The following is a 288,358-nucleotide window of genomic DNA, read 5'->3' on the forward strand; positions in this document are numbered from 1 at the left end:
GTGCACTGTCACAAGTTTGAACTAGAAGCCTGAAAAAAATAATTTTAGGATTTCATCTGTCCCTACTGATTTTCGTTTTAAGACTGACAGCATGTGGCATTATCTTACTCTAATTTTCTCCAAAGGAAAAATATGACACTGTATTAACATTAAATTAATCAGAGGAGCCAAATATATCTGTTAGAACAACATATCTGCATCTATCTCAGAAAACTTCCTACCCCAACTGAGCACCAGCTGGAAGAGAAATTCTTGCAGTGGAGCCCTTTCTGTTTAATCTCTTAATCTTCTCAACATCCTCAAACAGTAGGGCTTCTCTCTCAAACGCGGCTGGAAAGTAACATCTGCACTGTTGAAAGAGAGGAAGCAGCAGACGGCAATCCACTGAGGTCTCAGCTCCCTCTCTCCCGCTCAGTAGTTTTCTCTTGAGGATGCCTGCTAAGGACAGTTTCTATTTAATGGCAATGAGACAGACCAAGCAAAACTCAGGTTGAAATATTTTCTGTTTCTGAGCTGTTATGCCTCCCCATTCTTATGTGATGGCAAAGGCAGGGAAGCTTTAAATGCTGCCAAGACCACAGAGATGCATTAACCCGTAAGTGTTGTTATGCCCTGAAAGCTATTAGCTTTCCTCCCTTCAACCATCACTTCTTCTTATTCCCATTTACTGTTTTGACAGCTTAAACCACAGTGATGTTCCTCTCCATGATTTGTCCCGACTGTTAGTCCCAGGGCTTTATTACGGGTTGCAATGCCTCTTCTAGTCTGGGGGCTGAGCACAGTAGCTGAGGGGCCGCCTCCCAAGTGCAAGGTCCCAGTTTCATAGGTCTCCTTGTTAACCAAGCCTTACAAAATCCCATGAGAAGTCTAGCACAGAGCTCACAGTCTGGCTGTATCTTTTTGCAGTCTAATAGATATGGAAAAGCATCCCTCCTTAATTAGAATTAGATGGAGAATGTGTACCAGTGTATAGAATTCCTATGCATTAATGTGCTCTAAATCCTCAATCAATCTAATCTCAGATGACCAGAAGAGTCACAAACGTCACTGACTTCATTCAGGTCTCTCTTTGAATATTTGACTTGTTTCTTCCCTGTCCCTTCTCTCTCTGTCTCTTTTTCTCTCTTTAAACAGTTCTCATAATGTTGTACCTATTTGCAGAAAGGAGAGGTGACTGTAACTGGCCTTACGCTGTTAGACTGGCCTGTTTCTGAAATGGCGCCCACTGCCAATTAAGGCAAACTTTTTACCAATGACCATGAAAGATTTCACATAAATTCTTCACGCTTCCTCCCTTAATAATGGTCCAACTTTATAACAGTAATCACTTCCTCCCTCTAGAGAACAGAGCCTGACCCAAACTATACCTTATGGTAAAAGCTACTTTTCGGGAGAAATGTGAGATTGGGTGTCAAAATCCCATCAGGCACACGCTGAAAAGAATAGGTGACACTGTGATAAAAATGCACATTTTTGGTCTTTGCCACTTTTATTCTTCCATCTGAGGTCTGTAACTTACCAAAGGATACACTGGATGTACTGTGGCTTCTAGTGAGGATTAAACATAAAGAATGCTCTAGTTTAGCTTTCTGGGCTCAAAATCTGTGACTCGTTTCATGGTTGAAGTAAAATTGACCCATGGGCACAGAGCTTCCTTCAGTCTTGGCTGGTAAACTTCTAGCTCCTTGCTGGGGTAACATCTGGGCTGGAATCAGTAAGCCACAGAACTACGACACCACATAAAAGATGTTCAGGTGAGACACTGAGATGGCAGTGTAGTGGTGGTCCAGATATTCAGGGCCTTGGGACCTAAGCCTAGAAGCAGCCCTGGAGCCCTGTAAGCCTAAGTAGAGCACAGTGCCTGTGGGTATTCACTTCGTTCAAGTGATGCAGATGGTAGCAAACACCTTCTCTAGGGAACAGACCCCACTTTGCAGGCTGTGTGTGCCCAAAACAGAGCACAGCCTGGAGGCAGACCTTCTTATCCCATCTCTATTCCAGCTGAATCCATCACACAGAAGACACCAGAGTATTCCAGTCTCTCAAATCAGGCATTATTAAAATATACAAATAGTAATTCAAAGGTAGGTGAGTTATTTCAACAGGGAAAAATCAGGTTGAGTGGGTAAAACAGATTAAGCAGAGAGGCTGGTAAATCATGTTCCCTCTATCCACTGGATCCTGGGTAGGTAGGCCCATTCCTCTAATCCTTGTTCAACTTTGAGTGGCTTCCTGAGCTAAACCAACCCCACCAGTGTCTGATTTAGGCAGTTCCCCTGTCACAGACAGGCCTCCTTCTCTTGAGTGTTTCTCAGTCTGCTCCCTGCTTTGCTTGCTGCCCCTTTAGCCTGCTGCCCGCCCCACCATTCATTTGTGAAGGCTGTGCCATGCCCACCTCTTAGCAGAGAAAAAGAACTTGCCCACCCTTCATCTCCTCTCCTGAGGTTTTGGCTTGACCCAGAGGAAGAACTTCTCCCTCTTATAACCTCTGTAACAAAATGTACAATACACAGCAGTGGGTAGCAAACAAATGAGACAAAGAACACTTGTGTTGCAAGGTTGTGGTATGCTTCTCTGGTTTTATGTCTGCCATGTTTCTGGTGGGGGTCTTTAGAAAGCCAGAGTTAATGCAACTGTTCATAAGAAAAGGAGTGCAATTAGTGAAGGCTTCAGGAAGCATGCAAGGCAGGAAAATCGATCCCTGCAAACCTTGGCCTTAGCCTGGAATGAAGCAGTTTATGATCCTGATGCTTTTTGACCTGTCAGCATCATGGTAGTATATAACAAAGGCTGCTGGTTTTCATGCCCGGAGCTGCACTGGAAACAGAGCGAGGAAAGGGGCAGAGGGCACTGTATTGCCCCCTCAGCTCTCCAAACACAAAAGAGACAGATTGCATGGCAAAAAATAAAATAAAAAAGAGTTTGTAAAACAACAGCTCAGGACTGTTGCAGGCACAGCAGCCCAGTAAGAGTCCCCGTGGTGTTGCATTCAGGTCAGATACCTTCCTTCATTGTATCTTAACAAGGAGGCTCTGCCGTGAACTCTGATTTGTGATCAGCATCTTTTCATTTGTGTCCTGACCCATATCCTGAGTCCTTGCTGCAAACTGGCATGGGGTTGGAGGGATTAGAGGCCACTTTGCTCTACTGTTGGCAGCTAGGTGGAAGACTGGCCAGGGAGAGGTGTGTGTGGGGAGGAAGAGGGGAGAGCAAAAAAGGCATGTCTCAAAATCTGATACCTTTGTCTGGAAAATCCTAAAACGCTGCTGTGTAACTTGATGATGCCAGGGACACGACACACTGCCTTCGGGAGCCAGTCGCTCTGCTCTGCTTAGGGCTTTAGTGGCATTGCAGTCAGGTAGTGTTATAAGCACTAGCACCTCTCGCATCCAGTTCTCTTGATCCCATTGCTTTGATTTCCAGATTCAGTACTTTGAGGGTGAGGATAGAAAAGAAAGAGTTGAGAGAACATATTCTTTTTCTTTCTTTTTCTTTTTCTTTTTCTTTTTCTTTTTCTTTCTTTTTCTTTTTCTTTTTCTTTTTCTTTTTCTTTTTCTTTCTTTCTGTCTTTCTTTCTTTCTTTCTCTATTTTTTTTAATTTAATCAAAATCTCTGCAAGTGAGCTGAGAATTCGGGGGCGGGGGGGGAGTTGCTGCAGCGCTATTACTGAGACCACTTGTGACACTTTCTCATTAGCTTGTGTAATGGGAAGCGAATCTCAGGAAGCAGCACTGCAAATGATTTTCAGCCACAGACGATGCAGCCTGGCTTTGAACTGCTTAGGCCTTGCCGTAACAGAAGCAGCAGCAATATTCACTTAATGCGCACTGACCTTTCCCTGACCTGGGAGACAGAGAAGGCTCCTGCTCTGGCTTATCACCATCCTTTTTTCTGTACAGGTTTCTGCTTTGGAGACTACAAGGAGGAAAATATTAAAAGGTGCAGAATTTATTTGGCTTCAGCACAGCAAGGGGAGAGAAGCGCACTTGTTTACTCTTCCCCTGTAGACATGCTGAGTATATGCCTACTTCTGAACCTTACAGGGCAGTGATATGGGATGAGGACAAAGATACATGTTTGGACAACGGGTGCCCCTAGGGCATTCAAAAGATCTGTTCCCCACCCCTTTTGTTGCTACAGTGGGCTCTCACAACTTCTATTCACCAGGAAACCTATCTCACACAGGACGAAGCAGGGAGTTCCTGAACATAGAGAAATCCATTGAGCCTCATGCTTTGAACACGAAACACTCTGAACTGACTCCTGCCTCACGATCCCTCTGCTTTTAAGCTGATGCTGCTTGTATGTGCAGTTGCAGAAGCACAGGATTTTCATTTCCATGTCCCATCTTAGCAGGAGAGAGACTGGGGATGCGCCAAGATGTGGGTCCCCTGATCTCAAGGCAGCCTGGCACATTACACAGCAGTAGGCCAGCACTGTCATAGGACCCAGTGCACCAAAATTTGAGCTCCCACAACACGATCCTAAATGAGGAGAAGGGGAAATACGAGGCAGATCTGAAGGAGTGGGAAGAAAACACATCTTCCATGCAAACCAACCAGAACTCAAGGGAAGAGATTGTGAAGGAGCAGAAAACGAGGTAAAAACTTACTGCTTTGTCAACAGCATAAGACTTCATAGTTGAGCTGGATAAGCCCTTGCTGGTAACACCACACAACCACCACAGGGCCCAGCTGGGCCAACCATGTCTGAAGAGCAGATGCCGTATTTTTATCTCAATTGCCATCAGAAGGTCACTTGTGCTCCGTTTAGTCCCACTCCACCTCGTGTTATGTCTCCTTGCTTTACAGATCACTTTGAAAGTTGAGAAAAACACATACAATTTCAGGTGCCTCATTACAAGAAGGTCATTACGCTTCCTTTTCTTTCTCCACCTTGCTTAATTCTCTGGCTTATGAACTGCTGACCTACTCGCGTGGCCTTTGTTTTGAACTCTGCACTAAATGCCATGGACTGGGAGAACTGAACCGAGGAGCAAATGGGCATTTGTCAGAAATATCTACCCAAAGAGAGAGCAGGGATACCTCGGAGAGCCTGCCCAGGATGTGAAGTGGTTGTGCCATTGGCATCAGACCTTGAACTGCTCCAGCAGCGGTTGTCACCTTGGCTAATCATGCAAAGCAAATGCTGGACTGGTGCCCACTGCAAAGGAGCTGAGAAAAAAGGTCACGCTTTTCCAGAGTGCTGGCTGATTAGCCGCAGGGTTGCGAACTCCCCCTCTAATATATCTGCACAAACTGTGAGATTCTAAATCTTCCTCTAAAGGTGTAAGGGCTTCGCTCCAGCTACTTATCCTATCTAGGATCAGAGACCAGGAAAGAAGGAGCTTAAACATGTTTCTGGCAAAAAGTTTAAACAAATTGCAGAGTCACAGGGCAAAGCCTTGCTGCACGGAAAGCCCAAGAGGGGACAATACTAGAGCCAATTGCACTCACCTGCTAACCCTGGCACCTCTCACCTCTCAGTGCTACTGCTAGCTGCTTTTTTTTGGACAGCAAGCCTCAGTGTTTTCATAAAATTCATAAAAAAATAATGTATGCGACATTAATTTCTGGGTTTGGTAGTTCTGGCATTTCTGATGTTTCTCCTGGTACCGATGTTTTCCTCCTCCAGTGTGCAGAAAGCCCCCCAGTGCTGTACAGGCTCCAGGTTTGATTGGCTTGGTGCAATCTCTGCCCTCTGCTCTGAGATCTCCTCCTGGGTCCTTGCCCCAATTTGAGATCAGTCTGAACATATCCTCTGACAAAATGACTATACCCGATCTCAGCACACTCCTGCTCCACATTCTGCTAAGTTGATTATAGGGCTAATTGGATACAGGGAACAAAGCAATTTAACTTCCCTAGAAGATGACAGCACTGAAATGCCCAGAGCCATTGAGAGTAGCTCTGTGCTGGAGCTAATTTTTCCACCTCGCTTACCACGGGCAGCCTTCACGCACTGGAAGTTTTAGGGCAATACTTTTCATCAGAAAAGAATCAGAGTGCACGGCAACACGCTGCACCAGCCCAGGACTTTAGTTTGCTCGTTCTCTAATCTATGCTGAGGTGTGCCCCAAATGGCCCTTTCCACCACTGGGGGACATGGAAGCCAGCAGCATTACACTTCCTAGGAAAAACGCTGCAGAAGATGGAGTGAGCCCACTGCTGCTCTCTAAAGATAGCACAGGAAAATGGGCTGAGAATAGAAGGTTAAAAAAAAAAAAAAAAAGAATGAGCATTTGGAGAAAAGCAAACTGTGTCCCCTTTGCTGGCATTGCTCTCTCCAAGGCACATGCAGCAATGGCACTGAACAACTTTGGGAAGAGCTTTCTGGTCACCTGGGAAGAGGCTGCTGAGCCAGGGGAGTACACCCCTATGGTTTCTAAAGCCTCTCAAAGGACTTGTTTGCTCCTCGTACTCAACAGTGCTGGTTCCCCTTGGGTGTGGCAGTGAGCAGAAGCATTTTAAAAAGTCTTAGCCTCTTGAAGGTCACCCCAAACACAACTCTGAAGACAATGGCACAGGTAAACGTAGTTTGGGCCTCACCCACGGGCTCCAGCAGTAAGCTCTGTTGATTTCCATGGTACCAGGGAAGTGTTCCCTTGTAAAAACAGGAGGGCCTGTATATGCAAGATGCCTCAGATAGTTCATGGTGTGGAGTGAGCGCTGCCAGATGCCTGAGCCGTATTCACAGGCATCCTCCCGCAATGGATGCAGGGCTCTGCGGGGGGGGAAGTGGAAGGCAGCACCCTAGGAAATGCAACCTGTTGTGCGTCAGCATTTCACCCCCTTTCCCAAACAAAGAGCAGCTGGGAGAGAACCTCTACCCTAAATGTAGATTTATTAACACTCCGCATCAGGAAAGCCAAGGTCAAGGGTTAAAGCTCAGCTTTATCCATCACCTCTTGATATGACCTTGGTGGGGCTTTTTGCAAAGGGCAGGGACAGTTGACGCTGTAATGAGTTGCTCTTCCCGGGAGACCCAGCATGATGAAAAAGTGCAGAACATCCACCTTCATGTACCGGGGCAAGAATACAGGTCTGATTGGTAATAAGTTTCCCATTAAAAATACATGAGAAGTTACCTCAGAGAGAGAGCAGACCCCACAGGATAAACTCCGTTCAGCCAGCTTTTAATGAAGGCAATTATATCCATTTATTTGAGACTTTACTTCCCCATTCTTCTCCAAAGAAAACAGGCTCGTTTCAGGGAGGAAAACTAGAAAGAAAAATAAATTCACAACTGTTGTTCTTTAACCGGGTCGATTACATTTTGATATTTGAATGATGGTCTTTTTATTATAACTAAGATGGTGTATATTTAATATAAGCTTACAAGAAGGTCTAATAGCCACTTCAGAATGAATTTTTTATTTTATTTTATTTTAATTCTGAGGAAATTAGTAGTTTCTAAAGAAGCAATGAAGATATAACTTGGGTGGTCACTGAGCCCATTAATTTTAATTAGTTAGCCAATATAGCAGATCATATGGGGAAGGATCTAATCTGTTTTATCCTGAGGAACTACTGAGGTATTTATTCATCTCTCAGCCAAGACTAGATGTCACAAGTTTTCTTGTTTGCTTGAACTTTGCTTCAAAACACAGTAAACTGAGTCTGCTCTTCCTTCAGTGCTCTGTCCTCCACCCCACACACACAGGGATGTATACTGAGAACCTGTTTGCTCAGTGGATCTGTTTCTCTGAACTTGAACTCCAATTTCATATTCATAACCAATGCAATCTGAAGCAGGGGAATTCACTGCAGACAGTAAAACTCCTCTCTGTTCCTCCGCTACTACTGACAGGGACACACCGAGCCCTTTTGTTTTTGCAGGTAAGGGCAGGGGACGAGGACAGGCATCACCACTCCAGCCTGGAACGATGCCAGAAAATACTGACATTTCGTGCTGGACGAAGGTACAAAGACTATGCACATAACCAGTTTACACACCTGTTTGTTAACAGAACGAAACCAGGCAGATCAAATCGCTCTCGGGTGAGAACATTGCCTGGGTGCAGATGGAGTTCAGGTATCGGTTTTAAAAAGGAGAGGTGCCTTGGAGCACTCAGCTCACGATACCTTTAAAGGTGCCCAGTAAGCTCAGAGCAGGCACTGTAAAACCCAGCTCTTTTAAAGTCGTCTCCAACTGGGGACCAAAAGACAAAGGAACCGCAGTCACTGCCATTATTGAAAATTTCGGCCTTGGTTTAAAGAACTGAGAAGCCAGCATCATGTGAACCACAGCAGCCTCATAAACCCAAGGCAGACTTGGACCTGCAATAAGCCCAGCAAATGGCTGTTTGGGTTCAAACAGCTTTAATCTGTAAAATCCACTGATTTTTCCCTGGGTACCTACTCTGCCATTTAGGCAAAGTGGCTCTCTCAGAGCGCACCGTTCTTTCCTGATACTGCATCTATAAGACAAATTTCCTTACCCAGAACCAGCAGACACTACTCTGGCTCCACCCTTGCCGTTCCCTCTCCCTGCCCCCATGAAACTATTATTTAAAAACAGGAAAAAATACACTGGCAAGCAATCTTCCCTCCACTCTCCCTGCTATCTGTTTAAATATCCTTGACTGCAAGACATCCAGTACAGAACAGCCATCAATTTTTAATTAATTTAATCTCTTGGTAACAGTGTTCTCGTGAACTGAAGGGCCTCTGAGGAAGCTTCGGAGAAACCTCAGACGAGCATCTTTCCCCGGATCCAGGGATGAGACATCGTGGATGCAGTGGACTCTGTGCAAATGAGTTAACAGGGAAAAGATATTTAAACGTGAGTACCTTTCACCCCCAGCCGAATCAAAACGCAGCGTAAGATGGAGCTGTACCCTACCACAGCGCTGTGTGAGGCGTGCACAAGCAAGTGAATTCCCTGCGTCAGAGTTGTTCATGATTCAGCAAACTCGGAGAGGAGCCCTCTGAGTAAATGTGTGGGTTGCCTGCGCTCCTGGTCCCGCTACTGCTCCGTTCTTCTTCCGAGAAGCTTGGAGAACATCCTAATATGCTAGCAGTAATTAAATCCTGACTGCTTAAGTGCCTTGAAGTCTCAAAAAGGGATAGCTTTTCTCCTCAAGCCTGGAAGTGTGTGGGGAGATAATACAGTATATGCACTCTTCTCAAAAAAAAATAAAAATAAAAATAAACAACTTTCTTTTAGGAATGGGCGAAATGGTACCTGCTTACTGTGTGAATGTTAATTCACTCTGAGGGTGCTTACAGGTGGGGAGCAAGAGGATTCTCGGTTATCTTCAAACACATCATACAATGGGAGCGCCAGGGGTCCCACTGAGAACCCTACTCTGTTGTGCTGGGGTGTTGCATAAAAACAGGGGAGGAGCAAATCCCTGCCCCCAGTATCTTATCCCATACTGAGACAGACTAAAAAATAACTGAGAGCTCCAGTTCAGCGGCAGCTGGAGATGGACCACTTTAACTGAACCCAAGCTCTTTGGATGCATAGGAACTGCTGCTCTCTGCAGGGGCTTTTGGAAGGGGGTAGCAGGTCTGATCACACCGGCTGTGACAATGAACCTAATGCATATAGCCACATCCACGGCATCTGAGCAACGTGGTCAACGTGTGCGTGCACTCACAGCTCTGGATGTCCAAGGCTACTGCCCTGTCCCACTGGATATCACAGGCAAACACAACACTAGCAAGGGTGGTAGGAGAAAAAAGTCTAAAACCTTCAGACTCTCTTCCCACCTCCCCAGCCATCTTCCCCCATAGAAACCCCTGACCAGGAGCGCCATATTTCATTATCCAAAAAACATCTGTGCAGGAAGGCTTCCTGGCAAGCTGCTCTGCAGGGACAGGCCCATGCCCCAGTCCTGCTCAGCTTCTAGAGGTTGATGCTGAATAACCAATTCAATCAGACTCAGTTGCAAAGAGGCCGTGACCCGTTCACAGTAACACTAAATCACGCGACATGATTTCCCACCTTTCCATGTGCACCTTAACGTAACAGGCAGACTCCTACTGTACTGACAGGCAGCACAAGAAGACCAGGCATTATGCTACGGAGCTGCTCAGAAAATGAACATGTTTTTCTCAGGCTCCTTGAGATTATGCAATGAATAAGATGTTTGGGGGTCTATTTTTCACTAAATGATGAATAGAAAATCGTGATGTAAAATGTGGCCTCAATATTTAGTGATAAAGACCTTGTCACGACGCCCTCTGGTAGAGCTGCAGTTCAACCAGACACACGGATGCTGGGACAATTTGCATAGTTGCTATTTCTTGCAGAGACTTCCCCTAATCTGTGATGCCTTTTTCTAACCAGGTTATTTGTCATTTGCCCGCAGCAACCCCTGATTCTTTGCTTGTGAACCTCCTGCTCTGTTTCACACTATTAAGAACATTATTTTCCATTCTCCTGTCAGTGGAGAGCACTGGTGATTAGCACTGCAATATCTGGTCCCCTTTATTGAAAATGTTAATCCTTCCTTTTTGCAGGGTTTCTTTAGCCAGGGGTGTTAATACTTGGTTAATAGAATCAGGCTGCCTTTTTCTTCATCTTTTGTGTGCGTGTGTGTTGGGGAGGGATTTTTTTTTTTATCTTTTCATCAGAATTTATTATAGTCTCTCTCTTGATTCTTTTTTTTTTTTTTATCTTTTTCCTTTTTTTTTCTTTCTCCAGAGGGGCTGATTTGAGTTTCTTTGCTTTTTTTGCCATGATTATCTTAATGCTTTTCTAACATTAGCACCCAGAACTCTCACTGTGTCCAATTGTTCTGTGGCTTTTCTAGTTTCTGCAGTCTTTAAAAGGGGGAAGAGACTGTGTCCTTGAAGGAGGAGTTACCTGTGTTCCTCATCGCCCCTCCACACTCCAGTAGAAAGAGGGCTGAGAGCTGGGAGCCCTCCATCACCTGCTGCACTTTGCACTTTGCAAGCTTTCTTTGACGTTTCACAAGCCTCCCTTCAACCTGAAGATCCTTTCAGCATTCAGATAGTAAACAGCATCAAAGTTCTCCACCCACAGCCCATAAGACATTCTTCTGTGGAGAAAGTTTGATGCGGAGCATCTGTCACCTGTTGTAACTTCAGGGATCACAGGCCATGTCCTGGGTGGACAGGGGAGGCTGCTGAGACCAGGGAAGGCTGTGGGATGAAATGCAGGCCAGGTTTGTGTTGTGTTACAGTGATATAGTCTTTTAATGCTCATCAGTAGTAGTTCGGTGAAAGCTCCTCTTGTTTTGATGTGAAGAGCACAGATCCTGTCTCCCACAAATTGCTGTTGTGATGACTTTCTTTAAAAGTAAAGGCATCACCTAGAGCAAAGTAATCACCAAGGAAAGAAAAGTGCCAAGTCATCTGAAGCTTTGTCCCTCCTGATTGCAATCATATCTTATTTTCAGATAAAGAGAAGCTCTTGTGGCAGTGGAGGTAGGAAGCACTGGCTGTTCAGCATCTCGTTGTGGGTATGGGGACTCTGAGACCATTTTCAAGGTATCCCCAGCACACAGATGCTCCTCCACTGGGGATAGTTTCAGCAGGCAGACCTAGAGTTGGACGGAGCTATGGGAATGAGCTGAGTCCCTCCATCCCTCCATCCATCCATCCACCTATCCAGCCAGCCAGCTGAGGTGGCCAGGAGCAGGGGGAGGACACTTGGGGCCTTCCCTGCCTCTTCTACAAATAAACGGCATGAGTTTGTCACAGTTATCCCTTTAGTCCTTTCTTCTAAATCCCCATCAAAATATGTCTGTGCTACACGTAAGGCTCCCCCACACGTGCAGACGTGGGAAGGTGTTGCTCACAGAGGTGCACAGCTCCTGGTACATGGCCCAACCAGAAACGCAACAAGCCCCTTCAGCCCCCTGCCATCATGATGGCACTTCAGGAGCCTGCAGAAGTTGCCATCCAGTGGCAGGAAGGTAACATTACAAGAGGAGGCAACCAAATCGGCCTCGGGCAACACCATCTTTGGAAAAGTTGTGTCTGGTCGTGACTTAACTACACAATCAAAATACCCAGGGTGTCTGTGGGCTGTGGTGAAGATGTGAGTGACATCCATCTCTAATTATGTTAATTTCACAGCTTTTTTTTTTTTTTTTCTGCCCCCCTTTTTTTCTAGAAACCCTGAGGCTTTTGTTTGCAGGGAATAAATAAAGAGGGATTAGTTACATTTATCTGTGTTTTCCTAAGTCTTTACAGAATAACTGTTATGTGTAATTAAGTAATTTGACTGTTCTTGACCAAGCTGATAGCAAATTACCAGTGTAGGAGAAGGCATTACTTACAAAGTCCCATTCCGTTTTATGAATAGATTACATGGATCTGGGATTTATTGATTTTTAGTTGTTTATTTATTTATTTATTTTGACAGGAACAACTGGAAATGATGGTCTTATGAAGGTGGAAATGCAATCTGCTTTGACAAGCTGTCTTTGTCTAGTAGCATGGCTTGTCTATCTGTCTATGCTCTCCACAAAGGCTCTGCACTGAGCCATCTGCATAGCAAGTCTTTTCATTCACAGCTTTCCCTTGGCCAGAGCCAAACATATGCTGGTGGGATATATTCAGGTAGCCTTTGCTAAGCAATACCATCCTGGATTCGTTCTCTGTGATCCAGTTAACTAATATATAAATAATTCACACTCTTCTAGGATCCATCTTAGCTGTTTCCACCATGCTTTGCTGCCTCTCAAATCGCTAATCCATAGACCTTTACTTTCCTTTTTTTTTTTTTTTTTTAAATCTGCTTTCATTGAGGTTTCCCATATAATTGTCACCACAGATTGATGAGTTTCTCTTCAGGAACCAAGAAGCAATGATGTGCAGAGAGGATGTAATACCATCCTGTCTCAAAATAGATTCCCTTGTCCAAGGTACAGAAATCATTTCATTTACTTACCTTGAAGGTACTTTATTGAGCATGGTAGACTGCTACAGATTCCCAAGGAATACATTCTCCTTACAACAGAGACAGGATATTCCATCCTAAAATTTACTAATCTTATTATACTGTTGTTTTTTAAATATACATTAATTTAGTATAATCACATAAACATATGTCATATTAAACACTCTCACCACTCAGCCAACAGAAGGCTTGGAAGCACGTCCACAGCTCCTGACAAATGGCAAAGAGAAAAAAAATATCTTCCAAAGAAACACTGCACTGAGGTATGTATGTGCCAGGAGACCTGGCCAGAATGGGTTACAGCCAACCACCCTGTGCTATGGAGAAAGTGGTACCAGGGCTAGGTCATCACAACTGAAAGGCAGCAACTAATTGTAATTAAAGGGTTTTATTTATTTATTTATTTGTCTTCCCCTGGGAACTAGCACTCAGGGTGGAAAATGAAAGTCTTTCACTAAAGCCTGTTGTGTGGCTTTGTCTTCCAAACACGCTGAGGGAAATAAGGGGAGGAGATTCAATAAGTGCAGCTAGGAGAAACCTGGGATACAGCCAAGAGTCGTGATCTGGACAGTGCCAAGACGGCAGGCAGCACAGAGAGGAGGGGCTGCTTCCAAAAGAAGTTTTGTAGAGATTTTATCCCTGCCAGGCCCGTCCCCCCCCCCCCCCCCCCCGCCAAAGCCTGTAAGTAAACCATGATGTAAGTAAGTCTTTTTTAGTACATGCACAACCTCTGTTCCAATAAATCAGTACGTGGTCGTGACGTTTCTATTTCTCAAGGAAACCTAAGTGAGTTGCACTCAAAGAGAGATGCCAATGCACAGACAGTACTTGGGGTATCCTTGGTCTTGATGGGCACAGGGCAGCTCATGCCTGTAGGTACATGGGCTGAGCCAGTCTAGCTTCCTGGGGCAGGGGATTTCAGGGTTTGCTCTTCTGCTGGCCTGTCCTGGCACACAGGCTGCAGAATATGTCCCAGGGACCTTGCATGGATGACCTTCTTTGAGGCTGTGGGCCCTGTCCCCCTGCCTGCGTCCAGGCTGGCAGCCAGAAGCCCCTAGAGAACTTCACCTCCCCTCACACACCAGACGGGCCACCTTCGGCATGAAGGTATTCCTCTCTTCTCCTTCATCTCCCATGTGCAACATCACTAGCCCTTACAGCTTTCATTTTTCTCTGACATGGGGAGACACAAAACATCCTTCTTCTGTAGCCCAGTCGTTGTCTCTTTGACTGCACAAAACAAAGGTGTAAAGAATCCCAAAGAAGCAAACAACCACATTACACTATTCTCATATTTTTATGACAGAGAACAAGCATGTCAGAAACCTCTTGCTTTTTCCCCTGGAACCTGTCTTTTTATGTAGGCACTTCTTAAAACTGAATAAAAAACCAAAAAGCCTTCACTTTGTTTCCCTTTCAAGTTGCAGTGGGGAAAATCACACAACATCTCTGAACCCAGCCGGTTGCTCCCCTCAGCCAGCGGTCTCTCTCTCACAGCAGTACCCATGGGACATCCCTGCTGGCTCGGGCTCTGCTCGTCGCTGGTCCTGGCCCATTCTCCCAGGAGAATTTGGCAAGGCTGCCAACCCTTTCCTGACCCCATGCCACATGGTGCACCCTGTGCTCCCTCCAGATGCAGAGAGGATGACCACCACTGAAGCACAGCCCTGTCAGAGCTGTCGTCAGCTTGAGGATAAATATAGCTTATGCTGGTCAAAAAAAAATCAAGAGTACCTGACTTTTCTCCTCTAGGAGAAGGGAATGTCTCAGCCCCATCACACAAACTTAGCTGTCTGAGAGCCCTGTGAAGCCCAGGAGCTAGGATTTAGTTAGTCCCCGCGTCCCCACACATTCACTGAAAAGCTCCTAGGCTGGGAAGATGCTGTGGAGCAGCTCTTTCTCTCCAGACACCTGGGTCTCTTGAGCTCATTAGCAGTAGAATAGAGGCCATCTATAACAGATTTTTCTTTCATCTGATTGCTGATTGTGTAGAAACTCTTGCTGTAATACCTTCTCCCCACTCAATTTTTAACAGACTTGGACACAAATCCACCGTATTCAGCGATGCATCATCATTCCTTATGAAATCCTGGAGTGTTTGAGGATAGCTTTTAATTTGGAGGGCTGCAGAGAACATTGGCTCTCTCCTGATTCCGGGTTTTCAGCTGCTGCAGGGATCAGGGACAAACGAAATGGATAAACACTGAGTTGTGTGCTTGCTGACTGAGCCTCTCTCCTCTTCAGAGGCAATTCTGTTTTTGTAAAGGATTTGCTCTTGGAAGATACGCTTTACTTTAATATTTTTAATTAATATTTATTACAACAGTTGCATTTTTCAGTCCCTTGTATGTACTGGCCACTGTGGAGATTTAACGTAGGGAAAAGAGACAATTCCCCTAATCACTGGTGAAAGATCAAATAGTTGTAGTCTCCTAAAGATGGAAAACCTTATTTACTTTTCCAATGTTTCTCACATGGCACTGCCCATTCTGTTTTACATGGTGCCAACAAGACACTTAAACATTTCCTGGACATAATAACCCCTTCTACCTTGGCAGCTCAGCAAGCGCAGCTTTCTCTGAAATCTCCCTAATCAATTGACTTCGCCAAGTCGTTCGCTTAAGAAATCCTGCAATAGCTTCCAGCATTTTCCCACAAGTGATAGCAAATTAATGGGTTTGTAGTCTCCTGGTCAGTCTCTTGGCCTTTCATTGTCTTATTAGGCACATGCTGGCCTGCTGGGAGAAGTGTGCTGAACTGATAAAGATGCTGGATGAGGTTAATTTCATGTCCCAGTTTCTTTTTGCATTCTTGGACCCACTCATGTCAAAATGTTGCAACAACCGTGGAAAAGATAAAAAGATCAAAGTTCCTCAATACAGGCACTTCTCACTTCATGATTAATCCGGCATCCTACATGTCCTATGAAGTCAATGCATGCTATTCCAAATCTGTCTTGCATTTAAGATCTGAGCCCAAATTCAAATGAGCATATTCTTAGAATATATTTGGGTGCCTCATGGTACATGCAAATAAAATATTGATAAAAGCAATTTAAGGACCCAGAAAATATAACTTTATGCCCCTGTCAAGCAATCCAAACCAAAACAGTATATGAAATCATTACATTTTTAAGCAGTGTTATTTTAAGCACACAACTGCTTTCCGAATGCTATTTTCTCTGTCATATGTTTAGAGTCACTGTCCTTAAACAACAGACTTTTCTTAGAAAGAACAGCAACAAACAGGGTTTTGTTCTTTTTTCTAAACAGTTTCAGTTCTGTTCCTGCCTTTTACTAGAAATTGCTTCTTTTCCAGGTATTTCTGCACACCCCAGAAACAGCTAATGGCTGCACCCCCACTGCACATGTATATGTTCACACTTCACTTTCTACACTCTTCTTCTGGCCATCAGTCATGCTGCACGTATGACAGAGCTCATCTTTTCTTCCTTCAGAGAAATGTTTCAGTAAATCAAAACACCAAGAATAACTCCTACCCTAAGCCACAGAGAGACATTTCTGTGAAACAGATTCTGAGTTCAGACTGCTAATAGTTTCCTGTTCACTTAATGCAGGTGTCCCACTTAAATGCTCCCCTAGAACAGGTAGGTATCTGTGGCCCTGGGCTTCGAGGACAGGCATTGGTTGTAAGACTGAGGAGGTGCTCCAGGAGTTGAGGGTTCTGAAGCCAACTTCTTCAGCATCCTTAGACAGGGATCCCACCACCAAGCCCTTGCACACCCTGGGCAGGAAAGCTTCCTACACATTCTTGTGGTATTGAACCATTCACCGCACAGCCATGAATACAGACACAACAGACTGAGAAGGAAGGGCAGGCAGAAGAGACTTTGGTCAGCCTAACTGTCAAGAAACCAACCTGGGAGAAGAGTTACACAAGCATCCCGGTTTGTTTCTGTTTAATTTCTCTCTGATGATAGCCTGAAATACACACAGGAGTGCAGCAACTAGAGCTCCTGTTCTGGTCCTTGGTGTGGTTATTGCCTGCTCGGGACAGTCCTTCATATGATGGGAGCTCTAAATCACGATGAGCGTTTTTGCATGCCAATCATATATTCACAGATCACAATCCCTGATTTTAATAGTGCTTTCTCTGGTGTTCTTCAGTCAGCAGTAAATTACTCATTGCCTCCTAAGCCACTAGACAGGAGAAAACAGGAACCTGAAGCAATATTGCTAAACCTTTATCTCACTGCACGCTATCACATATAACCTTGCTTACCAATAAAATATATTTGATTTGTACAGTCACCATAAATGATAATAACAGGTGTCTCAGGAAAGTGAGAATTGTTGGAGTCAACAAGATAATATATTTCATTCATAAGCCAATTTATGTGTACTATCACCTAGAGAACTCCTTATTTTTGTTGTTGTTGGCCTGTGCTTTCGGTCAGCACTGCATCTTGTAACATTTCATCTGAAATCAGCATGCAGACCCTACATTTTCCTGAGGAGATTGACAGCCAGCTCTTCCTTGTTCCTCGGTGCACAGGTGCTTGAGTGACTTTTTTTGACCATAATGTTGTGGGAGTCTGGCACAGATACTTTCTTTGGAGGGGTCATGGAAAATTTTTCTGGGCTTACTGCTATAGCCTCTGAACAGAACATCATTAATTAGTAACCTCTTTTATTCAAGCCCCTGGGTAGATTTGCAAGCTATGTCCATGGTGCATTTTCATGCAATCTTACTCTGTTAAAGTTGCATGCAGCATGTCTGAAGTAAAAGTCCCTGGTTTGTCAACAACTGCCATGACCCTGATCATACTTTTTTGCTTCTGCAGATTAGTAACAATGGTAGATATCAGCATCCCTTGATCTTGCTACCAAAATTTTCACCTTTTTTTTTTTTTTCTTCTGAAAGTCTTATTTCTACTGTTTTTACCCCATTCAGGGATTCCTAGACCAAAGCACCTGCCCTCCAACTCCTTTTATTATCTAAAAGTGAAGGTAACTTCTGCAGGAGTGGAATTCCAGGAGATTCTCACCACTTTATTTAATAATGAGCAGTTGGATGAGTTGCTGTATGTCCTGGAAGATGACCTCAAACTCTTCTCACTAGTTTTGATCCCCAGCTCCCCCAGCAATGCTGTCTCTTGAAAGGTACTCAATACTTGACACATTTTACCTCCAACTACTATAATCAGTGCACCACTTATAATCTATAACTTACTGTTATGCCTATCTCAAATAATCCCTCAGTGGGTATAAAACATCATCTTCCTGACAGTGCTTTTCAAAATCTCTCTCTGTGCCAATAGGACCACTGCTGACACCCTGTGTTCCTCTTCCCAGCAGGCTAGCTAGGACATGCCTGACACCCTGCTTGGTTCAGGTCAGCTTGTTCACCATCTCCTCCACCAATCTTAAAAGGAATGCCTCGAAGCAAATGGTCCTGATGCCATTCTTTGGTGGCATCATTTACATTGACTTCTGGGCAGTGACAGTGTTAGGCAATCACTGTCACATCCAGAGCAATGTCTGGCACCACTGCAGAGCAGTATTAGCCCAGGCAACTGCTATGGTCCTCGGCACATAGAAGGGATGTGACCAGGACAAGAAACGTCCATCAGTCTCTCTAGCAATGTATATGTATGTTCTCCATCCTGTTGCATTTCAGTATGTAGGATACTGGGTGTTGCTTCTGGCAACAGGGAAAAAAAACAAAACAAAACATAACAAACAAACAAAAAAAAACCCACAGGTTCACCAGAAACTTCTCTTTCCTCACATATGTGAAGGAGTAAGGAAAGGGTAGAACAAAAAGGAATCCCATTGAAGACACTTTCTGTGATTGTGACTGCTGATTCCTGCAGGTTCTGGCAAGACAGGAAAATCATTGCAGAACCTGGATATTTCTTCTCAGCCACTGGTTATGGCCATTGCCTGTGGTTTCTCCACACTTCACGCAGCTCCATGATCTGTTTTTATAGTCTCTAGTTTTGTGACGCTTTTTTTCTTTTCTGCCTCCAGACCCGCTCCTGAAGATATTTCAGATTCTCTATAATTACAGTCAGCATTATGGGAGTACTAGCATATGCCCTAAGGTTCAATACAAGCTAGGCAGCTGCCTAGAAATTTTTCTAGCTGCTCAAGAAATTTTTATTTTGTTGTCAAGAGTTAATTAGCTTTACAACAGCCCTCCTTTATCTCCCACTCTTCACTGCCTTGGAAATTTAAAGATTTTTTATTGTTACAGATCAGCCTGACGTTTCATGAGTTCTGAAATTGAAAGATGGACTCAGAAACCTTAGATCAATCACAAACTATGATAGGTCTTCACCTTCTCTTTACACTATCAGTTTAAAAACATACTGCTCATTTCAAGGGCAGTGCAATGCTTTTCAAATATCTGTAACAATTTAATAGATAACTACCTCTGTCTGGGTGGATACAAAATGATTAAAAATATCAAGTTCCTCAGGACCACCTATTGTCAAAAATAAAGCTGCCTTTTGTCTTCTTTTTCCTTTGCAGAGCTGACCTAAAGCTATCTTTATACTTTCCTCAGTTATTTACCAGGTTCCTGGAAAACTCAGTACTGCATGTCCAGCACTCAGAGCCACCAAGTGCCCCAGAGGTGGGCATCCTCTGGTATCTCAAGCTCTAGCATGGGGTTAGCCCAAGCCTCCAAAACACACCACAGCTTGTTCCAGCTGGCTCTTGGCAGGCTCCCTCAAAGCTACCTTTCCTTCTTGACTTTTGAGATCATTTGCTGGTCAGATTAATGGTGTGCTGCCACCACCAGACATGCTTTTCTGGTCCCTGCCTCTGGGCTGGCTCTCAGGTGTTAGTATTCACTATGACAGAATCATTCAGGTTCGAAAAGACCTCTAAGATCATCTTGTCCAACTTTTAACCTAATACTAAAGTCCACCACTAAACCATGCTACTAAGTTCTACATCTACACATTTCTTGAAGACCTCAGGATGGTGACTCAACCACTTCCCTGGTCAGCCTGTTCCAAGGCCGCACAATCCTTTCAGTAAGGAAATTTCTCCTAACATCCAACCTAAACCTCTCCTGGTGCAACCTGAGGCCATTTCCCCTTGTCTTATCACTTGGTGATTGGGAGAAGAGACAGATCCCCACCTTGCTACAATCTCCTTTAAGGTAATTTTAAAGTACAGTGAGGTCTCCCCTGAGCCTTCTCCAAGCTAAACAACCCCAATTCCCTCAGCCGCTCCTCACAGGACTTGTGTTCCAGGCCCTTCACCAGCTTTGTAGCCCTTCTTTGGACACCCTCTAGGGCCTCGATTTCCTTCTTGTAGTGAGGGGCCCAAAACTGAACACAGCACTCAAGGTGCGGCCTCACCAGAGCTGAGTACAGGGGGACGATCACCTCCCTGCTCCCGCTGGCTGCACTATTCCTGATACAAGCCAGGATGCCGTTGGCCTTCTTGGCCACCTGGGCACACTGCTGGCTCATGTTCAGCCAGCTATCGACCAATACACCCAGCTGCCTATCTACCAGGCAGCTTTCTACACACCATTAGTGACCTGCCTCTGGCTGGATTTAACTCATTTCACTACGACTCTTTGGGCTCAGTCACCCAGACAGTTTTTCACCCAACAAAGCATACACCCATCCAAGCCTTGAGAAGCCAGCTTTTTCAGGAGAATGCTGCGTGAAACTGTGTCAAAAGCCTTACTGAAGTCTAGGTAGACCACATCCTCAGCCTTTCCTTCATCCACTGAGTGTGTCACCTTGTCGTAGAAGGAGATCAGGTTCGTCAAACAGGACCTGCCTTTGATAAACCCATGCTGACTGGGCCTGGTTGTCCTGTAAGTGCTGCATGATAACACTCAATCTGCTCCATGAGCTTCCCCAGCACCGAGGTCAGACTGACAGGCCTGTAGTTTCCCAGATCCTCCTTCTGGCCCTTCTTGTAGATGGGCATCACATTTGCTAGCTACCAGTCAGAGTATTATGTCAGAGCAAGGGAAGTCAGCTCTCTGTGGTGGCACAGGCTGGCTGATCCACAGCACTGGAGGAGACCAGGATAATGGAGATCTTCCTGGAGAAGATCCTCAGTTTATGGAACTGTTGTCTGCATTAGTCTAATGCTGCTGCCTGTCTTCCTGCATCTGAGATTTGCAGTTAAAGATCTCCTGACATATCTTTGCTTCGCCCACATTCTTTGATCCAAGGGATAGAATATCTTCGTGTTTGTCCATTGACTACAGGTTCAGTCACACTTTCAGCCTGGCTACTACCAGAATTTATGGAATAGAAAACCAGAACAGACACATTATATATCCTATATAACCACTAAATGGATTTTCCACAGCTTATTTGCCTTAGTATGAAGTGACATTCTCTCTTGTACAGGGGCTAAGACACTGCTGAACCAAATGGAGAAAGCCATAAGTAGATGTCACTGTCAATGGAGAAGACGGAGACCATTTAGCTCATGACCAGTTAGTAGTACACACAAATTTCACAGCATTGCTTATTCTGTCAACAGCACAGACAGGAATGGGATAACACCATTAGGCTGGAGGGAACCAAAAAGTTTCAAAGCATTACAGGAGCCTTCCTAAGTAAGAATCAGACTTTCAGGTACAAGCTTTCCCCCTGTTTAAACCATCAAAATGTTGAGTCTTGAAACTGGCAGTGGGTATGCTGGGTCATATGATAAAGGTTATGCCCTGGAAGCATGCCTGTAAACAGTGCTCTGCTAGGTGTTACGCTGCCCACCAGCAAGGTCCTGCCATAGCCTTTACCCTCCTCTAGATCCCACGTGCTCACTGAGGCTGGTCAACAAATGATCAAGGTGGCAGTCCTGATGCACATTGTCCCAAAGCAGTGAAAAGCCTCAGGCTTCCATTTGGCTGCAAATGAATGAGAAGCAGGTTTGCCTACCATCCAATACAGAGCTGAGAGCCAGCTCTGTGATGCTCACATCCAGCTCAAGAGATTTGCCAAATGACTGACAGAGACGTGGTACATTATCTGAAGAGAAGACCCAAAAGCATTTTAGGTTAGATAGCTCAGCTGGAACCGGACTTCTACCCAAAACACCCACTAGCGAGGGTGGTTGTTTACCTGCCTTATAACCTAAATTTGGGAGTATTCACTTGCATAGTTTCATTGCTGCTCCAGGGAGACACAGCAGGAGAAAGATCCTACCTAACTGCATGACAGTTCTACATTTTTTCTCTCAAATCCCAGCTTAGGAGGTCAGAAAACTTCCAAATGCAGTTACTTATCCAGTTCAGCTGGCAACTGCCAACAAGGTAGATGAAAAATCCACCCTCCCACCCCACAAATATTCTTTACTAAGCACTCTAACATAGCATCTCCTCCTGTAAACCTCTGATGTTGCCAAGTCTCATCTATGGGAAGAGCATAGTTGCAGAAGGAGATTTTCCTAATAAGTTACTCTTGTGTTCTTAGTGAACTCCAATATCAGGAAGTATTTTTCAAGTGTGTCATGGAAAACGAGTTTCTTGCCATATTCCATAATTGGATTGCATTTTAATCAACCATTTAGCCAATACTGGAAGACATTTACATTTTGGGATTTTCTGCCTCAAAAACAGCTCCTCCTTACAGATCCCACTTTAAACCCATTGACATGAATCATGACATCACAGTCATTTCCATGGAAAGAAACTTGCATCACAACCTTTGTTGCGTTATCAAACAGAAGCAGCTGGGTAATGTGGGTGAATAATCCTGTTCTGTATATTCAGCAATAGCAAAATGAATACTGAAAATTACTAGCAAACTAAATAGCTACTTCTATAAATACTCTCTTTTCAAAAGTTCACCCTATTTTAAAAGCCACTTGTTAAACGCTATTTAGTATATATATAAAAGCTGATGGATGAAGACCAAAGTCCTTGAAGCAAACACAGGAAAAATACCTCATAGCTAAGAGCAATGTAAACTTCCCTAACAGTTTGTCTTGTCTGTATACATTTTTTTTTTCCAGCAGCCATGAAAAGGCAGTTTACTCTCTATCACTACAGACTGCTTGGGCATTTTGTTTAAAATAAATACAAACGGGCATCCTACATGAGTTGCCACAGCACTTTCCACCACTGCCTTTCATTTCTGTCAGTGTTGAGAGACAACATTAAGCCCCTACTGAAATTTTGAGCCACCCATTTTCTCCATGAAGTGGAGACAAGTAGAAAAGTGATAAGCAAACCAACCTAACTGGGGCCAAATGTAAAGCTGATACCAGTGAGCACAAAACACCTGAAAGGAAAAAAAAAATCCCTTTCTGATCTGAGTTGGCTGGTAAATCAGCAAGGATACTCAACCAGCACGTTGTTATGACTGATAATAGCACTGCTAACAAGACAGCCCAACAGCATCTGGGCACCATGATACCACTCATTCTTGGAAAAGGTATTCTGCCCTACAAGTGGAAAAACTTAGGGCTACTGAGGCATGTCCTGTCTTTGTGCCTAGATTATGAGGTAATTCGTTCCAGGAATTAAGGCATACCATGCTTATTGGATACAAAATCTAAACCACAGCCAAATGATTTGTCACTGAAGGCAAATCTGTCTGCACGTGGAGAGAAAATGTGCACCAAGAAGCACTGAAAGCTTTGGAGGAGATTTTGGATAATAGAGCTATTCTCCTTCCTTCACACTGAAACAACTGAATGGAATCTGTTCCCCCTCTTCTCTCTTGAAAATATTAGAAATCATTACCAAAGCTTGGCTATTACATTCCCTGTGCTTAAAAGACCCTGTTTTCTTCTTCATGTGAAAAGAGCGTTGAATGCATCACATTTGCTGCTGATGAAACGCATTTGCCAGTTCTCTTAAATGCCAGCACAATTGCTTTAGCAGAATTAATAAGGGGGGTGGTAATCTGAACAGCCTTATTTTTGTCCTTAGCGTTCACCCCAAAAGGAAATGTGTTTCTTACTAATAATAGTGCATGTGACAGAAAATACCAAGTACATGCAACTGCTCCCATTCACTTGCCAAAATGGATAATTCACATCAGGGATTTAAAAAAGTAAAACAAAATAAACAGAACAACACCCCCAAGTAAACAAATTAACCCTTCCCCTCCTAGCAGCAGTTTCTCTAAACCTGAAGCTTGAATTGAAATTATTTTACCAGTGACCAGAGGAAAGGGAAGGGAAGAACAGTGCTCGTGTTTATATTCCCTGAGGACCATGTAAGAAACCATCCTGTCTATCACATTTTTTTTCTCCAGTCAACCATTAAGTGCACCCTGCCAATGTAAAACAGACCTGTGGAAGAAACAGCTTATTCACACCCCAATTTTTTTCCAGCCATCCATTTTTGTAGTGCCCAATACCATTCTGACAGGCTCAAACATTCAACAGCCATAAATTCACTTCCCTCCTGCTTCCCCCCCTGAGAAATTGTGCAATTGGGCATAAAACCAGGGAAGCTTAATTAAAATTATTAATAAATGTCGCAGTTTTTTGTTTGTTTTGGTTCCTGATTTCTGAAGCTAGACGATGCACTCACAGTTGCACTTCCAGGGTTTTCTGTAACTGCAACGACAAGGAATGACGCTCTGCACACCCCCGCAGTTCCAGTGGCTGAAGCTGTAGGGGGGAAAACAAAAGTGATTCAGTATCATACAGCTCCAGATGAAACAGAGATGTGGCAACTCTGGTGCCATACTAGTTCAAGCCCAGTGTGCCTAAATCACACACAGAATAAAAAAAAACCATACAGCCTTCCAGGGTGCTGGAAGTGAATGCCACAAATAATTCAAGGGAGCAGAATGGTCTAAGATAGCTCAATGAGGGTCTATGCCTGCGTCTCATTAACAACTTGTCTCACTAGAAACCAATTCTCTGGCTGTGGAAACACAGTAGGTACGGGTGCCACCAGCAGAGCTGAGCTGAGCCCTTTTCTGAGACAAGCAGGGATAGATACTCCCTGCAAGCATCTTTTTTACCCCAGTGGGGCCAACATGGGGCCCTGGGCCCTGGGCAAAATTGGGGGAGCCATAGAGGGTCTGGACAGGGATGGAAAGGGCTGGTTGTGGTCTTGAGGCCATGACATAGTCTGGAACAGTCCAACAGCAGGATTTCTCTGAATATAGAAAGAAATAGAATAATAGAAAGTATATAGACATTTGTATGTTTTACCATGCGCACACAGACATCTAAAGATATAAAGCCTTTCCTCTGTGCGTCTATAGATACCCCTGTGTTAAAGAGAATTACTTCCTAAATAAATCCTGTGTTTAAAGGGCAGCAGTGACTTGTAACAAGTACACCAAATCCATATTGTTTGCTAAGGGAAACAGTAGTCCGTGTCTTACCCTTTTGGTCACAGGGTCACACAGAGATATTGTAGTCCCTTTGTGTGATTATTTTCCTCCATGGAGCAAAAGCTCTCTAAACCCTTAGGAGACTTTGGTTGAATCCACTTAATACCAACCAACTGCTTAGCAGGCAGTTTCTGAAAATCCAGTTTTGACAGGCAGGGCCTGAGAAAGATGGTTTTCCCTTTCCTCCCTGTCTGTGCTTTTGGGAGGCCAGCACGTACCCCAAGAGGAGGCCTTGCCAGCAAGGTTTCTACCTGGTGTCCCCAGGGCTTTGGTGTGACAGGTTCACAGCCAGGCTCAGGCTCACTTCTCTGCTCCCCCCAGTTTGGCAGCTGATCACTGTCTCCACCCTATTTCCCTCAAAGGCTCATTTTATTTGTGCAGTAGGGCTTTAAAGACTGATCATGGCACTGGTCTGGAGCCTTTCAGGTCTCTGGTTCCTAGGATAATGTCCCTGTAGGAACTCTGCTTTCTCTGCTTTTTCCAGGAAGAACATACTAAAATAATGCAAAGAGTAGAGGCTTACTAAATAAAACTCTTGTCCTTGTCAAATTAATCTTAGTTAGTGGAAAGCATTACCAACCAGTGGTGGGGAAAGAGATGGTCCAAATCCTTTCGCCTCTCCGTGCTTGGAAAGGCAGTGCTCAAGCCTTCTCTTCTCTCTAGGCCACATCAGAAGCACTTGGATTTAGTAATGGTTTCTTTTAAAACTGTCCTTGTTCTACATCTGCCTTGCAAAGCCAGAAGCTCCAGGCTCTCTTACTTTGGCACACTTGGATCAACTCTCCTACAGGCCTGGAAAGGCCACTAGCAGACATTCAAAGGCAATGACTTGTGATGACACGCTCACTCAGATATCTCTTTGGGACATCCCGTACCTCAGTTTGAGTAAACAAAGGACTGAATAAACTGATGTTACAAGTGGTATTGTAACACCTAGGCCTTGCAGGCCTGAACAGTGCTCTCAAAATTTGCATTCACTGTCTGACAGAGCAATATCTCCACTCTGTCACAAATGGACTGCTTTATTCCTTCACTCTTCAGTGGGCTCCAAGCATTGGCAAAAACAGGCTGATCTCTACAGCTGACTTGATATTAGGACAAGTAGCGAGGAGCTGTAATCTACAGAGCTATAAACAGGCCTACGGAAAAAATGCACTTTTCCTGCAGGTGTTTGGAATGAGAGGCCTTAAGAACTGACAGCTTTCTGGGTGCCTCTCTTACACCAGCCTTGGTGTAAGGGCATGAATGTGGATAATTTGCTGTGGTTGGGCAGCAGTGAGACAAACTTATGGCCTAGGTGGTCACAGAAGAAGCGATACTTTACTAAGTAGTTTCTAAAAGACCAGACAAAGGCAAAATCCTAAATACTGGGCCTATTCCTAGCCTTGTTAGGCTCGTGGTCATTCCCAGCTCATATATATATTGCTAGCTAGTACAACAATTTTCATTGTCAACTGTAAAAGTGCAGTATTCAAAGCCATGTTCTTATTTACAACTGAGAGTTTGAAATGTGTGAGAGTGCTAAGAAAAACAAAAGAAAACAAAACAACAAAAAAACACAAGCAAAATTAAAGCTCTGTGTGACTTTTTTTTTTTCCCCTGAGTTGCTGAGGATTTTTTAGGCTCTCTTTCATCTTCTTTCCCTTTCAAAGACGAGTCTATTTTTTGCTATGTTTTGAAGACATTTGTTCAATGTGAAGTAGTGACATGGCTCCCTGGGTGGGGAGGTGTCAGCAAACCCAAAGAGCTGCTGTACAAACCAGGCTCTGCATGAAGACTTGCCACGTGTCTTGGGGAGCTGTCTCAGGGAGCAGCCATCTTCTGAGAGGAAAGCTTCCTCCTTTCCCCCTTTCTTTCACCATCCATATTTCAATGGGAGCCCTTTTTGCACAGTACTTATTTCTGACTCACACAAATCAGCTCCAAAACTTGAGTAATGCCAAAAATGGGCTATTCATATTCATTCACGCTCTTGTACACATCTTTACTCTCATAAAATGGAACATGTGTCTGATGAGCTTATTTCATTTCTAAATGTGTGGCTAGGAAGGATAGATAGAGTGTGCAGGATATAATGGTAGTACCACTGGAATAACACCAGTAAGGCATCTGCAAATAGAAACCTCCCAGCATGCCTGACCTCTGCCAAGTTCTGTGCAGCCTGGTTTTAATGTGTGTAAGGAATGCTTTGGTGTAGATTTTATTGTCATGCCCTTTACAATACACAGACACGTGCTCCCTTGCTTAATTCCCAAAATAACAATGCTGCTTGGTACAGAGATGACTCATTCCTAAGATGCCACTTGGCTTGCTGCTGTTCATTTCTTACAGGGAAGAAAACGGTTAAGGTCATCACCTGTGCTGTCAGGTAGAGCCCCTTAGGGTCGGGGGCTGCTTGTGTACCCCCGTCTGCAGCAGGCTGAGCCTGCTGTGACTCACCCTGCACACAAAACTCTCAGGCAGCTCCTGTTCCACAACCCCACTGGCTGATGAAGTGGAATAAATGCTGGGGAAGCAAACCTCTCAGTCCCTGGGGTACGTGTGCTGTCCAATACCTCTGTCACTGACAGACAGACAATCCCAAAGTACAGGGAATGTGCCCACCCAGATGGGCTGCACCAGGAGGAAGCCCCCCTGACAAGACTCTATACTCAAAGGGAAGATGCTCCCCACCTTCAGCAGAGCCACAATATCTCAGGACCTCATCCCACAGCAGTGGCCTCTCTCCTGTCTTCTGCCCTGCCTGCCATGTGCCAGGCTGCAGAGCTTTCTCAGACGCCCGAGAAGAAGGCACCTGGGAGGTGTGTCTAGCTAGCTTAGTCTGTCAGGGGGGTGCCACGTCTGCCGTAGGGCGCTGAAGAGCTCCATGCATTGGGTTACACCACAAAATGGCAATCTGTCTCCCCTCTGTTCCTTGTATCTGCTCACTTTTCCTTTTTCCACTGAAGTGACAGCATTACATAAAATTCTGGTTGGTCTCTTTTCCAAAAAAAGTCAAGCCAGACAAACTTTCCCTCCTCCTCTCCCTTTCCCTTCTTTTCTCTGTTTCCTTCCTTCTCCCCCTCCTTTTCCTGGGCACATAGAGATAAAAATTGTTGCTCAATCCCAGCTGAAGATGAGCACAGGGGAAACCTGAAAAAGCAAGAGCCCACTTTCTCTGTTGCTGTGATCTGGTAGGAAGCTTGAATAGGCAATCAGCTACATGGTCACCTTATCCTCATGTCTGCAGAAAACGAGAGCAGCCCAGCAGGCTGGTTGTTTCACAGGGCCTGGGAAATGGCAGCAGCACCTATCCGTCTCTACTCTGGCTTATTTCATATCCAAATTAAAAAAAAAAAAAAAAAAAGGTCCAGAAGACTCCAGAATCCTCCTATCCTCCTAACACACTGCAGCATGACAGTGAAAATCAAGGCAGTGGATGCGCACCATAAACTATGCAGCACTTCTTGCGATAATGTTATACATACCTTCTGCTTCTTTTGTCTCAAAAACCTCTCAGTATTCATAACCTTTTTAAAAATAGCCTTCAAGTTTATTTCTACATATGAGGAAAAACACTGGTACTTACTGAAGCTGAGGTTTCTGGTATTATTTTTATTTAAACCATCTCCCCGTTGCTTAAATCAGTAAAGATTCCAAGAACTAAAACATCAGGTGACACTGCGGACCTCTCTTCACAAGATATAATCTCAAAACATGCACATGAGATACAATGGTTAACTGGTCAGTCCTGAGACCTTTCTCTGAGATTTCTCTTTGGCAATGAGCAAGCATCCTAGGTAAGCTACTGTCTACCAAGATATCAGTGCAGAAACCAGAATCCCTTTCATTTTTCTTTAAAAAAAAAAAAAAAAATCATGCTTCCAGGTTTTGCAAGTGTGTTCTTTCCCCACATTGCTGGCATGGTGTCCCCTGTATCACAGGGATATTTATATTTCTGCTAAAAGTATGATGGAATTAAAGGGCAGAATTCAGGAATATCCTTACAGAATTATTTTGCAAATATGTATTCAGTGCTGTTAGTCTACTTCAAAGGTAAAAAAAAAAAAAAAAAAAAAAGAAAAGGAAAAAGGGAAAGAGCTCTTCAGAAGTATTTTTATGAACCTCGGGGATGAGTCATCTCTGGCAGAGGAGATTTAACAGGATGCAAAGAGGAGCTGACTCCACACCAAAGCAGGGAAATCACCACTCCTTCAGCATGGTGGCTGCTGTTTTTTTTAACAGGGGCTCCCCGTAGCACCACAATAGCCCCCCCATACATGATGGACTGACAGCCCTCTTTGATTCCAAGTGGTGTGCAGCCAACCTTGCTCATAAAATGGGCTGGGAGTATGAAAGTCATAGTGATGGGAATTCTCTGCTACTTTGCGACGGATCCAGAAAGGGCTTTTTTTTTTTTTTTTTTTTTTCAGCTTCTCTGAAAAACACCCTCACCTTTCTTCATCAGGCATGGGAACTCAGTATCAGACAGAGCCATCTCTAATCTCTCAAGTACCTTTCAATCTGCTTGCCACAAGGGCATTACGATTGCCCTCTATCTCTGTGGCAGATAAAATAGCTCTGAGTTACACTTTCAGGGGTGTAGGTCAGTTCCCAGATATATCTAGACAGAAGCCTGTAATCACTTGAGTTTCTGTCTGAGTGCAAGCTGAGAACATGCTGCATTTCTTAAATCTACTTATTAACACGATAACTAATCTAATGGATGCCTTCAGATGTTTGAAAGCTAAAGGCAGGAGTATGCGTGCACATCAGGACAGCTTCTACATTTTTAAACCAATTTGCTACTTGTCTAGAATTAAAAAGAGGATGACAAGTCCAGCTCTACAAAGAGTTTAACGTGAGATAGCAAACTATAACCATGGCAGGCAGGACAGGCATCAGGAGGGCTGATATCTTCACTACTGCACATAGGATTTTCTGTCATGCTCTTAAATTCATTGACTGTATTTTTAAAATAATGTACTACTGTTTCCATTTTAATCTTATCATGGAGATTTCTGTGACAGATTTGCAAGAATCTATTCCAGTTCATTTTTCAATCAACAGGTAAAAGGAAGACAATGTTTTCCCAGATACTCTTTCAATGCACCTAGCATTTGTAATAGAAAAATGCATATTCTAGAAAAAGCCCTGGTTTTGAGGTGTACTCAACAAAATCTTCCAGCATCTTTAGGCACTAACTCCACACCTAGAGTGTGAAGGAGGGTCCTCAGAGGCCCTTAAGCTTTCTCAGATTAAATTGCTACTTTGAAGGGTCATCTTTCTGTCATAAGTGTTGCTTCAGTTGGATCTTGACTCCTTAAATACACAAATAGATATGAAAATCATTGACATTATGCAAATAGTCCTACGAAGATCCAAATCCTCACAGAATGAGGGGCATGCATTGCAAAGCTCCTTTGGGCAGAAGCAGTGTCTTTCCTGCCCCAGGCACAGCTATACAGTGCCATATGAATAAACAATAAAGCAAAGCATGAGATCAGAGGAGTATAACAGAGCTCTGACACCTCAAGCTTGGATTACTTAAAAAACACGTCAGTTCTTGGCAAAGCTGACCTAACTCGTGATCCTGAGAGCTCAATAAATCGAGTTCCACAGAGTTCACCATGTATTGGTTTTCTGATGAAAACTTCAGAAATCAAGGGTCTTTTTGCTCTACACAGCAGTCTACTTCTGACAGTATTGTATAAGCATTATGATTTCTCTTGCTTTTCTGAGCCAAGTTTCTCTCTATGCCCCGACCATGCTACGCACTGAGCTTTCCTCGGTTTTTGCTCTCCACCCCAGAGGAAGCTGTGTTTTCACAATGTATTATTAACGTGTGTATGTTGTTTGTGAACTACTCCAGTACCCTTCAGTAGGGATACACAATCTAAATGTAAAATAGCATTACTTTGATAAATAAGGGGAAGTCAAAACTCTGGCGTCTTTACTGTATGCATGAGATGCACTTGGATGCTAAAAGCGATCCTCCTTGGCTTGTAAAACACTCGTACCTTGTAGTTTCTTCACTGAGATCACAGGAACAAAGTCTGACTTCTAAATAACTTGTGCATGTAATTCTGCTGAGGGTTTGAGAAGTTTGTCCCACAGCCACCTGAAAATGAATGACTGATTCAGTACTTAACGACAAGAAGAAATGCCCCAGTTAGGAAGCAATGCTGCCCCATCAGTTGACAGAAGGCTTACTAGGGGTTTTGTTGATTTGTGGCATGCCAATGTGAGAACTGGAGGAGACAGAGGTGCAAGACCTGGAGTGCTTCATTGGCATGAACCAGGCATCTTGCAGCAAGATGGCTGCAGTTCCCTCCCTGGGGGAGCTGTCAGGGGGAGGCAGCCATGACCCCACTCTGCTGCACTCTGCTGACTTACTGGAAGGAGCTGGTCAGTGAAGTGTCTGCTAGACATTTGACAGTGAGAAGCACTTGCCAATAAATCAAACGGGAGCTCCCAGCTAAATGAGGCTCAATGTAAATTCGCACCTAGGGCTAACAGATGAGAGCTTCATTGCGCTTTCACATGGCCGGGTTCTGCCATGGCCTAACCAGCCACCATGTCAGGGAATGCTGTAGCTGTGGAGGGAGCGCTAACCCAATGGCAGCAAGGGGAGGGACGTGGCCTGGGGTCTCTCTTTGCTTGCTGAAGAACCCCAAACAACTGTTTGCAAAATGCTGAAGGCCTCCATCATCCACAACGATGGTAGCATCCAGCCCCACTGCGTGTCCATGCCAGGTGGCAGGCCTGAGGGAGGGCAGCACTCCATTACCGGCCATGGGCTGCCTCTCATCGGTATGAGGGAGGATTGAATTGTCTGCTTATGCGAGCAGCAGCAGCTTCCCCTTTGCCAGAAGGCCTCAGGGTGTGATCAATAGAAAAAGAAAATCACTTTTCAGGCCACTGGGGTAATGCAAGCTGCCAGTCAAAACCTCACAAACAAGGCTGCCTGCGTACCCCCACTATCCAGGTGGCCCCAGGTCCCTTCCCTGTCCCCTGGTGCCTCCACCTATGCTGAAGAATACCTCAGAGGTAGGTGGGCCTCAAAAGGCTGTCTGCATGCCCATCTTTGCTTTTAATCTGTGATTAAAAAAATGAAGTGTTTGTTGACAGTTTGCAAGTAAAGATACAGGGCTGTAGTTACTTTGTCTGGGACATGGAGCAGTCAAGGAGATTGAGATAGCTGGGATTGGCTGATGGATGAGCTACCATGTGAACATCCTAGGGCTGGGCTGTCACTGAATTAAGCATGGATGCTCGTGACATAAGCTGGGGAATCAGTTTGGATTTCTTTTCAAAATTACATTAGAAATAACCAAAGCATGCCACGCACAACCAGGTGTACCAGAGGGCATTTCTGGTGTATACACAGATCCAGAGAGCTGCTATGGAAGAGACCATTGCCTCAGTTTCCCATTTGCACTCACTGGCTTTCTGACTGGAAGAAATCTCAACAAACTTCTTGTTTGGAAGGCTTTATAGAAGTTTCAAACAGAAGAAGCTGAAAATAGTGCACAAAATGCCAGTGGAAAGAGGAAGTTGGGGATAACTGACTTTTTACTGATATGCTAGTATATCGACATTCTGGTTTGCTTTTTATATATGAATACACAATTGCATGCATGCACACACACATATGCACACATGAAGTGGATTAGATTCATTCTGAAGCTTTCGACAACAGCAGCTACACTTTTTACAAGTCACAGGCAGCCATATTCCCTTCAGAAGTCATCTGGTAGGAAAATATCAAAAGCAGAATGTGCAGGCTTTTAAAGAAATGTGTAGGAGCAAAACAAGCTTATTTCTGTTTTAATCCAAACTGAATCATATGTCTTATGTCAAAGCTATAAAAAACAAGGAAGGTAAAAGAGGTAATTCTTGTACTACAAACTTTTTTCTTTCTTTTTTTTTTTTTTTTAAATCTTGTATTGAAGTATTTCCTTCTCTTTAAACTAAAGAAACAAAAAAAATGTTGATTCCTAGCAACGTAATTTCACCGTTTTCCTACCATTAAGAAAAAACTAAGGAGGCACATCCTCTTCTGGTGTAGTCTGTTACAGCTCCTCAGGCTTCAAAGGAACTAGGATGATTTCCAACAATGGAGGACACGATCCTCGTATCTTTAGTAAGTGAAAATACATCCTGCCTTAAACTATTTGGGAGAGGAAGCTTCTCTGGAGACAGCTAATAAAATACTTTCAGAGGTCTGCAAAGGAGATCAGTCAATCTCTTTTTCCTGAGCAGGAGAGGAGGTGCTCCGTGTCAGCCACTGCCATTACTGCCCAGCAGGAGAAGTGCGGCAGCCCATGGCCCTGTTCCCAACGCCCCAGAGGAGTGGCGTGTGGGTCAGATGAGACCTTCTGCTGGCAGCAGCCACCATCTGTCCCCTTGGCCACCCCTGCCATTACGTAATGGCACATATCTGGTCGGCTGACCAGGAGGCCCTGGAGAAGGAGGGCTCCCAGATGGCAGTCTGCTGCCACCACAGACCTTACTACACTGCTCCCTCCACAAGGCTGGGAGCTTGGGGGAAGGACGAAGTCCAGAACTGGGCTGGGAAGTACAACACACTCCCCATGCACATAATGTTCATACAGGCTCAACATGTATCCCGCAATGGGACAGAAGATGCTCCCCGCTCTTCCCTGACACTGAGAAGATGCCTGAGGTCTGCCTAGTCCGTTCAGTCAGGCACCACAAAATTGGAGATGAGATTGGGCTAGTACACAAGGAGGATAAAAGACCTAAAAACCTCTAAGCAAGCTGAAAAGTTTAAAGTAGCCTTGGAGCCATATTCAGATAAATGACCTTGGACATTGATGCACCCAAAGGAAGATGTCTGGTCCAGAGGGGGTTTAGAGGGCATAAATTAAGATCCTGTTGGACACATACCCCCCAACTGATACTAGAGACAGCTTCAGTGGTCCCCACAGGAGGCTGGAAACCCTCTGCTCTCTTACAGAAAGGCACATCCATCCAAACAGTAGTAAACTGCTAGTACACCCTCCTGCCTGCTCAGTATTTGCATTGCTACCTGAGGCAGGACTTGCAATTTCTCCCTCCACTGCTACAAATCAGAGTGAATCCACCCATTTCTCTTGACACAGTGTGATGGAAGATGAGAACAACTGCCAAAGAGGCAGGTAGTGTTTCAACAGCATCAATGTTTTTACCTAGCCCTCTTCTCTTCTCAGAGGATACTGAGAGCTCTTTGCAGTATGGCTTCTGTCCATGGGTCCTGGCCCATTATGGGGGCTCCTTCTGCAGGAGCAGAAATGAATAAAATATATTTTAAAACAAACAAACAAAAAGCAGACAAACACAAAAGCACTGCTTGCAGTTACCTCTTCCAGTTTCTTTCTTCCTCATATCTCTCACTCTTAGATTCTGCAGCAATAACAACAGCAGCAGAACTGACGAGTGAATGGAATAATACTGAGAAATTCAGGTTATCTATGGAAAATCTTCCCAGAACAGCCTGAAGTGGCCACATGGTTTTAGAGAAGGCAGGAGGATGTCACCTTCACTCCAAGGCCAGGATTAATTGCTGGGCTGGATCCATTAACCCCATCTGAGCTGCACTTGTCTCCAAATCTCTCACTTTTTGGAACATTAAAATAATATCAAAGTAATATAAAAACTATTATCAACCCAAGCCATGTTCATCAAGTGCTGGGAAACTATCACATGCTTTTGCACTAATTATGCTGGCTTCTTACCCTACCAAAATAGACTTTATTGAAGAGATTTAACCCGGTTCAAAACAAGTGAAAGATCATTTGGCAGACCAGAAAACCGTGTAAAATCGCTACCATAAGGAGGAAGACATTTCTGAGCTGCTGTCTACGTATTTATTTTTTGCATATGGAATCAGTCATTTTGTATGCTTGATAAAATCAAGGACAATTAAACTAAATTGAGCTTTAATTTCAAACTGAGGCATATATCTATGGCTGAGCATTTCTTCCTGCAATGTCTAGAATTACTAACCAACAGCACAAGCTAAGCTCAAATATCAGACAAGGTGGGAACAAGTTCACTGCTCATCAAAAAGCAGACAATGATAAAGGTGTTGGAATACTTTGCGTTACTCTCTGAAAAGAAGGTTTCAAACAAGACCTAGAGTGCAGTCTGCTATATATTTATGATGAGAAGCAGGACGATAAATGTTTCAGCAGTTGGGGAGGGATAGGACAAGGTCAAAAAGAAATGACCCAGCTGATGAGGAATCCTACCGTTCTGGGCAAGAGGATAAATGAGCCCCACCAAAGGCTAGCCCTCGGTGTTCATGAACATCAACACTACCTGCAAGCTCAAAAACACCTCTCTGAGCTGCACCACTCGGTGAATAAATGATCCTTTTATTTGCAAAGGCACAACTGCAAACAATTGTTTTTAAACCCAGCCTCAAATCCAACTTTCATATCTTTAACATACTGAATACACTTTGCTCCTTTTAATGTCGAATGTATCTGCCTTTTGCAAGGTCTGGCTCTTCTCCTCTGAGTGGCTGGTGTTTCCCTGTGAACTCACTGGACAATCAATCCTCCTGCAAAGTTTCCATGTGCAGCAGACTTATTTCCATCCTTCTTCAGACCTCGGTTTCACTGCAGTTCTGAAAGTTCCCTGGTCCTGCATCTTTCAGGTCTGGCCCAGTTGCTAGCCTTGTACAAAGTGCTACATCTCGATGACTTGGATTTTGTGCCTCCCTCCCAAATCCTCAGATGACCTATGAGAAGAACAAAGCTTTTCCGAGCTGAGCAGATGGCTTGCAAGAGGATACTTGTTCAGGAAGGGCAGGCTGTGCTAATGACTTTTCCAAAGTCCCACTGTGTAGTTGCCAAGAACATAATTTCCAAAAACTGAATCTTGTTGTAAGACAGCAAGGAAAGGTGGTTTTAATAACATGGCACTAGCCTTAGTCAACGTGAAAAAATTGTAAAATTTTTATGGCTATAGAAACGCTGATGAAGTTGAGTTTTCTAGAGGTTCTGGTTGGATGGAGTCCTCCAGAGCTGGGTTGATGGCTTACGTTATCTGGAAAAAGCCAAGTCAGTTGAGGCCAATAAGTCTAAATCAATCATTTAATTAGAGACCACACAGGGTCAGAGAAGGATTTTGATTCTGTCCAAACCTTCTCTTATCAGAGGAAGCTACAGAGTAGGATATTACACAGCTTAGAGGAAAAAAATTAATATATCAAACTCTTTATTAAGTCTTCCTCTTCCTCATTTGTGAAAAATCCATCCAGGCACTCTGTAAGGCACAATAGCCGGCCCCTCAGCAAGTCGCTATTCAAATCCTCCCTGTCCAGTGGCAGTCGTATTGCAGCAGAGGAGGTGTTAGATGTCCTACCAGAGTTTTGCAGAGCAGCTTACACAGGGAACTGTGGGTCCTACCATTTGCTCCTCATCTCTAATGAACACTCACGTCTAGAACAATAAAGCCTCCTCTTGTTAGTGATGGCTTTGAAAGAAAGATCAGCTATTAAGATGATTAAGATACAGCTCATGTACAGCAAAACCTTCTAATGTCTATTTCCATCTACCTTTGAAAGTCACACTGCTACACAGAGGCAACCAAATGTCCTGGTTTAACCTCTTGCATAGTTATCGAATGAAAAGAAAGAACAGTGAGAAATTCAGCAAATCAAAGGCTTTGCAAGAGGGTTCAGGGACATCAAAACAGCCTCTTCTCACATGCCATCCTTGTGCGGGAGAACAGGAGGGAGGAAACAGTGCGTTCAGATCTTCACTCGGTTTAGGACTTGCTCCTATCAGTTTCTGACAGCTTCTTCAGATATAACACAATTTGATCCACTTCATAGGTGTGACTTATTACCAGTTCTGTTTACTGGCACAGAGTGCCAAGCAAAAAACTTCCCTACCCAGAGATCAGCTTCCTGCAATAAACCAGGTTACCAGCTCCAACTCAATCTCTTGACAGCAGGAATCTTTTTTTTTTTTCCTATTATTAATTTTTAGAAGGAGATGGGAATGCTGTTTGAATGATTAGCTGCCCAATTACATCAGAGAACAGAATATAAATAGGATTCACTTTCAAAACAGAGGTAGAACCAGCCACTTGGAATAAGCTGAAAGTGGGGGGTTAATTGTGCTCTGGTTTTGAAAAGTGACAAAACCATGCCAATGGAATTGATAACCCAAATATCACAGAAATTCGCAACTCCATGGAGTTGTCAAAAACATTAAATTATACAGTATGCACAGATGTGTTTGAGAAATTACCCGAAGATTTGTTTAAGAAACATCAAAGCAGTTAAATTCAATCACATTTTGCCTGGGCCAGTATTCTCTTTCATTTTCAGCAAGTTTAGGGAATTAACGGCGGTATTGGCAAACATTTATTCAGATAAGTCTCTCTGCAGTGCTCCTGGTTACAGTATGAAGACTCACTCATCGGATCCCAACTTATACACCAGTCTGTTTGCCCACCAGCATTTTGGAGCTGCGCTGGGAAAGTTACAGCAGCAGAAAATGCCAGCTCTTATATCCGATCACATGAATATCATGAAGCCTAATTCCTGAGAAGAAGAGGAGGATCCAAGCGAAGCTCGACCAGCTCTGCTGGATGCCTGGGAGCCCCTCCAAGCCTGGTTGCAATAATTCACACCTAGAGCTCAGCTGAGTGACCTTCCTTTCAACAGGAGCCTTCGTAGCCAGCCACCTTGCATCAGGTCATCAAAGCCTTACATAGTCATCATAGATAGCCTTATATCAGGTCATCAAAGCCCTCGTCCGAAAGGTGGCAATAGAAGGTCTCGTCCTCTCTCCACTGTGTTTTGGGCTGTCTGTTATGTCTGGAGCAATTTAAGTTTCCTCGGTACTGAGCAAAGCAGAAACAGGCAGTCTTTGTGAGCCACCAGAAGTTTTGAGTTCCTATTTAGGGAAAGGCAGACATGGAAATGATCTAGGCATCACAGATATGAAGAAATGAGCCTGGATTCCTATTTGGCAAATTATAGCATTTTAAATATAAGGCTGGGAACGGAGATATTTTTAGTAAAACCATCTTCAAAATACCCCAGGCTCTGCATTTTTGTGTCCTTCAGTCCTCGTGTCCTTGGGAGAAAGCAGGGGAAGATTTTGGTTTGTTACAGAGGGTGATCCTCGTGTCCTTGGGAGAAAGCAGGGGAAGATTTTGGTTTGTTACAGAGGGTGATCTTGTGCCATATCGCAGGAGCAGGGTCGAGCAGAGAGGAGCTCTGGGTTTTGCCATGGTTTGCCTGGTGGCCTTGGGGACATTGCTTATAGCAACTCCCCTGGCCTTTATCCCCACCTGTGACACAGGACACGAAGTTTAACATCTCACAGGAGCATAATCCAATGCCAGCAGCTGTGACTACCTCAGTAGCCCTAGGATGGGAGGTACTCCAGAAGCACACACTTTTCTTTAGGTATTATTGCCAATGGATGCGCTCGTGACACCAATTAAAGATTCTAAAAGACCCTTGGCTTGGAGCCCTCTGAGCTGTGATGGATATTCACAACGAGCTTGTGCAGACGCTTATCTTTCAGATTTAATCTGCATGCGCTCCATGTGCGCAGCCAGCGTGTGCTGCTGGGCGAGCTGCTGTCGCTGTCCCTGCACAGTCACCGTTCATTTGTGAGAGTAATTGTGGTATCCTGGATGATGATTTGTTGATTAGTTAGTGGCTGTCACTGAGCATACTGTATATACATTAGCTGTCCCATTTTAATGAGGAACAGAACTCTTTAACGTTCCTCTCCTGCCATTTTTTCATTTTTAATATGCAATTAAAAAGTGACAAATGCAGCCCTCAAAAGGGATTGGGCTAGACAATCCCTGGAGGTCTCTTCTGACCTCACCTCTTATGTGGTTCTGTGAAAATATCCTGGAGTCTTTAAACAGCATTAGGGGGGTGTTATAACCCATGTGTGAGTGGCTAGCTGAGCCATCTGCACGGCCAGTGACACGAACGGGACTGCTCTTATTTCATACGGCAGCAGCGGTGCCTCACTTTGCTACAAAACGTGAATGTCTGAGCTCACTGGGCGCTGTTTCAGAGAGATGCTTGTCCTACGTCACTCATTACAATTTCACCCAAAAAGCAGGTAGAAAACGCCATTCCTGACTTGCTACATTTCAGCTGCTCCCTCGTCTTCCTGAGAAAGAAGAATGAACTTGGAAAGTTCTCTCTTAAAAACATAAAAACCAAAAACTTTTGCTGCCATGTAACTTTATGTCAACACAATTATCTGTGTTTAACAGAGTTTGTTTTCTTCTGAATAACAAGCCTGAACAAAACTTTCCATTATACCTGGTAAACAACATTGCTGGTGTGATTCAAGACAGTTTGGATGGCATCCCATAGCCTAATAGAATAGGTGCAATCTTGTGTTGTAAGCCACCCTTAGCTGGGGTCATAGCACCAATCACTTGCCTGAATGTCAGAATGAATCTTTCCACTAAACCACTAAAGTGCTTCAGCCAGGAAGCGGGCTGATAATGTGCCATGTCTGATATCGTTTGTTGTAGCGAACAACAGGAGCCCTTTGGATGTGAATTGAGTTCCATTGTCACTTAGAATCTGTCCAGGAACTTGAAAAGGAGAGTCTTAACACTTCTAGCATCTGCACTCAAGTAATTTACACAGAACATCACGAGCCATTTTGAAGGAGCTTCTACTAGAGCTGAAAAAAATATGACTTATGTAAAGTGCAGGAAAAGTTTTCTGGATTCCACCTACTCCAAGGTGCTACCCCAAAGAGCAGCTGCTGTTTGAGGGAAATCTTGACTTCGCATTGCCGTTTTCTTTCTGCATCCACCAACCATCATTCACCCCACAGACCGCCTGGCCAGCATGTAGTTAGCAAACAGGACCTGGATTTTGCAAGAAAAGCTATTCCACGACCACATTCTACCAACTGTGAAAATTAAGTTCCAGTTCTTTCCAAGTAAGGGAAGCTGGAAACGGTTGCTATATGCGTGGCTTTTCCCACCCATTGCCACAGTGCTCACTTCATGGCGAGCTTTGCCCTGTGCCTTGATGCGTCCCCACGGGATATGGGAGGAGGGCCATAGGACAGACCAGCCATGGTTATTTCCATTGCAATATCCCCCTGCAGCCAGCGGCAGGCATGACAAACATCCCGCATTCACACATTGACTGGCAAACTTCGGACAGGACAGACTGGCCACGAACACATCCATTGCTGTAACTACACTGAAGTCATTGCTGACATCCTTGGGGGTACGCAATGACCTATGACCAGTTGCTTTCTGTAAAGGCAGGCAAAGCCCACGCGACTTCTAACCTCTCCAGAAAGCCACTGTGCCCAAAATGACGGTGAGAACCTAAGCTTAGCAGAAGGCAGACAAGCCTTTCGGCGTGACGGCTCGTCGTGCTGAAGCAGAGCAGCAAATGCACAAGCAAGAGGTCGTGCAAGAGGTGATGGTCTTCTCGGCTGACTGTCTGTTGGCTTTAGCCAAAGAGTTAGTGCACTGGAGAGGGGGTAAAGGACCAAGTCACTCTGGGAAAGAAGCCCTGCTGCTTTGGGAGGGAGGAATCCGCAGTAAGAAATGGCTTTCCGATAAATGAGCATTATTGTGAGCCGTTTTGTAGTTGCGATGCCTCAAGGATAGATTTGCATTTGCATATCACACGCTAACCAGTCCCTTGTGCATCATTTAAACTCTCTCCACACAAGCAATGCTCTGTCAGTTTTCATAACCCAGCTGCCTGTACAGGAATTGCTCTGTTTTTCCTCCCAAAACCACGTGTGAAAGCAGAGATGTTCTGCGCTCACAACTGGCTTTAGGGAATGGGTAATTTTGTCAAATCTCCACAAACTCTGAAAATACTTTGCCAGTCAATTTATCAGGAGCTGCTACATAACACAGTAATTCTTGCATTTTACACTTAGTGAGAAGTGTTCCTTTTTTTTTTTTCCTCTTTGCAGCATTAACAAATGTTTCGGGCTTTTGATGTGTGCCACGCAATCCTGAGCAGAGGTACGGGCATGCATGCTAAACTCTCTTCTCCATCAATAAGGTGAGGAGTCCCGGCGTTGCAGGCTGCTGTTTTCACTCCGTTTCTGCAAGCCTCATCATCACTCCCTCTTCCTCTGCAGCTCTGGGCCAGCCCAGCCAAGTGCTAATGCATCCGTCTGTAATTTTCTGTAAGGCATCAGGAAGCCTCACGGCACAGCCAGGCCCCTAAAAGACGACAGCTATTACACACACACACACGGCTGTAGTGCTTGTACATCTACTCTGCGGCAGATTTCTCCTGCAAACTGGAGAGATACGAGAGTTACAGGACTTAATAACTGCAGAGCTGTAGCCGACACTGACCTCCTTTTGCTTCAGCCCTGTCTGCCTGCACGTTTGTTACCGAAGCACGGGTGGCCCACTTCCACTGGTCAGCAAATGGTGAAAAGCGCAAAGCCAAATGCAACTTTTCAAACTCCAGCATTTGTCTGCCACGGATTATTTGCACAGGGCAGCAGCGGGTCACTCGCTCACTCATACGGGTAAGTATTACCCGGCAGCAGAATTATCATTGATTTCATGCGATTGATTTTTCAGGCCAACGGTAACGTACTAAATCTTTTCTTTTAAAAGAACAAACTGTAATGGCAGGAGAAAGTGAATTAGTCCAGGAGCCCGCTGCTATAAAGACCAGAAATCCTTTCAGAGACGCAAGCCTTCCACTGCCTGATGGGGAAAAGGGACTCTTTTTTTGGCTCTTTAGTGCTTTCCTAGCACTTATTTTATGGGTCTCAGACCTCCATATTGTCAAACCGGAATTCTTCATTAAAAAGACCTTGCATAAGACTGTCTATAAACTGAACCAGAGGAGAAGGCTGTAAGTACTTAAATACACAGCAAACAGCACCAGCTGCCAAACAAACTGACAGGGAATTCAAACTACGATTATTTTTCTATTCTGATCTTACCTCATTACGAGTCAGAGCTTACCCTGGAGGGAGGCCTGTTTCTGGTGTTCCTGCCGTGCCGCTCGGACTCTGTCCCCTTGTCCCCTTACCGCCAGGGCTCTCAGCTTCTCTCACTGTCCACCTGCACCCTAATAGCAGTGATTGTGGTGCATTTCTGGGACTTCTTACTCTGGAGTTCATCACAGCAGGGTTTGGCCAGGGCACCCGATTTGTCTTTTACCTCCCCAGTCCAGAAGCCAGCTCAGTTCCTCAGCTTCAGTTAGCATTTACGCTGGCAAAACTTGATTATTCCCGTTGGCGGGATGTGAGCTGGGAGGAAACCATTTCAACCATTTGGTTGAAAATTTTCCATCTCTTGATGATCAAATTAGTTCACAAACTCTTTGAAGTATGTTTTGATAACAACAAGGTGCTGTTTCTCCAGTGTTACACACACAGCGCTCACGCAGATGCATTTAATACGATAACCTTATCGCCTCCTCGCATTAGAGGAAACTCTGAACATTTAATTTTCTCAAAGTATCATAGATGAATGCTCCCGAACCCGATTTGCGTGCTTTCTGCTAGTCAAATAGGCACAAAGATACTGAGGGAGGAGAAAGAGGAGGGAGAAAGGGGGCACGAGCAGTATATCTTATCAAATAAATTCTTACCACGGGAGTCGACTTGACTATAATCTGATTTCATTATTTTTTTTGGTTATTTTTACATCCAGTGTTTTCCAAACGAACTACAAATGGCTTGCACTTAAATTTTATTTTTTTTGCCACAGTGGAAAGCAAGATTATTTTCCTCTCATCAAGTTCATTGAGCATCTTTCACGTTTTCACACTTAGGATGCGCTGTTACTGGGAGGTTCTCGCACTAGTGCTTGTTACAACATGCTCAGGTACTCCTTGACTGCTCCGTACAGATTGAAATAAAACAGATTAAAATGAGCCTGACTGAGGGAAAACTGTGTTTTGTACGTCTCAATCAACCTCCAGCCCCAGCCCTACCGATCTCTGCACCTGAACACATACTCAGCTTGTTGTGGAGGTCAGCAGGATCTCACCAGGGAAGCAGAAGGAACACTAACCTGTATTCCCACTGCACGCGTTAACTAATTAATCCAGACGTCAGCACACGGAGTACAACTTACCTTTGTTTGTACATGAAATAAAGAGACGAGGGTCATGAGGGAGGGAAGGAGGAAAGACTCCTTGCTCGTATGATGAATACAGTCACAGCTGGCAGATGCTGCTTTGATTTCCCCGTGCAAGCGTGATTGGAGCGACAGAACCGCCCCATCCATCAAACTTCTGATCTGCAGGGCTGGCATCATACGGGGACGAGCGTACAGAGGTGTCGAGTGGAGGAGCACTGCCCTCATCCAACCTGGATGGAGGGTCAGCCACGGGGGCACAGGTCTCAGCCTCACATCTGATGCCAGGACAACTTGAAAAGCAGGTGGGCGGGTGTAAGATGGAGGAGCGAGGCTGTATGCGCAGATCGTAGGAATTTGACACTGCAGACAAAGGGATACGGATGAAACCTCAACTCTGTAGGGTTCCCTCTGTAGGGTTCCTGACTCTTGGAGTGCGAAGTGACCGCAAACAAGGAGAGAGCAAACCTTGAGCCACTGTGTGGAGGGATGGAAGTGATCCGGCCGTATCAGGCATTTCAGCCAAATGTTGGTCTCATGGAAGTCAGCAGAATGGCTAGGATTTACGATTTGGTTAAAGAGGTACAAAGGAAAGCAACGCCACATATGGAAAATAAATAGCTCTTGACCAACTAATCCAATACTTTTAATGAGATTATAAATTTGATTGACCACTGCAGCAATTTTGATGCAACAAAATTTACACTCAATAAAATATTTAACGCTGTGCTCGGAAGAGCATAATAGCACAGGGGACTAACATAAAAGGACACACACAATATTGATTTAAAAAAGAACTGGTAGAGGAGACTCTGAAGAGACATACAGACATCTGCAGGAGGGATGCAGGAGGAACAAATTGAACTTCTGCTCTCATTCTCTCTGCACTGACTACAGATGAATCCTAGGAGATTAGCTTGCTGTGCCAAAGCCTTTGTGAATACTCTTGGGTCCTGAGATACAATTATGCATTACACATTATGCAAATACAAAGTCACACCTCACAGACACAAAACTGATGAGCTGCTGCACTGAGGAGTGGGGATGCTGAAGGACTGCTCCTGTGAACAAGCGAACACGAACCACAGCACGATGTGCCAGGCACGTCAACCTACCTCCTGAATGTATACAGACTACTGAACGGGAGTTAAAGAAGTTATTGAACCTCCCCAGGTGTGCTCAAATGCCAGATCTGGTTCGGCATTCACACTCGAATGCTGGAAAATCAGGAACAGCTGAGAGAGGCACCACAAGAGTTGTACAAATAACATACCCATTAGAACAGCATACCAGCAGCGGAGGCAGGATCTTAATTAGAAGGAAATTTCAAACGCCAAGATGAGATTTTTAGTTCCTGAATGATGCGCTCTAGACAGATTCCTGGAACAGAAAACACCCCTCCTACAACACAAGTCCAGGAGTTGGTCCAAGTAGGTGTCCTACCAGCTTTAGGGGTACGCTGATGACAAACAGCCAGGGAAGACCTGTTCAGCTGCCTCTTGCACAACTTCTCATACAACTGCACTCTAACACTGAATTGGATAAGCTACCTAACGTTAGCCTGTCATAAAATAGGTACTTCACACACCTTTTGGTTCTAGGAGCAGCAAACTGTACTTAAAAATGGCATAACGGATCACTACCACCACTGGCTCAGGGGCTGGGAGGTTCCTACCTGAGAGAAAAGCCTCTGACCTCTGAAAAATGTGGAAAACCATCTTGGAGGACTGAAGAGTAGTAACACCACAGTGTTTTGGTGCTTGAACTGATACCAGGACAGCACAAGGCCTCAGAAGTAAACACATCCTTAGCAGCAGTATTTTAAACCATTGACTTTATTAAAATACTTAATACATAGTTTGCAGAGGAATGTACTTACATTTTTGGACACTGCACTGAAACCAAATTTTAATTATATATTTAACAAAAGACGTAACAGTGGATGATATCATGCTGTACACCAAAAAGTAGACAACTTAGGGTTTTTTTTATTATCATTAATTTCCTGGCACAGACTCTTCTTTGCTTCTTAGCTTCAGTCTTGAACATCTAATAGCAGACAAAGGAGGTCTGCATTTCTCACAGCATGAAACCCATCTGGTCCGAGTGAAATTCTGTTTGGTGTTGTCAGGTTCTTCATTCAACCAGTAAATTCCAGAAAAGCAAAGGCAATTGACCTCTCTAAAAAACTACAGGTCATAGTGCAAGGATGGTTCTGTAATCAAACATGAACATGGAGCTCTAAACTTCCTCAGAGTCATTGCTCTTTCACAATATCCATTTCAAGTAGAATGCGAAAAGATGCTGTCCGAATACAAGGGCTACAACACATTCATGAGCTTGGTGGAATGCACATGGAAGCGAGCTGCAGCCTGATTCCTGCAGCTCTAAAGTAAAAGGTAAACCAGAAGCTAGGTCTTGTTGAAATACAAGATGCAAAGGCTGGGAAGGAGAAAGGAGGAGACAGCCTGGAGACATCCTTACAAGAATGAAATGTAGTAACTCATTTAAAAGGCTGCAATCATCATATAAGTTGCAATTGCCATAGAACCATGAAGATCAGCGACAAAAAGTTTGTTACAACAATCTCAGTGATGAGTGTAACTGGGGGGAAAATGTTTATACTAAGTGAAGAAATAATTGTGTGTTTCAATGCAAGATGCATAGAGGCTGCATAGGTTTTCACAACAAATTCATAAGGCTCTTTTTAAGAGATGATTTTGCACCTTGCATAGGTGATATTATATCTTTTCTATAGATAATATGCAGAAACTATGTACAGTTGAAAACAGAACTTTGATGAACACATTTTTTCCCCTCAAGTTTTACCATAGTATAAAAAGTAACTTATTTAACTCCTTCGGTTCTCTGAAACATGTGTGGAATATCCCAGAAAGAGATGCGAGGAACACCATATAAATGATGCCACGTATATTTACACAGCAGGTTGAAACAGCAAGAGAAGCCACCACAAAGCATAGTCCTAAAGCTTCCATGTAGAAAAGGAAATATTGCAGGAGTTAATTTTGCTTACAAACATTAAAACTCATTCAAATGGAAATGTATTTTAGTTATAACGAATTGATGATCGTTACTGATCAGACTGCTGGATGAAGGATGACTCGTACTGACACGGTAAGTAAACTATAGAAAAAGCCAATCAGATCCCTGCTTGTTAAATTGACAGTAAACTTTAAAATCTGCAATAGTTTGGTTTTTAATTAACCCCAGCTCAGAACAGCTCCTCCATGAGACAACGAGGACACAGCTTCCCAGAATCAGTATCATCGACAGCTGCCAATGCACTGCCCTGAGAGTCACCACATATTAACGTGCTTCTCCGTTCGGTTCGAAGAGAAGTCAGCCAGTGGCTTCACGCAGTATTGTCGGACAGCCAACCCCAACCACCCCCATAAACGGTTTGTCTTCGCCCTGCAAATTATCCCAGCCAGGAGACCTTCCCTGCGACATGGCTCTCTCCCAATGAAACTGCCTTCGTCTTCACGCAGGAGCTGTCTGGCAATTCTTTTGCCATTTTGTGCCTGGATCTAAGACGTCATCATCTGCACTCGTTATACCTCTTGCATATCACAGTGAAGTGTACTTTTTCGTAATATTTACAATAGTATCACTGTGGAGAACTAAGCCCTGTACTAGAATCAGTCTCAGAACAGAGACCTTAACGCTAAAGATTTGGTGTATTCCTTATCTACAGAGGAACTTAAAAGGCAAAGCTAAAATCAGCCAACTATACATTTGGTGTGTTAGGTTCAAAAGGAGAAAAAATAAAACACCCAGCACATTCCCTTTCAAAAGGATGCTATTTACAAGAGGGATTCACTTTTTTAATATTTCAACAACAAAAACCCAGCTAATATTAAAATTAGTGAAATCTAAGAAGGCTTAGTTTTTAACCAACACAGTGCGGAAACAACATTGCTGTTTGCTTTTAAACACAAGTCTCAGAAATGCAGGGAAACTAGGATAAATTATACTACGGGTGACAAACTGCAACCAGTTGAATAACAATAATAAAAAAAAGTTTTTCTTTTTTTTTTTAAACACGGCTTCTAAAAAGTACAGCATTCCAATGTTTTCGCAGTTCCAGATTGCTGACATTATAAATTAAAGGTGAAAAGGTATCCGTATATAAACAAGGCAGCTTTCCCTTGATTCCACTGTACTGTTCTTGTCTAAACCTTTGGAAATTTCATCTTCAAATACCAGACAGTAATGTTGACTTTGTCAGTTACAAACCAACGTCCATTCATGATGTGGAATTTGGAGAAAAACAAAAAAAAAACAAAAAAAAAAAAGGAAAAACACACCTAGGTATTTACAGCAATTCAGGTATTTCTTTTTCCAGCCCTCACACTCGTATTTCGCCTTCTGCAGCAGTGTAAACACGCCATCCACTGAGCCCGAGGCCTTATGTGATGGTACGCGGCCTCTTGGGCGGCGGGGGCGGCATGAGTTCGGTGTCAGGGTCGAGGTGGTGTTTCCGTGGCTGTCCTTGGGAAGCTGCCGTACACCTGTCGATGAACTCGAACAGCATCTCCTTCGTGACTGGGTTCTGGATGCTATTGCACACAGCTGGGGACAAAGAACATGTTCTGAAGTTACCGAACCAATTTGCTGCAGTACTTGTTGCACTTTGATAATTTGATCCCCTCGTTGAAAAATAAATAATGTGATTTGGCTCAAGTAGTTGGCCTTAACATGTAATTGCACAAGGCTGCTCTGTCAGGAGTCAACCGTCTCTGCTCTGCCCTAGAGGTCAGCAAAGCACCACTGCCACAGCGGGCAACAACCTCACGAGAACTGCTATTTTTAAACAAAAAAGGCATACACGTGTGTCTGTGGGTATGTGTGCACTGCTTCATGCAGCAACTATAAACGTGCCAGGAACTGACATCACATGGAGGCAAGGAATGGCAACAAACACCTCCTGAGGCCTGGCCTTAAGACACTACCCAAATCCTAACACTTCAAAACAAGACTGGCTCAGTAGTGAAAACCTCCGAAACTAAGGCCACTTTTTCTTCCATCACTAAGTACTATAAATACTATAAACCCAATGCACAGTACTCATTTACCCACGCATTTTTACGTGACAGAAAGACCTGATGTCAAGCCGGGAGTGTGTCTAGCACGCCAGGTCTCATGGTGGACAAGGCCGCAGTCCTGCTCAGTGGCCAAGGCATGCACGGATAAGCACGTTCACGTTACTTAACACAACTGCCCAGGCCATAGCTTCTAAATTATAGCCAGCAGGGCTTTATGGATCACATAAAAAGGCTCAGTTCTCTTAAAACAAATGGCCCCAAGTTGCACCAAGGGAGGTTTAAATTGGGCGTGAGGAAGAGTTTCTTCACAGAAGAGTTGTTCAGGCATTGGAACAGGCTGCCCAGAGAAGTGGTGAAGTGTGGACATGGCACCGAGGGACATGGTTTAGTGGTGGATTTGGTGGTGTTAGGTGGATGGCTGGACTTGGTGATCTTGAGGTTTTTTTCCAACCTGAATGATTCTGTGATCCTAAGAATATTATTATCTTCCTATGTAACTTTGTGCTCCTCCTCTATACTCCTAATTAATCCTCCCTAGAGATTTAGGGAGTACAAAACAAACAAACAAACAAACAAATCCACCACCAACAAAAGGGCAAGAAATGAAGTATGAATACTGTGGCTGTCTTGAAAAAAAGTACAAGATTATGAGAGGATAATGTACAGCAGGTAAGGCCACAATATGAATGCAACTTTGTGGAAAAATAAAAATCCGTTGTCTCCCTAGATTATTAAACCACAGTAGGACTCCCTAAAATTTACTTGCAACATAGCATTGTTACAAGTAACAATCGGCATATACTTTCCTGACTCTGGCTGCTCAAAAATGGAAAACTGAAGTAAAAAAAAAAAAAGACCGTTCTATTCTAAAAATTCCTATGGAAAAATTTAAATATTTCTTACAAAACAGTTCTTCCTGTAGCATTTAAGTTATTTTATTTTTAAGGAGTTCATTATTGTTTTGATATGGAAAAGTCAAGAAAAACTTAACTGCTCCACAAAGGGAGAAAATATGAAGACAAAAAGGGCAGCTGCACATGCTCTTAAGAAAGAAGGAAAGAAAAAATATGCTACTCCTTAAAGAAGAGAAGACTCCAAACAAAACTATTGAAAGAGTATGGTGAAACAGAGAAAAGAAAATGTAGGACATGGCGTTGTTGTACTTCTATAACTTTTGTGGCCCATCCCTCTTTCTCACACAGGGCTGTTCAGCAAGTCTTTCAGCTATATTCTGTGCTGGTTCCCTAAGGTGCCAACAGATTTATTATCTCCTGACAAATGACCATATTTTGTTTATGCTAGAAAATCTACTCACTGCTGAGGCAGAAATAAAAGTAGAATGGCTTAGAAAAAATCCTACATATTCTACGCATGCTCTAGTAAACAGCGTGGTCTTAAATATGATTAAATTTCATTTTGGCTCCTAAAAAAGTCAGTATCAACATGACTATTGTTGGACACTAGTCAGCCTTGGACACTTTTATTCAACTTCTTAGACTTTACCTGAAAGTAAACAACAGTGCTTAATCTACAAAACTTGACAAAATCATTTTCAGTAGAAGAAAACAAAACTCTCATAATTCCACAGGGATAAACCTACACCTTTCATTTGCTTCCTTCTTCATTATTTGTAATACTAGTGTGGAAACTTCAGATGACATTTTCTCTTATTAGTTTTCTTGTCCACCCACCAAATAATGCTTCTGGCATTTTGAGGTGAAATTATAATGGATTTTTTGTTCAACAATTCAACTTGTAGCATGCCAGTTTGCATTACTTCACTAAAAACCAGCACAAGACCAGGAACTGTTGTCTGTTAGTCAACTGCTACTACAGTACCATTGTAAATAAAATCTTTCTTGGGTCTCACTTAAAAGGTGTGCCCTACCATTGAAAGTGTTTTTGAGTATGTGTTTGCAGTTCTGCAAAGACTTAGGTGCTTGCTTCTGCATTATGTAAAATAGCGCATGAGAGTATCTGTTTAATTGACTTCATTAAACAATCCCGCTGAAGCCAAACGATTCATGGCACATAAAAGCTAAACATGACAGAAGCATTTGCATGGTGAAGCATTATTATAAGTTATATATGCCAGGATTCAAAGTAGAAATGAGAACACACAACACATTTCCTCCTTAAACTAGAACAGAGTTAAGAAATCAAAATGTGAGCCTGAGAAAGTTTTAAAGCGTATTACTCTACTCACCCATGGCAGTGCTGTAGGCATTCGGAAAGCTTTTGTCTACTCTCTGTCTCATGAAGACCCAGCTGTTGTTCTCAAACTTGCACTCTATAATCTTATTATCATACTGCTTCAGTTCTTTTGTTACCTGTTTAAAAAAAATAGTTGGGATAAACATACTATGCATTTCACTTTCTTTTTTTTTTTCTTTTTGTGACAAATAATCCAAGATAAAGAACCGTCCTGCATTTTTCAGTAACGTGCCTCCATCCTACACAGAGAAACTGCACAGACTCCATCTCCATATACATATGCTCAGCTACTCAACATTTTAAAAATACTTTTCAAATCTGCTGTCAATATAAAGCAATTATATTATGCTAAAACATCAGCAGCTTTAGCAGAGGGGAAAACAGTCACTTCTGGCCCAAATGCAAATGGGTTTCCATGGGAATAAACTGCTTCCAGTGTAAGTGCTACTGCCAGCCTAAGTGCATGAAATGTATTATCCATGTTTCATCAACCTTCTTTGTTGAAGGTCTCAAAGCCAAATGTCAGATTTCAATACCAGAAAGAGCTTATGGAAAATCATTCCACTCTACTTTATTGAGGATTTTTTTCTTTTCTTTTTTCTTTCCTCCTCATTTGTGTTAAAAAAAAAATAATAATTATAACTCTAAAATAATGTGGGACTTCAAGCCACATATGAATACCCTTCAGGTCTCATGTTATTGATTCATAGATTTGTCAGCAACCAATATCCTGAGCTATTTGTCTCTGTTTGGCAATGCTGTGTGATTTGGAAATGTAGTTTACATGCACTGGCCTTTCTAGTTGTTTTGGCTACTTCATCCTATGCATCCTAATCTACGATACAATGCAAAAATTTCAAGTAACCATGGTAACTGGAGAACCTTATCTAAGGCTTTAACAATTTTACCCATATACTTCACTTTGTTCCAAAGAGCCACTTCATAAGTACAAATCTGTATTTAACTACTAGCTGTGCTTAGTTTGCTGGAGTTTACCAATCAAAAGCTACACAGGGTAATACAACGCGGGTTGTATTAATGGGTTCGGCATCTTCGCCTAAGTGCTCTCATAAAAAGGGGCTGGTTATTTCAATTCATTAGCATAATTCTTCACCTCTGTTGTCTACTCTACTCCTGAGCAGTGACAAAGGAATTTACTACCGTCAGGGTGATGCAGGTTTCAAAAAGGCCATAACTGTCTGCAGGCAGCTTAAGTAGCACATACCATGAAAAAGCACATGAACCTGTTTTCCATTAATTCCAGATAAAGGCAATTAATTAACGAAAAGGTTCTCTACATGGACTGAGTCATCCTACACTGCATGGTACATGCCTTGTCCTTAATTTGATAAGCAGGACCGTAACATTTTGCTTGGCATTTACTCTGAGTATTTCTGTTCATTCCCAAACAGGGAGCTCTGGGATTTTACTTGTCAAGCAAAAATCATGCTATAAGAGAATTTTGTTCAACCTGCTTACAACTGACGCCTGCTATGCTATACGCTGCAGAGCCAGAGTCAGGTTTCCACGTCACACATTATTCCTTTCGCCATCCCGCCACCTGTAAAGAGCTTTTTTCCTAAAATCATTTAATCCTCAAGCAAAGTTTGCATCTGCTCATGACTGCCTGGATCAAATTAACCAGTTACCCAAATGACCAGCCTCTTCCTCTCTGCACAGCACCTTAGTTCTTCACATCCACGTGGAAAAGCTCCACGCAGTCCAGATGTTTGACTGACACGTGCTCACTGGACATATTCTTGTTCCATTAGGTATGCTGAGGAAAACACAATATCCTTTTCTAGCCCACTATGGATGTACAAGCACAGGAAGGAACTCTTGGCTGCACAAGGACTTGGGAAGGTATATTACTTCGAAAACAGCTGCCTAGTGGAAATGGGGGCAGTGGGGGGTATGGCCATGTGTCTGATTTTCTGCCAAAGCAGGAAAATGTTAAAAGGATCACCTGCCAGAGAGAGGAATATGTAAAACTGAAGGCAATGACTTCAACTAAATAACAATCTCATACGGCTTTCTCACGGCTTATCATTCTTCCAGTGTTTGGATGCTTAGAATAGCAATAAATTAGATGGCAGCTCTATCTGACTGTGGCAATTAAGCAGCATTATTAACTACCTAGATACTTGCTTGGCCATTCATTAGCAATCTGAGAGACACATCCTTCTACAAAATATGAACACCTGCCAAAGCACTGACTTACATGATTTTTCCTATTAGAAAAATGGTGATCGTAGTCTCTAACAACTGCAAGTTGTAGTAATTACTTTTATAAAGGAAGAAATACAGCACATATTGATCCCAATACTTTAAGTGATGTCAGTCTTACAGAAGTATCTACCATAGCTTTTATGTACGTTTTAGCAAATCCTGGGTATTTTTGATTAAGATGACAAGTACTCTGAGCACAACATGTTTTTCAGCATTAAAACCATTTTTCTATCTTAGTAGACTTCTAAATGAGTACTGTTTACACACAGGGCTAAACAAGCCCACGGTGATCCTCACATCTATAATTCACATCCTACATCCGCTATCACCTGTACGCTACTTTCTGGTGCTTTAGCTTTAGAGTGGAAGAGGGAAACCATCAAATTTAACTGTCTTGAATTTCCTTCCCCCTGAGAACTCACTCTGAACTGCTCAGAATGGTGTCTTCCTGGTTCTCCCTTTGACTAGGTTCAGCCTTTCTTCTTCCCCTGGAGTATTACAGCCTGTAGGAGTAACTGAATATTGCACCACCATTTCCCTTCCTGAGAGGTATTTCCCCCAGCCAGCACTTCCCAGAAATGGGAGAAGTGTCCTAGGAATGATGGCAGGTCTCAGCCAAAACACTTATCTTCATCAGCAGTGATGCTGTTGGTGGAGTGCCAATACTTCTGCCTCACTGTTGATAAAACGCCTTGAGCCAGCATTCAGTGATTTCAGGATGGAAATTTCAATACAGAAACACTAAGGACTCCACGGAGCCTCCATTAAATACTCATTCCCTAGCCTATTTTCAGACAGCGGGTCACAATTAGAATCCCAGAGGATCACATCTCAGACTTGGGCTGTTGGAGGTGATGTGCATCAGGACAGTGCTTCTGGTCTGGGCCACAACTGTGTCCTGGGGACGGGGATGGACGGTCACCAGCCCGTGCACTACCTGCATTCCTACCCAGAGGAGGAGCAGGAGCACTCGCTGCTCCTGACTGCATTTGCTCTAGTTATCAGGAACCAGCCTATTTACCCAACAGAAATCACTTGCTAAAAATACGGATTAGCTCCCTCTTGGAAAGTGATTCACTACCTTACTGCTAGATTGCTAGATGATAGGAAAAAAGTGAGCGAGAGTTGCATCCCCACTTTAGCAACAGCTCACCATCAAATCTGGCTGGACACAATACAGACCCATCCTCTAAGAACATTAGACTACAAGAAGAAAACAGCTATTTGCCTCTCCCTGCTGAGACACGTTTCCCCCTGCCACCATCATCTGTGCTATCCACTGTGAAAAACTGTTGTTTTTTCACCCAAGTCTCCCTCCATTCCCCATTTTCAGAAAAAAAAAATATATTAAAAAAGAGAAATACCTAACACATCTTAAGTTGCCTCGCTTAGCAGACTAATGGAGTCATTTTGAGATGAATCACAACAGTGTGTTTATATGCAGCCACATTTTACATTAAGTTAGGGCAGGATGTGAAAAAATCTTGAAAAGATGAAAAAAGAGGAGAAACCATTTACATTGAATGTAGTTAGGTCTGGTCCCATGAAAACAGCTGCATTTTCTGTGATACTACCAGTAGCCAAGGTTTTTCTGTGCACCTCCACTCAGCACTTGATGATCAGACTGGGCCACCATTTCTCCCGTTGAGTCATTCTTTGTTTTACGTGACACGCGTATATTTTCTCTGAAGACTTGATTCAACCATTAGCCTCATCATCCCTACTTTCTAAGGAGAAAGAAATCCCTGGGCAAGCTGCTACTTTACATAAGAGGTATTAATGGTAAGAAATTAAAGTAGTTAATATTTCAGAAAGCGTGTCCAGAATGGACAATCTTAAACTTTACAAATGCTCATATTTTTTCATATTCAAGTTCTTAAGAAAGAAAAGAAGAGGTAAGTTTTTGGATAAATGGAGACTTGACTGAAGGAAGGCCTATGTTTCCATATACATATGTTTTTCAAAGCAATTGAAATTATTTTATCTCAGTAAATAGTCTATTTAAAAGACAGTCATGTTTGTAAGCAAAATCTTAACATCCTATATCCAATCCTTTATTTCCAATCCTTTCTCTATTTAAATGCCTTTTGTTGCACTTTCCCCTCTATTACCAAACATTTATAGAAAGAAAATTGTTCTTCAATGCACCTATTTCTCTTGCTTATTCCACATGCAAAGTCATCAGCCTATTTCCGAGATCCCAGAAGAAATGATCACAATAATAGGCACAGAAAATGGTAACTTTCATGAGAACAAATAAGCAAAAGCAGCAGTTGAAACCTTATGAAATTAAAATGATCTCTATTTAGAAATAGAGAATTAAACAAGGAATTATAACACAGAGGCAAGACAGAGCAGATTCTTCTCAGAAAATAGATTTTTTTTTAATAGCTAGCATGTGCAATGGAGGCATTCTTTTTTGATAATGCTCAAGCACACAAACTGTTTTCTTTTTTTAAACTCAAGTTTCAATGCCTGCGGTGGAAAAAAGCTCAGAGCTGCCACAGAAGGTCTAGAAAGAAATTCTTCCTCTCTGATAACATAACTAACTTTTCTCCATTAGGATGCATTCTCACAGCCGAAGCGAACAAACAAGCAAAATAAGCACATTCCAAAACAAGCGATCAGCCCTATGCACACGAGGGAGAAGCCCTTGGGTGGCTTCCCAGCATCCTGCTGGAGGAGAACTGCAGCCCACCCTTCTCTTGTCAACCACTCTGCAAACATGAAACCATGTTTTTCCAAGAACTGTCCAAGAACATGACGTTTGCAAGCTCCTTTGTCCTGAGGAGATCGGGGTACGTTCAGCCACAAGTGACAGCTTAGGAAGCGAAGCCTCTCCAGCAGAACAGCACATCTGAAATCCTGCCTTCTGTGTTACTGTCAAACGCTGGGACTGCCCCACCACACTCCAGTGCAGCGTTACAGACATCATTTCTGAACTTCTCAAGCACTACTGAATGACCTACACAATAGAGAAAATTAACCTGTCTGCTGCTCCTGTGACTCCGTAGCAATAACAGCATCATTCAAAGGTCGGGGACGAGCAATGGCAACAGCCAGGGAACGAAAAGAACAATTACACGGGGTTTAGAGGAAACGAAGAGTGGTCATGACTTCCTGAAGGAACAGGATGGAGAATGAAACAAAGCAGCAGCAGTAACAAAATGAACAGCTTCTGAAGATAAAATGATAAGCCAAACTCAAAATGAGGTATTTCTGAAGGCTTCAGACTCAAAGTTACTCCTTCAGTGCTTCTTCCCAATTTTTGGACAGCTTCCTCAGATGCTTTAAACAACTTTCTTCCCCCTTCATGTAAAGTATCTCGTGTTTTCCATAGTAAAACTAAAACTTCTCAAAGAATTATAAAAATATAAAGGATGGTTATTAAATGCCTGTACGTACCATTACCGTACACAGACCCACAAATATTAACACTGACAACTGGCAGAAATTCATCAGTTAAGTAAATTGCTTCATATTTTTACTCAAGCCAGAAGAGATTTCATAATGTAATTTAATATCCATTTCTTAATACAATTCAAGAGATTATTTTATCAAAACCATAGATGTGTCAAAAGTAAAATAACAACACTGGTAATCCAATTCTGTTGCTAAATTAAACATACTGATTGTGTGTCCTCTTAAGTAATGTATTACCCAACAAACAGTGATCAGCTTGGGTAAACACAATGCAGTTGATACATTTATTTAACATTAAGGAAGCCTTTGAAATGTAACTACACTGCTTCTGGTGTGCATAGGAAATGCTCCTATTTTGAGTGCTCATTCCTGGGAAGGAATGTAAAGAAATACAAAAATTTTAACATTTTTGTTCACAATACATTAAACCACATTGCTAACACTCAGTGTTGGAACATCATAGAACAAACCAGAAAGGAAAATGGTGTGATTCAAAGTCACAAGAGCGTGTTTTTTCTGAATTGTAGATTTTTTTTTTTGACTTCCAGTGCCTAGTACTCACAGTTCATGATTTATTCTTTCCTGTTAATATGTAAGTTTAAGATATTCTTTGAGAAAATATTACGTGTAGTAATTTCAAATATGGATACTATTTCCTGATATGTAAAATGGGTTGCAGTCCTGGGGCTTTCCTGACAACTGACTGATGGCCACATCAGGAATAACAAACCTTCCTTGCGTTGGTGATATTACAAGCTTAATGACTTTCTGTGCCAGCTGGAAATAGATTTCTTAACGTATCCTGGAACGTTACAAGGTACACCCAACCTTACAACACCATTTGAACCACCTGTAAGAAACCTGTGCTCTTCTGAGCTTTGTTTGGGACCACAGGTCTTGAAAAGTTAAATGAACCAAAATAATAAATGGAAGTTGTCCCAGATAGATAGCCCTCGCCCAGGCACCCTCATCAGCAGAGGTTTCTGGATCAAAGAAAACCAGATCTCCCTGCACATCTTCTAGAGAAACTGAGAAACAAGAATCCTGTGCTAAGGACTCGTAAACTCAGCATACCTCCATCGGGTTGAGCTCTTAAATAAAGTTGTATTAAAAAAGCATCTCGTGGCAGTCTGACCCTCAGCACGCATGGATGGAAGAGAAGGAACCTGCAGGGGACGGGGCAACTTCAGCAACCCTCCAGGTGGTAGGAGAGCAGTAACAGAGCTCTCAAGGCAGGAGGCAGTGTGAACACCCATAGAAGATGATGTGTATTTGGGGCAAACAGAGCTTCACTTGTTGTACAGCTACCTGTTTGGAGAAACAGGTAAGAACAATGCTTCACCACAAGCACCTGGAAGAACTTTGCAGAGACCAGAGGTAGCCCTCTTGGATTTGGCACAGCAAGAATTGGTGGCACAAATAATCTGTCAGCCCTTCAGCATCCCTGAATGCTGAAACTTGAGGGCATTTGTCCAAGTCCTGAACTAAAACAGGCAAATGCAAGCAAAGGAGAATACCCCAGCAAACTGCAGAACTGTTGAGCAGGTTACACAGAAAACAAACAAAAACCTTTCACTGGAATATAAGGAATCCCCAGGAGGTTTCTGAAAAAAAGCTACCCCCCACGAGGAAGGTAAGAAACTGCAAGAGGGGAAGACAGAGCTAGCTAAACCAGCAAGGATATGTGGTGTGAGTTGACTGAAGAGCTGTAATCATAATGCAGCAGTGATTTCTGGAGGAAACATTTCACCCAGAACCTGACTTATTTTGAGGACTGTATTTCTGCTTGACATGAGCTAGTTCACGAAAGCCATTCTTAACCCCGATTTGTGTTTTTTATTCACTCAAACTGCTTTTACAGAAGGGAGACAGCCCCAAACTGAGAGCTCTGCATGCTAAGAAACGAAGATCCAGCCACAAGAGTCATGCATCAACAAAGAATACACTTTGAAAACAACACTTACCTCATTCATAAATTATGAATTTCATAAGGCTTACTATTCTCAGCTTGCAAATGGGGAAGCAGAGAGAGATGGTTTGTGGTCACACACCAGGGAAAGCATTTACCCCCCCATTAGGTTCTCAAAGCCCATCGTAATTACCCCTTAGGTACTTACACTCATGATACCAAGAAATCCTGCAACACAGGGCAGCTGAGATCTCTTTAATAATTTATCAGTAAAAACCAAAACAAATCTTCCAGGGACAAAGCAAGGCTATCGACTGTTTTACAACGTCTGGCAACACTATTTCTATACTTCCAGATCAGAGAGGGAAGCTAGGTGACTGTCAGGACGGAATAAAGAAGTTAATTCTGACATAGTCTCTTCTGCATGTTGGACATGGGTCTTGTAACAAATGCCGGTGTTTATCGTACCTCGATTTTACAGTATACTTTCTCATAGGACTGTTTTTCATCTTTTCTCTATATCCAAGTTGTTACTAGCGTAGGAGTCTATTTTTATCTCGTTTAATCTGTCTGTCTCACACTCGACAAGATCTGTCGCTTGCTGCTGTACCCCCGTGGATCAGTTTGCAGGGAGAAGCCCTGCAGCCGTGCCATCAGAAGCTTCCCATCAGCCTTCTTGTGCCAACTGAAAAAAAAGTTCTTTTCCAACTCAGATAGCATCTTTTGCTGTTTATTTGGGCCCTGGCTCTACAAACCCTTATTCTTGTAAGTTATATACCTCAGGGTGGTATCATAAAATCAGTTAGCTTGTGCTAGAGTTACCAGGATCAGGCCCTAAACCTAATTCTAGTCATTGCTTATCCAGGTTGTGAAACGTTCTTAGAAATGATATTTCTTCTGCTCTTTCTGAAAAACGCCAAATGACATCAGAATAAACCAAAAGAAATTGCAACTAGAATCCAAAGTACCAAGTAATTGCGAGTGAGTCTTTCAAACCCACTTTTACTTGTAACAACATGCAGCTTCCAAAAAACAGCCATTATGAATCATATTCTTTTCTTCCATTTTGCTCCCAAACAGCTAGCTTTATATGCTTAAAGTTTTTTTCCCCATAAATCAAAAACTCACCACTGCGAACAACTTTGTCAACGCTACAAGGAAATCTGTTTGCTGTGTTAAATTGAGCTTCAAAAGCACCAATTGAACGTACGTTTGTGATCGCAAGTAATGCCTATTCTTATATCCATTCAAAGTGTTTACTTTATTACAGCTTATTATAAATGTACTGCCTAAAATGCAGCAGCATGACTGTTCAATTTCCAGGCCGTAATTTTATGATAATCATATGTAATATATTCATGTGTCTATCCACTGCCTAACAAAGCCCAAACTGGTTTGTCAGCAGCTCTGCTTTCCCCATGCTTCACATTTCTTCGCCTTGGAATGTTACTGAATAACAACAGAAAAAACAAGATATAATCAAAATTTTTCTTTATATTCTCACTATAGCAGTCATATGAAGAAACATATAACGCTGGAAGTTGAATTTGGCATACTGACATTATCAAATACTGCTATCTAAGTGATATGTAAATTATTAAACATGCTATGAAAGCATTATTAGAAAGGTTGGGGGTAGGGAGCAAGATTATAAATTTATAAATGTTTTCAACATCTAAAAATCCTATTAATACTTGAAAATGTTGAGATGGTACAGAGAAAATGGAGAACGTACCCACAAACTAAGAGCAGAACTAAGCAAACTCACTTTTAATCTCCCATATTTAACGTGTTTCAGTTTTTGCCTTGGAAATGTTTACAAAAAGTAGTCAACTTTTTTCCTTCATACATTTCAGAGGCAATTTCTAGTTACTCATAAATCTGATACTAGAGCATATACAGACTTAAGGGACCTGCAGGAAATAAAAATTCAGACAATTCCCATCCACTCCACTAGACCGAACGGCTTGTCATCAACTAACTCTCCTAAGAACCAGAGGGTCAAGCTAAGGAAGACAGCTGAGCCTTGTTCACTGCAGCTTTCATACAGTCTGTGCAATATTTAGTATCTTTAAAGAGTGCCAGATCTTGAAATCACACTAGTCTCTTAGAGTAGAGCATATTTTTCAAAAAAAGTTTTTAGTTTCTGTGTCTGTAAGAAAGCAAGAACTTTAAATTTTCAAAGACAGGATAACAAAAAAGTCAAACTACAACCATTTTTAAAACCTCATCATTTTGAGGGGACGGGACTACCCCCGACTGCCGAGCTTGGAGTTTGCAGCACTGAGAACTCAACCTTCATTTTTGTAGCTCGTGACACCGGATGAATTTCAGGTGACTGCTGGAACCACCTAAGTGAAGAAGCTGATAAATGCCTTAATGAAACACTGCAACAATAAAAACCACAAAGCCAAGAAGAGCCAAATAAATCTATTCAGTAATACTACAAAATCCAAATAATAAAGCAAAGATTTGGTGGGGAAAAAGAGCTGTGAAAGCCACGTTAAGGATTTTTCATTGTATTTTTCATTCTTCTATGATTTCAATTAGAAGGAAAACAGGCTTTTAGCTTTTTTCATTCCTGATACATCACAACATAAACAGATTAATGGCTACTGGCTTAACGCAGACTTTCAAAAATCAGCTTTGATCAAAGCAACTGCTGTGGTCTAAGTCCTCAACTGCCCTAACTCACTCCTTGACTGCCTTTCTAGTGCTGAGCTGGCTCAAACTCCCTCCCTTTCTTGAATCGTTTACCTTTAACTTCAAAGCCTAACTGGCTTTGAGGCTTAAATCACAGAAATCTTTATTCCTCCTTCTTCAAAAGCAATTAAAGATGTTCAGTATAATTTGACCCGCTATCTAAAAATCTATGCACGCAGCTCCTCCTGATCGTTGTGGGACTACAGAACGGAAAGGGCTAGATAGGGCAGTTAATGGTGGCTGAGATGCAGCAAATGGCTTGACGGTGCCCGTCAGCTGCTGAGGTCAGTCGTCTCAAAAAAGGGTAAGCAAGGGCTAATCCATCAATGGCACAAATTTGCTGGTAAATGAGGCAAAGGAGGGGTCCTTCCTGCTTTACAGTTCATTGCAAGCTCCTCCCTTCCATTTGTTATTAAAGAATCTGCAGGTTTAGGAAGCCAGATTTCCAGGGACAGCACTGTAATGGATGTGGGGTGGGTGACAGTCAGGTTGCTGTCGTCACAAGGTGGAGGAACGCACAGGGACGTGCAATAGTCATGGCCTTGCGAGAGTCACAACTGGCCTCAGACGACTTTACCAGATGTGGTGGTCAGAGACACTGCTAAACTTTTTGGTCTGTTTGGACAGAAGCATTTCTAGACAAATCAGGGTGTGTTTTTTTTGTGTTTTTTTTTTGGTTGTTTTCTGAGTTTTTGCCATCAGCTAAGAAACAGGGTTACAACTTTGAATGGTGAACTCTGACAAAATTCACATTTGGCAATTGAACCTGCCAAAACCCTGAAAGACAGGAAATTTGGAAATGCCCACTCTAGACGAGCACATTTGTCCTGGCTTTGCTCACAAACGTTGAGTTTATTCAGCAAACCAGCAGCAGCTGCCGCCAAAGGCAAGCAAATCCAAGAAAAGTCACTTGGGTTTTCTATCCCGATGTCCTTTCCAAAAAAACCTCCTCAGACAGCTCTGGTCTGCAAACGCTTCCTGATGGGCTGATTCTTAAACCCTCCAGAAATCGGAGAAATTAGAATTTGAGCACTGTGCTCAAGTTTTGTTTGAGTGGCCATCCTCCTCCACCTGAGGCCCAAGACTGAAACAACATTAGTGCTGTAAAAAATACAGTTTAAAAAATTTGATTTGCTTCCCACATGATGTAACAGCATTACAAATAACATCATAAACCCATTCTAGAGATGGCCAATGTCAAAATCAATCATTTAATAGTCCAGCCAGGAAGGACTTAGAAGAAATAAATTCCTAAAGGCTTTTCTCTACAAGAACAGGCAGTGCTGGAAGGAGGTAAGAAAAGGGGAAAGAACAGGGAACATCACCAGCAACTCTGATCATCTCAAAGTGTATTTTTCTACATTAAACCAACTTCATTAGTATTCTTTAGATAAAGGGTTTTATATACATAATTCTACAGTTGAAAAGCCCAAAGTAAAAAGGAGCTGATTTGTCAGACCAGAGCGCACACACTGGGGAAAACCCAAATTGAAACCGAAAGCCCTGTTTTGCAGCTTCCTGCTATAACTGCTAATTACTAATTACAGATTTTTTCCTTAAAGTTCTGAATGAAATATTAACAAGCTAGTAATTAAGCTTTTATTCAGAGTCTGTTTGCTTTAGTGTTAACTTCAGTGTTTTAAGTCTGAAACCTCTGACTCACTGATCTCTAAATGTTCTTCTAAATTATTCAGAGATGTCCTTTGTTTTCCTTTTGTTGAAGCTCAGTTACTCCGAAACCTCTTTCTATGCATTAACGGCGGCCAGAGTGTAACCAGTGGAAAGAGAACGTAATGATGTAGAAAAATACAGTGAGTAGCATCTTGCATTACTGTGTAAAAGAAAGAAAGCATTATTGTCTCCGATTTTGCTTTTGCATCTTCCTGTACGCTGTTTCTACCATACACCAGCCTCTTCCCTACATCCCACCCATGTTTCTTCAGATATTTTGTTTATAGAAAAGAAATGGTTTAATACTCAGTTCATCTGCTGCTACGGCGGTCAGCAACCAAGCATGGCTAACCATGACCCACTAATGAAATGAAGCGGGAGCTGGGCTGCACTTGGCTGTATTACCATTAAATTACAAGTAGATAGGCTAACATATGACACTAATTGGGCATTTTATTTCTCGTGCGATGCAGCGTTAATATGCAGGCAGTGCAGGCTCCCCAAGGCAGAGCAGACCATGGACGACATAAATACCTCCAAAAAACTGCCTGCGGGTTGGCAGACTTGGAGTGAAGAGCTGGACTAAGAGGCTCTATTTTCTTACAGCCTCATTCCCTCCCACTGGGTCTTGGATGACCCAGTGAAAAAAAGCCCGAGGATGACTTTTGCAGAGCTTATCCGAGAGAAATGTCCTCCAGCAGAAGCGAGGTGTTTATTTCCCTTCTGTGCCAATGCTGACTTCTCTGCTTGATGCACGAGGAATAGATAAAAATCCCGCACCAGTGCCTGTACAGAACCAGCACAGCATCTCATGAATCTACCAACTGAGAACATACTCAAATATTTTTTTTATTACAACACATTAAGCTAAAATCAATAGATTCATTTACTGAAACAAATTTAATACTTCAGCTAATCAAGAGAAAGTAACATTTTTCTGAAAAGAAGTGACATTTCATTATAGCATTCAGTTGTAAAGTCACTGGCAGAAATTTTTCAATATACCAATTAAACAGTAACTCAATGAAGTTAGTAACATAAAAAGCAATACTGCATATCTACCGTTTCCTCCCCAGTAAATGAAAACATCTATAGTTCTTCGCAATACAAACAGAACGTCTACACAATGGTTCTAACAATGCTGCCACATCTTTGATTTCTCCTTTTCAAATACTTCTACATTATTTTTCCCAAAGATATAACATGCTATTTTCTCTACAATCAACTTTTTTTTTTTTTTCCTTTGGAGAGAAGCAGAAGTGGCATTTTGAAAACTTCAATTTGCTGAAATGTAATAGCACCACTGAGCTCTGTTGTTCTTCACTTTTATTCTCACTTTATGCTAGAAAGATAGAACTGCAGTAGTTTTACTGTTGTCAAACAAAAGTAAATAAATAATGTTTTTGTTGACTATTACATAACAAGATACTGCATCTCTATTATTAAACTGAGTTTTAGTACATATTTCTCTTTCTTAGATGTGAAAATTTACAAATACTATAATCATTCTGAAACGCTGCCAAGCAATTATATATGCGAGCCTTGCAATGATACACATGAAAGTCAATTCATGAAAAAATTCACTTAATAGAATATTTCACTGCAAGTTATGCCCATAGAGGACTGAATTACTACCAGGCTGTGCAGTGATAGGACAAGGAGTAATGCTTTTAAACTGAAAGAGAGCAGAGTTAGATTTGATATTAGGAAGAAGCTCTTCACTCGGAGGGTGGCAAGGCCCTGGCACAGGTTGCCCAGAGAAGCTGTGGATGCCCCATCCCTGGAGGCGCTCAAGGCCAGGCTGGATGGGGCTTTGGGCAACCTGGTCTGGTGGGAGGTGTCCCTGCCCATGGCAGAGGGGGTGGTGGAATTCAATGATCTCTAAAAGGTCTCTTTAAATCCAAACCATTCTGTGATCCTAAGAATGCAAAAAAATGTTCATACCTGATTTGCTGTCTGCGTACAGTTTTGTTTTTCCCTAGGATTATGGCCTTCCAGGTATAAGACGCATTCTTCAAACCGTACATGTGCTAGTTACCAGCTCCTTGCGTAGGAGATAAACACGCTTACTATTTTTATTAGTATGGAATCTCATCTTTCTGCAGACTGGACAGCCCTTCATGGGCACAATCTATTTTCATTCCACATTAATCAGCTAACCCTGGGTAAGAATCACCAACTTTCTCATCACAGGTCTAAGAGAGCTGAAGATTGAAGGACATCTCAGGTTTTACAGATTGTATTTGAGGATGTAAATGGTGGAAAAAAATAGATTTCTGGAAATCTATTAGCAGTAGTGGAAGTGAAATTTAAGCTGCAATGCCAGTCTGTGGGGAATATGACACTGGATATGCTCACTTGTAGTTAAAACAGCTGTACAATAAGAATTTGTTCTTATTCCTGTCTTTAATCTCATAATTGGAAATGTCTAGAGAGACAAGCAGCAAAAGTACCTGCACCATAACTTCAGGTACTCAAAATTTAGGATCTAGTTTTGCATATAATCCACTGAGGGAGACTGGCACCCCTAAATCGATTTAAGAGACCCAGTGAGGCACCTGTCAGGCTCTGCTCTTAGAGGTTCTCGGATTCCCCCTCTGGAATGAACAGGCTTCCATGGTCTATACAGGGAGCCTGTGGAGTAGGTGGTGGCTGAAGCTGCCCTCCTTTATGGGTATTATAATTAGACAGGATATTATCCACAACCCTTTTTCCTTTGTAGGTTGATATCCTGCATAATTACCTCATTTGATATTTCTTCTCCCTTCTGTGTTATTGTTTGCGGGCCTATTCTTTTCCATTTATCTAAATTTAATCTGCATTTGCCTTTTACTTGCCCTAAAAACAGCACAGTGCCTCTCAATACGATAATTTTTGCCAACTGTTTTTCTCCAATCTTATCACTATCTGACATTTTAAAATATTTCTCATTCATGGTGTTCACTGCATGCTTTATATATATTATAAAGAAAGGTCTCAGAAACAATTTCCTAGTCTAAGAATTGCCCTGCTATACCATCTCTCACCCTTTGCAACTTCAACATCTTGATTTATTCATGAGTAATTTATTTTAAACAGATTATCATCTGCATTTTGCAAAGGTACTACAAGTTCAAGCTCATTTATCAAGTTCAACCTCATTTGTTCAGTTCAGACTAAAAATCACTCACCCCTAAAAATCTTAACAAATTTAGATCTGTTCTGCTTATTAACTGTTAAAAACAACAGTTTGCTTTCTCTTCCCCCCTCAAAAGCCTGATCTTGGCTGTTCTCATGGTATTTTTAACCAATTAGCTGTTAATAAATGCTTAAAAAAGACCTAAAAGACTTTGTCCAAGTACCTTACCATTGTCTCATTCTATTAGAATTAATTTCTAACAGGATCTGATTTTTACCATTTTATTTAGAAATCATTTTTTATATCTGTTCTTCCCCCTTGACCATTATCCATCCTACTCCTTTTATTTTATTTGCCTGCACTACCAACAAAAGCCTCTGGTCTAATGCAGAAAGGAAAGACAAAGGCCTGATTTCAGAAATGAGAACAGATTAATCAATAACAAATATGGCATGAAAAGAGTAATTTCTGAAGGACACAATAAAGACATGCAGATTTAGGACACCCCTTTCTCTGAGAAGACACTATCTACAACAAATTTCCTAAATTTGACTACAACTCTGAGAAGCCTGGGCAGATTTGCTCTACTGTTCGAGTATTGAATTCTACTCAAAAGAAAATGCAAATGCAATTGCATTGATGGAAACTAAGTGTGAGGATGTCTGCATCAAAGGAAAAACCGTCTGTTTCAACCCAAGCATAGGAGCTGGCCCCACAAACAGCTGTTAGCAAGGTATCCTCAATTACTCAGAACAAATTATGCTCTCGATATAGACAGGCACACCCAAACAGGTTTCAGGATGCAATTATAGCACGGTAACAGCTGCAGCAACAAATTACCACATTCGAGAGCTTAAAATCATCGTGGACAAATCATCCCTCTTCTGCACAAGATGATTTTTTTAAGACAGAAGAAAGCAAAACAAAAAACGGTGCCAGTCCCAAATCACAAATCCCAAAGTCCCAAAATGTGTGGGAGCCAAAATGTTCTCAGACATGGAAGCCTAGGAAAGAACAACCTGACCAAGATGGGGAGGACAACAAAACACAACTAGCACCATGACATGGTGAATTTGGCAGTTTCGCAACGGCCTGTTCGGTTATTCCACCGTGACAAGTATGAGGGATCAATGCAATGCAGATGAGAAATAACCTGCAAGGCCCGTGCTCATCTAGTGCTAAAACAAACCTCTCGCCCCCTGCATCTTCCCCAGCAATTTTCAGTTGGCAGTGAGCAGTAACTCCGTGGTTCAGTGACACAACTTCACCCTTCTGTTCTGCCATCTCTTCAATAAGGAAAATTATTTAAAAAATGATTTGCATATTAGCACGTGTAGTTTTAATAATGAGACAAGCTGCATGTCTTAACGTTTACATAGTTTGTTTTTATACCTTTGGGCATAGAAAAGCTACTGTAAGCACAATCTGCACATCACCTGAAAATCCAGTTCTCCGTACGATTATACTTCTCACAATCGAGAAGTGTCACGCCTCATCTCAAGCACTATGTGCAGAGTTGGGCGCCACAGTATAAAAAGGACACAAAACTATTACAGAGTGCCCAACGGAGAGTTACAAAGATGGTGAAGGGTCTAGAGGGCAAGACGTATGAGGAGCTGCCGAGGTCACTTGGTTTGTTCAGCCCAAAGCAGAGCAGACTGGACGATGCTCTCAGACCTACGGTCTGATTTTTGGGTGGTCCTGTGTGGAGCCAAGAGTTGGACTCGGTGGTCCTCGTGGGTCCCTTCCAACTCGGGATATTCTATGATTCTATTCTATAGTAAAATATTTAGAAAATTACCCAGAAAAGTAAGAAAGCAAAGTCAGTATGAAGACAAAAACAGACAAAAACGAGAAAATCACAAAAAATAAAGTGCGATAACACTTCCATTAGCTACTGCTGGTTTCAAATCTTATTATTTACCAAATGAAACGAAACCAGAAGGTTCAAATCAACCATCCTTAATGCGACAAAGAATAGCTGGTTGGCTTCATCTCATAGGTATTATAACAAAAGTACTCCAAACAAAAGAAGCGAAGAGAAAACATGAATGGTCTGAAGGATTAATTTTGAGGGACTTTGCTTTGGAGTCACTGTGGAACAAAGGACACAGACAAGACTGGAGGAGAAGGAAAGGTATGAATGTCAGATGGCATGAACGTGGCTTCCCAGCATATAGTCTTGTTTCTAGAGCAACTTGTACTCTGTTTCTCACCACTCTACTGTCCATTATGCACAACAGCTACACGTTATTTCACACATTTACAACATCTCGGTGTGTTTGCATCCAATAGTTACCCTCTGGCTGCTCTTTTTGCAACCTGTTACTCTTGAGCTTTGCTACTCAGCTAGCCAATTGTACTACTTTTTTTTTTTTTTCTTTGCTATCTTTAAGATTAGTTATGTGGCTTTGAATAATCTATAAACCTCTTACATTTTATAGGCATTCCAGAGAACAGCAGCATCTCTCAGTTTCACTTATGTTCCCAGATTTTTAGTTTAAGCCAGCAAAGGCGCTTTATTCTCAACATATACCACACACTCCATTAAAAAATCCATACTGTCTCGTTACATGAAAAGAGCTGCAAAATTACTTCAAAGGAAAAACAAAACCAAACAATCCTTTCTTCTAAGTAAATACTATAGTGAAGAAAATGCTTTCTGAAAGAGCGCTATAGGATTTCTGGAAGGTAATGCAATTCTAGTCCTCAATGGAAAGAAAGACGTATTTTCTCGTATTTTTGATATTATGAGAAAAATCAGTCATTCACAAAGGCAAACATTTAACAGGAAAGAAACCAGAGATACTAAGAATGGAAGTACTGAAAGTAAATGCAGTAATAGTTGCAGCCTTAGGAAAAGATAGGGGAAGAGAACTAACTGGTATGCTGTGTATTATTTACTGAAATTAAGCTCTATTCAGTCAGCAACAGTGGAGGCTCAGAAGCATCCAACTGTACTATTTCCCAACGAACACACTAAATGATGCAGTTATATATATATATCCTTAAGAACTAGCTGTATTTCACAGTGCTGGTTGCTCACACTCTGGGAACATTCACGTTAGAAGGGACTTCCAGCAACCACCCCGTCCAACCTCCTGCCCTAGGCAGGGCTGACTTCAAGGACGAGTCAGGCTGCTCAGGACCTTTCCCAGGTAAATTCTGAAAATCTCCAAGGATGGACTTCTCTTCTTCAGACCCAATTTCTTTATAACCTTCCCTCATACACCTGGTGCTCCGCCCTTCCTCACGGCCCCCTGCAGCAGTCGCTCCAGCTGGGTGACTTCTCGTGCACTGGGGACTCCAGAACAGCATGCAGTTACTCCAGATGTGGCGTCTCAAATGCTCGAGTGGAGGAAAAGCGTGACTTTCCTTGATCTGACAGCTATGCTGTAGCTAACACAAACCAGGCTACAGTTGGTCTTTATCTTTATTTGCCACCAGGACCCTCAGGCCCTTTCCTGCCGAGCTGATGTGCTGGCAGTCAGCCTCCAGCCTGAACGCCACAGGGGGACTTTCGGTCCCAGATGCAAAACCCAGCATTTGCTTCTCTTAAACTTCACAAGGCTCCTTTGCCAGCACTTGCTTTTTTTAAGCTTTTGGGAAAATGAGGCATTATCATTCTAATTTTCTATCGCTTGGATATATTTATATTCCAAAACACCCAGGAAAAAGGCGGCTTTAAAAATTGCAATCTGTTCATTTTTACAATACTCATTATAAACATTTGAAGATATTTTCTTTCTTAAACAGTTAATACAGAAGTAGAAAACTAATATATATTGAAATCTACAATCAATTAGCTATTATTTTAATCTTCCCAGGAGGCTTAGCTTACCCTATGCTTAGCAAGAACAAACTTGGATGGATTTTCAAAAAACCTACTACATGCTGAAACAACAAAAGCTGCCAAAAAAAAAAAAAAAAACATCACCACCAACAACAAAAAAACCCATAGTCTAAAACCAAGCACCAATTATTCTATCTTATTGGCAGCAACAACAGAAAGCTGCAGAGGTAATCTTCTTAATTCTGTGGACTTCTATGGAACACTCTATACTTTACAAAGAACAAATTTGTTAACTAAATTCATGGGCATAATCATGAGAAAAAGCAAAATGGGGACTATCTGATCCAGCAGAACACAGTGAATTTATAAAATTATAGCTCATTAACATTTTGTTCTTATGGACAGCAATTGTGACAGCATACAAAATAAACTGCCTCACTTTCCCAGTGCTCAGGCAGATTTCCTCGTTGTTATTCTTTTTCTGTTTACATCACCAGTTCCAATGCTGGAGTTTTTTTAGTATTTTTTATTATTTTGCAGTGTGCCTGCAGAGAGCAAATGTGCCCACTGTACGCTGGCACCTCCTGTAATATACACAGACACACAAAATATATTGCTATTAATTTATATTATTAGTGTCTACAATTTCCAGGCAGGACTGAGGGCTCTAATATTCCATATACAAACACGTGGGCAGTCAGGACTCCTTGCCCCTAAGAGTTAGCAACTGCTTTTGAGAAAAACTGCAACAAAGAACATCAACGTGTAGAGAAGTGAAAAGAAGTCAAGAGACAAAGAATTAAGCTATATGTTTGTGCGTGTTTTTTTGTTTTGTTTTTTAATTTTCAAAGTAATTATTGAAAAGGATGCTATTTTCAAAAAGGATCTAAATTTGCTATCTTCAACAAACACAACTTTGAAATCAGCAGTGCGTGACTTCTTGCTAGCACCTTACAACATTTTCTAACCTTCAGTTTGTTCAGTGAATTCTCTCTAGCATCTCCCTCATCTTCTTTACAGGATACAAACTGAGTGGGTAGAGCAGTTTTCTACTTTCTTGGAGTTTTTCTTACTGCTATCACTGGTCCAGAGTTTTGTTTTTGAGTATGTTCAGACTATCATTTCATAGACCATATCAAACAAATCTGTATTACTTGTGAGCAACCAGAACCATACACCTACAGATAAATCCCCCGTTCTTTTCTCTCAGGAACGTCTCAGTCCAGAGGTTCTAGGGCTGTATTTCCCTTTTTCCATTGCTGCACAAAATCCACTTCTCTCAGCTCCCCTGTAAACAACCATTGTTTTTTCTGAGACACATCACTGTCAAATGAGGAAGCTTCAGAAGATGGCAGATGTGCTTGTTTCTGTGACTGCGTATTTTTATACTTTATTATGTTTCGTCCTAGCCTATTACCTACAGGCAAAGTTCAGTCAGTCCTCCCTGGGCTGCTTTTGTCCTGGTGCTGCTTTCAATCTGTCATCATCAGTACGTGAATCAGTCCACGAATCCTCAACTTCTGTACACGTAATCCTCAACTACACTAAACTCGTTAATAAAATTATTAACTTATTAAAATAATTAAGCATGTTCTCAAGATTAATTCTGGGGTAGCTCCACCAGTGATACACTGCCTACCTGACAGAACCCCACTCCCCAGGACACCCTAATAACTGAAAGTGATGGTTAAACCGTGTTGACAACTTATTTTGTGGATCATGGTGACAAGAGGGAACTGCAAAGATATGACAAGTTAACCACTTATTTTCTTTGAGTTGAAGGCATGATATTCTTGTGTTTTATTCTACTGCATTTGATCTCACATAAAGTACACTAACAGCACAAAATAATACAGAGACCAGCAGCAGAAGCAACACTCATATTATGACTTCACTGCGATAAACTAGAAATCCTTTCCTGCTGTGGCATTGAAAGCAAGTACCTCTGTCAATATTTAGCAAAGGCCAATAAGCAAAGTGTCATATAATTAGAGTACCAACATACCATTACTGGCTGCCAGCAGGCACAGAAGGAAAACTTTTAGACATATTTTGCTGAAAGACTGCACACACGATGCTGTTTTTGTGGATCTCTGTCAGGACAGCAGTTGAGTGGATGGGGAAAATTGGACTAACCCTACTCCTAAACTTTCAAACAGCCTGAAGAGCTGTACACCCTACCAAGGCACTCCACATCTGTCCTTTGGGATTAGACTGGTCAGAGGCACTCCACCGAGCTCGGAGATCGCTAATTGGAAGTAGAAGTCACTGTCACCCAGGGAGGGAAAACATCCCAGCTGCAGTCAACAAGTTAGCAGCCTAATCTAACTCAAATGGTCTATGGAAAGCATCTCTTTCACCAAGTCATGCCTTTGCCGTCTTCTTTTTTTGAAAAGATTGCTTTGAAAATTGTGGCCAATCACTTCAGCAATCATCTACACACGTTTGATCTTGCTGAAGGAGTCACAAACGAGGTCTAGCCTGGTTCTCAGACATGAGTTCATCCTCTGTGTCTGGAGAAAGGTGAAACAGCCACGCTGAAGATGTTTCGGCTCTCGAGAACACTGCAGTAAATTCTCTGAGTCACTGATAAGCTGCCTGCAGATCTCACAGTAAAGGTGGATAGATCTGTATCTGGAGGGTCTGCTGGTTTTGATGCGATCAGAGAAATGATTCTGAGGCAACCACCCATTGCAAGGCCTCTCCCTGCTAGGGCTCCGCTATGCTTTATTATGTTTTAAGTTAAAAGCGTATTTGCTGAGGGAAAATCATACAGTTGGGCAAATAATAGCTTGGGACCAAACTGCAGTCCCAAAGTGTAGGTGGGAGGTTTAGCCATCTCAGCCACACCGCTCTTCAGTTTAATAAAATCACAGATAATGGCTACCAAGCTGCAGGTCGCAGTACAGAGCTCGATTCTTTATTAGCCCCTGACAAAAAGATTGCTCTAACTTCAGCAGAAAATTCCCCGTAAGCAAACCTAAAACTTTCACAATCTTGCCACTGGGCTCATAGCACAGAAACAAAATATTAAGAACCTGTCACTATTTCCAAACTACTCTCTTCACCGTTAACTGCCCTCACATCCCATTAAATGGAACAATTCTATTTTGAACAAAGTAGTATTTATTACGTAACTTTTTAATAACTACTCTTAAAATACTAAAAATAAAAGAGCAGTAATTAATCTTTATTTAAATGGTAATTTAATGTGTTAAGAGCCCAAAATGAAACTAGTCATTAACGCAATAGTAAAGACTGCCAGAAGCTTCATTACTGATTAATAATGGAGAACACAGCGTACTGAACAGCTTCCCCTAATACAAGAAGCAACTGAGAACTGAACTGCATAAACTTTCAATCCTAATAAATTGGTGAAGCGATATCATTTCCTTTATAGAATTTATAATTAGTGGATATAGTGTAGCTAAGTTTTCATCCTAATCTCCATTGACTAAATCTCTATTTCAAAAGCAATGGGCCATGTATGTCATAAAGACTTATTGTTCTGTAAACAGGTTAAAAATCCCATAACGTACCCTTCCATCAGGTGACTATTATGTATGCTGGAACATTGACATTAGTTACTTCTAATAAACACAACATATGTATGGTAAAATTTCTGATCAACTTCACTGTTAGTAAAAGAACACTAACAGTAATTCATATAAATAGACTTAAGAAAGTTTGCCAGCTAATGTCAACTGATGTCATACTGTCATTTCATCCGCTTTCTTGTCCAAGAAATATTTAATAAAAATGACCACGTAAGATCCAAAAGCGGTGCAAATTACTGAATTGTTCCAAAGTTCACAGAACGAATGCAGATGCATATGACAGTGATTACCAACACAGCTACCTAAATGTGAAGAGATACAAAAAACAAACATATTTATGTTTGAAACTGTCCTCGAGCACCTTTGAACAGATGCTAGAATTAAACAGTAATTTAGAATAATTTAATTCAGAAACAAAAAGTAAGAACTACCTATATGAAATCAATTTCTTTAATATAATGTTAAAGGGCAGTGCCTTGAAAACAAAATGGGAATTCATTGCCACAGCATATTTGACTTTCAAATCATTAATTCACTTAGTGCTCTCACCAGCTAACCGGAATAGCCATCGTTTTTATGAGCTATTGAACTTACCGAAACCCATTGAGTATTACTCCAGAACAAGAGCAACCACAAACTTCATGCAGTAACGTAAAGATTCTGCATCGTGAACTCTGCTCAAAGTAGCAACATACAAAATCTTATGGTATCTACGAACAGGCACAGAATAGTACACTATAGGAAAAGAAAAATTCCAGGCAGATCCAACTGCTACTAGATACAGGATTCAAAAACTTCAGGAGTGAATGCTTCACATTCCTTTTGTATAATGAAGTACAGAGATCAAACATCTATCAAGCACTACCACTAATATCTCTGAAAGCAAGCCAGGAGGAGGGAGATAGGTAATTTCAGTTAATCTTACCAGTTCATCTATGTCTCAGAAACATTATAAATATTAATATATATAAATATTAATGAATTACAGATATGAGGAAGAAAGAGATAGAATAATCATCTCTAGAAGAGGCATCAGTATTGCAAAACCATTTCACAGACTTGCCATCTATAGCCTTCATCATCAAAGACACTAGTACAATTATCTTCCTGTACAGTCCTGGAAAATCAAAACTTCTGTGCAATTGCAAACAAACACTTTGATAAGAAGCTTCTCTCTCCAATCTTTTAAATGCACATAAATTGAAATATGAATTTATGAGTACTAACATGGCAGGTTATATGTTTACTATGAATATTTCAAAGACCTGGTAACAATCCTATTTGTCCTACTGAAAGTGCACTAAAAATGCATTGGAAGTACTGTTGTAAAAATAATGGTTCACTTAGAGTAATAAATCTACACTGACAGAGGAGTGTAGTGGTTTGGGGCATTCCTTAATGCACACGTTTGGCAAGAAATGCCATATCTTAATAGAAGGCCTTAATACTTAGGATGTTTGCAAATGAACGTGACTTGGTAATTTATATAACAAGAGAGACCAATCCATCACACAGTGAGCAAAAGCAGATCTAAATAAAAGGTTGCAAAGACTCTCCCTAATATATATATATTCCAGGACGAGTCTTTTAACTGATGGAATCATTAGCAACCACGTATGAAAGACCTAAAAACTGCTGGAGGAAGAATGAAAGAAGCTTGTGTCAACAGTTCCAAGAGACCACAGCATACCTCCAGAGCACATACATTTTGTTTAGCAGCACTATCTCTTAACGTGAATTATTACTCCCCATTTTTGATACTGAAGATCTCTGAGAAGTTGCAGCCTCATCACTCTACCCCAATTCTGCTGCTGTCGGGCAGCTGACATTTTCTAGAATCTCCGAGCAATCAGATAGCAGTCTGAATTAAAGAACTGTATTGTGTTTGTTAGCTGTGTATCATTTCCTGGTTGCAAACCACAGAAGAAATGATCCTCAGACAAGCGAGGACTTCAGGATTACCTTTAGCACCAGAAATGAAACAAAGCAGTGGTGTGCAAATATATGCACCATATATGCACCTATAGCTCCAAAAATAAACATTACTCTTTAGAGAGTATAGCCACGTGGAATTAGCTCGTTCAAACATGTCTCTATAATCTACACTAATTTAGCAGATAATAAGGTTTGTTTTCCCTAGGTGGTAACTGGAAGTTATTTTGAATATCCAGATTGCCTATTCTGTGGCAAATGCAATATTTAGTATGAGACCACAGCAGCAACATAAATTAGAAAGTCTAATATTAATGTACCCAAATTAAATGTATATCAGATATTTATCAAGCATTACACCATATATACAATATGAACAGCAAATATTGAAGAAAACATTGTTGTGCCTGTATCTTCAAAATTGTGCCACTGCCTACCTTATAAAAATGCAACAGTAGAAACGCAGAAGGATACAAAGAGTTAAAATGACGCTGATTGCAGATGTTGAATGGCTTAGATACAGGGAGCAATTAGATTAAGTTTTTGTAGCTTGGAATACACAAGACTGGGGGTGATGTGAAAAGAGAGGATAAAGTCATGCATAGAGAATAACTGCTAACCATTTCTCCTAACATAAGGCTTAGGTTGAAGCAAATTGAATTATCAGGTAACAAGTTTAAAAGAAATAAAATGATACTGTAGCTCATAATGATAGTATGGCTTTGAATATTGAAAATTCAGTGGAAAATCACTTAGGCACGTTCAGGGAAGAAGGTCCAAAAAAAGTTGCACAAACATGCAGGTACAACTTCCAGCAGAGAAGCCCCTGGATGCAAAGTGCAGGAAACTGGCTACGTGCTTTCTATATATACTGGTTTTGCACTTTCCCTACTCATGATATCACACACAGTCCTGCAGTTTGATCCCGTACAGGATCTGCTCTGGAGGTGTGATCAGAAGGGCCTCTCCTTGGCTGCAAGTGAAGGTGATGATACTGCTGTGAACTGGAAGTGGCTGAAGAGTGCAATAGTGAATTTACAAATTCTTCCCAGCCATGCAGAACTGCCCCCCTCATTTTGCTGCCTATTATTAGAAGTGGATGAGGTAGGGAGGGTGTGGATGGGGCCTAATTTGGAAGAACTGTATGAGAAGGAAGAACCGTATGAGAAGCTGGTTGTATCATGCCAGTCGTTTTTCCGTGGAAGGACAAAATATTTCCACTGCTGCCTGGGAGACCTGCCAGGGCTCTACCTCCTCTCTTCAGCCTTGCAATTACACTTGCACAGCACTCCGAAGTGAAATGCTGTCACATCTTGGAGAACACCTACGATTAGTCATTCAAGGCAGGGTTAAGCTCCCTGATTAACTCTGGGAAGGGACGCTGAGCGAAGCAACTCCTAAGAGGTGACTGTGAGCGAGGCCAGTTCCTACCACACACTAAAAAAAAAAAAAAAAAAAAAGGAATAATCACTCACCTCAGGCACTTTCACTCCTTAGCTGCTTATGGATAAAGGATAATATCTTACCAGCGGTACCAGGACCACAATAACAGGATGGAGCCTAATGGCAGCCCTCACAAAAATGGCATCCATCTCAAAGGAGGACTGATCTTCACTGGGCAGACAACTGCCAGATTACCCACCCGGAGGCAGAGTTTATAGAGGTGTAGTTTATTAAAACAGATTATCTTTTATTCCAGAGATGACAAGGTGATTACACTTAGCTTTGTGGACCAAGTGAGTTCAGACTCCCTCAGTATCTTTTTGTATTTTTTTTTTTTATGTTTGTACCTTTCATTTACTTATACAAAGCATTTAAACGAGCACTATTATAAAAGGGTTATCACAACAAATATACTAGCTAATTTGGAAAGAAACTTCTTGCAATACAAGGTTTCGTGCCAGAAACATTTTGAATTGTTTGATTTCCAAACTGAGTAATATACATGTAGGAACTGGGAAGACGAAAAGCAAGCATATGTTCTTTTGAAGCGATTTGAAAACAGTACCAAGGTTCAAGGTAGAAAAAGCAAATTTGCTAGATATGGTTGGGAATACTGTTCTTTGGAATTGTAATTAGGCATGGCAAAGAAACACGCTTGAGTTTTAGAAATCAAATTTCATTTTGATGCAAAAAAAATAAATAAGACTTTTAAAATTGAGAGGCATAAGAGTGTGCACGCAATGGAGGGTACAACATTGCCAAGAGCGCAGGATATATAGTAATTACTGGTATCATTTGGGACACATGAGCATTTCAACATTCTAAGATAGAGATCACATTTCCACATCCCACCGTAATGACTGACATGTTAATGCCTCTCTCTTTTTGTCCTAAAAAAATCCCAGTGATGCTCATCAAAAGCAGACCATATATCCTTGTAAGACATTTTTGTTTGCAAGTGACTTGAAAATAACTAATTAGCAACTGGCAATTAGAAATGTGAAACTATTATAGTTCAACTGAAGGAAAAGAAACAGTAAGTCATACAAGACAAATGATCTTCCAGCAATTGTATGAGCCCTTCATAATAAATCCAATAATACTGGGAAAACAATCTGTGCTTTTTACTGCGGTGCCTTCCCTGTCAAGGATCACTTGAAGAATTACAGAGTTCCAAAGTGGCTTTGTTTGAAATGTCACTGACAAGGTAACCTAAAAGAACATTTTACTTCTCATAATTAAACCAGAGTCAAAATTAATCAAAAGACAAGAGGAAAAAACTAAACTTCTTTGACAAGTTAAGTATGCAGTATGCAGTTGTAACTAAAATAAAACCCAGAATATGGTAAACAACACTAAAACAGCACTACTTCCCATTATTCTTGCTGGAACTGTATCAATACACTTCAAGTTCTCTATATCAAGACTTAAAACATACAGAAGTGAAATCAGTTAAATGGCCCCTTCCCCCCTACTTGTTAATCGTACCTTAATTTGTGCAAAAGGTCTGTCAAAGTTTCCAACATAAAGAAGACCAACATTCTGGGTGAGTAGCCTAAAAAAATGAAAAAAAATCTTTTAAGATATCACTTTATATCCATAAGTTTTTTGCATCCCCATTAGTTGTTCCTGGAATTCATTATGATAGCAAGAGCTACCTTTGCAAATACAATTATGCAACTCTACTTGAACTAGTACAAGAAGGAAGGACGCATTAAAGATGGATATGCACTGGTAATTTGTGTTTACTGTGAAGAAGCTCTTCAACAAAATAATTTCACAGGCTCCTTTGTGATGAACGTCACTCAGTAAGACACAAGAACAGCAGGAATGTACCATATCTATTTATTGGAGAACTTCGAGACAAAGAGACAGCAAGAGCACAGACTATAATAAATACATTCAGAGCAACAGGCCTAAGAGTTAAAAAAAAGATTAGGACAAACAAAAGCATGCACAATAATACAAACACATCACTAGAAGAAGAGAAATAACAGAATCTCTGCTATGTTGTCTAAGGGCTTCCTAAATAAAAAGTGCACCAGATCTGTTTTGTGCTAGTTATTCTACTCTCTTCAACTCTTTATAGAGCCCTTATGGGCACCACCAAGATTTGGAGGGCTGGTGGGATAAGTTGACTCAAAGGTTCTTAATAAGAGTCAGCTTCATTTCTGCAGATACTGGGCAAGTCAATGTTACTACTACACCAACTCCCAATACCACCAGAGGACCATTAGGAGGCCCCTCCTAAGAACAGGAAGACAAGCTCATCACTGAGGGAAGGTGCCCAGCTGAAAGTATGAGATCATTGTGCTGTTCAAACTGGACAACTGCTATTTTGCCCTTGCTAAGCAAAGGCAAAGAAGTCATCACCTTATGTTTAGAGGTTCCAAACACATTGCACTGAAGTACAGACGCCTGTAAGGAGAACTCTTTGATGACATACCATTGAAAGAATTTGTTTTGATTAAAAGGGACATTCAAAACTCAACATATTTTTCAGTAGCTCCAAGTTTTCATAAAGCGTTTGCTATTTAACATTTTTGAGTTTCCTTTGATTTTATATCCCCTTGCCTTTAGTAATAAGGCCTCACCCGTGGACTAAGTTTCCCCCCTTAAACAGAAATAACCAGAAATTAAGTAGGACTGTATATATCATTTTGCTAAAGCATGACACCAAGGTGTCTCTTTTTAATAACATCTCTATTTTAGGCATGCATATCATGTATATATATATCTTTAATTCATAGTGAGCTACATGTTTTTTTCTGTATATAATCTGGTTGTCATTTTCAACTGATTTCTCACCATTATCAACTCTATTTTCAAAAACAAAAGAAAACAAACTTAGATGACAGCAACTTGTACTTTTGACCTTCAATCCACACAATGAACACATCTTAGCACGACTTTGATTCTTGCCAGTTCTGAAACTGATATACTTGACCTTAAAACTGTTTCACTACCAGTGGAAATCGGTGGAACTCAGCAAAATGGCAGTCGAAACATTCGAGTATATAAACCAGTTTGCAAGACGTGGTGTCAAGCTGTGTATCATCTTCAAAATCCTTTTGTAATTAGATACTGTATACAAAAATATCCTGGGTATTGACAGAAATACCCAAAGGAAGGAAAGACTAGTAAGGATCAGAGCAAATCAGTCATACTATGGGCAGGTAAGCAACTTTCTCACTTTGCCCATTAGCGCGCCTAGTCTGGAAGACCTTTACTGTTTTGCAGTGGTTCTGCAGTATTGACATACAGAAGCCAGGATGAGCATGTCAAATTCATTTTCACTCACAGTAAGTTAAATTCATTTAGAACACAGGTCTCTGGAGTTCAAAAAGCCAGTGTATTGATCAAATCTTCTCCTAGGAGTATAAAGGAAATTCAGAAAATATTTAAGGTTTTTCTAAATGAAAAGAAATATGTGAAGTAATTACTGAAAAAGGTTAAAAAGAGAATCCATAAAAAGGATTCGGGGTATGCCAAGAGGCATACCCATAAGAGGCACCTTAACGCAACAAAGTATTCTTAAAAAGAATTACACATAGTTTTTGTAAGGCAAAGAAAAAATACAAGCCAACAAGCAACACCAGCTGCACTTCTAGTAAGGGACCAAAAAAAGAGAAGTGATATACAGTGTGATTATTCTCACAGTTATTCTTTTTGTTGTTTTCTTTACTGGAAAGAAATGAAGGATCATTATAAATTTGAGTCTTTAAATGGCTTTATTTAAATGTAATGAACAGCTAGGGAACCTTAAAACTGATCTTTTCTGAATACAACATCGCTGTCCCTACTTAACTTGCTATCCCCTGTTGTACATCCAAAGCCAACAAACACACTGCAAAGATTGCCTTCCTCATATGACTGATAATGACACAGAAGTGCAAGCTTATTACTATTTATTCACCTTCTACTACCTCAGCTGAAATGAGTTTCACTTAAATATTTTGATTTGTATTCACAAGTCACTTCAAAATTCAATGCAATTTTGGGAAATTTTTAGAGAAGTGAAAGTCACTTGTAACTCTCTTAAATGAAAGGCCACATTCTTTAGTTTTCACAATTCCTCTCGAGTTCTGAAGTTCAGAGTCATAACCACAACGCCAGTCCGTTTTCCACACAATGAGCACTCATGGTTGAAATGAGCATCCCAAGATGAACACAACGTAATGTCCTGAAATATTCCGCCCCCCGCCCCAAAGAGCCCGAGCAATCAAAAAATTCCAAGTCTCATGACTAGTATAAATGCTTTTAGGGTCATTCTTACCAGCAAAATTTCCATATTTCCGAGACGGAGCTCACACAGCAGAGTGGGGAGACGATGCAGGCTGCAGCAAGAGTTGCTGCTGAGGCTCTGGAAAGGCCAAGCTCCTGCAAGAGAGCTACCTCTGCCTCAGCTGCCACCAGTGGCAGATCAAAAAAACGATGTGCCATTGAGGAGAAGGGTGACACAGGGAGTACGTGCCAGTCCCCATCTCACCCATCATTTTAAGTAGTCAAAATTAACTGTAATGCACGTAAATTGCTACGGATAGTCTCCTAATGCTCTCAACTCACTACCCTTCTAAGTTAAGTGATAACATTTCCCTTTGAAGATTTCCCAACTGTGGTCAGGTTTGGTTATCAACACTTACATGTCTTCTTATGCCAATGCCTTCTCAAAAGTAGAGCTGTTTCTTATCTGATTTCACATTTTCACAGTTCTGTTCTCCAAACCACATCAGCAGTACCTACGTCCAGCCCTGCCAACAGCTGGACTTCACTGGCTGAAATCAGTACCAGCCTAGGAAACACTGGTGATGGTTTCACAGTGCAATGATCAGATTTGAACTTCACATTCAAATAACGACCTTAAAATTACGAGAAACAATCATCAAAAAAGCAAATGTCTACAGGCACTTCAGTACATACATGGACTTTTACTTTAAAATATGCAGCAATATACAAAGTTGCCTAAACTAATCTTATGAGTTTACAGATTGCAGTGCGTTTTATTTGCAGTATATTCCATTCAATACATTATCAATACAGTTCTCTTTTTTTTGGTAAGTAATAATAAAACAGAACAAACTTACGAAACATCACTCCAAACAGCAGTGGTTCTTTCAGATGTGCTGTCTGTACAGAAAATTACAGTCCCCATACTCCTGTCCCATATACCAAATTGAGCAACCATCTATCCAGACAGGCCTATTAGGGCTGTTTCATCAAGTTTCATAAAAACACCAGAAAAAAAAATGTATCAGGACCGTTTCTGACTTTTGGCAAAATAATGTCAAGGTCACACAGGCCTTTCCAGTACCAAGAGAACACTGTCATATAGTTACCGCCAAATGACCTATTTTCTGCCTTCAAAATCCTAGATTTGGCCTCTTCTGTGACCCAAAGCATGGCTGCGTTTTGAAAACCCCAGCTGTAGGAGCTAGGCTTCGTGTGCCCACAAGGGATGCTGACTGCAGGAGTGGGTGCACTGGGCCACAGAGCTACAGAAGAGTGGTGGCAACAGTGATGCGAGGGGGGTAAATGCAAACAAGTATAAAACAGGATTAAGGGCTGGGTGAAAGGAAACTGGGAATAAGGAGGAATGAGACAGCAGGGAATCTGGAACAAAAGAGTGATAAAGGAGTGGAGAGGCAGCCCTCTGGACTGGAAAGCATTGGGGCAGAGCTGTGGGGTGAAAAACCTTGGTGGATTAGTGCTACAGGAGCAGCCAGGGCTGACTTAGCACAGAGCTCACCCTCACAAGCACAGCTGACCTTGATTTGGGTGCTGGGACAGTCCCAGTACCATCATCTTCTTCCTACCTCCCTCTGCCTTTGGCCACGGGAGCCCTTGGGCCCTTGGCAATGGGCTTTATGAGGACAGCACATTTCAAAGAACCCCGATCGCTTCTGCTTCTCCACACACATCTATCCTGCTAACTCAGCAGGAGCCCGCCTGTTAAGATGAAGGTGGTTATTTCAAGATATTCTCAGCAAATGCTCAGGCACGGCTCGCTGCCATACAAATGCTTCGGCCATTAAGTCGCACGACGTGAAGGCATCGAACAGGTCCTCCACGTACCATTGGGGGATATGCCTCAAGGACACTACCTGAGGTTGAGGAGAACCCCAGCGTCTGCCCCATCGTACTTTAAGGGCTGCCTTGAAAGTCTGCTCGGGCAATCTGCTGGAATCTGACCAGTTCATACCCAAACCAACCGCGAGTTGCCCTCTGGACTGTCTGGATCCTAGCGCTGCTGTGCGGAGCGTGAGAGAAGGCTTCCAGAAAGGAGCATGCAGAGAAATACAGGAGCAGGGGTGGAGCTAGGAGCCGCTACCTCTCACAGGAGCAAGTTACTGCAGGTGAGCCGAACGCGGTAACTTGCTCCTGTGCGAGGCAGCAGCTCCTGCGCTTGCTCTGCTGCGAGACCCGTGGAGCATCGTGGGGGGACACACGGACAGTGCCGAGATTCGCAGCTCTCGCACAGAGGGCAGACAGGCCGGGGACACGGAGAGCACGGAGTGAAAAAACACAACGCGCGCAGCAGAAGGGCTGAGAAGAGGTAAGGTAAATGGCATTAGGAAGGTGGAAATGCCACAGGAAAACAGTGAAAAATGAGCAGGCAGATGGGCTTGAGACATCTGTTTTTTCAAGATGAAAAGCTGCATGAAGTAAGCAGCAGGAGGCATGCAGAACTGCCTACAGCAATGCTTCAGTTATTAACTACCCGCCTGAAATAGAAAATGCAACTTCTTCCTTAATTTTCCTCAATAATGTTCATCAAAATCCAAAAACTTATGACAATCTACCAAATGGTATCTTGCAGTATGTGTATTAGGCGATCCTAAAATGTATCTTGACAGCCATCACGGTTGATGAATAGTTCAATACTTCACATAAGTCACTGGATTCGGTATTGCTTCTGTACTGCTGGTTTTATCCTTGACTGTTGCCTGCTTTTCCACTACCACTTGCAACCGCCAAAAGGCCTGATTTTACATGAGTGGTTTAGATGTGCCTTTTTTTTTTTGGTAGAACTACAGGCTGGCAGCAAAGCTCTGCTATATCTAACACGACTTCACCGTTATGTTACATTGTACAGCCAGACAAGCACTTGAGAGCATTCAGGACTGCAGAAACTTCTGAAACTCAGCTTGACAGCTCTGCATAGCTGTTTGTCTTCTAATGATGGCAGAGCTGGAATTCACTGCCATCACTGAAGGACAAGGGGCAGCACCTGCTACGTCTGATCCGTTCTCCTACTGGGACGAACGCGCTTCAGCTCAGACAGGGCTCTTTCTGGTTGATGGGAACGGTGCACTGACACCTGGAACACCCTTGCTGACTGCCTGGAAGGGATCCCACTGTAGTAAATACAATTAAACAGAAATACCAATTCCATTGATAAACAGGATAAAGATACATGATCTAATTTCACTTTACAGTCAGAAGCAGTTGGATGTGGCTTAAATGGGACTGAGGATCTGATCTAACAACTTCATCCTGCACATGCTGCCCAAAGACATTTGCAGTCTTCACAGAGTTTGCTGGTGAAAAGATTTCAGTCCTGAGAAGCTGTGTACCAAGTATGGACTAGGTGTGACGCAAAACCGAACAAAAAAAAAAAAATCAATCCTGATGCTCAGTGATGCTACTGACCCTTCTGCACAGCCATACCTCTATTGCTAGGAGTATCTCTGCATATGCATTAGTGAATGCTTAAGGCTGGAATGGGAAAAAATGTTTAAAATAAAAATTGGACAGTCAGATAAAATTTTAGGAAAATCAGTGCTCTCTCATGCCAAACGTCCACACTTAAAATAACCATACAAAAAGGATTAATATTAGTTATTACCTGAATAATTTTATATTTCATTTTAAAATATACCTTCTCTCTGATAAGCACATACAAAGAATTTCATTGTTATGCTCTACGTATGCTTTTAACTATCTGTAAAAATCTCTCCTGATGCATTTTCACATTTTAGGCAGAAATGACTGTTGTAAATTAAAAACACAAATGAACAACTGCCCTGAGAACAGAAGCGACCCTTTGTGAGTTCAGTAACTACATTTTCCAACATTATTTGAATGGCTTTGACACATACCTTTGAAGATAAAAGTAACTTTTATATGTAATTTTACAAATTTTGTATTCCATTATACAAACAAATTATTTCAGTGCTATGACTAGAGCACAAATAAAGCACCAGGGCACAGCAGAAAGGATGTCATATCTGCACAATCCTGCTAATGTCTTCTTAATAATACAATAAATATACTACATTTATCCTGTGTTCACTTAAACTGCGAGGGACAACAGCACACTGTGCTGCAGTATCTTAACCACAAAAAAGAAGCAGTTTCCTAGTCTCCCGAACCATATTTTGTATTCTACTACATCAACATTTCAATTATAGTTTGCTTCTTGTTCAGGTCAATCATTCCCTATTGCTTTTCAACTCTTATGATGTATTTCCTTGGAGTATCAAATTCAAGGAAAATGCAACAAAAAAAATCAGAAAACCATAAAAAGGGAATTATAAAAATTGATACTATAGAGAATTAACTTTATTCAACTTGAAAAACCATTAATTATTTTTATTAATTTCTCTCAAAGGCTGGTGTAACAGAGTGAAAATATGAAATTCGCTTTTATAAAATATATAAGTTTTTATAACAGGATCCAGTAAAAATCCAAAAAAAATTCTGCATAGATAACCTTGTGAATTTAAAATGACAAGCATATATGGTTAGCGAACAATGTGCATTCAATTTTGCTCGAGTATAAAGTGCCATTGAGAGTATGGCTCTCGATATACGTATTGAGAGTTTACATTTATTCAGCAATGAATCTCATGCGTAGAATATCGACAATGGAAAGGCAGGGATTTCACATATAAGGAAGAGCTTTTCCCTGCATTCGACAGTGTATTCATCAAACCACTTTTTTAGGCAATGGAAATATTATGACAATTTTTTTTACTCAGCAGTCGTGCAAGAAAAATAAAATGTTGATGGACAAATATATGCTATTCTAGTGTAATCATCATGGTAAAGAGCAGGCAAAAAGATTGTATATTTGATTTAGGACATTTTCCCTCAAATTATGAGCACATACTGGAAAAAAAATGAGGTGACTACAAAAGCCATTAAGCAGATCTGGTTATATAGAAAAGATGCAAAAGAAATGTGTTTGAACTTGGAAAGTAAAAAGCTTGGAACAGATAAAAGTGTTGAAAAAATAGATTGTAAACAATTTTACAATGTTAAAATCATCTCCGCAATAAAATGCCCAAGGTAATTTAAGTAAAACCTTTCCATTTCATGAATTCTGAATTTGAAGACTATCCCAAGCCAAGTTAATGGTGACAGCAATTAGCATAAAAATGCATTCTAAGTAATATTCATGGAGAAGGAAATGCAGCAGACAGCACAAACCAGAGAACTGAATTCAACACCCTCAGCCTTCCCCACTATGGTATTCCAACAGTGTAGGCTATTAGTTTTATTAATACCCACGCTGCTTTCTGAAACACACAACTTGGGCAAAAATATCAGTGTTACACGCTAACTGCCCTTCATAGGAAAAGCTCCCATGCTTCGTACTTGAAAGGCTTCGGTGAATTACATCACTCCTACAGTAAATCACTGTCTATCATTAAGTATTGATAGCAGGAATCTAGCAAGTAACTGATCCTTGAAAGACATGCTGCCACTGAATACCCTCACCACGACTATGTGCCAAACCCAATAAAAATGACATTTAAAGAGCTCCAAACTGCAAAACGAAAGGACCTCGTATTTGAGGCAATGGTCTGTAAGTGGTTCGGGATTGTGATCGAAAAGAATAAAACTGACAAGTATCAAGGTTTACTTTGACTTAGGAGAGTTTAATCAACATTATTTTTGCTTGAGTTTTTGGCTTTTTTAAAATTATTTATTATTAAATTATTTTTTTATTATTTTATTTCATTTGAGGGGAAAGATTATACATGAATGCTTTTGCAGAGGTGGATATTTTCAAAAAACACCCTTGTACTTATAAATTTAACCATACCATCAGACGTTTCCAAAAGGACTTTCTTTTGTTTGCTGTATTTATGCCTGGTGCTGATAATATTTTAAAATTTGTCCAGGCTTTGCCTTGCAAGCAAATCACATAAAGAAGCATTTTGACTCTATTTACATATAAGTTATCCATAAAAAGTAGAAAAGACAAGTAAATAGAAACAAAAAGTACCCATTAAATAATCACGGCCATTTCTCCACCAATGGAATATTATTCCCTGTAGTATAATGAGCAATCTGGCCAGGCTGGTCATAAATTATCTGAAAAATAAGGCTGCTTGCCTTTTCCTTTGGGAGATTATTACATAGTCCGAGAGATTTCACTATTAGAATCTACTTCTGATAGTAAACCTCAATTTTTCTTTTCTGAGTCTTTTCGTCCCTCTCATCTCACTGAAATACAGGACAGCAGTTAGGAACTAGTTCCAACTTGCTGGAAGACTTCCTGACATAGGCTGCGCAGCAGCTCTCCCCACATTTATCCACATCTTGTGAAACAAGAGCTGGAACGTACCCCGGCAGTGGTTTCACTGTCAATCTATCTTCTAGGTTATCCCATAAGGTCCTTTCAGCTTGGCCATCTTTTAAAACAACAAAACCCACAAAACTTGTAGATTCAACACATAGAATTAAGTTAAAAATTGACACCACAACGCTAAACTTTACAATAGGAGATTTCCATAAAATAAGGCATCTGACTACAGACATTCCAAAGTCAAAATAAAGATAGTTTGTCTCCACAGCTAGTTAAGAATAACGGACTCCTAATATCAAATAAGATAAAGAAGAAATAAATGAGATCGTGGTGACAAAATATCAAGTATATCCAAGTACAAATCCTGTAAAAATTCAAGAGATTCACCTGATCTATGGAAATACAAGGAGCAACTAAGGAAGACGGGCACTGCTGAAAGCTAGGTGATTTGTTTGTTCCTACTGAAAAACGCCTAGTTAGAAACTTCATTTAGGAAACTTTTAAAAAAAAAAAAAAGTAATGCCTGCAGAAATAGAGGTACTAAAAGAAGAGCTCTGGGGGTAATTTCAGGGAGTAATTATTTGATAATCGAAGTGAAATAAACCACCAAACCCAGATGTAGTACATCCAAGGTTCTTAAATCCACATTTCTTAATAGGTAGGGTCTGAATCATTAGTAACAAACGGACAAATAAACATAAATCTTTAACATCTAAATAGGCTAATTTCTGCAAACTTCTTGGAGTCCTGCCCTTTAGCTCAGCATCGTTCAGCATGCCCACCTTGGCCATGTGTGGCTGCACTACTTACGGGGTTGCGCATCCCCTGCACTCACACTGTGGCTGCATCTGCTTCTCTTTTGATCATTTTAATGAAAGAGCACTTAAGGAGGAGTGGGGGGACAGGAGAGGCACCACACTGACATAATCGATTCAGACTGCCAAAAGGCTTCTGCTACAGTCTCCCACAGTAATATACTTTAAAAAAAGAAAAATAAAACTAGGCAGTAAGTATTTTTTATGTGGAAAAGGCTACTTACTATTATGGATCAAGCCTTGGTTAAGGGACTGGAAAGGCAGAATAAACGGTCAGTTTTCATCTTGGCAAAGGCCAAGTAACTATTCAATTTCTGTAACGGACTGTTTAATATATTTATTAGTAATGTGAAAGAGTCATGGACAGAGAAAGTCTGCTGATGAAGCAAGTTACAAAGCAAAGGCAGGCAACTTCAGCTAGATTGCAAAGTTCATCACTTTGAGAGGAGGCTGATACCGTATTTACAATCACCCTTACAACCTTAACATTATTTTCCTCTGCAATGAAAGACAGGTGCTCCTGCACATATGACTTCAGGAATTAAATTAGCATTAATTAAGGAATGTATTCTAACGTGTATGAACCTGGCAACTAGAACTCTGTTATTTCCAAACACTCAAAGGCTCCATTTTGAAGCCCCATGAACTTTCTTTTCATGTAAGGTTTTGTCATTTCTTTGTCTTTGGTCTATTTTTAATACATAAAATAAATAAAATAAAAACTGATGTCCTGCACAACTCTTCTAAATCATTCAAGCAGAGTTGGAAATCGAAATTTTCAGCAATTTTAACACAGGGTGTTACTGCTGAAAAGACCATGACGAAATATTGGCAGGAAAGCTGTGATGGGCTGGTCTCATCTGGCTGTCATCTGTCCCACTCTGCCCTTCATTTGTCAGTGCAGCTGCTCCAGCACATTCCTGGTTTTCCCAGTGCCCTGCATGCTGCGCCAGTGGTGGCATGACCTCGTGGCACTGCCAGACTTGGACAGCCAACACTTCCAAGTAGAACAACCAGACCTTTCTGCAGGTTGGCCAAAGTTAGAGAGAACTCTGCAATAGGGAAAAAGCACTTCCATATTGCAGGGAGGTGACTCTATCATATATCAAGAAGTTAATGGATTATGGATGCAAAAGTTTGTCAGAAAACAAACTGTAAACCACTCTAAATCAAAGCATAAGGTATCCTAAATATGTTAGTTGGCAGCAATATCTTTTTGATAATGCAGTGCAAAACAGAGATTGATCAGGTGATCTGTATTTCATTTCTCAGAACAAAAGAGCAGGGAGTAATTGAATTATGCCAAATGAGGGTGAATTCAAACCTGATAAATACTTAATCACAAGACATCATCATTAGATGGGAGCTCATTGACACTGCCTTGGTGTGCAAGAGTAGCAGGGACTGAACACGTGGACATATAATAAAATCACCTAGAAGGCTGACAGTTTCTCTTGAAGAAAAAAAAAATCAGTGAAGAACAAAAATCATTTGTCTACATGGATCACGGACATGAGTATTATGAGAATTCCCACCTTCCTACTAAAGATGCTCTAGGGGAAGGCATCACAAATGTGCATTGCCAGACCAGTCTAAGTGATTTCTTTTTCTTCCTGTTTCCCCACATCACTCTAATGATTTATTCAAAATACTTTATTAATCAATCATGCCCAACCACAGAAATGACTGAACTACAATCTACAAACCATTTAGCTACAAGTTCAAGCGGGACTACGCAGACCACAATCCCAAAGTGAAGCACGAAAAGAACAAAGAATTCTTTGTTTAGAAGTGGGTGTGATACGCACACAGCCGCCATCTACCCAGGCACAAGTGCCACTGGCAGCGTGAAGAAAGCCCTTTATGTTATGAATATAACTACCACCCAAAATAAGGTGGGAAGGCTGTCAGGAACTCTTCTGAATGCTTCCCTCTCACATCTGAAACTGCATGGAAGGTGTGAGATTTAGCTCCTTTGTTCACTATAAAGTCCCACCATGTATTCATTATATGAGTTTATGAACTCCTTTTACAGAAATTCTTCAGGTAATAAGAATACTTCATTCAGCATTCCCAAGTAATTAAGAAACACAGCTGAAGTGTTTTCCTGGCTGTGACACAAGAAAGGACTTACCTCTGTAACAGCAGCTACCAATATCGTAATACTGAGCTTGCACCTGTGATCTAGAAGGCATCTCCACAAAGCTGCCCTGTCGTCCCGGTGTATTATCCTGCTCAAAAATTGGTACCCTTACCTCTGAGGCTGCTTTCTCTGTAAGGGAAACCACTGCTCTGCTATCAGGGTGCTCTGCCTCGCTTCAGAAGTGCCACATCTCCTCCTGTCCCCCATCTCTCCATTTCTTTTCTTCCTTTAACAGTCAGCAACTCCCCTAACCCACTGCCCCCTTGGTTTTGTTTTGCTTTTTAAGAGGCCTATCTCCCTCTGGTACATTTTGTGTACTTCTCCTTTCCCAATCTTTAGCACCTTTTATCCAATGATTCCCAAATGTAGAGGCGAGGCATACTTCCCGTGGAGCTCCCAGACAGGAGTGGGAATGCACGGGGAAGATGGCAGCTTGGACCGTGCTAGGAAAAGGAGGGCTGCCAGCCAGGGGATTAGGAACAAGAAACTTCCTGAAATGCCTCTGCTCCACGCACAGCACTGGCTTCACTGCAACAGACTGCTGTTCCAGCTTCTCCTGGGCACTCCCAGTCTCCACAGAAATTTAAGTTGGAGGCAGCTCAGCTACTAAAAACTCACGCGGCATGAGCCAGGCTCCCTTCTTCCCGGGTTCCTTAGGTACAGTCACGTCAGAGTTCCCCGCCCCAGCACCACAAGATGTCTGACACCGCCAGATCCACCTGCTGGCCTGTGCGTGGGCCACGGCAGAGGACCAGGACACAGCACCACCTTCTCCTTGCAGCCACAGTGTGTCCATAAGCAGATGCCTTGTGAGAGAAGACATAGGCCCTAACAGGCCATCTCCAAGGCCCTCTTCCCACCACACACATTGTCATTTTATATTTCTAAATGAAGTGACAAACAACTGTAAATCAGTCAAAATCCCTACACAGCAGATAGGGATGGAAAGTCAAAAGTGAGCAAAAACATGTTTAAAGGTTATTGCAGCAAACTTACAACGAAGATGAACACAGAAAAGATGTAATCAAAGCCAAGAAAGCATTTAATAGGCAGATACTTCTACAGATTTTTGGTCTAATACAACCAGTTTGTAAGCATTCTGTATACTATCAGTATTCCCAGACCCTTCCACTTCAAGGCCTTTAAAAAAAATATATTTTACTTAAAATGATTAACCTACATGTGACATGCTCTCTAAAAAGTCAAAGAAGCTGAGGGCTGGGTGATGAGCATCTTGTAGAAATATATCTTTCTTATACACACTAAGAAAAAATGATTGAATTCTTCATAAAAATTGCTGTATTATTATTACAGAAAGAGAGCATCTCTTCATTTACTGTCCTGAATTACGAATTTTATTATGTAGGGCACAAGTGAAAGAGCAATTATGACTAAATGCTAACTGCACAGGACAAAAAATTAGTTACTTCCAGTCCCTGGCTGATAACTAGTGATTTAGCTGCTATCAGGATGACAACCCATCTCTTCTTTCATCTATATCTGAGAAGATTTATGTAACATAAATTATTAAGGTATTAATTAACAAATGTACAGTAAAGGAGGGTGCTTTTTTTTCTTCCTTCCTCCAAGACATCATTTTTACTGCAAGCAATTTTGCATGTCCTTTTGGACTATATTTTATCCTTGCCAGAAAAAGCCGGCTGGAAGACCAGTGTAACATTCTTCTGTGTGCTTTGATTTTCCAACTAGATGATACTCAAGGCAGGATTATAAGCTACTTGTATGGACAGAGAGCCTTTTTTAGGTAATACAGTTAACTGCAAAGTACTGCAGAAAAAAATCCTTCATTATAAATGAACAATTACCTTAATTCAGGTCTGGTTTAAGGTAAGACGCAGTCTCTAGGAAGACTAACTGATATAGCTGTAAAGAACACGGAATAGAACATGCAAATTTTCAAGTCTGAAGAAAAGCTTTGATGTCCCAAAATTTGGCTATTTTTCAAACATATCAGCATAATAAAAGCTATTAACTCTTCCTATATACCCAGTCTTACCTCCATCTTCAGACCATCAGCAAGAGAAACATATAAATCAGTATACACGAATGTAATTTCAGTTATTTCATGGACATCCTGTGCATTTTATCCAGGACTTTAATCAGTATGGAATAAGAACTGAGAATAAATAAATAAAAAATAATCACTTGTACTGTGACACCAACCCTGAAGACTCGCATGCAAATTTGGGTGAGAGGAGGAAAGGAGAATAAATAAAATTTAGCAGTAACACAAAATTGAGTGTATATGGCAACAGTACCACAGAAAACAAAAGATGGAAACGGGGAAACTTGTAGAGCACATATGCCTATAACAGATTATGGGAAACGCATTTTAACTCATCTCTGCTGTCAAATTCTATAACAGGTAGGACACCCAACAACAAAGTGTCTTATACCTACTTTTACCACCTAGTTTCCTATGAGAAATTAAATTTAGCAGTTATTCCATTTATCCAGTTACTACAAGTCTGTTTGCTGGATCTGCCTGTTCCAGCACTAGTAACATACAACCCCTGGGTTCGACTCACTTTGGAGGAATTCCACTTCTTTGGAAATGCTAGGCTGTAACCTTAACACTCCTCTGCTATGTTTTAAGGCCAGTGGCAATGGCATTGCTTCGATATTACGTACAATTCTACATTTTTTGTCCAACGTATTTAATTTCACACTCAGAATATCACTTTAATTTTTCACATCCAGCACTTCAAGACTCATCTGTGATTGACACAAAATGTGCAGAAAAAAATTAACTCTAGGTTTACATTATGAGCTCACACTTATTTTCTTGAACCAGTAAAAGAACATCTACCAGACAAAAATTAGCTTAAAAGCTGCAAAATCAAGTTTTAATTGTTCTTTCAGAGAAATTCTTTACCTATTTGAAAATTAAGTAGGTCATTCTCTTCTTCGAAGCTACTTCCAACACCACCTTGTTATTATGCCCAGGAAAATTTATTATTGGACAGCAAACAGTCACTTCATTCAAGCATAAGTCACTCAGGGCAATGATAGAAGGCAATTATTGTATTTGAAATTTGAAAATGAAAAGGAAGAAAAGGAGAATAATTTTCCTCAGGACCAGAATATAGGAAGAGGACTGTTTAGACAAGCAAGGAAATTCACGTTCATTAAGATATTCTGAAGACAACCGGGCTAAAGATGTCTGAATGAGGAAAGAGGGCACAACCTCATACTAGGGAGCTTGAGTGAGTTGCAAAATTCCCTCTTACTCAACTTTCTCAAGCTTGCATACATGGCACAAACAGATTTTCTGCAATTGTCCCAATACCCTAGCCAGTTCTGTAGATCCAAGCTAGTCTCACTTTTTACTGCAGTTGAAACAATGGTTTTTCTCCTCAATACAGCTTATTTCTCCATTTGCCAGTTTTAAATATAACCCACTTTTGAATAAGTTTGTCAGTGGTGTCTCCTTATATGAAAGGCTTATATGCATCTTCTACAGAACCTCAAAGCTCATGATTTTTTTCATTTTTTTTCCCCAAATACATCAAACTTGAGTAGACAGATGCTGTTGCTACCAATAAATAGGCTGGAATAAAATAGTAAATACCAGTAAATATTTTAAATGAATCATTTAAAATGAGGATGAAGAGAAAAGCTTTCTAGAATTACTAACGTGAAGGTGTCCCCAGTCCACTTCCTCCCCCAGCTCATCCTTTCTCACTGCTAATATATTCCCTGACTCCTGTATCTTTTGCAGGCCTCCTTGACAATTAAATTCAGGATGAAAATTTGTCAAACAAACATACAAAACACCTGCTAACTTCTCTTCTCTTCCTGTTTTAGAGCTTGAGAAACCCACGCAATCTAACAGCAAACAAACAAAAAAAAGTATGAAGTTGTTTCCTCTCTCTCCCATTTTAAGTTTAAAACAAAACGGAACAACTTTGTGATCCTGGAGCTATTACAGCAGAAGAATTATTTTTAAGCCGTCATAACATTGCTGTTCTTTTGTCATATTCATTTCTGGTTTTCTACCTGTCCTGGTTTTGGCTGGAGTAGAATTAATTTCCGTCATAGGGGCTGGTATGTGCCATGTTTTGGATTTAGGGGAAAAACAATGCTGATAACACGCTGGTGCTTTAATTGTTGCAGAGCAGTGCTTACACAGAGCCAAGGCCTTTCCTGCTCCTCGTGCTACCTTGCCAGCAAGGAGGCTGGGGGTGCACCAGGAGCTGGGAGGGGACACAGCCAGGGCAGCTGGCCCAAACTGACAAAAGGGATGGCCCACACCGTGTGGCATCATGCTGAACACTAATACTAGGAGGGCTGGCGGGGGGGGGGAGTGCTGCTCAGGGATGGGATGGGCATCAGTAGGTGGGTGGTGGTGAGCAACTGCATCGTGCATCACTTGTTTTCGATACATATATTGTTATCATTATTGTTTTCCCTTCCTCTTCTGTCCTATTAAACTGTCTTTATCTTAACCCATGAGTTTTACCTTTTTTCCTCTCTCTGATTATCTCCCCCAGCCCACTGGTGGGGGGGGAGTGAGCAAACAGCTGTGTGGTGCTGAGCTACCTGCTGGGTTAAACCATGGCACTACCACAAAAATCCTCTACGCATGCACTTTATGCCTTGCAAGAAGTTTATACCATTTCAAATCTAGTGAAACAAAGCAATAATTTAGGCAGAGCTATCACAGAGATATATTTTCTGCATTAAACAAAAGTACATAATTAGATTGTACTATTTACATACTTCATTAAAAAACTGCGGCAAAAAAGGGACTCTGCAAAGTTTACATCTATACTATCTTTATGGTGTGGATTTTTCTGTATTAAATTTCGCTTAAAGGAATCATCAGTTTCATAACACAGCTTTCAGTGACAAAATGAAACATTTGGACCAAACACTATGTAAAATCCTTTGGGAAAAGAACGATTCTCAGTTTACACAATGAAAAGCAACAGAACAGCCAACGTATAATTTCCATACTAGATCCTTAAAAGAAAGGCTTTTCTACAGTAGTTAGGGCTCATTCCTGATCCTTAAGCTTGTCAAGTAAACTTCCTTGAGGTATTTAAGTAGGTTTTTAAGTAATTCATCCCATGTCTCTGAAGCCTGGCATAGCCTGTACCTATTTATTTTTATTCAAATGATAGCATTTTACAACAGTAAAGCACTGGACACTCATCTTGCCACAGACTGAACACAGGTATGCCTCTTGCCTACACAGGCTCTATCAAACCACAAAAAATCACCAGCCAAATAACACCATAGAGCCTTAAATTTTATCTCCAAAAAAGGCAAGATACTATCTTCAGAAGACATTTGGAAAATTCCTCTGTAGCATATGTCTCTGAATATTACAAAGAGAAACAAGAGGTATAGGATACATGAAAAACGTCTTAAGAATTTTAATGTAAAATAGATACTAGGATAAAAACCAGGAATTATCAGTGTGTGAAAAAAACAATCATATCCTATTATAAGAATGATTAAAAAAATGCCCAATTTTAATCATTTACCTTTAACAACATAATTCAAGTAACTGAAGCTTAATACTTCTGCTATTTATGATCTATCTCAACTTGACGAAAGTATTTGCATGTCTTACCATTTTCTCTTCTAAAACCAAAAATCAATCTAATTTAATCTGATACACAATTCATCTTCCAAAACACTTTTCTTAACACTCAAGTAATGGGTGGAGGCTTATTGAAGGGAGTGCTGTGCAGAATTTACGTACAAACATCTTGGTCAGTGAGGTTTGATCATTTCTGCTCCTCTTCCTGAATGAGAGTGGAAAGAACAGGGAGTTCTGAATCAGAACTATGTACAGCTCATTGTCATAATAAATTAAGAAGCAATAAATATTATTAATCTATTAGTTGAGAAGGGTTAATCATGCCCATAATGAATTTTCCCTTCTGGAAGGGAGATTAGTTCAGAGCCTTCGCTAGGGGACATCCAATTCACTTCTGAGTTTATCTGTCCTGCTCTACTCCCCAGATCCACTGATCTCCTACATTTGAGTATCTAACTTTTAGCAGAATTTTGTACTCCTTAATAAAAAGATTAAAAATCTGAGTATTTGAGATTTGATTCTTTAACATTCACCAAGTAAGTGGAGGCGACGATTTGATATGCAGACTTGAGGGGGAAAACCACAATCAAGTTCACTATGCTGTTGCACTCTCCTCATTCCAATTTTCTCTCCCCCATAATTAGAGGTATACACATTATATTTCATTTATAATCCATCGATAAGTATTTGCCCACAGTGCAATCCTTCAATATTTTGTGAAAAAAAAGACTATTTTTAAGTATGAAAATATCCAAAGATTATAGCTTTCAAAACATTTAGTAGTTATAAGGGGGAAAAATGCCATCTGCTGGGTACAGCTGAGGACTGAGATTTTTTTTTTTTTAATTTCCTACTAATATACCATGCTTCCCTGAGTGAGTTTTCTCTTCACTTTGGACTTCACTTTCCCCCATCTTAAAAACTGATCCAAGTAACTTCAGTTCTTCCAGGAGAATGTAAGAGCTGCCTTGTTAAAGCTATGTACCACCTGAGACTTCTGACTGTCCTATCTCAGAGCAGGAGGTCTGTCAGCAGTAGACATGATGACTAGCATACGAATGAGGATGCTTTTAATCTTTACATTAGAAATGTCTTTACGGTACCCAGTACTTCACATGTTTTTGCATCTCCACATATCTAAATTTTATGGTTAGATAATTAAATTGATCTAGCTTATAGAAAGCAGAGCAGCATACCACCATCTGTTTCTCTGTGAAGTCGTATACAACTTTTTTACCACTCAAAAGCCAGTGATGGAAAACTAGTTGCCAGAGTACAGGTGCAGAACAGGTTGGTTATCTGGCCTAAAACAATGAAACCATGGCCTTGAAAACCACACTGCTGAAGAAGGAAAAATAACCAAAATAAGTCCAGAATGTCCGGTACAGAAATATATGAGAAGAACTAGGAACTGGAAAGAGCAAAGTCCATTAATAAAATGGATTTTTTTTTTAATTATCAAAAAATATGAGGAAAGGAGGACAGTATCCTCCTCATAGTTACATATGGGAAAGAGAGTTTTGTTTTGATTCATAACAGCCAAGGGAATTCTCTTACTTTGTTTGTGTTTGTATTTTACAACACAAAGAAGCAGCTGTCACCTGTTTGTGTACACACACATACACACGCAGAGGCACATATATTTATAAATAAAAACACATGATTCATTTCACGTGAAGCTGAAGCAACTTACAACATTGGAAATTTGGGCTTCAAAATTAAAATGAAGGCTTATTTCTCACATATACAATAATGCTAAAAATGAAGTAGGTCCTGTGAAGGAACACATCTTCCATGCGTTTAACATAAAAGCATTGATTTCAAAATAGAATTCAGTACAAAGCTATGCTTGTACTTTACAATTGCTGTCAAAAGACTGCCTGATAAAAAACAAACAAGCATAAAAAGTATGAAAATAAGGAATTTTGGCCTTTATAAGATCCTCTAGCAGGATGACACGCTTTTAACTGTTGTTAGATGGAACCAAATCTCTACTGCAAAGCTCTGACTTTTTGCAAAGCACCAGGCATCCCCTGTCAAAGTGCACAACGCACACAAGCTCCACACCCAGCAGTTACTGTTCTTTTCCATACTGCTTAGATAAATAACAAGACGGGCCTTTCATTACCACTGAATCATCAGGCCTTGATTATGCAAATGAATCTCCCACAGACAGATACGTGCACCTATAGTCCCGCTGACTTTAATGCATTTCTACGACAGGATAAGCATCTTCTCCCACAAAAAAACCTACAAGCTGGGCATTTGCCAAAAAGATGGCATGTGTGAATTACCAATCCTATGGCAGATCCTAAGTCATTACAGTAACAGATATTAAAAATACCATTTATTTCCTCAGAATGCAAATGTGCTCTTAAAATGCTAATTTTAACAAACTCATAATAGACTGATTTTTTTTTGTAATCAATCACCCCAACTTGAATCCCTACAAAACGAGAGGCACTGTATAATTATGCTAAAAAATAATTATGTAGGTTTCTTTTTGCAGCGTTTCTGAGGTTTTAAGATAAGCGGATGTACCGAGAGTTTTTCTTGGCTATCAAGCAGAGAAGGTGAAAACGCTGATAATCTGCCACTGTTCTAGAACAGCACTGTTGCATGCACACCATATTGATAACACCAGCATGGCAGAAATGCAAACAACCTGTATCAGGGTCATTTATTTTGTTGGCATGTTTTGCTGACTCCAAAGTACTTGTGAATGCAGTCAGACAAAATCCTGGGCTTCTATTTTCTAAACCAATTTCAAAATGTTTTTGATGGTATCAAAGCAAACTGAATTGTACTCCTGGAGTTATGACTGTTATGTATTATCTTTAATATATTCATTATTTAGTACTTGTATCGGGTCTTTTATGATTTGTGAGTTTGGTATTATCAGAAAATTAAATAATAAAATGTTTGGAGTAAGACTGATGAAGAGTACAAAAACGCATGCAGTATCTTTTGCTGTCTGGTCTGTTTGTCCAATGATAACCTTTTTTTCCTCTTTGTTTGCTTTATTCTTCTTTGAAATACACTACAGTATGCAAGGAAGTCATCTGAGCTAAGGTTCTTCCTTAAATACATGTTTCTTTATTTTTGCATACCATGGAAAAAACACTTAGATTTCTTACATTAGAGAGCTGTAATAACTCTATGCTAATGCTCTTCTCCATGAGTGGTTCTAAATGTACCAATGTGTAAACTCAAGAAAACAGACAATAAAAATCTCTATTTAAGCAAAAAGAAAAACAACAACAACAAAAACAATTGGACATTAATTCTTTAGGCAATTCATGAAGGGAAAAATATTCTGAATTAAGTTATCATTTATGGCATATTCACAAAATATAACAAGAATTCCTTGTCTGTAGAAGACCACATATATACTACACACAAAAATGCAATTCAGAGAAGCTCATACCAGCTTATAAAATTCAGAATAAAAAAACACTTTGAACAGCATGTTCAAAAAACTATTAACTCCTATAACTAAAAAAGTAAATTTATATTGGTGCAAAAGAAAAATATGTTCACAAATGAAGTTCAGTAAGTCTGACAGAACTATATCTATTGCTTTGCTCAAACTCCAGCAAAAGGAAGATGAACATTTCCCCTACTGAAATTAGACAGTCCTTACATTATGCACCTGGCAAACCCTTACAGCCTGTAACGAAGAACCATGTTTAATACCTCCTTATACAAAACATGTTATTTTACTATGCAACTTAAGTACCTTCTCTAAAAGGCCAATCCCACAATTACTAAATTAAACACAGGTACAGTAAGCCTCCTGAAAAATCTCTATAATACGTTAAAGAAAGCATGAAGAAAGAAAAACAACGTTTTAAAGCATTTGGTAGTTAGATGTGAAACAGTTCCCTATTACTAGCAAAACGTTAAACATATGATCTGCAGATAATCACAGAAAAATTCTGATTGAAAAGGCCCACTGCAGGTCATCTGCCTCGTGCTCAAGACCAGGTCCACTTCCAAGTTGTATCAGGCTGTTCACAACCATATCCAGTCAACCTCCAAGTATCTCCAAAGATGGAGCCTCCACAACTTGCCAACCTACTGCAGCGTTTGACCTTTCTCACATAATTTCTCCTCCCGTTCTTCTACAATTTGTCTCTTATTTTTCATTATTTCAACATACATCTCAGTGCAGCCTGGCTCCATCTTATCTATAACCTGCTGTTGGGTAGTAGAAAACAGCAATGAAGCATTACCTGTCTTCCTCTTCTCCGGACTGAACAAACCCAGTTCTCTCAGGCTCTCTTTGTATGCTGTGTTCTCCAACGCCCTCACTGTCTTGGTGGCCCTCTGCTCCAGCACATCAGTATTTTTTGTCAGAGTGGGGGACCCAGAACTGGTCATAATACTCCAGATGCCATCTCACAAATGCTGAATAGAGGCATGGATCTCTTCCTTCCACGTGCGGTCCAGTTATCAGCTGTCCATCTTTGCCACAAGAGCAAGCGGCTGACTGATTTAAAAACTTTGACCTCCAGGCCCCTGAGTTTGTTTTCTACAAGAGCCCCTCTCCGGCAAGGCAATCTCCAGGCTGACTGTTCCAATCAGCTGCTCCAGGTGAAACGCACTGCATTTACCTATTTGCATTTCATTTGAGTCCTCAGGAAGTTCAGCTCATTTCTCCACCCTCCTGAGGTCCTTCTGAATAGCAGTCCTGTCCTCTGCCATGTCAGCCACTCCCCCCCAGTTCGGTGTCATCCATCAGCACTCTGACAGTGCACTTTATCTCAACAGCCAGGTTGCTAATGAAGCTTTTAATATACCCAGCCTCACTATTGTCTACTGAGGAACACTATTCAGAGCTGGCCTCCCGCCGGACTTCACTGACCATTGCTCTTTGAGATTGGCAGTCCAGGCATTTTTCCTCCTTGTAGTCCACTTAATCCAGACCATGCCTCACTAACTGATTAACAAGGATACTACGGAAGACTGTGCTGAAGGCCTTGCTAAAGTTAAGACAGCTTTCACTATTTTTGCGTTGTTCGCAGAGCTAGCCTGTTAGTTAGTCAAGCAGGGTGTGCTCTTGGTAAAACCATGCTGGTTGTTCCCAATCACTGACTTGTCCTTTTTGTGCATGGACAAGACTTTCAGAAGAATTTGCTTCACAACATCCATTAAAAACGACAAAATGCAGCCCATCTGCTTGTTGGTTCCATGGATGTACATATATATGCTCCATTTGATTAAATAGTCCTGAAATTGAACTTCCTCACCTTTGTGTAGTAATTGATTTCCCTGGGTACTGCCATGAGATTCAGGAACCACACAGGCCTGCCAGCAGACTTTACCAGTCAAGACCAAAGCAAAGATGACACCAAATACCTCAGCTCTTTTATCTTTTGCCACTATGTCTCCCACTGCATCAGCAGCACACTATTTTCCTCAGTCGTCTCTTCATCACAGAGGTACCTACAGTAGACCTTCACTTACCTTCAACTCCAGCTGAGTTTTAGCATTTGTAATTCCTTCCCTCTATATCCAAACACAATTTTATGTCCTCCATGGATGCCTGTTATTGTTTACTTCTTCCATAAAATTGCATAGGTATTTTTGGGCTGAATTTTGAAGAGGCTGTCCTTGAAGATCACTCACTTCTCCTGGGCCACTCTGTGCTTTAGGGTAACCTGCCATGGGATACTACCTATATGCTCCCTGAAAAAGCCAAAGCCAGCTACCCCGAAGCCCGAGATTATTTCTCCACTGCCTGCTTTTCTACCACCTCTTACAGTTGTTTCACTAGGGATGGCATCAGCCCTCAGTTTTCTAACCAGTTCCTTCCCATTCACAAGTAGCAAGAAGTCTAAGTTACATAGCTGAATACAAAATTTAGAATAAAATTCAAACCCAAATGTAAAATAAGACAGAGTACCGAGGATATGTGAGATAAGCAAATTTTAGAGGCATATGGTATTTGGGAGCTTTTCTTGATCTCGTTTACAGATAGAAATGGATCTTAAACAGAACCGATAATTGTTGTGATAGCTGATGCAAGCAACTGGAAAGACTACTTTAAGAAAGCAGCAAGTTCAAGAAAAGGGAACAGGGTATATAAAACACACAAAGCTACATTTACATTCCATTTAGCAAGCGTACAGATAATTTTAGGATGATATGAGGCAAAGCTTTTAAAAATCTGGAGAAATGAGTAGCTAAAGTAGAATAATTATCTGACAGATGGAGATTGCCCCAAGGCTGCCACTTCAACATATAAAAAGATGAGGCTGAGCTCATTTTTGAAATCCAACATTTGAAATTCCAAGAGCATCTTGCATATTAGTTGTGGAAGGTACAACATTATGTTCAGTATGCCAGCATATAAATACAGGTTAGATTCAAAGACTTACTTTGAAAATTGTTTTTAAAAACTGAAGCCTTACAGAAAGATTTCAAATACCCTCACAGAAGCATAGCATAAATACTTAAAAGTATAGTAAACCTGAAGTACGTAGGTAAAGTCTAGACGCTTTTGTGGTTTCCATCGTAACGCCAAAGGTGACAACTGCAAGTACATATTTCTACCACAGTAATATTTGTGCTTCCCCTTCCCATACTGCCACCTTTCTTTCTACACATAGCATTCTGTCTCAATCAGATTGCATAGCCCTACCCCTAAATTTGTTCAGGCCTAGTAAGACCTGTTGTGGTAACAGTTGAATGCCTGAAGATAACAGCTAAACAAATTACTCATTTACTTTCATTTGCAACTCTCACATTCCAGAAAAAGCAGGCAACTTTGAAGCACGCACTTGCTTTACCAACAGTACAGCCATAAATACAGTTAATATATTCAAACCTGCACTCCTCCTGCTGTCATCCCAGCACTGTGCATCTTTGCATCTATTTGCAACATCTTGTCCTTATTTGTTCATAATTGCTGTGGGACATCATCTGCATCCTGCTTCATAACTCCACTGTACTCAACGTAAACGCAACCCTAATCTAGACTGTGATCTCTGGAGGCTAGAGGAATATGGGATTATTATTATTATTTTTTTTTTTTTTTATCACCAGGGTACTCTTTGTAAAGCTCCCATTTTGTGATGGATGACAGTCGTAAGAACAAGTTTGTGTTATTTGATAACTGGCATTCTGCAAACAGGTAAGATTGAAAAGAGCTCACAGCCCAAAATAACAATTTATGGATCAAATAAAAAAGGGGGAACGGAAAGATAAGAGGAAGTACAAAACACAGACCAAACAAACTATCGTATCAGTTCTGCAGTTCTTAGCTTATTCAGTTAACTTTTATGATTTTTCAGCCAGCCAGCAATTTGTTTCAAAGCAGAACTGTGAGGAAAACTAGCTTTTAAGATGAATAAGCCACCTTGTGACAGACAACGTATATGACAGCAGATCAAGAACATCACAGTTATTTTGAACCAGTTGTAGCTTTTTTTTTTTTCCTTCAGATGCTCATTCTAATTTACAGAACAAAAAGGACAGCCTAACATCTAACACAAAAGGAAAACAGTCGCTTGCCTGTAGTCTCATGATATCTGTATCTGGTTGTCGAACTGTAATTGCCAGTGTACCCAAGATTTGAAGCCCCTGTTGTCTTCAAATACATTGTACTTCACCTTTCATTATTTATCACTCAACTATGAACAAGATAAACAGAACTTGAAACTTACTTGATTCTCCCCAGGTAAATAATATAGTTACTACCAAAGAGTTGATGTTTCTTTCAGATTTTTTTAACATATACAGATTATATATATATATATATATACATATATATATGTAAGCCTTTATCAGTATTTCTTCAGCATTTCAAAGATGAGTAAAATTCCTGATTCCTTCCCATACCTCAAAGTTCTCTATAAACCTTTTATTATTCTGTGATATGAAATGGTATTGAATGATTGATCATCTAATTGTTTGACCCAGTAAGATACTCATTCAAAGCCAATAAAGACCAAACCTTGCTTTTCGTTTGATTTTAACATGTCTGATTTAGATAAAATTTGGAGGAACTGCACAGGCTAATTAAAAATCTGGAAAAGCAAGCACGGACATTTTAAAAATTCTGTCCTTGCAAGCTACCACAAATTTGGCACTGAGTAGACATTTTCAGTTGATATTTGTGACATTTAAATACAGCTTAGAGTTGGTTTGGGGTTTTTTTATCATTTTTTTTTTTAGAAATATTCTTGGAGTCAGACATTTTGGGAAGAAAATCTCCACCATTTAAAAACAATCTTCTCTGTAATGTAACTGAGAAATCGCGCACAGCAATTAAACATCCTCTATATTCTCTTCTGACAAGGTCATTTAACTCATAGGCCATTTGGAAACACCGTTTGTGTGCTGTAATTTTGTTTTCCATGTGTATCATCATAACTTAGAAAAAAAGGCAAGGTACTGTTGTTACACGATCAAAGGGCTTTGCTTCAATATCGCTGATGAGAGACAATTATCTTAGTAAACCTGAAGAGATACAGAAGCGCTGGCAAGTGGATCTACTTTAAAGCACGTGAAATGCGAGGGCTTTTCAGTTCAACTACTGTGTTTCACCACAAATACACGCCACATTACTCTTTCATTTAGCTGATTTAATAGGTTGTTGGTTACTGTGGCTGGTTTTATTGTTGTTGTTTGTTTTACATAAAGTAACTATTTTGATGTGATCACAAGAGATTGAAAGACCATAAGCTGGACTTCTTGCAAAGACAACAGAAGAAGAGTTAATGTAAACCATCATTCTGATGCTCCGGCAGGCTGGTCTATGAGAGTACACAGGGGACAATTACCATGGCTCAGCTGATAAGCTGTAACTCACTAAGGTGCAACAGCGCAATTTCTCTCAAATATGTGCACTGAACAGAAGTGTCAGTATTAGGTCACCGAGGTTACAGAGACCCTGCTTTTCCTCGGGATGCAATAGTATTTTTTCTTTATTTGTATTCTTTGTTATGGAATCTTCATCTTAATAGTGCAGCTTATTCTAAAAGTACTTCATAGATCATAAGCCCGATCCTCCTTTTTAATTCAATAGCAAAACTCTCTCCTATCAATTGTGAAATAACTGAACCCTAGACAAAAGCAAATTGGTCATTCATCCATAGCTAAACTACATTTGGGGTGAAGCACAGCAGCTATTTTGCGGTTAACATTACTATTACAGACTGATCTATGGATGGAAATGCACAACTGGAAGCACAGGGGAATTTTAGGTGGATGGAAAAATAATCATACTGACTAAAATCAGGCGAATTCCCCAGAGAACTCCCTCATTCATAGGAAAAATGCACACAATTGTTTACAATTGATCAGGATCTCAATTACATGTGCCACACAAAAAACAGGTCTAACAGCTGACAGCACTCTCATCCCATGCTACTGAATAAATAATGCCCCTATATACTTTTTCACTATTTAAGTGAACAGGGGGCTATAAATACAAGGGCAGCATGGCTGGAGTTGTGTGGTAAGACCACACACAACAGTACCACAGATTTGGATGTCTGCATTTCAGGGTTTAAAGATGAGGCTGTAAATCAGAAGAGAGGACTTGGAAATTACAGACAATCCCCATTCTCACTGTTTCAAGCTGCTGTCAAGTATATGAGATCGATACTTTGATTTCAGCTCCCCATTTGTCAGTAAAAGATCAATACAAAGTCATAGATTCCTTTCCCATAAATATTATCGCTTTACTGTATCAAAATAACACAATTTTTTATAATTGCACTTTAAACACATTTGTGTTACTCTGCTGTCAAATGCATGCCAAATTTCTTTTTGGATTACTGAAGAAAAAGAAAAGTTTTTGTTTTTGTTTTTTTTTAACCTAAAGCACTGAAACCAGTATCAAATGCTTGCTTTTAATCTCAGTGGGGCTGGGGAGAGGCAGGAAGCCTAATGCTGTCATGTCAGAATTGCCAGTAGCAAGACATTCAGTTCATCAAAACAATTTTTAGTTTTGTCAGAAATCAACCTAACAGGCTTTCTTCACAGCCAGTTTATTATGGCAGTGCTCGGAACTCTGGAACTGCATTTTTCAAATCTAAAACTAAATCTGTTTCTTTTAAAACTCTCATCAACAGCTTCAAAATCAGTATATTTTAGATGTTTCCTTAAATAAGTTCGTATTTTACCAAGGAATTAATCAAACAATCATATTAACAAGTGATGTGCTTAAAGCCGTAGTATTTTACTCGCTGTTTACCTGGGTAGAACCTACTGTTTCATAGGTCATTACTCAACATAAATGCTTCTCTTCCAATGATGGTAAATTATTTTCCACATAGTACTTCATTAACTTCTTTTTGTTGGATGAATGCACCTGCGCTTATGCTACAAACAGCAGTCAACTGTGATATGAGCTAAAGTAAAACATTTCAAAGAATTGTACTTTCTCGAATGTCAGATTTCCACGATTATTTTTTCCTTATGCATGTGAGAGGAACATAAACATTAACGTATTTAAGTATTACAGTATTTACAGACCAATCCAGCTAATCATTTCCACAATATCAGCAATACATGTATTTTCACATAGCTGGAGTATGGTAGAAATTTTCCAAATGTTAGGAAGTGTTTCAGATTCTGCAAGGGAACACTCATTCTTTAATAACTTGCTGCTAACAGCCCAGCTTTTTAGAAACAGTTTTGCTGGCTAATATTTTATAACATTTTTATTTTCTGATCAAGTAATTGTCATCTATTATATTAAATGTAACAGTAGCACTGACATTTTTCTATTTGAAATCAGTGTTGAGTAATCAGAGTACTTTTTTTAAGGTGAAATGAAAAATAGGTTTATTTTGCTTCTGAATTATAGATTACTACTGTAAATTTATAAGCTTCAGCAGAAGTCATAAGAACCCCATAATAAAAATAGCATTCCTGTCAAATACCAGGTCTTTTTTTTTTAATAGTTTTCTTTCCTATTACTTTTCTGTGACTTAAATAAAAGTCAAATGTGAAATAGAAATTTATAATGAGTTGATTTCTCTGAAGTCAAACTTAAAATATTCCTGTATGTTCTCTAAAAAAAGCTGTGTTGCTTCTACGGACTTAATATTCCGCTTTCAAACACAAAAATCAGAATAGATGCTTCTGACCTGATGAAATGCTCAGAAGCTAGTTGCCAAATATATTCTGTTGAATAAACTCCACATTTTTAAGATACTATATATTTACCAAATATGTTCGGTAATATGACATGCTAAAGTGTCTAAAAGTTAGATGGGTCCGTTATTAACGCACTGAGATAAGTAAGCAATACGTCAAATGAACTGTTTAATCATATTGAGGTACCTGCAGCACCAAGAAAAAGAAAGGCTAAATATCAGTATTTCAAACTGTCAGTTGTAATGAGTCCCAGATGTTAAAACATTAAGCAACTTAAAAATCAACTCAGTTCTAAACAAAATTATTTCCAACGCAAGCTTTAATCCAGTGACTCAGTCTTCCCCCCTGCCTTCCCTGGCATGAGAATTGCCCCTCTTTAATATGTGCATTGCCTGAATTAGCAAATAGTATATAGAATTGATGTAATGTAATGATTTACATGTCTTCTGCTGTCAAAACTTACCATTTCTGAAAAGACTTTAATGGTTTTAGAGACAATACCAAAGAAAACCTATGAAGTATATTTTTTTTCTTTAAGAAAGTAAGTGTCATTTCTCATTATGCAGAATCCTAAAATGGAAGAAAACTTATGTTGGTATTATTTTGCATAAAGGCAATAGATCGTAGTTATTTTATGTAAGAATTTAAGCTAATATAGCCTGCCTACCTTCAAAAACATAAAGGTAATAATGCCAAATCCAAACAGGACTGGTTTTTCAGCAATTTTAGGAAACAATTTAAGAACGAGTAGATTTTCATTATAAGCATCTGCCATTGTTTTCAGTACAGCACTGATTGCAACAGTTGCTAAGATTTTCAACGAACAGATTCTTCTGAATATAGAGAGGCTTAGCCCCAGAAAATGTCGAGAAATATCAGAGGAGAGATTAACCGCTAAGGGACGTTCACTTGAGCATTATACGTTTAAAAAGGGAAGAGATTACATACCCTTCTCCACCAATTCTTGTTATCTTTAGACGAAAATCAACAGAGTTCAGGCTGGGTGGCTTCCATTTCAAAATATCATCACATCGACCAGGCTTGTATTTCTGAAGCAAATTAAAAAGCAGTTTAATTATGCTTATTGGTTTTCACTGGTTTTAAAAGTAACAATTCAGCGTTTCAGGCTGCATTAGATGTCTCTAATGAATTACAATACTTAGTGACTGAAACAATGAATTTCATTACCACAGAGGTAGTTGTGCTTCACTACTTTATTTGCTGCCTCCCTTTAAAACTGCTTAGCACGGTAGCCAAGCCATTGTATATAATGCAAAACTGAGAATGGAAATAAAAATTAGCATACTTCATTATCTCTGGCTAATGGAAAATTTCAAAAAAGAAAATACGACAGCACAGTTTTAATAAATGAGAACTGTGAAAGGACACACACAGAAGACGCATTTAAGATAACCTCAACATTTTTGAGCGATTTTATGAGCGATGTTGTTGTTATTGTTGTTGTTACTGTTGGCTGACACAACGTGAAAAAGCCAGCAGCCACCATACTGCCAGCTCTCAGAAAGGCCCATCAGAAACATGTTCTTTCGTATCAAAGGAATGTAAGTTATATAAAGATTAGAGAACACCATGACACACTGAAACATAAATAAGGGAGCATCTGTTGCTTAAGAGAAAGGGTACACGCTTGTCTGAACCAAAAGTTGCCATACTTATCAGAAAAGAGCAATTTTCTCTTGAATTAGAGTTTTGGTTTATCTCGGTCTCTTATCATCTACTTCAGTGTAAGTAAAATGCCACTTTGTTCATCCTCAGCTAACAGTGACAGCCGAGCCAGCTAAGCCTTTCCTTCCTGGAATATCTTTCATGGCAATGGAGAAAAGTAGAATGAGCATAAACAGGGCAAAAGCAAAAATCAGCTCCTAACACTCTCAGCCACGTTTCTGCTCTGCACAACAAAAGTAACCTACTAAAAACTCTTTTTGGAATCTAAACATGCCTGGCTAGACAGCATCTTCTCATTTTTTGACCATGGCTCCAGATTGTTTGAGACTGATGGCTTCAGGCTCTCTGTTGTTGTTCCCATTCAGGCCATTATAAACATGTTCCTAATGCCAGTACTGGAGCATCCTACCCAACTCACTATTCTAATCACACACAGCTCTGCACTGAATTTCTCCACAACCTTCTCTTTACACCTGAATAAAATTTAAATTATTTATCTTTGTCCTTAGGACAACGTGCGGAAGCTGTTTCTGACACCTCTTCTCTGTGCCTGCTCCCTTTCCATGTCTTTTATTTTATTCTTCCCCCACTATCTTCTAGTTGGTCTCTTGGAAAGCAACTTTCCCTTGTGGTCCCTCACATCTGGAAATCTTGCCAGATCAAATCAAACATCCTTATTCCATTTAAGTCAGGAAAATAGTAAGATATAGTGCGATAATAAAGTTATGTGTTGTTTTTTTTTAATTTCTTCTCTTCCCACCTTATTTCCCCTTTATATGATTTCTGTCCTGTAATATAAACAGCTATTTGAGAAATGCTGGTTGCTCTTATACGTGTCCAAAAATGGGATTTAGAAAGGTTTAAGAAATTTACAAAATAAAAATAAATCTTTCAGTAGACAATAGAAATACTTCTTTAGTTGCCTCCATCCTGCTGTCCTCAGTCAGCCTTCCCTCATTTCTCTGGCTCTTCATTTGCCAGAGATATCTTCAAATCACAAAGATCTCATCTTTGAACTCTTGTAGTAATGAATTATATCTTGCTTCTTAGTTTTTTTGTTCTCATTCCCAGATCTTGTACAATGAATAAATATTTAAATGAATATTTAAAGACTCACGCCATATACATCATATATACTAATCGATATTATATGGATAAGACAACAGAATATACAAGATAAAGAAAAAAGCTCAGTGAAGTATTTAATCTTTTCAGATCATATTTTTATATACGGATGGAATATTTAAATATACTTTAAAGTATTAGCATTCCATTTTAGAGAAAAATTACTATTTAATAGATATATTCGAATGGTTGTGTGCATTGAATATGAGAATTGCGATAAAGGTGAACGATGCCGAAGTCTCTTTGTCAGTCAAATTTTCCTGCAATTTTCTTAAACCTAATATTGAGAGAATACGTAATTAAATTCTATACAGCTTATTGCTAAAGTATGTTCCAGGAATAATGGGATGAAATGTGGTGCTTGTAAAGAAATTATTGCTGCTCTCTCTTGCCTTTTAATTAGGCCAAAACCTATTACTCTTGCTAGGTATTTATTACTTTGTTCAAATAAAAACTACGAGGAACACCTCTGTTTGGGACCAATTTCTCCACAGAGTGAAAATTTAATTTATGAAGCAACTTCTACAGCAGGTACCAAGGAACACGGAGTACAGCTGAGTAGCTGAAGCTGTCAGAACAGATGTTGGTTTTGCTGCATGGAAGATTCATCTTAATGGATGCTCATCTGTCCCTTTAAACATGACCAAGGTCTTCAACCATTGCATAAAAGTGTCATCTGTCAATCACGCCTAAGCCCTAAAATCTTTTATTAAGCCTCTGTGTGGCATAGCTTCCAGGTTATTGACTTGCAATAATCTTCCAAGCAAGATTACTGGGGCATTTACAATGATGGATTTATTAATACATACTCAAGTAATCAATTTCTATTTAAGCCATAGATCATATTTTTGAGACTTTATGAGATGTTAAGACTTGATCCAGTCTAATTGACTCTAGAAAACAATCCCAGCTGGTTTAATATATGGGTACAAACCATCTTTTTACATATCACTCCTTTAAAGAGAAAATAAAGAGAGGCTAACAGACCTCAGGACAGAAAAAATTATCTTTTTTTTTGTATAGAAATACCAGTCTTAACCACAAAGGATACCATATTTTGTGGCCAAAAAGAAAACTTGGACTGCTCTGCATTCAAGATTACCAAGTATTTTCTCCCAGCCATACAGAGGAGGATTTATTTCTGCCTTGAACATAAACCCTGAAAAAGCTTGACATTCCTTTAGGAAATTAATTCTCCTTAATGTTAAAAAAAAATGTACCAACCTCTCAGAGTCATGGCACTGAAATCCTGAAGAAGAGATGCATCTGATCCATCTAACAACCTAAGAACAGCCTCACTAGAGTTCTAGCACCCTGGCTCTGTCAGTGCCCAAAAGCATATGCTTAGGGCAATCATATATGATGTTTTCTACTGTTACTCTCCCAGAGACTACTCATTTTCAAGCTCAAAGCCATCCTGATGTAAATGTGATTCCCAGGTATTTAGTGATTTTCAGCCTTCCCTGCCTGAGCTCATTTAGCTCCCCACTAAGACCTGCAAACCTCTCCCAGCTGTAACAGCCTACAGCACAGCAGCCCACATGCAGCCGAACATATTACAAACTGGAATACCAGTTTAGGCATAATCCTGTTTTTCTGAGTACAAGGGACTCCCCTCCAGCTGTGAGGACTGACCAGGACCCTATCCCTTGACTCCTACTTTTCAACCAATTGTTTATCTGTGCAAGAACTCTTTCTTTCATCTTGCATCTGCTTTAGTTTTTTTCTATAGTTTTGGTTTTTTTTGTTAGAAACACTGACAGAGGCTTTCTGGAGGTCTAGGCAGGGAATTCCACATGACCTTTACTCAAATGACTTTTGATTACCCGGTTGGAGAGGCATAACCTTCCTTTCATAAAGGCACGTAATTTTTCCCAACTATATGATGTTTACCCAGGTATCAACTACTGCAGTCCTTATTATAGTTTTCACTACTCTGTCCAGTTGAGACACCACACTTGTAGGCTCTTCCCCGACCTTCCATGACATCTGTCCCCACCCTCAGGTTTTGTTTTTATGGGTGGGTTTTTTTGGCATTATATTTGCTGTCCTCACATCCTTATGCACCAATGTATACATTCCACATAGGATCTACTACAGGACTTTCTCAACCCCCATTTTTTTTTTCCTCCCAAGACTGACAAGTAATAGCCTCCTAAAAATCGAATGTGAAACCAACTTCAAAACAGACATGAGCAACTATTCCAAGATCACTAATGAAAAGCAATGCTTTGACAGGATATATCTGCATACCTGTAATTTCACTGACTCAAGTTTAATTACAAAATTGATTGGCTGACTTGCTTGAAGGAGAGTTGGGGGGGGGGGGGGGGGGGGGGGATTTGTTCTTTAAGATGGAGTTACCTTTCTTGCCTTTCCCTCTAGAACCAGCACAGTGCGAAACAAGTCTTGGCTAAACATTTTGTTCTATTAAAAAAAAAAAATAAAAATGAAGGAACAATCTCTTCCACACTTCATGTTAGCGGAAGAGATATTGTCTAGAAAACAATGGCAATAAAAATAGCCTTTTGACTATTACACTTGGTCTTGATCACTGTCAATACACTTCCGACTTCACAGTAGATTTGTTAAAATTGAACAGCTAATAAAAGTAACACAGTCTACAGACATTTTTCTGAAACATTTACAAAGGCTTAGATAAGCAATCAGACTTCAAAGTTCACATCAGGAAGAAGTTACATGGTCTCCAGACTTCTACTGTTATATCATAAAAAACAGAAAATCACGGAAATTCACCTTAAAATGAGAATTCATCCAGAGGCCATATTAACAAACCCTGAGGGGGGTGTTCATTTCTGTAATGGGTGAGCCCATATACACAGTACAGCAGTAGCAAGTTCTTGAATTTGAGTACTAAGTGCAAAATCAATTTCTTCAAATACGAGCTGAAGCCAAAGAAGAATTCTGCTTGTTAAGTACATGAAAACTTCACCTTAGATGAATCATTGCATACTACAGACCTGTACTGCCTAAAGTTATTCTACATTCCATTTCCAAAACAGAATGTTAAACAATCTGTCTGAGATCAAACTACTCCCTAGCATTTTAAATATAGCATTTATAGCAATGATATCCTCAACGCTCTCCCCAAATACGCATGTAACATGACTACTTTTAAAACATATCAGGTCACGTAGCATTTCAAATACAAAGATCTTGGTTCAGACCGAAACCTTTCCACCTCATCTAACCACAGGAATTAGAACTCGACATCCAAAAATATACATTAGGAAATCAGAAAATATCTAAAATAGCTTTACAGGACTGGACCAGCTGATTTGCAGTGCCAAGTGCCAATGACTGTGCCTTCAGGATGGCCATTAACCACCTCCCCAGCCCTCAGATTTTAGCAGCCCTGTTACTCACTCAGCATCTACCCAACTTTTTTTCCATCTCTGTTCTACTTTTATTATGATTACAATAAATGCCCCACCTTCCAGGCAGAATGCAGGTGCTCTCCAGCCCCTCTCTCCATCATTCCCTTCTTTTTCACAACTTCCTTTCTAATCGGTGTCAACCACCTCAGTCCCCTACAAAACTAAGCCTGGCCAGTTAGGGCTTGTGGACCTTATCTAGCAGCAGGATAACTGGCAGAATCGAGAGGCTGCTAACCTCAGGTGTGTTCCAGGTTACAAGAGCACTATCAATCACTACTATCTTAATTGAAGAGGATGCAAGCCAGGCACATGATGGGCCAGCAGTAGCATGGCAAATGTGCCCCTATTATGGAGATCTTGAACTTGAGGTACAAGCACAACAACAAGCATGACACTCAGCTGCACATCCAGTACCACAGGATGCAGAATCACCACAGAAGACCGCCCAACAGAAAGCAGAGCCTCCCGCACCCATCTCAGGTTGCTCAACCTGACCAGTTCCTAACCCCAAGCTCTCAGGTGTGTCCACTCAGGCCACACTCAGTAAGGCTTTTTGTTAGTCCCCAGTGAGCCACATCAGCACTCTGGGGCAAACTGACGGGTGTCTGGTCATGCGGAACCCCAGCCCCCTGCTCACCCCAAAAGTATTAGGTCTAGTTGTTCCCTTCCTCCAGAGCTGTCCTTAGAGGAGGCAACTCCTTTCTCCCTCCCTATGAGAAAGGCTGGCCCTCAGAGGATAAAGTTCCCTTATCTCAATTTTTGCTGACGCAGTTCTCGCTAGCTGCAGATGTTCTTCCCACTCAATTTATGTTTTCACCTGAAGCCATGCATCTTCCCAGTGTTCGCACTCAATGCTCAGCAGAAAGCCTGGGCAGTGTGGATGCTAACTGCCCATAACGAGAATAAAGTTTCTCTCCAAGCAGCTGCTTTCCGTTAGCACATGGTAGAGACTTTGCTGCTCAGTATTTCGTAGGAGGAAGAGCGGAGTTAATCTCTGGGACCGCATTCTGGACAGGCAGCGTGGGCTGTGGGGTGTTGTTGACTCACCACGAAGACACCCACCTGGAAGACTGAGTAACTTCAGCCAAAAGTCTGGACAAAACAAATGGATCAGCTCTCCTAATGACTGAAAAGGAAGACATGGTGGGATGACCAGGAGAGGATGACCAGTGCTGCTACTTGTCAGCTGTCGTCTCCCTCAGCACACCTTTCAGACCTAGCCCTGCAAAGGAGCCAGACCACTGCTAAGGTAGAAGTCACGGGCACGCACCAATGCAGGAAGAAGGCTGAAAAAATAAAAAATAGCTAAGAAGGGAGGGGACACAGAAGGTCCAAGAAAGATTTGTTTGAAAACCCATGCTTGCCCAAGAGGTATGGCAAGCTGAGTACCATCAGGGAGCGAGGGCCATTGGGGTAGGAGGGGACGGGGTTAACCAAGAGAGACACTGGGAATCTGCTGAAGTTCATTTAAACCTTCAAATGTCATTTGCTACATTGCCAATGACATCAACATTTAACCACACTGAGTATATAATTAATGAGTCTTGAATATGAAATATGAATATGAATTTGAAATATAGATCTTTCTGTATCTCATAATTTAAGTTACAAAGAAGTTACCTGGCTAGTTCATATTTTAACACCAAGAAAAATATTCTGCCATTACTTATATGATATTCTGGTATTTAGTCACTCTCACTTATCAACATAAAGACACAAAGTCTTTTAAAACATACTAGAATGCTTCAGATTCACAAACAGTAAGACATTTCTTACGTTGTAAAATTTACCCATTTCTGTTACCAATATTTTTCCTGTGTTTTAACCAGATACTTTGCAAACAATTTGGTATTCAATATTATGCTAAAGCTTTCACCTGTAAGGAAAAAGTTAACTATTGCAAACCTGTAACAACAACAAATCTACTCCTCATGCTCACTTAAAACAATGGTTAAATGTTTTCTCTGAAGAGCTCTACATTACTCTTAGGCCTCTTAATATCCATATGGCACCAACTGCCCTAATCAATCTAATAGTTTGCATTCAGTTGTGTAAATATAAAGACTGAACAATTACTAAGTTTTTATTTTCCTGCACTAAATGCCCTGAATCATTTTAAAGAACCAAAAGGATCGATTGTAATCAATCATTTCAGGCTAGACCTGACAGAGAGATGAGCTGAAGAAAGAGAAGTTGCTAATATTGTACGTGAATGAGTCACATCAATGGATCAAGAAACCACAAGATGAAAGACAGCCACTGACTCAATTGCATATTCATAAATTTTTAAGACAGAAAAACATCATCGGGTTCATGGAATCAGCTCTGTTGCACACAGCACAAAGAAACTTGAACAGTAATGTTTATATCAAGCTTGCAATTCCTATTCAAATTACAGCACACCTTTGTGAAAGATACTAAGCAAAGAAACAACATAGACTTAGGGTGGTTACCATGATCACTTATTACACTTAAGATTAAAAATGTATGCTTATTTCTACACAAAATGCCTATGAATCTTGTAATGCCTTAGTTTAGGCTGAAGCCCAGTTCTTCACAAAATTATATCCTTTTGATAAGATAAAATGTTTAGTCACTGCACAGGTAATTTTCCATTTGGCTAATATATACATGAATCTTAACTGCACAATTCTGCCAAAAAGTCTCCAAAGATTAGACAACAGAATTGATTCTACTATTCCAGTGTTATTTTCACTGCTTAAGTATACAGACATATTAAAAAAAAAATCATGTTTTCTATTCTTTTACATTATGCATTTAATGCATTTTATGCATTAAAATACATTGATAACTACCTGAAATAATTCTTTTCAGAGTGACGCCTTCAGCTGTGACTTAATACATTTCCTCCTAGATACACACTCTACTTTTGGCTGTATATCTTTTTGCTAATCTGGTCACCAAAACAGAAGGGAGAAAAAAACACACACAAAGAAATACAATAAAATCTACATGAGGAAATAAGTTATTGTAGTTAATCTGTGACTCTTAGCCTCTGAAAGTATTTTGTCTTCTGTCCCTTCTACCCTCCCATTTCAGTTCCAACCTATTTATTTCTCAGTGTCCATACAGACAACTTACATCCTTATGTTCCTCATAGTCCATCACTGTAATACCCCATTCTTCCCCATGTATTCTACTTACTTTCCCCTGTTAAAAAAAAAAAAAAAAAAAAAAAAAACTAGGCAAAAGGCACCAGAAGTGCCTTGGTTATTGATGGGTAAACATGAGTAATGCTTGCTCTTGCTGCATATTGAGCAGATAGATCACTCAGAATTGGAAGAAAGAGATACACTAAGTCTGATCACAAGCCCACAACTGCCTGGTGGAGAAGGAGAAAGGTCAGCATTTCTTAATTACGTCTAAGGCAAACAGATTATATTAGAAAATCGCTTCAAAAATACCGGACTCATCCCTAATTCGTATCTTTGGAGGTGAAGGCAAATTACATCATGTGCTATGGCATATATGGTGTTTGGTGGTGATCACTGGCAAATAGTGAATCAACTACAAAATTTAGCCAATGTACCACAGGGACAGCTACACTGCATGTCGACAATCCAGGAGACAAAGTAGAGGAAGGCCCAAGAGCAAAAGCCTTCAGTTTCAAGACAGGGTGCTTCATTACAAAGATGGATGTACAGAAAAAGTGATAAAATTAATGCATTGACCTGGTGGGGACAATGGAAAAACACCAGCACAATGCTATCTACTAAGACAAATATTATCAGTCAGTAAGAGAAAAATACTATTGTTTACTTAAACATTAAGTCATCCTATTTGGTTGCCTGTTTGGTTGTTATTTAAAATATATCAGAGCTGGCCAAACTGATTATCTATTGTATTCCAAAATCTTTACAGAGGTGAACATTTGCAAATACATTCCACGTACCTCTGAATCAGACGGGTCCCGGGGAACACTGGACACACTAGTTTTCACCTGGCTCCATTCTTCACGTAGGTAGAAATAACCATCCCTGTCCCTGTCATTATTGTTGCCCTGAACCACTCACACCCCACATCCCCTTCCTGGGACAACCACTGCACAGCTCATGAGTGCCACTTCACCACCCCGTTGGGTATGCACCCTAAACCTCTACACCAGGTTCAGAAAGCAACAGCTGACACCCAGAAGAAAACCAGGCTCATTAAAATTAGGTTATACACACTGTTCTGTACCTTAGAAAATCTTATTTAGGCTTATAAGAGTTAATGGGACTAATGTGAGCTAACTGTGATTGTTAAGAATGAGAACTTTTAAAATTATTTCCAAAGACAAACTTAATTGTGACTACTTCTCACAGAAAGCATGTTTACCAAGGATAGTTGGAGAAATTCCGTTGTATTAACAAAATGTTTGATACCTGAGAATCCAGTTAAGACAACTTACTTAGATTTCTAGAATGCCTTTTATAAAAAAAGAAGCTCACAAGGGACCATGCAGGAAAAAGTACGTATATGCAAGTCTTTCAAGCCTACGAAACTGTACCACGCAGTTGCCATTGATCTGAAAGTTTTAAGTGCTCATTATCTCTGAAGGTTGAGAAACACACTTTGTTGTGCAAAATACGCATTTAGCAGTGCCACAAGGTGATTATAGTAAGAGGGCAGTAAAATAAGATGCTGAAGCTGAGGTATAAACGAAATTGGTTGATCAAGTCTGGAGAGTTTGAAGAATTCAGAGTCACCTCAGAAATTTCTATCAATGGATGCAGTAGATGATACTCATTGTTTTCAAACGTGAAGGAAAGATTTGCTGCATTTAACTTGACTGCATATATTCAGCTAAAATAAGGTGCTTCAATGAAATCTCTTCAGTAGTACTCACTGTTCTCAAAGATGATTAGGATTCCTTTATTAGTTAGAAAAATCAGATGTACCCAGTGTTGTTTTCGTTCATGCAGATGTGACTTCTGTATAATCTCTTGAAATTTTGGAGCAGGCAGTTCTGTTTGTTTTTTATTATTATTTTTTGTTTGTTTTGGTTTGGGGTTTTTTTTTTTTTTTTTGTGACTTCCCCTTCTCCCCCCATAAATATGATTCAATTGTCCCTATATTTGTAAATGAAATGCACAAAGCCATGATTTGTAAGTACTCTTACGAGTGATCAGGTGGGGTAAAACTCATGGGCAAACACCAGTATTTTGCAAACACCTGTCATTTTGTGAAAGGCATTTTCAGAGCTGAGACAAAACAGGAGAAACTAAACACTGAATGGAAAACATGTGGACACACAATATGGCTACAAAATTTATACCACTAAAAAAATGATCCAAACACTTTCCAACTTCAGGCAAACACTTTATAAACCTTGCACCAAGCCCTTCACCCAGCACAACTTGTGTCTAAGCATGGACAGATGGCCATGAGGCTTTATGTAAAGAAGATAACAAAAGCAAATTGTTCCCCTTCAAAGACAACAAAAACAAACAAAAAGAAAATAATAAAAGCTGCTTTTACTGCTTAATGTTCTGAATTACTGATTTAAAACACCTGAACAAAGAGCTGCAGTCCTCACTAAACTTCAGCTTTTTGCCTGGTTTGGTAATTCGATCAGGATGTAGAGACAGGCTGATGCTCCATAAATATTTGATCAGCTTTAATATAAGGTTGTTAATGAATTTCAAACATTTTACACTGTACTGTTGTCACATATTAGAAAGCAAATATGTAGACAATAACTTCTGAAGCTCATAAAAAGAAGATGGAAAAAGACAGCTTCCTTGCCTGAGCTCAAATCATTTAATGTCCAGAACTAAGCCAAAACAATGCCAGAGACAACTCTTGACAACAAAGTTTTAAATAAGTCATTACTTGATGGGGTACAATGCTGCTTTAACTCCATGTAGTCAAGCAGATTTGTGTAGTTTCTTCCACTCCTCCACTTTAAAAAGCAAAATAAAGAAAACAAAATTAACCTGTGTCCTAAGGCATGCTATCTTTGGTGTACTCCAGAAAAATTTCCTTTAGAAAGCTAGTACCGTTCCTACTTAGTGTTTTTCTTCTTCATACACAAGCACAGGTAAGTCAGAAGCAGCTGTTTTTATTGTGAAAATGTTACTGTATCACAATTTGTCTCCTATGAAAATATGACTTGAAGCTATGTGAAGTAGAAAGAAAATGGTTATAATCAAAATGGCCTCTGAAATATTAAGCTTAACTGTCAGAGCATACTGAAAAGCAAAACATGCTACTAATGTGCACTCATTTAAATAGCGTTAGATTATGTTTCACGCTAAGGATTTTAGCATATGAATGCAAATAACGTTTAGAAAGTTAACCTGTATGCAGAAATTATTCTGTTAATATTTTAATAGATATTTTTCAATTGCTTTTTCCAAAGGTGCCTCGGAATTTCAAGTTAATGCAATATTTATATTGGACATTTTGGTAATTATTAGGCTAGATGTCCCCTACTCTTGCACTTTAATTTAGCTTTGCACCTCCAGCTTCATTAAACATCTTGTTTCGTAACTACACTAATAGCTTTTCTTAATATTCCATTAAGCAAGGAGAAAAATGTGATGAAATTTTCTTCGTAACTAACTCCATTTACATATTAATCCTTTTAATATTTGATAAATTCAGTTCAGTTCACAGCCAAAAATCCATGTTTACAGCAATCAGAATACAGCAGTCACGAAATTACTCATTGCTCTTTTTTTTTTTTCCTCCAGCACATCACTGCAGCAGAAACCTATTCTCATATACTTCTGTTTGTAGTCATCCTTTCATTTAATATTATGAACTGGAACTAGATACTCCAACACTTGATCTGAAGCAGAATAGAAAAAATAAATGGCTTCAAGTTGTTGGCTAACATATGTGACCCCTAAGGGACTAAATTGTGTCTGCTGTCAATTTTAAATTCTACTTTTGAACACAGAGAAATTAAAGCAACTGCTAAAAAGCTACATTCTCCTATCTTTGTGAACACAGACATGTCCTGACTATACAACTGTATTTCTCTTGGTAAAAGGAACTGGTGATTTTCCAGGCTGTTGCCATTTTATACTCCTATTAATTATTTTCTAATTTTCTTAATCTTCACCATCTAGGATTTATTTCCTTAAAATGTGTGCTGTGTTAAGTCTTCAGGAAAAGTTAACAAAATGACACAAACAACAAAGATGCTTCACACTGTCTTCTCTTGCTTTCTTTATTGCATGCTGCTTGTTTCACTTTGCGTCACTTGAACTGGGGTGACATCAATATGTAGCCACAGCACAAACTGTTACCAGCATGCCACTGTGACTACAAGATACTACTGTATTTACTTCTCCAGATGAAATTTTCTTGTAAACTAAGCTTCATAAATCACCAACAGCCTTAAGCTGAAATTAATATAATGGAAAAAGATCAAACCGACATAATTTTATCCCTCAGCAATACATTTTTAGTATTTTTCCCCTCTAAAAATACAGAAAAACACAACTGAGAGATAAGAAGCTAAATCATTTGGAACGACTGTCCAGAAAGACTGGTGAAGGATAGGCTAAGTCCACCTTTTGTCCCCAAACCACCTTTTCTTCCTGAAAACTTCAGCACGATCATTGCTAAAAATGACAATAGTTAGTTTGGCACTAAAATTACGGATACTTTTACCTTTATTTATTTTTTGAACAGGTCTTAATCGGTAAAATTTGATCTAGCTTAGGTAATACAGAGACAGTAGAGTTCTAGGTGTGTACTGAAGCAGCTCCCCAGTAAGCCCCCATTTCCCATATTTCTCCCAAGGTATCCAAACCTTTCCACATGCTTTCAAACCTAATTTCGAAGGACAGGACTCCATGCCGTTTGTCCGTCTTCACTGAATACGATGAGTATTTAGCCATCTCCTGTTCAAGAACTGGGTCATAATTTGCGTTCTATATTTTCATGCTCAGTTACTCTTCAAGTCAATGTATTACCACGTATCTGAAAGACAACTGTTTCTTAAATAACAACACTTGATATCACTAATGCTGCTTATTTTTGCTATTCTTTCAGGCCTAATGAGGTATTAATGTGCTTAAGAGAAATGCAATGTTTCAACTGATATGGCACAGCTTGGACTGTGAAAGGCAGGAGCAATTTTAATTCTGTTTTATTTATTAACCGATTTGCATTATTTTCAATCTGTACTACTTGAAACCTAGAAAACAACATAGAAAACCTTTGGTCAACTGTATTCCTAGATAGCACATGACAAGGCTCAGCTGATGCCTTCTGTGCGTACAAATAATTTTTTAAACTATTGTATAGTTGATAACTCTTCAAAAATTTAAACATTAATATTCCCTTTCCATTTTGTGTTTAATGAGACTCTACCCAGTTCATCTGCTAAGGACTGTTTGTAACATTACACGGATAGACAAGTTGATGACCAAAGATGAAGAGAAGTCTGAAGAAAACTGTTGGGACAAGCAAGATAATACAGAAGCATTCCTGGCCCCACTCCTTCACTTTCTTTTTAGTTCCTAAAGCAATGTTTATTCTTCTTCTCCTCTCCTCCAGTGAAACAACGAATCTCTGAGGGAGTTTTAGGGAGATCTTCCTTCCTCATTTCACAATTTTATTGTGGAAAAAACTAACAAACTAACAAAAAAACTCTTCACTTGAATAAAGCCAGTGATGTTGGAGAAAAATTAATTTTAATTCTGTGAAATGGTTACGTGCAGTTTTGTCTTCACATCAGTCATAAAACAGTAAGGTTTTATGAATCTTACTGTTTACATCCTTTCATGTGGTTAGAGCTTCATACGTATCAGCCTAAAACTTCTCTCATTTCTCAAAGCCTGGTGGTCCCAATCTCTCTTCACCTTCTGTCCTTTCATTCTCACTACGTCTGTCCTAACTCAAGCTTAAATGTAGTCACTTGAATTTACACCAGACAGAGAGGGAAGTCAGTCTCTCAGAGGACAGAGGAACTTATTTCTTTGTGGATGGTTAGTTTGCGATCAAAGGCTCCCAGAAACCTCACTAAAGTTAGATTGGATCAGCAGGAAGTATTCACCGCTTGATGCCTTACAACAAAAGCATCCTTCTTGTAACAAAAGAAGCTCCATGAAATAAGAACCAGTGCTCCTGGCTGACTCACTGTGATAACCTGATTTGTAAGTTGGATAATTTATGGGTATTAGAGACCACATTTGTAGCAGCTACGACCTGTAAATTTAAGGCTTCATCAGAACATCGGTTGTGTTGACATTTTTCTCAGGCCACAATAAGAATCGGTATACCAGGAATAGCATTGCCACAAATCACCTTAGAGCTCATGAAGATTAATGAAAACTACCAACACTAAATAGAAGGATGCAAAAATATATTCCTTCTTCAGGAACGTCAATCTTCGAAAAGAAGAAACAAGCCTTACATCAAGAGGCAGGCAGTGAGCTAATCTGAACATAAGGAGAAACGTACAAGTACAAACTAAGAAATCGCAGCATGCTGGTCTCAGACGTAGTCTAATTTCTCTTTTTAATTCCAGAGCTAAAAAGCCCCTAGAGCTGAACAGATCTGCATGAAAGATGATACACAGAATTGCCAGCAGGATTTTTTGTACATGTTGCCAAATGTATGTTACACAAAATTGTCATTAAGGGCTAGCTTATTACATTTTAGAGGGCTACAAATCTCCTTGAATTAAATATTTATGAGTCTTTCTTAGAATACTGAATCTTGCAGTATTTTGAAAGAAACAACAGAAAGTGGCCTTTTGAACTACGTATTCAAATACATAAATGATCAACTGATGAATTTTAATTATATTAAATTCATCGTTATGTATGTAGATTAAAATAGCAAAAAACATACTTTGCATCCTTAGTTTCACAAGGAAAGATTCGTACAAATTTTCTCAAGATCAAGAAAGTAAATCCAACCCGTGGAACTCAGCATGCGCTTCGCAGTCCTTCGGCTTTGCTAGCAGCAAGCTGATATGCTTGGAGTTGAAAAACAAAGCAAAAAAAAAAGCGTTCCCTGAAAAAAACAGCATGTAATTTTTCTTTCAAGTGTTCTGCCACAAGACTACTACAATTAAAAGCTGCGTTTTGAGGAGAGTAATTTGGATAATGAGGAGCGAAAAGTCCTCTTGTAGGGGGAAGAAACAGCATGCTGAAGGAGAAAATGGCAGAGACCTGCCTGCTCTTGGTAAGAAATTAATCCTTGCAGTTTTGGCTTAGGAACAAGCAAGTCAGTGGCACTGGTCAAGCGCCAAGAATCGCATAGGATAGCTATTTCCTGAGCATTACAAGTAAAGGGAGAAGAAGTTTAGGTTGTATTAAACGAAGCCACTCTGAGAACTTCGGTTACTCCAAAGGTTAGTTACTGTCCTTCTTAGAGAGCGAAATTCTCATGTTAAAAGCAGTGGTTCTCAAAACAGTTGTTAATCTTGCCTTGTGAACAGTCTGAATACACAACCAATAGTTGTATTTTCACAACTACAACAGCAGAACAGTTTCCAATGGTTCCCAATCTCGGTCACTTTTTCCCCTTTTATTTCTCTTAAATGTTTCCTCTCCTTTAATTGTACCAAGAGTTAAACCATTCATCCAGCTATGCCCTGAGCAGGCAAGCAGCTGAAGGTACACAGAATTAGAGGAGAGGGTACATGACAATTATGCTTAACAAACCCAAATGGTAACAAGGTTAGCAGTTTTAAACCTGCTACAAGTAGTGATGGGGGAACAAAAAGAGTGATAATGTATTTTAAAGACAAAATTCTGTTTCTTAAGCAAGAGAACTATCTTCATGGGGCCAATTCGCTTACATCCATCAAGTGAGCATTGAAATGTTCAATGAACAGTCACTGGACAGTTCTGGGAGAAGCAGACACACCTGAGACACTTTACAAGCAGCTTTCTTCATATCTGATATCCTTCTAAGAGGTTTTTCCACTTACTCATTTTCCCCTGCATCCTTTTTGCTACTGTGATAGAAAGACAGAGCCCTTCAGAATCTCTGGAACATCGAGCTGAGTAGCTCTGTCACAACTGAGAATGGTGTAGAAAAAATAAAAAAAATCACTAAATCAAGCAGGAATCTGTGACAATGTTTGGAACATGTTTTACAAATCCCCTGTCACCCCCAAGATCAAGCGAGTTTATCATTAAGGAGTACCTGTCACCAACATCTTTCCAATGCAAACGCTACCAAAATACAAAGAGATAGTAACGAGCATGCTGGTGTGAGCTCTGAGCCAATAAACCCCACTTCTGTGAAAGAGCATCACATTTGCAAAACAACTTCAATAGCATCCTTCAGAAGTGTTCTAATAGACTGAGAGAGGAAAGGTACAGAGATGGCAGCAGAGCGAACAAATCTACCTGCCACCAGCCCAGCAGGTATTCCAAAAAGGATTAGAGGCTCACGTTGAGCTACACCTCTGTTGACACCAGGAACAGTAAGTTCCTGCTCATTTTATGAGCTGTCTCACCAGAAAACTTTCTGCTGTGTATAAGTGTACACTCTCCTCCTCAACAGAAGGAGGACATGACTTTCATAGACCAAAGCGTTCAAAAAGTTTTTTTCTTTAAATGGAATAATTTTGAATTCTGAGTGAAGAACCTGAATCTTATAATTAGCAGACTGTTTGTCAGTGGTTGTGGTTTTGACAAAAAGGTCTACGATCTCCATTGAAGTGGAAACCAAAGACATCTTAGCCTAAAAAATAAACAAAACACTATTACAAGGATTGTGATAAAAGCTGAGAGAGGGTATTAGGTGAAATACCATCCCTCATTTACCAAAATACTAATATAGGCGGAGCAAAGTTTTAGTTGCGTTACACAGACAATTCGGAGACTTTTAGGCTAGCAAGATTAGTTCTCCCTTGCTTGCATGTAAATTTGTGTTTCCAAAATATGAAACCTCTGAAAAAAATGGGTTTCTGGAGGGGTATCAGCTTAAGCGTTGACACTTGTTTATAACTGTGGCAAAACAGACATACTAAAAAATAATTTGCTCCAAGTATCACAAGCTCACAAAGGATCAAAGTTTTAGACTCCCACTTGCAACCAGTGAAAAAGACCATTAATAAAACCTCTGGGATGCTGAAAACTGATTAGAACAGAAGAGTGGTATACAAAGGGAAAAAACAGTCAACAGTTCATTAGGAACAGAGGACAAGCAATTTTGTGCCGGGGTGGCAAAAGAATACTGAACAGTGTTTAAGTGCATCCCTCCTCCCCAGCTCCCTTTGTACAGGAGAGAACAGGGGGCACAGCAGTGTTCAGCAAGCAAAACCACTGCCAAGCTCCCTACATTCACGTGCCTGGGAATTATACCCACCTGCACTGACGTGTGCGCACTCCTGTGCTTTTAGCTATGTATGTGACTGCAGTCAGAAAGTTTCAACAGGGTAGCCCAAAACCTGCCAGTAGGTTACCATGATATTGCCATAATTACTGTTCTGGGGAAAAACAGTAAGAAAAGCATTTTTTTTTTCCAAGTCTAGTGAAAAAATGGCTTTTTTTTTTTTTCATTTTACCCCTGAGCCAGTAACTAAACTACAACATGAGTTGATTTACAGTTTTACTGCTCTCCAAAATTCCAGTACCACGCAGACCTCACAAAATAAAGCCATTAGCTAAACAGCGAAACTAATTTTTTTTTCTAAAACCAGTAAATTTTCCCTTTACTTCTTAACTAGCTATGGATTTTCTTTAATTAACCAAAATGTAGCTAAGCAGAGCACGTTTAATCCAGTTAAAACTGAGCTGGAATATCTAAAACTAGTTAAAAATAAAGATGCTAAAATGCTAAAAGTTTTAATAACTTTTCATCCACTTTTTTTTTTGTTGTTTTTTTCTTGGTCAGTCCAGTCACCATTAATATTCCTAAGGAATTAGTTAATACATGTTTGCAGTGAGACACTGAAGGGCTTTAGAAGTAATGAAATAACAGCCACCAAATTTGACATAGGACAAAACTCTACTTTTTTTTTTGAAGGCCTAGCAAAATAAGCAAGCAAATGTCATGGAAACAGGAGCTCTCGCCATGGTAACACCATCCCTGGTATGGCAGCTAGCCACTCTAATTTCTAACATGCTCCAAGACAAGGTACCAGCTTACTTCCATTTTTCATTTCAGTGTATTTCCATAACATCCCATACATCCAGTTGTTGTAAAGCTTTAATAAAAACATTAATAGTTCATAAGCATGCAATATTAAAGCCAAAGCAGAACATAAGCGTAGGGGCGAACTGATTAACTGTATTAAAGCAAGTCTGAGCAAGTCTTTGAGAAAAACAAGAGACTGATGGCTACATGAAGAACAATTATATTACAGATGTTTCCCATCACGCCATCTGACTCATGCAACAATTGTCAGATGCGTGAGCATCTTGCAGGAAATACGGAAGGAACTTTAATATAAAAAGGTACAATCCATAATTGCAGTTACGTAATCCTTGCTACCTGCCTTTATACAGAAGTTCAAATTTTTAGCAACCAACCACAACTCTCAAAACCTGCTGAAGACTCTTTAGGAGCACGGTAGCTGCTCTCCAGAGATGGGCCAGCTTAGTGCACAGCAATCAGAGCCACGTGAATGACTTTCGATGAATAATTTATCTGACAAATTAGGTCCACTTCGTTAAGTATCTGTATGCAGCTGATGACTCTGACACAAACCACTATCCAAATTTATGCTACAACAATGCTTGCTGAGTATGTTTTCCGATTTGATTACCAATGCTACAAGTTTCACTTCTCTAACTGATACTAGATGCAACTCAGATGGTGTAACGTGCCCATCCATTCAAGAAACTGAAAAGGGTCAGCAGTACAAGCATGTAGAATAAATAAATACATTCCCTATAATATATTTGCAAGTAAAATACTAGGTTTTGCATAAACACGTACAGCAATCATAGAAAACGCAGCTTATCTTGCAAAAGTCTTGAAATGTGAACAAATATTCACAAAAATAGCCTACCTGGTTGTTCTGGTCCATGTGCAAGTTATAAAAAGTACACTCACGTTCTTTTCTTTTCTGGTTCAAGTATTTTAATGAAATGTAAAGTTTAAATCAAAACCTCTAAGAATGAGGAAAACATCACGACCGTATTACTCTGAAAATGTGAAAAAAGCTATATTGGTAACTCTCATCTGAAAAATTACATAGAAAATACTCAGTTTTGTTTGCATACCTAACCAAGAGGAGCAAGAAGTATTTTCTAGGGTTTTATTATATGGAAATAGTATTGTGCTCTCCATTTGAAAGTGTTGCTGATGATCCTCTCAAAAACAAAACATTCTCCCAAAACTATGCTGATGGTCTGGAAAAATGTCCTGAAGGTTTTATGAAAAGGATATACCTGGTGTGGTCCACTGTACACCTAAATATTTGTCTAACAGAAAAATCTGTATTATTATCTGAAAGTGATACATTTTTATACTCTGTAAATAACATGCAAGCCGTAACATAAAAACACCAAACAAACCTGAATTTGCTTACTAGCTAATTCAGCTGATGCTAAGACTGTTGCATAGGAATTTATTGCCTAAAAACTAGCAAAACCTGACCTCTGCCATTCTTTTCTCCAACTAAACCTTCACTTTTCCCTCACCTTTGCTCACTACAGAATGCATCAGATATCCTCTAAAACAAATTTAGAGAGAAATTTTGAACTTTACACGTTACACATCAAGACAAAGAAGGAACAACCCTGAGGGTCTTGTTTTGTTAACCTTATAGTAAACCTTTTACACCTACTTTGAACTCATCTTATGAGCACTGGATCCTGTGATCAATTTACAGTTGCCAAACAATGAAGCATTTCCAAAACTACTTTTTATTAAGGCTATCTTTTTATTCTTCTGTTGTTTTATTTCCTCATTGCTAGCAGAACTAGCCATATTTTCACGTAACAATGGCAACATCAATTCACAGTCTGACAAGTCCCTAAGACACACATTTTAATTGCTCTCACAAGCTAATAGTTCTCTCTAGAGAACCCCATTTTGCATAAAATTCACGTCTTGTTTCAGTGGTTGGATGAGTATACACATCCAAGATGATCTTGGGATTTCCAGCAATCTTTGTTTGGAAACAAACAACCTACTGGTTGTCAGTTGAAACTCGTCAAAACTTTCAGATAATGTTTTACAAGTGTATTAAGTGTTTCTTTAATGAACAATCCAAAGTACACAGAATATCTGCATTTCTGAGGGCTGGGATGTTTCCAGCTAGGCCTTTTACTCATTTTCCCCTTTCAGAAGGAACCAGCAGACACACTGCAGTTGTACATCCCTCTGTCTTGGTGGAAAGCTTCTACAGTAACATGGATCCGAAGAGAGTTTTATTTCAGAAAGACAACTGGCAACATTAAGAGAAAACAAGATTTTGTTTTCTGATTATCTGCAGTAATTACGGAAGTAGTTTGCATTAGTTTCATATCTCTGACTTCTACCAATTATGGCACGACGCCCAGCACTGCCCTTCCAGCTCTACACTTAGAAGACCGTAACCTGCACGATGCAATCACATCTAAATTATTGAGCACGGATGGCAGTGGAAGAGAATGGACTTTTCTTAAAAAACAATAGACAGCTTTCATATAAAGCTCAAGACTTGCATTTTTAATTGCTCCATTTTAATGGAGCTGTTTTACTATTTTGGAAACGTCAAGGACTATGAGAGCTAATGAATGGAATTACAACTGAAACTCAAAGTTACCAGAAGCCAAAATGAGATCAAATTATCACAACAGTGTCCTGCTGTACCTCCTCAATACACAATGTAATTCAGCAGGCACCTCTGAGCCTGGCAGAGCATACTGTGAGCCTTGAGGACCATAGTGTGTTCTGCACAGGACACTGTTAGATAGCTAAGTGTATATAATTTTAAAATGTTAGCAAAAATACACAGCTGCATTCCATGATTTATCTGATAATACGTGTTAGCATCTAAAATAAAAGGTATATTTTGTTAATTGCAAAAATTCAGCTACCCATTGGTGATATTGATCCTCCATTTTCAAATTTACTATTTGTAGCAAGAGAGGATACATTTCAAATTACGAGTAACATAAAATAGTGTTCTACTTTAATTTAAAGAAAGTATCTTTACATTAAGCATTTTGACCATCCATATGCCAAAATGCAAGTGCCAATATTCCTCTGAAAGCAACCCTGCTTGCACAAATCTCAGGTACGTACATCATCTTCCTGATATATCGGGATGCTACTTACACTAAAACAGCAGGATGAAGATCTCCTTAAATATTCTGCTTTATCCTGATACAAACCACTATTTTTACTTTACTGCTATGCCCCTGAGTAAGAAAAAATAAGAGCATTTCATGAAGGATCTTCATCAAAATTAAAAAGGCCTCTTGGCTGTCTTGTCTTGGCATGCAAAGGAGAAAGTTTGGGAAGAAAACAATCCCAACAAGATAGTGCTTTCAGGTATTTTCTTTCCTAAATCTTTTCAGTTTGAAAAGTATATAGATGAGGCTTTTTGAGATTACATGAGGAACTCTGTTTGTTGATAGCTATTCAAGGATATGAAGAAAAGAGACTGTTGTCGGTTACCTTCCACAGTACCTTCCAGTTTCCAAGTCACTCCTGCTCTACCAAATTCTCAGCAGCAGTAAGATTGTTGTAAGATTCAGGATGAGTGGGAGCACTGCCGTGGAAACAACTGATCATTGTGCTAATGGCAGCCCATGTTAAGGATCAAGAGCTGAATAGACAGCTATAATCTAGTAAAGAATTCTCATTGACTCAAAGCAGAACCTCTCCTAGACTTTTCTATCCAGTCATTAAATGGAGGTTTGTTTTTCAGAGCTGACCCACCACACATGTAAGTTAACAGTTTGAGGAATACAGACTTACTCTCTCAAAAGCACGCATATTTTGTAGAGACTGAACAATTGGTTTGGTATTCTCACCTGAATATCATGGTTACAGTACATATGCCTAACAGGTATTTCTTTTAGCTAGCAAATATGTGCAATCTGACAGTTGTGAGCATGACAGCAAGTGCACTCAAGCAGCTCCTTGGAAGGACTTTGAGACAAAGCAGATATGCAAAAAATCGTATTTGAAAGCCCTTGCAAATGATGATTCTGCCTATCCTAACACAAAATACATCTTTGTTTTCCCAACATTTAAGACAGCAGCATCCAGGAAAGACATTTTTTCAGAGAATCTCTCAAATGAAACATATACAGACACCACCATATTAATGGCAATTGGCAATGCTGAGGATAATTAGCACACAGATCATAAAATACAAGAAATAGACCTTTCCTGCCTAATGCCATTGACAGACACAATGATTAAACTGCACAACAGAAATTGAAGAACCTATTTAGATTGCTACTATAAATGTGATTCATTGCTTGAGAAATCAGAATTTCAGGTGGCATAGGTCATAAGCAAACAAATGAGATAACTTACTGAATAGAGCTAGCACTTTCCTTAGGTAATCAGACTTAAGGCGCTGACATCTACTCAGACATAAAGGAAGTCAGGATAAACAGTTTTGGCAAACAGCATAAACATTTGCTTCTCTAAATGTAGCAGAGGACCAATAGCAGAAATTTAAGCGAGGACAACTCTGCTACATCATCTCCTTATTAAATTCAGAGCTAAAAATGACTCATAACTTCTCCCCCTTTCTGGCCATTTTTTGACAAGTGTGGATGCTAGGATTTTGTATCTGTAAGACACGATCCCGAGGAGCCAATTATCTCAGATTCTTGGAAAGTAAGTGGAAATCATAAAAGTTTACTAGGTTTGCAAATCATGGCACTTTCATCTAGAGTCTAACAACTCAATTACATGAAGTCTAATGAGTTTAACTAGATGCTACTCATTGCTGTTTAAGTTCACGTTTCTGTTGTTACTGTTCCTTCATTTTCTGGCTTTTCTAACTTTCAAAAAAGGTATAAAACAAATCACCTCAAGATAGCAAAGCCGAACTTGAATTGGTATATAAAAAAATTTCTTGTATAGTCACAGAAAAAAGCTCTACGAAATACCGTGCATTGCTAATACGTTTTAGTACGTTCATAAAGCATATGATACGATGGTATATTTGAGATATGACTAGCAATTTAAGAGACGAACTGCGAGGAACATTGCCATGGCAATTGAATATAACAACTATTCATAGGCAGAAAAGAGTTGTAAAGCTCAGTGGCATTTCAGGAGATTGACAGCAAGTTCTCTGTTAAAAGGAAAACCTGCAGCAGCACGAAAAGTGCACGCTGACATGACAACAGCAACCCCTGACTAGTAATAGATTCAGTCATGAACATTCCTGCTACAGAGGAAATCACGTTTAGTAATGAGTCATTCCAAAGATACACGAAAGGTTTTAGTAGTATGGGTCAACACAAAGACTGATGAAAATAATCCTTGCCTGATTCTCTTCCTTTATGCTACAAACTCTAGGTAAATAAATAAATAAATTAATTAACGATTAAGGAAATCTTAGCACTTATACTAAGAAATCACCACAAAATTAGAAAGCAAAGTCCAGAACGTTGTATACTTGAGGGGAAAAAATGATGTTATGATTGTTCCTAAACCTTTATATATCATCTTTAGTACTGGGACTACATCTGGGCCTATCTGAAGCCATTATTTGCTGTTACAATAAAAATATTTCACAACAACTGATGCCCTATCGCCCACAGACATGATGTTTAAGTTTCAAAAACAGGTCAAAACTGACTTGGTGTATATTACAAATGATCCAACAAAACATATACTGTGGAAGGAAAGGCTTACCGATTATATAGGATAATATATGGCACTGTTTAAGGAAAGAAAATATGGCCTTTTGGAGATATGTCATTTGGTGGTATCTTTAGCAGGTATTTCATTCAACGTTAACTTCAGAGATCTGGGGGGTAAACTTTTACAATGACAGAAAAGAATAACACAGCCTAATATACAATCATAATAGGACAAATAATTGACAGGCAACCAAGCATTTCAGACCACCACTAAGTCTGCCAAAGGGTGGCAAGGAAGATGTATTAAAAACTCATGCAATGTTAGACAGTAATAGAAATCTGTTTGTTATTCTCCTTTCATTTTAAAGGCTAAGCTTTTTGTTAGCATTCAGTATTGAGATTTTTGAGTTAAATAATTTAGCCATTCTTTAAAATAACATTTATCTTAGAACAGAGCTCAGCGGCTGTCCTTCTTCCTTCCCTGGAAAAACCCCAAGCCCACACAACTGGATTTTATGCCTCATCCAAAATAAGAGAACAGAGAAGTATCAAACAGAATTCGGCCTGAACCAAAAGCAAAAAACATCACAGAGCTCATGAGACAAAAAGATTAGAAAGAAGAGAATAAGTTCTGATACAAGTTTTCCACAAATCCTCAAAGTGTCCTTAAGCCTTCCTAACTGATGGCCCACAAGCCTCCTTTTAGGCTCCTGAAAAAAAATAAAAATAATTCCCTCCATCCTTTTCCCAAGCAAGGTAAAATAACAATAGTTGTAGCCAGCAAGAACATCAGTTGTTAAGAGATTGCTAGCACAAAAATTAGATAGTCACAGGCAGATACCTAGCGAGGGTATGATTTACAAGGCAGATAACACAAGTAATTTCACTGATGAGTGGGCACCGGTCAGAGCTAATTCTGCCATCAGAAGATAAGAGGCCATTTTTGAGATTTCCACTAAAAACACACAGGTTGGCAAACTGCAAATGTTCTAAAACAAATGTACAGCGCTGATCCCTGTTTTTAAGTAACCTTTCAGAAAAAAATGATCGAAAGCTTCCCGTCGTTACACAACAATTCAGAGCCTGTGAATAAGGTGTTTGGCTTTTGCCTGCCAACTAATTTGCTCTTAGTCTGGGGCACAATCACAGGGCGACGTACCTGTCCATGAAGTTTCTTGCTGGCCTGTTTCACTCCTCCTAATTAGCACTTAGCTTCGGTCCCTGCTCTGCAAACCTGTTACATGTAGAGGGATCAGAAAGCTGATCAGATGGAATGGAGCTGACTTAACCATATGGGAGCTATATCAGGAGCATCTTAAATGGAGAGAAAATGATGCGGAGAAAAGGAGCATTAGGGAGAAATGACTTGAAAGGGAAACCAAAAGGAATGTGGATAAAAAGGCTACTGGGTAGAGAGGATGCATGGAAAGGAAACAAAGGAAAGAAAAGAGTACAAAGGGAAGAAGAGAAACAATAGTAAGAAAACATTGTCTTATATTTGTCTCTCACCATGGAGTTTTTAGAGAATGGTTGGTATGACAGGGGTGTACAGGGTTACTACTGTGAAGTACACACCACATCAAATCACCTACAAAGCATTCTTAAATTATCAAACAAAACAAAAACCCTCCATCCCTTCCACTAACCATGTTCTTCTCATGATCTGTGAAAGTTTTTTATCTTCTGAAAACAGAGAAAGAAGGGAAGAAGAAAGGAGGCCTCAGTCACTGCCCTTTAATTGCAGTCGTGAAACTAAAGCACTTAACACAGCCTCGGTAATACGCAGTATAAATAACAATTCAGGTAGCTGATGAATTAATTAGGAACAATAATGCACAGCTAGCATGATCTTGCAAAACAAATTAAGCTGCACAGACAGGAAACAACCTCCTTACTCCTTAATGTTGTTTCTACCATCACCAGTCACAGTGCAAAACAATTTCTGCTTCAGTACAAGAAGTTTGCTATTCATAATAAGAGTTTAAGCAAAAAAAAGCTGACAGAAGAAAATAAACCCTATCATACCTAACTGAAACCATAAATTTGGCGGTTAAACCTTGTCACGAATCCTCTTTCACCAAAGCGTGAACGTTTCTCAGAGCCAAACTAATTCACAGCCACTTTGATGATGAATCTCTTCAAACCCAAAAGAAAAGTGAGAAAACCCAGAGCTTTTAGAGGCTGCAGAAATCATTCTTATTCGCAAGTAATTTCAGGTATTTTGATGTTTCTTTTATGACATAATTAAACCAAAACTTCAAAGCAACCAAAGTATTCTTTCTCCATCTGTTTCTACTTCTGATACCAGTGTTGCCTATAACTAGTGGCGAATATATCCACACACTCACGTCTGGATAGCTGTATCCGAGACCAGAGATGAAGAGAAACTTTTGACTAAACACAGAAAAAGACTTTCAAACAGACTGAACTAATGAGTTCAACACTCTTTATATTAAAAAACGAGTTAACTTGTACATTCTCAATTAACTACTAGAAGCATGGAAATTGTTTTTCCCCACAAATTGTCCTGTCTGTAAATGGTCACATTTCATTCTCTGCTGCCACTTCATCCTTCTTTGTGACCTTGCTCCAATTGCTGTTGACTTTTGCTTTCTCCTTCCTCAAAACACACACGAGACTTCGGGAGCTCCTAGAAGATTTTCCATGAACTTCCCTGTTTCTCTGTAAGTCAGCAGCATTTCTGTCTGCCTCTTTTTCTTACAAGATCAAGTACGTCAATAGAATAGTTGTTGAAAATTGTTTTACTGTGGATATGCCATGGTCTCTTCACTTGAGACAAACTGGTTTATTTAGGTCTGTAAGTCTCACCATGACCAAAATTCAGCCTCTACCCCACTCAATAACAGGTACCTTTCTCTGAAATATAATGTAATACATCACACATATAACTGCAACTAGAATACAAAAAGAAAAATTATTTCAGGTAGTATTCTCAAGGGATCATTTATGAATTATTATATTCTGTGGCCTTTGTGTTGTTGCCTATTACTTTGTTCCCTGATACATAAAACTAAATTTAAAAAAAATCAGCATCAGCTATCTGTATCAACTTCACCGTTTCTAATTAAACAGTTTTAGCGCTTATTTCCCAATAGGTGTACAACCATTTCTTTTACACTAAATGTATTACTTATATTTTCTCAACTACACAAACAACTGAGAAAACTGTATACTGCTTCATCTAGGAAAACTGGTTTTAATAACAGATGTAATGAACTTTATTTCATAAAACCTGAAATAATGCTGAAATTTGAGCATTAAATTGGACTAAACAAATATAACCCATATTTTAAAGATGAAAAACCTTTATAAAGCATTTATGCAAGAAAATGAGTTTTTTATTGGGTTATAAATTTCTCAGTATGCTAAATCAGAAAATACAAGTTCTAGAAATACAAAACATCAGATATTAATTTCCTGCAACAGCAAAAATTAGAAACACACATTCTGCAGTAATTTCATTTCAAGTAGAAAACATAATTTTAAGTTTAGCTATAGTAACTCTCCATAGCTTAAACTCTAATATTCAGAGAGGTGGTTCTGAGAAGCCTTTACAGTTGCTTTAGATTTTAACAATATTATATGGACTAAGATATCAGGACTTCCGATATATAAATTTGCTTTGCACTAGTAGCTTTTCTTTGAATTTGAAATAGCTATATACTAAAAAAAAAAAAAAAAAAAAAGAAAAAAGAAAAAAGTATGTGGCCTAGTTGATCGTTTGTTTTGTGGCTAGCTGATGTAAAACTTGCAATAAAGATCAGAGGTTAATGATATTTCCAGATGGGAGTGTCATCACCCTTACTAAGATCTGCAATATAGGAAGTATGCCAGAAAAAAAAAAAAGTGTTTTAGCTGGAAAACTAAATACAAATGTTTTCTATGAGTAACTTTAAGGATAGAATTATCTGTCAAATTTGAAATCAAATACAATTCCTAATCTTACAAGCTAAGAAAAAAGTGAACATTGAGTGATGTTACAGTCACAACCCACCAACCTACAATACACATTGCAGTGCGCCATTGTACCCAAATCAGTAGTAGTGCTAGTAGGCTGAAAGAGGCCCGCTACTGAATTCCTTTAAAGCCAGTTTTCCTGCCTGAGAACTACATATTTACATCACTTTTTCTAGTCTGCAGAAATGTGGTGACTCCCCCCACACTGTAGTCACATACCTTTATATTGGCTCAAATACATATCACAGAATCATAGAATCATTAGTGCTGGAAAAGACCTCCAAGATCATCTGGTCCAACAATCCCCCTACCACCAATGTCACCCACTAACCCATGTCCCTAAGCACCACGTCCAACCTTTCCTTGAACACCCCCAGGCACGGTGACTCCACCACCTCCCTAGGCCACCTGTTCCAATGCCCAACTATTCTTTCTGAGAATAAATGTCTCCTAATTTCCAACCTGAACCTCCCTGGCGCAACTTGAGGCCATTCCCTCTTGTCCTATCATGCTTTAATTGCACTAAAAAACAACATGCATCATAAATGTTACTAAAATTTTAAATGCGTGAAATATCCTTGGGAAAGAAAAATAATGCAAGAACTCAAATCAATGACTGAACGATTCACAGAACTCATGCACTCAGAAAAAATTCCTTCTTTATCATACTACAATCATCATATTATGAACAAAAAATCCACAAGATGATTCCTGAAAATTATTACCACCAAGTAATCCACAGTCGCATATATTACAACTGTGATTGCAATTACCTGAATTTAAGTAGTCCGAGGAACTGCAAAAAATCAGAACTAAATTCAAAAAGTCATCCCAACCAAAACAAAGAGTAGGTAGTAGATAAGAGGATGAGATGGGAGTGAGGGTGAGAATTTCCTTTGGGGCTGAAGGGAGAAATATCAATTATTACATTACTTACTCCTGTAGGCTGAAATATCAGTCCATCCACTTCATGGCTAACTTCTCTAGCAAAACTTCCTTCCAGGAGCTGCAGAAGAGAAGAAAAAATATATATATTTTTTTTCCATAGAGAAACATGTCACTCACAAGATTTTATATCAAAGTGGATTATTTCAGAGCATTGTCCAAAATTCTCCTTTGGCATACCACTTAACTGGGGAATAATCCTCTACCGCAGCTACGCTACTGTAAAACCAACCACCTGAATCAACGCAGACCTAGCATATTCCATTTTACTATCTGAAAGACTCTCAATTCCATACGGAGGTGAACACATCCATCAAGGTGCATTTACCATAGAAAAAAAACATCTCCCTAAAGAAACTAATGAAATCAGATACTTGAGAGTTATGGAAATGGATCATATACTTCTATGTTAAATTATGGCCTGCCTAAGGAAAAGCTTAGTGACTAGTGAGAACCACAAATTGACAAGTAACAGCAAAAACGAGGACAATTGCCAAAATACCTCTTTACTAATTTCAGTTTGTTTTACTGTAGAGATGAAGAATCTGTCAAAGTTCTAGGCTGATAAACTCTGACATGTAAGTTACCATGTGGTCACAAAACATGGCAAATCCATCTGAAAATCACAGGCAGTTTTTAAAGCAACATTTTAGCGTCAAATATTAGCTTTCTACCATTTCCTTTGTATAGTCCAATTTCAGTGAAAGAGCCACTGCCTAAATTATTCAAATTAAGTACCAACCTCTGCCCTCAGTAAAGGGCAAAAATATGAAAGAAGTCAAGAATTAACATTTGTGTGTTACTGCAGGTTGAACAAGTCAAAGCAGTGCAGCTAAACACTTAATAAATCAAAAGCTTGATGGCCACATATTTTAAACAGTATTTAAAATAAAAATATAAAATATAACTTTTTTTTTTTTTTTTAAAAAAGTCTACACAAGCTAAGTCTTCTGGAAATAACTTTCAAGGTTACTGTATAGTTCCAAAAAATCTACTAGCCAATACGAAATCTGTAATAAGAATACACTTGATATTTACAAAAACATATGGGAAAGATTTCACTAAATTCAAGCACCAAAAAAACCCTCTCTCCAAAGTAGGAAAAAAAAAGGACTAAAAATAAAATACAAATTTCAAGTTACCTATGACTATCCTTTTAATAGGTACTTTTCTAGCTAGCTTATTAACAGGCTCTAACCAAACCAGCATGCAAAAACCCTTATAACTTCTTAAAAGAAGTATTTGAGGAGATGGTTATTTTGGCATTGGAGCTTACATAAACTTCATCATTTAGTCTTTCCCAAAATACAACTCAAGAGTACAGAAGCAATCGTTTAATCTGGAGTTTGCGACTCTTTAAGGTAAAGCACAGAATTATTATCAAGCTCTCTTTTACCTGCAGCTCTCTCCACTCTGCTCTAACTAAGGTTATAGAGAATTAAAGCACTACTATAAAATTCATAAATGGGAGAAAGATGTGATTTAAAAATATATCTTTACTTAACATTTCAAAAATACTTTCTGGTATTCCTTTTCATTCACTGCTCTATCAGAATTACAAAATGCGAGAGATTCCTTCCCATCAACTTGACATCCAGTTTCAGATTTCCTGGAGACTTGAACTCATTCCCTCATTTTGGAGTTCCACGGTCATCTTATTAAGACATCTTTCCTCAAGTGTCAATTACGCATCAAAGACAAAAGGTTTTTAAAGCCAGAACAGATAATTAAATGTCTTTGTGCTCCCGGTTATTCTGGGTTCATTCTCATTAGGTCAATTACAAGTACTTCAATTATAACATTCTAGAAAAAAAAATTACTAAAAAAGATTGGAACGAAGGGAATGGAAATTGTATCTGAGCTTCTTCCCATATACTTTTTCTTCAGAATTAAACAATTTAGAGCTCGTCTGTGAACAGCAGAACATGTATCTATTGAATACTACAGAAAGTTTGAAATGACAGGAGAATGAGCAGAAAAGGAATGTTTGACATATAGGCAAATATTTTTGACACCAGGAATATAATTGATGTAAGGTTTTAAGGTTTATGAACTTAAAATGCAGATAACATGGTTTATCTTTTAAAAAATGATGTTCAATTTTCCACACATGTTAAAATTTCTAATTAAGTTGAACAGTCTTTTTAATCGGCACCATGATAAATGGCACACCTGCCTGACTGGGATGACTGCCAGGGATCAGATAAAATGCAATGCATCTCAATGTCATTTCATAAAAGATGGGTAAATGATGCGTGCAAGCCAATTCTTCTGCCCTGTAGCCTCACGGCATGTATTTCCACCTGTGAAACCCTTTGTTCACTTCTTGCAGTGTCCTGCTTTACAGTGAACATTGCAATGAAGCATATATTCTTTCTACAATTTACTATTTAAAACTTTTCCTTTCTTATTTTTTAATTTTAGTTTTAAAGTATTTGCTGTATCTAATAACAGGCATCTGATAAACAGAATGGCATAATCACATGAAATGACTGGAGCCGTACGAGGAAAAGGATTTCTCCTTGCTTTTGAGCCACAGAGGTCAGGAGCAGCCATACGTCATCAAAAGCAGTACTGATAACCTGTGACACTGATTTTGCTAAAACAATCAGACAGCAAAATTTCTGGAGTGGATAGTTGAAGAATCGCACTTTAGAGATCTCTCCGTAATTAACAATAAAGAAATCATTTGGCTCCTTCAGCAGGAAGAGGAGGAAAATTTGGTGCGTACAGATTCCACACAACCCTGGTAGCTTTTAATCAATGTTGCTGTAATTCTGAGGCCAGCCATGTGGTCCTTGGGAGCTTTCAGATGCCACTCTATTCATAAAATAAGTAAGTTCAATGGGTAGTACTGTGCCTTTTCCTTCCCATACAAAAAAATATGGCAACAATATGGCTGGAGAATTATGCAGATTCCAAAATGAAACAACATCCCTGCTAAGTCATATCAACTTTCTACAAAACCATTGCCTCAAATCCTTGCCCGCAATTACTATGGAACTACCGTCACAAAATAGAAATACTCTCAACAATTTTGTCTGTTTGATTCAAAACTGACACTTCTTATTCACCTAGTGAAATCGCTGGGAATACAGAAACAAATGACTTTGCATTTTATAACACAAGACAAATGTATGTCCATTTGCCTTGCTTTTTCAATTTCAGACCGGCTATATGCTTCATTCAGCTTTCAGTCAAGCGACAGCAGTTCTGCACGCACCTGTCCTGAAGCAGTTTTTCTGAGCCATCTTCGTGTTTGTGCTCATCTACCTGTTCACCCCACAGTGAAGGCTGGGAAAGGGAACATACCTTATTCAAAAACATTAGATACAACCAAACCAGCAATTGAACTGTCAGTTAACTAGAATCCGAAATGCCTTCAGACATGAGCATCCTGTCATGCCTAACTTCACGTAGCCAACATCTTAACTGAGTCAAGTTGCAGCCCAACTTCAAGGACGATCTCTTCATCTCATGATTACAGCCTTCAGCACGAGACTACAAAATAATTGGCACATCCTGAGAGCTGTCAGGTTCTGCAGACGTGGGTTCATAAATAGTAAGTCCCTGTACAGATGCTGCAGACTTTTTTCAAACATATTATACAGTCTCCAGAAAATATTCCGTTGTTACCAGCACTAATAGCTACCTTATCTGAGAGGAAACAATTACCATGGCTCTTTCCTTGCATTACTCTAAAAGAGATGGACTGTTCCGCTTATAAACCAGGATATTATTTCTGTTTTATTTTATATTAGTTTCATCTTATTTGCCAGTCTCTGTATTTTTCTGAATTATCTGCTCTTTTTTACATAACAATTTCCTCAATAGCCCTCAATAGTCTCACCTTAGTACACCCCCTTTCACGAGGCCTTGATTTTCCAAGCTCAACATAAAAATTAATCACTTTAACATTGCTGCCTGATGTATCTAAGACATCCCAGGAAGTTTTACATCCAAGGTGGCAGGCACAAATGTTTCCAAAATGTACAGTGGTTTAAAAGCATTTAATAAAACATATAAACGTATGTGAATTAATTAAATGAATGTCTGCTCTTTTTTTTTTTTGCGCTAACTAACAAGATAAAGCAATTTCATCTCTATTATTACATATGGAAGTCTCTGAAGAAAGGATCTCTGAATAACAAATCCAGTTAAAGATTTGTGTAACAAAACCACTGTTTCAATTAGGAAGCCTTTACGGATTTAACATAAAAAAAAACAAACTGAAAAAAATGAAAACCCGCTTAACAAAACAATTTTGCATTAAAAAAATAGAATTCTTCCTTGTTAGGGGTTAAAGAAAAATACGTCGAGAACCTCCTGCATACTTCAGAAATCCTGACTCTGAATGACATCTGAAATTCTATGGAATGTGTTATATGTCAAGTTCAGTTTAAGTTAAAATTACACAGAAATAGTTGCTCAGATTCATTCCCACAAATGACAATTCCCAAAAATAAATCAATAAAGCTAACTACCAGTGATGGCTGTCATTCAAACTATTTACATTATAAACTCCTTCTTTCTAACATCACATTTTGAAAAGGAAGCCTCCTGAAAAAGAATTAAAGGTTTGTTGGTGGAGTATAAGCTTCCTTTAAGATGATACTCATGCTACTGTACAATACCTGAAAATACCACCAATTGCAGCTTCAGAGCAGATGAGCAAAATTTTCCCTGCAAACCAAGGTGTCAGCTATTCCTTCTGCCCAGAATCTTTGTATTTTCCCATCCTGTAGAAGTGTCTTTTTTTTTTTTTTTTTTTTTTTTAAATCAGAGAGAGTACCAAGATATAAATAAGTGAAAAAGCATCCAATATACACTGGGAGGGGGAGGCTACATATATTTACAATAAAACCCTCAAATTTTACACGCACACAGGAAAAAAATAAAAATGTTGTCTATCTCATATTTTAAGAGAATTAGATTCCAAAACAAAATGTCAAGAGAAGTTTGGATTTTGGTTCTTTGATAAAGCAGATACTTACTGGCACTGAAATTTCTACAGAAACATGGCAATGCTTTCAAACTAGTATTTAGTGACTCAGGAGAATACACAGCCTTGAGAATTAAAGGGAGCACAAACCTTCTGAGAAATGGCAAAAAACACGAGGTGAAGCCCCTCAGACTTGTCTATTTTCCATACGTGGGATACCATTCCCCTCACCCAGTTTTAAGATTTGAAGTAAAACAGCTGACCCAAACAAACCCAGTGCAAATTAACAGTTTCTGAGGGGAAGGATCAAAGACCTCTGGCAGTTCTACTCCTTCCTTCCCTCCCTGCCCCAACTGTGCCATAGCCTAGATCACCAGTTTGGATCAACTTTCAGTCAGCTAGGAGGAGGAGGAGATGATGAAAACCTATCCTCTCATGCATATGGAAGTTACTCTTCAAGTGATATGCTCAAGCCCCAAGTAATCTTTTGGAAAACCGTCCAGTCTCAAGCTATAGATAGCATGCAGTAATGGAGAACCACAATTTTTGTTGAGTTGCTCCTATGGACTACTGCATCTGCAATTAAAAAATTAATGCCTATTTCTCAGCAATTTTTTCTTGCTTCAACTTTTCTTCCTTGTTCCTCTACAGGAAGAGTGACCGAGTCTCCTCTCAGGAGTTTTTCATGCAAAGAAACTAGTGTCACATCTCTAACGCTTCACAAGCAAGCTGATATAACTCCTCAAATCCATCCATAATTTCTCCTCTAAACTCAGTTATTTTTCTCCCCATCAACTGAAACCATTCAGCTGGTCTTGACAGAATATTCCAGAAAAGCCGTATCAGCAAGAAAAAAAAAATGCACTGGGGAGTATCCAGAGATGTCCAAAGGAGACATTAACACTTGCCAGAGAAAGCGTTTCACCAGCTGATAGCTCATTACATCTGGCTGCTTGACTCAAAGAGGTTTGTTCCTTCCAAGTAACTGTGAAGGTCCTGAAAACACGGCCTATGATGCCCGAAGTGAGACTTGGTACATGGCTGCACAAGGAAATATTTTTTGCTTGCATCCAGTCATTCTAAGAGCTGTAAGTAGAATTTCCATGTGAACATTTATTTCCCGCTTGCTAACATCTGTAATCTGTGCCTCGTTCATACGATTTCATGCTTTCCTCTAAATCACCTATAAAAAATGTTGAAGAGTAGGTTTTTAATCAGTTTAACATGATCCAGTTTGTTCTGCATCATTCTCATTACCTAACCAAACCACGATACACTCCTTAAAGTAAGAGCAGTATTTAGTATGTTAATTGAAGTATATTTTATAGCAGGGTAAAGGCCAATTTCTCAATTTTTCATTGTATTTGGCTATACTTATCTTAGAAATTTTGATTTGTTAGGAAACCAAAGAGAAATGCAAGGAAGGAAATGCAGCCTGTTAACTGAGAGTACAGTCACAAAACCATAGTTTATTCTTACATTAATATGTAAAAAAAAATAATGAGCCTATAAACTATTTCTTGGTTCATGCTATTACTCTTAAATATGCCAAAAGAAAGAGTAGGATCACAATATGTAGAAATGAAAAGTTTAAGTCCCTGAGAAAGAATTATCTAAAGAAGTTTGATATGCTCACCAAGAAGCAACGAATATTGAAGAATAGCTGATCCATTTTTAGTAAACCAGTGAAATGATCTACATTGCCTTAACTGCATAAGGAACTCAAGTATGAACTTTTCAGTTCCTCATTACTTAAAATGAAATTTCATGCTCTTTGGCTGTAAAAACACTGTATAATACAAATTGCATGAAAATCCTTTAAGAAATTATATTTAAAGCTCAAATCCTAGGTCTCACACAGCCATCCTCTCAAGATGTTAATTCAAGATATAAACAGAGAAAAGCTGTAAATGTTATTTTGTCTATATAGAAGTGTAAGGGTTGAAAGCACTTTATGTTAACCAATAACTCAGTACTAAACAGGAAGAATAAAAGTAAACTCCAAAGGCTCATCCATTTAACAAAATCACTGCTATTTTGAAGTGTATTCTGTGGCAATAGCTGAAATATATTGTGATGAAAATTATACTAAACTGTCTAAAGAAACATGGGAATTTTCTCATTTTATAAGATTAAAAAATAAATACTTTTTATAAAATACTATTTTATGAAGAGCCTTTCGGTTTGTTAATTTAGTAGAAGCTCCAAAACCAATCCTACAGCAAGACTAAAAGACTAAAAATAACCTCTTTGCCAAGTTAATCATACAGAACATTTTGGCTCAAAAGACATTAAAAACACCTAATTACTGCAATGGATTTGTTCCCTATAAGAATGAAAGCAGATAATGGGAGCAATGTGAGACTGATGTTCACTAATATGATCAAGAGACTAATTATTATCCATGAATCATTTGTAGCATTCAAAACTTGATTAATGTCAGGTCAAGTTTAACATGTGATAGGTTTTATTAGTAATGCTCGGCTATCCCACAGCTTGTCAGTTTAAGTGAGTGCCATCTGTTCCAGGCAGGAATAGCCAAGAGTCCAAACAAAAGCACAGTGGATACGACTGGTCACTGAAGGACATCTTAAGAGGTCCGTAAGGGAGCTACGCTAGTAATTTTAAACACCAGACCAGAATCCAGCACAAACAAACACCTGCTCAAGATGGGACATTTGTAAGCTGTCATCATTTTAAAGTCTGACCGAAGGAGTGTTAGTACTACTGGATTTAGCTTCACTGTATGATCATTCTCCAGTAAGAACAATTCTGTTGCAAGAGGAGAAAAAAATCTGTTGCAAGAATCGATGCATCTTCCTCTCTATAGCCCTTCATCACCCTTAGGAGTGCTTTCTTGTACGGAATACAGTACTTTACCCTTTAAAGCTCAGTCACGGTATTCAAGTGCATATGGCCCTAACTAACGGCTCGTGCAGCAAAATAATGCTAAAAGACACTGAAACTGAAATTCATATTCCATGAGAAAATACTTACTGACAGTGCCCTACTTGTTGTAATTACAGATAACTACAAGATACAGATAACTACAAGAAATCCTTTTGCAACAGGCTCGCGTCCTAGGGTTTCCCAGCACTTTGTGGGTGACCAGCTTCACCAGCAGCCACCTCTCCCGGGCACAGCCCATTCCCAGCTCTCGCAGCATGACAGGAGCTGCCCTGATACTGTACGAGCTCACCTGGTCACTGCACTGAACCCTCAGCAGCTCTGTATTAATAATACCAGGAGCAGCAAGGCTGAAGTAACATGAAGAAGCAACGGGCAGGTGCATGCACAGAGAGGAAGGAGACTGACCTCATTCTGTCTGGGTTTGCTCTTGCACCTACCTACTCTCCTCTGGTCTAAACCTAGAAATTCAACAGCAAAGCAGAAAGAAATATTTATTAACCTCACAGCTACAACAGCCCTTTCAGATGTAATGTAAACATGTTCTCATCCATAAAGCAGATGAAGCTGAAAGACTGAGGATTCAAGCTGCCACTAAAGCGATTTTTGCTCCATACTTCAGCTCCACGCTTTAGCTGTTTTGTGGCTAGAGGGCAGGACGTGCAGGGCTCCCAAAGATTCCTTGACGCCTTCACATCTAAGCCAAATCCTCTGAAGATTTGGTGCTAGTAGGCCACAGAACATAACACTGTAATTCAAAGAACCACAGCTACAGCTTCTTCCTTCACCATTTGCCCCTATAGTTTTACAGCCAAGGACCCAACCAACAGTGCCTTTATTCTTTCCAGAGTAGGAAGGCAACAGGCATTCTTGTTGATATTCACATGATGCAGAAAGAGCAGCACCCCCAAGCAAGAAATCCAAGAAGACTGATCCCTGTCTGTAGCTTGCTTTGTGTCCCTGGTTGAGGTACCTCTGAAAAAAAACAAAAAACACAAGTACTCCACACACTGGATGCTCAGGACACTTCCAGCCCATTAGAACTGCTGCTAGTTTCACAAAGGATTGTTATAGACTGCTTCTTTCAGAGAGGACTGAAAGCAAGAGAAACCATATACATGATCTGAAACCTGCTTCTTCATCTTCTCTAGCACCCCCCTCTAAGAGATGTAAAGGAAAAGCATTTTCCAGATGTAAGATTTGCTGCAAGTTACTGCAGTCTGTGATGGGATGCAACCTCTGACATGGAGAAGATGAAACCACCACACTGTTGAGTTCATTAACCAGTCCCAAAGGAAAAAAATGCTGTGGTGAACAACAATAAAACTTACTGGGGGTGGGGAGGGAGAAGGGAAAGGGGAAAGGGAAGGAAGGAGGAAACATGCTTGATGGTTCTATTTTTTAATCTGGTTTTGGTTTTACAGCTACTTTATTAACTGCATTCTGTACAGCTGCTACTAACACTGGCTGTATGCTGCGCTCCTTATTTGCGCAGGGAGACTTAAAAAAAAAAAAAAAAAAAGGTAGAGAGCAGACCACAAGAGTGCCACTGAGCTATCACCAGTTTGCTGCTTCTGAGGGAGCAAATCCAAAGGTCACGCACCTAATATATTCAAAGCAATACCCAAGAATAACACGAGTGCCGCGTGTGTTAATGCTTAATTTGACAGCACATCTGCATTACTGAATTCAAAATAAGCATTAGGCATTTCTCGCTGTCAATCTCTTCTCAGAAGCACAATTGAGAAATTGACATCAATTAACTAAGATGTTTTCAAATGCTTCTTTCAAATAAGAGAAATAGGCTGCTACAAGAAAGTTTAATTGACTTTTGTGATAGCTTCAAAATGAGATAAACACTCTCAAGGCTAGGAAGGAACGCCGCTGCTGAACAGCAATGGTCTTTCAAGCCCGTTTTACCTGATGAAATAGAGCGGTGTATACTGCACAGCTTATTCGTGTAATTTACTGTGCTCTTTCCAGTTCTCTATTTCAACGTGCAAAGTAACTGCAGTTTTTTCTTTTAGGGATTAGGACTTGGTCCACAACACTTTCCCCCACCCAGTGATGATGGTGAGGGGTGTCAACACATCATACGTACCTGGGAGAGCACACGTGCCTGAGACTAGGGTCCTGCTGGGGCTGGAAGAGGTTTAACAGGTGCCGTTAGCAAATTCTTAGAGCTATTTACACATGATATACATGTGTACAGATGAACACATGTACATCCGAACGTAGACATGGCAGAGAATCAGCAAATTCTGTGTTACTCTATGTCCGCAGCTGAGCAAGGTTCTCCTCACTCACTATAGCTAAGAAGCTCCCCAGTACTCATTTTGATCAAATTCAGCTTTAGTCAAAAGCTCTTGTGATGTCAAAGAAACAAGTGACACTGGATTGAGCGCAAGGCCTTACAAATGTGGCCAAGTACATTTTAATTTGTTCTCTAAACGATCTTCAAACATTATAAAACTGATAAGGTTTATTTGTTATCCAGCCCCTGTGTAAACTGCCATAATATAATCCGATCTCTGCTTATCAAGAACTTGGACAGACCTGTTTTAATTAAATCAGATAATTAAGGATGATGTTTTATTATGCATTTCCACTAAGACTCATGAACAAAGCCAAATTTGTATACACAATAATTCAATTAACTATAAAATGGATATTCACGAATACAAAGTCTTTGCACATTTACTGTTGCAATGCCTGATTCAAAGTGTATATTGCCAGTATATTCCACGGGGCCCCAGCGCAATGACTGTAACACAAAAATTAAGATTCAACATTATATTCTGGATATTTAAAAACATCTGATTCTTCTGCTACGCAATGGCACTTGAGGGCTTAATTTGCTACAAAGTTGAATTAAAACTTGCCATGTTAAAGCCATAACAATAAAATGCTCCAATTTTAATATTTCTTAATTAAAAAAAAAAAGATTAATTTTGCACAGGAATTTTTTGCAAAACTGGGCATACCACAAGAAAAGAAAGAGCTAGCAGGGATGCCTTACAAACTTGCATCCTAACAAACTGCTTTAAATTTCACCCCCCCATCTTTACAATTTTCTTTGTGCCTTTATTCATTTTATCCAAATTAAGCGCACGTCTCCTGCAAACCCTTCCAATAGGAGCAGGCTGACGGCTTCCCTACGGAGCGCGATTGCCAGGAGGCAGCTCGGAAAAGTGACAGGCTGTGAAGTGGTACAGCGGACAGTATTAAACAGTTGCCCCTCAATTAATGAGTAGAGCGACCCACTTAGTCACCACAGCTGAGTCCTCCAGCTAATTCAGAAGATAGCGGATATCCCAATTCCATTTTCCATACTGGGATACCAACTAGTAATTAGGTCCAAACAGATTTGCATTTTCCCAGTTTTGGTCATAAATCACAAAACCGAAAGTAGAAGTCAGTTAAATATCTATAGGCATTTTTCCTACTTAGACAGTTATATGAATTCCCTTGCCCAAAATATGTACTGTTCATTGTGCACCAAGTATAATGCTTCATCCATATGCACTTATTTTTCTGCTAGTTTCATTGTTTTCTTTCCCACACTAAAGTTTCAAGAGTCAGAATTACATATTCCACATCTGCATTACTGTATATTAATTTAAGTTGTACCACTAGCATGGCCCACTAGTTAAGAAAATAGCCCTTCAGGAAAATATTGAAGAGTGTTTGTTTTAACTTCACTAGATCATTTCCCAAAAAACATAACTGATGTGTGAATAATTTCTTAAATGAAAAGCAAAAAACGATCTCCCTTTTTCTCAAACCAAAATTATACTGTGCTCAAATATTATCCTTGATCTTCAACATCACAAATAATAACAATCAAAAGCAAGTAGCCTAATCCTCTTTTGTTAACTCTAGGAAATGAACACAGATTCTTGGTCATGAATGGATCTCCTCAAGGACTCCATCAGAGCAATGAGGCTAAGAGTTAGCCATAGACAAATATTTTTTTTTCTAACATGACTTAAAACCTTTTGGTGTACACCTGGAAGACCTGGCTCTTGACACAGTTACATTTCCAGCTTGTGTTCCTTGAGCAAAGAAATCAAAGTTGATTTCACTTATCAGCTATGCCAGGCTTCGGGCAGTACACGACACCTCTGCAGCGAAGCCTTTCCCTCACCTGGGCCCTCCACACGGTTTTGCAGGGAACTAAGCAGATTTTCAAAGGGATATATGGTCCAAATGCTTTCTGAACCTGATGTCTGATACTACAAAAAGTAGCACAGATAGACAGCACTGGCTAATTAGTTACTGTTCATTGTGCAAAACAAATGAGTCGCTGAGTGAAATTATGTCTGCTTGGACATAGAATCATAGAATGGCTCCAGTTGGAAGGGACCTTAAAGCCCATCCAATTCCAACCCCCCTGCCATGGGCAGGGACACCTCCCACCAGACCAGGTTGCCCAAAGCCCCATCCAACCTGGCCTTGAACACCTCCAGGGATGGGGCATCCACAGCTTCTCTGGGCAACCTGTGCCAGGGCCTCACCACCCTCTGAGTGAAGAATTTCTTCCTAATGTCTAATCTAAACCTACCCTTTTTTAGTTTAAGACCATTCCCCCTTGTCCTATCATTATCTACCTGAGTAAAGAGTCCCTCTCCATCCTTTTTAAGACCCCTTTCAACTTCCTTCATTTAATTAAAGATTCAATATATAGTATGTTTCTATTTGATATCACCAGAGGTAGTCTAAACCAGATAAGAAGAGTTTAGGAATTCTGTTTGATACTGAGAACGGAGCATAAACTCCATCTTGATCACAGAAGTAAGATTTGAAGATTTTGATCACCTGAGCTACGCCTGACAATGGAACAAATACTTCCACTGAAATTTCCTAACAGTGACACAGAAGTGGTAACATTTAATCACAAAAGCATGATTCCCACTGACGTAGAAACACCTCTCAGGAAGATGTCTGAGATTTGGAGAGAGGAAAAAAAAAAGAGGGAAAAAAAAAGCATTGAAAACTTACATAGGGTCACAGTGTAAATGACAAAATACTTTTATGCATGCCCAGTGGAGAGGGAAACCAAAGACTGATCTAGAATGATACTGAAATATGGCAGAGAAAGAAGTATATTCCTTGTTTTAATGGGTATGTAGCTTTTGAGATAAAGACTAACTATTTAATAATTCTCTCAGACTCAGTGCATTGTTGGATATTTCTGACAACCGGAGCAGGTTACGGAAGAAGGCCCAAGCACTGGTGACAAAGCCCCAACCTGCTGGGCTGTGCGATCTGCGATGGAGAAAAGTGCAGCTTCTCTGCACTGCAGACAGCAAAGCAACACCCCGAGGCAGCTGGAAACCTCACCAGTCCTGACCTACAGCATCCCTGCTTACTCTCATGCTCCTACAGCCAGAAATTACTTTGACTGAGCAGGACCCATCATCACCCCAGTGCTGCAGCTGGCTGCATGAAATAGTTCCAGTTCAAGCGCTGAATTTTAAGTGGTAGTAATCTACATCCAGCTCAAGAGCCACAGTTTGGTCGTTTATTGCACATTAAAATTTACAAAGCTTCCACTTGGTCTGGTTTGTTGTCCTTACCTTTAAAATTCAGAGGATAGATCATTTTGAAAAGTCAGTCTGAAGAACTACACGCTGGGATACAGGACAGCAGCCAGCTGAAGATTTTGCATCCTAATATAAATGAGGCAGCATCTTTCCAGCTTCTCATTCACTAGTGGTTTACTAGGCCCATTGGGTCGACCATTATGTGCATTTATGGGAAGAAAAGCACTGTGATGATTTGAGCGAGAACAACCACCAGCACAAAAGCCTCTAGGAGCGGAGTAAGGCACTACTGCCCTCACATTTGACTTTTGATTTTCACGATGGAGCAGGGCTAAGTGAGGAAGAAACGTACAGAGTAAAGAAATAAAAGCAAATAGAAACAAAATGGTCAAGGGGAGAACGGGTTAGGGGATAATTAAAAGGAGGTGAGATGGTAACCAGGCCAAAAACCTGGAATCTAACAGATGGAGCGAGGGCTATGGTGTAGGCCAGACACCGCCAAGTGACTGCCAGCTCTGGGTGAGGAAATGCAGGATTGGAAGGTGAGCCCATTAAGCTACTCCTTAAGGCACAGGAAACAAAAATAAAAACAAAAACAGTGGAAACAAGTCTTCTTGGCACAAAAACCCCCTCCAGATGGTACCATGCTCTCTCCACCTAGATATAGGTTTCCAAATGCCCAATAAATACACAGATTATTTGACACTTCTGCTGCTGCCATTCCTACCACTGATTTTTTGTCGGCTTCCATCCTATTTCTGCAAACCTTCACCACTTTTTTTGTCCACAGGCTACTTGGTGACATCAGACGGGCCTTTGAGGTCTTTTACAGTCAGTTCTGAGTTAGCAGCTCTCTAATCAGGCAGAAGTGAGTTACATCCACATACTCTGCCTTTTTCAGGCCCACATCTGATTGACTTTAACCTCACAACTAGCGGCTTATCGCCATCTCACTTCCAAAAATACATCACTCCAACATCAGTAAGTCATATACTCGCGTAACTTTCTTCATCACCAAAGCGGTCCATAGCCTCTTAATTTTCCAAGGCATACCACCTCAACAGTGGCTGTGTTTTTATTGGTACAACATTTTTAAACAGTCTGTTTCCTAACTACAACAAAGGCAGTTTCCCCAAAAAATATAAATAAAAATCCAAATGTCAAAAAAAAAAAACAACACACAAAACCCTAACAAATACAAACAAAACAAAACCAAATAAAAACTCAGGCAAAGCAGGGGTACAAAGTCAGAGATGTGTCAGCTCACAGATTTGACTGAAAACTTTCAAGAAGACCCCAGACCATTTAATCTGCTAGCAGGGATTACTCACCTTCATTCTAATCCCTCCAGGACCAGCTGTCATTTTAAGATCAGATAATAGTCTAAGAACTGACAACTCCTTGATATACGGCATGCTAGCATTTGAAAAAGGTTGTTCATTTGACCTGTGTCATTGTTTAACCTTTAGCCCTATTGTTCCATTGAGGGAGATCGGCACAATTCTCCACGGGACCATACAGAAAGAAACTTTTTTTTTCCAGCCCTGCTAGACAGCGCAGTCACTGGACACTAGGCTTCAGTAATGACATCCAGGTTGTGTGACTGCCCACACAGAAAAGCTTTGCAGAAGAACTACAGATCAGCTTTGGCATCATAAGCCAAACATTTACGTCATTTCTGAGAGTTTCATTATTGCTTGCCTGTGTACCTGTATTTCCTGCTCAACATAATGGATTTCACCCTGGTGAAAGCATAATAATTTCAACCTGGGGAAAATCCTAAAATATTTGTACAAATAAAAGGCTAAGGCTCCAAGTCTTATTTCTTACATATTCTTATATGAAGCATTATAACACATTAATCTTGTTGGTCCTCAGTGTTTTAACATCAAGGAAAACAAACCCAGCTTCTTCCACCAACTGGTGCTGTCCTTACAAGATGGGAGTGAGTGCAGGCAAACTGAACCATATTCTCTCCTTGACTTCTGTTGCACACTAATCCGTGCAAAGAAAACAAGCTGGGCAACCAAAGTGACAAAACATGCAAGTGTAAGGACAACAAAGATTCAACATTGCTCACAAATATCTTCCTAAAATAATTTGGAAGTCGCATTAAAAGGCAAAAGTGCTCACAGAGTGCATCTGTTCTCAGCTGACACTAAAAGACTAAGCTGTGTTTAGCAATTCTTTGATTATAGAAGCAGACAAAGTTAGTGAAACTGTTTCCTCCCCCAGTATCAAAGTTCAGCTAGGGAACATTTTTTTGTCACCTCCGTATGGGCTGTAGATTCTCAGGATCTTTATCTTTCTTTTCTTCCTGTTACCGTCAAACCTCACTCTTACTAAAACCAGCAGAAGTCCATCAAAACATCTTAAAATAAAGCGGAAGACGATATTGTAAAGATAGCCCTCATTTCAAAAATCTAGTACCAACAACAAATGCCAAGGCAAAACTGTGAATGCTGCCATAATACTTTTTAATTGCAACATTGAAAGTGTATTTCAGTTCACAATAAATCAATTTTTGGATTAGGAAGGAGTCATTACCCTTCAAACGCTGGTATTAAAGCACCAAATCCGTAACTTTAAGAACTATTTCATTATTGGACATACTGCATAGCACAGCACAAAGTTTACTGCTGTTTCAAGTAATTACTTTCACATTTTCACTGAAAATAACTAAATCTATGTGGAAAACATCATTTCTCCTGGTATAACTAATAGCAGAGTCAGTGGCTAAACCTTTTAAATACAGCGCTGAGATTCCTGGCCTTTTTCAGGATTCTTCCTACAATCCTCCCAAACACACAGCTATTTACCCATATGTGATATTATTAATAAGAAGAATGGCCAGCACCGGCCTTCAGTTTGGAACACCAGATCTTAACTCAGTCCACAGAAAGGATTGATGGAACGAGGCTGTGAAAAGCGGTCTAACAATGTTTACTTTGGAGAGATTTAAAGTTGTTTCCATGGAACATATTTCAATAAGTGAAGTGTCTCAAAACAGAAATATGTGATGTGTGGTTCCAGCTGAGGGAATTCAGAAGTACACTTGATTCTTTTCTTGACCCTAAGCAAAAGACAGCTGTGTTACAAGAAAATCCAAGAAACACTGCTGATGATACAATCTCCTGTTTATACCTATTACTCCAGGCACTCAAACTGAGACATCTGAGTCACCCAGTACACATATTCCCTGCTTCTCTTCAGGCTGGCTAAGGAGTACAAAGCTTAAGGCACATCTCTCTCCAAATCTTCTTCTCAGATGGAGATGCTGATAATCTGGGATTCTGCAAGACTGAAGGTAGGACTACAGAACGTGTATACATACTGCACACAAAGGAAGTCCAGCCTCTTTTCCATCAAAGTGTACATTGGCTTGTCACTCAAAGGGCACAATCATAAAGTATCACCTAGCTAAGAAGCTAAATTTTAGTCCCAGATAAACTGCAGGACCTCTTTCAAAACACAGTACCTGAGGCAAACTTCATGAACGGCAAAACTCCTGAGGAAATTGTGCAAAATACTCCAAGGGATTATCCTGAATATGTATGTGATTAAAATGCTATTAAAAGAGGCTATTTTTTTTTATTCAAATCTTGATAAAATATATTTTGACTGATCACTGATATGGGCTTTCCACTTCTACAGTGAAATATGCTGGCACAATCAGAGATCCAGCTTATCTCTGGCCAAAGGCTGCTACGTCCTTCGATCCCTCTGGGAAAAAAGAAGGATCCCTCTGGGGGTGACTCGAGAAGACACATCTTCTGTCAGTGAAGTACAAGAGCTGGGCGTAGGGAAGAAACCCACACTTACGAAAACACACACTTTTCCTGAGATCCCTCAAGGGTGCCAATCTTTAAGGACCTCTGGTCAAGAAAGGAAGGAACCTGTTTGATCCCAAGAAGAAAGGAGTCTGCTGTTCTTGGAGAAGGACAAGCCAAACAGCTAATTAAATATAAGGAAAAGATCTACCTGAGTAGGTCCCCTTTGTCTGTCCTTTAGCGTTCACTCAACTGCCACTGTCTCTGGAGATGGATTGATGGATATGCTGAGTCAATCCGAGCATGAGCAGATTTAGAAGCTAGGAGGAATTCCCTGGCTCTCTCCAGACCCTTGCTGTGCTGAACACAGAGTTGGTAAACCCTACCAAGACGTTTGTCATTGATGCTACAGAAACCCAGCCTGTTCTCTCCGCTACGCTAATGAGGTGTTCATAGCTGTGAGTACACTTGTTGCTATAGTTGCAGAGATGACTGAATAAGCATAGGAAAAAGATCTCGAGCAAAGCGATACTATTTTTAAATGGTCCTTTTTCAGAATAGGACAACGCTTCTGAACAATAGCCTGCTCCGGCCATATGTAATTAAGCATTCTGTTCACAAAGTTGTGATGAGTAGGAAGATGTCACCCTTGCATCATTATCCTAAGGCAGTATTAGAGAATCACACACTCATCAAGTTCACAGACCTAATGAAATGAAAATTGTATTTTTGACATAACAAGAATATTTGAAATAAATTTGATTTGAAATAAATTTTTAATCTATAGAGTTCCCTTAAGCATTTATCAGTATTGCCTTAGATAAAACTCCTCATTGATGCTGGTAGTGCTACCTAAAATTCCCTACAGTTATAACAGGCTGTACAAACAATACTTGGATATCAACACAAAACTTCTTTCTTACTCAAAACAATAATCAGAATTAAAGCCTCATTAGTTGTTTTTTTTTTAATTATTATTATTTTTTATTTCACTATATAGCAGTCACTTCGAATCAGGACAGATTGCTTAAAATTGCTTAAAACATACTTCATATGTTGTACAAAAATAAAATGTAAAAGCCTATGGTTATTTCCAATTGAAAATGCAGAAAGCTTTAGAGCCTGCCCTGGCTGTCACCTCAAAAAAAAATCACCACTCCCATCCCCTCAAAAGAGGCAATAAACCTCAATACCCCAATAAATTTAAAACACCCAGACAGTACTATCTCAAAGATGATTTTAAGGTGATAATGCTTCAGGGTGAGAATTTGTTCATTGAACTGCATCATAACCTCAAACGCAGATTGCAATGTCCTTAGGGTTTTATCTGTTACTGCAGACTTTCTGCTACCTTCAAATAATGCTTTTTAAAAGTTTCAGATAAGTAACAAAAAGCAAAGAGAGATCCATGCTTCACATTTTCAGATGCCCTGCTCTCAAACTGCTACTTCACTACTGTATCTGTTTCAAAGGTGTTATCATTGCTTATAAAAAGTAGCAAAACCCTCAGAGGAAAATGAGCCCTCAGAGAAAGAAAAAAGTGCCATGTAACTGTTGTGCAAAGCCGTTATTGAATTTTACTCTAATTTGAAGTTAAGTGACAAAAAGAGGACTACTGAAACAATTTCTTTTTAGTTAATAAAAGGTAAAAAATAATAATCTTTCATAATATGCACTTCAATAAAACCCACAATATTATTCTTACTTGCTTTATTTTCTTACCAATTTGGTCTATTATTTGTGTGGAGTAAGTAAATCATGAATGTTTGAAATAATTAAATAAAAGAACCAACTTGCTCTGCACTGCCAGGTAACTCTACTTCTCCTGCTCTCTCTGTATATCTCTAACTGCTGCATACAGTAACATTCTTCAGAAAAAAAAAAGGAAGAAGAAAACTTGCCAGAAAACTGCTTCACTCCGTAATTCACAAGTTAATCAAACCTCATGGCAAAGAGAAGCATAAAAAGATAAAAAAAAAAAAATCTTGTCCAAGCATTAGAGTCAAAAGCAATTATTAATTTATCATGAAACAAATTCTAGTCCTGTATAATTTCATTTTCCTCACCAATATATTTGATGCTTTACTGCTGGGTAATGAGACACCACGATCTTGAAGAATTTATACGCAAGGGTTGGAAGAGGAAGAGAAAGAGCAGTAAACACCATCATTTCTTTGCTGACTTTGAACAATGCTGCAGTCAGAATTATTAAAATCCAATACATGGACAATTAAGAAACCTCATTTAGATAGGAAAAAGAAAGTAGTTAAGTGTAATTTCATTTCCTACTCTTTTTGGGAAGCAGATGATCCTTTCAATAGTCATCTTCTGGCTGGTTCTAAGCTGTACCTCACAGAGCTGCAGTACAAAGTATATTTTTACGAATTTTGAACTTTACCCCTTAAGAGGAACCAACTCTTAACAGATAGGCTGTCAGCATTTAACAATTTCATGTATAAAATAATGATCAGATATACCTAGCCAGAGATTTGTTTATAGATGTGTTTTACCCAGACAGCTTTCTAGGAACGCTTCTGGGCATGTTCTCCTGTGATTTTCAAATAAGGTTAAATAACCTGGAACTCCAGAACACTTCAAGAAACTATAAATTTAGGTAAGAAATCCAGTTTTAACACGTTCCTTTTGTACTAGTTCCTTTTAATTTCAAGCTTGAAATTACGTCCTAGACAAATAGCCCTTTACCCCCTATGAAAAATTTACTTCGAATTCACGATGCTGACGATATTATTTTACATAGATGATCCAAAAAAAATCAACCGTACACATCCAGAGGAGCGATCAAAACATTTACAGTGTTTTATCCACACAACCTCTCTGATAGAATTGTTTGTGACAAACTTTCCCAAGACTGCTACTCTGCCAGGTGTTTTGAAAGTCCAACTTACGCCTTATCTCTTTATTTAGTTTTCAGCCACCTATCAGTTAGCCAAGTTTCCATTACTGCTTCTCTTGGGGCGAGATTTGTTACCTGCTACAGGCTCAAGGAAGTGACAAAAGCAAATGGAAGGCACCAGTTTGGTGTTCATTGTTCTGCATTGATGAGACATGGGACCACTTCTAACAGCAGTGCTGAGAAAAACTAGTTACTCTAGATGAAAGTATTATCCGTGAGCAATTTAATTCACAGAAGAGAATAAAAATATTTTACAGAATGTTAGGATACTTCTAAACTGAAGAAAAGAGTGCATAATGAAAGACAGAAACTCGTATATATTTGAAAGTCATATGCTTCACTTCAGAAAACCTACGGCGGTGTTTTAATAAGTAAAGCGTGGATGCATTCACTAGCATGGGCTCTTAGTAATCACTGCTGAACATGAAGTGGCAGCCCAAGCACAATTCATGACTCTTATCCTATGGCCAAATGGGAACTGGAAGCAAAAAAAGTTACTTTCTTACCTATGAAGGAGAATAGCATCGAAAGCATAGCTCTCAGATATTCCTTTAAGCTCAGAGGCATTTCAAACAAACTATTAACTTCTATGTCATCACTCAATATTATGAAACTCAAGAATTAGCTTTTGCCAAAGTACAGATTTAAACATAGGAAAAGAGGAATTCAGAAGGAATAGATGGTCTAAAACCACTTTTCAGAGTATCCCAAACTCCCATTCACCACCCAAAAAAACCCTGCTGAATAACTAGTCAGCAGAGCAATTTGCAGAAAGCTAAAAAAAAAAAGTCAAGGGAAAACCTATACCCAGCACTGCATTGCTGCCTTCCGCACTCCAACATAAACAACTAAAATCAAGTTTACCTTTCTTGAAGCGTAGATGTCGAAAAATGGCTTGTTTCGAACACTGAATGGTTCCTGTGCTTTGTCAATAAGACCAGTCTTCATTTTTTCATGTCGTGGAAATATAATCTCTTTTTCTATACAGGCAAGCCGAACATTAAAATCACAGTCTCCAACTGGCTGTCCCTGCCAAGTTACAAAAATCAGTATTAAAACTAGACATCAAATTATTTGAATAGTATGTTTTCCTGACATAGCATTTAGAATCACACAGGTACATTTTTTTTTTTCTTAATTGAACATACACATTTTTGTCAAGTATTTGTTTTTCAAGCCCTTGTCTCAGGTTGTAAGAAGTTAATGAAATCAAAGGTCACGGAAGGGTAAAAACCTACAACAACGCAATTTACAGAGTTACGCAAAACCACTGCTTCAAATGTACTTTATTGATGTTTTGAAAGAAGCATTAATCGTATCACTGAAAAGAGAAAACTACAGCTGCAGCTGGAAGTAGCGTCAATAAACAGTGGCTGCAGAAACCTGCAAAATACAGGATGGCTCAGTCAACTAAAAGGTGGTAAAAGCTCTTCTCTAATTCTCAATAGCATGCTCTGACCTTTCAAGATCTGATCTAAACCAGGAACTTTACATTGCTGTTTGTACATTCGGTGCATTGCACCAGTCAGTATGAGCATTCAAAACGCACATTTGTCAGATTATGAATTGCTCATAATGGAGTTTTTTTTTGTATTTTGAACATTAGATGGTGATGAGAACACACTGTGGGCATCATTCAGTGAAAATGAGCAACAGGCGACTTGGAAATTTTCAAGTCAGTTTCAAGGAGATGTGCCACTTTCACAGCAGTAAGGCACAAACTCGTACATCTGCGCTGCTACGAGCAGTAACCAGCACAGGAAGTTATTTACAGGAGATCAGCCCTTGTTTTGCCATCTCATTCACATACACACAAAAAAAAGGAACTTGGAAAAACCCTCCCTTTCCTGGTCTGCAGAAAATAAGCCCATAGAGTGTCAGCTTCAATACCAGGATTTTCCAAAAGCTGAAATCAACGAGCACAGAAACTGGAGGGCCACTGTTCGTCCTCCAAGCATGGGATACAAGCAATAGACAGCAGCAGGACAGATGAGGAGAACCAGGCAGGTATTTCCCACACTACACACAGCTAGAGAAGAAAGAGAAGGAGAACCTAAAAGCAAGAAGTCCCACGCTAACACGTGGCAAAGGGAACCGGTCAGTCTGAAAGAACACAAAGTAGGCAAGTGTCAAAAACGACATCCTGAAGAGGCGCGCAAAGGCAAGAGATGGAAAGAGTAAACCTGAACAGGTATCTTGAGGCAGAGAAACAGTGAGTGCTGATATTAGATGGATGAGACTCACCCTACCCTCACCGGCAAGCCTGGTGTTCCCCAACACCTTCTACATTTCACGCTCCCAAAGGGGCACTCGCTTCCCCCTGCATTTCTTCCCTAGCGTCACATCCTTCTTAGACCTTTATCAGAAGTCCTCACTCAGTCATTGCCACAGCTTTAGGAAGCATTTGTTGCTCCCTGACCATACGGCTTGGTGTAACTCACAGCCACTGCCTTACAGGACTGCGCTTCATCTCCAGCAGGAGAGGCAGCACAGCCACCAGCACTCGAGGGGCAAGCACGTCCCGCACCAAGATGCCGGCAAATCACTTGAGAACTCAATTTAAACAGTGTCTGAGCTCATCTTGGGTTGTATAGCTGATTAAAACAGAGAAAACCGTCATCCTGACCTGTGTAATAACCAGCTGAAGAACACGTCATTCCTTCCTGCAAAATGTGTATGCATTCATTATTTCAATTTTATTACTTGTAAACTGTTCCTCAAGTTTTAGCAACATATAGTGCTCATGCTCTTTTCCCTTAAGTAGCTTTCCCACTCAGCCACATTTTATGAGTAGGTCTGAAAGATCGAATGAACTCATTAGTAGGCTCAAATATTTGAAGCCTACAATAAGCAGTCACATTTTTTAGAGACCTTCCTTACAACGATTCATTCAGGAATTCAGCATAGCAACTTAAATTTATTTCAATCTCCTAATAGTTAAATTAAAAGTTGAGATGACTTCATGTGCACCACAAAACAGCTGAATCACTTTCTTCTCCTTTAAATAATCCTCTCGCTTCTCACATCTACTTGGAACTACTTATTTCCTGCAGCTCTGCCAATCACGTATTTTTATTTCAAAGCCTGTTAAGCAGAAGGGAGTATTACTGGGATATACCACTCGCTTCCATCACCGAAAGGTCAGAGCGAGGCTGACATCAGGTTATACGAGATGGGAGAAGCCAGGTAATGCTGCCGAGCAATTTCTTCATCAGCCAAGTAAGCCCAGAAGTTAAAGAGTATTTCATTCTCCTCAAAGCACGGGATATTAGCAGTAAGAAAACTAACGTAATGTTGAATGTAAAGCAAGGATATGCTGGATAAAGCCAACATTGGGACAGGAGGGCAGCTTCTTCGTTAACAGAAATTGCCATAATCACAAAATAAATGTTGCTAATATACAACATATTTGTCCCAGACAGATCCAAAACCTTCAAGGGGTAAAATCCTAGCTTTTAGCACACAAGTAGGAGGGCAATGTAGGCTGCAATAAATAACTTGCAGACCTTGACAAAACAAGGATGAGATTATTTAGTTTATAAAGCACACATTTAGAAGTTCTCCAGAAACAAGACATCAATGCATTCAAAATCAAAATGCAGGCACTAAATACTATTACGTTTTTAAGCAATACAGAGATGTTTTTATTAATTTAAGCATTCAGACATTTGGGGTTTTATTTCAGTATGTAAGCTTCTACTCGTTTGAGAAGGATGAGGGTCAGCACCACCTAACAGCACACTTACTTAGATGGCAATCCCTGCTCTAGACATTTCCATCCTAAAATAAATTTGCTAGCACAGGGTAAAACCCAATTAACAAGTAGCCTGTGTTTCCTGTCTATGCTAGAAAGTTACACTTCCCCCTCACAGTGATTAAAATGCATTCCAGAGCAAAATATCGTTCAGAAGAGCCTCGGGAGAGGAGTCATCTGTTGACTCAAGACCTCTTCCCAAATTTTTTTTCACCTGTTGAAACCCTGTGCATTGCACTACAAGGTCACAGCTTGCAGTATATGTGACGCTTAGAAAAATCGTTTTGATTTTAAGCACAGTCTCCCATGCATCCTCAAAACATAAAAGAAGACTTCTAATGAGATTTGGAAGCTACACAAGATTGAACTTTTCAAAATTTTAACTTAAAATATTTCAGCTGAACTTCTCACTTGAACCCATACCCAATAGGTCACATAAGAATCTAGTGGACCACGGAAGAAATAAATCTAGACATATGAAAAAATCTGAGTGTACAGCTCTTTAAGCATCCATTCTCCTAAGGGACTAGGGAAAGGCAATTTATTTGCTAAAAGGAGCTTAAAAGAAAAAAAAAAATCACAATCCCAACAGGGTTCCTCCAAATGGATGCTGAAAGATGGAATTTGGTCAAGTGTTGGGTTCTGTCTTGGTACATCAGGGGTGGCTAAATTGCAGCTCCTGTGCTTCTCCGGATCCTCACAGACTTCTGTGTTGAAGTCAGGATCTCACGGCTGTGTGGCTACGAGGGGCTGGTGAGTGACTTACACCCCAAGTCAGTAGACACAGGAAGATGGCAGAAACCATTGAGAGGGGTCTATCAGGATAAGAGTATTTCTGCTGCGTGCCCCACTTCGGGCCCCTCTCTCTGGGAAGGAGAAAGGGGACGTCTGAGCAGCTCCTGGCATCCACCAGCTGTAAGTCTGCCTTCCTCCAGCCTCTAAGGCTGACCTTGTGGTGACAGCTCGGGAAATCTGGTGAGCTTTCCATGGAAAGTCCTTTGGATGTGGGACAGATAACCAAATGGGGTATGTAGGTGCTAAATCCAATAAAAACACTTCCTATTAGAATTTGATATTTATCCAGCTTCTGCCCAACGCAACCGGAGTAAAAAGAAAAATAATGTGTACACTGTTGATAAGCAGCTTGGTCCAGGACGAACTGAGAATATTTATTCTCTTCCTTTATGAGATATGGTTCAAAGCCTACCTGCCAGCAAAGCCCGTTCTGTTTGCTTCCCCAGAGCAATACCTTAGCCATGAATAATTCAGCACAGACACGCATATACGTTCTGCGCACGTCCTCACTTATTGAGCCATAGCAGAACATATGTCACAACTGTCTTAGCTTTAATGATTTTGAGAGAAGAATAAAGAATAAGCACAGGCTAATATTCTACCCTGTGTTTAGCATTATTATTGACAATTCAAGGCACCCACAGCTGACATCTGCATTTCCAGCTAAAGCCCATTATTAGTTCTCCCGTTTTCTGAAGACCCTGCAGTCAAATATTTCGCATTTAATATTAATGGTCTGGCACGTAGTTCTTCTGACTGGGGTTTTATAGATGCTGCTATTTTTCCGATACAGATAGCTTCTACATAAAAACAATCTGGAGGTGCTGTTTCATTCTCCAAATAAGATTATTACTATGTTCAATCAACTAACTTTTTTTTTTCCATTTTTGATGAAGTTTTCTTTTTAAAACAGGACAAAAAGTATTAGAGAACTAAAAAACGTTGGAGAATTATGACTCCAACATTTTTCATCTCTAATACACAAAAGATAAGGCAATTATTCTAAACTGAAAATACAATTTAAAATTCGTTTTTTCTAACTTTTGTCCCTCAGATGTTCAAAAATAATATGTTAATGGCAAGCAATTAAGTGGTTTCAAAATGGTTTCTGAAATTTATATTTGCACCCATGAGGTACAGTGCATGACATTATTTCAGTTGTCTCAATTCATCCAATGTGTTGAGAGAACATAATTACTATTTATATGTTGTCGGTTTATACAACAGAATATTGCTTTGATTTTAGCACAGAACAAAATTGGTTTGGGAATCAGACCTATTAAAGGATTACTTAAGACATGTATTTAATTATTTGTATTTCCTTTTTCACAAAAATAAAACCACTGATAATAAATTCATATATGTATGAATCAACAAAGGAAGCAAATTTGTATTCCATGCATAAACATCAAGGCCTAACAGAAGATACAAATATAGCTCCATGCTTTTTTTTTAATTATTATTATTATTAGCAAATGTAACTTGAATGGAACAGCAGGACTGTCAAAACTGTGACTAAACAGATAAGATCAAAACAGAAGTAGATTGTACTACAAACATTGCTCCCTTCCCCAATTTTCTCCCCCTTGAATTGCTCAAATGAAAATACATATTCAAGACAAAAACCATAAAACCTTAACTGCAAGAGGATGAGAAGTACACTTCACCAGTGTAAAGGTAACGTGTATACGGTAGAATATTTATGATCACAAGTGAGAGAATTATGATTCTCACCAGTATCGCCGTGCAAGAAAGAGGCAGACTTGTGGAAACTGGCAGCTACAGAGGGCATACACCTTACCGACCTCTTTGGAAAGCACAGCTCTAGCAAGGCATAGAAAGCTTAGTAGCTTCTACTTTGGGAACACAGACAGCTCTGTCCGATTCACTGTTTGACTGCATGGACAGTGGCTTCATTTAGCATCCTTATAATCCTTATAAATCCTTCCGAGCCTTCAAAAACAAAACTCAATCGGGGGATTTTTACTGGGGTGTAAATGATTGAAATCTACAGCAATGATGTTTTGTCTAGACTGGCTGCCTCCCTCATGTGTTTTGAGGAGAAGATGAACTTCCCATTTTTAATTACAGAATTAAAGTCAGAATTCTAATAATCCATAGCTGTAAGACAGATTCTCTATAATCATCATAGGACATTTACACACAGATTCACACTGTCCTCACAAGAGAATATAAATTTAAATCGTTTATTCAGCGCTGAATTTAGGCTATCAGCAAAATAGAATACTGAACACAGGGCTTTACTGCTTCTGCTTTTTTCTTTCTGATTTTTGCTTGTGCTGTTGTGCACACAGTTTGGAGACATCTTAATTGTTGCAGCTACTAGTTGGTCCAGTTAATTCCAGTTATTCTCTTTCTGCTCCTGCTCTCCTCATACTCTTCCCACCAGCCATTCAGTGACTCATCATAGGGACAGTTACTGTTGGCTTTTACAACACTTGTTATGTTGAAGAATTATCATTCCTGTTGATTAAAAAAAAACATGGGAAAATTCTCACAACTTGGAGACATTGTTCAGAATATTACATACTTGAAAAGATTGCAGCACTGAATTTTTAGGATAGAAATCACTCTGTAGTATTGTAAAATAAGACTGCCCAGTAGAGTAAGCGTAAATTCTCCTAAGAAAATTAAAAAATAATAATCAATCAACAATCAGCACTGGTTCACAAGTGTTCTCTTAAAAAGGGAGTCGTATGCTTTTCCTAAACCATGATAGAATTAAAAATTAAATATCTGATTATTACATATTTCACACTCTTAAGACTTGTAAAAGATCTGTAACTTTAAGGACACCATTTTTCTAAGATACCTATTTTGTTATGTGCATGGTTAGCTTATGAATAAGAAATACTAATGAAACGCTATCATACTTATTTCAAAAGAAGGTGTTTTTCTTTATACTTGGTTTAAATAAGAGAAATATTCTAAACAGGACGAAAATATGACCTTCACATTCTCTCCTACCACAAGTCCTACACCAGATGATAAGAGCCACTCAAGTTATTCAAACATACTGAGAATGGAACAGAGGATATTAGAAAGATACTGCTTTCACCTTCATAAACCCTATCCTGTATTACATAGTTCTATTTTGGTTTATTTTTTAAAATTCTTTTCACCTAGAAGCAGGAAGCAGATAGGAAGGCAGAAGACAGAGAGGAAGCTGAATATATGCAATATTAGAGCCAGAATGTGTAGAAAACTGTAGAAAAGAAAGTGTAGAAAAGGAGAAATTAAAATTAAGTTAGGGAAACAAGACAAAATTTGAACACACTCCCACTGGTTCCATGTAATATCCTTCCAACCACCTTCTATTTTGCCTATACTTCTTCCCTTTTTAAAATATATTGGATAAAAAGCCCTGCGTTAGACTTAAAGTTCACTTTCCTCAATACGGGAAATAATAATGCCACTGGAAGACCTGCCCCACTGTAAAGTTTTTCAGCACTTTAAACTTCAGTTGTGATCACTGCCAGGTTCTTGAGAGATCTGAATATTTGCCTAAGACAGGAGTTGGGTCCAAGTCTACTTGGCAGTTCCTATGGTAATGGCTGTTATAAACTGCAAGGAGAGAGAATTTTTCTATTTAATCATGTTACAGTTCCCAACGCAAGAAGATAAAAAAATATTGCAAATAAAAAGTGAGGATATTTTTTTAAAGGCTGAAAATATGAGAGAGAGAAAAGCAGGTTAGTAAAAATACAGAGAAAATTATTTTCATTTACAATGCAACTTCAACATCCCGGTCTCATGTTGTAATTGTCTTAGCAAGTATTATAGTTTGCTGAAGAACTGTCACATCAGAGTAAATAAGAGCAAAACCTACGTAACCCAAACACCTGAAAAATATAACAGATTTAATATCATGGCATCTTCTACAGCTGCTTCTGGAAAACTACTTGTCCCTGTATCTCTCTCCCAGGAGCAACACTTCATGTCTTTTCTCCTGACAATTATACTAGTGGTGATCTGCTATTCAAAGGGTTCTCATGAGGCTTGCTTCATACGAAGGCATGGAAACACTTACCTTTGGGAAAAAACAAGACATGACAAAATTTAATACAGTCCCTTTGCTTTTATATAACAGTCCAATAAGCATTCTCAGTTTTGACAATTGTTAAAAACAAACTACCTTCACTGCGGTTTGTAATGCCCCCAGGGTTTGGAAAAGGAGTATCTAACTCAGAGATGCAGGGGAAAGGAAAAATATCACATGTACTTTCCACACAATCTAACCAGAAAGTAAAACAGTCATCCTTCAAACTAATCACAATGCAAAGGAATGCTTCCTGACAGCAAGCAGCTTATTAGATAAAAAGCACATAACGAGGAACAAGAAAACACCGAAAATACCCTGGTCACCACTCTTCAGCAGCGATTTAATTTTTGCAGGAGGGAGTTTTAAAGAGGGATGCAAAAATGCATAAGAATGTTACCTTTTGGTTGCATACGTACTTTTCCCAAGCCCAAGGAGCAACAGGGAAGAAAACAAAACTATTGGAAATTCACAAAATAAGTGAAGATATTTGCACATTTTGCTGCTCAGACATACATGTCAGTCTTCTAATAACAAATAAAAGTGATGATCAACAGGGAATGGGGATAAAACAGGGAACACTTTGAAAAAGAAAACTACTCAGTATACGTTTCTGTCCATCCATCTCCACAGACCTGAAAGCTTCCCCCAGCATTCCCTTACTGTATTGATTCTCCATCTTACAAGCTCTCCTAACCCACCATTTGTTACCCTCCCTATTCCATACCACCACCCTACTCACGTACCCTTTAAAAATACACAAATTGACTACAATATGTTGCTTCCCCTGGCCAAGCTCTCCCTGCTCTCTACTCAACATCCAGTAAACTGCATTACAAAATTCAGAGGAGGAGGAGAAAGCAGTGGTATTAGCAGCTGTGTAACCTCATGAATTCAAGCAAGAGATCTGAAAACAGCAGAGAGGCTCTGGAGATGCCAGAGTACTGCAGACACAGGCAATCTTGCACGTCTTTCTCAGTGTTTCACCAGAAAGTAATGTGATGTATAATAAGTAGATGCTCTGTATTTCATTTACCTGAAAACCTCCTTCCGTCTTTGCTGTGATAGGAGGATGTACCTACAGGTTTTTAGAACATAAAGCAAAGACAACTTGTAGACATCCAGGCACCTGTGAGGTATGTCTCAGAAAAAAAAATAGCAGAAAGGATTCAAGTCTAAACACATGCACAGCATCTGCATTTTCCAGGGTACTATTAGCAACAGAAGTTATTTAAACCTGTGCTTTCAAGTGATACCATTTGAGAAATAACCTCAGAATTAGAAGCAACAGTGGAAAACTCATTGGCAGTCAGGTGCATTTGTAAATGGAAAAGATTATGCAAGTAAATGCTTGCATCTCTGAATTATGCCCTCAGAATTTTCATAGTATATTTTTAAGATAAGGTTACTAGACTAATAAAGCAGAGACAGCATGTACTGCGAGCTCTGCATCACTTTAAAATTAGGTTTATAACAGAAAAGTCGGACGTGGTAATATTTTACAGGGATTTAAAACAAAAAATTTTCATGCATGAATTCAATGAACCCACCACTGGCTGTGGGCAGGATTTATGGCCAGAATGTGTGTGTACAGTGACAAATTTAATCTAACAGCTACAGCATTGTTACACATGACAGCCACAGGAATCTTGATCTTGACTTAATTTAATGCACAGAATTTTTAAAACTTTAATCAAAACTATCTTCTTTTTAAACATCAAAATAATTATTCTTTTTCAAGCATTCAATCTATTCTTACCATTGCAATCTGCTCTCAGGAAAACTTGGCTAGAGTTTAAAAATTTAAAGGCCAGGGTTAGAAAGAAAAATAAAAGCACAATTCTTTTTCAGCATCTTTGCTAAGAATCCATTAATTAGATCCTACATTATGCCAATGTACTTTTTATTACTTAACTAAGTAAAAAACAAACAGTTGCTTAGCTTTAGTGTTTACACATCTAAACGTAGCTACTGAGTACGATCTAAGAAAAAGCTTGTCAAAGCAAGGTTTTTCAGAAAGCTGTCTCAGAGATGACTAGAGAAGGCCAGAGAAGGAAGACATTTTCTTTTGTAGATTGTTTCTGATAACAGGGATTTGGATTTACTTGTGTTTACTTCTGGGACTGTTAATTTTTCTGTTGTCAGCTTCCTCTATTAAACTAGAATTACCCACCAAGTTTGAACATTTTACTAACTATTCAGGTGAAAGAGGTAAGCTCATAATAATAACTGCAGTTGTATTGCATTATCTACATATAGCCAAAATACAGGAAGCTGGAAAGCACAGTACCTGAAGTACTGTGCATCTGGATTACTGCGTTCAGCTCTGGGGCCCCCAACACAAGGACATGGACCTATTTGAACAAGTCCAGAGGAGGGCCATGAGGATGACCAGAGGGCTGCAGCAAGCACCTCCCTTGTGAAGGTAGGCTGAGGGATTTGGGGTTGTTCAGCCTGGAGAAGAGAAAGCTCTGGGGAGACCTCATAGTGGCCTTCCAGCACCTAAGGGGGACTGCAGGAAAGGTAGGGGGGCTCTCTGTCAGGGAGTGGAGTGATAGGGCAAAGAGCAATGACTTTAAACTAAAAGTGGATAGATTTAGATTAGCTATATGGAAGAAATTCTTCACTCAGAGGGTGGTGAGGCCCTGGCACAGGTTGCCCAGAGAAGCTGTGGATGCCCCATCCCTGGAGGTGCTCAAGGCCAGGCTGGATGGGGCTTTGGGCAACCTGGGCTGGTGGGAGGTGTCCCTGCCTATGGCAGGGGGGTGGAACTGGACGGGCTTTAAGGTCCCTTCCAACTCAAACCATTCTGTGATTCTATGATTCTATCAAATAACAGGAAATAAATTTTCCTCTCTTCTTTCCAATGTCAGGAGCCTTCTTGTCCTCTACCCTCAGTCCCCAAATTAAAAGCAAAATACCTGACATTTCAAAAAAAAACATCACTTCCCGAACTTCAGAGAGAAGATGTCAAAGTCAGTGAACTAGAAGACACTCTTACATCTGCGCTGGTCAACTAACACTGCAAAGCCTAATCTCTGGCCTTGAAGCCACTGAAGTCCAACAATGTTCATCCTACGTTATTCTCCAAAAGAGAATCTCAGAATCTCATCTCAGAAAGGCTGCTAAGAATGGTCCCCGAGCAACATTAAATCTTAGACTATTCCTGAGCTCAAGAGCACTGTAGCCACCCAGGGCCAAAACTCTGCCAGGGTCCATTTTAACTACTGAAAGAGAGGATGAAGTTTCAGTACCAGCACCCTGCCCCTGGCACAGTTTCATGTATTACTACAGATGTGTGTAGCCTTTAAGAACGTGGTTTTGAGAGAGAATTTTATATACCCTGAGGTGGTTTTTGTTGTTGTTTTGTTTGTGTTTTGTTTTAAGAAAGATCCAAGCAAAGCAGAGGGAAAAAAAAAAACAGTAGGGGTTGCTCTGGGTTCCCTCAAAGAGTTGAGGCTGAAAGGTTGACTTATTTCATTTGCATATAGCTTCCTTTCTATGAATTTGCTTTTAGCACGTGGGATGAAAGCAGTAATACAGCAATGTCATATTTTGAGTTGCCATTAATAATAATTAACATTATGATTCAGACTGAACAAAATGACAACAATCTTTTTTTAATCTCCCGAAGAATCATTTGTTTTTCCTGACATAGGCACGTCTTGTAGCACAACGGGATGACTTACCACAAGCTTCTGGAAACTACATGTCACAGAAACAAGGATTAAGAAGAAATGAAATCAAATTGTTCCATCAAAAACCATGAAAACTGACTTCTTCAGCAGTTACAGGTGATAAGCATCAGAATTCAATAAAAGATTTATCCTAGAAGAAGACAGCCAAGGCAGATTATTTCCATGTTTTCCCTGAGAACTCCAGTATATGTCTCTCCCAATCAGTGAAACCCTGTTTTTATTTTTCCCTTCTTCCTAAGACTTTTCCTGTCTAGATACCTAGAGTCAAATGCTCAGTACATATTTCAATCACAGTTTATTTTCTTGGTTTCTTTCACCTTTCTAGAAGGCTGCTGTAGTTGATTCCTGCTACACCACAGCAAAATTGAAAAGCTAAGTAACAATAAGCCTCACCGATAACAATGTGATTAAAATTTTTAAGACTGGTCTTCTTCCACTCACTCTCACCTCTAAATCTGCTCCCTGGTTATTCTTTTTAAGTTGTTCCTATAGCCTGTACTCACCATTAAGTTTCTGTTACCATTCTCTCCTGATGATCACATCATCCTTACTTGCAGTGGTTTCCTCGCCTTCTCTGTGTCAAGCTCAGATGAAACACTGACCAAGTCTGAAGAAAGATCCTATAATCTACTGAGACACTACACTCAGTGATTCCATGATTTTTTCCCAAATCACAGTATTTTACACAAAATTAAAACCCTTATTTTTATTCCCAACTGATCCATGACTAGCTGACCACTGCTGCTCTTAGAGCTCAAATTGGTATTTGTCTCAAATAGGTAACTGTTCGACATTCCTTGTCTCAGACAGACTGTGTTGTCTAACTGCCACACTTCCGAACACCCATTTTAAGAAAATTTAGCCCCCAAAAATAAGGCAACAAAGAACTAAAATAAACACAAGAATAGAGTACAGCCCAATTTTGAAGCTTGACAATAGTGCTGGGTGAAAACACTGAGAATTGTTCAAAACAATATTACAGCAAATGACAATTGGACACTTTAAATTATGACATTATTTTGCTGTGATCTAAAATGTTAATTCCATGATTTTTCTCTGTATATGTTAACAGCCTTCACTGTACTATTTACAGCCATCCTGAGGGGCGCAAGCTGACGTCATTCTTACTATAAATGTATCATGCAATCTGCAGAACTATCTATCACCTTACTTAAGCACTGTTCTGTATTTCTGTGTTGGTGCTGGTCATCCTAACGCAAATCCTCAGCAGTATTAATAGTGCACATAAGTCTTCGGGACTTAGCGTAGAATCTGTGAATTTAGTATTTTAGAAGAAATCTTCTGACAAAGACCATAAAACTTTGTGCATTTAGCTAGTATAGGATGGTGTGCATGCAAAATAGGTTGAATAGTTAAGAATAAAGTCAACTGAAAGTACCTCTAGTTCACTAGACCTCACTTAAACATAAGACTTTCCTGAGCAGACAAAAGTGTTCATCAGCAGCTTGTATTCACATTTTCCCCACTGCAGTGCAGCATCTCTAGCAGCAGAGCAAGCAGAGGATGAGATGGGGATATGCTGGAAATCTTGTCATTTAGATGATGGCCAGTGAGTATGGTAACTCCACTACTCACCTTCAGAAGACACAACTACTTGCAAGATCCAGAGCAGCAGGGCAGAATTCCCCCAGCACTTCGTGTAGCCCTCTGCTGTTGAGGGGGTGCTTTTGGAGAGGGGGTTGGTTACGTGCAGGGGGATGTTTTTGTTTTGAAACAGAACTGGTGTTCTGTGTAATTACTTGATTTGAAGCTCTGCTAGGAAAATTATACAATCTGACTTACTCTAAAAAAAAGGAACTTATTCTTTCCTGCCAATTACAAGTTTTCAATACATTTACCTCTCTTTGTGATAAAATTCTGTTGACCACTTCTTGCCAAGCCAAACATCCTCGGGTGCCCAGTTTTGTAATTAAGTATCTAAAATTAACCTAAAATCCACTATGCTTTTTAATCTTTGTGGTAGGACCATTGCTAATGAATTCTTGCAGCTGAAGCCCCGCTTGTACTCATCCTGATAACATTGTTTTAATTTGTCCTTGACATTAAAATTGTATTACATACTAACCAATTCCTCACTCTCAGTCCCAATGTTAAAAAACAAAACAAAACAAACACACTAAGTTTAAAGCATTTACAGCTCTGCTCAAAAGCAGACTTTCCTGAAACCTTAACAATGCTCTGAAAACCCTCATCATTTCTGCTGTTTGTGAGGTAGGATTCTTCATGTTAAGTTTGGACATTTGCTACAAATGAGGGTTCCCTTCCCTCACACCCCAAAAAACTTTCACCGAAGTATTTACGACTTATGCTGGGCCGCCCAGTCAAGCTGAACAGCATTTTATGCAAGTCTAGAAGAGTCAACGGTAGTTTAAGAAGTGGGAAATGAACTGTGTTTCAGTAACACCGTTTGTCCTGTTAGGAACGCTAAAACAATTCCGTATTTCCAGAAGCTCTAACAGATACTAGCCTGTTTTTCCATGGGCTATTTAGTCACAGGCTCTGTGACTACATTTAACACCCTGCTGTGGTTTAAATCCAGCAGGCAGCTGAGCCCCACACAGCCACTCGCTCACTCCCCACCAGTGGGACAGGGGAAAGAATCAGAAAGGTGAAAGTGAGAAAATTCTGGGTTGAGATGAAGACGGTTTAATAAGAACGGGAAAAGCTGCGCCTGCAAGCAAAGCTGCATAAGGAATTCGCTTCTTCCCATTGGCAGGCGGGTGCTCAGCCATTTCCAGGAAAGCAGGCTCCATCACACGTAACGCTTCCTTGGGAAGGCAAGTGCCACAACTCCGAATGCCCTCTCATCCTTCGCCCTTCCCCTATCTATTATTGCCAAGCACAAAGTCATCCTTTGTGTACCGTACCCTTATCCAAAGGTATGGGACATCCCTTTGGTCAGTGTGGGCCAGCTGTCCTGGCTGCGTCCCCCCCAGCTCCTGGTGCACTCTCAGCCTCCTCACTGGCAGGGCAGCACGCGAAGCAAGGAAGAGTCGGACACTGCGCAAGCTGTGCTCAGCAACAACTGAAACACTGGTGAATTGTCAACGCTGGTTTGGTAACAAATCCAAAACACAGCACCTTATGAGCTACTAGGAAGAAAATAACTATCCCAGCAAAAACCAGCACACACAAAATTATTTTAAACATTTTAAAAAGATACGTATGTATAAATTGGTCCTTCCTGAAAAACATTTTCTTTTCCTTACACATAACAAGAGAAATCACCAGAAAATGTATTTCATAAGTGATAACAAGTGAAACACACTGTCAAGTTTAGTTCTTCAAATAAGCTTCAAATAGGAGACCCTTTCATAAGACCAACTTCAAATTTCACGTATATCACGACTTTGGAGGGAAAATACAATAAATTAAACAAAAAAAATCTACAAAGGTAACATGCAATAGCCCTTTGATGACTTTCAAACACTTACCGTATTTGAAAGCTGCTGTAAAAAAAAAAAGTTTCTCATTCTCCCCATTTTTCAACAGTTCTCTCCTGTGACCACAGAGTCTTGATTTCTAGCTGTCAAAATAGGCTTCTCCTTTTCCACAACATTTTTCTTTCTCACCTATTTGCCCTACAGCCAGCATAAACAGGAGAGTCTGCTGTTGAGCACAACTATCAGAGAACCAGATGCCTGGTTTCAAAGAGAAATTTGAGAAACGGGTGATGGAGTAGCCTAGCAAGGAGCACTGTGATGCTTGGGTAACATGTATGCCACTGACAGGCTAGCTTTTCCATCCACTCTCAATTTTCACTGTCTCTATACTTCAGACACGTTCCAGAAATGGGAAATTTTCACACAGTCTTTAGCAGAGTGTTTCAAACCACCACCACATGGAAATGAATCAATGCCTATTAGAAGGCTGCTTTCGATCTTAATTCTGATGCACTGCATTTTATTGACCTGCAAAATACCCAGACACTTTTGGTGCTTAGGTTTATTCTCAAGCTCTTAATAATACAGATAAGATTAAAACAGAAATGAGAATCAATAACTAATGATAAAACCAATAAAACCAAAAGTACTTACATTAAACTTAATAATGTCATATATCAAGTACCGAGGAACAACCTGTCCGTTAACCTTGTCAATGATCATTTCCTAAAACAAACAAAAACACATTTAGGTTTATCTCATGAATACAAAAAGAAGTCAGCACATTTATAGCTAGCATTTATACCTGTAAGCACGATGTAATCAAATAATGGCCGCATTTTTATTATCAAAAATATTTTACAGTATGTCAGCATTATAGAAGTATTATTGCCCTAAATGCCTCATGAAGCATTCAGCAAAAAGCCAAGGAGCTGTCCTAAGGTTCCATGTTTTGATCTGCAACATTTACCCATTAGTTTCTCCACAGCTTTCACAATCATTACTTTCCTTGAGAGAATAATGTGTTTTTAAAAACCTCAGTAAGAAATGCAATCCTAAGTGAACTAACCACCTTTGGAAATCTGCCCTACAAGGAGAACTGGTAAACAAGCTAAGAACAAGCATTACCATCCATTTTCTATGTTCAGCTTGGGTCTTTTCACATTAGCTGTGTTCTAAGCAGCGGTGACAAGTGCAATTTGTTTGAACGTTGCATTGTGACTCAGCAGTAGGGTTCCTTCAAATGGAAATATCACAGATAGTACCGCTATCACATGAAACTAGTTCCAATTCAATATATACTGGTAATCCACCTTGAAAATACGTCAGCAAGGAGAAAGTCTATTAATGATCACCATACAATAAATACATATACCTTAAATGCTGATACTTAAATCTGTGCTCAGACTTGTGATATGAATTAGACAAGGTTTATTAGCTTATTAAACTAATACAAATTATTTAGTTTCATGTAAATTAGTCATGATTGAAAGTGGTTAACAGTCAACCAATTGGTAAATCTTTCTCAAGCACAACTTTGAAATATTCACTTCGCTAAATACTATGCGTCTTCCTCCATCCTGCTCTCCACCACCCAATTATTGGTTATTAAGATACTTGTATCTACTAAGGACTTTTTGCTGCCAATAAAAAATTAAAATTCCAAATTCACACACATGACATGAAACAATAGGAGAAGATAAAAATATTTCGCTGTAACATGATGAAAACAAAGCTATGTGCTCAATAAGTAATTGAAGAGAACTTTACATCAACTCAAATTCATATAAATGTTTCCTGCTAGTTCAATAACATTTTTGCTTTACAACCTTGTAACTTCTCTCAGAATCCCTAACTTCTACAAAGTAAACTTTAACAAGATTTTCATTGTAAGATTAATTTTAAGTCTGTACACATACCAAACTTCTTGAATTGTACCTAGAATTTAATCACATTTGGCTTTAAAAAAATAAGCAGTTTTAAAATGTAAATTTGTCTCGAAGTAAATACAAAGCTTGAGGCATTTAAAGCTTAACTAGAAAACTCAAACCTATTGTTCTCAAATAACAATAGGGAAGCAGAAGTTGGCTTTTTTCTTTTTTTTTTTTAATCTCATCTTTTATAAACTGAACACAGAAATGGAGATTGTTTTTTCATGGCCAAGACCGAAAGATACTCTGAATGACTAATCTGAATGATGCAAAGCTAGCATTTGTATACAAAACCCTGAAAACATGCTAGGGCCTGGTATGAAAGGATTTTATGTCTAATTTTCCAAAATCTGGATCTCTGGATATTCTTTTTAAGACTAATTGTAAAATACAGCCAAGGGGACCATGCGTGATCTTTAAGTTTTCTCTGGGATGTTTAGTTTTAACACAGAATTAAATTTAAGAACAAAACCTCTTCTCTACTTCAGACACATATAAACCTTTTCAACCCTACTGCAGGTTAGACCAGCCTCTTGCCACATCTCCGTTTCTTTTCTTCCTCCTCCTCCCTGCCTCTTTTTCTCTTTTCAGATCCTGACTGAAATCCCAACTACCAAACACACGGTAACACAATATGCTTCAGTAGTAGAGATGACAAATTCCTGTCTTGCTCATCTCCATCATGACACCAGTGTTCGCTGCTCCATTAGTTACGCCAATATAACTGTCATAAGGCAAAAGCTGCAATGTGATCATAAGAATGATTCAGATTAAAAGTACTCTAACACATCATTATTTAAGACTCTGATTTCAGAGTATTTCTTGAAATTGTAAGAATTGAAAAACACCTCAGGGATTAGATCTCAGAAGCAAGTTCATGGAAATATGAACTATTTGAAGAACTCAAATTCAAACTCACTCATTCTGATCTGATTAATAACCTGATACTATAAGGCTATATTTAAGCCGATTTCTAGGTAACTAAAAACTTAAAATGAAAAACATTCACATGGCAACATAATAGAACACAAAACTATTCACAAGACACAGCTGCATCCGTGCACTGCCTTCTATGTATCCTGTGTAGGTTTACAGGCACTGTGGTGTGTTTCCATATTACCACTGCTAGGAGATCTGATTTTTACCACTTGTCCATTGGCTGCCACTTTAGATACTTGCTTAACCTGCAGGTTTGCAGAACAAGCTCCAACGGCCAGTTTCTTTAATGTAATCTGGAAAACTGTGCTGGTGTTAATCTTCTTTTCTGGTGCTGCGGTGCACACTTTTACAGCATATTAGAAACAACAACTGTGCTAAAAGCACTGAGCTGGACACGAACCAAAAAGAACGATGCTGGACTGACAGCTCAGGGAACTCCCCATCTTTCCATGAACAGCTTATTTAGCAAGCAACTTGGACTTAAAATAATCCAAAATTTAATCACAAATCAAAGGATATCATCTTACCAGTAACATACAGAACGTACAGTTAGTTGAAACAGAGTATGAAGTCAGATCCTATCACACATCTGTTTATTGCTCCTTTTCCTCTTATCCCTTGCCTTTTCCTTTATCCATTTACCTTCAATACAATTCTAGCCACTGCTGTCTTTTAGGAATATAAAGAGCTTTAAAAGAAATCTATACTGCACAAGGTGCCAGTTTTTGCAAACTCAACAAGTTGTAAGCTGTGCCATTCCTGACAGAGCTTACAAATACACGAGGTCTGTATTGACACAGAAATGTACAAGGTTCTCACCCTACAGTGACTGCAGTTCTGCAGGACGTCTTCACCAGTGTGCATTGCTCCCTGTGTTCACGCGCCCAGTAAGTTTTAAATTAAAGCTCTAGGAGAGCCACATCCATCTAGGATGTCACGTGTCAGGTACTCCACCAAAAGGACATAAAGGGCAGAGTGACTGAAACCTTCCATTTATTTGACTTGAAGACAAGGAGGGTTCAAGGATGCCACAAGAGGCGTCTGAGATTGATATACATTTATAATACATGACAGCACGTATGCCTATACCACTGTTGCCGTTTTAAAATTTAAGTAATAAAAGATGACAGCCTTAAATGCTTGGAAAAAAACAGATGTGTGTGTTTTCTTTTAGTACTTTTTCTAAGAAAGTCCTCATCCAGCTGAATTTTACTGGATGTTCTGCCACACTTGTGAGCAGTTTTGAACACCAGATGTTTTGCTCACAAACACAGATGACTGACAGTTAGTTTTATTTGTGAAATGATGGGAATATCCTGACAGCTCAGAGATCACATCTTATCTCACTAGCTGAAAAAAACTTTTTAATACACTTAGATGCTGTATATTTAAAATGAGCTCTTGTTCACAAAAATATTAAATAGCAATTCAAAGGAAGAAAATATTTCAAGCCTAAGGACACGTCTGCATTTTCTACTAAATTGTTCCAAAGCTATGTACAATATCAAAAAACTTATTGGAAGTAACTAGCTTTCTTGCACAGCAGCCAAAACCCTTGATGCACTTCATTTATTCCCTCAGACAGTGGTAAGGAGACCAAACACTTGGCTTTCTAAAGGAATACCTCATATTATGCTAGTCACCTGTAGGTAGCGTTCAAATTAGTTTCAATGAGCTTTGCAGAAAACTTTCTTCCATGCCAGAGGAACAAACACAACTGAAGAACTGGAGATGAGCACGAAGTACTGCAGAAAATCTCTCCTCACCCAAGATGTAATTGATCACAGTAAGACCTGCTTGCAAGTAATTTCAGCTTGAAGTGAACCCTAAACGCATTTGAGATTCTCAAAGACAACTGCATGAAAGGCTTACATCAGAAGCCTTAAAGCAAGTTAAGAGCTCACTGAATTCATGGAAATCACCTTTACCAAAGTGACAAAGACCATTGTCACTCAAAGCAAGTTGGAGAGACTACTTAATCTTTTGTATTCTGAACACATGCAACTGTTTCACTGCATAGCACTGATGAGTTAGAATTCATCTGTTTTCTTTTCTTCCTTCTTATACTTTTAAGGATTAATGCAAAGCAATGCCATTTGGGCACTTCATTCTATACCATCATTCTCTGAAAGTAAAAAAGCTACTCCAAGGACAGTAAGTATGAACTACTTCAACCTGTAATTAAAGAATTAATTCCAACAGTACTAATTAGCAAAATATGTTAATGCAAAAAAAAAAATTCTTCACATAGACTAAGAAAGAAGTCATTCATATATTCAGAGTAAAGGAACAGTTATGAAAATTATCTTTTGGCATGAACATTAAAGAAATATTGAATTTCAAAGTTAAGCTTGTGACACTTCAAACAGTAAACAAGTTCTAGTATCAAACCTGTTGAAAGGAATTGCAATTGAAAAGAAATATATTCCAAACTTTTATTATTATTATTATTTAACTGATCACACAAATTAATTTAAAAGTCTGCACTATCAAAGTATTTATCCATCAAAAGATTTTAGTTTTATCTCAAGGTGCATTACTCAACCAAGACTTCATTTCATTTTGCTTTTTACTTCACAAAAAAAAGGGAAAAAATCACTAATTTTATGCCAAGAGTAAAATATTCAAATATTTAACAATCGAACTTTTACAAAGCAACAAATTAAGTGGTTAGAGCTCATACCCTAGGTAACTGTGAATATGTGATGCAACTAATGACTGACTGTAAATTCTTTCAACTTCATTTCTTCTTAAGAGACAAACTATAAATATGGGAGTCACAAAATGCCAGATCAGAACCCCTCTCCTATGCCTCACAGTCACTGCCACATTTACATAGACATCAATGTGTGTGCTCCCGTCATCCACCATATGCATATTAGCCCACCTTAGTAAATCACCTGTTTTAAGACACAGAAGAGAGAAGCAGTGCCCCTGAGGAACTATTGAAATAATCCTTTCCAAAGACTTCCTAATAAACCAATTGCTACAAAACAATGACAGCAAACTATTTGCTCCTTTACGATTCTGTGGGAAGAGACAATGAAGTCAAAGGCAACCTATAATTTAACTCTGAGATAGATGACTTGCCTAACCTCAGCCTGAAAACTTCATCCTATGTGTAGTAATTAGTAATAAGGTGCAGCTCTTACTTCATGAAGTCTTCATTTCTAATAAAACTCTGAGTCACTTTCCTCAGCAGGAAAGCACTGCACAATTCAAGGTTCCCATAAGGAAAACAAAGGCATCATATGGACAGAACGTATTTTACAGCTCATTCTTCGCTGGTTTATGACCAGAATAATATGAAATATATTTGTGCAGTAAGCTTTAAATTCTCAAAAACATCTGAAATCTTTCCCTAACTTATCAATTCTTCCTGTATCTCCTCCAGTGGCAGTCTGGCATTGTAATTTTCCTTCTTAAAGGGCAATTCAGTAGATTTTCTTCCTGACACTATTAAGATCCTTCCCAGACTCAGGTCCTACAGAAAAGTACATTTTATTCTGTGCATTGGCTGATCATTATTAGTAAGATGATTCTGCACACATAGATCTTTATCCAATATAAATAAAAATCTCAAATCCTCTCCTTTCTATCTCAACTTTTATATGTACCTTCTTTTGATCTCCTTTTTCTCTATAAGCATCCACTGAAGTTATTTCATGAACTCCAGATCTTGTTTATTTCTATTAAATTGCTTCAGCCTGCTAGCCAACAACTGAAGATTTTAATTAATGTGAAAAAGCATAAATTTCCTTTTAAAGATACCGTTGGTTTAAAGCTAACTGGATGTTCACCTCATCTCAAAACATCTGTCATTTCAACAAGTTTAACTGCTTGTTAAATATGATTTAATAAACTATAGCTACGGACTACACTTCCCCCTCCCCTCTGCCCCCCAGTCCTGGTATAGTACATTACCTTAATAAAGCATTGCACTTTATTTAGCCATGCAGGTTGAAAAATCAACAGCTTCAGAAGAGCAAGCTCCAATTTTTTCCTCATCCTTCCCTGTACGCTTATAGAGCCAACACTTTCCTCTTTCAATACAACCTTTGGATACTCCTTCACAATCACAGCTAAAGGGTGAGGGAAAAGAAGAAAAGAGCCCAAACCCATAACTCTCAAGCGTTTTGGAGAGTGGTGAGCTGAGCACTGTCACTCCCACTGACTGTCCCCTCACCTGACGTAAGAAGTCAGTGCAAGCAGAGCCCCAAAACACGTCTTGACAGAGTGCTCATCCTGTTCACCCCATGGGCGACAAGGGGCACACCACTGAAAAAACTACCTAAGTGTACTGACTACAGGCAATTTCAGCAAGGGATTCAACTACAGTTTCAGAAGCTTTGCTATCATCCACAAACATTGTTTGGGTTAGGAATTAATAATTCCTAGATAGGAAGAATAGGAGGAACTCTCTTCAACAAAAGAGGATTGCAGCATATGGACATTGGCAAGCCATTGCTTTTCTCAAGAGCCTTAGAGAAAGAAAAAATAGTACTAGTCTTACCCCAACAGTATGGAGCCTAATGTATGCCATTAAGAATATTTTGAAGTATGTGGTTAGGAACCTGTCTGGCTGTAGAGGCTCCTTCCAGACATGACAGCTTGTGCAACCCCTTCTGAGCTGAGAACATCACATTTACCACAGTATGCTCTCAATTTTTCAGTAAAGCAAAGGCAGTGGGAAGTATTCCATTATCTGCTTCTCTGCCTCTCGGACAGTATGTTGCCCCTTGCAATAATTCTCCTCACACAGAATCAAAGGATCACAGCATATCCTGAGTTGGAAAGGACCCACAAGGGCCACCGAGTCCAACTCCTGGCTCCACACAGGACCACCCAAAAATCAGACCCTATGTCTGAGAGCATTGTCCAAATGCTTCCTGAATTTCAGCAGGCTCGGTGCCCCGCTCAATGCCCTGGGGAGCCTGTCCCAGTGCCCGACCACCCTCTGGGTGCAGAACCTTTCCCTAACACCCAGCCTGACCCTCCCCTGTCCCAGCTCCATGCCGGTCCCTCGGGTCCTGTCACTGTCCCCAGAGAGCAGAGCTCAGCGCCTGCCCCTCCGCTCCCCTCGTGAGGGAGCTGCAGGCCGCCATGAGGCCTCCCCTCAGTCTCCTGAATAAACCAAGGCTGAACAAACCAAGTGATTTTAGCTGTCTGACTCTTATGTCATCGCCTCTAGGCCCTTCACCATCTTCATAGCCCTCCTTTGGACACTTCCTAACACCTCCGTGGCCTTTTTACACTGTGGCGCCCCAAACTGCACACAGTGCTAAAGGTGAGGCCGCACCAGCACAGAGCAGAGCAGGACAGTCACTACCCTCAGCCAGCTAGCAATGCTGTGCCTGATGCACAGATTCGATTTACATACGCTTCCCATGTGTAGTCAATAAGACATGCCATACACAGAAGTGACATTTCAAGGATACTGACAACAAAGGCCTGAGAAAGGAAAGAAAGTAACAATGAGAATGACAATATGGCCCTCCGCATGTGAAAGGTGCACTGAGCTTCAGAAGACCAATATAGAAGATCAACTCAGATATTCAGCATTTTACCAAGCAAGAGAGACAGCAAGGTAGAACAACTCCACTGCTACTGAAACACAATAGGAAAGTGAATTCATATACTAAACACCTGCCAGGGTAGAAGAACTAATGCCGTTCTTTTCTTCTGCTAAAACAGGGAGGTCAAGAAAGGAATATTCTCTTCTTGTGGCTACCGTTCTGAAAAGCTTAGCAATTAAGAACACTCCAGGAGAGCTTTTTAACAAATACAGAGGTTTTACAGCTTGTTTTACAACTAGCTAACAAAGTTCATTAGCACATTTACATAATCTAAATTAGCATGACTACTTAGAAACGTTTCAAACAACTAAACCATTTCTAAATTAGTCAGTAATTCAAATTAGTTGAAAATTGAGATGACAGAAGCAAAAACATAAGTTTACAAGTCTATCAAAATATCAAAATTTTATCAGATTTTACAAATATTTACATTAATTGGGTTAAATTCACTATGTTTACTGAATCAAAACAAAGCTATAATGAGAGATGATGTTCTGTATTTATTTCTTTAGATTCTTTTCAAGCTTTTTCTCATACTCAGAGAATGTCATCTCAATACCTTGATTTATTTCAAAGACAAGTAAACAGCTCCCCCCAGAGCAGTTATCATTGCTATTCTGTAGATAAAATGTGGCTTATGAACAGTGTGATTTCCACATTCAGCCAGTGGCTGAATCTATTACTCCTAAATCCCATGATTCACTGATCCAAGCCTAAAAAACTTGGTGCTGTTTCTGAAAAAAAAAAAAAAAAAAAAAAAAAAAAAAAAAAAAAAAAAAAAAAAAAAAAACACCTGCTGAAATCATTAGAATTATTATACAGTACGCTCCTTACCCCATCTAGAAGAGTGTTTGTTAGATGTGTGCGAAGATCTTTGCGAAACGGAAATTCCAGATTAGATACGTGAAAAATTGAATTGTCTCGATCAATCATATAAACTTCATTCTTGCCATCAACAAGCATCATGTACCTGCAATGACAATGTTAAGATATTAAAGATGCATCCTCTAAATTTATTTAATTTATCGTGTTAAAAAACAATCCTGACAGATGTTATAAGAGAGCATTTAGAAAGGAACTTTTTATAGTTTAAAATTTTAACTTATTGCTTCAAAAAAGCAGTTAGTTTGATCCAACTATCACCAAGAAAGTTTAGAATAAAAGTTCAAAATATACCTACAAGAAGGTCACTGTGTAAAGATAAAATTAATATCTATCAAAAAGAATAGAGATCTCAAAATACTCTAAGAAATGCATGAGGCTAATTCAGTTAGATTTAACTAAAAAATCTTTCACTCCAATTTTTCTTTATTGAGTGGGCAAGAACTTTACCCATTATAAATCTGTAAAGCTTAATTCAAAGAAATATCTTTTCCTGACTATCCAACCCTGCAGTATTACAAAGTCTCAGCCAGATATCAAGCCTCTTTTCATTAAAGCACTCGGAAGTTTAGACAAGGCACATTCTTCTGTCACCGCACACATAAAGAAAACCCCAAAGCACGCTGTGCTATCACAAGCAATTTGTGAGCTTGGTTCAGATGCAACCATCCAAATTTTCTTAAAAAAAATCCTTACGTTATGACAGCACTTGGCAGCCCAAGTCAAGAATTTAAGACCTCTTTGTGCTAAACCCACAGAAGATTGTTCTAATCTTATACAGTTTACGTTCCGTATACAATGAAAAACAGTGAACTGAAAGTCAAAGATGACAGGAGTTTCATCATCCACACCAAAATACTTTGAAACAGAGAAGGCATATTTTGAAGTCTCCTTTCAGCAAAGAACTTTGCATACACGTAGAAGTCCTCAAATACACTAACTGTGCTGTGAAGGGTAGAAACATTACTTCCCATAATTCAACTAATTCTCCTTGGGAAGACCTGGTTCTGAAGAAATAACGAGTTATCAGCAGTTCTTTCTATAATTCACCATTGCTCTTACAAGTAATGCCCACAGGATTTCTGCTGTCAAAACAAAGCAGCAAGCATCCCCCAGAAACCCTTCAGGTGCTTGGTCTACACAGGCAGCTCAGCTCGTTGCCAGCACAGATCCCACCTCTAGAAATCAGTCAATCTGATTACAGGAGCACAGATTCATCCATGCAGCTTAAATACATACTTTCTTCCAGTGTTATGACTACAATCATAACACTATAGATCAGCTTAACCAATATTTCTCCACAGTACTTCGAGATGTTATGTGTGCGTTGCACAAAAATAAAGGTGATATGTAGGAGCAGAAAAACTAAAGTCGCTGGGAGAGATGGGAGTAGATTAAATTAATGCAACTTCAAGAGAACCAAAAGCTGTACAAGATGCTCTATGAAAAAAATAATTCAATATATACCTTTTAACTAGATGACTTGATGCCAGTTCTTTAGAAGAACAAATAACTGACAGACAAGATTAGTTCTTCAAACCACATAAATTTATTCAAAACTAATTATAAAGAGCAGGTTGTGTTTTTCTCAAAAATTAAAGAAATCATGGGTAGGGAGGAAGAGGTATGTAAGTAAGGGTAAAAAGTTATGTACACTATTTTTAATTTAAGTAAGCTTAACTGACCATCTCCACCACACTTACATATTCTTCACCCTCTTAAGCACATGCTTTCATTGTAATTTGCCTCAATGAGAAGTTAGCTTCGGAAGCAAGTGCTATATCTTTTGAAGTATTAGAACTTACAAAAGCAATAGTTGTCATCCTTACAAATGTGATGCAGTACAAGGTCTTAGGACTGCTTTAAAAAAAAAAAAAACAGTTAAAAGGTTCATTTTCAGCCATCTATAACATCTACAGGTTCAGAGGACATACAGAAGGTTTCATAGAAATGTTAGTCGAACATCAAAAGAAATATTAACAGCACCACTTTCTCTAGGTCTTTCACTCAAAATCTATGGAGATTTACTTAAAATCGGGATAGATCCCCAATTACTGTTGAGATTCCTGCTCTTTCAAACCACGACACTAACATTACATCTCCTCTCTCATAATCTCTTTTTCAACTGTTTCATTTTTAGGTGTTTATATCACATTCTAAACAGCAGGAAAAATACAGGACTTAAGGATTGCACACAAAGGATTTCCAATCAAAGGCCACAAGAAATCACAATTATACCTTACTTTAGAGAGCAAGTGAGAAAGCATGCACTTTGAAGACAAAAAAAATTGGTCTCATGACAATAAATGAGCCTAATGTAGACCATTTGTATGGATCTCATGATAATTTAGCTGCACTTACCAGCTACAGAAGACCTGCTGTGCAGGAGCAAGGCATTAGACTGACTCAGATACATGAGTTTTGAAAAGTTTTGGTTTGTTGGTTTTTTTTTCCTCCTTTTAATGCTAGAAGACTGAAAACATTCCCCCCAGTTTAATAAATTAATTTACAGATTTAATATATTCAGTCATAGCAAGGAAACACAGGCATACACAGCACATTAATGTTTTACTTACTGCAAACTACAGCTGAAAACAAATTAAGGAAACAGAAGAAATCTATTGCATTATCTAATCCATCACCTTGACACAGAAAATTTCCAAATTACAAACATCCATGCTGAAGTCTATCTTTGAACTGTTTCCACAGCTGCCTTTGGAAACACCTTGTTTCAAACATATCTCACAATATTCATCTATCTTCTCTCTGTGAATTTCTCTTTAGTGAGAAGGGCTAAGCACATTCTCTTTGTTTTAGAGCACAGGCTATATAAACTATACGAACTTGTACTCTCTCTGTACAGCAGATTGTATCTAAATGATCATCACATTCACTTTAATTATCAAAGCTTTCTCAAAACAGGAAAACACCAGTTATTTCAGAGTTATTTTAAATCAGCTTGTAGTTTTGAGGGAAAGCTGTGCCACACATTCCTTTGCACAAATATACATTAAAAGTTCAGGTAATTATATTATTATTATATTGTTATCTCAACCCAACAAAAGGGACAAAGCTACCCCTGAATTCCTAATCCACGAGTAAGAGAAAAGCTCAATATAGTGAAGAGCAAGTCTCAAAAACCTTAAAGGCTTTCAAATTTTAGAAATCAAACTTTATTAAAATCAACCCACCAGCTAGCAAATGCATAAAACTTGGCTCAAAAGCTCAAGCTAGGAATATCTTATATATCTTAATGGTTACAACCAGTAAGTATTAACCTTAACTTGGAAAACAATCAGCACAAGCAAAAAAAATTTTTAGATCACCATTTCTTGTTTCTCCATTTTAGCACTGACAGGAAAAACTACAGTTTGACTACCTGTAAAAATCAGTTATAAAAAAGTAACACATACCAATGGCCACCAAACACCCAGGATCACACACTTAACAGTACCATTTTTTGGTTTCTAAGAAAAAAATTCATTTTGCTCCTAAACTATATAACCAGCCAGCAAGTTAACTCAAGCAACTTACTTTTGTCTGGCATTCCATTTATAGCAGGATATTGTGCAAACGTTTTTCATAGTTGGACCTTGTTAAGTGAAGTGAAAGATCTGAGGAATCTTTCACGTCCCTGGATCCACTTTGTTGATAAACTCCTCCTAAAGACAGCTAAAATTAATTGCACATCCCAAAGCTAATGATATCCGCTATCAAACTGGAAAGTTCTGTGCAACAATTTCAAGCTTTTAAACAGCACTAGCACACAGAGAGGGTATGTGTGGCTGGGTATTTCCCCCCCCAAAAAAAATGTTTTAAACTTGATTTTAGTTCTACCTCAATGCTAAGAATAAATACCAGTCCTTAATAGACTCAGTAAAAGACTTCGTTAATTTAGAGCAGGATTTTATGGATCATCTGCTCTCCTGCTGTGCAACACACATGAAAAAGAGCAGCAATGCTGCCAAGAGAAAAGGTAGGTTTAAAATATATTTATGCTTTTAGGAACTTGCTATATTTTAGGCAATGTATGGTAATGCTAACAGCAATTAACCAAAAGCAAGGCCAAAATTAGAATTCGCATTTGCAACAAAACATCGCATTTCTCTGATTAAAACTAAGCTATGAAATCATCCATTTCTTTAAGTCTCTCTTGTGCCTCAAATCCATCTGTTTTGATTACGAGCTCACATGACAACAGAAGTGACCTATTCCACCGCCTAAAAGCTGTAGAGGATTCAGTGGCTGGGATGGCAGCTGGTTTCTTTATGAAGGGCTGTTATCCTATTGCAAAGCTAGTCTAAGGAGTGTTCAAGATGCATTATACATACCCAGAATATTTTTGTACAGTATAAAGACAACTTTAATCCACATAATAATCTTGCAGGTGTCAAATACAGGAATATTTTTCAGCAAATCAGCTACAAATACTTGCTTCTTCCTGTATTTGGTACCCTTACCCACAGGTAATTTAGCCTATAAAAGTCAGTATCTTTATTCAACTAACAATAACCAAAACTAAGTTAAATAATTCCTTAGGCCTTCCATTAAAACTTATAAGAAGTTTTTAAGACTGCCTAAAGAGTTTTGTTTCTTTGAGTTTAAAAGTTAGGTATTTCAAATATCCAGAGAAGAAATTCAGTGTCACTGTGATTGCAGAAAGCATGACTTGAGAAAAGCGTGGACAAATTAACTTGATGTAAATAAAATAAATACTCTATACATAAAAACTCTGAATCTGTTCCAAACAACAATTCATCAAAATATTAATCATTAACAACATTAGATAGAAGAAATCTGGTCAAGGATGGACTGACAACTCACAACTCATGAGTAGCTGATAACTGAAAATGTACAAAAAGCAAACGAGCTACACAACCACACCAAGGCTTTGGTCAAATTGAATTTATTAATTAATGAGATTTTTTTCTATTTTTCTTTTCTAAGTGAAAAGGTGTAAGTTCACATGTTTAACGTCAGGCTTCAAATTTTCTCCACACACTTCAAGCTTTCTTGTAGAAATCTTGTAGACTGCTGGTCAGTACATTTCTGAACATTACCTGGATGTGTCCTAACAGCTGATGTTTAAAGAAGTTAATTAAGGTATTAGCATCACCAGCACTCACACCAGAATGCAGAGAAAGCCTCTTGGCAGCACCACATTGGCAAAGAAAGAATAATGTCCAGTTCTCAAATACGTTCAATAGGAACTAACATGGCATACAGGAGCTTAATTGCCTTGTATTGTATTGCATACTGTGAACACTACTTACTATTACAGCTGTACGTTTATTACTAATTATTTCCATTGTGTGAGCACCCGAAAAGCTCCAATTAGGAAGGAGGCCCTATTGTATTAGATTCCCTGCAAGTACACAAGATGACACGGTCCTGTATCAGACGGCTCAGTATGAATTTAAAACAAGGCAAGTGAATAAAGAGCAAGACTGGAGCAACAATAGAAGAGTAAAGACAGAACTGGTCATTTACCTTTGGTGACTATACATAAAACCGGAGAATCGTGTTTGAATGACAAACATCATCTCTCCAAACTGCCAATCTACCCACTACAAACCAACCAATTTTCATTGCAGCAAAAGTTCTGACAAGTGAGTTAAAGAAAAAAGGGTCACAGTGTCCACACGGATTAATCTCACCAGCAGATAAAATATCTGCATTCATAGAAATCATAAAATCTAAAGTTTCATTAAAACCTTTTTTTCCACTCATTTCTGGTCCTGAGGCAAGGTTCATTACTAATTCTAATCAGACCTTAGTAGTAACAAGATGATTCAAGAAAACGGGATGAAAATTTCATAGGAAAAAATTACATCTCTTGGCATTAGACAGGCAGATCTCCAAAGCACTTACTAGCGTATAATAACTTTAATCTTTAAACTTTAAAGAATGTCAACCACCAAACATCATCTTGAAAAGTTCTCTTCAGAAATCAATTACTTCTAGCACGTCCAAGTAAAGGCAATTGTTTCAAAGGCCCAGGTTTGCCTTTACATATCCTCTTCATGCAGTCCACATCAGTTGGGCATAAAATACATGTTAGAAGAACGATTTTATTAAAATTCCATTTTTAGTTTTTGTTGTGGTGGTGGTTTTTACACAGTCCCATGGCTGACTCAAGCTATATTGAAAATAAGTTAAAAACTCACTTTTCTACTTCATATGGATGTTTAGTATTTTTCACCATTAAATTTTGAAGTACCCTTTGGGAAAATATTATTTGAGCCAAAATACGGCAAATTACTTAGTTCCCCCTCGATCTACAGTCAGGAACAAGAGCAGAACCATATCTCCAAACCCAATACTGCATTCACCAGAGCGTGCTGCCTCATTCCTCTTTCCCAGCCGATTAGCACCGACAAAGCTGGCTTTGAAAGTACTCAACACAGTACCTAACATTCAGCATAGCATTTGCCTTTATATATTTATGGCGAAATCGGTTTCCTAGACGTTCAAAGGAGTTTTGCAACTGACATCATCTTACCGTACGCCCTACCTATGTTCAAATTCTTTCTCCCAGCCAAAATCCCAGCAACTACTCTATCGCTAAGGCAATATATATTAATTTTGTACTACTCCGAAGGAGTTTTGAAACTTTATGAACATTAAAACATACAGCACAGCTTTCTCAAAATTTGAGACCTCTTCTTCTAACACAAAAAGAATTTTCTGAAAAAACAAAACACCCTACATATAGCAAGTGGATTAGTAATAATTTTTAAAGGAGGCTTAAAAACGCAGCTCATACAGGAGCTTTTTTGTCCCACAGTATTTCTTTAGATGGGCTGTAGCACTGTTTATTAATTACTTTGACAGGGCATTGATGGTTTTTTTTTTTCCCCTTAGTAAATACGCTTGTGTCTATACTGCACATTAAAGAAGGTAAAGCTTAAGGAATTCCGTCGTCAACTCTTAAGTGCAAAAGCACGACAGTTCATTCCCATGGGATTTCATTACACAGGCTAAAATTCAGCTTTGTGAAAGCTTTGCCCTCCCACACAAATAAGCCTTACCCAACTCAGAATAGCAATTAGTATTACTAACGTGTTTGCTGACGCACCGGCAACAACAAAATGCTGTTTTATATATCATTTTTCATTTCTTAATTTCCTTTTATGACTGGCAACACTTCAAAATTATGAGTGTACTGCCACTCCTTAGATACATCACCTAAGATGAGGCCAAGCCACTCAAGCATTTTACTTAGGATCCTGCCACTCCTTTCTGACAAGACAGCATCAACCTCTGGCCAGACACATCAAATGCTGTAGAGAGGGCCAGGAGAATGAAAACAAATCAGTGCCCTTTATCCACCGACACTAGGAGATTGTCTATCTGTGTCACTAAGCTGTTTCAGTTCCACGTCCTGGCCTCAATCCAGATTGTGCTGGGTCCAGAGTAACAGTCTAAATTAGATGAGTTTGTAGTTGGCCTGTGGCAGATGGAGCAATACACCCTAAAGCCCCAAGAAACGGGGAAGGCTCAGCTTGCTTTCTTCTTACATTAATTGCTGCTGGCAATGGGCACCGCTTCTGACTGGCTCCTGAAGGATGACAAAACCTGGACACAGGGACACTAACAGAGGAAGTTATGTGAAGATTCAGAATATTATTTTCATTGTGTAAACAAAAGGAAAACAGTAACTTTCTAATCAGCACACTAGCAGCTATGTCACAAATACCATTTTCAAGTTCATACGCACATTTTCATTTGCGCAAGCAGATAGTGTATCTGACAGCATGAAGCAGCTACACGTAAGCAGCTGTGGGATTACATACCTGACTTGATAATCCAAATTCTGAAGGAAAAATCTGAAGGGAGAGAAAACTATATGTAGGCCCCCTGGGAGTTAGACTGCTCTGAACATACCAACACTTTCTATTTCTCTCACATAATTCTAGGTTAAATTCTATTATCAACTGTTTGCACAGTATTTTAACCAAAAAATAAGTAGATTCTGACTGACAGTAACTTCCAATTAACAGCCTCCAGCTCCAGTATTTTGTATTCATGACCTTGCATTTTCTGCAACTAAATATCCTTCCACTTTATTATTTTGCTCCTCAGTGTCTTCAGTGACTTGCCTCTCTTATTTGTTTGTCAGAACATACTTGTTTTCTGTTTCAAAATTCTTATGAACATAAAACGGGTCCCAACACCTGATATCAGGACCTCCGCTTGTGGCTTTCCATACACTTTCTTCCAAAACCACCCACTGCCATTTTCTTTCAATCCATTTGTTACCTGTCTTGCAATTCAAGCATACTTCATTAGATCCAGTCTCTGTAATAAATCAAAATTTTGCCAAGGTTCACAGGCATGAGATCTGACACTATTCCTTCCTTAAAAAAAATAATTAAAAAAAACTCCTTTACACGGGATATGAACAGCAACTGAAATGGATGCACTCAGAAGAAATGAAACTCATCTCTACTGGAAACTGAATTCCCCACTCCTCCTGACCCCTTTAATTAGTTCCCTCAGTTTATCCAAATCTGTCAATCTAGAAAGAAACATTACTGATCTACTGTTACCTTTCATTGCATCCACAATGCTTTAAATTTAAAGCAAAGCCTTTTCATCAATGAACCAAACTTATCTTCTACAATCAAGATTTTATTTATTTTTTCATTTCCTCAATATTAAAATACTGCCTTATATGCTGCTACTTAGTAAATAAATTCATCTCCTATTACAATCAGAAGCACCTCAATTTGTCAGTAGTCAAATTCTCCACCAACTAATCCCTGGAAAGAAAAGGTGGAATTCAGCTTCTGATTAAGTTTCCGAGTTGTAAGGTGTCTACTTCAGGGTGAAATTAATAGCTCCCTAGGCTTCAATAATTGTGTTGCCTAAATTCTTACTACATCAGTGGAGATCTAGACACACAACTTGCATTAGATATTAAAGTGTGCTCACATGACAATTCTAGTTAAGCTGAGTATCTGCAGCAGATTCAGCAGTAACCCAGAAGTTTATCTTAACAATCCTGTAGTGATTTTTTTAAAAACAAATTCCATACTATTTTTCTATCCTTCAGCTGTTACGAAAACAAAGTTAACCCTCAAAATTTATTTCGCATCTTTCCAAAATAATGAATGCTTTCTAATACTCATGATAGTCAAGAAAATTATCCTAGCTTATCTGCTATACCAATATGTAATTTCATGAGAATTTTGAAGTTTCCCAATATTCAGCTTTATGTTCTGAATCACTCATTCAAGCTATTCCATCTTACCACCCTGACTTGATGCTATTATGGGAAAACAAACAAAATCTTGTCTTATTGATCACCTCATATTACAGTGAAAGTGCTATGCCTACTTTTGCTTATTTGAGACCACAAACCTCTTGAAGTTGGTATTCCCCTGAATATATACACTTCATGCAAGTTACCACTATAGAATAACAGACATCTGATAGCTTATACAAGTTATTGTTCTTCATAACCTATACTACTTGTTGGTCCCCTCCATTGTTACCTCACTCAACACCATTTTCTTTTTCTCCTCACGCCTACCACCGCTCTCCTTTCAACTCTGAATGCAAGCTTTCCTTTTCGTTTGCTTCCCTTGACAACTCAGGGTCCAGAGGAGATGTGTTGTGATCATTAAGACATCATAAAAAGTGAAGCAGTGAATCTATAGATTACACCACTTAATATAGAATGCCCCAAACTACAATAACAATGCAGGTTTCAATACCCAGAAGATACAGAGACACAGGCAGGAAGAGATAGATAAGACCACACACTCCCCCTTACAAGCTTTTAAATTAACCCTGCTGGCTGAGAAAGCCGATACAGCAGCCACATTTTAGAGGTCAGTAAGACCACAGAAACACTTCTGCAGTCAAAAAACAGCAAACAAATCATTAGGTCACACAACTAAGAGCACAGTGCATAACACAGAAATAATGTTGCATTGTTACACAATTTACTAGCATCCCCTCACCTGGAGTAATCTGTCCACCAGCATTAATAGGGAAACAGTTTTTGATTAAAGGGGGAGCTAATGGTAATACTCTGGAGCACAGGAAAATGCAGAAGTGTGGAAGCTGGTATTTTTTCTCCTAATAAAATATCGTAACCTAAACTGAGTTCAAACTTCAGTTTTTCCTGTTTTATAAATCAAGGATAAAGATGCCTTTAATTAATTTAACAGATGGCAAATTAAAAACCAATGTAAAACTGTGTTTTCTATCTGAAGTATTATTAGATTGTGAAACTCTGCAACAGCGCTGTTAAAACCAAGAATTTAGCAAGGTCAAAAGAAGACTATCCAGTTACAGCATTTTTCTTGACTGCCTTCCAAGGTTTTAATTAAGTTAAAGAAACAAAAAATCCACAGCACTATTTCTTAAAGGATATTAAACCTTATGGGTTAAATTTGAAGTTATCATCTTAGTATCATTATTTGACCTACTACAAAGGGTAAGCTTATTTATAACTAACATATAATGAACTCTAAGAATACTTCAATACGAAGTATCTGGTGTTGGAAACAAAAGAACTGTTATCTAGTTAGAAAACGTGATCCAGTAACAGAACTTGTATACTAGCAGATTAATTTTAAAGAGTAGATTCTCTATGCATCACCCAAACTTTAACGAAGATAAGTGGTCAGGTACATATTAAAGTAAAGTACATCTCTACATTGGATGGAAGAACACTATTGGAAAACAATAGTGCAGCGTAACATTCCGATTACTTTTCTAAAAAGTTGTCACTTGTTTGAATAATCTCGTAACATAAGCTTGACTGAACTAGTGAATTCTCTCAAAAGTAAATTCTATTACTTATTGCAAATATTCAGCTTAAAGCTTGACTGAATTTGCTTGACTGCATTCCTCCTCCACAAATTTTAGTCTGAAAATATCTTGTAGATTTAAAGGGAAATTCATGCCTGAAGCAAAGAACTCAAAAAATGTAACGCAGCAGCTATGCGGAGGTATTTAAAAACAAAACCAAACCAAACCTTAGTATCAAATGACAAATAATTACATTCCTCCCTTCCGCAAGCAAGAGAACCTTGTTTCTCATGGAAGTCCACTATCTAACTGCCAAGAAAAGCGTATACAACTTTGAAAAAGGAGATTCCCTTAACTTTGATTTGATTTTTGCCAGAATATATGCTGGGTTGATCCTGTCTACATCACAGGCACCAGCCACAGAAGAGTACAACTGTCATTTGTGTTCACAGATTAGAAGACTAGCTCCAAGGGAAAACGCTGCCCTAGATATTTGTATAGGTACACTCTACAGACTCTACTATCATTCTTCCCTGAATAAACTTAATCCATTACACTTGATAAAATGTGCCCATAACGCTCCCAAGAGAACCAGCAGCACAGGACACGCTGTTCCACCTTCAAAAGTGGTCTATGAGGAAGAAAAATTAATAAATAAATCATTAATCACTGATATTCATGGCTTGAACATCAGGTACAAAAGGAGGCACACCATTTATCTCAATCTAATTAGAATATTCTAGGACTACAGTTGAATACTCTAAGATTAGTATTCACAGCACAAGCTACATAATATGCATTTTAATACATTAACTCTTTATAAATAAACAAAAGAGCTTGCTTAAAAGACAATCTGTTCAAATATTCCAATAGTTTTATATGAATAATTAGTTAACCAGTACTTTTCAAAGTGCTCAGAATTATGAGCATGAAAACTTGCTCCAAAACTGTGAAACATCAAGTCTAGTATTTCAAAAAATGAACTTTTAATGGCATGGTATCACATTGGAAGTACTCTTTAACCATCTAAGAAAGGGACACAGAAGCAACAGCTTCTATTTGTGGTTTCTCCTCGGAGTTGTGACTCTGTTTTAGGCACGTATAAATGAGACCACAACCTAGAGTAAGAACGCATTCTTTGGCCATTTGAGTCAATCTGGATCCAAACTGGGGATAATATGACCTGTCGTACCTATTATTTCTATACATTGATTCCATGATTTAAAAAGACAGACTTCAGGAGGTAGAGAAGCAAAAAAATAAAAACAATGACACCCACACCAAATGAACCAAATGACACCCACACCACAGCAGTGTGCCCTCATGGCCAAGAGGGCCAATGGGATCCTGGCGTGCATTAAAAGGAGCGTGGCCAGCAGGTCAAGGGAGGTGACCCTCCCCCTCTACTCTGCTCTGGTCAGGCCTCACCTGGAGTACTGTGTCCAGTTCTGGGCTCCCCGGTACAAAAAAGACGGGGATCTCCTGGAAAGAGTCCAGCGGAGGGACACAAAGATGATACGGGGCCTGGAGCATCTCCCCTGTGAGGAAAGGCTGAGAGACCTGGGTCTGTTCAGCCTGGAGAAAAGAAAGCTGAGAGGGGATCTCATCAATGTGTATAAATACCTGGTGTGTGGGAGACAGAGGGATTTGGCCAACCTCTTTTCAGTGGTCTGTGGGGACAGGACAAGGGGCAGTGGCCACAAGATGGAGCACAGGAAGTTCCGCACCAACGTGCGAAAGAACTTCTTCACGGTGAGGGTGACGGAGCACTGGAACAGGCTGCCCAGGGAGGTTGTGGAGTCTCCTTCTCTGGAGATATTCAAGGCCCGTCTGGACGCCTACCTGGGCAGCCTGCTCTAAGGAGCCTGCTTTGGCAGGGGGGTTGGACCCAATAATCTTCCGAGGTCCCTTCCAACCCCTTCAATTCTGTGATTCTGTGAACCATTAAGATTTAAAAAAAAAAAAAAAACTAAAAAAAAAAAACACAGCTATTTCAACCTAGCCCAACAGGTGTGAAACTGCTCGATCTGGTCTATAATACGTATCACTATTTAAAATACTTTCTTGTGCAAACTTAAGAGTAACAATACTTATACACAATAGTCCCAGATACTAGTCTAACACCTTATGACACTGCACTGCCTCACTTGACGTACAGCCTCTCCGTGAAGAGAGACTTTTCCTGATTCCTAACCAATACAGTCAAACAGAACCGACAAGTTATCTGCAACTCCCCTTAGAGTGGCTACTGAAATCTCACAAATCCTGTTTTGCTGCAACACTGCCAGAAAGTCTCACTCAACGGGTAAAATGCGAGAAAAGACCAACATATTCTTCTACAACATGTCAACTGGTGGAGATCACAAAGGCAACCTTGTGCTAGATCTTCTTCACCTTAAATGACCTTGAGCTAGAACATCTTTACCTTGACATACCGGACACGCTAAATACTGATAAAGTGCCCTTAATCAGACCTCATCCAAGTTGTTTTTTGTTTTGTTTTTCCTCCACTCTCAAAATAAAAACTCAAGTAAGGATGCTATTTTCATCATTTCTAACACAACGAAAAACAGGCTTACACCAGTCTTGCAGTCCTAACTAAGATTATTGCTCAACAAGACTACAAGAGAGAATTAAGATGTATCAGCTACTACAAATCCACCTTTCTAGTCCCAAAACACATCTTACCTGCTCCCTACTCCCCACCTTCTTTTCCTATCCTACCTAAGTACAGAAATTAAAACCAAGAATTAGGCATCTGCTTTTTCAGAAAATTAAGAGGAATACCATTTACAATGCTGTAAATTCTACAGATTGTTCTTTCTATCAACCATTAGAAAGGCAGTTAATACCATTTTCTATTCTAAAAAAGCACAAATCAAGTAGGTGCAAACTTAAAAAAAAGCCTCACTTTGTAATACAGAATCGTATATGCGATTTCTCTATACTCTTGGGGAAGCTTGACATTATGTTATCATTACACACTTAAAAGCTCAACTGCAGGTGCTCAAGAACTGATTAGTACTGTAGTGCTCAAAAGCTATTTACAGCATTTAACCTTGTTTGGAGGGGGGGAAAAAGCTTTATTACAACTATTTTTTATAGATTTCACAACTTCAGTTTTCCATCCAGAATATATGCAATCTCCATTTAAGTATATTCTTCAAAATAAACTCAGTGAAAGAAATCCCATGTAGATTCCAAACGCATCCTAAATCAAAGTTCTTCCAAATGTAAGAAGCAAAACTACATAACTAGTTTAAAAATGAGCAAGTTAAAATTAACTAGATCTTTAAGAGAAAACAATTATAAAGGAGGAACACTAGGGGATATACCATAGTAAATAAATTATTTCCCTCCCAAAGACCTTAAAAATGTAGCATGCAACAAAACAGTGCAGAGTTAGGAATAAGGGAACAGCAAGTTAGGTTTCTGATCCAAATCTCTTTAAATATGATTCCATTTTGACAAAGTTTCAATGGAGTAATAGAAAATCCCTTACCATTACTGCCTTGAGATATTCAATAAAAATAATAAGTGTCTGACCAGCAACTGTCCCCACCCACCCACACAATTTCTAACTAGCATTCAAGAGCCGAGGCTTTGCCCATTGCTGAGTTACATAAACACACATTATGAATAGAGCTTATTTAACGTGGAATCAAACCACCTGAGTTAAGCCCACTTGTTCAGAAAAACTGTCACTCCTATAATAAATTCATTTGGACATGAAAAGTCTGTTTAATACAGATCCAAACCCAAGACTCTCAACGCTTCTGGCCTTCAAACTTTCAGACAATAAAAAAGTGTCCTAACAAAGGAAGGGATAGACAGCATTACCAATCAATGGTGCAAAACTGATAAATATCTGAAGTATATATATAATTTTTAAGATTACTGAGAACAGGAGGACAGGAAAAGAAAAGAAAAGAAAAGAAAAGAAGGTGTGGTTCAAAAAATGCCCAGGTAATTCTAGTATGGTTTCTTCACCTCATCACATCATTAGGAGGCAAATGCTCCTTCCTGACCCCGAGACTGGAAACATGTATAACACTGAACACAGTCAAACAACAAAACATGCAAAATGCAACATAAAATAATTCCTTATTTGCTAGCCATCTAGGACCAGAAAGTAAGGCCCCCTTGAGAAAAGCTTTTTACTCATAAATGCTTTTCAGGGATGAACAGCCCTAAACCCTCCTCTTAGCAGCATTTCTGAAGCCATCTGGCAAATCTCAGTAGCCTACTTTTTCGTCTTCCTCCTGTACATTGGGAAAAAGTTAACTAACATTTGTGTAAAACTCCAATTCAGGCATTTCCCACAACTGGCCATAAACCTCCATACCCATAAGAATCTGTTCATGTCATTTGTACATATCTGTAAACTAAACTATGTCTCCTCTGGAGATATACAAAACCTGCCTGAATGCGATCCTATGCAACGTGGTCTAGGTAACGTTGCTTGGCAGGAGGGTTGGACTAGGTGATCTCCAGAAGTCCCTTCCAACTTCAAGCACTGTGATTCTCTCTCATTCCCAGAGTCTCCTTCAAGTTCAACTCCACCTTAATATCTTCTCTCCCATGACACAATCTTTCTGTTCTCCAGACTTGCTTGCATGACAAGCTGGCCTCTCATTCTTCATAAAGAGTTCTCAGTTGCATAATTTGTTTTTTATTTGGATTAGTACTACTCTCTCATCTTCTCCGTCTTTCATTTGGGTTTTTACCTCAACTTTCTCTCTTTGTCCTGCCCCTCTGGGATGATGACTTTTCCATGAATCCATCCAGCCATGTCTTCTTTACTCTTATGTAGGCAGGTGACCTTTCTTCTTCTGTGATACCTTATTTTGGCCTAGTTCCTTTTACCTCCTAATTTTTAAAACAGAAAGTTTGTTTCTCAGTTTTCTCTGGTTTTATAGAGTTGTTCTTCAGCAAATGATCACTTTTTCACAAGTTACTCAGATCTCAAAAGACTTCTGGATAACTTTTCATATTAAGAATCTGATATTTCTCAGTTATGTGAGTACACTTTACCTCACTATCTAAAGGACCAAAGAATAGGAAAAGAAGAAAGTACTTAATCATGCAAATTCAGGGAAAAAACTTTCATCCCTGCGTTCATCACCTTCTGACAACATGCGTGAAAAGATCAGCCAGTAGACATCCTTCAAGCAATGTTCACAAGTGTTTGAAGAGGTTGTAGCAGGAAAAACTTCAAAGTTTTTCAGAAAAATTGAAAATTTCCTAAATTTGTACCAAAAGCATCTGGGAAGCTATCACAAGTTACATGATTATTGTGACTTATCAAATAATAGTAACATATATGCTTCGGATTAATAAACAGTTTTAAAATTTGGCTACCAATTTTATCATACAATGTATTTTAATGTATTTTCTATTACAGTACTATCAAAATGAGAATTATTTAGGCAACAGCCCTTTTTCAAAAATGTAATTTGCTAATTATTTAAAAAAAACTACTAACTTCATAGATGTTTCTAAACATTTTGTTACAAACCTTTTAGACAATTAGCAGGAGTTCTTATAGATACTATAGATGTGCTGTATCTACTTCTTTGCATTTAGGTATCTGTAAGCCATCAAATTTATATGAATATTCTTCAAATATAATAGTCTTTGGCAAGAACTACCTGTTCTGCATTTCTTCTAAATAGCTGGCTTACCGTAATTGAACAGCCATAGCACTAGTAGAAAATAATAAGAACAATTTTAAAACTGCATGCATACAGATGTGAAAAATAAAAATGTACTCCCATAAATGTAAGAAAATAATTCACACTCCTTAATAGCTTGCAATTTGTTCAGGTCACATTTTACCATTACAAAACCTAGTCCTCTTTGACTGTATTAATCTGAATTATTCTATAGACATTTTAAAGCTTTTTATTCTTCTTGATGGGAACAGTCTTTTTTTCAAAAACTGGTGTCTCATTACTTCACCAACCCTACTCCTGTCTGAACATTCAGCTCCACTCATTAGAACAAACATCTGCTACAAACATTATTAATGAGATACGTATCAAGGGATAGAGCAAGCCGCTAACCACCTGGGCTAATCACTTTACAGTACAAAGTTGATAACACTGAGTCATACAGTACGCCTTGAACATACTGTAACAATTAGCTTATTCAGTTAGCAACTAATATTTCAGCAAGCCCAGCCCTACGAAATTGGATGCATTTGTAAAGCCATCCATACCTTGTAGCTATTGCTAATATAAAACATACATTTCATATTAAAAAGCCAAAAGGCATGATTTTAGTAGTGGAAAATTTGTCCTTTGGATTTCGGTGCCTCATGAATAGATTAGCATAAAAATGATTTTTAAGACACCAGAGGTTTGACAACTGCTCCAATAAATATACAGAATAGAGCTCACGCCAAACCAGGCAAAATAACTGCAAACTTAAGTAATTTTTTTAATAATACAATATGATTTTGGAAATGTTTTTCCCAAAAACAGAATGGCTTCCATATAATATTTACACGCAGGCAAAGAACTGGCACAAAAGAAGTATTTTTCCAAAGAGAGACAATGCTAAGTGAACTTCAAAGGTCTTTTATCTTGAAGATCATTTTTCTAAACCTGAGATGAACACGTATACATGTCCACACGTAGGCATTTATAAACAAGCTTGCTAAGTTCTTTGCTAATGACATCTAGTCAGCTCAGTGAAGAAAATATTGAGTGATTCCAAGGATCAATCGTGAAGCATATACTGTACGCCTAGCTGAATCAACCTGTAGAAGGCGCAGGCTCCAACAGGAGTTAGGTGTCTCCCAGGCCTGCCTGTAGACACCTGCCTTAGGATGTCTTCTCCATGCCAAACCGTGCTGGTGCTCTGTGGAGCACTGTGAAACACATTACAGTCCTCCCAGGAAGCCAAAGGGGGACATGAGATCAAAGCCCAACAGCCTACTGTGCTATACACCAGGACTTCCTCACATGCTTCTGGACACTCATGGAGGCAAGACAGCCCTGAAATACCTTCTGTCCTTATTCAGTTTAGAAATGTATAAAATAAAAGCATGCTGCACTGTCATTTACCAGAGTGTCTTTATAGCACGTTCTGTGGGTATATACTGCATGCCCCTACAGACAGTGCAGGAGTACTCAGGAGTGTTTGAGAGAACAAAATTTGAGAGAACAAAACTGAAAAACCACCCTGGGCAGGAGGGGAGAGGTAATTTAACCACGCAGTATTTCCCTTTGGAGTAAACATGTTGGTTTGCTCCACAAGGTAACATGGAGCAAGAACAAGGCACGTGCCTTGGTGGTGCTCATGGAAGAAGGGCTCTGGAAGTGAGGCACAGAACAGGCAAGAGCACTGGTGTAGACACATCCACTGCAAATCAGGACACAGTAAGCAAGGATAAGCCCAAAGATTTTGAACCTCGGGGTCCATTAGAATAGGGGAAGATGAGTTTTGACCAAAAAACCAAACTCAGAATTCATACATTTCAGTAAGCGCATAAGATACTGCTCCAGTGAATTTCTCCAAAATGTTTTATAGAATCAATGTCAAATAATTTAACTGATTGAATCACATTATTTAGTCAGTGCACAACGATAAATAATGCTCTTTTGTTTAGGGAAATACTTTTAAAAAAATATTTTATTTTTTATTATGGGAAGAAAAATATAGCAATACTAAGAAAGCAAGGATGTTCAGCTCCAGTTGAAATCAATAAGAATAAGAGATGCCTTTGGAGAAAAATTTAAGTCCTCAATGAAATCACTGACACTATATGCCAGTTAAGGCAATCTACAAATAAGGGTTTCAGCTTTGAAACCTCTAGAGAAAACTACTGCTGAAGGAATAAAATGCAAACATTTAACAATGGTGAAATATAGGAAGTTTGGCCAGGCTAAGCAAATACTGTTATTAACCCCTATGAGAGGGTTTTATTCAAGTGAGAAAGCATAGAATAAAGTTATTAGTTAAGTACCTACTTTTCCATAAGTCCAGCCAGCCTGATGAAACAGCAGTACTCTTTAAACCAAAGAGACAGACAGACAAAACAACAACAAAAACAACTATGCAAGCAAAATAACATTGCAATATGCAGACCTTAGGCTGCTGCATCTGTAATGCACTTAACAGAATATGTTCAAAGATGCGTGACAACAGCGGTTTCATTTCCAGACAAAGTGAGTAAGGTATCTGTAAATGGATCTCCAGTAACTCACATCTTAATATTAAATTCAGGAAGGTCGTGTCTGTCAACACAAACATTCAGAATAATTAATGAAAATCTGTTTAATTACCCAGGGAGCCCGGACCACTGAAGAACAACAAAATAATTAGAAGCACATCCAATGTAAAAATTGCCAGTCATTTTTCATTGTTCATTAGTGTGGCTATCATGCACAGTGCCTACATGACCAAGTAATAGCTCAGGTTTTCATCTTTAATCTCTTTCATAACATTCCTTCAGCTGAATTTCATTAACACTGCATCTGTGTAGCACCAATTTCTTCTCTGAGTATACCTATCATCTCCATGACTGTGTTTTATTTATTATTATATAACTGAGCAGTTCCCTCCGTTTCATTCTTAATTATTCATTCTAAATTTTAAAAACGCAGGATAAAACACCCCAAATACTTAAAATTCCTCTAAGAGAGTATATACACAGGACAGGCAGTCCTTGCAGTGCACTAGTATTTCATATATAAGTATTCCACTATTTGCAATGAATGCATCCTGTACATTTGAGTAAGAAAAAAAGAATATTCCCTAAAACTTCACTTTTCCAAATGAATACAACATGACAAAGAAAGGCTTCTCATATTGAAAATATAAAAAAAAGTGAAAAACAGTTTACAACCCTACATCTTACTATTTGTTGTAAATTGTACAACATGGCATCAATGACCCACAGTTTTAAACAGATTATTCTTCAGTTGTAATGCACACGAGACGTTACAGATGAAACATTTTTTTCCTTTAACATCAAATACTTTTCAGTAAATAAATTATTTTAAAAAACAAAATTTTTTGCTGCTACTCTTTCTGGAAGCAACAGGCTTAGAGTATTTGAAAACATTTCCACAAAATATCTTTAATACGTACTAAAATACTAATATAAATCAATCCCTAAAACAAAGGCTTCCTTAAGGAGCAAGATGTCAAAAAGACAAGGGCTACCAATTGCAATATCTGAGCTTCACAGGACATTAATACTTTGCAAACATTTTCATAGTTTTAGAAGTTAACTTCATGGATAGTATATCGGGAATGTGGATTAAAAGCATAATAAATGCAAAGACTCCCATCTGGCTCTTTGCATGGTCAATTTAAGTTGGCTGAGTTTATTTGTTTAGGCTCAGCAGCATTTGAATGCACGGTACCGCTCTGAGAACAAGCCTGGATCTCCCAACATGATGTTTCTGTAACCCAGCACTCTCAGAAAGCCTGCATCACATTAACATTGGCCAACTGTGTGCACAAGCATTTGGGTGATAAGGCCAGCATTCCTACCCTTTTCTTAAGGCTTGGATGTCATACTGTGAGCTTACTTTGTGTTTTCACATCATGCTCTGCCCAAGCTAATAAACCCTTGAAGTAAAAACAACACAGAGGAGAGGCATCTGAGGGGTCTTTTTTTAGTGGAAGATGGCTTAGTTCTGGCTGAGCTGTGCCGATCCCTGACTTACTCCATGTGGACCCACTTGGTAGTTCTCATAAGACATCCAATTCCCCACATTTTCCAGACTTTTCATTATCTAGGCTATTCCATGCTACGATTGAAGGCACCAAACCTAGCAAAACAGTGAATGCACAGAAAAACTTTTGAAGACAGCCTACCTCATTTGCTGATTTGGTACTAAAACTTTACTTTGTTGTCTCAGCACATGGAAGGGAGCATGCCTTCCATTACAAAGTGCTGAAGCAAAACTTTTTGCCTATAACTTTATACAAAACCAGTTTGAAAACAAGAACTCTTATCTCCTCACATCTCACCCATATAACTGATGCCTTCTAACTTCTGCTCATGTGACCACTGAACTCCCGTGCTAGTCTAAAACACAGGGCACAAGTAAGCCTAATAGTCCTCCTCTTACCACATGTACGTTCACTGTAATTGGGTTTTTTCTAATCATGTCAAGGCAGGTTGAAAATCTATTCATTTGCTTTAAGTGAATAAAAGTGAAGTCATTCCACTTAGCATAGATTACAATTGCTTAAGTACTACTGCATGTAAAGAACATATTTTAGAAGTCAAAATCAAACTGTTGAAAATAATTAGATGCATCACACAATTTAAGTTCTTCCTGATAGTGAGACACTATTGAATAAGACATTCCCGTGAGACACTGTTGAATATGACGTAAGAAGTATCTATTAACTACCTTAAGAGAGTGCTCACAACAAAATAGAAGATCATGATCTAAATGCTACAAGTGGCATAGGTTAAGACCATTTCCATTAATATCTAGGATTCTTGATTTTAGTTTTGAAACCAGAAATAACAAAGAAAAAAGGTTAGAGTATCTCTCCCCATTGATTATGATTCCAGTCATCCAAGGTCTCAAGAAAATGGTTGTAATTTCAGAAATGTTCCAAATTATTAAGAACATTCAGTCCTATAAAAATAATTCCAATTTTGGAATTTCAGAATTTGACTCGATGAAGATTTGCTTATATGAAGAGCCACGCTACCTTTTTGCGAGAGTACATGGACAACAGTGTACCCAACATTTGGGGGTTTATTTCCATGTGATCAGGAAATACTTTCTACACCTCATCAAAACTGTTGGGGGTAGGGGGAAGACACCCTGTGTGACACAGCTCTTTCATACAAGTCTGAAAGCAACAAAAGGATACCATGCAGATGACGTTCAGATCAGAATATCACGAAGCTAGTCAGCTTGAGAACCTGTCCTGGGGACTGCACGACAGAAAATGTTCTAGTCATGCTGGAGTTAGCTAATACTGAATGCATTTATTAAAATATTTACAACCATCAACTGACCTATGCTAGTAACAGCGTTCAATGAACAAACAGCTGGCACAGCCTCTCTCTTCATACTTTTCACAAAGCTGTTAAGTGATTTTGATCAGGACCATTAAGTTTTGTTAATATCAATAATTCAAGCAAGCACTGAAATACTAAAACTGCATAACAGGCAACCGCAGTTGTAGAAGCTATCAAGTAGGAAAAGTTGCAAGTGAAATAAGTGTTTGTCATTCCGTATTTGGTAACATATGGAGTTTCTTCTACTTTGAAATGCTAACATTAGAACAAAGGAGAAATTACATATAAGGATCCCTGAAAGTGTTCAAGGCCAGGTTGGATGGGGCCCTGGACAACCTGATCTAGTGGGTGGCATCCCTGCCCATAGCAAGGGGGTTGGAACTAGATGACCTTTAAGGTCCATTCCACTCAAAGCCATTCTATGATTCTCTGATAAGGATGCGTTTCAAACCAAAAATCCTAACATTGAACGGATTCAACACATCATCTGATCAGGTTGTAGTGTGTTACAGAAAAAAAAATTGACCCCTTCGCAGCCAACCAAAACTACAAGTTTGAACAAAGGATCACAGCACTGTACATGCAAATACACTTTTCTGGGAAAATACAAACCATCCATCCAACTTACGATGTGGTGTTTTTGTTTTTTTTTCCCATTTAAAATGAGCTTACCGTGTGCCGTCTGCTTTCCAGCTAACTCTGTATGGCTTCTGCTCCAAAAATTTAATATTTTGCTTGTCCATGGAAACAGGCTGTGCTCCAGGGAATCCAGACCTAAAAAGAGAAACATGTTTATTAATGTTCTGCAATAAGTAGTCACAAAAGGCAGTGCATTTTTTCTTCAGTCTGAAGTGACACCTTGTACTAGACTTGCTGCAAGGTTAACTTGGCAGAGTTAGAACATCTTCCCCAACAAGGTATTTTGGGAGAAGAACCAAATGTTTTCCTGATAAGAACAAAGGTATTTGTTCATGACAAAACAATGAATTATGTAGAACTTCAAAGTTTTAATTTTAGATGAAGAGAGGTTTGAATTCAAAACTAGAAGCACGGGAAAAACTATAAGCTTCAGAAAGTTAGGAAGCGCTGTTAGCAACTCCCTGGTTCTTCAGCTTTATAAAGAAGTTCAGAATCTGAGACATTAAAACCAAAACTCTCATTAACATCGGACGTAAATCCAGGTTGGCCATAAAAATGAGTATTATACCTTACAACTGAAGCGTAATTGCAGCTGTATAAATAAATCTACTGCATGAAGAAGCACTAAATTGTACACAAATACTTGGACTAGACTACGTTTTGAAACCGCATGGCAGCAATTCATCTAAAAACATTGTTATCTCAGTGTAAAAGCAATTTGAAAATCTTGTTTTTTAATATCCTCCACAGTTGATCATTCTGTTTTATAGGACAATGTAAGATCCTCATTTGTTTCAGTGTTAAGGTTTTTTGGACCTTTTTTTTTTTTTTTGTAGAAGTCCATCTAAGAATAATCACTTTTCATTTTTAATGAGCCGTTCCCTTCTGCAAAACTAGAAGCTTAACACATTTCTAGACAGCATAAATGACAAAGTTCTAAACGTTCTCCTACCCTTCCCATCCACAGAACTGCTGGCACTTTTGCTGTATTCCTCCTAACTTTGGTTGCGTTGTCACCTGGGTCACACATTTAACTGTTACACCTTCCAAGAAAATTGCACCCTAAATAAAAATAAAATTAAAAAAAAATAGTGCGTAAGCTTTCATAAAAGCATATCAGAACATGTCAATACAAGAGTCAGGCTAGTTTTGCAACACATGACCTTCATGAGCAATACCAAGCTTGAAGACTCCTTCCAGTCCAGCACTACTACTCCCCAAAATACCAAGAAACACCAGTTCAACTTTGCCAATAAAACCAAATATGTGGGCCATATTATGAACCCAAGAATTGAAATGATTGGGAGGAAGGGAAGAAGGGAGGAAATAGTAAGGGATAGGCACTGTAGAACTCTCAATAAAGTTCTTACATCAAGCTACAGCTCTTTTTATTTGTAATTAAAATGTTTTTATTTAAAAAGAAAGTATGCTAGTATCAAATATTTAATTGTAAATTGGTCATATGTAATTTGCATTAGGGATCAAATTAATAATCTCTAGTACACTTTATTATAATAAAGTTGTGTCAGACATATGGATGTGGATGAAAATCTGGACCTAAACAGTATCGTAAGCCTGGAGAAAATCACTGTGCTGAAAGGTCACAAAAGTCCTTCTTGCAGAAGTCTTTATGACACCATTTTAAATGTGTCAAAAAAAAAAATACGGCCTGAAAATAAGTGAACTAGACACTAAAGACAAAGTTGAACTATGAAGCATTAAATAAAATTTTTGATATATAAATTTTATTTCTAGACCAACAACTCAGTGTTTTCCTCCATCCACAGAAAATAATACTAACATCAGCAGAGAAACTTAAGTATAAAAGAAATTAGCCTACTAAAGTCATGGAAACATCTTTGGACACTTTTTTTTTTTTTTAAAGCAAATACCTCAGTAGATGAACCGATTGAATGTTACTTTTCTTCCTCGGAATCTTTGAGATACATTTTCAATTCAATAATTAATTTTATCCAAATCTAGATGGTAATTCCAGTACAAGATGCTTAAACATATGGATTTTACCTCCACTTAGGTATCTAGCACATTACATGTTTCAAAACTTAAACTTACACTGTAGGGGCAAAAAGGTGCAAGAGTGAATGTACTCCTGCAGCACCAAATTTAAAGGGTTCTCAGTTGATCTAGGACAAACTTCTTAACAAAAAAGAGAACAAACAGCTGGTCTGTAACAAAAATATGTGTGTGAAAACACACTTGTATGACCTTGTTCTCAATCTAAACCAGGCTACCAAAATGTAGAAGCTATCCTGAATGTCACAGAAGAGTCTCAGTAGAGATCAATAAAAGAGCACTGGAAGTAAGACTCAAGCTCAAATAACCTTTGTGTTCCCAAAAAGGCTTGATGATGAGTGGAGTAACAACAAATTCTGCACAACAGAACACAGTAAGGTCATCATGTTGAGAAACCAACGTAACTGAAGATTTCTATGGAAGTTCCAGACCTACCAGGCTTATTTTAACAGCGAATCAAAATCTCAGTGCTTCTCAGAGAAGATCAAAGCATGACGTTTTACTTGTTGAGCTACGAATTCTGCAAATGAAGCCAGAAGCATTTCCTACCTGTTCTCTAAAATGCTTGCAACTTGCTTTAACAAATCTAGCTCTGTATTAGTGATGAAAGGAGCCTTTTTGCTCCCTTCCCCTTCCACACACCATTGCACTCATCTGTTCTACCCTTGAGCAAGTCTCAGAACTAAGTTGGCAAAAATAACAACATGAATTAGTAATATTCTGCCAAATTAGTATCCTAAACTAGCTCACCATAGGATGAGTCAATGCTGGAGCCAGCACAAGGGAAGCAGAAGGAACACAGGGAGTGAAAGGAAAGAAGAACTGGAGTCTTCAGTACAGCCTGCGTTTAGTTAAGATTGGCTCAGTTGCCTCACCAAGTCATGTTCTAAGAACAGCATATCCTAAAGAAAAAAACTAGTCCATAACCTTAATTACGTCAAGCTCCACGGACTTTTGGTGCATCACTTATCCCACGTTATTTCTGTTTGCACCAGTAGGTGCAACAGCACACAGGTGACTCAGCAGGGAAGACAGACAGCCACACATGCCTGGCCAGCATGCTGTGTGGGTTCTGAATAAGGGGTTAAGAGGACCTTGAAATAAAGGAAGCTGACTGTGACTTGCTTCACAGAACGCCGGAGTGCAATGCCAGTAAGGACTGCTAAGGTGAAAGCAAAAAGCAGGCAACAGCAAAGATTAAAAAACAAAAAAAAAGAAGTCAAATGTGAAACCAGTGCCTGCCCTTTGAAACTCTCTCTTGCAGATTATCTGATTAAGAGAGTTATGCACGTACACAACTGGTTCGGAGCTGCTAATGTCAGAATGCACAATCAAGTAACCGTGTGAACTGAAATCAGCTGCATGCTGCTTCTACACTTGGTATCCCAAGCGTGATATTGTATCACTATAACTTCGAGAAGTTTATAAAAATTTCTGTATAGTAAGAAAGATAAAAAGTTAGAGTGCATTACTCAAAATTACAAAAGCATTAGCTTCACAGCACATAGGAAGTATACACACTAACTTGGTTCCAGCTACCTTGCTTGGTTTGGTTGTTTACTGTAAGAAATTTCAACTGTTTACTGATTTTAAAGACCTGACCAGGTGCAGCAGGGTCTCTTGCATAGGCGGCATGTGTTTGATGCACACAATGACATATATATATACACACACAATTAGGTTTTGAGGGTTGAGGAAAGGTGCAAGTCTGAAAGAATTAAGGAAACAACACTGCTTACAATTGGACAAACAAGCCAAGCTTTTGTGTTGTTTTTTTTCCCCCATACAGGCTTCTCCATTCCTCCGGTAGGTACCTTGTAAACTCTCCCTGTAACGCTGTCGATTTTAAACAAGTAGAGACTGGAGAGAGTGAGGAGCAAAGCGCTCGAAGTCGTAGGATGAAGATGAGGTTGTGAGGTGAGACAGTAGGAGAGTCAAGGCAGAGAATATTTCACTTGATTATTGCAACCTAAGAATATAATCAACTCAGTTATCCATGGACTTCATCCAGACGCTAGCTTAAATTGAGCCTTAGCTGTATGGCAAGACGAGGCTTTTACAGAATAAGGTCAGGCCCCAAACATACTCAGCAGCTAAGGCGCAGCAGTAGGAAAGCAAGGTGAGTCACCTGCGTATCGAAGCTTGCTTAACTCAGCACTCCAGGGTTCGTGAGGATATTTCCTTGGATAAGGTGCCAGAACTGAGGCAGACTGGTAGACTTTCTGCACTGTTGTTGAGCTAACAACCCCCCATGGGGGGTGAGCAACCCCTCGGGGGGTGAACACGGCGCAGAGATGGCAGAGCAGTCAGGTCAGCAAGAGCACCTCGGGTCCTCAGAGCTGCTATTACACCCAGAGTTACAAGCACTAGGGGACCCAGGGTAACTACACGCTCTTAGTAGCTAGGCTCTGCACAACCTTCATACCATCTGTACTCATCAAGCTCTTCCCACCACACCTCTCTGCCCATCACTTCAGCAGAAGGAGAAGCGGCAGTGTATCACCGCGTCCTTGGGTCTGATTCTGAACCCTAGCTGGAGGGGTGGGTGGGTGGGCACAGCCTCAACCCTACGCCCCCCTGACCCCGGTGGCTATCACCAGGTCTGGGCAAGAGCCATCTTCAGCTACTCAGAGACTTGACAGAGTGCAAAACGCTCAAAGACAGCCCTTCAGGGGGCCAAGAAACATTCCAAAGCTTATCAGAAAAAGAGAGAGAACGTATCTCCTGAAAGAGAGGAAGAGAGGGACACTGATCAGCTTAGATTTGATTCCAAGAAATAGAGGATCACATCGCAAGAACTGCCTCTGAGCATGAACAAGCAAAAGAAAAGGCAACAAAATCCTACCGACTGCCACTCAATAACAAACTGTTCAACTAATCATGTTTTCTGTGGAGAAGCAGGCTCCGCAAAACTGGGAGAAGCAGGAAACATCACTTCTTTTGAGCTTGGCTTTTGATCTCATCATGTTCTCGCAGATGTAACTCAGAAAACATGGGGTTGATGAAACTTCTGTAAAACAGAAGAGCAACTTGTTTCTAAGTCAGCCACAGAGGAGTTGGTTTTTTAACTAAAAAATGGCAAAATATTATTGAGGAGCACCTGGAGGGTCTGATTTAGGTATAAGAATTAATTCCACTTTTCCTAAATTTCATAATAGCATATTCTTAGTTTTGTGACAGCTTTGGATTTAGTAACAGGGTGGTGGCAGCTTTAAAAGTCAGTGCTATCCCTTAGGAAGGGGGGGGGGAGAGAATACTGTTCCATTCAGTATAAATCAAGTCCTACACTTAATTAAGAATAAGCAATTACACACCAGTAGACAATTAACAAAAAAGACAAAGAGGCAGCAACAGACCAAAACCTGAATTAGTATTATTTTGTCTTGTAAAAGGCATTTATATTGAGATACATAAGCAGAAGCATTAGCCTTAAGACATATCAAACTAATTTCTCCCTGTTAAGCACTGGGATGGCCTCAACTAGAGACTTGTGTTCAATTCTGGGCACCAATGCCTCAGAAAAACGTGGGTCAGCATGACAGGAATGGTCAGAAGTATAAAAAAAATGGACCATAGGGAAAAAGTTAACAAAGTGGTATTTAATGTGGGAAAAGAGAAGGCTGAAAGCAAACATGACACCTGTCCTTAGGTGCATAAAATGCTGCTGCGAAATAAAAAATAATCTTTTTCCTATATCCATCAAGACATGTCCACAGGCAGAACACTAAGTATATGGGTTAAATGTTGTAAGAAAAAGGGGTGTTAGAAGGAGAAAAATGAAGCCACTAATATTTGAATCGATGTACTTTTATACTTAAATATTACCCTTACTAAGTATAACAGCCATGAGGTTTAATGGTTTCCCTCTGTCTCACAGATGACCATAAGACACCTGCCCTCAAAATCATGAAACAAATCACTAGCAGTAACCACCTCTTCCAGACTGGTTGAGATGTAACCACCCATTTTAGAAGCATTAAATATTACACTCTGTACTTCCTGTGAAATACACAACTTACATAGGAATAGAACAGATGGTACTCCTTAATAAACAGTAAAAGATCGGGTTGACCCATGAAAAGTTTGAACGTTCTGGCTCAGAATTCTAACTTTTTGCCCTATTTACAAAATACTTGGAGATTATTATTTTTTTTCCCCAAAGTGAGATTCTAAGTGTCAGCTAATATTGCTTCAATGCTATGGTCATTAGAGCACGCACTAAGGGAGTCAAAACATGTTTGGATTTGCTGTGTAACACCTGAGACTAGAGCAAAGAGGCTTGCTGTTACCTGTCAACTACATTCAGGTGATGAAGGAAACTGTAATGGCACTATGTTCTAACTGTTCCAACACTTTGTAAGGAAAAAAAAAAAAAAAAAAGGTTGTCAAGACTTTTTGACATCAAAATACAGAAGTTTTAGTTAAAGATGCTGCAGTAAAGTTTCTCATGTCCAGGACATTATTTCTGAAACAGGCAGCATGCTAACTTCTCCTGTGGGCTATCTGGGCAGTTGCTCCTGACTGTTCATTGTCCTAGCAAGATGCCTGGGAAGCATCTTCTCCTCTACCCATGAAACGTTACTTCTATTCCCACAAAGACTTGTGTCAAACAAAAACATTTCAGCACATTAGTATCATACCAGTCCCCATCAGTTTGACATTGCACACCCCTAGGTGTTTACAGAAGGCGTCAAATTAGGAAGCCAAAAACATCTGCTGTGGGAAATCAACTGTAATGATGAACATTGAGCCCTTTAGACAGCAAAAGAAGAGAAAATCTAGAGCAAGAGGTATTTACCTGATAATCATTCCCCCTGTAGATCGCATATTTACAAGGAATCACAAACAGACTGTATCCATGTCTACTCAGTTAAGCAGCAGTCCAATCTGCCAGCCAAGAATCATGGTAAAGAATTCTCCCCGTGCCTCCTCTTCATGTCAAAGACTGTTCCTCCAGAGCTGCAAAACTGAATTATACGAATATGCATATTAACTAGATGACTTTCTTTCATAAATTCTCTAACTCTTAATTAAGTTTTAGTTATTAATATGCTTATTCGTATAATTTAGCCTCCAGCTTTCAAAAAAACTATGCTGGCAGATAAGAAAAAGCCTGGGAAGCCAGTATTGTGATTCCTGTTAAACAGATCAGTTTAGCTTTATACTTGTGGGGGAAAAAAAAATAAAAGAGTCACTGGACCTCGCCATCACACCTCAATTACTAATGTATCAAAAAGCAAGTCAAAAGATATTAGTTTGGCAGTTAAAACCCAAAGAAAAGTTTTTAGATACCAAGGCATTACTGCAAGGCTAATGGAAGTAATGGCTATATCCCTGAATATATTTTGACTATGAATTTTTACAGTATCAGCAGTCTTTTATTTCAGCTGATGGTCTATTGGAAAGTTTCCAAAGTTCATCTTGCTTCTTTGGACAAAGTTTTGCATTCCTTTCAGGCTAATTTCTACTATCTTCAATCCGTAAACCATGATGAACAGCTGCAGTAACAACAAAATGCATTTCTGCAGCACGTTTCATGTGAGGATTTCCAAGTGCTTGCAAACACACCTCAGCACACAAACAAAACAATTCAACAGTATGCAAAAGGATCTAAATCTAGTTTTGCTGTCAGTAATGTTCTCCCGTACTTGATTTCTATACAAAACAAAAGTCACAGATTTGGAAAGAACTGAACAATTAGTATAGTACAAGAATATTCTTCATACTTGAGTATTAGTTCCACACTATAATTAAACTACAGTAACTTAATCCCTCAGAATTATGCAAATTTGTCTAAATAATCACAATATGTGATCAGATTTTTTATTTCTTATCACTATATAGTTAAAATAGCTTTGAAAAAGATATGATTTCAAAACTGTCATGGGGTTTTTAAGCTCACCTTGCTTTTTGCTAATCCTAGTCTCAACCCTCCTGGATTCTCAAAAGTAAGAATATTTATTAAAATAAGCACTGAATTTAAAAGATTTTGAATTTTATCCACACATGGCTACAAAAAATAAAAACTGTTTTACATACACACCCCATAACATTTCACCTCTGAAGACAGACTGAACAATTAAGAAGAGCTCTACTATCTCAAGCTTAAAAAAATGTTGTATTAAAATAATTTTAAACCATTATTAACTCCTCACCTGTTTCAGTTGTAAATGTTAAAGTTCCATGTTCATACGGGAAACAAAGTTTGCAACAAGTCTACCTGTTTTTCCTGGTTAGAGACACTACTACCTGTTCCTGACTTGAAAGAGCACTAGCACTTTTCTGTCACATACAATGTAGTAACATATGACTAAGTTTATGAAAGTAATTTTAGCAATGAGAATATTAAGTTCTTAATCAAAAATACCAGTTTTAGGCGTTCTTTTCTCCTTTTGCCAAAGGAAGAGCTTGATGATCCAGGTTCTGATTCTTGGCCTCCTGTTCTACCAGTGTCATCGTCCTCCTCTTCATCTTCCTCAAAGCACCATTCTGGGAGCTCAGGTGGTGATGGCGCATCATCTTCATCTCCATAACGACGGAATAATTCCTTCAAATAATCACCTTTATAAATACCTGGTGGTCTAGCCTGAGCAAAAGTAGCCACAGCTGCCTCAATACTGTCAAATAAAAATGGGAAAATTACTCTGTATGTTTTATTTAGTAGTTAGGGCATAGCATGACTAAAACATACTTAAAATGTATTGGTACTGAGAATTCAGAAAAAAATCCCAAAATGGTAATTACAAAAACATTCATGATATTCAAATCATCATCATACTTAAATCAGCCCAGCAACTGTATTGCTATTGCAAAAGATTTTGCGTGATTATGTAGATACTGTATCTTGGTCTGCTTCATCTCCTAATTGCAGCTAAGAGCAGCCTGCTGGTCACCTAGGCAAAACTTTTGTTGTAACTACAACTTTTATTATTGCTGTAGAAAAGGAATGGATGACAGGTAGGTAAGTACTTAAGGACTAAATGAAGAGGAAAAGAAGTCTTAATGAACAGAAATTCAAGTCATGAAATTCAAATAAGGCTACACATTTCTTCCTAAGAGTTATCTTCCCTGGAGGCTTTGCTATCACACTGACAAAATGCATCCAAGTCTTTTGTAGCGACTTCTCTCACAGGCAGTTTCTCTCAAAAAAATGTAATTTAGCTGAACAGGAAAGGACTTCTAACACTCAAACTTAGCTGCAGTAATAAGCTGTAGACTGAATCACAAAACAAGTTTGAAATCAAAACTAACAGCCAACCACCTTTACTAGCCAACTGGAGAACACTCCAAAATTTGTCAGTGAGCACAAGACACCAAGTTAGGCATGAGTGTTTATCTGCCCGAGGGTAGGAGGGCTCTGCAGAGGGATCTGCATAGGCTGGACTGATGGGCCAAGGCCAGCTACATGAGGTTCAACAAGGCCAAGTGCTGGGCCCTGCACTTGGGGCACAACAACTCCGAGCAGCCCTACAGGATGGGGGAAGAGTGGCTGGAAAGCTGCCTGGTGGAAAGAGACCTGGGGGTATTGGTCAATAGCCGGTTGAACATGAGCCAGCAGTGTGCTCAGGTGGTGGAGAAGGCCAACAGTATCCTGCCTTGTATTAGAAAGATCATTAGGACCAGTAGGACCAGGGAGGTGATCGTCCCCCTGTACTCGGCTCTAGTGAGGCCGCACCTTGAATATTGTGTTCAGTTTTGGGCCCCTCAGTACAAGAAGGACATGGAGGTGCTCAAGCGTGTCCAGAGAAGGGCTACGAAGCTGGTGAAGGACCTAGAGAACAAGTCTTATGAGGAGCTGCTGAGGAAGTTGTTTGGCCTGGAGGAAAGAGGTTTAGGGGAGACCATTTCATGCTCTACAATTACCTCAAAAGAGGCTATAAGCGGGGTGAGGATCAGTCTCTTCTCCCAAGCACCAAGTGATAAGACAAGAGGAAATAGCTTTAAGTTGCACCAGGGGGAGTTTAGGTTGGATATTAGGAGAAATTTCTTCACTGAACGGGTTGTGAAGTATTGGAACAGGCTGCCCATGGAAGTGGTTGAGTCACCATCCCTGGAAGTCCTCAAGAAACATGATGTAGAACTTAGTAACATGGTTGGTGGTACACTTGGCAGTGCTAGGTTAAAGATTGGACCGGATGATCTTAGAGATCTTTTCCAACATGAATGATTCTATAAAATAGATCACTAAAAGGTAAATCCCTGTTAGGCTTCTTGACAAGCACATATCTTAAAGCTGGAAATGAAAGCACATATTTGCTGTGAATTTTTTTTTTCAGATAAGAAAATAGCCTACCACTGGAACAAGGAAACCATGTAGATAAAATGAAAAAAATAGTTAAATACAAAAATCATTTTTTTTGTCTGATCCATCCAGTACAAGACAATGCCTGAGAACTTTGAGATAAGTGTCCCAAAAGAAAGAGATATACTTCCTAAGAAGCAGATAAGTTTGGTTCCCTCTCCTGATCTTTAGTAAAAGTAGAAAGCAAAACACTTTCAGGAGTAAGGCTATCAGATGATCATCAGATCTCAGAAGTGACAGTTTAATATCTGAGTTACTTAGAAAAATGTTCTTCGTTCTGTTTCATAAAACTCCTAGTTTCTTCCTCACGAGACAATTTTTATTTTTGTATCTTTCTTAAATTGTATTATATCTTCTGTAATCAATGCTACTAAAAGCCAAAACAAACCAAAAAGAGATGGGGCCTGAAACACGCTCAAATTTGTCTCCTATTAAATTAGAAGAACTCTATACTATTATGGAATAGATAATAATGAAAGCCAAAAGAAGCAGTACAAATTTTAAGCTCAGAAAGCTAGCAGAAAGAAAACATACTGTGCAAGTTCTAGAAATATAGCCGTCTTCCAGGAAAACGAGTTGTGAAGAAAGAAAATCTGGTAAGGTTTCTGATGACTGGCTAGAGGGCTTTCAGTCTGGATGACCTTTCTTTAAATTAACTACGTATTTTAAAATACCTCTCTGCATTCACAATGCATCGGCAGTACTCTTGTATCATACGCAAGGAATGAATATGGATGGATTTTTCCATCAGGAAAACCTTATTTCCTCTACAGCAAATAACAGTGCCTGATTTTAACGAATGATACAGCAAATTGGATTTATCTTGATACAATGCTTAGCATTAAGTACCACCTTGCACAAATTCTTTTGCTGTGGACATTTTTACCTATCAAGTGAAACCTGAATGTTCTGTTAAAACAGTATTACAGAGAAGAACAAATTTGATATAATTAGTTATTTGAACAAAAACAAAAATAGAACAAAAAGATATGGCTGCTAAGTTTTAAGGCTTTTCCCACAAAGGTTTGAAAATAAAAAGAGGCTCCATAAAAGGACTTTCAAATAGACTTATGGTCCTTTTCTCCAAAGAGGAAATGCACAATACTGAGTCTGATTACTGCATGCTGCTTTTAAGTTGTTACATTAAAAGCATACAAATTTGCTATTTCACAGGAATAACTATAATCATACTATAAAAATCTTGGTATCTGTGTCTAATTCCTGTACTCAGCTAAGATTCTGCCAAGAATCAGCCACCCACTGTTAACAGTGTTCTGTCTCCATTACGCCAGTACCTTTATTCCAAGTTTACTAACAGAAAGCAATGACCCAGTTCTTTGCAAACAGCTTGCAAATACACGGTAATCACCAAGTGAACTCTATGTCCAGTCACAAGAACAGGCAGCAACCGGAATAGAATTTTCTTTCCTTAAAGGTCCGTACCAGAAATATCATCCAAATACTGAAAGGACTCATTAAATAACACACCTTGCTCGTGACCCAGTCAGCTCAGAAACAGTGTTTCATGAACACTACCAAAGGTGCAAACTCAGGCTCATCAGCACGGTACAGGCAGTATTTCTTAAAGTCAGCATTATTTAGTAAGTTCATTACTATTTATGAGGGCACCACACTTTAAAAATACAGGTGCCTCTGTAGAAACATGCCACAGACTTTAGTCAAACAACAACTGTAAACAAGAACTGTGCTTCCCCACCACCAACCTAGAAGCATGCATGTTTCTCTGCTGTTGCTCTAGCTAATGTCTCATTTTCAGAACTCAAGAAACTAAAAGAGCTACACACAGACCTTTGTGAGAAAGCAGAAGAAAAAAATCTCTCAGGATTCTCTGAACTCTACATTCTTACTCAAAGTGTGGGCTATGTCATGGGGGAGAGAGACAGCACAATCCATACTCTTCCAAAAGCCCACATGCAGCTGGCAGAGCTGACTTTGACCTACCAGACCTGAAAATTTTGACTGGCCAAGGCTAAGCTACCTTAGAAATACTGTTAATATTATTTGTTTACTCAAAATTAGTAGGAAGTTTCAAAATAAACACTGAATACATTAGGATAGCTGTCAAGACAAATAAAACATACTGAAGATGCTATTAGTCTCAAATTCGTAGAAATTAAAATTCAAAGTTACCTCCAGTCCAGCTTTTCAACCAAAAAGGCACAGATCAGAAATCCAGTTCTATTGAAACCATGCGTGCAATGGACACCTATACGAAACAAGAGAAGAGCATAATCATTCGAAAGTAGTTTTAACAAACGTGTTTTAGTTTCACAAGTGTTTTTTGGATCCTTTTATCTCCATCAATAACACAAATGAGGTTGTGTCCCTTCCTATCAAGGCATCCCAGATTGCTGAACGCATACAAGCCTAAAAAAATATTTATTACATTCTTCCTGCAAATTATTAGCAGAAGAATATAGGATACCTCGGATTGCCCCAACTCAAGAACACTAACTTAATGCAACTCAAATGTGGCTAATACAGACACGATCCAAAATCGTTCTTTGTTGTTTGTTTTTTTGTTGTTGTTGTTGTTGTTTTTGTTTGTTTTTTTTTTTTTTAATAAATGATCAAACACTTATCAGAGTACACTGCAGTCAAATTTGATAACGGTGCTTTAATGGATTCAACAAGCATTACATTTATTTCACACCATCAGGCATAAAAATCATACCCAGATTACCGTATTTCAAACTTGAAAGAAGTGTCAATAGACTACAACTCCGTGTCAAATTCGTAATTACCATGCTAAGACCAGACATACTGATTTCAGAGAAAAATAAAACACTACAAAAAGAAAATTATACAACAATATAATTGCCATCAACTACTAATCTTTTCAAATTAAGAAAAAACATTTTTCCCCTCTCTTTTACTGAATTCATTACCCAGTGAAAGGAGGGGAAGTCAAACATTGGAACTCCTCTTTTTTTCCTGTCCATTTCAAGGCAACAGCACCATCTAGTGATATACAAACCAAATCTGAAACTTGTAGGACTAAAATGACGCGAAGGATTCAGGCAAAATGTTGACTCTTCCTCACAGTGCATTTTTTTTAAATGGCAAACATCACAGCATCAAAGCTTCCACTCACACCGAATGTAATTATTCTTAATATTAACGTATTTTACAGTTCTGATTATAAAGCAGGCTTTTATTGATTTACTTATTTCTCTACCATAGTTAGCAGAGTAAGTCAGCAACAATTTGAGCTTCCCTTCTTAATAAAGCAAGGCAAGAACTACTAGGAATTTCTTGGATTCGCACATTCTAACCATTAATAACAACAAAAACTGTAACTTGCATCAAATGAAATTAATTTTAGCTTCCTTATAGAATTTGTTCCCAGCAATCATTTCTCCTTTGTTTTCTGCTTAAGCAAAATCTTTGTGTTTTGTTTCCTTGAAGTTGGCAGGCATACTGCAGTCCTTCAAGTTGCAAAAATAAAGCTTCCATCCTATAGAGTACTAGCTGAATAGAAAATGTTGATCACTTATCATTCACATTTCAGGCTCTTTTCATGTCTAATCTTAACGCTAGCAATGAAATGGCACACAATTGCTATCAATAAACCCTGCAGCTGTTACTGCTACCAAAAAGGTTAAGTCAATAATTTTGTACACATGACAAAGATAAGAAGCATTTCAGCAATGAGACCAATGGCTTGGAAAGGAACGGTCACACAGGGTGCAGTACTATCACTCTTGCAGACTCCTTTCCCTCCTGATAAAAACATCCTCCACACCAATCCCTCGGATGCTCTTTCAGAAGAAGAAAGAAGTTTCCAGAACCAGAAATAACCTTTCTGTAACTAATGGAAGGGAAATGGAATATCCCAACATTTCACTTTCGCTACAAAAGTCTAAACTACAGGTCAAGAGCTTATTCAAGGCATTGATTCATTTCTATGGAAAAAAAAAAAGTCAATTAAGAGTCAAGAAAAAAAAAATACTCTAAATAGTGTAAGAACATTCCAAAATTCATGTAAGTCCAAAAGTTAATGACTCAACACTAAAAGCGGCATTTTAAAAGTTTAAATAGCAGTTAAATGGGTCTGCTATTTCATGCATATCACTATGCTATCCATATTACATATAAATTGCTGACCCATAACGATATTTCATTTTCTGCAATACTGCCAATAGCTGATCCCACTCGCTCTCATTTAGCGGTTTTTCATATCACATACTTGTGCTACAGTTCAGGGAAGAAAACAGAGGTCTCAAATTAAAACTTCATTCCATGAGGAATACTGAAATAAGAAACTATCTAAAAGGAAATTATGTGAAGATCTTAATAACGTGCTTCAATTAAATGTCTCAGCATTGACAAAAGTAAGATTCTCTGTGGTATCCAGTGACAGGTCAAGAAGCAATGGACACAGATTGAAATACAAGAAATTTTGTTCAAATGTAAGGACAAAAAAAAACCAAGACTTTTTTTATTTTAAGGGTGATTAAACACTGGAAAAGGATGCCAGAAGGTGTTGTGGAGTCCTCAACCTTGGGGACTGTCAACACCTAAAGAAACACAGTCCTAAGCAACCTGCTCCAGCTGAGCCTGCTCTGAGGTGGGGTGATAGGCTGGATCGTTTCCAGAGGTCCCTTCCAACCTCCACTATTCCAAGATTCTGTATGAATCCTAAACTGTGTGAGCATACTAGCTTAGTTTACCAAGCTCTCATCAATGACACCTACACAAACAACTGTTCTATGTGCTTTTAAGTCATACAGACACTCTTTTTCAGTCAGGTTGCAGAATTATCATCAAAGATGCCCAAGGACAAAACCCATTCTGAATGTGGAAACTAAGCTGCACAGTAATTTCTTGTCTCTGGTAGTTTGCAGATAGAGTTGAATATTAATGTGCTTACCAGAAATCAGAATAAAGTGCTCTTAGTAGAACTAAAATTCACTTGAGAACTTTTTCTGCTCTGAAAAAAGTCAGCCTGACGACATTTGAATAATTACTATGAGACAGGATACTACAGAAACAGCCTAATGTTTATTATCAATTTCTAGCAAATAATCAGCTGTTTTGAGAAATTTGTTAAAGAACATCTGATAATTCAGTTACCAAATACAACTTAAAGGAAACCAGACCATCGAATGCTAAAACAACAAATCAGGCAATGCATAACCTTCATCTGTATCAGCAGAAGTTTCAAAAACATACTGCAGGTATTTTGTGTTTGTAGACAGTTCTTAATTAAGCCTGGGTATTTGCTGCATAAGGTCAATAGCTGCATTCAAACTGACTTATAAAGATACGTACTGGTTTCTGTAAAAAGTAGTAGTTTACTCAAGTTAAAAAAATCAAATTTATATATAAAAACATAAACACTGTACTGCAGAAATTCTTTGGCTTATATAAAGTAACAGCAAAAACTAATGAAAACAGATAAAAGAAGGCATACCTATAAGCTCTGAGGGATTCTTATCACTGAAGTGTTCACATACACGGATAAATGTTTCTGTATTCTCAGGTGTAGGACACTCACCATGCCTGATAAACATGGGAACACATAGGTTAGGATAAAGTTTTGGAAAAAGGAAGGGGTGAGTGTTAAGGGGGGGAAGAGTAATTACTTCAGTGTGATCTTTCAAGTTAAAAACTTAATATTAAAAGAGTGAAGACAACTTACCCTTTACACTGGAGCTTTATATATTTAATTCCCTCTTTCTCTATATCATTCCTATCATAGAATCTAGTAGTGTTGGTCAAGTCCACCAGCAAACCCATTTTAACCTAAAAAATAAAAATAAAGTTGTTGCATATATTTGGTCCAAATATTAATGAATAAATATTAATTGGTTAATAACATCCAAATTGAAAATAGTAGCAGGCTGTTCCAAGCTTCAAATTTCTCAAATACTGTGTTCCAGAAGAACTATATAAACTTCATTCTACCACCACAGTCATTTTTTCTTTGTGAAACCTTGTGTCTGAATTAGCACCAGTCATCAACTCAAAAGCCCTCAATTTGTTTCCCCACCAATATCTCCAAATAAGAAAAATCTGCTAACAGCAAAAAAGTATATCTTAAAGAAGTATTTAAACATGTTAAAAGGCATAAAGCTCTAACAGGCGCTCTTACACTTTACATAAAACTTTAAACAGTGGGAATAAGAAAAGAATAAGAAAAATTACCTACTGAGACTTACATAGAAGTACCCTCTTAGAAAAAACTTACCTTAATTTACCCATCTGTTCGAATGCAAAACAACACTGTTTCAAGTTTAAAACAAAAATCCCTTAAATGCCTAGAAATATTTTATTCACAGCTGAGACATTAAAAAAATGAAATCTTTAAAGATGCTGCTGGTTAAGTAAGGTTGTAGTTTTAACCGTTACAGACTTTGGGACATACCTGAATTAAGGTTACCTTGTCCACTCTGCTCTAATGTGTCCCCTTCTGCATGAGTTTGATTTTGCAGCTGTAAAATAGCTCCTTTACAGCAGCCTTATAGAAGTTAATGTGTTTAAAAAAGCAAGATGAAGAGCAGAAATTCCAACAGGTGGCATCCTACACACAGCTCATCAGCATCCTACTGATTCCTCACTTAAGCTAACAAGGGAAATTAAACTCTACAAATTTCATAAGATTTCTTAATACAACAGTGGAAAAGATTTTATTCCAGGTTCTGGGGAAACGTTTGCCTTTAAGTCACGGACATAGGAAGTCACAGAGAAACAGAACAGGGGAAAATAAAAAAGTTGCATGGCAATCTGCTGACTCAATGTTAGCCTCCTCCATTCTATGGAATTTCATCACTGGTCCACGCAAACCTTCTGTAAAGCATAAATCTCCCCGTTACTGCACAAAAACAGCTTACTAGTACACCTGTGTGCTGAAAGGATTCCTGGTTTCCTACTTTATACATACAAGTAATTGCTTTTGGTCAAAAAGCAAAATGTCATGCTTTCAGGTAGGACCCTCACCACGAGGTCGGATGTCTATTCAAAAGCCATTTTACAATGAGTCTTTTAGCAAAATCCTCATTCTATAGTCTTGTCTTTTTAAAGAGAGACATCAACAGTGCACTAAAAAATACGTTATCACTGAAGCACGTTACACATGCAGAAACATAAAAGAACACCATGTCTTCAAAACATTTAAAACTCCAACTCACATTTATAAACAGGGTTCTGATCAGTTCTTATCTACCTGAAGGTGAACAGACTGCTAATAATTTAGAACTGCAGCTAGAGAAATTACAACTTAGAAACACTGCTTCCAGACAATTCAGAGAAGATAAATTCCAATTTTAACTGCAATACAGTTCAGACACAGCAGATTCACCCGTGTATGTAAATCAGTAGACCCCCTGAGGCAAATTTCCAATTCTCTACAGAGGTAGTCATGTGTGGTATTCGAAGTTCTTAAGATGTATTTCCATATTTTTATATTTATGTGTCATAGTGTTATGTCAGCAGCACTAAGTATATGTACTCTAATGTCTACATCAGTTCTAAACTCCTCCTTCTTTCTCAAATTCAACTTGTGTTTTATCCAGAATGGTTTACTGAGACTGTTTTGCAGAAATATGAGCTACATCAGTAGCAGTACACCTGCAAACAATGTTTTATCATCTGAAATTTCAAGTATTTAGTGTCAATGGAGCTGCTAAACATATGGACTGACAGTATATTATCCAGTGATTAATTTTGTAGGAAGTATACAAAAGGCAATTAGTTTAATGATTACTTTCCTCCACCTCCACTTTCAACAGCATTTCGCAATCATCTCAGAGATTACTTAATTGACAAGTAAGACCATGCAAGATTTCCAGGTGCTATGCTCTAGGCTCATAACACCACAACACTGAGTTAAACCAGTTAAAAACAATTGTTTGGAGTACAGCGGCGCATTCCCACACCAGTACTTCCAGATGAACATACAGGACAACACGCTAGGAAAGAAAAGCGAAACATAAAAGGGTGAAAAGTACGTTTAAAATGAGATAGATGAAAACTATTTAGGTATTTTTCTACTGTTCTACACAAGCAATGGCTCTACGTAGGGAATCCCCACAGCGCCTTCCCGTAGCATGCCCTGCCTGAAGGGAAGTACAGCGAGTGTCTTTTGTGCTCCGAACCCTATCCGGAGCGTGGCTGAAGTTGACAAAAAGGCTGGTAAAAGAATCAGCTGTGTTGTCCCCAGAGCACTCTACACTATGAAGCCACGTAAACGGCCCCCTAAATGTCCTCTGGCCCAACTGCATAGCTAAAGTTTGACAAACTATTATTTTATCTAAAATACAAGGTTAGGTATAATAAACTATTTTTTTTTTTATCTAAAATACGAGGTTAGGTATAATGCTTCCAAGATATCCTCAGCTAAAGGGAACAAAATATTTTCAAAGTAAGATTCAAATTATATTTTCGCTTAAAGTGAAGGACTTGCATTCAGTTCCACCGTCGTAAGAAAAAAAGACACTCCAAAATGCAAATCACTCTTGAATAAAATGCTATATCAATCGGTAGTCTGCATATATGGAAAAAGAGTTGTTAGGAAAACGAGCTGATTAATAAAATCATGAAGATAAATTAAAAGGTAACACCATTTAATATTGCAAGTTGTAACAGAGAGCTACAAGAAAAAGTGCAAGTAATTTGTGAAATATAGTTTAACATCTTCTCGTCCAAAAGATACAGTTCTACAGTACTATTGAAAACTCAAAGCCAATTCCCAATCCCACTGTTTCCCACCAGCGGTTTCAAATGCTCCCACCAGAGGCTTCCAAACTTCCCCAAACTCCTCCCGCAATGAAGAGTTGTCACTGAGATGCGAGAAAGTTCAAAAATTAATTTCATATCAAAGCATTTAAGCTCAAAGGATACTCAAGTTTTTCCTTCAACTTTTAGAAATTACTCTTTTAAACGTATTCATGTACAGACTTCTGTCTCCTGACTGACCTACAGAACCCAGGAGAATGCTACAATGCTCTTCAGACCCCAACTGTCCCCAAGTTGCATTTAATGTTGCATTAAATGTTTGCATTTAATTTTGGGGATGTTGCATTTAATTTGAACAGGAGGATGACACAAAGGAAAGCGTCTGTTAAGGAGGAAATTCAGAACTACAGGACTCCTGGCCAACTATTCCTCTACAGTTATTACAAATTATTTGTAAGTGAAGATCCTGTGAAGTGACTGCGTTCCTCATGTTTTTTATGGAGCAGTAAACCACACAGGCATCTGGTACAATTTAGTCAAAACTCTGAAGTGGAATGTAGAGCATAAGGCCTGAAATCAAAGTATACAATTATGAGACTCCAAAATCCATCTGAAGACACACTGGTCCTACACGAATCGAAACACTTCAGTCACTGAACTGGAGTTACACTGTGCTTGCACTTGGCCTGATGGACCACAGTTCTCACCTACTGCAAAGACGGACATTCATCACGCAGGTCCTTTGCTCTGCTCCCGAACCCTGGCATCACAACATAGGTTTGCTCCTAGAAAGTTCTTAATAGGAGACGATTTTTGAAGGACTACCAAAGTAAAATAGACAGTTACCCACTGGAAAAAAAAAACACTATTTTTCCATCCAGCGTTTGGTATGAATCATCCTTCAGTCCATCATCAACGACACAGCTTTGGAAGAAAGAATAACTTTAAACTGTTGAGCAACTTCTCTTTAAAGCACATACATATTTCTCACAAGGACTGTTGCAACAATAAAATCTTACTGCATTGCAACACAATTTAACTAGATATTTTTCTTGCTTGTAATTGTAAAAGATGAGTGAATAGAAGAAAAAGCTCACCTATAGCTTGAAACCATCACCTTTTACATACAATAGCATCACAGTCTTCTTACTTATTTTGGCCAGTCTCTCCACATCCTCCTACTGTTACAAAAGCCTTCTCCTTCTCACCTTCTCACATACCAGCTATCTCAAGCTACTAATGCCTTATGCATGCGCTCTTCTGCTGCTGAGCAAATAAACAGGCTTAGCTACGTTCCCCTTGCATGACCCCAGAAGTTTCTCATTAGACGCTGGAACTTGAAAACATCCTCCCCAGGAGGGTGAGAGCAATACTACAATGCAGTGAATTCTCTCCACTCCCTGGACTTTTTTCCTATTTTTTATTTGAGTAAAGTAGTTTAACTCAGTGACTGAATTTATCCGTTAAACCAATAACGTGGCTGAAAACCGGTAATTAGTTTTCCAAATTGGAATTCGTTTGAGTTAAGTAATGCCGTAGCTCCTTGTGACAGAAATAAAATGAACTTTTATAAAGCATAAATATTACTAACTTACCTAACTTAAGAAAGAAAAAGAAATTATTCACATTGTCACCAATTGCTCCTCCAGTATTTTTTAATAAGATCATTAAGATACTGTGCCAGTATTAGCAATTTTAAGAAAAAAGGAGTTGCCGTCCCTTACCAAATCTGTGTCTAACATTCAGATTTTCAGCAACTGCACAGGAAGCTGTTCAGGCGAAGTTCCACCTCTCAGACAGATGTTGTCTTAAATGCTGAACCCGTACCTTCAAATATCTGCGCTAACAGCAATACCTCACCACCACCAAAATCCAGATGTCAAAGCTTCTGCTGAAATCTCTGCTTCGGCAGATAAATTGTACGGACCTAAGTAACACCAGGGTTTCAGAAGTGACTCATTTGGCTAAGTATGAGCATTTAACATAGTGAAATAAAGTGGTGACAACCATGCCCAGTGAGTTACTTTTCACTTGGGAAAATCCACTTTTTTCTAGGTCTCCTCAATTGCACGCTCATCTCATGTTGCCAGACTGTTGGTAAATTGCTGTTCTAGGAATGCAGCTCTCTGGTAACACATGGCCTATCTTGGCAAGTCAAAAATTGTTTAATAGATTTTATGAAACTATGGAGTTTGAGAGAAATTATACATTCTGCTTACTAAACAAAATGAGCAATACATTAGCAGAGAACCACAAGCTGATACCTGCACTATTAGACTAACCATTTAACGTCACTAAGACTTCATAAATTTGTAGCATTGCAAAACAACTGACTGATACGCCTCATGGAAAGACTATGAAGGCTCGCCGTGGTTTATTTTTTTGGTGACAAATCACTAGCAAGCAAATACTCAGAAATTCTGAGCAAGTCTGTGAAGTTCTCTACAATTTTAAAAGACATACAGAATTTTAAATTACTTTAAACCATGAATAAGATTGCTTTTGGAAAACTTCTAGGAATGGCCATTAAAGCTGATCAGAGTCAAAAAATGTATATTACGAAAAAGAGAAACCCAAATGGAATTTAGACACATAGACCCAAGCATTCAAACAAGAAAAGTTCTACCAGCTCAGGCACATGTGCTTCGCATTCGCCCACTGGTACCTCTATCACTGCTACACCGAGTACCTTAGCATCTACCCTATGCCTAAACCCAAATAAGATTCACAAAATGGAATTTCCCACATTTTAGTCATCTGACTCTTGATGCTTAAGCTCCAGTTGTTAAACAAATTCAGAATTAATCTTAGATCAACAGAAAAAATAAATGAAAAATGTCACTACCATGCTTAGCTTTATAAACTGCACAGCCAAAGCAAGTAGTGCCCACCTTCTATGTAAGAGTTTAATAAACGGATTAGAAGAACAAGGTTGCGTGCCTTTCTTTGCCCGGGACGTTCAAAATCCCATCTCCAGATGCACCCAACTATGCACAGCACTGCACAGACCTCTACATTACACGAAAGGTTGGAAAGGCCCTGTTCCCACCTTTCTTGTCAAAACTGTGCGGTCATGCAGAACAACATCCCAGTTGAAGGAGGCAGACAGGAGTGGGCTGAACAGAGACAACGAACCCATGTTCTATGAAATTTGCCTTTCGTTTTTAAATGTTTTCACTCATATAAGCAAAATTGCAGTCTAACATACCCATACACAAGAGTCATCTGTAAAACTACAAATTATCTAAATTTTGACAATAACATCTAACCAAGGTGTGAGAGTAGTAACAGGAAAAAAAAGTGAGTTTCTTGCTGGTAACACAGCAAATGAGCTGGAGAATTTTGTACAGTTCTTGCCTATAATAAGAAAGTATTTCTGAAACTAAGGGGTTGCAGAGAAAAAAAATGAATTTTTTTTTAAAATAATTTTTCTGTACGTGTCCCAAAGGAAGCCATCAACAACATTTTTCTTAAACCTGAAAAGCAACGTTTGAGTAAGTATTAACAACAACAGTAACATTTCAATTAATAGAAAATTTCACTTTACCTTCAGGCTCTTTAAATAGTTGGACAACATGCTTGGGTGAAAACGATTTTCTTCAGCAACCTGATCATCGTATCTTGGTCCTAACATTGTCTTCAAAGGTAAAAACTTCCCTATGAAACACAATCAAATTTTGCAGCATTTTATGTATACTCATGTATAAGATCACTTACAACTTTGTGATTTCAAAGCAGTTTTAGAGGTTCATCTACAATGAAAAACAACTGCAGGAAGAGTATCGACAACAGTTCAACTGGAATTTTTCTTTGCTACAAATTCTCTGAACGTGCAGATAAGTTTAGAAGGAAACAAGTCAGAACATCAAAAAGTGGTATTTTAAACGTTTTAGCTAGTTTTTAAGTGTGATTTAGGCTGCAGAGCTAGAGCACGCAAGAGAACAAACAAAATTTAAACTCATCAGAGTTAAATACATGGAAAAACAACGTTAAATGCCAGTTTGTTAGCCAACCACGTGAACTGCAGCTTGGAGCACCTGCAAGCATAAAAGATGGTGAAGGTTGCTGCAAAGCAACACGGTTGGCCCAGAAGAGCTGTGCACCACAGATCTGTCCAACGTGCTCCCTAAGGCTTGTCGGGAGAGTCCTGCTGCTGTGCTACAGCGGGGCGCAGTTCTCCCTCCCAAACACAATGCCTGTGTGTGGCTCAGGCTCCGTGTAAATCACAAAACCGACCGAAACTTGATGGGAATTAGTACTTATGGGTCACTGCCACCAGTCCCTAAAAACCCAAGATTTATTTAACACTGCTTTCTTTCTTCCATCCATCAGATCTACCGCAGAAGATCCCAAATAACCTCCAAGAAGGTCTCCGGTGCTTCTTGGTGGGACCCCAGCGAGCTGTGGGCATGGCTCTTCCCGGGGAGCCCAAGACAGCAGCGCACCTACCTCCTGCTGCAGTACCCAGGACCGCACACAGTGGCAAGCTGCAGAAAAAGGCCTTAAATTCATGGAAAGAAAAGGGCCTGGCGTAGCTGCCCAGCTGCAGCCAGGGGAGTGACACAGGCAGGGAGCAAAGCTGGGGGAACCTCAGCATTTTCTGCACGTGGGAAGTGCAAAACAAATTATTGCCCCAGAATTTTCATCCTTTCTCTCCTTTATTTAATAGAACTGTTTCAAAAACGCAGCCTTTCTAAAAACAGGGCAAACGCAAGCGTGTAATTGTATCGCACAGAAGACCAGCACAGAGGCTTTTTAATGCAGGAAGAGCCCCAGACAAGTCTTTCTAGGAAAGAATGTGCCACTAGATCCTGAGCTTGTGGAAATATATTTTAAAGTCCTTCTGACAGCAATCGATCCACCTATTTCCCAGATTAAAGAAAGACAATTCACTCTCTATATAACTACAATTAAAAAAATAAGAAAAATTTAGAAACGTTTTAAAAGCTTTCCCTATTTAGAAACACAAATACCCACTCAACTTTTTGAGCTCACTAGGGAACACTTTTCTATACCGTTTCAGGCACCTGTTCAGCTGCGCAACGCAGAGTAACGACCCATTTGAACTTGCAGTTTCATATCCTTGGGTATTCACCCAGCACAGCTAACCCTAACGCCAAGCAATTTTTCTGAAGCACTCAAGAAAATACTGTTTTCTCATCAAGACAGAACATTTCCTCATTAAAAAAGGAAAAAAATCCTCCCACTCTCAGCAAACCGAAACCACAAGGAATGCAAAGACACTAATACACCCACTGCATTCAGCTAGAATGCAAGTTTTGCGAGAAACGCTCACTGATCTTTGTAAAGATGGAAGAATGCAGCCCATTCTCACTGCACGGACACGCAAGTGTCTGCTGAGAGCTTTTCCTTTATGCAACATATCCATAGAGATCTCTGTAGCCTTCAATTCTATCAGAACATCTCATGTATTTTCACATAAGCATCTAGCTTTTTAGGAAAGAGTCATCAAAAATGAGAAGATGGGCAGATACAGAGAGGAAACTGCGGAGCTCCACACGACTTGCTAGCTCATTTCTGACGCTGTCCAGCCACGCAAGAAACACCTTTACTGTCACGCTTGTCCAAGACCACTTCAACCTGCAGAGAGCTTCAGGAAAAGTCATTCACGCAGTCAACATACGCATTAGACGGTAATAAATTTACAGCCTCTCCAACTCATTGGACTATCAGAAAAATCCCTCTCATTACCGTACTTCCCTCTGCCTTTCCATTCCATTAGCAGCACATCCTGCTCTATGAAAGCAAGGGCTTTGGGTTGTGTGTTTTTTTTGGTTTTGTTTTTTAAAACAATCACAGCTCTCAGCAATACAGACTTACATTCTGCCTTTGAAGCAAGCACTGTCTTCAGAATTTACACTTCTGCTATTTTCTTGGTTTTTTTCTCTAAATTGTTACTGCTACACCTGTAGAAATGATCTTCAATACGAACTCATACAATATTCTTCCAGTGACAGAAAACCAAACTATCTTAACAGGCAAATTTGGTGTTTTTTGATCTTTGTACAGAACCTTGAAAATCCTCCTTCCTAGCGTACAGATAAGCCCCTCTCAGTGTCATTAAGCCACAGAAAATCTAAGCTCTAACGCAAGGAAAAAACTCTAAACTTTCCTAGTAATATGGGAACTATAAATAAGGCAGTAGCTACAGTTTCTGCTACAGATCTGACATACAGTTCATGCTAAAGAAGAGCTGCAAACAGTTATTACTTCAACAGTACTTCAGCCTTCCTGCATAAGGCTTTGAAAATTAAATAGGCAATTCTTTATGTTGAACAAGATGAACTGACAGTAGCAAGGTGGTATCTTACATGGACATCACAGCACCCAAAATCATTAGTGTAACTAAACTAAATTAATAATAATTATAATAATAATTGTAATTCCTTGACTGAGTTCTCAAACTTCAAAACATTACCAGAAGCCTGACTACCTTATCACCTACTACCACAATTAATTTCAAATTTGGCAAATAGTTGTGGAAAGTGGATATTAAAAACCATTCTCCCAATCGGAGGTGCCTGTGTAAAAGACGGAAGATTAGTATTTCTTTAGGATTAAAAACAGGTAAAAATTCTAAATGTAAGCGTCAGTATGTCAAACATACTGTACAGACATCAAGTGGATAACTCTTAGAGAAATCAAAGTGAATAACTTAAGACTTCAAATTTCCTAAGTACACGTTCAAATTTAGACATATTTTTCACCTTTTCTTAAAGGTTTTATCTAGAGCATGCCAGTGAAAAAGCTACCCGTAACGTAGCCTAATTTTTTGTGACATGAAGCTATTAATTCAATATGTGGCAGGAGCTACGAATAATTTATGACCACGGTTATGTTTAGATTGAACATTGATTGGGAAGGTTAAACACAATGGAAAGTGACCAAGGTTCAGCAAGGGGAACTTCAGTAACATGAAATAGTCAGTAAAATCTGCAGTAAAAAAAAAAAAGTAAGAGTCTTCTGCCTTAAGATCAGCTACAGTGGGTCAAAGCACCCGCTACACTTAGTATCTCATCACCAAATCAGGCCAATAACAGATGCCTAGGAAAGAATATAAAACAACAACAACCACCACAACCCATCAGCAAATTACTCCCTCAAACTACAAGCAGCTTTCTGAAGCAGAGGTGTTATCTCCACATGCAATAGAGATGTTTTTCATAATAACTGTCAGTTCTGCATGCAACTAATAGGAACCAACAGCTGACTGCAAGACATTGCTGAGACATTTCTCACGTCTCTTCCTCAATATCTTGCTCGCACTCTGTGTGGCAGAGAGAACAGACCTGACTTTGGGGGGCCATACAAGATAGGCACCTGCAAAGACAGAGATGCCAAGGCTGAAGCAACCCAACAACTTCAGTTCTACGAGTTCAGAGAAAGCTTTTTGTCAAGTGTGTGACTGAGCTGCTACCACAATACAGTACAATGTGAAAATGTTCCATAAAATCAGTGGCAGCAGAACACCAATACTTAAAGAAATAAACTGGACAACAGAGGGAGACATAGATCCACTCACTTCATTCAGAATGAGCCTAAATGAATCACAGAATCGAAGGGGTTGGAAGGGACCTCCAGAGATCATTGGGTCCAACCCCCCTGCCAAAGCAGGTTCCCTAGAGCAGGCTGCCCAGGTAGGCGTCCAGACAGGCCTTGAACATCTCCAGAGGAGACTCCACAACCTCCCTGGGCAGCCTGTTCCAGTGCTCCGTCACCCTCACCGTGAAGAAGTTCTTTTGCACGTTGGTGCAGAACTTCCTGTGCTCCATCTTGTGGCCATTACCCCTTGTCCTGTCCCCACAAACCCCTGAAAAGAGGTTGGCCAAATCCCTCTGTCTCCCACACCTCAGGTATTTATACACATTGATGAGATCCCCTCTCAGCTTTCTTTTCTCCAGGCTGAACAGACCCAGGTCTCTCAGCCTTTCTTCATAACCCCATCTGGGACAGCAGAAGAGCTCCAGACCTCACTAGTTCTTGTATTTGAGGTCACCTCGAAATTATAGATGCCGCAATTGTAAGACAAGAGGGTCATGATCAAACACTTGATGAATATTAGGTCCACAGAAACCAGACAAACCTTGCTTAGCAACATTATAACTACTATACTGTCAAATGGGAAGCCATGCACAGATGCTTACAAATTTGTTTGAAATGCTAATTAAAACTGGAATATAAAACATCTGGCAGACAATTTTTAAATTCATTGTTGTTGTTTATGTATCACTAAAATAGTAAGATGTGTTTGAACGTAGAGTAACAAAAGAGGAGAGAAGACTGATGGTGTATTACGACTTTTGATTAAGTTGTACGCACAAAAAAACACTAAAAATTAAGTGAACTAATATAAGAATGTATTGGGATAAAGCAGCCAAAGAAATGAACTTTTGTGTGTGTGTGTGTGTGTGCGTGTGTGTGTGTGCAGTAATTTTTTGTGTATGATCACAGTGAATAGGAAAGTTACCCTGCAGCTACTGAATAAGCAAAGACACAAGCAGTCATTGCACAGCAGATGACATGCTGATGAACCACATTCTGGCTTAATGGATGTCATTTTTTTGGAGCAGCCATGGCTTAAGAAACAAACAAAACCGACAACTTCTAGAGATCAAGAACTTGCTGATAAGAATAAAGATTCGTTAGTCTATTTTTGTCATGGTCAAAGGTTAACAATTTACACTATCAAATTTATTACTAGATAAAAAGCAATACATTTGCCAGCAATCAGGAAAAAAAAAAGGGAGATAAGGGAGATAAGAAGATAATGCTGTTATTTAATAAAGTCAAGCTCAGAGAAATACGAAGAACTTGAGGGAAAACAGTAACCCACGAGATGAGGAATTAAAATACTGATAAATGCCAAGTAACGCATATTCCCGGCAAGACTAAGCCTACTGAGATGTCTGACCAGGTTTTAGATAAACCTGTAAGCAGCCGTCAATGCCTGCTGCTCCACAACCAACTGCAGCCAAAAAAGACGATGCAGAAATGTGGGACAGAGAAGGCTGGAACTGTAACGTTACCCAAATCATAGCACACCGCCATCTAGAACAGTATGCGGAGCAGTAAACGCTGCGTGTTGGAAAAGCACCCTTAAGTCATCACGGATAGGAAGATGGAGGAGTAAGAACTGCGAAAGCACAGGGAAAAAATGGGTTGTTGAACTGTCTACCTTAGAAAGGCAGCAACCGTAAGAGAACTGAGCAGAGCAGTGTCTGTCCGCTCTACCTCAAACTAGGCAGCGGGGGAAAAAGTTCACCCGAGCCAGTCTGGGGGATCACTCCCCACCAAAAAGCATGTCTGTAGACGGCACCCAGCTCCTGCCACCAGCACAGCCGGGCACCCAGCAAACCTCCAGCCACAGCAACCACTGCCAGACCCCACTGAGGATGAGCGTGCAGCTTTGGGGGGCGGCACAGGCGGCCACCCCACAGCTGCGGGGTCACCCCCGGTAAGCACCCCTTCCTCACGGAGAGGGAGGAGGAAGCTGGAAGCCAGGCCTGAGTGTGACAGCGGGCTCTCCCCAAAGCTTTTGGGGTGGAAGGGACCTTACAGCTCATCCCCTTCCACCCCCTCGTCAAGGCTCCCGGCCTCCCCGAGGGGACCCGCCGTGAGGCTCCGTCCCCGGCCCGGCGGGGGCTCGCCGAGGCCCACGAGGCCCCGGGACCAAGCTCCCCGGCCGGGCCAGAGGGCGAGGGGCCGGGGGGAGACTCCCATAAAGACCGGGGGGGGGAGCCCGGGCCGGGCGAGGAGGGGGCCGCCGCCGCCGCACGGCCGCCCCGGGGCCGGGCCGGGCGCTCACCTGCCACGGGCTGCCCCCTCCTGGGGCAGTGGAGCCAGCGCGGCGGGATCTTGTTGTAGGACATGGCGGGGCCCGGGCCGCCACCGGGACGGGGGACGGGGAACAGGGGGCGGAGGGGGAGGGCAGGGCAGGGCAGCTGGGCGCGGGCCGCGGCCCCTCGGCGCTCAGCGGCGCCCCCGGCCCCTGGCCCGCGGCGCCTTCATTCAGAGCCGGCCCCGCCTCGGCTCCGCCGCCGCTTCCGCTTCCGGGGGTGGCGGGGCCGGGGGTGGCGGAGCGGGGCCCGGCGGGACCGGCCCCGGTGCTGCCGATCCGCGGGTACCGCGGCGAGGGGCCCCGAGGTCCCCGCTAGGCCCCGCAGGCCGTCCTGAGGGCTGGCCGGGCTTGGTCTGCCCCCAAAAGTAGTAATAAGAACACACGTCGGTCTGCCTTCGCTCCACACATGGTAATAAAGAGATGTATCGGTCTGCCTTAAGTCCAAAAAGAATAAGAAAAAGGCGTGTCGGTCTCCCTTAGCTCCAAAAAATGATGATGAAAAGGTGTAGCAGTCTCCCTTAACTCCAAAAATAATCATAAAATACATACCAGTCTCCCTTAGCTCCAAAAATTATAATCATAAAAAGGCATATCGGTCTCCCTTAACTCCAAAAAAAAAAATAATAATAAAAGACATACTGGTCACCCTTAACTCCAAAAATGATAATAAATAAGACATACTGGTCTCCCTTAGCTCCAAAAATAATAATGAAAAAAACACATTGGGACTGGAGGTTCCCTGTGGAGAGTGAGGGACATGTTGTGCCCAGTGGCCAGCCCAGGGCTGCTCGGCCCGGGAAGGAGACATGGCCAGGATGAGAGACATGGCCAGGATCACTGACATGGCCAGGATCAGCCCACACAGAGAGGATGTCATAAACCAGCCCCAGCTCCTCCAGCGGGGCTGTGGGGACAGCGAGGAACAGCCCGCAGCAGCTCGCCTGGAAATGTGTGGGCACAGCTCGTGCAACACAAGCTGGAGCGTCGGCAAAGGCCGTCGTGCGTGCAGAAAGGCTTGCGTGGGCTTTAGGGGAGGCTGGGCACGTCGCTGGAAGAGAAGGGAAATGAGGGTTGCCAAAGTAGGACGCATCGGGCCAGGAAATGTCCTGAGCTGGCACGCAGCTGGAGGATTGGGGAAATGAGAGATGCCTCTGTACCAGGCCTTCAGGCACAGCCAGAAAGATTAGGCCTGCGAGTAGGTTCACATAACAAAAGCTATGTTTCTGCACAAACACCAGCAAAAACTCCCCATGGCCATAAAGCAGTCTGCTTACATCCCATGTTTACCTGAAAAAAAAACAACCAAACAAACAAAAAAAAGCCATTTAAGGTGGTTTCAGTGAAGCATAAGCTAATTTTCCAGTTAATTACATTTCAGTACTTCATACAGTGGCCATGTTTCCTGCTGCATTTTAGTACTCTAGATTTTATTAGATGTAGTTTCTTCCCTAGAATATCCTCTCACTGAGGCTAATTTACAAACTCTCCCTTGAGTTGAGTTGAGTAATTGAGGTATCAGTGAATTAGTTTGCCTATCAGAGTCACTAGGTTCTCATGCTATGTTACAAGTTTCTGAATTTTGACATCTAAGGTTATTATATATTAATCTTATCATTCTTGTCAGAATTGAAACAGTCTTGCTACACTGAAAGACAATTTATTTCTATTATCTTCCTTAACTGTTCAACGCACTTCCATTAAAAGGATACTGTATGATGTTTGAAATAAGATGTTGATTTTCCCTCTATAAAACAAGCAACAGTCAGACACCAGGTGGTGCCAGAGACCAGCCGGAACAGAAAGTGAAACGAGTGCAGGGAGCGTTCAAGAAGCCAAGAGCAACCACAAGTGTCCCAGTTTCTGATTTCAGTACAGTAAGAGGAACGGTACAGTACCGTCACCAGTACGGCAAAATTAGGAACGAAACCATTTTCAGAGGTGCAGAGTAGTACAAAAATATCTCATGAATGAGCAATAATCTATTCTCATCATTTAGTCGTAAGGTTCTGATACGTTTTTTAAAACATTTAACAGCTGCAGAGAGCAAAACTACTTTCATGTAGAGATGTATAGTTAAACTGGGAGTATATGTACATGTTTTTTATTTAGCAGTGCACAAGGCAAATAAAATATTTGAAATTTTAAATATGAGGTAGAGAGTTAAAATGAGGCATACAGCTAAAATGAGCTTCACCAGACAGCACTCACCGTTTAGCCTCCTGCGGGTTCTGAGTTGGCTGAGCAGGGTTTAGGGCATCCCTCTGGCAAACAGCATAATGCAAGTAGCCATTTGGGGTTGGACCCGATGATCTCTTGAGATCCCTTCCAACGACTACAATTCTGTGATTCTGTGATTCAGCTGAGTACCTTCACCATGCTAGAGAGCTTCTCCTGAGCTGTGACCTTTGTTTGCCACATACCATCTTGCTCCACATCATGCAGCAAGAACAATGACTGTGATGCCTGTTTGAGAATGAGAAGGGTGTTTCTTGGAGAGAGAGAAGGTTGTTTCCATCTTTTCCAACAAAATGGTGTCACAGACAGTATTTAGCATGATGACTTGTGTTCTGTTTTCAGTTGGTGTTTACATGGGAATGGTGGTTTTTATCTAGATTTTAACAGGAAATATCCTATAACTGTGACCTGAAATGGCAGGTTACTTACAGCTCATGGATGGACTCATCTTACATATTCTGCATATGTAGTTTACACTGGACTTTGCAATCTTAGACACTCTGAAACAATTTACGCAGGCATAGGTTGATAGTTTGTGTGTTTCATCAATAGCTTTATTTGTGAACAGCCGTACTTTCCTGCTCGACTTTATAGTCAAGAACACTTTTACCTGATGTACCAGCAGAGGGCACCGAGTTCCTAGATATTCCATGTGGCTTTCAAAAGCCTGCACTTGCTGTGTTTGAACAGGAAAAACAGGTGAATGTAGTAGTTCTTCCAAGGATTGCTTTGAAAGAAAAACAACTTGTGAGTGTTTTAATAGTCTGTGATATAACATTCCCTCAGCGCTTCTCTGTATACCAATCCTCTTTTATCTAGAGGCATTCAAATACCTGTAACTTCACCCTGGTGTCTGCTCATCAATTTAAATCCTTTTCCTGGCAGAGCAGACACTATGGTCAAAGTGATTTTTCTGGGATGAGGTTCATCCCTTGTACCATGGCTTTGTTGACTCCTCTGATTTTAGTTCAGCTGCACTGTTTCTGGTAGTGGAGAGCTGCGTTTTTGTTCTCCCATGAGTTGAGAAAAAAGATAAAAAAAAACCAACCAAACAAAAAACAAAACAAACAAAAAAAAACATGAAAAAGCACACTTTAAATCTTTTTCCTAATTACAAACTGAATATTTAATCCAAATTGTTTCTGGTGAATAATCTTACCTTTTTAATGAAATATATTAATATTGTAACTAACTAGCTAATTTAGGTACATCATTCTTGTTCTGAGCAAAGTGGACCACCAAGGTATTTTGCCTGAAGGGAGAACACATAGTGTGCTATACTGATATGTCAACAACCCTATTACTGTTCTGTTTCAGTATAGTATTATCTTCCATGAGCTTGTAAAGTAATAATGAATGTAATAAGAAAATGAAACCTTCCCTCAAGATATTATTTGAAAGAGACATTTCTGACTCTATCAGTAAATAAATATTCTTTTTATTTATAAAAATACATATTTACTGAACTGAGACTACAACAGGATTTATTTCAGTGAAAGTAATTGTGAAAGATGCTAACTCTGCAGGCAAAGGTGATTCACACAGGATTATTTTTCCACTTCATGGTACAGGTCTTCACCTGAAAAGAAACTTGATGTCATAAACTAGTAAGCTATTATATAATTATTGTAACAGAGCAAATTGTATTTTTATATTTGATTTACTGATTCAATTAATACATTCTGTGCTTGTTGTTTTTTTCTGTTCATAGCAGACTGACTTGTGACAACATGTATGACTAATTACAATGTTCCTTTATGACTTTCAGCATGCATGAAGCTTTTTTTGGGGAGGGGTGAGCACTGTTTGAATCTGAATAAATATTTTAACTTCTTTGATACTGTGGTCATGTTTTATTCCAATAGCACTTAGACTCTAATAGCATCAGAAGAAAAAAAAAAAAAAAACAGTACAACGAAACCATACTTTTACATTTAAGTGAAAGTTAATATTGGGGTTGCTTATGCTTATTGCAAAACTTAATACATACCTACATACGTATTAAAGAACTTACCACACACACCTACATTAAAACATGCTGAGTATGCACCAACTCTTATAAAAAATCAAAAGAAAATGCTAGGAGCTCAGCATTTTTGTAAATCATGCCCACTTATTTGGTGTCAACAAATAATGAAGAACCTAACTTCTGAGACAATTTTTTTTTCCCAGTTTGAGAACGAAAATAAGATGTCAAAAAGAAACTATTTTATTCCTTGTGTGCATAAAATAACAAAAAGGGATGTTCAAGCATAGTGTTAAGTGCTCTGAGATATTTGAGAACATTTACAGTGTTCTTCCTATGGAGAGCTTTGAGAACTCAGCAACAAAATTAAGGGTCTTTAGTCTTCAAGACATTAGGGGGCACCACAACCTCAAAGACTTAAAATGATGTAAGTTAAAAGTACAGTTACTTCTCCTGTCCAAAATAAACAGGAAACAGCATGAAAACAGCCAAATCAAGTTCTAGAGTCGTTCCCTGGTGCAAGATTATGATACACTTCTTAATAGAAATTCACCCAGAAAACAAACCAGACATTTAGTAGAATATAGACTACACCCTCCTTTGTGTAACAGTAATAAAACTGCACGACTAATGCATGCAATATAAGCAGCTTTATGTAAAGTCTTTATATAAACCTTAAATTTCCCTTCAGGGTTTCATTCACGAAGATGGTGTTTTCAGCTCCAGCCTCTAAGGTATGTGACTTCACACAGTGACATGCAGGTCCAAAATACAAAATGTCTTCCTCTTCCTGCTGTTCCTCTGCAACTGAAATGACTGTGTGCTTGATGTACAGAGGTAAGCAGCTGCACAACAGGCTCGTGAGCAAGACACCTGTTATTCCTGGAGGACTAGGACATCTCCCTAGTGTTTTTCTGGTTTGACCTAGACACCTGTGGCATAACTTGCGTGAGCTGTGAGGAATAATTTTCAGTGGAAAACTACACTTTGAAAAATATCTGGATGAACCATTCAAGAAGATCTGGTCCGTTGCATAAAATCAAGTCATCCGGTAAGACTGTGCTTTGAGTATGGATAAAGTAATCAACCAGCTAAAATTTCATGGTGGAAAATAACTCACAGTAGGGAAAAGCATGACATAATATGAGAGAAAAAACTCTATTTTAAGTAGGTGGAAAGCATGTCATGACTCTTTGGAGATGATGTGGTGAGTGACTAGATTCCACAAAGTAAAACGGTTGCTACACTTTCTAGTTTCTGTACTGTCTGAATATGGACACCTCAGTAAAAATCCTGCCCTGAGCGGAGGCTGTGGTTAAAACTGCGTAACTGAGGCCCTGGATAGTGTGGGAGGCAGACTAAGAGCAGTCAGTAACTGCTGGAGGGTTATCACTCCTCTACAGCCCGAAATAGCTGAGAGAGGCTCAGTCTTTCAGCCTACAAGCCTGCGTATGTGATGATCAAATTCTGGTTTGCTATACTGGTAGAAATATTTTTCTCATGTGATCAGTCACACAAAGTAAAGATTATTACCCTTAGGCACTCTCTGACATTCTGCATCCTAAGTTTGAGCCTATGGATATGTATACTATGGATATATGTGAATATAAAGCCTGTGAAGAGTAACACACATATAAGCTATAATACAGTATGTGAGAAAATACCTGCAGACTTATATTTATATGCCTGTAATATACAAAATATGCAATGTAATGCACAAATATAAATGAAGGCCACAGTCTCTATCATGAGGTGTTTGCAGTCCGGAAAATGCCCCAAGAAACTGGCCAAAGACAAAGGAAAGAAGTAAAGCAAAGCGATTAGCCTAGCAGCCACATGGGCTTCTTTTTTTTTTTTTATGGTATACAAATTAAATTATGGCAAAATATATGTATGCAAACATACAGAGAAAATCAGATGCTCAAACATTGCCCTTATGAAAATAGCTTTTCTTTCTGTCAGTATTCATTGTGGAACAAGCTTTACAAGAACACATCCTACTTCTTCCCTGCAAGAGCTTCACTCAAAACCAAGTACACAGCAAGAGGAATATCCTAGTATATACATATGCAGCATCCTTGTTCTCAGGAACCTTCAGAGTAAGTTGGTAAATGTCATTTTAGCCAAGGACATTGTATAGGTTGTAAATTTGCCTCTTCCGAGCATTCCTTAGAGAAAAGAACAGAAATTTTTCATTTCACGCACATTTCGAGTTCCCTAGAAACACTCTTTTCCACATTCTCACCAGCTTAGGCTACATCACACTGTAATTATTTACGATAGATATTATGGAATGGGCTTTCCCTTGGAGAACTTAGTAGCCATGCTCCCTTGCTGTCCATACACCCACAGTTGAAATCCATGTCACTTGTTTCCACTGCTGGTCTTGCCTTCTGCATGTAATTAAGATTAACGCAAATAAACCCACTACCCTCATACTCAAACCTTTAATCAATATGGGTATGAAACTGCCATTGTCCAGGTGGACTTCTAGGGGTTACTCACATTAAGGTCCTTGGGAAAGGGAAAGAGGTATGAAGATGGCTGCCCTTCCCTGAAATTAGTTTCCTGGACCTCTGAGGTTCACTGTATGTTCCAGTAGTTTGAAGTTTTGGGGGTTGGCTAAACAATCTTTATGCACTGAAAAGATGTAGGCTTTTACTTAGAAATCCTAACTCTTCTCTGAAAAGTCATTTTGTGAATTCCTTTATCTACTTCTGCTATTCAGAAACTGCTTTTCAAAAATCCCTTTGGGGAGAAAAATCTCCACATAGCCTTCCACGTATCTAGAGTTAGATGTGCTAAAATGAGTTCAGCATTTTATTTTTGACTATAATTGGATGTTTTGGCAGAGACCCACTATGGGACACATTCTAAGCTTTCTAAAGTTAAGTGAAAGACTTTTACCAGTTTCAGTGGACTGTGAATAAAGCTCTACCTGTACAAATACTCTAACATGGAGAATCAGAAAAACATGCCAGGAAACTTTTGTACACCACAGCGGAGAGTCATGAATAGATCTAAAATGCTTTATTACACATGAATTACCGAACGATGACACAGAGATAGAGGGTCTCAAATAAGTATGAACAGTATGGACATAATCCTGGTTACACATAAGGGTATGCTGGTTTAAAATAGGAAGCCTGTTTTGATTGTTTGCATGTTAGATGCAAACTTTGATTACCACAAAGGGAGCGGGCAGACTGAAAAGACGAGGCATTTTGTCCTGAAACACAACCCACTTAATTATTTTCCATTCTTCTCTCTGCAGTAGTTTGTTCAAGCATCGAAAAGGGCAGAGCTGTTGCTAGGTAATCTTCTTTACCCACTTGGCAGCTGAAGGTCCAGCCCCGCAGAAAGGAGTTTTTACGTATCTAACTGCATAAAATTAAAATCTGAGGCATTGTTTAACAAACGTTTCCAGCACAACCCTCCTTCTAGTTGCAGGCCTCTTTTCGGGGCCCAACGGCCAGCACAAGCTGCTCAGCTTTGCAGGCTGCAGGAGAGCAGGGCTTGAGTAGCTGCAAGTCATCGCTGAGCACTTTGCTGATCGCTGCTGTGAGCATTGGGCTCACACACCCTTTCTGCTCCATGATTCCTCCCTTGTGCTGAGCAGCTGTCTGTGCTCACGCAGTGAAAAAAAGCCAGGGAAGTGATGCAGCTGAAAAGCTGCTGCAAGCAGGCTGCAGGCAGGCCTCCCCCTCACTGCTTGCTGGGAGCAGCTGGGTCAAGTTCCACACTTCATTTTCGTTTTGTGGCTAGATAAACAGTGTGGGTAAATTCCCAGGAGAAAGCAGCAGACAGTGAGGAAGAGTAGGCAGGGCTGGGGCAGGACAGGGACTGTTCAGGCTGCCTTACAGATATCTGGCATTACCACCAAATATCAGAACCCAGTCTCAGTTTCTCTTAGATTTCTGATATGCCAAGTGTCCTGAGGAGATGTGGGTCAACTTAATGTATGAAGATGAACTAATAAAAGTACACAGTCAACATTCTTATTCTAGTGTGTGAAAGATCTTGAAACAAACATTTCACTCATACACTAAACAGAATAACCATGCTGTACCTTTTAAAATTTCCAGTATGGAAAAGACCAAGACAAAGTTAAACTTGTAGAATCATAGAATATCCCAAGTTGGAAGGGACCCATAAGGATCATCGAGTCCAACTCCTGGCACCACACAGGTCTACCCAAAAATTCAGACCATAGGACTAAGAGCACAGTCCAAACATTTCTTAAACTCTGACAGGCTTGGTGCCATGACTACGTCCCTGGGGAGCCTTTTCCAGTGCGCGACCACCCTCTCAGTGAAGAACCTCTTCCTGATATCCAGCCTGAACCTCCCCTGTCTCAGCTTGACACCATTCCCGTGGGTCCTATCACTGGTCACTAAAGAGAACAGATCAGCGCCTGTGCCTCCGCTCCCCTCATGAGGAAGCTGTAGGCCGCAATGAGGTCTCCCCTCAGCCTCCTCTTTTCCAGGCTGAACAGACCAAGGGACCTCAGCCGCTTCTCGTACGTCTTCCCCTCTAGGCCCTTCACCATCTTAGCAGCCCTACTAGCCCTATTTTATTAGACTTTGTGAAAGGAATTTGGTTGGAGAGTTTGGAAAAGCTCAAAGGCCGTAACCTAAAGAAATGGGACGGCTCTCAGATAACCATAGTCAGTAAACTATGGTTACGTCCACTTTTCTTCTCGATCTGTCTATGTTCTTTTGCATCTGTTACTGAAACTCACTGTCACCATAAAAGGTTGTGTTGTTGGGTTTGTTTGTTTGTTCTGTTTTCTATGGGTAACAAAACCACGTGTACAAAATTTTGGACTCGCTTTCTCTTTTTTTAGGCGCTGTGGGCTATAAAGGATAGTTCAATTGCACTCATCATCTCTTTAGCATTAAATACTGTTTTCTTCAGCAGGAACCATGGCATACAAACACATTATAAATAGATGTATATCCAGATTTGATGGTGTTAATCACCTCAGAGATACAGTCATTTCTGATACTGAGGGAGATAGTTGGCTGCAGTGGGTACTTGCGAGCCCCGCAGGCCCACTCCAGCAGGTTGATGAAGAGAGACAGGCAATCTCTAGCACCTGACTGACCTGCTTATCCTTTCTTTATATTTCTAGTGAAGCAACCTGGAGCCATGCCTGCAGATCTCCCTGTGGGATCTCTGGTGTTTTTCAGCCCCAGGGTTATGCTGCTTCTGTACTAACCCACCAAAACGCTGCTCTTCTGCACTGAGAATTCAATTTCAAGGATCAGTGCCAAGTCTTGAATAGGTTATCTCAGCCTGCTACGTCACTGGCTGTGCCAATGCAATGTATGCACAAAGCATATTTGCTGATCTACTTTGTTTGAGGTAGTTTAAAACAGGAGTGCTACCTAAGGCTCAGCTGTGGCATTCCACAAGAGAACTAGTAAGAAATGAAAAGGGATCAGAAGGAAAAAACAACTAATAAATAAGTAGGTGTAACAGAGAAACCTCTTGGTATGACTTACCCACGTTTGCATCAGCCAGATGCCTTTTTACAGCAGTAATACAGACTGATAAAGATATGCTATCTAGCAGGCAGCAGTGACAAATCACGCCACTGAAAGTACATTGTGTAACAAGAAGTCCACTGCCTGTGTTCAACCCAGGAAACTTTTGTTCCTAAAGTATCATGCAAATCACTATCGGAAAGATATTTTTATCAAATTGTCCCACTTACACATTTGTAGGGAAACAAACACAGTTTTGTCCCAGAGTTTGTTTTGTCTGTGAGCAAAACCTACTTCCGAGACAAAGCATTCATCCCTATCTCAAAATATAGCTCATAAATAGCGAAGGACAGAGACTAAGTACATTTGATTTCACAGCCGTAAATGACGATGAATGAACACTGCAATCCAAAGTTACTACAGTGCTATGTAAATTCCAGAAGTCATCAACAAGTTGCACAATTTTCCTGGTTTATATTAACACATATGAGAACTATGTTCCATGACTCTTATTTTACTCAACATCTACATCAGTTACCTCACCTACTTAAAGTTCAGATAAAGTGTAAGAAACAGACTGTGGTGTTTGGTCAGACTGAATTTTTTTGTGATGGTTGATGATAGGTATATTTTAATAAAAATAAAACCTCTCTATTTTTATACGTACTTACTAAGAATTGCCAAGTGGAACATTATTAAAACTTGAATTTTAGCAACTTTTAAGCTTGACTTTTTACAGGTATTCAACTCAGTAGAGCTCAACATGATTTTTTCTTTCAAAAACTTTAACACTTATGTAGAATTAGTCCTTTGGTTATGACTTACATTTGTCAATTGACCACGGATCGCTGACAGGAAGGTGATGTCTTTGTTCTAAAGGAATTTATTTGCCTTCCTAAAGTATGTACGTGCCAGTCTTGGTGAACGGATGGAAGGATCTGGTCTGGCATACCCTCTACTCCTAATATTCAAGGCCATCCTTTTTTACCATACCACTGCCCATTGGCAAGGTGTGCTGCAATTAATAAATATAACACATCTTATTAAGTCTCACAGCTTCCATAAATACATAAATACATACAGCTCTTATTAAAGTCGGTGAGAGCTCTGTGTGAGTGTACATGCTTACGTGCCCAAAGGAAGGTGGAGAGACCAGAATTCCATTTAACGGTAGTCTTACTCTAGTATTTACTTAATCTTTCTAGAAAAAACAACATCATTTGCTTTTGGGACTTGCATGCATTTCATAAATATTGCATCGCCTCGCTATGTCACATGGCATTTGGAATTCTATAACCCAGTCCTCAAGAGCAAGCATAAGCAGCAGCTGATTGATTTTCCTGTCTCTCAAGAGATACAGCACAGCACACACGGTTATAGTAGTAGGCATATTATTAAAATAGATCAGAATCAAGTAGTGAGACCTAGCTCTCTTCTATTACAGATGTTTAATTTTCCTGTAGTTCCTTCGTCTTAGTATGATAAGTAGCAAGCTGTATCTATGTAGTTTCTGACTTGTCTGCTCCTGGGGGTTGATTTAAAAACAAGACAATTGGTGGTGGATGTTCTATGTACAAGGAGCACTGCAGAAAACAGCAACAAGAAAGTAATAACGAAAGAAAGGATGAAGTAAGTTACCGACATATTATAAAGAATAAAGGAACCGGTGACGTCAAGACAGTACGCCAGGTAGGCAGCAGATGCTAGCTTGTGCCAAGAAGTGTATGTGAACATTTTGAACTTAGGGCAGAATACGAACAAAAGACACTAAGGGTAGCTGAAAGAGGACATAAATGCAGAGTAAACACAAAGGTTAGTGCCTCAGTTGTATGATAGCAAGACTGAAGTAGCCAGCCACGCAGCTGAAGACAGAAGATAAGTGGGATGAAATATTAATGCTGAGAACTGATGAAGTCCAGAACAAGATTATGTCGGGGGAAATGAGGTACAATGGGTAGCTCTGGAAAACGGTGAAGAAAGGGAAAACTGTAAAAAATTTCAAATTGCTGTCGGCAGACAAAAGAAAGCTGATGACATTGGAGCAGGAGAAATGAAAGGCTTTTGTAGATGCATATCTCTTTCTCTAAAGAGGGAAACAAAACCAAACGAAATCCGTATCATCAACTATAAATTGCATGCGGGAAGAGTTTGGGAAAATGGAAAACCCCGATGTTGCTCAGTAGTGAAAAACTCCACTCTCTTTCCAGATGAGGAAACGTCACTGGAAAGTCCCAGCCTGAAAAAAAATCCAGCAAGTAAACAAATTGCCTAAGCAGTGAAAACAGAAAGAGGAACAAAGTCAAATGATACTTTGACTTTAAAGGAGTTTATTTTCACTTTAGCATTTCCTTGAATGGCAACAGTTCAAGTTCAGACAAGAAAAATCTCCTTAGAGTGAACCTGGCTGGAAGCTTCACTGGTATGAGGCTCCAGAAAGAAAGCTCATTTATTAACAAGCTAAGACTTAAACTTGTGATTTTTTTTTTTATTTTCTGCTACTGAGTGCAGTCAAACAATCCCAGTGACAAAGCAGACGCCCACGACTATTAGATTGCTGTAAAATTAGAAATGATCGTCTGGCAAGTTTGTGAATTTTTTTTCCCCCAGATTTACATATATTTCCAGACAAGGAAGCTTTTCTTAACAATGCGCTTCCTCACAACTCACTGGGCATGGCTCTTTGCTTTACAAGAAAGTTCAATGCTGGGAATTTTTCCAGCAATGTTCATCAGGAAAATAAGGAAAAACCATGACTGGTCACATTGAGACATGAAATACACTGTTGGACAAAGCTGTAGATTTCTTATCTCTCTAAATGGCATTTGTGAAAATAAAAATAGTGAAATAAATGTATACCCTTCTTTGAAATAAATCAACTTTCAGCAAAGATACTTTACAGTAACTAATAAAAGCAACATGAACTCAAATTCCGTAACTAATTACAGCGACATCACTCTCTAGCTGTTGTCTGTCAAAATAATCAAGACAGTCTTAACACAGCTTTCCCAGCTAATTAATGTTGATGCGTTCTGACCAATGTACATGGCAGTACAACACTAATAACAAAAAACCGATGGCAGTTTGGGACATGTTGCATGGACTGTCCTAACTCCGACCCTTATCAATATTAAAATAAAATGTAGGATTTTATTTTCTTTACACTTTTCTCTTAATTCTCATCAGGATTTTTTTAACACTGCTGGAGAGAGCCAGTTCAAGCGTGTTATGCTGGTAGCCAAAATTATTGTTATTGATGAAACTCCCAACCTCGCAGATTTGGGAAGAGGATCAGTTAGCAGTCTTTGGGTCAGGAGGTTATGCTTGTTTTTTTGTCGGTGGTTTTTGGTTTTGCATTGCTTCTGGTGTATGCAAACAGGAGGAAAGAAACAAAACTGTAGGAGTTTGACATTTAGATTCTTTACCATTCTTCCTGTTATGAGGTAAGGGCATATTTAATTCTGCCGTTGTCTAATCGGGGGGCAGGACAATCTTAACTTCCAAGGCGAAAGTTAAGGGCCGAAGTCCATGGATCACACATTCCTGAGCTCTGAATAGCGGAGAACAATGATCTCGACACCTTTCCCCAGTAACCAAGCTGGAGCAGCAAATGTGAAACCCAACGAGTTTCAGTTCCTGCATCTGATGCAATAATTGCGTTAGCTCTCTACGGGAGAAATGTCGTGAATCTCGCTCTCATGTGTGCTCTTACATATGTGGCAGGAAGGACAATCCAAGATACGTTTCCTGGAAGAGGCCAGGGTGGGGTCAGAAGCGGGGACAATACTCACAAAAATCATACTATTTGGATTCTTTACGATTTTTATAGGAACATCCCTTTCTCAGAGCAATTTCCAAGCACTAAACGTAAGCTGTGACAGAATGAGAAACACTATCTGCTGATCTTTTAAAGGCTTTCCTTCAGGTGCACATGCCAATGTTGATCAGGGTGACATAGTCCGGAATCTGATGGTAAGACCTACCTTACGTTGGATAATGTTTATTGCAAAAGCCTCTATTCTGAAGACTGTTTTCACAGTTTCAGCTAACACAGTTTGCTACAATCGCTGATCTGCTACTCTTCTCGAAGGATGCTGATAATTTTGAAGCTTTATTTTTTTGTCTTCTGGTAGTACAGCCATGCTATTTGAAACCATTTCAAAACAGACCCATCTTGAATACTAAGGCATGTTCTCTCGGGTTCAACTAACATGCTGCTCCAAAGCCCACTTCGTTCCTCATAACTGTACCTCAGTCAGGAATGGGAATAAGGACAACCATAAATCTGGAAATTCCATCCAAAAGACTTATATATTTTGGTATCTGGTCAGCAGCAAGAGACACAAAACGTTGATATGTTTACTTACTGAATTCCTGGCACAATTGAGCAACATTGGCAAAAAGCCTTAAAGGTGAAACACCAGCGATCATTCCTGCTCCAGGACGTAGTACGGTTTTATGTGGTAAAGCTCCTTTGAATAGCAAGGATACGGAATCAGGAATCAGTTAACAGTCAGGGAATATAAATATGAAGAATATGAAGCAGAACCAAACATACTTTAATGAATATTAAAAAAAAGATTTCCTTAGTCAAATCTGACAGTTGTCCAGAGTAAAAAGACATTAAGCTTACCTAATTCCTAGGGGACTCAGTGGCAGTTACCAGAACAGGGGAGTGATTTCTAAACAGCTAATTCTGTTCCTGGCTTTGCACAGTGTTTGGCATGTCATTTTGTTATTTTTCTTCTTTGACCTTGTCTGTCTGGTCTCAACAGAAGTTCATTTGGCAGCCAATAGGGAAAGGAAAACAAGACCAATTATAAAGTTGATCTGATTGAGCAAGAAAATGTATGTGAATGCACGGTAAGTTCTTGGAAAATCCAAACATAGCTTTGCTCTGCTCCGTGACAGGTTAAGCAACAAAAGCTAGAAGAACCTGAAAGCTAAGCTCAACGTCCCAAAGCTGGAAAGTGCCAGGATTAACACAGAATATGCACATGAAAGCTCGGACTGGGATCAAAAAGGCAGCGCAGCAATCTCCGGCTGCAGCAGCAGCAGGCTGACCGGCGGGCACTGGACTGCACATAGCTCACAAGCCGTCCAAACACAACTTCAAAGGCAGGGCTGGCACCAGAGCCGCACTGATACGGGCGCTGCCAAGCGACACCATTCCTGCAACAAAGGAAGAGGTAGGAAGGAGGAGGCTGTAAACCACAGCAGCTCTGCGTTAACGTGTCGGTATTGACTGCAGCGGCACAGAACGGCCTGGTACCACGCAGCCACACCTGCCACAGGGACGGCGACCGTGGGGCACACGTACGAGGCAGGCACCTGGGAACAAGAACCACTTCGCCCAGCTCAGCTGGGTCTGCCCTTCACGCAAGTCATGCTGACATGAAAAAACGCTCTGTAATTACCACTTCCTTCACGCTTGGAACTCGCCAGTCATCGCTTTTTCATCCCATGAATGACATCACTCTCAGAAATTACTGCCCGAGGGCCTAGACTGAAACTGGCTCTGCAATCACATTAATGGGTCTCAGCGCAGATACAGGAGCAGTTTAAATTAGCTTCCAAATTATTTTACCAAATAGGAAAAGCAATAATTAAGAAGTGAAACACTTCCACAACAACTGATCACTAACAATTTAAAACACAAAAGTAATGATTTTGTTTTACAGGCTTGACAATTCTAGCAAGGAATTAGCATTGAACGTAGGTGACTGGAAATGAAAAGCTGACGGTGTACTGAAACGTGTACGCTTTAAAGGCTTAAACTTCGACTGGATGGATAAAGTGGAGCTGTACATATGTGGCTATACGAATATGTCCAGGGGTCTTTCATGTACATTTCAACAATACTTAGAACAAGAGCAAACTTTGGTTTTAAGTCGTGACATAAAAAAAACAGCACTTAGGAAAACTACTGCATCTCGAGGATAGACAATTTCAAGCCTTCCCAAGAATAATGCCCCAAAACTAAATGATGACAGCTGTTCCTGTGGTGTTATGAAACCTCTCATGTCTTCTAGGCCCTGCATTCTCCTTTTTCTCTCTGCTAGCCTCTGTTCTTTAATTGATCTCGTCTCTTCCCAGAGCCACGGCTACTCCCTAGCAGACACCACTGTGCGAGCTGCCGACCACAAAGGGAGCACAGCCCATTCCCAGCCTTCTCCTGCTGCAGGGGCTGGGAGGCCGGATGCAAAACCTCCTGTGTGCCAAGGGAAAAGGTGGAGGCTCAGTCATGCAGAGAGGCCCCAGATTGGCCAAGGACTGCAAACAAGCATAACAAGAAAAATAAAATTAAAAGCTAATGATTTTGTTAAGATTTAGTATCATGCACGTTTAGAAGTGCAGCGTAACGTAGCATCTGCCTCTCACTCAACAGTGGGTCTGATGAGACTATGGGGGGTGCTGGCTGTACCCACCGTAAGCCTATCTGCTCCTTAACCAAAAATTACGGGACTTGTGCAGTATTTCTGGATACCTTTTCCCCAATGTTTTTAGGAGCCACTGGTCACCTAAAGCACCACTATACATATTCAGGATCACAGTGATTATTTTTCTGTTGAAATCCAGTTGCAAAGACATTTGTAACCTAAACAGGTTGCTAAGAAGCACCACCTAAAAGCCCAGTTGCATAGGAACCACAGCTAGCAGAGAATCTCTCTCAAGCTTCAGTGGAAATACTGATACAGCAGAATGACTTCTGCATACAGTGATGCATATACAAAAGCTTCAAGCTAAGTAAATTCTTCCAAAGTATTTACTTTATGCCAGTCATACACCCGTGTAATGTCATAACGTACACATATTCCTCATCAAACTAAATATGTTTCACATTGGACATAAATCACAGATTCATTTCACAGTGACACTACTCAAATTTCTACAAAAACTGCAGAAACTGAGAGGCAAAGCGTATTTTAACTGAAGGCTTTTATTTAGTATTTTGTATCTAGCATTGCTCTTAACCGGATCGCAATTCTATCCCGTGGATTTTATATTATTCTCAGAGAGTAAGTGTTTTGGTGAATTGAATTTTCTTCAGACTTGTCTTCCCTTACAACTGCGTCCTGTAAGAGACAGCAGCGTTCTCCACGTTTGTTAACTGTAACAGCACGAGAATTACTTCAGTCAGGCACTAAGTGTCAACTACAAAGACCCACGTACGCCTGTAAACATCAAGAAAGCGTTCACAACAACTTCAGTTTTGGTCAAAAATAAATACTGACAGCTGCTTCTGATTCAGGTTGGTTAGTTTTCCCTAGCCCTCAATAAACAGCAAGCGTAAGGCATGTGGAATCCAAACTCTTTAATGGAGCTTAAGCTACGGAGCGCTGCGGGCGGTTCACCACGCCGTTTACACCGAGACCCTTTTCCTTCACCGGTTGCCAAGCTTCCTCCAGCCCAAGGCTGTGGCCGGCCGTGAGGGCAGGCCAGGCCCGGGCAGGGGGCCCGAAGGCACCACGTACGAAGCCGGGGGGCTGAGACCGGCTCCGGGGCCAGCTTTGAGAGGCCACGGGCAGGCGGCCTGACCCGCTCAGTCGCGCCCACCGTGCAGTAGCGGGTGCCACGGGTGCGGCGCTACTTGCAGAGCCCCTCGAGGCGCTCCAGGGTGCCCTTCATGTCCCGGATGCGCTTGGCCAGGGCGGGCACGGGCTGCATGGCGCGGTCCAGCTCCTCGCAGCGGGCCACCAGCGCGTACATGGCGCGGATGCTGAGGTCGGCCGCCTCGCCCAGGCTCTCCACGCCGTCGCGGTAGGTCTGGATGCAGCCGACGCTGAGCGCCGTCAGGGCCTGCAGCCCGCAGTGCACGGCCCGCAGCAGCTCGTCCACCTGCGCCGCCACCTGCCCGGCCAGGGCCACCACGTCCTGCAGCGCCCCGGGGTCGATGGCGGGGATGGAGCTGGCCCCGGCCCCGGCCCCGGCTCCCGGCCCAGGGCCCGGCCCCGGCTGCTCGCCCCGCGGGGCGCCGCTCAGGCGGATCCGCCGCTCCAGGTTGTTGGCCACGAACTGCGTGAGCCGCCCCTCGCGCAGCACCGTCCCCTCCAGCTCCAGGGCGCTCGCCAGCGTCGCCCGGCGGCCCTCCGGGGGGGGCTGCGGCCGCCCCGCCGCCGCCGCCGCCGCTGCTGCCGCCGCTCCGGTGCCGCCGGCGGCCAGGCTCAGCGCCTCCAGGCTCCGCTCGTCCCGCTCCGCTCCCTCCTCGGCCGGGGCCGGGGCCGGGCTCCCCGGTGCCCCCTCAGCGCCCGGTGCCGGCGGCTCCATGGCGGCCCCCGCGTGCCTAGCCGGGAGCGCGCCGCCGCCCCCCGCGGGCGCGCCGCCGCCGCCTGTTTACGTCGCCTCCGATTGGCTCCGGGGCCTTCGGGGGCGTGGCCTCCGGGCTTTCGCGTGCCCCGCCATTGGCCGGCGGTGCTGGCGAGGGGAGCGGCTGGCCCCGCCCCTTCGCTCGCACTGCGGGCCCGGGACTCGGAGACTGGGGAGTGCCCCTTGTTTGTGTCCGCGCGGATTGGGCGGCCTGCGGAAGCGGGCGGGGCCACGACTGTTTGTGTCGCTTCCGATTGGCCGAGGCGGGGCCTGAGCTGCGGCCGGCTCGCGGGGATTGGCTGTGCCCGCCGGAGAGGCGTGCCGCTCGCGGCGTTCCAGCGCGACGATTGGCCGGATGGCGGAAGGGGGCGTGGCCCGGCGGTGTAACAACACAGGGGCGCTGCTGGCTGCTCCCCTCACTCCCCCGCCATGTTCTCCTAGCAGCAGCCCCGATCGCGCCACCATCTCAGCCCACAAAGCCCCGGCAGCCGCTCCCCGGCCCCCCGACCCCTCTCCCCTCCACAGCTCCGGGTCCCCGCGTCCCACCATGGTCACCACCACGGCGCCGCCGCCCTTCCTGGCTCGCATCTCGTCGGGCGCCGAAGACCCCCGGCGGCTGCCCTCCGGCCTCCTGCAGCGCCTCAGGCGAGGGGACAGCAACTGTGAGAACCAGCCCGGCTGCTGCCTGGCCGCCGCGGGGGGCGGCGCGCGGCCCGCGCTCAAGAGGGTGAGGCGGAGGAAGGGCAAGATCCGGCCGGGCCCCGCGGGGCTCCTGCCGAGCCGTTACCAGCAGTACCAGCAGCACCGCGCCGGCCTGGGCAGGAGGACGCCGCTGGCCGCCTACGGCCCGGGGGAGCTACGCGCTCCCCCAGCTCCCGGCATGGTTACAACCCCCCAGGAGGAGCCCCCCGCGGCCGCCCCTTCGAGAGCCGCGCCCGGCAGACCCCTGAGGAAGGAGGTAGGGAAGGCGCTCGCGCACTTCTCGGTACTTTTCTCCCCCTTTCCCCGGTGTTGGGAGAGCCGGGGGCGCTTGTTCCCGGCTGGAGCGCGGGGGGGGGGGGGAGAGCTGCTCGCCCCCCTCCCTCCACCCTGCGTGTGAGGGGCGGCGGCGGCGGAGTTTCCGTTACGTCTGTTGGGGGGGGGGGGGAGCGAAACCGCCGCCGGTGATTGGCCGCCGCCGTCCACCAATGGGCGGCCGCCGCTGCGCCCAGCAACAGCCGGATTTAGCCTGCTGGCCGCGCGCCAGCCGCCCCTGCGCGCGCAGGGCGGGACGTGCGCGGGGCGCAGCGCCCCATGGCGGCCGGCCTTGGGGCCGGGATGGGGGGGGCTGTGAGGGGATGGGGTGGGGGGGACGCCGTGATGGCGGCGGGGTCTGGTCCTAGAGGCAGCGTAGGGGCTGGCAGAACCGTCAAGGAGGCTCCTCTCGAGGAGAGGGTTTGCCCGTTGACGTGAGGTCTTTGTCTGCGCAGGTCTTGAAGAACAAGATGGGAAAGTCTGAGAAGGCTGCCGCCCCCCACAGCCAGCCTGTTCACGGTTTCCATCTGTGTGAGCAACCAAAGATTAACAGGCAGAAGGGCAAATGTAACGTGCCGGTGACCAAGATCACCTCTGCGAGAAAGATAGAGAACTTTTGGCAAGATTCTGTACCGACAGAAATAATTCCGAAGCAGGAAAAAAAGCCACTTAAAAACACAGAGAACTTCAGAAACGCCAAGTCCAAGAAACCTGTCACCCTCACAGAAGCGAACCAAAAAGAAAATTACGCTGGGGCAAAATTTAGCGACCCTCCGTCACCTAGTGTCCTTCCAAAGCCTCCCAGCCACTGGGTGGGTGGCACAGCTGAACTTTCTGACCAAAACAGGGAATTGATGGCAGTCCATTTGAAAACTCTCCTAAAAGTTCAAGCGTAGTTTCCAAGATCTATGAAGAGCTGCAAAGAAAAGTCCATCCAGGAAACTTACACATGCCTTGTTGCAAAGAAAAAAAAAATACAAAAAAAAATTGCAAAAGACTGTCAAGTCTTGTAACCACATACAAAAATCCTTGTATTATATTTTTTATGGTTGTGTAAATAGTGTACATCATGTATTATGTGTATATTCTTGTTCATACTTTGAGAGGTACATTTTAGTTTTGTTATGAAAGGATGTATTTTGCACTGCCTGAATGGTAGATGTCTTGTATATAAAACATGGACAATTTTAAGTGTGTGCTTGACACATGAAGACTTGACTTGATTTGCACAAGGTAATGAAAAATCTGAAAGGAGAGTACAACTTTCTGATGTCAAGGTTCCAGATCAAATGTGAATGGTTTACTCATGCACTACTGACAATAGTTTTACATTCTGTGTCCCAATCAAGTACAAACATGGAGTTTTCTTACAAATGTGAATTTCTGCTCTGGAAACAGTATCTGGAATTCCTGTTCATGTGTTTGTTACAAAATTAACTGGAATTTGAGTAGAATTCCAACCCATCAAATTGAGCACTGCTGATTTCTTTAAAAAAGGAAAAAAAAAAAAAAAAGCAGAGCTTTCTGCCATAAATTTAATTGGTCACTAAAAAATTAAATAAAACAATTTGGCCTCCCCTTAATCATGTCTCTGTTTTTCTTGTGTGAGTGTACAAGTGTTTGAATGTACATTACCTGATTGCCGCCTTTTAGTGAATAATTAAGATACTTGATAGCTCCCGTAACATTTCCTTTCTGATACGTCATTTGAAGTTCCTTATTCTTTGGTTTCTTTAAAGTTTAGATTTCAAGAAAGTCAGGGATCTAAAGATCGAAATTCCTGCTGCAGTTTTCCTTAACTTTCATAGTAAGTGATCATTAACTGATACTGAAAAGTAACAGTAACTGAAAGTTAGGGTGCAAGTTAAGACTCATGTTTTACACCCATTTTGTATACCACTGATGGTTATGCTGGGAACTACGTTCCTCTGATCTAAAATTATTAATTGAACTGTAGATAAGTCTGACAGGCTTGTTGAGATAACAAAGATTTGTGATTAAATAACTGATATTTCAAAAGAAGCATAAAGCAAAACTACATGAGATTTAAAAACATTTTAAAATTTTCAGATCCACTGGAAAACAATGTAGCCTCTGGGCATTAGGTTACTAGGTAGGATATGTATGAAGAAAACAACTAGCAGGGTCCTAGGTGAAATGTTTCCTTGGCATGGATCGTCTTCTCGGAGCATGTTCGAGGGAGATTTAGTGGGCAGTGTTATCTGCATTTGTGATGTGTTGCTAGTTCTGATCCGTGCAATTGCATTGTTGGGTTTGGGTGAATTGGTGGTGTTAGTTAGCTGCCAGTTATGAAATGAGAGTGGTCAAAAAGTAGAGGAGAATTTCTTTGTTTGTAGACATTAATTATATAGTTGCAAAAATATATTCGTTATAGTGCTATTAGGCTATTTAACAAATAGGCTCTAAACCGAGTTCATGCAAGATTTTAGGACTGGCCCGAATACTTCCATGTTTACTAACTTAAAATACGTACCTGTGTTAGTTGATATAATGGTACATAGTTGAGGAAAACACACGGCTTCTTTAGCCCACTTCGCTTTGTAACCTAAATACTCCATAATTTAGCAAGTCTTCTAAAAACAAATGTTTTATATATTTTTTATCATTAAACAGTAGTAGGGCAAAGAGAAAAGCCAGTAGAATCTCACTGAAGATGGCTCTAGTAGACCGTAAGTCCCGGTTTTACTACGTTTGGGGACGTGCTGTTTTGATCTGCTTTTGTGCTGCTGTCTTTTCCTTTTGTCTAAATGCCAACAAGCACAAAGGAAAACGCCTTTTAAGAATTCCCCATAGCTTAATTTTTAAGTAGTGCTTAATTTTGTCAGCTGAACTTGTGATCTTCTTGAATCTTGATAACTGGCTTGTCAAGATGTAGTTTCCATAAGCCCTGTAGGTTGGCATCAAATAAAAGATGGCAACTCTTTTTTTTTTTTTCCCCCTGCTGATTACCTCTGTTGTTCTTTTCCTCCCTGCCCTTTGGAGCTGACCTCAGATCGCACAGTCTGAAAGGTATCTCTGATCCTACGTAGAACTTGCCAACATAACGCACCTCTTTGTTGCTGCCTTGATTTGCTGACATCCCCTGGGGATTACAGATTTGGTTACACAACTGTCAGTAGTTCTCAGCTCCTCGGCCAATTCTTTAAAGCTGTTGGATGAGACTTCTGAAGTCTTGAAAATTTAAACTTTTCATAATTTGCTGGATCATAAAGATTATCGGGGTAGGATAACAACATATCATCTTTACCCTTTTTTTTTTCCTACTCGGCATGCAGTTAAACATTTTCTTCTACAACCTCATTTCCTTATTGTCCTCTACAAACTCTCGTACTCTTAGAAAATCTTGATTACACAATGCCTTTTTTTTCCCAATAATATATGCCTGACTAACAACTGTTTAAGAGGAACTCTTCTGTTGTAATCTCTTAGAGGGTTTTATGTTACGAGTAGGCTGATCCTTATCCTAAAGGGTCTAGGAGGTAAGCAAGTAAGAGAGAAACGTAGTAAAATGTTAACATTTCCTGTGAAAAATTGATGCTGCCTTGCTGAATGGGGATCAGTGTTAAATAGTTTTGGCAAGCAGAAATATTTAGTTGCTGATTCAATAGAAAATATTAACGAAGGGAACATCTATCAATTAAGGAGAAATAAATTACCTAGTAAAAGGAGCTTTCTGTTCTGAAGTTGAGCAACAGAATATTATCTGCTACGTAGAGGCTGAACTTTTTGTTCTGCATTTAGGGTGTAGAAGACTCTTATCAGAGCTAGGACAGGAAGGTCAAGAATTCAGCTGCGTTTGAAAAAAAAGACACCACCTCAGGAATTAATGTGCACAATGAACACATCCTAGCAGAGGTGGTGCTTCTGAAGTCAGCATTCTTCTGTATCTATTGTTCCCCTGAGATGATAAAACCTCGCTTATTCAACTCCCGGAACAGAGGCCTTCAGCCTTCGCTAAGCCCTGGCTGGGCTAGAAGAGCTGTGCAGGTGATTTTGTTTGAAGTTCCCTAGTGACATTCCTACGAGCTATGCATACTCAGGCTTGTGTGCAGCAGATGCAGCCGTTTGTTTTGAGTGGTTCACAAACGCTTGTCTTCAGTTTGAGAATTACACCGGTTATGTGTCTGTACACAAAGGTCACCCATTGGTGAGCGAACTGCTGTAACATCTGTAGTTCATTACCAGAAAGACTATTCTGGGGTCAAGGGCTTTTCTTGTATTTATAGGACTTCCCTAAGTATTTATACAGTTGTAGTTCAGTGTATGTACGTACACAGTGTGTGTATTTCAAGTAGTAGCATGAAGATCACTGCCATTTTGTCATTCTTAAGATCATGAAACAAAGTTTTGAGATGCGGTTTTTATGAAAGAAGTTCACTTTAATAAGTGCTGCACTTTCAGCAGGTGGGTCTATGAACCTCAATTTACACATCGAAATATAATTTATTTGGTTTTTTATTCCCTGAAAGAAGACCTAGAGCTACATTCAATAAAGGACATACAGGATATAGGATATATACTATATATATATTACAGTATATGTATAATGTTATATAGTATTAGAGTATGTATAGAGTATATTTAGAATATAGTATATAGAATCAGGCCTTTCTCTTCCTTCAAGAACACTTGAAACTTGCGTTCTTTATTGCTTCATCAGAAAGAAAAGTGTGCGCCCTTACCTAAAATAGCAGATAGTTTGATATACGTAATTTACATATATGTATGTCGTGAAGCTTTTGTAAGTTGCATTCCTTGCATCAGCTTATTCAGAAATTGCATGCTGTCATATTTAGAATATTGACTGATCATTTTAGGAATTAATGGCGTAGTAAATTGATAGACCCTGTCCAAACTTCAGAGATTCTTGGTATGTAAGCGATAAGGAACATGCTGATATATTTTTTTTCCCTGTAGTAGAAATGATATGGAAAAAAGTTGACAATTAGAAAAACTGAAAAACAAGGTCATCTAAGAGATAAGAAAGAAGCTGCATAGATGTTGCCATTGAATTTTGTGGTTAGGAAGGGTACTGTAAGAGAAAATTATCTCCCAAAGTACCTGATGTTACAGCAGATGTAGGGGATTTGAATGAACAGATGAATGCAATTTGCTGGCAGTTCTTGACTGGGGAAAACAAAAAGATCTGGCAGGTTTTGTGATGTGAGTTTTTGTCTTACCAGTACCTATTTTTCATGACTACTAACTGCATCTCTGTATGGCGTTCGTAATGGCTAGCAGTGCTGTAGACACCACAGAATGCTCCGTAAGTACGTGCTGCTCCCAGGTTCCCGCAGTTTTTCAGTCTAACTTTAGAAGTGGTCTGAGAAGCTGTTGACTTGAAGATGCTGGGTTCTTGGGCAGAGTCGTCACCTGCCACGTTCTTTGTAAGAGGAGGGCGCTACCTGGAAAAGCAGCATGCTTTTGTGTCATTTTGGCTCATGGCTTGAAGAGACGAGGACTCAACTGTTCAGTGTGGGATCAATAAAGTTGTCAGTCTAGAAGGGTGGAAGACTTCACACACAACTTACTCTTCATTTGTGACGATTTAAGGGAAAGAGAGGGTTGCTTTTTGGTTCATGTTGCTGTTTTGATTTCCTGGGTCTTTTAACAGAGATGAGGCAGGTAGATATTTAGACTGCTGCTTATCATGTAAATTTGCAGTTGAAGTATATATGTGGGTGATAGCAGCCCCTCACGTTTTAGAGATGGAAGAACAGTCATAGAGAAGTGAACTGGTTTGCTGACGGTCCCTCAGTTCACTAACCCAGGAGCAGAGCCACAGTGTCTGGAGCTGCAGTCAGGATTTTCCTTTGCTAGGACACATGGCTGCTATGTGATTCGCAAGTCTTCCTCACCCCACGGTGTAGTATGTTAAAATGCAGTGAATATAATGTTTGCTTTGAAATGTTCGGCATGTGTTGTCGTTGGTAGGGCTGGTGAGATAAACTGGACTGCATTTAGGCTTTGTGTTGTGGGGAGTTATATTGCATGATGGTTTTAGTAATTTGCATGTGAAAGATGGCTGCTTAATTTTTCTCCACCCCTAATTTTAACCCTTTGATACAATACATAACCTATACACAGCACTGTCATTTCCAGCTCCTGCTCTCCTTTCCCCACAGCCAACAGTGGGAAGACTGATGACAAGTCTGAGGTTTCTGCTTCTGGCTGCTGCTCTCCGCTGCTGCCTACTCGTGCAGCTGGCTCTGGGGACCACAGCTGCCTTTGGTTGGTACCTGTGCCCTGAGCCTGGTTTTGTTCCCCCTCTGCCCTCCCCACTGAGCTGCATTTTGCATGGATTTGCTCAGAGACACTTCACCCTGCTCTGTCCATAAGCAGCCTGGGTTCTCACATGGCAGTGGGCCCTTCCATTGCTTTCACATGCACGATATCCCCATAGTTTCTGGAGTTTACGTTTGAGTTAGCTTTAGGCTCTCAGTCAGTTCTGGAAAACAGGAAGAGTCCCAGACTATCCCAAGATAGGGGAGGGTCTTCCTATAGGAGGACAGAGGGTGAAGTTCGAGCGGCCCAGTCTCTACCTACCACTAGCCAGTAGACCATAAGCCTTCCACCACCTTCCCTGAACATCTGTTTTCTTTATTCTTCACTGCAGCTGTGAACATCTCTTTCCTTGTGTTTCCCCCTAAATGTTTCACCGTTCTCAGATTCCCTCACTTTGCCACAGATTTTCATACATGTATATTTTGCCTGAAAAATTCATTTGAGAGCATGCCACGTTTACCTGCTGAGTTCAGGTTACATTTCCTCCAAGGAAGAATGCATTTTTTCTTCAAGGAAAATCAGATTTTTACAAAATGCAGCAATCTCTTGAGATTTCTCCAATCAATGATCAATGTAATATGACTTGACCAGGCAAGCACGTAGCACAGTCTCAGTAACATAACCTGCCCCACCTGATATCTTGGAGGGCTAGAAATGACTCTGATGAGCTGGTCCATGCAGATACCGTGGAATTCATCTGCCAAATATAACTAAAAAAAAAAAAAAAACCAAACAAAAACAAACAAACACAAAACCACACACACGCACAGAAAACCACAGAGTTTAGGGATTGTTTCCCCACAGATCAGGAAGCCTGAGATGCCTGGCCTGGCCTGACCTGGCTCGTGTGCCACTGGGAGGACATTCCAGGAAGATAAATTCAGCCTGCAGCTCTTAGATGCATGAACTGAGACTTATCTATTTTTTTTCAGGCCAGGTCTGCTGTTTGAGAGCCTGCCACAAGCACAGCCTGTGTCCAAAATTCTTCTTCTCAGCCTCCCGCATGTAGGATGGTGTCTTTCTATGTGTTCAGTGTTAGTTCTGTGGTTGGCTAGATGTTTTTGAACTGTTTGTGTCCTATGTGATATGAGGTAAGAGTTTACACCCCTCATTTTGCAGGGTCTTGTGGTTTATATTTCTTTTTTAATTCATGGCCATGTACCAGGCTAGCTCTGCACCTATAAGCCCTACTTTCCCCCAGGTACCATGGTACCTTCCCCAAAGCACAAAGTCATGTGTTTTAGGAAAAAAGGAAAAAAAAAAAAGTATTATAAAGTATTATACAGGCCACATATGCATGACACATTTACTGTCTTCAGCATCTACAAATCCCAAAGCCTGCAGCGTCAGTTCACACCTGCAGGGTGACGCTCTGTACCGTTAGTGTCATTTTCCCTCTGCCCTGTGCTACCTGTTTCTTCAGCTTTCCTCTGTAGTCCCCATCCATAGCCCTCGTTTATGCCAAATTATAGCCCTTCTTCCCTCACTGCAGGAAACTGTTCTCTTGTAATGCGTTCTGCTGCTCTTCTACCATGTATCTATCTGTACACATTTGATTCATCTCAAAACTATTTCCAACATCCTTTGAACTGCCGCACTGAAATGACATTTACTCCGCATAAATGAAAATAAATATCCCAAAATAAATATCCAAAACATGGAGCCTGCAGAATTTTTTCTCCATTTTGGCCAAAGATAGAATTTCAAATTGATAATAGTAGAGATCAAATTCAACAGCTACCATATGACTTCTTGCAATATATCAGGCAACTTCCAGAAGGAAAACTTCCAGAAGGAAAAAATGCCAACGCTTCACTGTCTGCACAGGTGAGCGTGACCAACTAGCTATGCCTGTGCAGAATTAAACTCTTCTTTCATGACTTCTCATTTTCCCTATTTTTCAAAGGTGCAATGTCTACCATGATGTTTGGGATAAATGTTGAAGCTTTGAAGGGACATAGCTGGATACACAAGAATGAACAAGTGACACAGTCTTCAAAATTTCCACCCTTAAGAAATTATGGGGTGAGGGGAGGGGTCAGGCAAGAACCCCCAGTTCTGGTGACCCCCCAATCTGGATCAATTAGTCACCATCCTCTGTAATCTCGTAAATCATGCCAATGTAAGCGTATTTTCGAGCGTTCAGAGAAGGCAGCCTTCCACCAGAAAGGGGTTTTCCCATCACACACCAGAGCCAGCGCTCCTTGGGGGCACCCCGTGGCAAGACGAAGTCCCCACTGTCATATTCCTGAGGCAAAAGTGAAACTGCTGAACAGGCGAGATAGCCGGGTTTATTTCTTCCCTCTGTGGCAGCACTGAAGAGTTAACCCATACTGATATCATAACAGTACTTCCACTCCTCCAAGCTGTTGCATTTTAGTATAATTTTAATACAAACATGCCCCGCTTTCCAGATACTGTGGGGACACAAAGTGAAATGTGAGGGAAGGGTAAAAGCAATCTTGATCCAAATCGCAGCTTAGTCACAATTTTCCTAGGAAGGACTTTGCTTACTTTTCACATGACTGAGTTGGCTGCGCGGGCTCTGCCCTGAGGAGGGTTTGGGGGACAGAAGGAAGAAGCTGAAGGTGAAGGAGCAGAAAGTTGGTACGTGATGACCGAGAGCAACTGAGAGAAGGAAGGAGCTCTTTCCTTGTAGGAACCTTTACAGGTGCCTTTACAGCTGTACGCGTATAGCTCGAAGTATGCACGTATATATAGGTTAAAGTCAAGGTCCGAGCTGGCCTGGAGCAGGCGTGGGCTCCCTCTGGTGGCTTTCTGGGGCACCTCTCGGGTGGCCCCAGGGGACACCAAGGGGCAGTCGCCCATCGGCCTCCCCGCAGCCGTGCCCAGGCCCCGCTTGTGTGCGGCAGCTGGGTGGCAGTCACGGAGCCATGCCTGGCCAGGGCCTAGCTGCGAGCTAATTCTCAGTTATGTGAGCAGATTAAATCAATGTTGATCAGTTTAAAATCTGTCAAATTTAATAAATGTATTTGTTTTTCACTAGATCACATGCAGGTGCAAGGACCCTTAAAAATTTGCTATCTATCTTAGCTCTGCTGCTTCACCGAGCAGATGGCCCTGGCACCTGTGGGCACTCTGCTCTCTGGGGACAGCGACAGCACCCGAGGGAACGGCATGGAGCTGGGACAGGGGAGGGTCAGGCTGGGTGTTAGGGAAAGGTTCTGCACCCAGAGCGTGGTCGGGCACTGGGACAGGCTCCCCAGGGCAGTGGGCATGGCACCGAGCCTGCCAGAGATCAAGAAGCATTTGGACGATGCTCTCAGACACATGGCCTGGTTTTTGGGTGGTCCTGTGCAGAGCCAGGGGTTGGACTCGATGGTCCTCGTGGGTCCCTTCCAACTCGGGGTATTCTGTGATTCTAGGGAGAAGCTTTGTGATGTCCCAGTGAGCCAGAACAAGCTGTGGGATGTCCTCGGGCACTGCTGGAGAAAGGCTCTGTGGGTGGAAAGCACAGCCAGCAGCTGACTCTCCATCTGCAGCTCAGCTTAGTACATTTATTCTCGGTGGACAGCGATTTATTAGGTCAAAATATTGTTGTAAGGGCCAGTAAAAAAAAAAAAATCCTCCAGAGATTGCACAGTTTCAGATGGGCAGAGACGGCTGAGTTCTGCTGCCATTGGTTGTAACAGCAAGTTCTCCCATGTGCAGCAACACACTGCCAGCTAGCACCTCTCCTCCAGTACACACTGGGTGATGTCCTCCCACAGCAGCAGCCTGTAGCATAAAAAAAGCAGCCTATAGCACATTAATGTGTGTTATTATCATGTACAGATATACTGACAAATAATTATTTAGAAGGACAATGAGAACTGTTAGGACACCAAAAAAATAAAAAAAAGTTGCAAAAAAGAAAGAATAGTGCTTATGGTTTAGAATCAGAAAATTAATGTTTTTTGTTTTTCTTGAGCTAATGTTTTACCAAAAAAGCAGCTGGAAGATTAAGACAAAGTAGGCAGGAAGCCTCCATTTTTAAAGGAAAACATCCGGCACACTTTTGGCAGATGGTGTTTTTGTAAAACACAAACTTATGACATATTAATTACTCTGTCCCTGGTGTTTTGAAAATGTAGTAGAACAGATTTCCTACCGTGAACTTATGAACTTAGAAAGAAATTGCAGTAACTAGTCATAAAACTGTGAGTTCTCTCTATGCTGTGTTTTATGTCTGTATTTTTATCATAGGATACACAGGGCGGAATATGCCATCTATCAAGTGTCTATAAGTTAGACACCTATATCTAACCTCAGCCTCAACAGTCAGCAAACAGAAAGGGGCACTTTGGTTTATGGCAACAATTTTTACAGGTTTGGAGGAAATTATAAATAAGTCAGTTTCTCAGAATTTCACACCATGTTATTAAGGGTGGTACCTGTCATTACCAGCAGTAACATAGTCACAGGAAAGAGGAGATAGTTACCAGCTCATTTACCTCCAAAGAAATCTCTAAGCTCTTACAGATTGTTATAAAATATATATATTTTTTGTTTTGTTTTCTTTTTGTTTTGTCTCTCCTTCAAACTCTTCTTTACGTTTGTAATAAATCTGTTAATTTTGGTATTCACAAAAAAAAAAAAGAAAAAAAAAGGAATATACATAAATTGCAATACTTTTCAGGCCTGCTGGATTTTAGCTTTGGTGATAATTTACAGCAGTAGTTTCTATGGACTATATGCCCATTAAGTGACAAAGTTATTTTCAAAAAGATTAGCTGCAACATCAATGTACAGACAACCTGTATGTCATAAACAAAGCCACGACTTACTTGGTAAAAATATTTAGAAAAGTCCTTTCAAAGTCTCCTTTTTGTTATCAAAAGCATCCTAGTTTTTCGACTCAAGGTATTTTTAACATACTAGGTAATTCTATTTGAAGTTAAACTAATCCATTTGTATTCTTGGACTGTGCCCAGACTGGATAACCCATGGCATCTTGATAAACAAATTTCAGTTAAAACTCATACATTATCACACCTGAAAATCCTTCTTTATTTATAACAAAACTACAACAACAAAAACTTATCCAAACGTCCTCAATAGCTTTACCTCTAGAAGAGTCTGATGTTTCTTATTTTTCCCCCACATGATAACCCAATTGGTCAAAAACGTGGTGAGGTTAACTATAAAGTCTGCTACTGGGAAAAAAAAAAGGAAAAAAGAAAAAGAAAAAAAAAAACAGAAACAAGAACAAAACAAAACAAAACTTTCCCTGTATATAGATTTTTGTCTTCTAATGCAACATACTTTCAAATACCGCTATAATATGATAAAGGCATCGTTCAGCCATGTGTGAAAGTGATGTATTCGGACACATGCAGGGCTTTGTTATACACATGCATAGATATATTTATATACATTTATATACATAAATACATTTTTCAAAAAGGGGAAAAAGTTCTGTAGTTCTGTGGATTACTTATCAAACATGAAAACATTTAACATCTTTTAAAGGTAGTCCCAGTCAAAATGTCTTATTTATTGTAATTAATTTTGTCTTTTTAAATAGCATTTCTACATGAGACGGAGATGCCAGACAGTGTCTCATTTACCCATGCTTCACCTTTCACTATGCTTAACACAGAGTTTTTAACAATACCCTATGAAACTAGCTTGACCGTTCATCTATCCTGAATGGGTTAATTCAAGTTCAGAGCATGGATCATATTTCAGACTTACTCAGCAGGGCCTTTAGCTGAGTTAGTTATTTTAGGAATTGGCTAAGTTTTTGACAAGTTTTGCAAGAATTTAATGTTTATCTTCAGCTCTGTTCTGGATGCACTTGTGACATCGCTTCAAGGTCATAGGCATTTAAATGTCACCTAGGTACAGAAAAACAGAACCTGAAGTCTTCCTTGTACCCTGCTGCTTCACATGAACAGTCCTACTGATTTAATGGTCCTGACCGATTTAACAGTCTGACTCATTTAACAGTCTTAATGACTGATAATAACAGTCTTTAATGAGTGATTTAACAGTCCTACTGATTTAATGGATTCTAAGCATCACTGTGTCGGACCAAATCTTCTCCTTCCAGTGAAAAGGTTTAAGTGTAAGCCCAAATTTAGAGTTCTGAGATGAGGACACCACCTTCAAATGAAATACTAAGTATCAGTGAGATTCCTCATCATATTAATTTCAAGACATCCAGGTTATCATAAGGTTATTAAGCTTCAAACAACTTTGTAATCTATTTATCCGGTACTAGTGAGAGATTTAGCCATTTGAAATAAACGAACTGAGGTGTCAGTCCTCTTCAAATGCCAGCCAACAGCCAGTTTCATGACACAAACTCTGAGAGCTGGAGCACAAGAGAGAATGTGCATGTTGTGATGTTTCCTCACGTGTTTTAGTTGAATGTCAGTCTTCCTCTGGGGAGATCAGGATGGAGATCACAGCACTGAGGAAGAATGCTTTGATGAGATCTTAATTTTGTTCCTGCACTGGAGAACCTTTGTTGGGAACTTGCCTCTGATTTTTCCACATTCTTTCACCTTTCCCTTAATGGCTTGGGCTGTGACCTTGTAGATGTTGATCTACAGCATATTTGAAATGACCTGGAATGGAACTGAGACTGGCTGCAAGAGTGTCACCTGTACTCTGGTGTGCAAAATGGACCCAGTATTATAACAGCACCTCTGTGGTAAAACAACAGTATTTGCTCTTACTGAAATTACATCTTAGGCATGAGTCCTTGAGCTATCTTGTCAATTCTGTGCACAATGTTCATATTTCTTGCTTTCAGTTTTGAAATCTATTTAAGATTTTTAAAGCAGCTTGGTCTCATATCTATGTACCATGCAGTACCATTTTTTCATATTTAACAGTAGTTTCTTTGCATTCAGAGCTATGTGGTCTGACAGCTCTTGATTTGTGCTGTAAAATCAGTCATGAGGGATAAAAAATACTCCAGTTAGTAGGGTGATATCATCAGCAGAATAAATTTAAAAAAAAAATTCAAGAGACTGTATTACCCCTACAGTCTCTTCAGAATAAATTAGGCACTGGCATATTTTTGTGAATTTAACCTTTGTTCAAAGTAATATCATAGGACATTTTCTTTCTTTTTTTTTTCTTTTTCATTTTGCACACAAACTGATTATTCCTGCATGAGCACAGGATCTGCAGAAAATAAAAGAAAAGGAGATATCTAACAAATGAAAATGTAAGGCTGTCTTAGCCATGAAGCTAAATAAAGCTTCATTAATGAATTAATCCCTTATAATGCTGAATGATATAAAGCGCCTCTCACCCTGGGACCTCTACCACATGTCCAGACCAGTCTCCTGCCACAGCCACGCATCTGCCCAACTGGGTAAGTTTCTCCACATGTAGTCAGGAGCTGTCCCCACAGACTTTCCAGAAACAGCTCATATGCCAGGTGTTTGGGAGTCTCCTGAACCAAGACAGACACATTTACAAAAAATAAAATAAAATAATTAAAAAAAAAAAGCCAAATACTTCTGGTTTGTGGGAATTACTCACAAAATGTACCAATATCAGAGTAGTGGTTTTCTAGATCTGTCTAGAGAAAATAAAAATGGATTCAACTTTCATCTGTGTAAGCTTAATTGAGTGTTGGTCTCCTCTGCAGACTTCACAGCCTGGTGTACCCAGGTGAGAACATTCAAGTTCTGAGAGAGGCATTTTGGAGAGAAAGCAAGCCCAAACAAAACATAGCACATATATTTGATCTCAGAAAATGGTAAGGTCTAAGGCCTGACTCTGTAGACGCTCTCACACATTTATCTTTTCTTCTAGTGAGTGGACTTCCTGAAGTGACAATTCATACCACAATCAAACACATGCTGAATGTGTCTTCATGCATAAGGTCTTACCATGCATGAAAGAGATTCATTTTGCATGCAGACTTACTAATATTTTCTCTGCAGACTGTATATACACATTCATTGTTTTCATTGCTCCCTAAGGGCGATCTGTAGTTTGCATCCTGCAGAGGGCATGAAAGAGATGAACATGACAGTTGGTAGTCACTGGATTAGGGCAAGACCTGCCCTGTGAGAAGGGCAAGTTACTCCTCCACCATTTGGGAATCTGGAAGGATTTATAGAATCACAGAATATCCTGAGTTGGAAGGGACCCATAAGGATCTTCAAGTCCAATTGCTGGCTCTGCACAGGACCACCCAAAAATCAGACCCTATGTCTGAGAGCATTGTCCAAACACTTCTTGATCTCTGGCAGGCTCGGTGCCATGCCCACTGCCCTGGGGAGCCTGTCCCAGTGCCCGACCACCCTCTGGGTGCAGAACCTTTCCCTAACACCCAGCCTGACCCTCCCCTGTCCCAGCTCCATGCCATTCCCTCGGGTCCTGTCGCTGTCCCCACAGAGCAGAGCTCAGCGCCTGCCCCTCCGCTCCCCTCGAGAGGGAGCTGCAGGCCGCCATGAGGCCTCCCCTCGGCCTGCTCTGCTCCGGGCTGAGCAAACCAAGGCACCTCAGCTGCTCTTCATACGTCTTGCCCTCTAGACCCTTCACCATCTTTGTAGCCTCCTATGGACACTATCTAATAGCTTTATGTCCTTGTATCGTGGTGCCTAAATCTGCACACAGTACTTGAGGAGAGGTCACACTATCACAGAGCAGAGGAGGACAATCCTTTCCTCCAACCGGCTGGAAATGCCGTGCTTGATGCACCCCAGGGTACAGTTGGCCCTTTTGGCTGCCAGGGCACACTGCTGGCTCATGTTCAGCTTGCTGTTGACCAAAACCCCCCTTTCTGCAGGGCTGCTCTCCAGCCTCTCGTCCCCCAGTCTGTACATATAGCCAGGGATGCCCTTTCCCACGGGCAGAATCCATCACTTACGCTTGCTAAATTTCATGTGTTTTGTGATTGCCCAGCCTTCTAATTTATCTAGATCTCTCTCCAAGACCTTTCTACCCTCGAGGGAATCAACAGTTCCTCCTGATTTAGTATTGTCTGCAAAGTTACTTAGTATGTACTCAAGTCCTGCATCCAAGCAATTTATGAAAACATTGAAGAGAACTGGCCCTAAAACAGAGACCTGCGGAACCCCACTAGTGACTGGCCACCAGCCTGATGTGACCCCATTAACTATTATCCTTGGAGCCTGACCATCAGCCAACTGTTCACCCATTTTATCATGTATTTATATAGCTGTATGCTGGCCATTTTGTCCAGAAGGATACTGTGAGACACAGTATCAAAAGCTTTGCTGAAATCCAGAAAGATTACATCAACTGGCTTCCCTTGGTTAACTAGATGGGTGACCTTGTCATGAAAGGAAATTAACAGGACTTTCTCCTCACAAACCTGTGTTGGCTGTGATCGATGACTACATTGTCCTTCAGGTGTTCTTCAATAACTCTCAGAATAATCTTCTCCATAATTTTACCAGGCACTGAAGCGAGACTGACAGGCTTGTAATTGCCAGTGCCTGTTTTCTTGCCCTTCTTGAAATTTGGGATAACATTTGCCAGTTTTCAGTTGACTGGGACCTCTCCAGGTATTTGAGTAAGTCTTGTGATGACATCAGCCAGCTCTTTGACTACTCTGGAGTACCCAACCATATCTTTAGTGCACCCAAGAATCTCTTTGGGCACCCAAGCATCCCTTTGGGTCATACAAACATCTTCCCAAGGCATCCAAGCACCTCCCTTGGGCACCTCATTATCTCCTTGCTCTTTGTTTAATGAAGATTCTGGAAAAGGACAGATATGATAGGGAAAATAGATGGATTTTTTGTAGATGGTTGGTGAGGAGAGTGAAGACGCTTGATATTATACGGAAAAAAAAAAAGTTAGAGATTTTCCCATTGAAATTAGCAGTAGTTCTAATAGATAATGTATAGCTTAAAGCACGAGGAGAATGGAAAAACCTGACAATTATTTTTATGCCTATGGTGCTCATTGAAAGTACTGGACAATATTTTTTTCTTTATAGAAGTTACACGTTTGTTAAGGATTTACTAAAAGTAAAAAGTGATACTGTAGAATCAATATCCAGCCCGACTCCAGAAAAGACATTGCAAGAGCTAAAAATTTAATTTTGCTCTTCTGACTTGCTCAAACCTTGGACTTTCTGCCAATCTGCAAAGCAATCATGCTAGAGAATCTTATGATAGAAGCACCTGATGCTGGGAAGCCCAGATTAAAATTACCAGCACACAGCGTGCAGGCTGCAGAGCAGCCAGCACATACTGGAGATGCCTGGGCTGCCAGGGCAGCTGGCAGCCATGGGACAGCCATTGTCACTTCCCTGTGCCAACCGTCACCTCCGCTTTCCAGTGCTGGTACAGGCACTCACTGCCAGGGCAACTTTATTCTCTTTTTTTGATTTATTTATCCCAAAGTAGGTCACTCTGTGCCATCTGTGGACACTTAAGAGTTTCAGAAGGTTGCAGATTCCCTATCCTGCAGCTTAAGATATATATATATATATATATATATATATTTATAACTTCTTGTTCTACCTAGCTGTTGGATATACTGAGAGGACTAATCACCAAGGTTAATTCAATCGGGAAATGATTTTACCAACTGAGTGCTGGTCTTACTTATATATGAGAGTTTAGCGTAATCGCAGAGGAGTTAATGCAGCCTGATATTTTGCTGATGGTAAACCCTGGGCAAGCCCTGCTTTCAGCAAAGAGTTACTCTTGGTTGTCTTCTCCAGAAGCCTTGCTGAAAGCTTGGGGAACCTATTGCTGCTGCAACGGTGATTTTTTTTAATAGTGCTCTAGATTTGAAATGATGACATGCAAGTTATCCCCAGGAAGATTTCTGGAAGGACTTCTCTTCACACGGCTGAAATAGGGGATACATCACTGGCACCACACAAGTCGTAACCAGTGCCTTATGGACAGATTTCATATTTGACACAATAAGCAGCATTGACAAGGAATGGGGAGGTCACACACGAGTGGTACAAAGCATACATAAAACATACTACAGAGCACACAAATGCCTGTCAGTGCACAAACTGTGTGTGAGAATGCAGGAGATGATGAACATTTTAATTACAGTCACCAGTCCTGGCCATCTTGCTACTAACTGGATGCTGTTTGAGGCATACCCATATTCCTCCTGTTAACATTAAGCCACCTCCATCACCCATTTTGTGAAATGATTAGGGACAATAGGAGAGTCAGGTCTCTATAAAGTACAAATGCACAGACCAGATGTGAGATTTATAACAAACTATGAAAAAGCAATAAAGTTTTGAAGTACCTGAACAAACTGCAACTCAGTGTCTTTGTGATATTGTTAAAAACAAAAGAAGTAGCTTAACTCTAGTAAACAATGAACAGGCTAGGGTAAATGAAGATTAAGCTCTCTTGAATTGGAAACAACTAGAACACATTCACAAAATTTGCCAGAAGTCATTGGGCAATGCATGACTTCACCTTAAAATTATTTTAACCATTAGTTGAGACCAATATGGATCAGACTAGTTTGTCCATAATACAATTTAATCACAATTGTTTACAATTTTCAGTACTTTTTCACAGGTCTCTGGATATATTGGATGTCTTAGTTTTCAGATTTAAAAAATATAAAAACATACTTGTTTCATTTCACAGTGATGAATATGGCTGCACGTGTTCAAATGACTCTGGAACTCTTGCAGAGTTCTGTAAGTGTGTCACACTGACCTGAGAAAATCCAACTGCACTCTCATGAATTATTTCTATACACAAGGTCAGTGAAGTTCGTAGTAACATATTGTTCTTTTAAATAGCCCTGCAGACAAACGTATTTTTTCACTTATCTGCTTGTTTTTTTTCGTTTGTTTGTTTTCAGAAAAAATATATAAAATTGAGCAAATCTACAAATTTGCTATATCTGTAAACCTATTCTTGCCAGCAGTAACTCCAGGAGTATATACATGGTGAGTGCGAACACATTCTGTAAGTGCTTTTTAAGTTTGCAATATCACATAAATTAAATAAAGACTAAAAAAAAAATCTGTGTTATAATGGCTATTACCAGTGTGTTATTACATTCTTTATTCCCACTGTGAATAGATAAAGTATGTTTATGGAAATATTTACTTTTATATGAATAACTTAAGCAAATAATCATTATTAAATGAACACCCATAAAGCTTATTTTGTTTGCGTTTGCATCATTGGTACAACTCTGTTCAGTAATAGGAGCAAAAATAATGTATCTTTTTAATGTAATTCCCAAGGTATTATGAAAGATATCAACATTTAATATAGCTGTATCTATGATTACGCAGTCCATCATAACTCAGTTTAAAAAAAAAAAAGATAGCAAAGAAAGCTTTGGGGGTAACGGATTTGCAATTAGACACAGTAAGCTGCAGGCTTGCTGTCTCAATAACCCCTCAGTACCACTAAATCCACAACAAAGTACTTAGCAGTAATACTGTGATGCCTAACAGAAATAATCCATTTAAGATTTTTGTAAATATACCATATTTTAGCTAACTTCAAAACAGTACACTACAATAAAATAGAGTCTTTCACATAAAGTCTTTTATGAGAAAAAAAAAAGGCATCTATATTTACACTGAAATTTAAAACATTGAAAATTGAATATTGTATTGTTTGACTTAAGCAGTCATTTTCTCTCTGCTTAAACCACAAACAGAGATTGTCTATGAACAAACAGCTGTAGTACTTTGAAAAATTAATGGATTAAAAATAATGATCAGTAAGAGCTGTAAAATATTTTTTCTCCAACAGGCTAAAAGAGTTGGAGCCTGCCTGCAGTTCTGTTTGAATCAAGAGCAGAGTCAAACTTTATTTCTATCAGAATGGGACCTGACTGTAACTAACCGGGGGCATGCATATGTTAGTAAACAGGTATTTTAATATCAAGAGAGATCCAATTTTTTTGCATTACTTTGAAAAATTTTGCACAGTCTAGAATTCATTTTCACTTACATTTGCACTGTCAGTAATATTAAAAATAATAATACTAAAAAAACCACTATCAACCATTTAAAAAAATTGACAGAGGAGAGAAGCAATTAAATGCGTGGAGATTTGTGTAACATTTTTTTTTCTTCTGTTTAGCTGTATAAATATTTACAAGGGAAATCACTTGGTCTCATGATTTCATGCAATTTTTGACCATTCCCTCTGCCTGTTTTCTGTGTGGCTGTTCATGGTGCCGTCCACAACACAAGTGGTCATTGAGTAAACCAGTGAGCTTACAGCAGGAAAGCCAGTAGTAACAGTTGATGTGCAAGCTCTTCTCCTTCCTCAAGTTGAGGTGGCTTGTTTTGCAGACTGCAGAGAGGTTTTTGCAATAATGGAGTCTTAAGCTATTATGGTCACTTTTGCCTTCCCTTCTTGACTGTTTGTGTTTACATCGCAGTGAATAAGTCATGCTATGAAATGAATCATTGAAATTATCTGGCTTTAAATGAGCAAAACCTGCCTTTTGGAGGTAGAAAGGAGCCCGACATATAAAATGCAATCAATTAACAAAGCACCTAATATAACAAGGTCAGTAATGGAGTTGTTTTATCAAGTGTCTTGATGGGACATCTATGTGATTAGGCCATTTTCATCACAAATCCTTTCAAGTTTTAATAACATTATGACTGTAATGATGATGCTACTACAGAAATGGTACAAATGTAACATTTGACCCATAGTACAATGTAAAATACATGGCTTTATTATAGGTTAAAATATATACGTACATTTATCACTGTAAGAAATAAAAAGGCATATTGGAAGCAGGATTTTAATTGCAGCAGTGGGAAAGGTTCAAGGCAGTTTTCTCCAAGGCAAGAATCTTGATATTTGCCACTTTTCTTGCAGTTACAAAGCTAAAGAAGTTTGAACATGTAAGAGGGAACAAGCAGTCAGTAAGCTTTGTGTGTTAAGAGTATTGGCTATTAGTAATAGTAGAGAAATAATTCTCTGTTTATGTTCTGCTGTGCAAACTTCAAAGAGCCCCATAGTAGCTGATAAGTTTTATGTAACCAAAGAAACAAATAGAAGTTTATCTAGACCTATCTTTCAAAGAGCTACCTTCCCTAACTGGCAATACTTAGCTCATGTTAACTTCATGAACTGTTCATGAAGTTAGCTAACACATCTTGTTAAAAAAATCACAACCCAGATGGAAGAGAAAAACAGCAAAAATAGAGAATACAGCTAAATCCTGTCTGCATTCACGCAGCTTTCTGGGTGCAGATGTAAATATGCATCAGATACAAGAGCACTGTTCTGTTAAACCAGTCCAAAGCTACCAAAGCTTCCACCAGTCCCTGTGGTTAATGGTGCATAAAAGTGATTGTTTTGAAAATAACTGTGTCGGTTTACAATATTCTTGCCTCTCTCCCAGAGGATACCACCCACACAGCAGAGTCAGCAGGCTGAAAACACAGCTAATTCTACGCTGCTTCAGGATAAAGTCCAGTGTTTAAAGCATAAAATGCCAAGGGGGGAAGGGGTAGCTGGAGTTAAGCTCCTGGACTTTGAAACAGCTCCCAGACATTTGTGTCCTTCATTCTGCCACCAGAGCTGGAGCAGGCATCCTTGGCAGTTACAAAGAGTTGGGGGCAGTGACATCTCAAATAGCCACAGCTGTCTTCTGAGCAAATGTATCTGAGCTCCAAACACAGTTTTTGCATTGCCCTTTTGGGTACAGGTTCACAGCATTTGAACAATTGGTGAGGTCTTAGCCATTAAGTCAAATAGCTAACACATGGGAGACTGAGAAAGGAGGACAAAAAAGATCCTGAGGAATAAAAATGCTGTGTGAGGAATTTCCAATTTAATTCCAAGTTTTGTAGATGATGTGACCAAATCTGAGGGAAAAATTAAATTCATATTTTCTGACTCTGTCTGCTCCGGACAATGGAATTTTGACCGCAGTGTGATTAACTCTTAAGTGGTGGGCACAATATGTCTGTAGGGAGAACGATTTGCTTTTCTGAATCCACCTATCCTGCATTACTTTTTCCTTAATAAGCAATGTATAAAATTTTGTGGCCTCCTTTATCCATTAACGGTTAAATAAGACAATATGCTTCAGTGATTTAAGACATCTCTCTTTTCAAGATCTTTAAAATTTGTGTGTTCTCTTGTGATACTGCCATTGTGATCTAACCAAAGACCCCCTTATCACTCTTGCTTTTTAAACATGCAATCCCCTTTCATTTCACTGGATGTCTTGATAAGTACTTCCTAATACAAGCCTATTTGTAAACCACACTGGAATGTTATTTTAGGCAAGTCAGCCTACAGTTTCTACACACAGCATCAACATACTTTTGCTTTTACGACTTACTGTACTATTGTTTTTAAAGCTTTGGATTTTGCCTTGAAATCCAGGCCACCCTGAATTTAATAACAAGACTTTCATTGAGTTCAGTCAGATCTGGATTTCAACCTAAATGCCTAATGTTGCTAATGTGGGATGAGGTAAACTTGATCATCAAGTTTTTTATGGCCACAACAGATGTTCCTTCCTTTAGACCAATGGAAAGGTCCAAAACCTCATCCACCCTCTACAACAAAAATACAAGCATTTGTTTACAGCTTGATTCCAGGAATATGAATTGAATCAGCAGCTGCAAAGTTTGTTTTTGTTTACTTACAAATAAATATATGCATGGTTCTTGCTTTTCTGAAACAACAGTAATGATGTCTGGATTGTATTTCGTCTGTCTAGTAATGGTATTTTTAGCAGGCTAATACTGCATTATAATTTGTTTAGCAAAACAGAAATATCAGCATATTTTTGATCTTTTTAAAAAATGCACTCATATATGTCTACTAAACCAGAACAACATGTTTTGTATATATACATTTTTTTATTTTGTAGATTTCTTATTTATGTCAACTATACTACAATATTCTCATAATCATAAGCCAAGGTACAACTTGCAACTAGTAAACAGAAACGTTTTCTTCCTACTGGTGTAAATCAATGAATTTTAGAATGTGCATAATATATAGAAAGTCTAGTGCCTTCTCGTAGAATAGGGGAAAAATTGTGATAGTCTAACAAATGTGAACTGAAGTTTGCTAATATGAGGAGCAAAAACATTATTGCTTGATTTGATAGGTACCATCACACCTCCGGTGTAAATACATAGAAGTTCTTCCGTGCAAAAAATTAACACACACCAAGGAGAAGACACAATAGGAACAAGAGTAGGAAGGCAAGGGCTTTGTATAAAAGGAATAGAAGCCCTCACTTGGCACGCGTACATTACTTACAACTAAAAATACCTACCCCCTTTCCTTTGTCTTTCTTAAATAGATCTGATTTCAGTATTCATAACTCTGTTTTTACTGTGACAGAGAAAAATAATTATTGTGGCCTTGCTTGCTCTTCTCTTTATACAAAGCTGTTCCCTTGCTTTGCTCACAGCCAAGATCCCTCTTTGCTCTGATAATGGGCTAGAGCAGTAAATGTAGTTTAATTTTCCTTTTGCTGGATGGCCTTGGCAGGGATGCTCCTGGCAGCTCTGCCAGGATGGGATTGACCATCCTCATCTCATCCTCAACTCATCGAGCTGAGCTGAACCAACAGCTCGCTGCCCCCACACCATTAGTCTCATGATACCCCTCTTGCCTCCAGCCAGGCAATTCTGTCCACCGCCCTCCCAGGTCTGGCACATTTTGGACCTTTGCCCGAGACAGTTTACCTCACTATATAAGCAAGAAATTACCTAACTTGTTGCAAAAGGTATTTTTCTGCCATTTTAGTGAATTACATCCGCTCAGGTACAGATCCAATGAATACCAAAGACAGCATGTGGCAGGAGTTTTTGACTGGGAGAGGGAAAATCATGGTGGAACTAGGGAAGACCCACAGGGGTCAGTGAGATATTACGTGCCTCGTGAAACTGTAGCCAGCTAAAAAAACACCATTTTCTTTTCTGAGTTGCTTCTCACTGACTTAATTTGCTCATTGAATATGCCCAACCCAGACAAGAGAAGCAGCAGGAGCAAGCTCCTGGGCACGAGGAGATATGAAGCCCAGCAAGGCCCTCGGAGGGTACAGTACCCTCAGGCGCACACTGCCTGGCCTCTTGATGCACTTGCTCCTTGTAGAGAAAGGAGACACTTGTAGTGGTGTGATTTCCCTGCTGTGAAGGATAGTCAAGCCCCTTGGAGCCTCTCTACTTTGATTAATTGCTAGGATGTCAAGACTCTGGTCTGTTTCGTATAATTTGCCTACTGTATTCTTTGGATTTGCCCTGTCAATGTTTTCTATCATCACCTATCATTATTAACTGACATGCTGTCAAGGCAGTCTGACAGTCTTAGAGGCCTAAGATATATCTGAGTCATGATTCCTCGGTAGACTAAGCCAGTCCTAGATGGGGTCCAATCTGCAAACTGGCCTCCCTGCTTCTGCCCTTCCTCTCACAGCCACCCTGGCCCTGCCCTGGTGTGTCCTGCACAGCTCTGACTGCTCTCGTCTGACCCGCGTGGAGCCACTGCAGCAACCTGGCAGAACACTCACTTGCCCCAAAAGCCCCTGGCTTCCAGTTCTCAAATCACAGGCTGCATCGTCCAGATGCAGGGAAGACGTGAGGGGAAGGAGGTTGTGGCTGAGGAAGGAGGGGCTGAAGAGCTTTGTGCTCTGTGGAGGATTCTCCTCTTCTGTGCTGAAATGGGGCCTGAGTCCCCATCTGCCTCTCACCTTTTCCCCACTGGCAGTAAATATGAAACACAATTCAGTGTTCCCCTCTGGTGCTGTTCCACTTGGAAAAATGTGACTATGGCTTTGTTAGAGCAAACGGACAAGGTCCCTAGATTTAATCCTCCCGAGGAACCGTGTGCATGTCACTTACATGTCACACCACAGAATGTGCACGTTTCCAACATACAAGTTTTAAAACTACTGAAAGCACCCACCTTTGGGTGCAGATCAGGTGTATAAAGGATGAATCTGATCTAAAGGGCTGAGCAAGCCCCTGCTTATGTTGAAGAAATACAAAACTATACGGTGAACAGTACTGCCTCGGGGAACCAGGTAGTTAGGAATAAAAAGTTGTGTGGTTTTTGTGTGTTTTTTTTCCTTTCTTTTTTTTCCTTTATTACAACTTAAAGTGTGAGCCAGCTCTTCCTAGGTGTGATCTACTCTTCTCTGAACAGCCACTCAGCAATGCAGAGACAAGTGAGTGCAAAAGTGGCTGGGTTTGATGGATGCCTGGAGTGGCTGTTGCTGAAGCACGCTGGTAACACCCTTCCTGCTCCAAAGGGCTCCCAGTCCTCAAAATCACTAGGCAAGCAGACCTTATGTGACCCCTTTGCTGTGTATGTGCACCCTCTACCACTGACTGGAAATATGGATGGGACAGTTGGAAGTCCAGCGTGTGTTTCTGAGTGGAGGCATTTGTCTGTTTGAAAGTAGTTGAGGGAAAGAACAGACCACAACCATGGTATTTGCTGGAGTGTGTTACAAGAGTAAAAATAGCTTGTGACAAATACTTGCGTAAGGGGCATGAGAGCCTGAGCTCTGCTTGGAGTGACCGAGGGTCATGCAAAGTTTGGGTGGCACCAGGAAAAGGAGAAGGGAAACCTGATGTACAGCATGCCAAAGCACTTCTTCAGGTGACAGAAACACTGTGGAGTAGTGTTGATAAACAGTTGATAAACAGACTGGAGAAGAGTTTTGTCCATTAAACTGAACAAAAAGTAAAAATTCAGTACTTCAATAAATACAAGACAAATGCCAGAATTTGTCTTTTTGTTTCTGCTGACTTCAACTTTGTCAGGTACAGATCAGTTAGACAGGCAAGGACCCTGCTAGCTGGCTTGTATCTAATATTAACCCATGATGAGCACTTCACACCCATTCCAACTACTGATGCGTCCTCATTAGTGATAAGTGCACATGGGATTTCAAACAAAAGCTGTGTTGCACAACAGCTCCAGGGGGAAGAAAAAAAAATGCATCTGGTCATCAGGATTTCATTATGATAGTCAGCAAGGCCATAGACAATCACTTGGGCTTTTGTGGACAGCAGCATGGCGCACACAGGCCACACAGCATACTGGCAGCAAGGCCAAGGCTTCCCAAAATCGCCACACTTTCTGTGCTTGGGCTGTACGGATGCTTAGCCCACGTATTTGGCATTCTGTGCTGTGGGCTGCAACAAGGAAAGCATCCATGCTGGGTGTTGCTGTAGGTTCACAGCTGTGCATTGCCTTTGTCCCAAAGGAGCAGGAAATTCACACCGTGGTGAAGAGGCCAGGACATGGGCTGTGGAGTCGGCGATATGCTGCTGGCGAGATCTGGAGCCACCACAACCCGGTCAGCTGCATCGGTTGGGGACTCCAAATGCTCGAAGGCCAGAAATCTCACAGAAATGACAAGGGGGGAACAAACTGCAAGCAGACAGTGTTGGTAATAGAAGATGAAATATACAATATTGCTTAATATGTGTTATATTTGCGATGTACTGTTCGGGGGCTGCACTTGGAAGATACAAAATATATGTGCAAAGATAGCATGAGAGAATGCCCATGAGAGAGAATTCATGATGAGGAGTAAGGAGGACTAAAAGAATGCCCAATTTGCAAGACATCTAGATAACTGGGGCCTCTCGGACCCCGAGAACTGGATCAAACCAACTTTGCGGTTTGGACTGAGACCAAGGGCTCAGAGAGCATGCATAAGAAGAAAAGGTTAAAAAGTTCAACTCTGATGAAGACATCTTACTTTACCCCGATGACCACCCAGACGACCACCAGAGAGTAATACGCAAGCGCAGAAGGACTGATGAGATAATTAGCATACAAAGCAGAGCTAGGCGGAGTTAGGAAATGAATATACATAGATGTGTTGTGAAACTTAATGCATATGTAATATTTTAGGAGATAAAAGAGAACTGAGTGAACAAATTGGACGAAGTTAGATTTGGGCAGGCATGCCCCTAACTTCTGGCGCCTAATAAAGCACCTTCATACAATCACTTTGTGGATTATGTGTCTTCATGAATGCTAACAACAGGACTTCCATCTACTTGATGAAATGACTCCCTCCCTTCCAGTGCATACAAGAGACTTGGAAGGAGGCCATCAGAGGGCCACCAAGGTGATCAAGGGACCGGAGCTCCCCTCCTATGCAGAGAAGCTGAGTGAGTTGGGGCTGCTCAGCCTGGAGAAGAGCAGGGATCTTCTCAATGTACATAAATGCCTGAAGGGAGGGTGTAAAGAGAGCAGAGCCAGGCTCATCTCGGTGGTGCCTGGTGCCAGGACAAGAGGCAATGGGCACAAGCTGAAACGTGGGAGGTTCTGTCTGAGCACTGGGAAGCACTTCTGTGCTGTGTGGTCACTGAACACCGGCACAGGCTGCCCAGAGAGGTGGTGGAATCTCCTCCGTGGAGATGTTCAGAAGCCACCTGGACATGGTCCTGGGCAGCCTGCTCTGGGTGTCCATGTGGGAACTGGGCAGATGGCCAACCTCAGCCATTCTGGGACTGTGAAATAAAGGAAATGTCTGAGAGACAAATATGATGATGAGAGACAAAAAGTCTGAGAGACAGCAGCAAAGCTCCAGGCACGCCTCGGACGCCCGTAATGGCCGGCGGCCCCCGACCCCCAAAGAGAACTACATTTCCCAGCGCCCCCTGCGGCACGGCAGAGCCCATAAAAGGCGGGGCAGCAGCGGGCGGCGCAGTGTCTGCTCGGCAGGTGCGCGCGGCGTGACCGTTAGGAGCCGTTAGGAGCCGTTGGCAGCCGTCAGGAGCCGTCAGGAGCCGTCAGGAGCCGTCAGGAGCCGTCGGAGCCCGATGAGGCCGCAGGAGGCGTTGCTGGAGGAGCTGAAGCAGCGGGCGTGCGAGGGCGTGGAGCTGAACGCGGCGCGGCTGGGCGCCCTGAGCCGCAGCATCTGGAGCCGGCCGGAGCTGGCCTACGAGGAGCACCACGCTCACGACGCCCTCACCCGCTTCTTCGCCAGCGGGGAGCTGCCGGGCGCCGCCTGGGCCGTGCGGCCACGCTACAAGCTGGGCACGGCCTTCCGCGCCGAGTGGGGCACCGCCGGGCCGCGGGGGCCCCGCGCCCCGCTCCGCCTCGCCTTCCTCTGCGAGTACGACGCGCTGCCCGGCATCGGGCACGCCTGCGGGCACAACCTCATCGCCGAGGTGGGGGCTGCCGCCGCGCTGGGGCTCAAGGCCGCACTGGAGAGCCTGCCGCAGCCTGTTCCCGTCGCCGTGCAGGTGAGAGTCCTCCCGAGGGCCGAGGCTTCGTGCCCGGGCTGTGCCGCCCCTGACTCTGTGTGTTTCTGCTGTAGATCGCCGTGCTGGGGACGCCTGCGGAGGAGCAAGGAGGTGGCAAAATTGACCTGATAAACGCTGGGGCGTTTGATGACCTGGACGTGGTGTTTATGGCGCACCCGTCGCAGGAAAATGCTGCGTATCTGCCTGATGTAGCTGAGCACGAGTGAGTGAGCGGGTTCGCGTGGAAAGGGTTGTCTGGTTGTTGTCTTTGGTTCCTCTCCCCGAACAGGGTTGCTGCTTGGAAGAGGCTGAACTTAGGCAGGGGACCTCGCAGGTGCCCTCCAGACAAGGTATTTGCAGTCAGCTGAGGAGCCGTGACCCTGTTCTGGACACTGAGCAGTGCAAAGTGCAGCGTTCAGCATGGCATTCAGATAGTTGGCTGCTCAGGGATAATCTTGTGTCCCCCCAGTCTGTTTTCTCTTCGATATTTCTGGGCATTTCTTACACATGCATGTGATAATCGGGACATCTCATTGATTGTAGTTTCTTGCTTTCCTGGATATCAGGACATGTAGTTCTCTGTATGTTTTATTTTAGTCAGTTGTGGAAGTGCTTGTTTTTTATCCCACTTTTAGAAACAGCTAACCAGCTAAGCCTGACTGCTCTTCAGGTCCTTATTAATTGTCAGCCTAAACTTAATTATGGCCATTCTGTAGCTATTAACTCTAACATCAGCTTTGTCTTTGCCCAAATTATTTCTTGGCATTGCTTTATGTGTATCCCCAGTGTATGTGTAGGCAGCAGCCATACCCTCACTCCACTTTTTTTGTCAGATAGCTCTATGGGGACATTGCCTTGCCATCTTTTCATTAGCTCTAGTGTTTATTCTGTGCTTGTTCTTCATTTGTATTCAGGGAGACTTGTCTTGAAGTGCTCCTTGCTGGATGTTCCTAACTAGAATTGTTCACAGTTCTGCTAGGGGAATTATGTTAGACCTTACTGAGCTAATGCTGGAGCCACAGTGTCTCGTTTCCTGGAAATCTTAAATGTATCTTAGAAGGATTTGACTTTCAGCAGACTAGTGCTTTATTTCATAGACTTATTTCATTCACTTTCCTCTTAAGTCATTTTCAAGCAAGCAACTTGCAAAGAAATGCTTAGTCTGGAACTGCATGATTTCTAAAGTGTTTTTGAATTTAATTCTGTTCTTGCTATGTTGGTCTGCAGGGTCATGCTGTTCTTTCGGTATTTTAAACCTCTTCTGTTTTCATAGGGTCCCAGCAGTAGTCTTACCAGCAGTTTTTGTTAGTACACTTTATTCCACAGTTACTAGTGATGCTCGATCCCAAGGACTGAACCTGCAGGGACTCCGCTAGTAACTTCCCTCCAGCACAAAGGAGTTTGTGTTGTGTTTTTTTACAAGTATTGCATTGGGTTCTGTAATGAAATGTGTGACCTTCCAGATGCCTACGTGCTTGATTTTATTGGTCATTTTAATTTTGACAGTGTTCTTCCTGGTGAATAATTTACCTCAGTTACTGCTTAGTTTTATGGTAAAAATTGACAGGGTTGGCAAGAACTAGTCTTCCTTCCATAGTTAGCCCTCTCTTATTTGCCCTCATTGTTCATATAAAGAATCTTAACTACTTATTGCAGTGTCCTTTTGAGATTTTGCTTGGCTTTTGGTTGCTGTCTCTTAACACTATAATCGTCAAACTACAGTTTTCATGGATACATTTGTCTTTCTGTTCATTTTATCTCTTGTAATGGCCTTTTTTGATTTATACAGTAAGATTTAGGGATCTCCCTTCAGAGGTGATAGTCTACTGCTGGATACAAGTTGTAGACAGCCTTTAAACCTTGAATATGGAGGAGGCATGGAATTGAAGCACTGAGTGAAAGAGCTTGCTACCTCCAAAAGCTTGAAATACTCAGTTTATGCCATAATTTTTATAATAATGAGGTTCCAGAGGTACAAAGACTGATTTCATGCATTGCATTTGGTCTTTCGGTTGTTCCCAAGGAATTTAAGGAATACTGATCACTGCGTTATTAGTTTTACTGTATCTGCAAACTCAGAATTTGGCATCTTGTGCCTGAACCCAAATTTACATATTGGGGTAACTGTTGTGCATATGTGCCATAATTTGCCAATTCTTAGTCAGTTACTCTTCACCTAATCAGCCTACTTTTTTTGTTGGTCAGACAGGATCCATGTTGTTCTGCTGATGTTCATGAATTTGTTCAGGGTTGTATTATTCACCAAAATGTGTTTTTATTCTGAACATGACACTTAAGTAGCAACAGAGGCTACAAGAAAATGAATGTTGAAAGAACAATTTTTGTTAAGCAACCCGTGTTTCTTGTGGACAAAAATGATTGCAACATGACTTTCTGCTTTGTCTCCTCTCCATTTTTTTGGAGAATAGCCAGGGATCTGTCCTGCTTTCTTCGCAAGTTGATTTGAGGGACCACAGTCTAATGCTTGGGTTGTTAATGGACAAGTTTTCTTGATTACATATATGATGATTGTAATTAAAACTCAACAGAGCAGGCTGTGAGATTCCCGTGGAGGACAAGGGAGGAAGGAAAGGGACATCGCAAAACCTTGATTTGGATTGCAGACAGTAATCTGTGAGGGAGAGTTTTTCTGCTGCAAGTGTGGACTCCATTGTGTCCCTCTTTGCTCTCCAGTATTTCAGTACAGCTACGGACTTACAGCTGTGGCACGGCTCGGGACATGAGGGGTCAGTTCGGGATAAGTGGCTAAGTTGGTGTCTGTGCGAGGCGGGGCAGCCCAGCTGGGCTCTGCCTGGCTGGGTGAGAGCCAAGCGGTGTGTCTTGGAGGAAACTGAGGTCCTGAGGATGGAGTGTTGTATGTACAGGACTTGGTTTTGAGATCAAACCCGTTAAGTTAAAATCGCTAGGATTGATTAAAAACTAGTATTTGCGCTTGATAAATGGTAATACTTTATATAGATGTAAGTATTTAGTAGTTGCCTCTTGTAATGAGTTTGCATGTAATTCAAAACACCAAATAAATTACTTTGTAAGCCTAAGAAGTGACACTCATAAGAATTCATGCTTGGCTTCATCTTACTGGATATGTGTAGGTACAGTATTTTGAGTTTTACAACTTCTGCACTAGATTTCTCTATCTTTGCACGCATTTATTTCTGCCAGCATTTCTTGAGGTGAGCAGGGAAAGAACATCTTTGAGGTAGCATGGTAATGTATATTTTATATGCTAGGTTGTACTTTTACTACACTTAAAACTTTTTTATTTAGACATGGGTTATATATGATCTTACTAATGTGCTTTTGCTGTCTTATGCAGCACACGTCTAAAAGTTTGGCAAGAATTAGGACAATCAACTTCTAATTTTGAATTGGAGAAAAGTTTATTATCCTCTGAGAAGAATATTAGTAGCTTTGTCTCAGAATAGGCAGGCAGATATGGAAAAGTGGAGACATTTAATTAGTATCTGAAGCCTTCAATCCACGGGAAAGGCTGTACTTTATGGGAACTCTTTCGCCCAGTTGGTTCTTTGTCGTCTCATTCCACTGGTTTTCTAGAAATATTTCAGGACCATCCTGCACTCAAATACAGCTTAGCTTTGCAACAGTGTAGTGCTAGGTAAATTGTTTGGTGTTCTGCTGCACATAAGTTAAGTAAGATTGTGTGAACAAAAGGAACTTTGTATTTTAGAGGGTTTTTAAGTAAATGAATAGCAAGTAAGCAATGCCTTTTATTTCCTAGCGTGACTGTGAAATACTATGGAAAAGCTTCTCATGCTGCTGCTTATCCTTGGGAAGGAGTTAATGCATTAGATGCTGCTGTTCTTGCATACAACAATCTGTCTGTTTTAAGACAGCAAATGAAACCAACCTGGAGAGTTCATGGTGAGACCTTCATTAAATCTGACGTCCAGCACGTAAGACTTTAGGCTGTTCAAATACTAACTCACAAAATTCCACAATTTAAAATACTGCATTATTGCATTAAATTACTAGTGTCACCTCAAATATTATGAAATTGCACTATTTAATTTAAGTAGTTTGTCTGTAATTTTTACAATCACGTTGGTGTCAGAATTAACTGCTGGAAATGGACATACGGGTCAGATTCAAAAGCAGACACTGGTATGTAAGTAGATACTAGACAAATCTTAAGTCTTTGCACCTGATGTTGCCGTTCAGAACGAAACAGCGAAGTTTTTGTTACAGGGCTTTGAATTCCTTAAAGCCGACGTGTGCCTTTTTGCACAGGCGTAAGATTAAATGCTTCTAAAAAATGATTACTTTCTGCACCATTTTTCTAGTAGGCATTCCATTAATTAAAAGTAATTTATGTTGACATTTATGTAAAGGTATAGTGGTCCTGTGACTGAAATTTATTTGCTGAAGTGCTAAAAAAAAAAAAAAAAGCAATGGCAGGAGTCTATAGTTGTGAATAGTGGGTCAGTCAGATGTGCACTGGATTCTATTATTTAATACCTAGTAGAGCTTCAGGTAGAAATGTGTGTTCCTTCTGTAGTAAGATACGTTAACCATTAAGCTTAACTTACCTTGAATACCTTGCATTTCATTTTGCATGGTGAGAAAGTTGCAGAAGTTTAGGTGGAAGCTGCCCATTAGCTGTAGACACAGATTTCCGTTGCTGCACCCAACACAGCTTTTTCAAAGTTGTTAAATTAAGAAATTATTAAAGTAAGAAATACGGCCATTTCTAAAAAGATTTGAGAATGTAGAGCTGTTTATTTGGAAATTTCTCTATGAACTACGACACTTCCAGGAGTCCTGAGCTAATGATCATTGTGTCTTGGTTGCTTGTGCCATGTAATACTTGTGCATATTTCTCTCCAGGATATCGAAATGGAATCTGGAAGCCCAAATCCTTCTCACTGTAGATGAATATATCCTTGCAGTTCTGCTGTGCAGCTTGCCCAAATGAACTTCCTACAGAGGGCACAGCCTTAGCTCTCTGTCCTATTGCTCAGTGGGAGACAAGGCATACAATTACAGGCTTGGGTATATGAAACTCATGTTGCAGGTTTAAGATTGGAGTTGAAGGTGTCCAAGTCTATCGGATTTGAGCCTAAAATGGTAGATTCTTCTTAGTTTCTAAAGGCCACATGGGTAATATAGGCAAAAACTATCTAAACAAACCTTGTAGGGGTAGCACTTCCTGAACTACAGTGAAACTTAAATCACTGTGTTGATAGAACTGCTGCCATAAACTTGATTTTCAAACTGGAAATATTTAAAATGCTTCTGGGAAGATACAAGCAACGAGAATGGTGTTTAATTGTAGGAACGCTTTACTTACAGCAATGTTGGAGGTCTTGTGTTTCAGGCTTCAGTAACATCACTAGTTGTCTTAAGTGATCCTAAAAATCTTAGTCTTAACCCACTAACAAGCACTGAAATAGTTTCCATTATTTCACGTCTAGAATCTCTGAGCAGTGGTTAATGTAATTGAACAATGTTCTTGTGAGTTTGTCTAATATTTGATAGGTTTATCTTTTCTCCACTTCCAAGTAAATGTTGCCCCTTGAAAACAGGAATTGAGATTTTTTTTCCTTTCAAGCAGCATTAAACAGGTTGCAAAAAAGAAGTTCCAACTAGGAGCAGGATTCCATCTGTAAGACAGCCTACTTCTTAAGATCTCTCCATTCAGTATTGCATATCCATATTTAAGAGACTGTATGCTGTTAGACTCGGTCCGGTTCTGTTCACAAGTGCATTGAAGACGGGGAAGCCGTTTGCTCATTAAGCAACTTGTTTTGAGCAAATGTGTTGTGTCACGTAGTTTCGTGTGATTGCTTATTTGTTGCCTTGCTGGTTCCCTTTTTTGTGATGTCTGTCCATCTCACCTGAGCTGTTCCTTTTACGGACCAGTACTGACTGGTGTTTGATTCAGTGCTTTGTTTACTTTGTATTCAAGACAAGAAAGCCCCACTTGAAGGGGTGGGAGTTCCTAGTCTTTATAATAGACTTTCTGTACCAAAGGTAAAGATTTATTGCCCATTTGCCTTCTGATAGTGCTGTCTTTTCAGGCTTCAGTGACACACATCAGAATTACCCATCACTAGTTTTGTGCTGCAGTATTTCCATTTAAAGCAGATAAGATAGTTTCTCAGGTTCTAGAGAAAAACAGTTATATTTGACATATATAAATTGAGGGTAGGAAACCTAGGAACAAAGGCAGCCTTTTGAAAGTAACTAGCTGTTACTGCATTAAAATCTAATGTGATACTGAGGTCTGCAACTTTTTATTGTTGAAATAGCTAAATGCTATGGTATTTTATGATAACGCCTGTGATGCCATAATTGAAAACTATGTAGTTGTCGTGTTTCCTTGAGGGAGCACTTCACCCTTGAATAAAATTGTACATATAGTATATGCTGCAATATTCCAAAGAATTGGTATGAGGAATCTAACGTACTTTGTCCCCTGGAGTAGACACATTACTCCAGTATTGCAGACAAATGTAGCTTATTAAAATTTCTGTCCAAGCTGGCAAAAGAAGTTGGAAATAGCCTAGACGTGGAAGCCTTTAAAAGATGGAATCCAAGGTAGCCTTTATAACAACTTTCTTTTTGTCGATGACAGCCAGATTGCTTTACAACTGTGATGCATCAGATTCCAGGGGATTAATTATAAATGCTAGGTTGGTTTGTCTTTAGGCTCGTAACAGATGTCTAACCAATGAATAGGATGAAATCACACTGGAAAGCATGTACGCATCCCACTTAATCCGATGTGGTGATGAAATTTTGTCCATGCGCTGTATTTTTGGCATTTTGTATTTCATGCTTAGCTGATGGTTTGGTTTTGTCTGTATTTAGTTCAGCTAAGAGTTTCACGACAGGGATGAAGATCAAGCAGTTGGGTTTAACACTGTTAACATGGCTTTTCTCTTTCTGCAGGCATAATAAAAAATGGTGGTGTGAAACCTAACATTATTCCTTCTTACACTGAGCTGGAGTTTTACTTGCGTGCTCCATCAATGAAAGATCTTTCTGTTCTGACAGAGAAGGTTGAGAACTGCTTCAAAGCTGCAGCACTGGCCACAGGATGCAGAGTAAGTATGTATTCATGGTCCCGTGTTTCTATGACACTGGAGATAAGATATTCCCTGTTCAGGCCCAGCATTTTTCTGCATGGTGTTTGGCTGAAAAAAATGTAAACTTCTGTGATACTGTTTGCCATTCAGTTGATTGGTGTCTTGAAAGAAAGCTTTGGCTTATTTATAAGATGCCGCAGAGTCATCTAGGCTGAGAGAGACCACCAGAGGACATCTGGTCTTAACTCCCTTTTAGAGCCTAGCCAGTTGGACCACATTGCTCAGGGCCATGTGGAGTTGTGACCATCTCCAGTCATGATATTCCACAAGCTCACTAGGCAGCCTGTTAGTGTTCTGCTCAGCTCGTGGTGAACAGGATTTTCCTGGTATTTGTACTGTGATGACTGAGCACTTGAATGGGTTTCTCAGAGATTGTGGGGTCTCTGTATTGGAGATAAAAAGTAGTATTCTGGACATGGTCCTGGGCGACCAGCTCTAGGCTGCCCTTCTTCAGTGGGGGGGTTGGACAAGATGACCTCCAGAGGGACCCTCCAGCCTTAACTGTTCTGTGATCCTGTTCTTTCCATAAGAATTTCCTCTGTTGCATCTCATTGTATCACTGGGCATCTGTAAAAAGTCTGGTTCTGCCTCCTCTGTACTTTCCCCATCTGGTAGCTGTAGACAGCAGTAAGATCTCCCCTTGACCACCTTTTCTGAAAGCTCAACAAACCCGACTCTTTCAGCCTTTCCTTGTCTGTCATGGTGTCCAACACCCTAGCCATCTTGGTGGCCATCCCCTAGACTTGCTGCAGTCTTGAGACAAGGAGCACAAAACCGAGCAGAGTACACCAGATGTGATCTTATAGGAGTCAGAGAAGGGAAGAATTTTTTTCCTCACCCTGCTGGTTGGTGTTACTAATACAGCTCAGTTTGTGTTCCGTCCCGTTACCTCACAGGAACACTACTGAACCCTGTTCAACCTACTGTGTTTCCGAGCCAGTTGGCTCCCGGCCAGTACTGCTGCATGGGATGCTTTTCTCCTAGATGTGTAGGGCATTGTACTGCAGTTTGTTGAAGTTCTTGAGGTTTCTGTCAGCCTGCTTTTATTTTTTTGGCCTGTTGACATCCTTCTGAATAGTATATAGTTAAACCTTCAACGTATCTGTTGCCTCTACCCTCCAGCTTTTCACCTGCTCCCCACTGGCTTGGTATAGTTGGCAGACTTGCTGAGTGCACTGTTACTTGTTGTCTGTAACAGTAATAAAAACACTAAAACAGTAATGACACCAATATTTACTGCAAGAAACCTGTAATAATTTGGATTTTTGTGCCACTGCTCATAACCCTTTAAATCTCAATGTGTTCCATGTCTACCATGCCAGACATAGTCATGAAAAGCTAAGCGTGGTTATGCCGCATCTTCTTTTCAGTAAATCTGTGCTGGATGTTACAAGTGCCTCGTGGTTCTTGTGCCTGGGTATTGGACGTAGGGAGGATTTGCTTTGTAATCTCTCCAGGAACTTGAGGACAGGATGGTCTTACCAGTCAGTAATTTCCAAGATCCTCCTGGCCCTTCAATATAAATGTCACTTTTAACCCTTTCAGTCATCTGGAACATCCCTCTACTTCAGTGACATTTTGGAAATGATAGCTCCTGGATTGCAGTGCTGCCCCCTTCTCACTGAGCACCCTTGGATGCACCCACCTGGTCCCATGGACTGCTTCGTAAACAAAAGGGCTGTGATTATTGGAACTGATTTAAATATAAAAACAGTAAAACAGAATTTGGTGGACGACTAAATTGCTTTTGACCTAACTTAATAGTACCTGCAGTGGAAATCATTAGAAGCTATTGCAGGTCATTTTTGTTTGCTGTTTGTGGAGATGCAGTCCATGAAGTCTTTGCTTCTGGAACTTGGCTGTCTAGTGCAAGCTTGACAGAAACCAAGCTGTTTTCATCAAGGCTAATGTTTGGCTGAATGTTACATTGCCGAAAGGAACTTTGCACTTAACGTCCATTTTGATACGGGCCTGAAAT

At 40.1% G+C, this 288,358-nt stretch overlaps 3 protein-coding genes across 6 annotated transcripts in view; 1 reads left to right on the forward strand and 2 right to left on the reverse strand.

The window, feature by feature from the left end:
- Positions 1–47,564: 47,564 nt before the first annotated feature.
- Positions 47,565–232,968, reverse strand: RNGTT (RNA guanylyltransferase and 5'-phosphatase). 3 transcript variants are annotated; one of them, XM_035559498.2, is made up of 16 exons: positions 232,735–232,968; positions 226,456–226,565; positions 219,874–219,977; positions 219,646–219,734; positions 216,360–216,435; positions 212,274–212,523; positions 204,825–204,934; positions 203,906–204,007; positions 181,414–181,549; positions 172,788–172,859; positions 157,287–157,451; positions 136,336–136,404; positions 107,465–107,565; positions 77,823–77,889; positions 50,549–50,672; positions 47,565–47,869 (listed from the first exon to the last, which is right to left on the reverse strand). In XM_035559498.2, the coding sequence occupies exons 1-16, from the start codon at positions 232,796–232,798 to the stop codon at positions 47,706–47,708; spliced, it is 1,803 nt and encodes a 600-aa protein (XP_035415391.1). In that variant the 5' UTR covers positions 232,799–232,968; the 3' UTR covers positions 47,565–47,705. The 3 variants fall into 3 exon arrangements, with proteins under 3 accessions (XP_035415391.1, XP_050565754.1, XP_035415392.1); XM_050709797.1 differs by lacking the exon at positions 232,735–232,968 and adding an exon at positions 227,936–227,974; XM_035559499.2 differs by lacking the exons at positions 226,456–226,565; positions 232,735–232,968 and adding an exon at positions 224,633–224,758.
- Positions 232,969–249,376: 16,408 nt separating this feature from the next.
- BORCS6 (BLOC-1 related complex subunit 6) lies at positions 249,377–251,498 on the reverse strand. Its single transcript, XM_050709889.1, is given in 3 exon segments — positions 249,377–250,773; positions 250,776–251,156; positions 251,158–251,498. Coding segments are annotated over 3 exon segments (1,305 nt in total). The 5' UTR covers positions 251,350–251,498; the 3' UTR covers positions 249,377–250,041.
- Positions 251,499–277,953: 26,455 nt separating this feature from the next.
- Positions 277,954–288,358, forward strand: part of PM20D2 (peptidase M20 domain containing 2) — a 17,667-nt gene continuing 7,262 nt past the window's right edge. Inside the window, exons 1-4 of one of the 2 annotated variants that reach the window (XM_035559539.2) lie at positions 277,954–279,250; positions 279,325–279,473; positions 283,011–283,153; positions 286,184–286,338. In XM_035559539.2, the coding sequence (XP_035415432.1) occupies positions 278,825–279,250; positions 279,325–279,473; positions 283,011–283,153; positions 286,184–286,338 (873 nt within the window). In that variant the 5' untranslated portion in view covers positions 277,954–278,824. The remainder of the gene's footprint in view (positions 279,251–279,324; positions 279,474–283,010; positions 283,154–286,183; positions 286,339–288,358) is intronic. The other variant, XR_004780659.2, reaches the window with a different exon arrangement.

The sequence above is a fragment of the Cygnus atratus genome, chromosome 3, assembly GCF_013377495.2.
Source record: "Cygnus atratus isolate AKBS03 ecotype Queensland, Australia chromosome 3, CAtr_DNAZoo_HiC_assembly, whole genome shotgun sequence".
Classification (NCBI taxonomy): Eukaryota; Metazoa; Chordata; class Aves; order Anseriformes; family Anatidae; genus Cygnus; species Cygnus atratus.

Coding starts and splice junctions, on each gene's coding strand:
- RNGTT (XM_035559498.2), bottom strand. CDS start 232,798: ATGTCCTACAACAAGATCCCGCCGCGCTGGCTCCACTGCCCCAGGAGG. Junction 219,735..219,873: donor ATAAAGCTCCAGTGTAAAGG/GTAAGTTGTCTT, acceptor CATGTTTATCAG/GCATGGTGAGTGTCCTACAC. Junction 77,890..107,464: donor ACAAGAATTGGTGGAGAAGG/GTATGTAATCTC, acceptor TCATTTTTTTAG/GCTACTCACCCAGAATGTTG.